Raw genomic sequence first — 288,358 nt, forward strand, 5'->3', positions numbered from 1 at the left:
CAGTCCAAACCAAAAAAAAAATTATTTTCTGTGTTTGTGAATTGTGTGCGCAGTAGCCGCACGTGCATCAACAAAGTAGTGCCAAGCGTGCGCCTGTGTCATAAGTAAAGGGCCGGCTGGCTTGACCGTTAAGGGTGCTGTAACCCCCGAAAGTACACTCCAGTCCAAACCAAAAAAAAAATTATTTTCTGTGTTTGTGAATTGTGTGCGCAGTAGCCGCACGTGCATCAACAAAGTAGTGCCAAGCGTGCACCTGTGTCATAAGTAAAGGGCCGGCTGGCTTGACTGTTAAGGGTGCTGTAACCCCCGAAAGTACACTCCAGTCCAAACCAAAAAAAAAATTATTTTCTGTGTTTGTGAATTGTGTGCGCAGTAGCCGCACGTGCATCAACAAAGTAGTGCCAAGCGTGCACCTGTGTCATAAGTAAAGGGCCGGCTGGCTTGACTGTTAAGGGTGCTGTAACCCCCGAAAGTACACTCCAGTCCAAACCAAAAAAAAAATTATTTTCTGTGTTTGTGAACTGCGCAGTAGCCGCACGTGCATCAACAAAGTAGTGCCAAGCGTGCACCTGTGTCATAAGTAAAGGGCCGGCTGGCTTGACCGTTAAGGGTGCTGTAACCCCCGAAAGTACACTCCAGTCCAAACCAAAAAAAAAATTATTTTCTGTGTTTGTGAATTGTGTGCGCAGTAGCCGCACGTGCATCAACAAAGTAGTGCCAAGCGTGCACCTGTGTCATAAGTAAAGGGCCGGCTGGCTTGACCGTTAAGGGTGCTGTAACCCCCGAAAGTACACTCCAGTCCAAACCAAAAAAAAAATTATTTTCTGTGTTTGTGAATTGTGTGCGCATTAGCCGCACGTGCATCAACAAAGTAGTGCCAAGCGTGCGCCTGTTTCATAAGTAAAGGGCCGGCTGGCTTGACCGTTAAAGGGTGCTGTAACCCACAAAGTACACTCCAGTCCAAACCAAAAAAAAAATTGTTTTCTGTGTTTAGCCGCACGTATATATCAAATCGATATAACATAAATGGAGGACCAAACTTTCTCCGATAAAAATAAAATAGAGAAAGATCAAGAACCACTTCCTCCTAGTGCTGAAGCTGCTGCCACTAGTCATGACATAGACGATAACATGCCATCAACGTCGTCTGCCAAGGCCGATGCCCAATGTCATAGTAGAGGGCACATACAATCCCAAATGGCAAAGTTCAGGAAAATGACCTTGAAAAAGACATTTAAATCAGCTGAAGAGAAACGTAAACTTGCCAATATGCCATTTACGACACGGAGTGGCAAGGAACGGCTAAGGTCGATCCCTAGTATGTTCATGACTAGTGGTTCAGCTTCACATGACGATGGAAGCCCTCCTCCCACTAAAAAAATCAAAAGAGTTAAGCTGGCAAAAGCACAGCGAAGAACTGTGCTTTCTAAGAAGATATCACAAATCCCCAAGGAGAGTCCAAGTGTGGTGGTGGTTGCGATGCCTGACCTTCCCAGCACTGGACGCGAAGAGGTGGCTCATTCCACCATTTGCACACCCCCTGCAAGTGCTGAAAGGAGCACCCACAGTCCACTTGCTGATATGCAAATTGAAGATGTCACTGTTGAAGTACAACAGGATGAGGATACTGGTGTAGCTGGCGTTGAGGAGGAAGTTGGCGAGGAGGATTCTGATGGTGATGTGGTTTGTTTAAATCAGGCTCCGGGGGAGACAGTTGTTGTCCGTGGGATGAAAAAGCCCATCACGGTCATGCCTGGGCAGAAGACCAAACATTCCACCTCTTTGGTCTGGCAATATTTCTATCCAAATCCGGACAACAACTGTCTTGCCATATGTACCATATGTAAAGGTGAAATAAGTAGGGGTAGGGACGTCAACCACCTAGGAACATCCTCCCTTATACGGCACCTGCAGCGCGTTCATAAAAAGTTACTGTCAAGTTCAGAAACTTTGACTAAGACCGTAAGCAGTCCAGGGACACCTAAATCCCGTTGTCCTGTTGTATCCAAGCGCCTGCAAACCACACCGTCAACTCCCTCCTCGTCAATTTCCTCCTTAGTCAGGATCGGAAGTAGTCCTGCAGGCCATGTCACTGGCATGACTGACTCTCCTATCCGGGATTCCTCTGGAGGATCCTGCATTGCTACGCCTACTGCTGCCGCTGCTGCTGTTGCTGCTGCTGGGAGTCGTTCATCATCCCAGAGAGGAAGTAGGAACACCACTACTTTTACTAAACAATTGACCCTCCAACAGTCCTTAGCGAGGAGGATGAAGTACGACAGCAGTCATCCTGAAGCAAAATGTATAACTGAGGCCTTGACTGCTATGTTGGTGTTAGACGTGCGTCCGGTATCCGCCATTAGTGCAGTGGGATTTAGACAATTGATGGAGGTAGTGTGTCCCCGGTTCCAAATCCCGTCTAGATTCCACTTCACTAGGCAGGCGATACCGAGACTGTACAGAAACGTCAGAAAAAGTGTCCTCAGTGTCCTGAAAAATGCCGTTGTACACAATGCCCACTTAACCACGGACATGTGGACAAGTGGAACAGGGCAGACTAAGGACTATATGACTGTGACAGCCCACTGGGTAGATGTATCACCTTACGCAGCAACAGCAGCAGCGTCACCAGTAGCAGCATCTCAGAAATGCCAGCTCGTTACAAGGCAGGCTACGCTGTGTATCACCGGTTTCAGTAAGAGGCACACCGCCGACAACCTCTTAGAGAAACTGAGGGAAATCATCGCCCAGTGGCTTACCCCACTTAGACTCTCCTGGGGATTTGTGATATCTGACAACGCCACCAATATTGTGCGGGCATTACATCTGGGCAAATTCCAGCACGTCCCATGTTTTGCTCACACAATAAACTTGGTGGTGCAGAATTTTCTGAAAAGCGACAGGGGCGTGCAGGAGACGCTTTGGGTGGCCCGAAAAATTTCTGGCCACTTTCGCCATTCAGCGACTGCGTGCCGAAGACTGGAGCGCCAGCAAACACTCTTGAACCTGCCCCGCCATCACCTGAAGCAAGAGGTTGTGACGCGGTGGAACTCAACCCTCTATATGCTTCAGAGGATGGAGGAGCAGCAAAAGGCCATACAAGCCTATACATCCACCTATGACATAGGCAAAGGAGGGGGTATGCACCTGACTCAAGCGCAGTGGAGAATGATTTCCGTGTTGTGCAAGGTTCTCCAGCCCTTCGAACTTGCCACACGTGAAGTCAGTTCAGACACTGCCAGCTTGAGTCAGGTCATTCCCCTCATCAGGCTTTTGCAGAAGCAGCTGGAGAAAGTGAAGGAGGAGCTAAGACGGAGCGATTCCGCTCGGCATGTGGGACTTGTGGATGAAGCCCTTCATTCGCTTTGCCAGGATTCCAGGGTGGTCAATCTGTTGAAATCAGACCACTACGTTTTGGCCACCGTGCTCGATCCTAGGTTTAAAGCCTATGTGGTGTCTCTCTTTCCGGCCGACACAAGCCTGCAGAGGTGCAAAGACCTGCTGGTGAACACACTGTCAGCTGAAGCGGAACGTGACACGTCAACGGCTCCTTCTTCATTTTCTCCTGCAACTGGGGCTGCCAGGAAAAAACTTAGGTATCCTAAGCAACCCGCTGGCGGTGATGCAGGGCAGGCAGGACCAAGTTTGGACATCTGGTCCGGACTGAAGGACCTGGCAACAATTTCTGACATGTCTACTGTCACTGCATATGATACTGTCACCATTGACAGAATGGTGGAGGATTACATCGGTGACAGCATCCAAGTAGGCATGGCAGACAGTCCATACCTGTACTGGCAGGAAAAAGAGGCAATTTGGAGGCCCCTGTACAAACTGGCTCTATTTTACCTGAGTTGCCCCCCCTCCAGTGTGTACTCCGAAAGAGTGTTTAGTGCAGCCGGGAACCTTGTCAGCGAAAGGCGTAGGAGGTTGCTTCCACAGAATGTGGAGAAGATGATGTTCATCAAAATGAATTATCAGCTCTTCCAGGGAGACCAGCCTCCAGAAGGTACAGAGGGACCTGTGGTGGTGGATTCAAGTGGGGACGAGTTAATACTTTGTGAGGATGAGGATGTACACACTGAAGAGGGTGAGGAATCGGTGGATGAGGAGGATGAGGATGACATCTTGCCTCCATAGAGCCAGTTTGTGCAGGGACACATTAATTGCCAGCTTGTTTTGTGGGGGCCCAAACGAACCAATCATTTCAGCCACAGTTGTGTGGCAGACCCTGGCGCTGAAATGATTGGTTTGTTAAAGTGTGCATGTCCTGTTTATACAACATAAGGGTGGGTGGGAGGGCCCAAGGACAATTCCATCTTGCACCTCTTTTTTTTCTTTGCATTATGTACAGTTTGGGGCCTAGTTTTTCAAACTGCCATCCTGTCTGCCACTGCAGTTTCACGCCTAGATGGGTCACGTGTTTGTGCCGCCCACTCGTGTCGCTTAGCATAGTCATCCAGCTACCTCGGTGCAACGTTTTGGACATAAAAACACTATTGTGAGGTGTGAGGTGTTCAGAATAGACTGGAAATGAGTGGAAATTAAGGTTATTGAGGTTAATAATAGCATAGGAGCAGAAAAACCTACAAATTCTGTGATTTTAGCTGTTTTTATGCTTTTTTAAAAAAAATACAGATCCAAAACACAAAACCCAGAACCCAAAACACGGAAGGGTGGTTTTGGCAAAACCAATCCAGATCCAAAACACGAAGAAAGATCCAGATCCAAAACCAAAACACAAAACACGAAAAGTGGCCGGTGCACACCCCTAGTTTAAATTGGTAGGCACACTCCCTCCTCACCACCCCCAATCTCTCACAGCCTGTCACTCATGCTGCGATGAATGCCACAATGCATCCGTAATAGCAGTGTGATCGACGCACACGTGCAGTTGGGTGCCTACCCATGCACAGTAGGCAACATTCAGCCGACCTGCGTGCACGGTTGCAATTGGGATCCATGCTGAATCAAGCCCTTAATGTGAATGCAAACATATCTCTAATGCAAATATAGGAAAGTTCTAAAGAGTACAAATCTATGCAGTCATTTCGTCCCACACCTTTGTACGTAAGAGCAGCATCATCATTATCAGCAGTAGTTATACCTACCCCATGCTAGGTCCATCTGCATTTGGCATCCTGGCATATGAGCAAATAACTTTGGTGATACACCCACGACACACTCTAAACACTCACATAGAGTTCTCTTGCATACATTCACATTGTGGCCACCTAGAAACTCCCATTTAGCACCTGCAGAGAAACAGCTGAGATGCGTACAGCTCTGGATAATTCATAGATGCGCATGCAGCCCACAACACATGAGCTGTATGTGAAAAATTTGCTACATGCGGCCGCAGTCGGACTTGAGTATAGAACCCACCCGAATTTCACCTTTCGGATGGGATCCGAGTCCCCATTCGGTTATCTCTGTCGGGCTTGGATCCCAAAACAAGACAAAACGGAATCTTCCCGGCATAGGATCTTGAGTGTTTTGAATTACATATCAAAGTTCCTCACTTGTGTTCGGCGCCATTTCACACAGGCAGGGCCGTAGCTAGGGTAGTGCGGCCGGTGCCTTCGCACAGGGCACCACAGGTCAGGGGGCGCTGTTTGGGCCTGTCAAATTTCTGTTTATTATCATTCTTGCTTGTAGCTTCCTCTTATTTCATCCCCAGCATCTCCTGGCCTCTCCTATCTCTTCCCTGGCCCTTCCCCATGAAGCCATGGCCCTTTTTTGGGTGCATTATGTCCCTTTGAAAAGTGAGTGGGGCGCCAATGCTCTTTCTGGCACAGGGCACCAAAATGTCTAGTTACGGCTCTGCACACAGGAGATCTGTTGGAGAGGGTGTGGGCAGGCTGGGCTCAGAAAAAAAAAACGATAGTAAAAAAAGTAAGTGCCACAGTGCGCACAAAAAGCGAGCGCTTGCTCTGAATCAGGGTGGATGCATGTTTTTTTAGTTGCAGCCTCTTGGCCGCTCGCATAGCTGCGGATTACTACCCACAGCTATTGCGAGCGGCCATGATGATGGTCGCGATGGTCAAGACCATCGCGACCATCAGGCTTGCGATGAGACCCTTGTGGTAGGGTCTCGTGGCCGCAAACCCCAGAGAGCTTCTGGCTCAAATAGAGCCGGAAGCTCTCTCACTGACATCACTGACATCACAGGTGATGTCAGTGGGGCCGCCCACAAACAGCAGGCGTTCGCTTGAGAACGCCACCGTTTGTGAAGCCACCCCCGGCCACGCCTACAAAATGGGGTGAGCTGTCGATCAGCGCTTTTTGCGCTCGCTACGGGGCTCGCACACACGCAGTGCGCATGCCGCACGTGTGCACTGGGCCACCATCGACCCGCTTGCAAGCACAATGTGCTTGCGAGCGGGTCTGAATCAGGCCCAGTGTACCTAAAGCAGGTAAAGGCAGGGGCACTGTCTCTGATTCTTTCATCTATTGTGAAGAGGGGGCAGAGCCACGGTGATGCGATCGTGATGTCACACCCCATGCTCCGCCCAAAATACGTGTCATTGCCAGGCCACACCCCCTTTTTACTGCTGCCCGCCGAGAAAGCCCGACGGCTCCCTCCTGAAATGAGGGAGGGAAATGTCGGCAAGTATGATCTGAATAGATCCCTCTGTGCTGTGGCTGCCTTATAAATCTTCACAGGCTGCCATGTAAGCAGCAGCCTGTGAAGGTTATCGGGGGCTGAACGCCACCTGAAAGTGGCGTTCAGTAACATCATCAAGTTCCGAAACAAAAATGCTTTCTCGGAACTTGATGAATAGCCCCGACACTTACTTTTCACAAAAGTATGTGAAAATGTTAATTTTCACATGCTTTTGTGAAAAATAAGTGATGATGAATAGGCCCCTCAGGGAGCAATGTGTTCAAGCCAGGGGCACTGTGTGTAATTAAAATAAATGCCAATAGCATTGTGTATTCTTTTAAAAGCCATTTCCGAGCAATGTATTGTGTGATCTTGTGGTCATTTGTTAAAAGAATAAAAAATAATATATATTTTTTTAAATTTGTGTGTGTTCAGACAGTGGTACTATGCTAAGCAATAATGCTCAGTGGGTGCCATACCACCGCGTTAATATCAGCGCTGTCAGTCGCAGTGTGAAGTTGCTGTTAATATCAGTGCTGTGAATCAGAGTGACGTTTTTTTTTTAAAGAAAAAAAATATTTTTATTTATGTAAAACTTGTGTGTCTTCAGGCAGGCCAGGCAGTGGTATTGTGTTAAATAATAATGCTCAGTAAGTGCCATGCCACAGCATTAATATCAGCCTTGTCAGTTGCAGTGGGAAGTTGTCGTTAATATCAGATCTGTCACTCGGAGTATGAAGTTGTCATTAACATCAGTACTGTCAGTTGCAGTGTGAAGTTGTCTTTAATATCAACGCTGTCAGTCACAGTGTGAAGTTGTCGTTAATATCAGTACTGTAGGTCGCAGTGTGAAGTTATCATTAATGTCAGCGCTATCAGTTTCAGGGGCCTATTCATCAACACTAAAATAACGTTTTTAAGGACATTTTCCTTAAATAACGTTATTTTGGTATTCATGAACAGACTTAACACAGGAGATATCACAGATATCTCCTTGCTAAGTCCCCCTGGGTTAATTTCCACACTCCCCATACATTAGTATGGGGATGTGGAAATTATGGTATTCATCAAATTCCGAAAATTATCAATTTTCGGAATTTGATGCAGTTACTATTCGCCACTGTGAGGTGGTGAATAGCAGAATCCACTAACCTGTATCAGCGTGTGCAGGTCCCCCGACGAGTCCCTCCGGCGCTCTGCTCCATCCTCAGGCTCCGGAGGCCGGTCTGTCATGTGTGCTCCCCAGCAGAGCACAAGAAAGTTTAGAAAAAGAAAAAAAAATATATATTTTTTTTCTAATCTGTCATGTGGTCTGCAGGGAAACCACATGACAGACCAGCAGAACGGAGCCGGAGGCTGCTGCACGGACAGGTAAGTCGGGGGGGGGGGGAAGGTGAGCGGAGGGGGTCAGGGGGGGTACGAAACTTACTGCATCTGTAGGCAGTGCTGCACATGCGCTGGTTTTACAGATGTAACAGCGCATGCGCAGCACTGTTTCCAGATGCGATAAGGTAGTGTAGGCAGGGAAAAGTATCTATTTCCCGAAAAGCTGTCATCGCAAAAATGACAGCTTTTCGGAATAGATACTTATGGAGAGGTGGAATGATGAATTCCACCTATAATTAGCTAGAACTCCATGAGAGTTCTAAAGCTAATTATCTCCATTGAATTGTTACGTTTAATGAATAGGCCCCTCAGTGTGAAGTTGTCATTAATACCAGACTGTCATTCGCAGTGTGAAGTTGTCATTAATACCAGCACTGTCATTCGCAGTGTGAACTTGTCATTAATATCAGCTCTGTCATTCGCAGTGTGAAGTTGTTGTTAATATCAGCTCTGTCAGTCGCAGTGTGAAGTTGTTAATATCAGCGCTGTCAGTCGCAATGTGAAGTTGTTGTTAATATCAGCATGTCAGTCGCAGTGTGAAGTTGTTGTTAATATCAGCTCTGTCAGTCGCAGTGTGAAGTTGTTAATATCAGCGCTGTCAGTCGCAATGTGAAGTTGTTGTTAATATCAGCGTGTCAGTCGCAATGTGAAGTTGTTGTTAATATCAGCACTGTCAGTCGCAGTGTGAAGTTGTTGTTAATATCAGCATGTCAGTCGCAGTGTGAAGTTGTTGTTAATATCAGCTCTGTCAGTCGCAGTGTGAAGTTGTTAATATCAGCGCTGTCAGTCGCAATGTGAAGTTGTCGTTAATATCAGCGCTGTCAGTCGCAGTGTGAGGTTGTCATTAATATCAGTGCTGTCAGTCGCAGTGTTAAGTTGTTGTTAATATCAGCTCTGTCAGTTGCAGTGTGACGTTGTCGTTAATATCAGCGCTGTCAGTCGCAATGTGAAGATGTCGTTAATATCAAGGCTGTCAGTCGCAGTGTGAAGTTGTTGTTAATATCAGCTCTGTCAGTCGCAGTGTGAAGTTGTCGTTAATATCAGCGCTGTCAGTCGTAATGTGAAGTTGTCGTTAATATCAGTGCTGTCAGTCGCAGTGTGAAGTTGTCATTAATATCAGTGCTGTCAGTCGCAGTGTGAAGTTGTTGTTAATATCAGCACTGTCAGTCACAGTTTGAAGTTGTCTTTTTAGCAATTTGCTAAGGCAAACTGACTCCTCCAGTATCCAGGATTCCACAGAAGAATCGAGCTCTAGGCCTGCTGCTACTGGAGGTGAATCTTCATCCAAAAAGAGACCAAGAAAACTACTAGTATGAAATAAATAAAATGAAGTTGTCATTAATATCAGCGCTGTCAGTTGCAGTGTGAAGTTGTTGTTAATATCAGCATGTCAGTCGCAGTGTGAAGTTGTTGTTAATATCAGCTCTGTCAGTCGCAGTGTGAAGTTGTTAATATCAGCGCTGTCAGTTGCAATGTGAAGTTGTCATTAATATCAGCGCTGTCAGTCGCAGTGTGAGGTTGTCGTTAATATCAGTGCTGTCAGTCGCAGTGTGAAGTTGTTGTTAATATCAGCTCTGTCAGTTGCAGTGTGACGTTGTCGTTAATATCAGCGCTGTCAGTCGCAATGTGAAGATGTCGTTAATATCAGGGCTGTCAGTCGCAGTGTGAAGTTGTTGTTAATATCAGCTCTGTCAGTCGCAGTGTGAAGTTGTCGTTAATATCAGCGCTGTCAGTCGCAATGTGAAGTTGTCGTTAATATCAGTGCTGTCAGTCGCAGTGTGAAGTTGTCATTAATATCAGTGCTGTCAGTCGCAGTGTGAAGTTGTTGTTAATATCAGCACTGTCAGTCACAGTTTGAAGTTGTCTTTTTAGCAATTTGCTAAGGCAAACTGACTCCTCCAGTATCCAGGATTCCACAGAAGAATCGAGCTCTAGGCCTGCTGCTACTGGAGGTGAATCTTCATCCAAAAAGAGACCAAGAAAACTACTAGTATGAAATAAATAAAATAATAAGATAAGTTGTGGGGAATTCCTAGAGGGAGAGACTTGTAAGAAATGGAGGGGCGGGAGGGATCAAAGGAAAGCGTTTAATTCAATGACTATGTTGAGACCATCTGGTTGCAGTGTTTTAAGGAAATAAACCCAAAGGGTCTCTTTTTTTTCAATGCTGTAGTTCGGCATCCGCCTCTCCAATAATTTTTATTTTCTGGATCTCAATGAATTTGAGGCCTTTGGGGTTCTTGCTATGACAGTCCGCAAAATGTTGGGACACACTATGTGTGTTTAAAAACCCCTCTTGATGTTGTAAATATGTTCTGCCACTCTGACTCTTAGTTTTCTTTATGTCTGACCGACATATTGCATGCCACATGGGCATTCCAGAACGTACTGTAGACCACTCCTTCGCTGTCACTAATTATCCTGTCTCTGATTTTATATTCTTTGTGAGTTTGGTTGCTTGGTAGTACTTTTATTGGTTTAGTAGAGACAGTCCGGTATTTACACCCCATACATGGATGTTGTTTTTAGATGTGTAGCTTCTCATTCAGTTCTTGTTTTAGGTTTCTGGCTTTTTTATAAATGACTTTAGGTTTGGGTGGTAGTAGTGTTTTCAGTTCTTCATCCAATTGAAGTACTGTATGTGCTAATGTTTCCATAGGATTTTTTTGCAGGTTTGGTAGCTCCCATTGTACTGTGTTATGAATGATAGTTGGGGTTCAGTTGTGTCTTGTGGTTTTCTCTTATAGTTAATCAGGTCTTGTCTGTCCATCCATGATACATTTCTTATTTGTTCTTCTAGAAACTCTTATTTTATACCCTTTTTTGTAAGAATTTTGTAAGAATTTTTGTTTCATGTCCTTGCTTTGGAGCATGCAGGTTGTGTCTTCTGATTGGCGTAGGAAGCTACTTCCTCAAAATTCCATGAGCAAGACCTTTCCCATCATTTACATCAAAGTACAGAGACTTCTGTAATGGTAGATACCAGCAGGGATGTGTTAAACTTAATATTGTATGATGATGTTGATGTTTACACTGATGAGGATGAGGATGATAATGACATCATCTTCCCACTGTAGAGAAGAGATCATTAACAAAACAACACTGTTAGCTACCTTAACCCATTGGTAGATTGTTTTTTGGGAGCCCAAACAAACCAAGCACTTCAGCCAAAAAAAATGGCAGTTCCTGTCACTAAAGAGCGTGGATTGTTAAACTGTGCATGTCCTTTTTAATTTACAACATAGGGGCAGGTGGGAGGGCCCAAAGACAATTCCATCTTGCACCACTTTTCTTTTCTGCCACTGCTGTGTGGCAATGTTTCATAGATGTGCTACTCTATATTCTTTTAAACTGCCATGTGTTTGTACCACTGCTCTGTCGCTTATTAACCAGCCAGCTCATTGCAGCCTTTGGCCAATATTGGGGAAGAATATTGTGAAGTGGCCAAAATTTACTGGAATTGACTGAAAATTAATCTTATTGAGGTTATTTTTTTATTTTGTAGGAACAAAAACAGGCCTAAATGACATGATTTTACCTGTTTTTAGCATTTAACTAAAAAAAATTAAAATACTGATCCAAAACTAAAACACGTGAGGGTGGTTTTGCAAAACAAGAACCAAAACATGAAAATTTATACAGATCCACAACCAAAACCAAAGCACGGGGGTCAGTGCACATCTCTACTTAAGTCTGACTCAGGACCAGGCCCAAAATTCAAGATACACTGTTAGTAACACCCAAATTACTGATCCACATATAATGGGACTAATATAGAATACCCTCCTGCTGAATAAACTGCATAACTCAGCAATAGGACAACTTTAACTGGTTCTGCTCTGACAAGTAAGCAGGAAATAGAAATGAAGGTTTATATAAGATTAAGAAGATGTGTGGATCACCAGTTCACAGGAACACATAGTCATTAAAATGATAATTGAATAGCTAGTGGAAAATTGTTTTCAAAGCGTGACATTAGAAGCTGATCCTGAAGAAGATATGGGAGAAATAAATTTGAGGTACAGTAACACAAATCGCATATTCCTGTCATAATTAACTGATTCAGTATTGTATGTACTGCTAGGAAAAGTCAGATGTGCCTTTATACAGTATATAATACTATACATCTCATACAGTAGCTGCAAAAACTAATTTAAGGGGGTTAGACGAATAGTAGGTTAAAAGATACATTAGTTACTAGAACATTTTTCAGTACTTGTTTAATAAGGTGTATATTGGGTATGTGGATTCATTTGTTTTATGAACTAAAAAGTTTTCACAGACTTAGCACTTTACACCCAAAGGTAAATATGAAATTAGGATTCTGCGCTAGAATTTAACTCAAAATATTTTTTTTTCTGGTCTAGAAATATTTTTAAGCAGAGTTGTCCAACTGATGGTGGCTCCATTACTCTCCCACAGTCACAAGGACCTGACACTAGGACAGAAATTGGAATATTCAGCTTGTCTATGGGGGAAATTTATCAAAGCTTGGAGAAAAATAAAGTGGAGAGAGATAAATTACTGACCAATCAGCTTCTGTCATTTTACAGGCTGTGTTTGAAAAATGACAGGAGCTGATTGGTTGATACTTTATCTTTCTCCAAACTTTGATAAATCTCCCCCACTAATGCATACCTCCTAACATTTGATGGGGTCCAGTGGGTCTGGTGCTCAAGAAGGGATTGTGACTTCAAATTGCTGGGTGTTTCCAAGGATTTTCTTACTTGTTCCCTTCCCTTCACTGTATTTATCAAGATGTCCACATTTGCTGCTAAAAGATTGACGTTGTGTTTAAAGTAGAGATGAGCGGGTTCAGATGTAAGAGATCCGAACCCACCCGAACTAAGGGCATCCAAGTCAGATCCAAGCCGGCTCGGATGTTCCCGCCTTACTTGGATCTCTGGCATCAAGGCAAAATCATAGAGATGAAATCTCACGGCTCGCAAGCTTTCGTCTCTATATATAAGGGACGTGGCGGGCGCCATTTCACTCTGGCAGTGGAGACTGAACAGGGAGGGTGGGTAGTGTAGGGCTGGGGAGAGGTGCTGTGCTGTCTGCTGTGTCCTGGGCTGGTGCTGATCCATTCTGGGCTGGTGCTGTACTGTCTGCTGCATCCATCTGGGCTGGTGCTGATCCATCTGGTGCTGGAGCTGTGCTGTCTGCTGTGTCCTGGGATGGCGCTGATCCATTCTGGGCTGGTGCTGTGCTGTCTGCTGTGTCCATCCGGGCTGTTGCTGATCCATCTGGGCTGGTGCTGTGCTGTCTGCTGCGTCCATCTGGGCTGTTGCTGATCCATCTGGGCTGGTGCTGTGCTGTCGGTTGCTGTGCTGTCTGCTGTGTCTTGGGCTGGTACTGATCCATTCTGGGCTGGTGCTGTGCTGTCTGCTGCGTCCATCTGGGCTGGTGCTGATCCATCTGGGCTGGTGCTGTGCTGTCTGCTGCATCCATCTAGGCCCAAGTTCTGGACCCCCCCCAAAAAAAAAGTATATTGTCAATTTATTTTCTGTGTGTGTGTGTTAGGCTTAGCCGCACAATATACAACAAGTTGCAACCTAGTGCTGCCCGACTCAAGTCGTCATCAATTGGCGCTCCGGGCCCAAGTTCTGGCCCTGAAAAAAAATAAAAAAAACATCTTTTTTTGTCTAATAAATAATTGTCTGTGTGTCTGTGCGTGTTAGGCTTACCCGCACAAGATCTAGCAAGTCAGCAACGCAACCTAGTGCTGCCCGACTCCAGTCGTCATCAATCTGTGCTCTGGGCCCAAAGTTCTGAAGCTGAAAAAAAAATATTTTTTTAAATGTTTTGTCTAATTGTCTGTGCGTGTTAGGCTTAGCCGCACAAGATCTAGCAAGTCGGCAACGCAACCTAGTGCTGCCTGACTCCAGTCGTCATCAATCTGTGCTCTGGGCCCAAAGTTCTGGAGCTGAATTTTTTTTTTTAAAATTGTCTTTTTTTGTCTAATTGTCTGTGCGTGTTAGGCTTAGCCGCATAAGATCTAGCAATGCAACCTAGTGCTGCCCAACTCCAGTCTTCATCAATCTGTACTCTGGGCCCAAGTTCTGGAGCTGAAAAAAAAAATTGTCTTTTCTTTGTCTAATAAATATTTGTTTGTGCGTCTGTGCATGTTAGGCTTAGCCGCACAAGATCTAGCAAGTCGACAACGCAATGCAACTGCTTCAAGATGTTGTAGCTGCTGCCAGCAGTGCAAGGCCGTCAACTTCCTCATCCTCTATGAAGGCTCATTCCCCAGGGCTTAAGTCACGCCATCGATCTGTTAAAGCTACTTTTACTGAAGTTAAGGAAAAAAAATTTAAAGGAAATTTGCCTTTAGATAAACAAAAAATTTGCAATATGCCATTCACTGCACAAAGTGGCAAGGAAAGGATAAGGCCTTGGCCTTTGTTTAGGAAGACTGCTGGTTCTGATATTGATAGCCCTTCGGAAAAACCAACTGTGTGCCCTGAGAAATCGAAATCACAAATTCCTGAGGAGAGTGCAAGTGTGTCTGTGGTTGCCATGTGGGAGCCAGTCCTAAATACTAGTGTACTGGAGGATCCTCCGAGTTGCAACATTTGTGTGCCCTCTGTAAATGTGGGGAAGGGCAGTCAACATCTTGTAGACGTAGTCATCGAGGATGCTTCTGTGGAATTGCACATGGAGGAGGAGGATATTTTGGTAGTTGAAGGTGCTAAGGATGATGAGGATGTTGATTATGAAGATGCTGGTGATGAGGATGTTGATGCAGAGGATGTCCTTTGTGTAAGTAAGGCAACAGCTGTTGCCCATGGTTTGAAAAACCCAAAGCCCATTGTTGTCATGCCCGGATAAAAGACAAAGAAAATCTACTTCTCACGTGTGGAATTATTTCCACCTCGATCCGGACAACAGTTGTCAAGCCATATGTGACTGTTGCCAAGCAAGAGTGAGTAGAGGGAGGGACCTAAACCACCTAGGAACCTCCTCCTTATAACATCACGTGGAGCGCATTCATCAAATATCAAAGTGTATGTCGCCAAGTTCCAAAACTCAACACTCAAAACGTAACAAGTCCAATGTCACCTATCTGCTCCCTCTCTGTGAGATTCAAGTGCCTTCGATCTCCAACACCAACACCTGCATCATCAACATCCTCATTCGTCATCGGGAGTAGTCCTGCTGCATCCAATGTTGTTATTAGAAGCATGATTGACTCCTCTCCTATCCATAATTCCTCAGAAGGATCCTTGATGACTATCCCTGTTGCTGCTGCTGTTGCTGTGAGTGGATCTTCATCCCAGAAGGGGACCAGGAGGAAGACTACTTGTAGCATATCCTCCAAAAATCAAATTACTGTCAAACAATCGTTTGCAAACAAGTATGACAGCAATCACCCAGTTGCACAGTGGATTACTGACGCCTTAACAGCTATGCTGGCATTAGATGCGCGTCCAGTATCTGCCATTACTGCAGTGGGTTTTCAACAGTTAATTAAGGTCCTGTGTCCTCACTACCAGATCCCTTCTAGATTCCACTTCGCTAGAACAGCAATTCCAAGTTTGTACAAGGACAGTAAAAAAAACCTAATTAATGTCCTCAGAAATGCTGTTCTACCCACTGTCCACTTGACCACTGATATGTGGACAAGTGGGACAGGGCAAACTAAGGATTACATGACTGTGACAGTCTACTGGGTAGGTGTATTGCCTACAACAGCAACAGTTGCAGCAACATCTTGAAAAAGACAGCTGATACATAGGCAAGCTACTCTTTGTATAACTGGTTTCACTAAGAGGCATACCGCTGAGAACCTCTTAGAAAAACTCATGGAAATCATTGCTAAATGGCTTACCCCACTTGGACTCTCTTCGGGATTTGTGATTTCGGACAATGCCACCAATATTGTGAGAGCATTACATGTGGGCGAATTCCAACACGTCCCATGTTTTGCTCACACAATTAATTTGGTGGTGCAATGTTTTTTAAAAACTGACATGGTCATACAGGAGATGCTCTCGGGGGCCTGCAACATTTTAGACATTCGGTGACCACTTGTCGAAGATTGCATGACCAGCAGGTACTGTTAAATTTGCCCTGCCATCAGCTGAAGCAAGAGGTAGTAACTCGGTGGAATTCTACCCTCTATATGCTTCAGCGGATGGAGGAACAGCAAAAGGCCATCCAGGGCTATACAATGGCCTATGACATAGGCAGTGGAGGGGGAATGCACCTTACTCAAGTGCATTGGAGAATAATTTCCATGTTGTGCAAGGTTCTCAAACCCTTTGAACTTGCCACACGTGAAGTTAGTTCAGACACTGCCAGATTGAGTCAGGTCATTCCCCTCATCAGACTTTTGCAAAAACAGCTGGAGAAACTGAAGGAGGAGGTGAAACAGAGTGATTGCGCAAACTATGTCAGACTGGTGGATCAAGCCCTTGATTCACTTCACCATAATCCAAGAGTCATCAATCTATTGAAATCTGAAAAATATATTTTGGCGACCATTCTGGATCCTAGGTTTAAGTCGTACCTTGTGAGTTTTTTTCCAACAAACCCAAATCTAAAACTGTTCAAAAAGCTGTTGGTAAGAAAAATTTGTATACAACATAAGGATGGGTGGGAGGGCCCGAGGACTATTCCATCTTGCAACTTTTTCCTTTCCATTATGTGCTGGTTGGGGCATTGCTGCCTGACATTTTAAATTGATGTTATGGTTAGTTTAGGAACCAATGATTTATTTTTAAATTAATTTATTATCAATTTTACAGCCAGGGGCTGCTTCCAATGAATTGCTTTTAATTAATTTATTAACAATTTTACAGCCAGGGGCTGCACCCAATGAATTGTTTTTTTTATTAATTTATTATCAATTTAATAGTCAGGGGCTGCACCCAACAAATTTTTTTAATTAATTTATTATCAATTTTACAGCCAGGGGCTGCACCCAATGAATTGTTTTTAATTAATTTATTATCAATTTAACAGCTAGGGGCTGCACCCAATGAATTGTTTTTTAATTAATTTATTATCAATTTTACAGTCAGGGGCTGCACCCAATGAATTGTTTTTAATTAAGTTATTATCAGTTTATCAGCCTGGGGCTGCACCAATTAATTTATTTTTATTAACTATTCAGCCAGGGGCTGCACCCAATGAATTGTTTTTGAATTAATGTATTATCAATTTTACAGCCAGGGGCTGCACCAACTATCAACTATCAATTCTTCAATCCTCAAGGGTATCCCAACCATCATCTTTGCACATTTCTCAACTCTATTAATAATTATATCAATCAGTTTTGAGCCAGCAAGCTGGATGTAACCTTCTGGCCCTTTAACTAGATGAAAAAAAACATATTGTGAGGTGTGAAGTGGTCAAAATTGACTGGAAACGAGTGGAAATAAATGTTATTGAGGTTATTAATACTATAGGAACAAAAACAGGCCCATTTTATGTGATTTTAGCTGTGTTTTTTATTTTTTAAGAAAAAATCCAGATCGAAAACCAAAACATGAAAACAAAATACATAGATGAGGTTTTGGCAAAACCAATCCAGATCCAAAACCAGGGGAGATCCGGATCCAAAACCAAAACACGGGGGTCGGCGCACATCTCTAGTTTAAAGCCTTGGAAGCAGGGGCTGATAGGCCATATACCTTTCTGTAAGTTCTCCTGTAAACAACATGGGTACATTTGGGGTCTTGTCCGGTCCCAAATTCAATGATTTCAGTCAGTAACTCTGTAAGCTTTGTTTTTGCTGCACATTGCCTGTTGTTTTAAAGAGGCAGAGCAGGGACATTTACTGTGACACCTATTGCTGATGGCATGCTTGTTCCGCCACCACTCCTGCCTCCTCCCATCACTGTCTCTTCCATTTGTGTTTGTCTCTCTGTCTCTAATATTTCTCTTTTCCCATGTTTGCATCTTTCTCTCACTTTGCACATGTGCCTCTTTCACTCACGTATGTAGTTATACACTCGACCTTCATAAATTGCCCTATATTTTACTTTATATTTTTGGAAGTTGTATTTTGACATGGTAGGATAATGCATAACTGCAGTGATTAACAGTCTGCTGCAGTTTCTGCGCAGGGATGGTGTGGCGATGGCCTACGTTTCTTAAAATGGAGGCGTGCCACCACCATTGGAGGGAGTGGAGAGGCCAGGATCTCCATTTGCTGATGAAATTTCCTTTTTTCGTTTGAGCATCTTTGATGGATGGTTTGTGTGACCCACATGGATCACTTAGCCGGCCGATGGACATGCAGATAATCCAATGCTGTGTCCAAGGGAGCAACTTGGATCAATAATGGTGCAGGAGGCGTGACGCATTACCATATTTCAGCTACAGTATCCCAGCTGCAAACATGTTAACAACTGCGTTAGCATATATATCCTCTGCTGAATCACTCTCCCAGTGGTAACACTCAGCATACACAGCATTTCACTTCAATATTATGAAAGATGCATTTTATATAGAATTTACTGTCTGGTTAGTCTGCAGCATCTAATGCGCATCCATTATACAAACAAGGGTAATCTGGCATGGTGTACCTATAACTCCCAAAGCATTGTGGGCCTGATTCTGAGTCAGATGCAGATGCGACCACAGCTGCATCTTTTTGTTGCAACAGTATCTGTGTCTAATTCCGGGGCCGATTTTGTTCAATGCGAGACATCCACTTGAAATCCGTCTCTTTGCACCATCAGACGCATCTAAACGTGCACCATCCCTATGGCATGCACTGTTTCTCCATCTAAACATGGTGTCTAGTGTGAGGGGTTCTGCATCTTTAGATACAGCCGCTGGCAGCAACATGACCGTGACACACCTGCACCAGCCTAGCCACCCCCTGTTACCGCCTAGTCACGGCCACTAAAATCCACACTCCCTGTGTCCAGATTCATACTGCGTGCAGTAACCATCGGGACGCATGCACAGGGTGACTCGTAGTGTGACTTGGATGCATGTTAGGGATGGTAATCATTTGATGTTTCATCCAAAACATCGGTCAGATGGTTCCAATGTTCGATGTTTAACCGATGTTCGATGTTTAACTTTGCAATGGTAAGGATCCGATGTTTCCCAGATGTTTCCAATGTTTTTATTTTTTTAAACTTTGTGGCTGCTGGTAGCTGTAGTTACTGTGTGTGTGGTGCTGACCTTTCAATACACAGTTTACACACACTGCTGTGTTCGTGCATGCTGCTGGGTGCTGTGGCTAACAGTGAAAGACACACTGGCTAGCGAATCAGCAGCAGCACATAGAACATCCCCACCCCCAGTTCACGGACACTGGTGCTGCTCTCAGAAATGAGCGGTTTGGATTCCACAGAATCCGAACCACTCCGAACACCGGGGATCTGTGTGTTCCCACCTGACTCGTATCCCACTTCAAGGCCGAACATCATCCTCCCGACTTTGGATTCTCGTGAGAGTTAGTTTCTATATAAGGCGCCATGACCGGGACTCGGTGTCATTTCACTGTTCACTTGCAGACTCACAAGTGGCTGTGCTGTTAAGTGACTGTGTATAGGGGGGCACATTGCACAGTATGCTTATGTATGCTGCACTATACTCTGCTGATTAAAGTGATTGTGTCCAGACTCAGTGGCTGTGTGTACAAGGGAATTGGTATGATTTACCGCCGGACGCCTGCTCGGCGGTTGGAATCCCGACAGCGGCTGCTCGACATGGGTGAAAATCCCGATCGTCCCTAAGGTACGCATTGACTAACCTAATTACCTCCCATAACCCTAACTCTCCCTTAGGGGTGCCTAACCCTAACCTTCCCCCAGTGCCTAACCCTAATCCCCCCTCTAAGTGCCTAAACCTAACCCCCCTTCCCCACCGCCTAAACCTAAGTACCCTCGGGGGTGCCTAACCCTAATTCCCCCCCCGGGGGTGCCTAACCCTAACCCTCCCCCCCTAGCCTAACCCTAACCTTCCGGGGGGGTGCCTAACCCTAAGTCCCCCCTGGGAACCCTAAACCTAACCCCCCCCCCGTGGCTATCCAAGCTCGGTGCCCGTCGTCCCTTCAATTGGGATGCCAGGCGCCGGGCTCCCGACGTTGGTAAAATGACCAGCATCTAGATTTAGATGCCTGTCATGTAACCCTCACCGGGATTAAGCAGTCTGCAAGCCGGCTGGCGGGATTAGGTCCGCCGGCTTCCCGACTGCATACTGTGTACAAGTATGCTGTGCTGTACTCATGCCCATCTGCTCCAGTGTAAAAAAAAGTAAAATAATATATTTTTTAAAACTGTTTTTTGTGCTGTATCCCACTGTGTACTATATACAACCACTGTGACTCCTTGGGTCGTAGCCCTCCGTGTATACTGTACACAAGCACCATGACTCCTTTGAACCATAGCCCTCTGTATATACAAGCACTGTGACTCCTTGGGCCTTAGCCCTCTGTGTATACAAGCACCATGACTCCTTGGGCCATAGCCCTCTGTGTATACAAGCACTGTGACTCTTTGGGCTGTTTACTAGCTGCATAAATAGAGTATCCAACATACACACAGGACCAGGAAATTCTTAGTCCATCAAGGACAGCAACAATTGAGCAGCAAGGAAAAGAATTACAAAACAGAATCATGGTACAAAGTAGTAGTTAAGATAAACAGCTATTAGTCAGAATCAGGAACAAAACAACGTTTGGTATACAGAAATCATCATGTATATATAATACACAATGTTTCCAATGCAATTATGGTGGCTACAGTACAGCTCAAACCCCATTTTTTGAGGCTAGTGAAAAATGCTGTTGGGTAATTACTGTACAGTAGGTCCAAAAATCTCACCGACTAGAGGTTGGCAGAAAATACAGGGACTCATAGTTCAGCAACAGTTGGTGATCCAAAGGTTGTACCTATTCATTTCCAGAGTGTTGATTAGTTCAGGGCTTGACAAAACCCAGGGGCCAGGTCACTATGGCGACCAGATTTGGCTGCCTGGCGACCAGATTTGCAGCAACCCCTGCCACCACTGTACCCGCCGCTAGTGTAGTCCATACCGCGAGCGAGGTCCACACTACACAGTAATAAACACACAACCGGGAGCAGCGCCTGTTTGTTTGTTATAGCAGTCAATGAGAGTCAGACAGACTCTCATTGGCTGCTGCGTCCACAGACTGAATCGGCTGGAGCTCACTCATGAGCTCCGCCTTTTGGCTCCCCCCACAGCAGTTGATGGGAGAGACGTCATTACGTCTCTCATAGTGCAGGAGAAGAGCGAGCCAGAACTCGGAGTGGACAGCGGCGGTCATGTCAGGAGCAGGGATTCAGGTAAGTTGTGTGGGGTTTTTGTGTGTGTGTAAGGAGCACTGCATAGGGGGGAGTGACTGCTACAGGGAGCACTGCGTAGGGGGGATCACTACTGGGGGCACTGTATGGGGGGCCGCTACTGGGGCACTGTACAGGGGGCGCTACTAGGGGCAATGCATACTGGGGACTACTACTGGAGCCACTGCATATGGGGTACTACTACTGGGGGCACTGTATAGGGGGTGGCCGCTACTGGGACACTGTTTAAAGGGAGGGTGCACCACTAGGGCACTGTATAGGGGGGCTGCTACTAGGGGCAATGCATAGGGGGTACCACTACTGAGGGCATTCTATATGGGGCACTACTGGGGTCACTGCATAGGGGTCCACTACTGTGGGCACTGCATAGGGGAACCACTACAGGGGGCACTGCATATTCTTGCACCTGGGCCCACCACTCTCTAGTTTGACCACTGCCGGCGGTGGGTTTGCTTGCCCAGGAGTTTTTTGGCTGTGGAGGGGTGGTCTTCCTGGGGGTTGGTTTCCTGGCGAGGGGGTTAGCTGCTCAGTAATGTGGCTGTGGGAGGGTGGGTTACCTGGAGTACCCCGTTAGTGGTGTGGCCATGGGGGTTGGTTGTCTGGGGTGTAGGTGCTCAGTAATGCTGCCCCGGGAGAAGGGGTGGTCTGGCTCCTACACTTTCATCCTGGCTCCTAGATTTTAGAAACATTTGTCAAGCCCTGGATTAGTTAATAGTATAGTATCAGACAGGAAGCTGTTTGTAAAGAAAGAAAAACCCTCAGATAAGGCGCTGATAATCCGACAAGATGGTAGCAGCTGTGAGGAGAGGTGTCAGGTCTCCTATTAATTCTCAAGGAACATAGAAACAGGGGGTATATAACACAGCACTTATATGTCAGCAAAGATATAACCAATTATTTATCCTGAATTCAGGTGAATTTAATCAAAAGTTTGTAGAATATAAAAACATATACATATAAATATTTAAAAATGGGAGCAGCTGCTCAAATTTCAGCTAAGATTCAGCACATAATGACAAATAACATGATCAAGCAATAATCAATGCTTGAGCCAATAAGAGAATATTGATAAGCTGGAGTCCAAACAGAATATTGATAAGCTGGAGTCCAAATAGAATATTGATAAACTGGAGTCCAAATTGTTGCCCTCCAGATTGGAGGTCTCCTATTATGCTTAGTGGATGGGGAACGATGTCCCAGACTCCTATGGCTGGTAAAAGATAGTGGCTCTGTTACAATTGTTCCATATGCAAAGTCAGTGCAGAGTCAGTGCAAGAGATGTGAAATGCTCACCATCTGTTGGAAGTTACGCGGTACGGAGGGAGCTGTGAGAGATATGTTGCAGGCTGATGGAAAAACCCCATGCAGGGGAGCCTGTGTGTAGATTGCCGAGTGGTTCACCGTGCAGCTGAGGTGCTCCGACAGAACGTCTAGCTCACAAGGTAAGTGAGTATGTGTCAGACGGGCGGGTAGCGGCTGATAGCAGACACCTCACAGGAGGTGCTGCCAGTGAAGATGTTGTCATATGGCCAAATCCGTGCTAATATGGGCTCCAATGAGAGAATAACGAGAGAGCAGCAATGCCTGACGCATTTCCCCGTGACTCCAACCACGGCTTCGTCAGAGGTTGATGCCGCTCTCTCTAAAAGGACAGGTATATATAGGTCCTCCTATTAAGTTGGAAAGGTTTAGCTGATATCCTTTAAATTATGAATTAAAACAATGTACCTCTAAGATACAAAGAGCAATAAGTACCAATTGGCAACAATAGGAAAAACCCATTAACATGTTGGTGGATAGAAGGCAATCTATTGCATTATTTATATAACATGAGGATTGAAGATAAACAAAAAATTCCTATATAATTAATTAAATAAAAATACATATAATAATATATATAATAAAGGAATACATTAAATTATTAAAAAACAATAAAACAAGGAAGAAACCAAAAAATGGAGGAACAGGTATATACAGTCAGGTCCATAAATATTGGGACATTGACAGAATTTTCAGATTTTGGCCTCTATTCACCACCACAATGGTTTTGAAATGAAACAAACAAGATGTGCTTTAACTGCAGACTTTTAGATTTAATTTGAGGGTAATTACATCCAAATCGGGTGAACGGTGTAGGAATTACAACAGTTTCAATATGTGCCTCCCACTTTTAAGGGGCCAAAAGTAATGGGACTATTAACTCAAAAGCTATTTCATGGACAGGTGTGGGCTATTCCCTCGTTATTTCATTATCAATTAAGCAGGTAAAAGGTCTGGAGTTGATTCTAGGTGTGACATTTGCATTTGGAATCAGTTGCTGTCAACTCTCAATATGATATCCAAAGAGCTGTCACTATCAGTGAAGCAAGCCATCATTAGGCTGAAAAATCAAAACAAACCCATCAGAAAGATAGCAAAAACATTAGGTGTGGCCAAATCAACTGTTTGGAACATTCCTAAAAAGAAAGAACGCACCAGAGAGCTCAGTAACACCAAAAGACCCGGAAGACCACAGAAAACAACTGTGGTGCATGACAGAAGAATTATTTCCCTGGTGAAGAAAAACCCCTTCACAACAGTTGGCCAAATCAAGAACACTCTCCAGGAGGTAGATGTATATGTGTCAAAAGTCAACAATCAAGAGAACACTTCACAAGAGTGAATATAGAGGGTTCACCACAAGATGCAAACCATTGGTGAGCCACAAAAACAGGAAGACCAGATTAGAGTTTGCCAAACAACATCTAAAAAAGCCATTACAGTTCTGGAACAACATCCTATGGACAGATGAGACAAAGATCAACTTGAACCAGAGTGATGGGAAGAGAAGAGAAGGAAAGGAACTGCTCATGATCCAAAACATACCACCTCATCAGTGAAGCATGGTGGTAGTGTCATGGCGTGGGCATGTATGGCTGCCAATGGAACTGGTTCCCTTGTATTTATTGATGATGTGACTGCTGACAAGAGCAGCAGAATGAATTCTGAAGTGTTTCGGGCAATATTATATGCTCATATTCAGTCATATGCTTCAAAACTCATTGGACGGCGCTTCACAGTGCAGATGGACAATGACCCGAAGCATACTGCAAAAGCAACCAAAGAGTTTTTTAAGGCTAAAAAGTGGAATGTTATGCAATGGCCAAGTCAATCCCCTGACCTGAATCCGATTGAGCATGCATTTCACTTGATGAAGACAAAACTGAAGGGAAAATTCCCCAAGAACAAGCAGGAACTGAAGACATTTGCAATAGAAGCCTGGCAGAGCATCACCAGGGATGAAACCCAGCGTCTGGTGATGTCTATGCGTTCCAGAGTTCAGGCTGTAATTGCCTGCAAAGGATTTGCAACAAAGTATTAAAAAGTGAAAGTTAGATTTAGGATTGTTTAGTTTGTCCCATTACTTTTGGCCCCTTAAAAAGTGGGAGGCACATATAGAAACCATTGTAATTCCTACACCGTTCACTGATTTGGATGTAATTACCCTCAAATTAAATCTGAAAGTCTGCAGTTAAATCACATTTTGTTTGTTTTATTTCAAAGCCATTGTGGTGGTGAATAGAGGCCAAAATATGAAAATTCTGTCAATGTCCCAATATTTATGGACCTGACTGTATATCAGACAACTCAGAAATATTTAAATCAATACCAAAAAAATTATTTCCAAATAATTATTTAAAAAATTAATTAAAAAAATAAATGAGAGTGTTAAGTTCCAAATTCTCATAATTTTTGGAATCTCGTCCCACCTCGTGCATTAGGGGGGACTGATTCCAAACCTATCAATTTGGGATCTGCCCCATGAACTTCACAGAAGTGTCTAGACATGCTTTGTTTTTGAAACTTATTCAAGATGTTTAGGCGGTGTTCCATAAAACAGAGTTTCAGAGATCTAGTAGTTCATCCAAAATAAATGAGATTACAATTGCATTTCAACATATAGATGCCATATTTTGAGTCGCAATTGATAAACGATTCAATTTCATATGTTCTATGTTCATTAGCACAATAGATGGACTTGGTATTATTCAGAACAATATGACAAGTTGTACATCTTGTTTTACCACATTTCTAGAAGCCTTTTGGTCTGTTAGTTAAGCAATTCATAGTGTTTAGACTAGATTTAACTATTGGTCTCAGGAAACTGGGAGCTAAAAGAGTTTTGAGAGATCCTTTTATATATAACTGTTTTTTTAGGAATAAGTTTTCTCAAAATATTATCATATCTTCAAGATGTCATAATTTTTATTAATAATTCTCTTGACTTCTAAAGAGCAGCTATTTAGAAATAAAGGCTAAGTCATGATAAGTCAATTGGTTTTTGGTAGGTTTTTTATAATTTTTATTTTAGATTGATTGTCTCCTGTGAGAAAAGACTGTCTATCTAAAGATCGGACATCCCATAGAGGCAAAAATAAAAGATCCTCAGGATATCCCCTTGCTCTAAAGGAATCTAGGAGAACTGAAGCTTGGGTCTCAAAAGTTCCCAACCATGAACAGTTGCGTCTGACTCTTATTAATTGTCCCTTGGGGATATTTTTCTTCCATGGGAGGTAATGTGCACTAGAATAATGCAAATAAGAGTTAGTACCAACCTCTTTCTGATAATTAGAACAAATGATTTGAGACCCATCCATCTGGTCGGTTAGATCCAGAAAGGAAATGAAGCTCCTATGATATGTGAAAGTGAAAGAAAGGTTAAATGTGTTAGAATTTAAGGAATTAACAAAATAAAGAGCTGTGTCCAGGTCCCCGTCCCAAATAATAAACAGATCATCAATGTAACGGCCATAGAAGACCAGGTTTGCACCATATGCTCCATCCCACACATGGCGCTCCTCGAAGACCCCCATGTAGAGGTTGGCATAGCTGGGTGCAAACTTGGTCCCCATAGCCATTCCCACCAACTGAAGATAAAAAGTGTCTTGAAAAAGAAAATAATTGTTACCCCCCCTGATGGTGACCCTGAAAGCAGTCAAACCACAGACACTGTCTATTTATTATTAATGACAGCTTCAAGTGCAAAAAATAAAGATAAAAAAATCAGGTATTTTTTCTTCAGGGTACATAGGGCTCCACAGGGAGACAATGGGGTGTAGGTGGTACTTGGAGGACCGGACACCAAAAGCAAAGTTTTTTCAATCCTAGGATGCTCTGTATACCACTCCCCCTATACCACACCCACAGCCTGAGGGCAACTCAGTTTCGTTGGTGTCCAGCAGGAGCTGGATCGCCATTAGTGGGGCTGCTATTAAGCATCCCAAACTTTATTGTTATGATTTATTTTTCTTTTCATAATAGAGCAAGCAGTCCAGTCCATCCAGCTATCAGAGCTATCATCTAGGGAGGCAGAAGATGCAGACCTCTCTCACTCTGACTCCCCCTCAGGAGAGGAAAACCCCCCCTTTAATTGAATATACCTGCACTTGTCAGAGCTGAAAAATCCATTCTTCAAAAAGAAGAGGCAGAACCTACTCCTACGACAAAAGAGCCACTATTTAAGCAACAAAAGGTAGTTTTGCCAGAGTTTCCTCACTCGGATCAGCTATCTGATCATATGTGTGAAGCATGAAATATACCTAGTAAAAGTTTCAGCTGCCTAAATGCTTTATTTCCTTTTACCCTCTTCCAGCTACTGACTGCACTAAATGCTCCCAGGGTGGGAGGCCGACTTCTTCAGTTTGCCCAGTTCTTGCTCCACCTCCACCTAAAATAATTAGTCTCCCATGGATATGCCCTCTCATTCCTGAGTTGGCCCCCCAAGCAGTTCTTTTGCACAGGAACTCCATCAGACCCAAGCAAAGCACTGCTTCTCCAGAAGGCCATTCAGTCCTAACTGCACTCGTGGGTAATAATTTTGGTCCCCTCATCACAGAGAGGGAAGGGCTACTATTCTACCCTTTTCTTGGTTCAAAAGCCCAACGTGTCTCATCGGCCTATTCTCAACCTCAAGTCTCTGAACAAGTTTATCATGGTGCCCAGGTTTCATATGGAAACCCTACAGGCTATGGAGCCTGGAGACTTTATGGTGTCTCTGGACATTCAGGACACTTACATACATGTACCTATAGCACCTTCTCACCAGCAGTATCTCTGGTTTGCTGTCCTACAGCAACATTACCAATTTCAAGCACTGCCTTTTGGGCTTTTTACAGCTCCTTGAGTCTTTACCAAGATCATGGCAGTTATAGAGGTCTACCTTTGTTGTCAGGGGATCAGACTGCTCCCAGTCTTGGACGATCTCTTGCTCTCAGCAAGCTCCCCAGAAATTTCTTCACTGCCACCTACAAGTAACTATTGCCTTTCTATAAATGCACCAATGGCTGATCAACTGGAAAAAGTCTTCCCTGACTCCTTCTTAAAGAATGGTACATCTGGGAACCTTCCTGGACTCTCAGGCTCAGAGAATCTTCCTGACAGCAGACAAAATCTCTGTATTAAAGCACTGTGCGCATATTACTCCTCAGTTGCCAAGTGTCAATTCACTCTGCAATGCAGACCTTGGGATCCATGGTGTCCACCTTCAAAATGGTGGAGTTCATTAAATTTCACTCCAGGCCTCTACAACACCTGATCCTCTCCAGGTGGAACAGGCTGCCTCATCTGCTCAGGTCCCAGATGATGGGCCTCTCTCCGGAGGTTCTCCTGTTCTTATTCTGCAGGCTACAGACATCCCACCTAAACAAGGGTCGCCCTTTTGGAACCCGAACTCACTGCACTCCTGAGGGTGGGGCACAGTGACTGGCCAGCACTTTCAAGGACGCTGGACTCTAGCCGAGGCGATTTTGCCAATCAATGTCCAGGAACTCTGAGCCATTTACAAAGCCCTCACTCTGGCTCAGAATATTCTTCAGGGCAAGCCAGTACAAGTATAGACCGACAATGCCACAGCAGTGGCCTACCTCAATCACCAAGGAGCCAATCAAAGTCTGTCAGCAATGGCAGAAGTGACCCGCATTCAATATGGGCTGAATACCATCTTCCAGCCATCTCTGCAGTGTTCATCCAGGGGATTCTCAATTGGAAGGCGGATTTCCTCAGCCGTCATGACGTGCATGCAGGGGAGTGATCTCTCAATCCAGAGATCTTTCGGCTCCTGATGGACAAATGTGGTATAATCGGACATAAACCTCACGGTCTCATGACACAACCACAAGCTTCCAGTGTACGGGGCCAGGACATGGGACCCCGACGCAGCCTTCGTGGAAGCATTACACTGGGGAACAGTCAATATGTTGCCAGGGATTTAAGAGTCAATTTCGATTAATTTTGTGCTCCTGATCATGAATATGCCATGATTATTGTTCAATTGGCTCTAGTTTTTGAGATATGCATATCACTTTAATATTTATGAAAAATGTAACTAAACAATGTTAAAAATAGTTAAAAATATATTTTTTTATTCTGATTAAATTTGATTCATAAAATGTTATAAAAAGACACATTAGTGTTAGGAAACTATGAGAACCGTTTTTTGTAGGATTTTCTTTTGTATTCTTGTTGCGGGCAGTCCCTCTGCAGACTCCAACAGTAATCGTTCATCATGTGGTAATCCCACTTTCCTTGATATCTTTCTTCCATTACCTGAATATCCTGGTGGAACCGTTCACCCTGTTTTTCACTTAAATCTCCTAACCTAAATGGCTGTACAAAAAATTTACTTTTATACTCATGTTGTCACCTTCTTTCGCAAAACATTTTAGCATGTTGAGGACAAATTCATGATAGTTGTCTGCCTTGTGATTGCCTAAAAATTTTTGAATGACAGACACATACTGTAACTCAGCCATGCTTCAGATTCGGTTTCAGTTATAGATGTGGTAAAATTTGGATCCTTCACCACTTTCCGTATCTGTTGGCCATCAAAAATTCCTGCCTTTAATTTATCAATACTAAGATATGGAAATTTTCGACAAATATACGTAAAACAATCACCTGACGTCCAACACTTTTACAAATTGTTTCATTAAACCCAGTTTGATATGGAGAGGCAGTGCAGGCGTGGCAGTGCACTGCCACGCCTCCTCCCAGTGTTAGTGAGGAGATATGAATGTGTTATGTGTCTCAAACGTAACTACCAGCTACATTATCACAAATAAAACAAATTCTTGTTATTGTTGAAAGAGGGAAGTTGTTAGAAAAGCTAAAAGAAGTAAATTCTGTTAAGTAAAGCAGGCCTAGACTAGTAAGGTACTTCAAATGGAGAAAATAATTGAATTTTATAATTTTTAATTAATTCATTCATTTGAAAACTGGAGCCAATCAGCTATAGCGAAGATCTAACACAAAAATAGGACCTGTGAGTACTCTCAAACTGATCTTAAATCCTTGGCAAGAAAAAATCTATTTTTTTTTGTTCCCCAGTTTTATCTGTGAAGTGGACCTTCCATTTGGTGTACCTCTTTCCTCCAGTCTCCCTTCTGCCTCGAGTTTACTGAAGTTCAAGCAGGAAGGGGGCACAGTCCTGCTGGTAGCTCCGACTTGGCCCAGCTGCCATAGACTGCTCAGCCATGAGTGACAGGAGAAGCAGTTTGTGAGTGGTGGCAGGGGTTGGTTTATGAAAATGGGGGAGTGGAGGTCTGAACGCAGGCATGCCTGAGCGTCTCAATGCCGTTTCAGAGGCGCGCATAATTATGATGCAGCATCATAGTACACATCACCTGGCTGAATTTTACACTGAAGTGCTCGCAGTGCTTGCGGTAGGGTATGGTCAACCACAAGCGCTGCATTCGCTTCCGATGGTACCGATGGTTGCATACACATCCTGGAGATGACGTGCACAAGTGGGCGTCTTAAGACAGGCTGGTCGGCGTCTGCATACACAGAGCGATCGCACACCAAGACATAGTGGGTGTGCTTATGCCTTGCCGTGCGATCGCCTGCTTTGCTGTCACTTAGCCGAATTTGGATACACATCTAGCGAGCGGGTCTGAATTGAGCCCTATGACCCTCAGGTTTTTAGACTCCATCTAGCCTTTCTGAAAGTGCATGTCTCTGTTCTGGCCATCTGGTTCCAGCACAGAATTGCTCCTCTACCAGAAGTTCACACTTTCCTGCACAGTGTTCAACAAACAACCTCCCTTCAACCCTCCCGTGGCTCCATGGGACTTGTCAGTGTTTTTCCACACACTTCAGGAACCTCCATTTGAACCCCTGGATTCAGTAGATGTCAAATGGCTCACTGAGAAGACTGTTTCTTCTGGCTATAGCATATGTCTGTAGGGTATCAGATTTAGGGACACTTTCCTGTCGCTCCCCATTTCTAATCTTTTATCCGGAAATTGTGGTTCTAGCCTTTCAATCACCAGATCTCTCAGCAGATGAGGCCTCTTTGGATGTGGTCCATGCTCTGAGGATCTACGTGGACCATACTAGTGCCATCAGGAAATCGGACTCCCTCTTTGTCCTATATGGATTCCACAAGAAGGCATGGCCAGCTAACAAACATACTCTGGCCAGATGGCTTTGCATGACTATCTCACAGGCTTACATGTAGACTGGCCTTCCTGTGCAGGCTACAGTATCTGCTCATTGTACTTGCTTTGTGGGTCCCTCATGAGCAGCCCGCCGTAGCGCGTTTGCCGAACAACTATGCAAGGCGGCCACGTGGTCTTCTGTCCACACTTTTCTTAAGTTCTACGCCTTTGATACAATTGCCTCTCAGGATGCTTCCTTTGGGTGACAGGTACTCCTCTCAGCTCAGGAGCGTCCCCAACCTTGAACAACTGATTTAGGACATCCCCATTGTCTCCATGTGGAGCCCTATGGCCCCTGAAGAAGAAGAGGAGAGTTATGGTAAAACTTACCCTTGTTAACTCTCTTTCTTTGACGTCCATAGGGTCCACAGGGCACCCGCCCTGATGCACCTGGCTTCTATGGGTTTCTTCTCTTGGTTACTTGTTTCCTTCTCTGTGTGAGAGTGTAATTCATCAATGTACAAGTCTTCCTTCTCTCCTATCCTGCTCCTGTCTTGGGCTTGTTAACAAAATTAGTTACCTTCAGGCTGTGGGTAGGGTATAGAGTGAAGGACCAGAGCATCCTGTGATTGAAAAAAGCTTTGCTGTTGGTATCCGGTCCTCCAAGTACCACCTACACCCCATTGTCTCCCTGTGGACCCTATGGACTTCGAAGAAAGAGAGTTAACAAGGGTAAGTTTTAGTATAACTCTCCTTTTTGTACATCATGGCATTTGACTGCTCTGCATTGCCCAAATGCAAGCTGCATTGTGTGAGTGCCTGGGCATGATTTATGGATTGTCTTGGCACCAGTGATCACATGTTGACGCATAAGTCTCCCAAACTGATCTAAATGGTTGCTTTATTTCTACAAGTCCACAAGCCCAGCAATAAACTATTCAGTCAGCTCAAAAGTAAGACAGTGAGATGAGAAATAATGAATAGGGAAGGAGGTAGATGAAGAGATTTAGCAAGTTCAAATTAGGGATGTCAATCTCAATACTGGGATTCCTGGGATTCCCAGAAACTCCGGGATTGAGTTGAGCAATTAAATTATTATTATTCTTATTTGTATTCTTTACATTGACTTGCCCTCCAGAGTCCACTCCACTCCAGGCCACTGTCCAGTCTAGATGAAGGCAGCCTCCTAGGCCTCAGCTTCAGCTTTCCCCTTGCAGGGAGAGTGCGGGGAGGCCCACCCAGGCACTCACTTTAACACAGCAGGCAGCACAGCAGATACCCAGCGACGGCAGCGACAATCCACCCAGTCCTCCTCAAAGTGATACTGTGACACAGTGACAGTGTCACTCACCATGTCACAGCAGCCACACGCGTGGCCACGGCACTCCAGTCACTCACCTCTGAGGGTGGGCAGGTGTGACTGAGGGCTGGCATGGGGCTGTGCAGCGTGACCTCTGGTGTCACACACAAACTCACAGCCTGCCCGCCAGGCCAGGGTAGCTCTTCCTGAGCCAAGCGCTCAGCGCTGCCCAGCTGAACTGTGCATGCACAGTTCAATCCTGGAAAGTCTGGAGATTCAAATACAGGCGTTTTTGGCCAAAAATCCCGGGATTGGCCTCCCTAGTTCAAAAAATGTAAGTGTCTACTCTTTGTGGTAATGACACCTATAGTGACACCAAAGCAGTTATTTGTATTAATCACTATAGACAAAAGTCCAGGAATGATGATGTTTGTCCATGAAAGATGACATTTGCCTCTTTCTGAGTCCCATTTTTTTTGGGGAAAAAATCTGAACCTGGCGTGCAAAACCGAACTAATCCGAGCCTGCACATCCCTACTAATTACCACTGAGTTTTTCCTCTGAACAAAGCTCGCTGGCCAGAGGCACCTCTTGTTTTTGACGACTGTGGTTTGTGAAACTGTAGCTACAGTAACAGAACATTAAAAAATATCAAGATACCTATTTGTGTTTCTAAAGCATGATAAAAAAACATGATTTTTTGGTGCATAATAAATCCTGTGATTATTAACTCGCCCAAAATATTGCAGAAAACAGTTGACTCGACAAAATCGTACTCCATTAAATGCCACCGGATATATTTGTAGCCATATAGTAGCAACATATTAAGCAGTGTTTTATAAAGAATATATAGTATCAATCATATCAGTGCTTACCACAGCGATGCTTATAGTCTAAAATGTCTACCACACTGACATTAACATAGAACCTCCACATAGATAGTGGTTGGTATCCTATGGCCCCGGTGCTGTGTGGCAGTAAAACAGTAAGTACTGTATAAGGGGTACTAATGGGGGCACTGCATATGGGGCCACTGTATAAGGGGCACTACTGAGGGCACTGTATATGGGGCACTACTAGGAACACTGCATAAGGGGATCACTACTGGGGGCACTGCATAGGGGGTACCACTACTGGGGGCACTATATAAAAGGGCACTACTGGAGGCACTGTATAAGGGACACTACTGGGGGCACTGCATAAGATAAGGGGGACCACTACAGGGGGCACTGCATAGGGGCGACCACTACTGGAGGCACTATATAAGGGGCACTACTGGGGGCACTGCATAGAGGTGGCCACTACTGGGGGCACTGTATAAGGGGCAGTGTATAAGGAGCACTGCATAGGGGGCACTGTATAAGGGGCACTACTGGTGCACTGTATAAGGGACATCACTGGGGGCACTGTATAAGGGGCACTGCTACTGGGAACATTGAATAAGGAACACTACTACAGTGGGCATTAAGGTGCATATGGAATGGAAGGGAATGTTCCCAGAGTGACGAGAAACGGTGGTGTGCCATGTTGACACGCCTCCATTTTTCAGTGACCACGCCCCTTGTGGCATGTGGTCACGCCCATTTTTTTCAGCGCGCACATGGAGGCGGGCTATTTTTTTCATCTTACCCTGGGCTCCAAATACCCTAGTTATGGCACTGATAGAGGAGGTTACTGTGGATGGGAGAATATATCTTCTCCAGCGACACCCCTGCTTCGTGTATGAATCGCATTGCCATACAGAATGACGGAAAGCTCAGCTGCTGCGTACAGATTACGTCATCTCAGGATACTCACTGCGAACCAAACAGAGCAGGGAAGTTGAATAATTCTCTGCTCTCTGCCCGGCACCCGGCGCTGGCTCCGCCCCCCTTTTGTCCAGCATCCTTTGCAGCAGGTCTGACGTGAAATATCGTGCACCTGATACATCTGTCTTCTCACCTCTTCCAGGGATCGCCTAGGGGCTGGACACCGCACAAAGATGTTGGATGGGTAAATCTACATGAATGGCTACTAAACATAACAATATATTGCATCGATGTGTTGCGATATATAGCGATATTTTTCATTAGCCACTTTATGTTCTTCATCAATAGGCCGCCTTATCCTTGGTACGCTACTACCTCTCCCCTTGACCCTACAGTGTACTGTCACATATCAGTCTATACCTGTCTCCTGTGCTCATCCCAACCATAACTACAATATGTCATTTCCTCTCTCTATTTATGTATTTCTATCAGGATTCAAGTGGGATGCAGTAGTGGGGTTTGGGGGAGGGTTAGGGGTTAGGGTTTGGCACTAAGGGGAGGGTTAGGTTTAGGCACTAAGGGGGGAGGTTAGGGTTAGGTTTAGGGTGCGGGGAGGGAGATATATGCTTAGGGGTAGGGTTAGGATACTTACCTGTCAGGTGTCGGGAAGCCTGCATTGGGATATTGACCACCATGATCCCGAGCGCCAACACTTCGTACCCAACCCCATTCAAGCATGCAGTGATTACTCCTAGGCTGGAAAAACTAAATTCTGATCCATATAATCTTTCAAATTACTGCACCATCTCCCAGCTCCGATGCCCCTACAAGAGAGACTTGCCTACACCTGCTATCTCTCCTGACATAACCTTCTTGGGGGTCTATTTACTAAGCAGTGTTAGGAGACAGAGTGAAAAGTGATAAGAAAGTGATAAGGTGCCAGCCAATCAGCTCCCAACTGTCATTTTTCAAACACAGCCTGTGAGATGACAGTTGGGAGCTGATTGGCTGGCACCTTATCACTTTCTTATCACTTTTCACTCTGTCTCCTAACACTGCTTAGTAAATAGACACCTTGATCCTCTTCGGTCAGGCTTTTGTTCGAACATTCCAATAAATGACCAAGGTGGTAATGACCAAGGTGCTGATGATGACTGGTATCAAACCAAGTGTACAGATAGGGACAGTTCACTGACAATGACGTATACTATTCTTTGAATATGCACATTTATTTCTGTGAATGCAGTGTGAGAGCATCTGCTTCCGAGTTGCGTTAAACTCTGCATCAGTTCTAGATGAATTTTCAACAACACCTGACGAATCCATTCTGAGCAGAACATCTTCAGCATCTTCCAATTCTACACTCGTATGCTCCTCCCTGGTGACTAAAGCTTGTATCATCCAGGCAATTGTACCTTTAAACTTATCTGACTAATTTCTTCCAGCTGAGAATTACATTTAGATCACACATTTTCATATTTTTCGGCAAGAAAGGCTAATACTGTAGTTCCAGGGATTGTGTGTGAACAAATTAATGAGGTACTTTGTAACTGTTGTTTCTTGATTGGCTTTAGAACCCCTAAAGATACCAGCCAGCCGTGAGTTGGGCAAGTGAGCCAAAACTAAAGCCGGTATCTCGGCAACCACATATTCTTCTGCTTAGTCTTCTGACTTTGGAAATCAAATCAATCTTGAATAACAGTATATTCTGCACACACATTGTAGCATTGGAGTGCCATCTAGTGGTATAATGTGTCTTGTGGCGAACGTTTTACTTTCAGAATGCTATGGAAGCATATCACTGCAATAATATCTTTTTTCCTAGAAAGAGATGACAAAGATCCTTTTTGTATTGTTTGCCGAATCCCTTTACATATACGTAATGGGGGTCATTTACTAACATACAGTAGATAAATGCATTAACCCTTATCCACCATATTTAATGTATCTGTTTTCATTAGGCAAATGGAAACTTAGGGGTATGTCTACTAAAATTGTTCAAAATCGATGTTGTGTTTCTGGTGCACAGTTTATGATTTGGTTTTTACATATAAGTACAGTAAATGTGTGATTTAACCCCAGAAACACAACATCGATGTTGACTGATTTTAATAAATTTTAAATCTATGAAAATCTATTAAAAACGTTTTTTTTTTTTACATATTTTAATAAATCACCCATTGCATGTGTAAATATTCTGCCAATTACAATTTGTTTTTGTAAAATTACTTCCAAGACTCATTTAGTGGCCTATTTATCTTTTAGCCATTTCTACATGTTTAAATCAGATTAAGCAATGTGCCTAATTACTGTAACAAAGCTAGGAACAGCTGAATATATTGGAGATAGCTCCTGCTTCTGATCCCCAGCGCTAGTAGCAGCTGCCACATTAGGAGGACGGCGAGGACGTCCATGAGGTGTTACTGGAACTATTTATCTAAGCTTAACGCTTGTTAGGGTAACCTATTGCCACTTTTCCCCAAGAGAGAAGCCCGACTAGGGAGGCATCCTCTGACCCTTTTGCTGGTGAGCTGCATCTCTTCGCGATGCCCATCACATCATATATTCCACATGTGTGGCCAGGGGTTAATTTGCTAAGAGTCGAGTTTGGGTGAGTTTGGTTGAGTTTGCAAACTCACGTGAGTTTAGGCATGTTTTTCATCTTGCAAATTTACTAAAGACAAACTCGAGTGAGTTTGGAAGTGAGTTCTGTCTTTTCACTGTTAAAACTCATGTGAGATTGCAAACTCGAAAAAACTCAGCATCGGTCAAATTAGGAAGTACTTTACATGAAAAAGATGCAACTCGCATATTTACTAAGAATCGAGTTTCCAATCTCGTGTGAGATTGTAGCAAACTCACTGTGAAATAGAAGTTTTAAACACTCACCTCCTGACCTGCGAGTTTGGCAGAAACATACACAGATCAGTGTGATTTGTGTATGTTTCTGCCTGCATACCTAATATAAAGTGTTTTTTGTTTTAATCCGAGTTGGATTCGTGAGCACCGGTTTTTTAGTTTTAACCCCATGGATGCCTACTTGGAGAAGAGGACGTGAACTACGCATAGGTGAGTATGGATTTTTTTATAGGTACGCCTATGGATTACTTCTGATACCCGGTGAGTATGAGTATGTGTGAGTGTGCATGTATGTTATAATAAAATTTTACTTTCACGGAGTATGTTGTGTTTTTTTTTAATTGCTTTGGTTGTGCAACTACAAGTACCAGCGTGCCCGTAATGCCCCGCATGCTAGTATTTGTGGTTCTCCAAATACCAGCATGCGGGGAAGGCTTGCTGGCACGTGTAGTTCTACAACTAAAAACAATAGTTAACCATTTATTTTACACTACACACTAACACTATCAACCCGGCACCCACCGCCCTAGGGTGCCGGGGATAGCCCTGGGCTATCAGCCTAGGACACGGGTGCCCTGGAGAGGGGGACCCCTTTATTGGAGGGGTCCCCAACTCCCCAGGGATTCCTGGCCTAAGCTGACTAGCGGTCAGGGATGATGCTGCAGCTGTGGGGCCCGGTGAAAGGGCTCCCCTGGCTGTGGCATCAGTCCCCCGCTAGAAAGGGTTTGGAACTGGTTTTAAATATACAGGGAACCTCACGCCATTTTTTTTCTCCCTATATTTAAGACCAGGTCTGGTCTTGCTGCCTGCTGCTGGTTCTTAAATTACGGTGGAACCCTACTCATTTTGTTCCCCGGAAATTTAGGAACCAGGACTGGACACAAGCAGCATTCACATATTTCACTGATATGTGTAGGCTGCTTGCTCTGGTGAGTTTTGCAGAGAGAAAACACTGCAATCTCGAGTAAGTAATCTCATCTAAACTCTCATCTAAACTCTCCTCTAAACTTGCAAATTGGGGGAAAAAGCTTGATCTGCTTTACCATCGAAAAACTCACTTTCAGCTAAACTCACTTAGTAAATTTGCGAGTTTTAATAGGGAAAACTCACCAGAGTTTTGGTGAAGCACAGTGAGCTTAAAAACTACAAAACTCGACCAAACTCGATTTTTAGTAAATTTACCCCTAAGAGTTTTTACGCCAAGATGGGCTCTTATAGGAGCCCATGTTGCAGTGAATTTCCCTTAATTATAGGACCCAAAGTTTTTTTTCCAGATCTCTGGAATATCAGTTGATAAGGAATATTCATTTTGGGGGCATTGACATGATTAATTAAATAAACCCCTTAATATTAATTCCACCTATTTCAGAAAATAGATTTTATGGGGGAATTCCATATATTAAAAATAAGTGGATTAATACTCTCTTAGTTGTATCAATCACATTTACTGATGAGGAATATGTAGTATGTACAATACAGAACAGCTGTATTCAGAAAAAAAAAGTTCCTTGATTATAATAATCACAAACAATGTCTCCCTAAGAATGAAACATAAGAATGCTTCTATGATGATACACTGTACTTAAAGATTGTTATGTTATTGCCTAATAAAGAATTACAATGTTTGCTATCATTATTATTTTTTTTATTAATAGTTACTTATATAGTGCCAGGATATTCTCTTGTGCTGTACAATTGGGAACAAACAGTAATAGAACAAGAATGGGTAATAACAGACAGACATAGAGGTAAGAGGGCCCTGCTCGTAAGCTTACACTCTATAGGGAATAGGCATTGTTACACAAGGATAAGTGCTACATATTGCATATTGGTCCAGCCAGACTGCAGAGGTTCTTGGTGGGCTGTATGATCCAGTCACACAGGAATGTTAGTCTACGGTCAGGAGGATGTGAAAGTGAAGAAAGAGAAAATATGTAAAGTTATGTACAGTATGAACTGTATATAGGGGATGGGGATGTATTTGGGTAGAATAGCTAATGAAGGTTATGTGGAGTTTGATAAGCTTGCCTAAAGAGGTGAGTTTCCAGGGAACACTTGAAGGTTTCAAGACTACAGGAAACTCTTATTATAAGTGGGAGAACATTTCACAGAGTGGGTGCAGCCTGAAGAAAGTTCATGTAGTTTGGTTAATAACCAACCCTATGTGTAATAAAAGTATTTTATATTGAATTTGGTAGAATACAGGTAACCAATAGAGGACAGAGCGGAGCAGCAGACAATGAGCATTTAGCGAGGAATATCAGCCTCGCAGCTGTATTGAAAAAATGTTTTTCAAAGAAAAGAATATGGATTGTAGTGTTTAGAGTCTATTTTGGGGAAGACCAGTAAGGAGACGATTGCAATAATCAATGCGGGAGATGATGAGTGCATGAATTCGAGTTTTTGCAGTGTCTGGTGTAAGATACGGGCATTTTATGGATATATTTATTAGATGTAGGTTACTGAATTTGAACACAGATTGAGAGCCTGATTCAAAGGTGGACGCAGTGTTGAGGTAGAACGCAAGTGGGCGATTTTCTCAGTCTGCGCATGTGCCCGAGTCACTCTGCTCATGTGTCCTGAAGGTTACCATTGAAAGCAGTTGAATGAATTTGGATGCAGATAGAGGCAATTTCAGTGAGCGTTTCTGGGTGGTAACAGAGGGGTGGCTAGCAAGATGCAGGTGTGAGGTGGGCTTGTCCTCCTCATCTACTTTGGCTTTTTCCACTATTGCACTCTTCATTCAACAAATGCACGCCGCCTCTCATGCCAATTGATTCCTTCCTTCCACTCCCGCCTCCAAGACTTTGCCCGTGCTGCTCCCTACCTCTGGACCTCTCTCCCTCTCCCCATCAGACTCTCCTCCTCTCTACAATCCTTCAAACGGGCTCTCAAGACCCACTACTTCATCAATGCTTTCCAGCTCTCATCCTAACTTGCTACTATATGCTCCCTCCTCCCTGTCTTCCCCATCTGTATCATGCCCGTCTGTCTGCCCCTCCCCTTGAGAATGTAAGCTCTTGCGAGCAGGGCCCTCTACCCTCTTGTGCTTCTCCTTACTTTATTTTCATCTACTTCTTACTCACCACTAGGACATCTAACAGATGGTGCGTATGCTCTGTTGCTTAATTGGGTGTTATGACCACCAATGTATCAATGTATATTATCCATTTTCTTGTCCTTCATTGTATTGTATTTTACTGTAAGTCACTTTTTTGGTTATGTACCTTGTTAGGCGCTGTGGAACACTTGTGGTGCCATATAAATAAACAATAATAATAATAACAACAGTGTTATTCCATTTTCACAGAGAAATAAGACAAACACACGGCTTTTACCCAGCTTTTGATGCACAGGTTTTTTTGTCGGTCCCAGTCCGTACCCCCTTTCACACAGAAAAACAAATTGCCGGGTCAAGCGTTTGGACCCAGTAACTTGCGGATCAACCCGAGTATTTCTTCTGTGTGAAAGGGTCAACCCGGGTCGTAATTCATGAGACTTCGACCCCAGTAAAAGCCAGGGTCGAAGTCCCAGGAATTTCAAGGTGAGTTGACCCTCTCACACAGAAAAAGAATGTGTATTGATGCACAAATTACCGGGTCCAAATGCTTGACCTGGCAAATTGCTTTTCTGCGTGAAAAGGGGTATTACTGCATTCAGAAACTGAGCATAGTCTGGTGAATAAAGACAATGGCCATCCTGATGAGTAGATGAGTCAGTCCACTGGGAGAGGCTGAGAGAGGAAGTTTGTAGTTTAGATTGTAGCACAAGGAGAATATAGACTATCAATAGTATGAATATTGAAATCACCATGATGATGGTGGGGTTGTTAGAGGATAAGAAGTGAGAGAGCCATGCAGAAAAATATTCAAGAATTTGTTGGTGTAGCCCAGGTGGATGATAAATCACAGCAACTCGCAGAGAGAATGGAGTGAAAATCCTGATAGAATGTACTTCAAAAGATGTAAATGTGAGTGACGAAACCTGTGGTAGAACTGTGAATATACAATATTGGGACAGTAATATTCCTACCCTACCACCTCTACTGTTTGAGAATTGGAGGCCACCATGTGAAAGTGCTGAAGGGGAGACAGTGTTTGATTGTGTCAGCCGTATATCTGTTATTGCCAGAATGTTGAGGTTGTTTGGAATAAAGAGGTCATGGATGAACATTCATTTGTTACAGATAAAGCGAGCATTCCATAAGGCAAATTTCAGTGATATAGATGGTGATATGAGATGTGATGTCTATGAGGTTAGCAGGATTTTATATACTTTTGTGAATCAGCTGTACCTGTGGTGGGCTTGTGGGTGGGGCCTGGATTTGGTGATATATCACCAGCTACAGTAGTGACAGCAGAAGGAGAGCGATAAGGAGAGAGAGCTAAAGACAGTTGCATGATGTGTATAAATGTTTTTTTGTGGCAACAGGTTGAGGATGTTACAGTCAATGTATAAAGATAAGAAAAAAAGTTTAATTTGCTAAAAATAGGGGACTGGATTATTGAGGCGGCAGTTTGCACAGATGGGTGAGATACAGAGAGAGTGAAGGATATCAAAGCCTTAGAGATGACACCATGGAGTAATAGGAATAAAAGCAACTTGTGATAAATGGTTATTTATAAATAAAAGGCCAGATTATAAGGAACTTATACATTTTAACTAATTACTTGGTCTCAGATGTTGTTCACTGCTAGGGCAATAAACGAATAAACTAAATTGTTGCACCTGGTAATGAGAAAATATATGTTTTTAGAGTTTGGTACTGAAAATGCTGTTGGGTGTTGGGGAATGGGGGTAGTAGCAGGGAGAGCAACTGCTTTGAAGCCCTCATTTGGGCATGCCTGTCTACCCTTTCATTGCCCATGTGCATATGTATTTTTATCACCTTTGGACAGTGTATGCAGGTCCTTGCAATATCTTGATATGAAGCCAAACAACTGTCTCTTACAACCAGTGTTTTTTTTCAAGTCATATTCAATGGTTCTGAGTACCAGCACCTTTTTTTTTTTACAGGTAACAGTAAGTTCTACTTCTGTGATCGCTAGTATATTTTTACACTCCTGCCTGGAAATTGTATCACCAGACTACTCCATATCAGTTACTTTATAAATGAGGGAGACACTTACCAGACCAATGGATCTTCGGCAGTTTAGGTGAGTACTGGTACTTTTTCTTCATAGGAAAAATCACTGGATTCACCCTTGCCAAGGACCGTCACATTTTTCTGTACCCTGGATGTAGGGGAGGAAGGATAACAAAAGGAGTGGAAAATAGATTATAATGAAGTTTAGGTTTTTATTTTTTTTTTTAAAACAAAAGTATTATTTTTTTTTGGCATCAATCATTTATTTCTATTATTTGCCAGGTTATGGCAAATAATGGAAAACGTAGAAATGGCTAAGGTTGGCATGAGTTATATGCAGTTTAAACTTACTTGATAAAAACTTATATAGAATGAATCTTTTCCCAGCACCCTCTGCTAAGCCTTCTGTGAAAATAGTGGCATTTCTGGAACACTGTCATTTAGAAATTTGCATAATGAGAACATTGCATGCAAATGTGACAGTCTATGATCAATGCTGGCACAGAGCAGGGCCAAGTGTCTCATTATTTTCACAATGCTAAATACATTGTTTAGAATGATAAAAAGACAGTACACATTGCTCCATGTACACTACAAATAGCATAATATTGTATTTATTGAGAGGAGAGTGGGGTTATCTGTATATAAAAACAGAACATATTTACTTGTGCCAATGTTGCCTCCCTCAGAATCCTGACTCCTCAGCATCTCTGTTAGCCTGTTATGGCTGGCAGATTTATTTATTTATTACCAGTTATTTATATAGCGCACACATATTCCACAGCGCTTTACAGAGAATATTTGGCCATTCACATCAGTCCCTGCCCCAGTGGAGCTTACAAACTATATTCCCTAACACACGCTCACACACATACTGTACACACTAGGGTTAATTTTTGTTGGGAGCCAATTAACCTACCAGTATATTTTTGGAGTGTGGGAGGAAACCGGAGTACCCTGGAGGAAACCCACTCAAGCACAGGGAGAATATACAAACTCCGCACAGTTAGGGCCGTGGTGGGAATTTAACCCACGACCTCAGTGCTGTGAGGCAGTAACGCTAACCATTACACCATCTGTGCTGCCCAGTGTGGTTATTCTGTGGCAGCAACATCTATAAAATGTTCCAGCATTGTATTGAAGTGCATTTTGGGGAGGTTACCGATTTATAGCAATACCCAATTTCTAATTGTTAAGAAAAGGGGGTCAGATGTTCTGACTCAGAACTGTAATAGACCATCTGAGCAACTATTTACGTTTTATGTAGTTCTTTAGTTGCTGCCTCATGGAAAATGGAGGGTAGATCTTGGTAGATGCAGAGTCGCGTCCAGGTGTAGCTATTGCCTACTGGAAAGTTGTATATTTTAGCTATTTTGTTATTGACAAAGAATGAGGACAATGGTCGCCAAAACTAATTCATACTTACTTACCTACTCTTCCAAAATGGTTGGGATCCTACCAACCACCCGGAAGACTAGGCAGGTTTTCCCACTCTCGCCCGCACTCCCCCCCATCACTGCCCACTTACTGTGCAAAAGTGTGCAGACCGGGGGGCCATTGTAAAGAACCGCCACGCCCCCTGCACCGCCCACCTGCCTAAAAGTCGATTTATACTATCGGTTTATGTTGTGGTTCCTCTTTGTTTTAGTTAATGGAATGGAATATGATTTTGGTGCCAAGCTCAAAACTGGGGCTAAATGTAATAGCTTGTGATCTCCAGCTGCTGCCCGGATGTATGCAAGTCTCCCCATACTTTTAAAGTGGCAATCATTTTGAAAGCTAAACCAAGATGGTTTAGCCTTTAAATTGATTGCCACTTTAAAAATACGGGGAGACTTGCATAAATCCCCACAGCAGCTAAAGGTCGGAAGCTAGTACATTTAGCCCAAGGTCTCCAGACTGCCAAATATAATACCCAACAATTTGTAGGGTTAAAATGCTAATCACTGTTGAGTTGTTGTGGTTTGCATCAGGTTGCACCGACGGCAGTTTGAGCCAAATCCACAACAAAATGGCTCTGGCATGCGAAATTGCTCAAACTGTATGAGGTTTGAGCTACTTGTCCAACCAAAATATAATAAGGAAGCACATTAAATATATGTATTAAGTTGTCACTAATTAACACTTAAGGGGTGAAAATAATAAATAGATAAATATATTTATTTAATCACTTTATTATTGAGGCAAATCAATAATAATAAAAATATTTTTTTTATTACAATATATTTTATAAATATTAAGGAGCAATATTATTTAATATTATTATTATTTTTTATTATTCTGAATAACAATTTATTTAATATTAATTGTCAATGTCAATAATATTTTTATATTCATTTGGACCATAAACATTAATTAATGATGGAGTCACCAATAATTTTGCACACTTGTAGCACATAAGTGCCAGGATGCTCATACCATCATCCGTAGAGGGTCTATAGGAGAAATGCAAACCAGGTGTGAAGTATTCAGCTCACCAGAATTGATCCAGGTTTATGCCACCACATCAAAGGGGGAATATTCATTTTGAGTGCCAACCGGATATCTAAACCATAATTTTCCAGGAATTCATAGGAACCTAATAGGACTGCTATTAAAATGGAACCACGTTTTCAGAATACAAACAGAACCTTAAGGATAAATACAGCAGTTGGAATACTACAAAATACAGATAAATATTAAAACAGGCAAATTATGTCCTATAAGTAAGTGTTATTATGTCATAGAAGAGACTGAGAGATATAAAAACATTACCTTACTGTACAGAGTTGTTATATAAGGTTGGAAGCACTCAAGGAAAACAGAACCTATACCATGGCAACTTGAAAATTCCAAGACGTTTTTCCATTGTATTGATCCAGATACTTTGTACTGAAGATGTCTAACGAGACTACCACATCCGAGACACATTCTTAATACTTTGCTAGTAAATTATGAGCCAACACCACTAAGTGGCCAGTGGAGCTAATTCAATTACAAGCATGATGTTGCTGAACACATTTGTGACATGTATTTCTTTCTCCCTCATTTTTGCTTGCAAACCCAAAGAGGTGTGAGAAGAAATGATTGTAGAACTCCCTAACTTAATTGCTGTTATGTGCACAGCTCACATGTGGCAAAGCTCCTTTTGTGTATGTGAATTGGCCCCAGTACACTACATTCTTCTTTCTACAGTCATGCTTGTCTCCCATACAGCACCACTGGGCTGGCTATTGATGACTTGGCAGACTACGGAAGCTAGACAAGGGGATAAGATGCCCTAATGTAGTAAAACAGGACTGGAGTGGAGCTGATTATCCTGCAGTAAAAGTCACACACCCTTTCCTTCTTTTACTTATGAACAATAACCTGGGTGTCCTTAGGGGTGGCAGTCGGGAAGCCAATGGATGTAATCCCGACTGCCGGCTTCCCGACTGTCTAATCCCGGCAAGTGTCTAATGACAGGCATCAAGATCCTGATCCTGTCATTAGACATACGCCGGGAGCCCAACGCCTGGCATCACGATCGAAGGGACACCGGGCGCCGAGCACGGAGAGCCGCGGGGGGGGGAAGAGTTAGGATTAGGTACCCCCGGGGGGAGGTTAGGGTTAGGCACCCCCCCGGGGGACTTAGGTTTAGGCGCCGGGGAAGGGGGGGTTAGGTTTAGGTACTTAGAGGGGGGATTAGGGTTAGGCACCCCTAAGGGAGGGTTAGGGTTAGGGGGTAGAATAGGTTAGCAAATACTTACCTTAGTACGATCTGGATTTTTACTGCTGCCGGGATGCTGGCGTCGGGAAATCATACTGATTCTTGTCCTTAGATACAGAGACTCTGACTCATGTAAATAGGGACTAGCTTTGTCTGCAAAGAACTCTAATGAGCACTGCAGAGCAAAGCTTGGGCGGCCAGTAACTGCTAATAGCTGTAATTAACAGCCCAGTTCCAGGCGTACCGCCATATCCAGCAACTGTATCTAAGAAGTAGCAAAAAACACAGTAGACTGGCATTTAACAGGTGTTTTGGAGCCATGATTATTGCTTTGTAAGAGGACTGCACTGTACAGCATATATTTATGTTTTACAATGTGACAAAAGAAATGGAGTTGTTCTCTCTCTCTCTGCAATGCTACGTTATTATTAATATTTTTATACTTATATACGAAAGGATTAAGACCCATATTCAATTAGAGGCAAAAAGCCTGGATCGTCGAAAAAGTTTCGCCGATGCAATGTTTTTCGCCATATTCCCGCTTATTTCAATTCCGGAACATTTTCGCTTGTGTGAAAACTCCATAGGCTAAAACAGGCGAAAAAGTTTCTCCACCCAAAGGCAGGAGGAAAGATGTGCAATATCTCTATTTTGGGCTAAAAAAGTGGGAACTTGGTTCAGAACCCTTTGGACACCCCCTCTAATTATTAAGGCAAAGAAACTTTAAAAAACACACAAAAATACCACCTAAATATGTCATGTCAATTTTGGGGCAAAAAAGTAAAAAGTAATGGAAAATATGTCTAAAGTACTGGGTTTTGTATTTTGGGGAGCTGTATGGATGGGACAGGTGTTCTTAGGATTACAGGGGGCTGCAGTATGTGTTTTTTGTAAGTATTTTAAAAAGCACTTTATTAACACAAAAATATACTAGTACCCATTTACATGTACCCCCAATGTAACTACAGCAATTATTTTTCACAAAAGACATTGTTTTATATAATTTTTCAACACTTATGCAAATATGCATATTACAGCCCTTTGACTCAATATAAGATCCCTAATTACTTTTATTAGAGCTATTAATATACTTCTATATTGATTCCCAGGGTCAATTAGGCTTTTTATGCGGTACAGACTGTTTTCCCACAAAAAAAACTTTCCTGTTCACTATTCACTGCATTCGCCCTCTGCATTTTTCGCCTGTTTTGCAATTGAATAGGGCAAAAAGCAAGTAAGTGTAAGTAGGAGAAAATTTTGCCTCAAAACAGGTGAATGAGGCAAAAACATCATGCTTATCACCGATCCTGGATTTCAACGCTAATTGAATCTGGCCCTGCCGTATTATACATCACTGATAAAAGGGCAGTGTATTTATTAATCCAAGTAAGTGACTGGTGATGTGGAATGGAGCTTCATAGAAATATGTCATCATCTAATGAGCAAGAATAAAGTGAAACTTTTGTCTGTGTAAAGATCTAGGACTGACCAAACAAATGTCCATATCATACCTCCCAGCTATCGCAATTCTGGGAAACACGCCCACATACAGAAATAAAAAACATACTCAAGGTGCAGGGATGTATCTCTAAATGTTAACTTATATGCTAAATGTCAGTTGAACTAAGCAGCAGTCATCAGGCTGCAAACCTTAAAAAAAAATTAAACCAATCAAAGACAGAGCTGAGCTCAACTACAATCTATGAAAAAACATAATAAAGAAAAAATACAGAAAAATATAATAAATAAAATAAATAAATAATAATAATATCAAAATGACTGTGCTTCTAACAAAAAAAATACAAATTTATTTAAAACAAATAGAAATGACCTATAAGGCTTATCCACAAAATTGTAATACAAGAAACACTTTAGATAATAGATGATATTGCTATGGGCATATATCTAATGCCAAAGTGTATATATAATAATGAAATTAGTTTGTGTTTCTAAAAAGGAAAAAATAAACAGAAGATTTAGAGGAATAGTTGAAATGTTCCTGTTTCGAACAATATGAGGTTTCCACAATGTAGATGTAACAAAATAATTTCATGTACAATTTGGCAATTCAAAACTCTGTGGTACAGGTTGAGTCCGATATACAGAATATTCCAAAATACTGAATTTTTGGAGCTCTACTGAGATTGTGACAATCTTGCTTTCTGATGGTTCAATATACACAAACTTTGTTTAATGCACAAAATTATTAAAAATATTGTATAACATTATCTTCAGGCTATGTGTATAAGGTGTAAATGAAACATAAATTAATTTCTTGTATATACAGTACACAAACTTTGTTTGATGCACAAAATTATTATAAAATAGTATAAAATGACATTCAGCCTGTGTGTATAAGGTGTATATGAAACATAAATGCATTTTGTGTAAAATATATCATTATGATATGCAAATATTCCAAAATAGGAAAAAAATCTGATATCCTTACGTCTGGTCCCAAGCACTTTGGAAGGATATGGTAGACTCAACCTGTAATGGTAAAGGAACACTAAAGGAGTACATTCTTTTATCTGCCACAAGAGGGCAATAAGAAACAATAAAACAGCAAAGTAGTAATAACGCTGCTGAATTATATAGTCAAATCTATTGTCCGTCAGTCCAGATTTTCCCAAAATTGATTAAATAATTTGCACCCCCTGAAGAATCAGTACGTGGGGCATATAAATAAGCTAGTCAGCAAATAGTGAGCTTTAGTAAACTGTGCAAACGTAGAAGTGAATTTACACTGTAACTGTAATGATGTGGTCGCTCGCAAGAGATCTGTTTCATGGGAGTGTCCAGGGAGCATCATGGGTGTCTGGCTAGAGTTCTGTACTATTCTAAGTAGTGTGTACAGGAAAGGGAAGCCTGTCTCTGACGGATCTCTTGGACCTAGCATGGGTCAGATGCAAGTGCAGATACTAATGATGATGGTTGTGGACAAAAAAAAAAGGGCAGTGCAGCTTCCTGCTGAAGCCAATGCCATACAGATACTCCCATTAGCAGTACAGATGCTTCCTTTAGCATAAAGTAGTAAATCTGGCTCCAGCAGTGTCACACAGACACAGCTACTCTGCTTCCAACTGAGAATCAGGCCTCAAGTGTTCATTGTTTTAGAAGAGGAATTTACAGGTCCTGGCACTCAATATTCATGGATTGTCCAAGTGTATAACATCTGTGGATTGTACTAGTTGTGGTTGTGACCTGTCATGTGACATGTGCCTTATTAGTGACCAGGCCACTGATTACTCTAAACATCATTGTCACTTTTTTTTTTACAGTATGTGTGTACTACTACTTATATAATCACATAGTTAAAACTAGAGATATGCGATTGGGTTTTGCTGTAAAACCAAACACACACGAACTTTGGGGTACTGAGTAAAACCAAGTGCTGACTTGTGTCTTCTCGACAAGTTCTGAACTTGGATATAAAACTGGATCTCTACTAAGTTAGAAGTCAAACAGACAAATCAGTGCCCCCAAAAAATAACAATAAGGCTGTAGAACAAACTGTGTTTTTTACAAATCACTGAGGACAGTCTAGGGGTCTCCACATTAGCGATGGTTGAGTCTGACATTTTTGACATTGTACTCATAGATAAGTCTCCTTTCACCATTTCTGCACCCTCTGCAAATGTGGGGATGAGCAGTACAAGTAAAGATGGTGACATAGTAGAAATTGAGGATGCTAGTGTGGAAGTGCAACAGGAGGATGAGGGGGACATTTGTGTACTATCTGATGCTAATGAGGAGGTTGATGATAGGAATGTTGTTTGTGTAAGTCAGCCACCAGTGGCAGCAGTTCTCGCTCGTGATAAAAAGAAAGCCATTGTCATGTCTGGGCATAAGACTGGAGAATTCAACCCGGCAGGATGACTCGCTGGCCATCCCTGGTCGTCGGACCCCCTTTGCATGCTCCGTCCGCCCCCCTCACAGTGTGGTCAGTTTGGACTATATCCAATACTGTGTAGCTAATTGCAAAACCTAGTGGTGAGAATACCTGGGCTTTTTTATTTCTTCCACTTGGAATATTTTTTTATTGGACTGTGATTTATTCTGTTGCCAAGTATGGATCTGTCTTATACTTATATGAATTTTTGATTATGAAAATTTTAAATATTTTAAGTCTTCAAATATTCCTTTTTAACCACATCCGGAGTGAAAAGTAGCTCTGGGGGTACACTTCATAAGGAATACAAAGAAACAGTTATGTGTATGAAAAATCTTCACTTTATGTAAGCATAAATGTAAACATTGTATTATTTTTGCACAATTGGTGTCTATGGGATCCAGAGGCTAATACTGCATTGACCATAGTTAAAAGAAACCTTTATATGTTTTCTACCTTGCTTGTATATGTAAGCATGCATGTGAGCACTGGCTTATATCTTACCTCATACTGTACATCACAGTGTGATACGTCTTAATAATTAGAAGAAGCACCTTTCATTTAGTGGTGTTTTGTTCTCCTTGGACTTTGCAGAGTTGTTTGAATCCAAGAGGTGACTCCCCTTTTATGTTTCTTTCTCCCCCATATATGATTCACGTGCAGAGAAACTTTAAGAAAAATTTACTTTTCAAGAAAAGAACCAGAAGATGATTTGTTTGTATGTATATGGTATTAAGTTTTATTGTTTGATATTCTATTGTACATTTTAATATTCCTAACAAGAGCACAGAGATTATATTTATTGTATGTTATAAGACCAGAACAGCCACCTCTTGGGTGTGGATTATTTTAACCCAAATCCTGACAACATTTGTGAAGGTAACAGTACCATTTGTGAGGCTAAAGTTAGTAGAAGTAGGGACGTTAACCATCTAGGCGCTTCCTCCCAGTTATGTCATTTGCAGCAAATTCATGCAACTTATTTAACAAAATTATAGCTATTTGTAAAATAATAAGAAGCAGTCCAGTGTCAGCAACCAGCAATTTGGACCAACACATGCAATCTTAACCACCAACACCCTCATCATCAACCTCCTTACAATTGATCAGAAGTGGTCCTTCCAAATAATTGTTTTGTGGTGGCTCAAAAAAACCAAACCATTCAGCCACAAAAGTGGCAGTTCCTGTCGCTGAAGTGCTTGGTTGTATGTTGAATGTTGTATTTTTGGGGGGCATTGGGGATGGTACTTTTTGCATACACAAACATTACTACACATTTTTAAAAAGAATATAATAATAATACATTGTTAATAGCCATTACACAAACATTGGGAGGCTGACCTGCTGGCAATACTACCCCCCACCTCCCTGAAACATTTTCTTAGTCAATCAAACAATTAAATTAAATTAACTAACTAATCAATCCTTCCTTTACCTGCCTTCCCTTACATACATACTCCATCTCCACTTCCCTGTACTGCCCTCAGGCATCTGATCTAGTTCTTGATACTGTAGTTCATGAAACTGCCGTCATGTCTGCCACTGCTGTGTGGCAATGTTTCATAGAAGTGCTATAGTCTTTTAAACTGCTGTGTGTTTGTGCCGATGCTCTGTTGCTTAGTTTAGCCAGCCAGCCTTTGGACAATATTGGTGAACAATTTTGTGAACTGTGAGGTGGTAAAAATTGACTGAAAATGACTGGAAATGAATGTTATTGAGGTTAATAATACTGTAGAATCATGATTTTGCTGTTTTTATCATTTAAAAAAAAAAGGCAGATCAAAACCAAAACCAAAGCATGTGAGCGTAGTTTTTCAAAACCAAAACAGGAAAATTAATCCAGATCCAAAACCAAAACATGGGGGTCTTTGCACATCTCTAGTTAGAACCATAAGGCCTGACAATCTATTAGAGTCCAATGTGTAAGGTAAAATAACCATTTTTATTTATATAATTCATTAATTAAATAAATCCAGAAGAACCAATTGTTTATGTACTTATCATTGCCCATATAAATGTACAAATCCCCAGATAATACATTGCTTACTTTTTCATTGTCTGTATTTTTTTTTAAATGTAGTGAGTGGTCAAGAAAAAACAAAACAAAATCCTACATTTTCCATTTGCGCCATTAGCTCTTTAAGTGTACAGATACCCAGACAATAAATTGTCATCACTACTTGTATATTTTCAACAAGACATGGCAGGGCAATTCAATTAGTGCACTAATACCTTGCGGGATATATGGTCAGTGATATCACTTGTGTTTTAGCTTGCACCGCAAAGAGGCAAGATTACCGTAACCACGATGAGGAACCTCGTGTTGAAGTAAATCGGTCCCAATGTCTGGTGCTGATTGCATTTATCTGCAGATGTCACATTATCTGCATGTGTCACATTATCTGCACATGTCACATTAGTGAGTTTGTCATTTGAAGCCAAGTCATCATCATCATCATCATCATCATCATCATCATCAACATCATCAGGACACACTTACAATGACCCTATACTACAGTAGGTGCTAAAGATACATCCAGCTCTGCATAACCCGCAGTTCCGTCCATGCACCCTCACAGACGTTTGCCTACGGGAAAGCATCCTGTTACAGCCCAGTTACACTTCTACAGTCAAATGTGAAGATCATTTTTGTCTAGTTTTCGGAATCCCCCCTTCCAAGGAGGGTCAGCCAGGTCGGCGATGTGAGAGTCAAGTGGGCTATGCCCCCGCTATACAAAAGGCGCAATTAGCTGGACCCTTGCCCACTTTTCCAGGCATCCTGGAAAACCACCCGAGATTCGGGAGCCTCCTGGACATTTGGGGAGAGTAGGCAAGTGTAATATGTAGATACCATCAAAATGCATATGCCTTTGCATCTCTGTGGTGTATTACTAGTTTGTAACAGTAGGTGGCAAGACAGGGAAGTCTGAGCTCTGAGAAAAGGAACTAAAGTCTGTTTAAGTTACTGCATCCTGAATAAAGTTAATGAGGAAAATTACTAGGTGGCGGTTTTGATACCCGCAGATTTACTAAGGCCAAAACCGCTGCAAAACCGCTGTCAAAACACAGCTTAGAATAGAATAGAACAGGGCTGTCATTTAGAGACGACTGCAAAAACAAATGCAGAATACGCTTTGAAAATAGGCGTATGCCCAACTTTACATCAGCCCCAATATGTCAGGTCCTGGTAGAGGACATTTGAAATTATAATTTGGTGTCAGTGACTATTGTGCAGTAGTTTGGGACTCAGAGTAATGAGACAGTAGTACTACAATGTGGTAGTCATACTCTGGGTGATGAATGTTTAGGGGCTGATGCAGAACTGTTGGCAAAATAGATGTAAAAGCACCCTCAAAAACAGCGTGTTTCCACCCATATGCAGAGACATACTTATATCAAGATGTGTATGACTCCACATCGACAGAATAGGAGCATTGTTTATGCTGGGTCATTATCAGCGTATATTTGACGACCGGTTTCCTCCCCCATTCAACCCCTCCAGTTAAAAGGAGAAGCAATTTATATGTTTTCTCTGTTAGCATGTGCAATGTCAGCTTCTGCAATTTACGCTACACAAAGTGGCGTTCATCCCAGCAACAGGCCCTTTCTCTCACCCCATGTTCAATTATTGTCAGAAGAACATACAGTACCACCAAGAAATAAACCTAAATGGATGTAACCCTGGTTATGGGTTAAAAGAACTGTACTCATAAATGTATTCAATATTCATAAATGTAAAGTTTGTGAGGTAATACTATGTATATAGATGTATGTAATGCATGAAATGTATACTTGAGTAATGCTGTGTGCTTGGAGAGAGATAAAATTGGAGATATATAGCACCAACCAATTAGCTCCTACCTGTCACTTTACAGGCTGTGTTTGAAAAATGACAGTTAGGAGCTGACTTCTCCACTTTTATCTCTCTCCAAGCTTTATTAACTCACCCCCTAGGTAAAAGTATGCCCCAGTGTATGGGATACACATGCACTGTAGAAGAAGGGGCGGAGTGATATGGCTGAGACATACTTTCCTACTTCTGAAAAAACATTTCAGGGAGATTGTGAAAGTAACACCTATGAGCGCGGCGGTAAAGTGGACGTGTACTGCTACATCTGAGAGGCGTGTCATAAACTTGGTTTACATCCAAATGTAAATGCGTCCCAAAGCAGTTAGTAAAATCTATTGTTGGTGAAAACAAACTGATACTCTTCAGAAAATGCATGTAGCCATAGGAATCATTGTGTCTTATAACCAATGCAGGGACATGATAGTAATAATCCCATTTGAATGTATGTATGTTTTTTTTTATATATAACAGCTTCATAATGGGGGTAAGGTGCAATCACAGAGATTGCTAGACTCTTCACGGAGTCAGGGAGATTGTTACTATTTCAGGGAATCTCCATGATAATGAGGGAGAGTTGGCAAGTATGGTCTGAGAGTGATTTGGTTCCTGTCAGGAAAAGAGGGGCAGGTTGGAGAGAGTGATATAACAGCTGTCAGCAGCAGCTGTCAGTTAGTCTGGAGTTCCCTTCCTTGGGTGCTCACACCCCCTGTGCCCTGCCAGACACGGGGGGTGGAGCCGGAGAGGAAGCCTTTCGCAGTGGGAGCTGTGAGAGCAACTGCGGCTGACAATCGGTGAGCAGCTTCAGAAGAAGTAGGCGGCAGCGGCTTCTAGAAGCTTTCCCTGGGGCAAGTGGGCAGCAGTGGGCGGCTGGTAGTAAGCAGCCGCATGCGCTGATTGGCCAGCACTAGAAGGCAGGATATGAGTTGAAGACAGTGGCGCTGAACAGTGTAAGTGAGACAAGCCTTCACCCAATTATCTAGCTGCACAACACATATCTATCCCAGTGTAGAGACCTTATTATGCTGCATACAGCTTCACATACAGTATATCTATATGAAACAAGGAGTGTCAGAGGCAGAGCCCCTCCTATATTTTAGAACAGCGTCACTTATTTCTAAGAGAGCTGAAAGGAGGAGATTGAGCAGCTGATTAGGACAGGCAGTACACTACTATATTGGGATCTGCAGTGGCATTTATACAGACATTATATAAGCCTTAGCACTAAGCTGCTCAGAGACAATAATGCTACCATTGAAACCCTCTAACTATTTACCAGTCCTACAAAGTACTATATTACTGCTGATGAGAGAGATTCTGTTAGTGTCTAAGTTCTAGTATCACTAAAGAAATTACAGTATCTGTGCATATTGCAGCTTATTCATTATTTGTAGCGGAATGGAGAAGATAAATACATATCTAAAGTATACAAATCATCTCTCTAGTGGAGCAGGATTAAGAAAACTAAGCTAAGGAGTTGTGTTCTAAGCTATTCAGCAATAGACTCTACAGATGGCACTATAGTACTGATAACCAACTTTTTTTCTAAAGGACATAGGAGCTATAGTCAACTAGCCAATTCAAAGACTTTTACAATTGATCAGTTATAAGGGCACCAACGTACTGCAGTGTTTATAAGGGACCAATAATACCTTCGTGTTCATTGTTTCTCCATATTATACTTATTTTGTTGTATGGCATGCAGAAGTACAGTATATGTATAGAAGGTATATTGATATAGTGTAGGTTGTGGGGCATATTGTATTGTACAGATAATTGCTATGTTTCTTAATTGGAAGAAATGAACAAAAACGTGTGCATGTTCCACCGGTTCACCATAATTGAAAGGACCTGGACTAAGTTAACGAGGAGAGAAGGGTATTTTTTTTTTTTTTAAAGTAATTATTATACTGCATATATAATACCATCAGGTTACATAATTACATTGATTGGCTTACCCAAGCAAGCCTAAATAACATATGTAGGCCCATCCATACAACCAATACTTGGGTGGAGGCACTGATATAACTAAAGGATTTTCAATATTTAGTGGGAGACTATAAGTACCACAAGGAATTTAGTAACCTGGTGCCCCTTTAGAGACATAAAGGGGGTTACATGGACAATATGTATGTGCATGCTATATCGGGACTTTGGGCCTGATTCAGAGGTGGGCGCTAATGCAGCCACTACTGTGCCGCTACTGTGTAGTTTTACGTAGAGCGTCTGCGTCTTATGCTAATAGCACAGCTGATGTGATTCATACTGAGGTGTCCACTGGCTGTGGCTATAATCTGCCACATTACTTAAAAAGTCACAACATCAGGACCATCGATCGCACATCTGTCGCACCATCAGACATTAGAACACCCATATGGTTGCTCAAACTCATACTTGCCGACATCTAAATGGAGCTTCCCGGGAGAAGGCTCCTTCCAAAGATGCAGATGGGCAGTGATGGGGGGCAGGGCCGAACGATTGCTCCCACGTGACGAAACACTACAAATCGCAGACATTTATATAGGGGGCGGAGCCAAACTATGCGATTGTCATATAATCTCGTCATTAAGCCATGCCCCCTCCCACCGGACTGTCGATTCACGGTAAGATTGTCCCCATTCTGCCCACTTCATTAGGAAGTAGACGAGATGCGGGAGAAGTGCCTACTCTGCCGTGGGAGCGGGGGGTGTCTGTTTAATCGTGAACCTTCCAGGAAAGTAGGCAACGCCGAAAAAAGACGCAAGTGCTGCCAGTGTCTGACTACCTAACCGCTGTTACCTCCCAGGAATGCCCACTGAAATTGCCTCTCTCTGCATCAAAACTAGAAATTTTCTCTATGCCGTTATCTCATATGGCTACATTCTGCCCATGTCAACATGTCAGATGTCGACATTCTAACCATGTTGCATAATAAATGCCGACATTTTGCTGTCTACATTATTATTGATGTGGACATAGTGACCATCAATTTCCAGACTGCATGCCCCCATAAAATCTATTAGTTAAAATCTATTAGTAAACATAAGTCTTATTTATACTGCAACATTTATTATTGTCATGTTTTGCCACTAATCTCTGCACATCTTACATACATATCCGTTATTTTCCCTGCAATAACCAATTTTTTTTTTCACATTTAGATGGATATGTATTTATTTTAAGTTTTTTAATGAGTAAAAAATATAAAAGTTTTTGTTCGCAATAAAAGCCTGATTCAGATATGGATGCTAATGTGGTCGCAGCTGAGATTTCATATGGAATGCAGCTGCGAAAATATGCTAATGGTTGCAAAGATCATCCGAGCATAGGGACGCCCACTGCTGCCTTCTCATCATACATCGCTTAACATGCATAAATATCGGTAACAGCGACTCACATCGAGCAGCCATCTTGCGGAAGATCTGACCAGCCGCAAACACTGCAGCTCTCCTCGCACGCTGAGAGCTTTGATGCTGCGAATGCAGTCACAATAGCTACTTTATGCACGCCCATGAAACTGCATTTAAATGGTCAGACATGCCTGCGTTTTTCTGACTATCCCCCGTTACCTCCTCTAAATACTGACTACCTGTCACTCACTTGGAGAGTGGATCCTCTGTGCGCACATAATCGCAGAGCAATCACAGCATGTTAAGGCTTAAACACATGCGGACTGGCAAACAATCGCTCAATCTGCGTAAATATCATCATTGCGTCCATCTCTGAATCAGGCCCTAAATAGTAAATACGTTATAGCAGTTTCATTATCATTTTCACATATTTTTCTGATAGTCAGACACTTTTGTCTCTCTGATCAGATATTCCTATTTTGTATGGGAAGTGAGTGGTTATCGTATGTATCATTCTCAGATTGTGAAATCTACCCAATATTTAATGTGTATTTTTTTTTACGGCAGCTACTGCTGGACGTTAATAGGAAAAAATCCTCTGTGATCTATCAGCAGATTTTAACTTGCAACTACTATACAAATAGTAATAATAATTAAATGGCCATTGGCTCGTAATATTGTATCTGTTGAAAGAGTTCACTAATTATGTTTCTATGGTGAAGTACGTGAACCACAGCACATACCTTGTTACCAGGAGGAAATGGAGAATTGGTGGGAAATCAAGAAGACGGAGAAATAGGAGGGAACTAATCAGCACAATTCTATTTGATCAAGTAAATCTTCTAAATATAACTAACCAATATATGATATATGAACTAACCAATTTGTGTACATATAGTATGTCACTTACCTTCTTCTGAAGATTATCCTGTCAGGAGAGGAAACCATCCTTCCGGTCTGTAACGAATGTCCTACACACAAGCAGAGCTTGTGCAGTTCATTTTTCATTATCGGAATCATAAAACTAAAATGTGATATTATAACAAATGTGATAGTGTAGCCCAGAAGCTAGTTTGGGCTATCTTCATCTACAGAGGGCTTTAGTTGCCAGGGCACTAAGCTCTGGAATGCTAAGCATTCTGGAGCTTGGTAAATTGAACAGTTTAGCAGCCCCATAAAAACATATGAGGTGGATGCACAATGTTACACTCCGTTAGCTAATGTTTTAAGTGCATCTACAGCAGTGGTAGCCAATCCTGGTCCTCAAGAGTTACCAACGGTGCATGTTTTGTAGGTCTCCTCACAGAGTCACAGGTGATATAATTAGCTCCACCTGTGGATCTTTTCAAATGTGTTAGTAATGAATACACCTGTGCACCTTCAAGGTGGTCTGGAAAACGTGAACTGTTGGTAGCTCACGAGGACCGAGGTTAGCTACCCCTGATCTACAGTAAGTTGCAGCGAGAATGTGCCACGATTGCCTGCGCACAGGGACGCAGCATAGAATCAGATTTACGGTTTTAGAATTATAGTGGGGATTCCTGGGAGGTAACAAGGCTGGTGCAAGTTTTGATGGTGAGCCAATGGTGTGTCTACATACAGATGTGTCCTTACAAGGGGTGAGCGGGTTCGGGTGTCTGAAATCTGAACCCCCCCGAGCCCCCCCGATCCGAGGCCGATCCGAGTCAGGCTCGACTTTTCCCGCCTGACTCGGATCTGAAATCGAGGCAAAACGTCATCATCCCGCCTTCCGGGTCTCGCGGGTTTTGGATCCTATATAAGGTACCCGTGTCGGCGCCATTTTCTCACTCGGCTGTGGACAGTGAAGAGGGAGGGTGGGAGTTAGGGCTGGCTGGGCTGTGTAGTGTAGTGTAGTGTAGTGTTGTGTTGTGCTGTGCTGTGCTGTGCTGTGCTGTGCTGCTGTGCTGCTGTTGTCCATAGGGGCTGTGTCCACTCCTTCAAAGTCCATAGGGGCTGGCTGGACTGTGTTGTGCAGTCAGTTGTCCATAGGGGCTGTGTCCACTCCAAAGTCCTGTGCAGTGTCCCAGTCCTAAAGGGGTGCTGTAGTGTTGTCCAGGGGGTGATCTGTCCATCAGGGGTGCTCACCCCAAGTGCAAAAAAAAAAATATTTTTTCTGTGTTTGTGAATTGTGTGCACTGTGGCTGCACGTGCATCAACAAAGGAGCAGCGCCAAGCATGTGCCTGTGTCCCATACATAAAGGGCCGGCTGGCTTGTCAATTAAAGGGTACTGTAACCCCCAAAGTACACTCCAAACAAAATAAAAAATTCTTCTTTTTTTTTCTGTCTTTGTGAAATGTGTGAGCAGTAGCCGCACGTGCATCAACAAAGTAGTGCCAAGCGTGCGCCTGTGTCATAAGTAAAGGGCCGGCTGGCTTGACCATTAAAGGGTGCTGTAACCCCCAATGTACACTCCAAACAAAATAAAAAATATTTTCTATGTTTGTGAATTGTGTGCGCAGTAGCCGCACGTGCATCAACAAAGGAGCAGCGCCAAGCGTGCGCCTGTGTCCCATAAGTAAAGGGCCAGCTGGCTCATTTCTTAAAGGGTGGTGTAACCCACAAAGTGCACTAGTCTCTAACAAAAATAAAAAATAATTTTCTGTGTTTGTGTGCGCCTCAGCCGCATGTATATATCAATATAATATAAATGGAGGACCAAACTTTCTCGGATAAATATAAAACAGGGAAAGATCAAGAACCACTTCCTCCTAGTGCTGTTGCTGCTGCTGGGAGTTGTTCCTCATCCCAGAGAGGAAGTAGGAACACCACTACTTTTACTAAACAATTGACCCTCCAACAGTCCTTAGCGAGGAGGATGAAGTACGACAGCAGTCATCCTGAAGCAAAACGTATAACTGAGGCCTTGACTGCTATGTTGGTGTTAGATGTGCATCCGGTATCCGCCATTAGTGCAGTGGGATTTAGACAATTGATGGGGGTAGTGTGTCCCCGATTCCAAATCCTGTCTAGATTCCACTTCACTAGGCAGGCGATACCGAGACAGTACAGAAACATCAGAAAAAGTGTCCTCTGTGTCCTGAAAAATCCGGTTGTACTCAAATGTCCACTTAACCACGGACATGTGGACAAGTGGAACAGGGCAGACTAAGGACTATATGACTGTGACAGCCCACTGGGTAAATGTATCACCTTACGCAGCAACAACAGCAGCGTCACCAGTAGCAGCATCTCAGAAACGCCAGCTCGTTCCAAGGCAGGCTACGCTGTGTATCACCGGTTTCAGTAAGAGGCACACCGCCGACAACCTCTTAGAGAAACTGAGGGAATGCATCGCCCAGTGGCTTACCCCACTTAGACTCTCCTGGGGATTTGTGATATCTGACAACGCCACCAATATTGTGCAGGCATTACATCTGGGCAAATTCCAGCACGTCCCAAGTTTTGCTCACAATAAACTTGGTGGTACAGAATTTTCTGTAAAGCGACAGGGGCGTGCACGAGATGCTTTGGGTGGCCCGAAAAATTTCTGGCCACTTTTACCATTCAGCAACTGTGTGCGCCTGTGTCATAACATAAGTAAAGGGCCGGCTGGCTTGTCCGTTAAAGGGTGCTGTAACCCCCAAAGTGCACTCCAAACAAAAGAAAAAATTCTTTTTTTTTCTGTCTTTGTGAAATGTGAGGGCTATAGCCGCACCTGCATCCTCAACGCAGCAGCGACAAGCGTGCGTCTTACTGTTAAAGGGTGGTGTAACCCTCAAAGTGCGCTCCACAAACAATAAAAAAATTCTTCTTTTTTTTCTGTCTTTGTGAAATGTATGTGCAGTAGCCGCACCTGCATCCTCAAAGCAGCAGCGACAAGCGTGCGTCTGTCTGTTAAAGGGTGGTGTAACCCTCAAAGTGCGCTCCACAAACAATAAAAAAAATCTTCTTTTTTTTCTGTCTTTGTGAAATGTATGCGCAATAGCCGCACCTGCATCCTCAAAGCAGCAGCGACAAGCGTGCATCTGTCTGTTAAAGGGTGGTGTAACCCCCAAAGTGCGCTCCACAAACAATAAAAAAATTCTTCTTTTTTTTCTGTCTTTGTGAATTGTGTGGGCTGTAGCCGCACCTGCATCCTCAAAGCAGCAGCGACAAGCATGCGTCTGTCTGTTAAAGGGTGGTGTAGCCCTCAAAGTGCGCTCCACATACAATAAAAAAAAAAAAATTTCTGTCTTTGTGAATTGTGTGCACTGTAGCTGCACGTGCATTAACAAAGGAGCAGCGCCAACCATGCGCCTGTGTCCCATAAGTCTGTTAAAGGGTGGTGTTACCCCCAAAGTGCTCCAAAAAATAAAAAACATTTTTTTCTGTTTGTGACTTGTGTGCGATGTAGCCGCACGTGCATCAACACAGTAGCAGCGCCAAGCATGCACCTGTGTCATAAGTCAAGGGCCGGTTTGGACATCTGGTCCGGACTGAAGGACGTGCCAACAATTTCTGACAAGTCTACTGTCACTGCATATGATACTGTCCTCAAAGCAGCAGCGACAAGCGTGCATCTGTCTGTTAAAGGGAGGTGTTACCCCCAAATTGCGCTCCAACAAAATAAAATAATCTTTTTTTCTGTGTTTGTGTGTGAAATGTATGCGCAGTAGCCGCACCTGCATCCTCAAAGCAGCAGCACCAAGCGTGCGTCTGTCTGTTAAAGGGTGGTGAACCCCCAAAGTGCGCTCCAACCAAAATAAAATAATCTTCTTTTTTTCTGTGTTTGTGTGTGAAATGTATGCGCAGTAGCCGCACCTGCATCCTCAAAGCAGCAGCGACAAGCGTGCGTCTGTCTGTTAAAGGGTGGTGTAACCCTCAAAGTGCGCTCCACAAACAATAAAAAAATTCTTCTTTGTTTTCTCTCTTTGTGAATTGTGTGGGCTGTAGCCGCACCTGCATCCTCAAAGCAGCAGCGACAAGCATGCGTCTGTCTGTTAAAGGATTACATCGGTGACAGCATCCAAGTAGGCATGTCAGACAGTCCGTACATGTACTGGCAGGAAAAAGAGGCAATTTGGAGGCCCCTGTACAAACTGGCTCTATTTTACCTGAGTTGCCTCCCCTCCAGTGTGTACTCCGAAAGAGTGTTTAGTGCAGCCGGGAACCTTGTCAGCGAAAGGCGTAGGAGGTTGCTTCCACAAAATGTGGAGATGATGTTCATAAAAATGAATTATCAACTCTTCCAGGGAGATCAGCCTCCAGAACGTACAGAGGGACCTGTGGTGGTGGATTCCAGCGGAGAGGAATTAATACTCTGTGAGGATGAGGATGTACACAACACTGAAGAGGATGAGGAATCGGTGGATGAGGAGGATGAGGACAACATCTTGCCTCCATAGAGCCAGTTTGTGCAGGGCCAGATTAATTGCCAGCTTGTTTTTGGGGGCCCAAACGAACCAATCATTTCAGCCACAGTCATGTGGCAGACCCTGGCGCTGAAATGATTGGTTTGTTAAAGTGTGCATGTCCTGTTTATACAACATAAGGGTGGGTGGGAGGGCCCAAGGACAATTCCATCTTGCACCTCTTTTTTTTCTTTGCATTATGTACTGTTTGGGGCCTAGTTTTTCAAACTGCCATCCTGTCTGCCACTACAGTGTCACTCGTAGATGGGCCACGTGTTTGTGCCGCCCACTCGTGTCGCTTAGCATAGTCATCCAGCTACCTCGGTGCAACCTTTTAGACATAAAAACACTATTGTGAGGTGTGAGGTGTTCAGAATAGACTGGAAATGAGTGGAAATTAAGGTTATTGAGCTTAATAATAGCATAGGAGCAGAAAAACCCACAAAATTCTGTGATTTTAGCTGTTTTTATGCTTTTTTTAAAAAAAAAATACAGATCCAAAACACAAAACCCAGAACCCAAAACACGGAAGGGTGGTTTTGGCAAAACCAATCCAGATCCAAAACACGAAGAAAGATCCAGATCCAAAACCAAAACACGAAAAGTGGCCGGTGCACACCCCTAGTCCTTACGCATCTTTGCTGCAGTCAAGCTAAAAAGCCCCTCTTGGCACAATTTGATATGTGGCACTTGTATATCTCTGTGCAACTGAGTCTCTGAATCTGTATACAAAGTGCTACAATGTAGCAGCTGCAGCTTTTTTCATTTGTGCTTTAAGGCACACTAGCTGATTTCTATAAGCGATTGAACGATAACAATATCGTTATCGTTCAATCACTCATGTATCGTGCATGAATCAGCCACATTAATGTCGGAAGCATCAAGCGATTCGCGCTCCTGCTGGTCGTTTCCGACATCAATCATCGACCGAACATGCTGAACAACCTGACGAGAACGTCAGGTTGAGCATGTTAGGGGATGATTGATGTGTCTACACTGAACAACTGATCGTTCAGTGTAGGCACAGCACAGACTGACAAACGACTGCACGATTACAATGTAGTATTCATGCAGTCGTTTTTTGGTCTGATAGTGGATGTTTGCCCTCAGACTCAGTTGCACACAGATATAGAAATGTCACATATCAAATTAATCAGCGCAGTCAGCTGGTGCGTCCTAGTCGCATCACATTGTGACTTAGCAAAAAAAGACGCCCACCGCGTGCAGAATAGCACGAGACCAGTTGGCTAACTCACTCCAGGCAAGTCGCGCTGCTTGGCATATTGATGCTAGATGTATGAGGACAGATCTGTACACACATTGGCAGAAATGCAGTGGCTTAAGAAGCTGCAAAAGGGCATCTTAGTTGTTTAAAAATCGGGTGCGGCATTAGCATAAAGACGAAAACGCGACTTCGGCAGAAAATGCAGCCATAGCCACCTGTGCGACCATCTGTAAATCAGGCCCTACTGTATAGTAAAAAGAATATGAAGTAATACTGAAATATTATTTGCTCTGTAACAATAAGAAAGACCAAATTAATGGGAATTGACTGTTCTATCTTCACCTTGAACAATACATTATACAGTACAGTACATGCAGCTTTTATATTTTGCCAAGAACTTTGAAGAGTCCATAAAATTTATGTTTTTGCTCTTTGTTACTTTGAGAGAAATTCTTTAATTATAAGCTGAACTATTTTCCTTCTTCTTAATTCCTGTCCATTCCGCTGGTGTATCTGTGCACCCAGAAGGCAGCACGTACAGAGGAATGTTTTCCCATTACCTACGGAGCGTCTAAGCACAGTCACAGGGCAGTGTGCTGGAGAATGAGAGCAGCGATAGCTACAGGACTTCACTTTATGTGTATAATCTAATTTCTCGCTGTGTCATCCAATTCGCTGCCTCCATAAATCCTCCATTCCGTTGTTTTATCCTGCATGATTGAGAAGATGAGAGCCATAACTTACCGTTATTGCTCTGCTTTTCACTACCTCCTTCATTATTTAATTTTATACTTTATGAATTTTGTATTATGCAAACACCCCCCTTCCCCCACCCATACAGCTTCAGTATGTAAGATTTTGGCTACATAACTTATGTTTCAATGATTGATGTCTGTAGATCTTAAGCCATTTTTCAACAAATGCTTCTAAGTCATTGACAAATAAACAACGTTTGGTTTTTCTACTGCCATGAAATGATGAAGTGTGCAGTAAGGCCACACTGTTATACTTCCCTAGAATGTTTACATTACCACACAAAGGTGTGTAAGCAGTGCAGTTGTGCAGGGCTCTGAAGCAGGGGTGTATCTAGGGTTCCGAGCACCCTTGGCAAATTTAGGGACTGCCCCCCCCCCCTTTCCCTGTGTCATTCCAGGCTCCCCTGTGTACATATAGGAAATGTGCCTCAGACTGCACACCTTGAACATATATATACATAATTGGAGGTGCTACCTGTGGAGACAATTGATATATGCACAAAAAGAAAAAATACAGGTGCTCAACTCCAAATTAACTGCTTGTATATGAATAAATACATTTTTGCAGTGAATAGAGGTTTTAGGCATAATCTTGGCTAAGGTTATGGGCCTACCCACCACATCCGGGTAACCTCTGCCGGGCACCGCCATAGTTAGAAAAGTGCTGCTCTTAAGTATCTCTTTTACACTGCACTTTTCTAACTATGGCGGTGCCCTGGGGCAGCTTAGCTGGGCCAGTTTGGAGGTGCCCTGTGCTCTGGATTTGAACCCTAGTATGTTAGGGACCTACCCGACAGAGGTTACCCAGATGTGGTGGGTAGGCCCATAACCTTGGCCAAGATTATGCCAAAAACCTCTATTCACTGCAAAAATGTATTTATTTATATACAATCAGTTAATTTGGAGTTGAGCACCTGTATTTCTTCCCCTGTCTACCTGTAACACTGGAGAGACTACGAGGTTACACTGGCTGATATGGACACTGGCTGTATGTATGTAGGAAGGACATAGCACAGTGCATGTTACATACAGTTTCTGGGAGCCCTCCTGCAGGACATACGTACTAATACAGCAGGAACACATGATCCAATCATTGCTATCATTGGGCAACTGGGACCTGTCTCCTGCTACACTGCACGTGGTAGCACGGGGAAGTCCAGACGCTGAAGTATGCCGTTACGTGATTAATGGGGAAAACTCCTGTGGGCTGTCACTGGTGGTCACTGACTGTACAGGTGGCTATTTATGTAGTGTGTGTGTATAACAGAGTGCAACCGCAACAAGTGACAACTCCGAGTAACACAGAACAGCCCGGGGCAGTAAGCCAATCACATACATCTCACTGTACTTGTATCCATGCTGATACGCCCCGGCCCTGGATGCAAGGTATGACTGCTCGGAGGACCTGCACTGCACTCCCAGCACATATTTTTAATATGCCACTTTGGCCCATTTGCAGGTGGGGGAGGAAGGGGAGTAATCACACTCATTGCTGGATTTGCCCCTGGCTGAGAGGCACACTGGGGCTGATTCAGACCCACTTGCGAGCACTATGCGCTCGCAAGCGGGTCGATGTTTACACACTGCGCATGTGCCGCCTCCGGCATGCGCATGCGCGAGATCCGGCCAGCGACGGGCGCTCCGTCGCTACGGGTCTCGCACAAGAACGAGGTGGCTGTCAACTGTGATTGACAGTTCGCCCCGTTTTGGAGGCGGGTAGGGGGGGTGGCTGGACAAACGGAGGCATTCCCGAGAGAATGCCTTCCGTTTGTGGGCGGCCCTGCTGACATCACTAGTGATGTCAGTAGGTGGACTTCCTGCTCTATTAGAGTAGGAAGTCCACTGGGGCTTGCGATGGACGAGACCCTACCACAAGGGTCTCATCGCAAGCCCGATGGTCGTGACCATCACCTAGCCTGTTGCAAAAGTTGTGGGTGGTCACCCACAGCTTAGCAAGCGGCCAGGAGGCCGGCACAAAAAAAATGCCACCCTGAATCAGGGCCACAGCTCGCTCCACAGGGGGAGTACATTTGTGAATGCAGGTAACTGAAGATTGAGTCAGATGCGGAATGCCCTTCTTAAAAGCAGGTAGCTGGTAATCGAGTCAGATGTGGAATGCACTTGTGAATGCTGATAGTTGAAGGCTGAGTCAGATGCAGTATGCAATTGTGAATGCAGGTAGCTGAAGATTGAAGGCCTGATTCAGAGGTGGACACAGTCCAGGTTGGTGCTGTGGGCCACAGTGGAGCAGAGAAGTTCTGTTAATGCTGAAGGTGGCATCTTGTTTAATGAGACACCAACCTCTTGCTTCTCTGATCTGCTGCCCGCGTCCAAAGATGCAGCATCGGATTAACATCGCACATGCCATCACACAAGCCTTACTCAGCTGTCCGATGGCTGTGTCTTCAGATGCAGTACTCGCATCTGCAATACCGGTAGTGGGCGTCTTTAGCCTCCACACACCTCCTGTGGGTCCAAAGACGCAGCAGCAATGCGAACAGTGCTGGAGATTAGTAAGTGTAAAAAGCATAGAGAGCTTTTAGCAATAATAGCTATTGAATAGAAACCTGCACAGCGTGCTATACAGCAATGCTGAAGACTTGAGCTAAGCTGACAGGTTGCCAAAAGCAGTGGAAAGGACTGAAGCCTGGTACAATGTAGAAGACACCAGGGGGTAAATTTAATAAGATTCGAGTTTGGTTGAGATTGCAATCTCGGGTGAGTTTAGGCATGTTGTTCATCTTGCAAATTTACTAAAGACAAACTCGTGTGAGATTGCAAACTCGAATCAACTCACCATTGGCCAAACTCTGAAGTACTTTTCATGAAAAAGATGCAACTCGGGAATTTACCAAGAATCGAGATTACAACCTCGGGTGAGAATGTAGCAACTCGCAAAGAAATTGAAGTTTCAAATAGACCACCTCTCTGAACTGCGAGTTGTGCAGAAACATACACAGATCAGTGTGATTTGTGTATGTTTCTGCATGTGTAATTAATGTATAGTGATTTTCTTAAAAAAATTACATAGGGTCCCCCCCAAAAGCTATAACCAGCCCCGGACTGGACAGCCAGTCCTGGTCCCAAAAATTACAGGGAACAAAACGAGTAGGGTTCCACCGTTATTTAGGAACCAGCACGTGGCTGCAGGACCAAGCCTGGAGTTTCGGGAGTGGGGGATCCCTTTCTTGGGGGGTCCCCATCTCCCCTGAGATTCCTGGCTTGGCCTTACCGGCTTGGGGATGAGAATGCTTTGACAATGGAGACCCGGTAATAGAGTCTCCTGGCTCTGGCATTACACCACGGTCGGTTTGGGTCCGGTTGTGGTTTTAAATATAGGGGGACCCCTATGCAATTTTTTCCCCTATATTTAAAACCAGCACTGGCCCTGCAGACAGGTGCAGGTTCCCAAATTATGGTGGAACCATACTCATTTTGTTCCCCGTAATTTTTGGAACCAGGACTGGCTGACCAGTTTTGGGCTGGTAATGCTTTTGGGGGGTACCCTACATCATTTAAAAAAAAAATGAACCCTTCTTTTACAGGTATAACACAAGCAGCCTTCACATATCTCACTGATATGTGCAGGCTGCTAGCTTGGGAGAGTTTTGCAGAGAGAAAGCACTGCAATCTCGGATGAGTAACCTCATCTAAACTTGCTACTAGGGGGAGAAATCTCGATCTGCTTCACCATCGGAAAATCACTTTCAGCTAACCTCACTTCACCTGAGATTCAGCGTAACAAATCGAGATTACAAAAAAAAAAAACTCGACCAAACTTGAATCTTAGTAAATTTACCCCCACGGAGCCAAGTACAAATATCTGGAATGGATTGGGTATGGGATCCAGGCTGTCGGGATGCCACCAATCAGAATACCGACAGTGGCATTCCAACAGTCTGAATCCCGATAGCATAAGGTAAGAAACCTAACACTAACCCTTACCCCTAACCTTAATTCTCCCACCCCAGTGCCCAGGGCCGGATTAATAATGGGGCTGATGGAGCTACAGCTCCAGGCCCAGCATCAGAATAGGCCCAATGCCTTCTGATGTGTGTGTGCGCTGCTGCAGAAAGGATTTTTTCTTTCATTCTGCAGCAGCCTGAGGGCCGACCACGCCCCCCCTTCGGCCTCGCATAATGCAAACCACCCAACCCCCCCTCTCCTCCAGCACCGCTGCAACACTGGACCACCAGTGAAGAAGCTAACCATAATGGACTGGAGCACTATGGAGGACTGTGCTTTCTAATGCCCTCCCAGCGCTAGTAATTGGCAGCAGCGGAGCCTTCACGTCATGTGACGTCACTGCGTGTGACGTCACATAGCTGCTGCCCGCTACTGCCACCGCACCGCGTCTTCGTGCAGCCCGTCCCAGGCAGTGCACTGACCACCGGCACCACCACCGTCACATGCTCTCAGCTCCTCCGTTTAGGGCGGCTGGTGACTCCGTGATAGCAGCAGCACTGGGTGTGATCCCCCAAAAGGTGAGCTGCCTGCTTTTCATTTTTCTGGCCAAACTGCTGCTGCTGTTGTAGTACTATATGTATTGATATGTATGTATATCAATCATATACATAATAGAATTTTATTGAATATTAAAATATATAAATGTGTATGTATGTATGAATATATATATACAATGTGTGTGTGTGTGTGTGTGTGTGTGTGTGTGTGTGTGTGTGTGTGTGTGTGTGTGTGTGTGTGTGTGTGTGTGTGTGTGTGTGTGTATTTATACTGTGTGTGTTTTTATATATATATATATATATATCACTGTGTGTGTATATTATATATATGTGTATATACTGTGTGTGGACTGCACCCATTCCAGGGCCATAAGGAGGGCAGTGCGGTCGGTGCCTTTGCATAGGACGGGGTGCCCAGGGGACAGAACCAGCCATACTCACCTGCCACCACAGCCCGTGCCCGTCTCTGTATTCCCGTCTCCCCCACTGTATTGGAACCGTGGGATATGTACTGCTGCTCAGAGTGTCCTTAGGACACCCCAAGCAGCACCCTAGTTACCTGGTGAAGTGGCACGGGACGCAGGGTTATAGGTTATGATGGACTGGCACTCTGGTACGGGGCTACTCATTTCTATAAAGTGACACTAATGCTGGCCATACACGGTGCGATGCACCGTGTAGTGTGACTGCCGATCTGTCAGCAGACGGGTCGTGCTGTCACTGCCGGCAATCGTGCGGTCCCTGCTGACCGCACGGTATGCCGGCTCCCCCCTCCACCATTTGAATGGGATCGTACATCGCATCCCAGGTCAGATGGTTTTGCAGGAAGACCTGGGGATGCGATGTACGACCCCACGGGAGCGCGCAGAATGATATCAGGTACGATATCGTGCCCATACATGGCACGATATAGCACCTATAACGTGCCGTTCTGTCGGATTGGCACATATATCGTGCCGTGTATGTGGACCTTTACACACTGCATAATCTGGTGACTGACCACCCGATACAGTATGTCGTTCACCGGCACCATTGACCTTGCAGGCATCGGCAGCTGGGTCGCTTCACCGTCCCTGCATGCATGGACAACGGAAGTGCGCAAAGTGGGTACATACTAAACAATGTGCCCAATATGTCTGCCCAATCCATGGGATTGGGCAGGCATATCGTCTAGTGCAGCGGTTCCCAAACTGTGCGCCGTGGCACCCTGGGGTGCCTCAAGACGCTTGCAGTGGTGCCTCAGGTTAGTGGTCCACCACCATATCATATTATTTATGGTCAAAGCAATGTAAATATGTGGACAAACAGAAGTGCATACCTTTCCCCCACCACATAACTGAGCCAGGATGACAGGTAAGTACAATTTACTTCACTTTACTTAATTATTTTCTGAATTTCTGAATAACAGACTTAATGTTAGGGGTGCCACGAAAACATTTCTGATACTCTAGGGTGCCATGATTCAAAAAAGTTTGGAAACCTCTGGTCTAGTGTGTAGTACCCACCTTTACACTACCCCTGCCAACCCAGCTGACTTCAGCTGTGACCTGAGGTCTTACAGTGCAGAGGCGGACTTCCTTCCCATAGGAAGGATCGGGCCTCCAGGAACCAACGCCATCGGAAGAGGTTGTTGCTTCCCACACATAAACTAAAGTTTTCTGAATACTAGGCGTCCTAATAATAATGGGCTTGTTACAGAAACAATGCAGAAACTAGCGTTTCCACATGTGTAAAAGGTCTATAAGGGATAATGAATAGGCCCCTAAACACAAACCACACCTCTAGTTATGCACCAACATCAATAGTCACACTGCACAGCGCGGGTCACCCCCCCGGTAGCAGCACACAATAGGCCCTAAATAAATGTCAGCTCCAGGCCCATTTGGACCTTAATCTGGCACTGCCAGTGCCTAATCCTAAACTCCCCCCTTGGTGCCTAACCCTCCACCTTGTGCCTAACCCTAAACCTCCCCCTAAACCTCCGATACTTACCTTTGGGGTGCCAGCGGTCGGGATTCTGGCACAGATGTTTTGACAGTAGACATCCCGCAAGCCAGGATGCTGACTACATAACATTTGGAATAGATGCTGTACTGGCAAAGATCAGAACACAAGTCCACGTTTAAGTAGGGAGCTCACAGTGCTGATAGCCTGAGCGGATCAGGTGACTACAGCCATTTGCTGGCACCCGGTTAAGAACTTAGTCATGTGACTGCATCAAAGATGTCGGCGCCCATGTTCCAGAATACCGGGAATCACCAGGAGGGGACGCCATCCAGGCCTGTAGATAGATGAACACAGAACACAGGAATGTCCCAGGCAGCCAAGAGTGCCACGAATTGCAGTGATGTGACACTGCAGGACCCGGACACCGATGTGTGACACACTAATTCTATACACATGCCCACATCAATTTTTTTTCTATTTGTGAATGCCCCGTTACTGCCTTGCTGCCATCCAGGAACACCAATCCAGCTACAAGCAAGAAGCGAGAGAGATGCGTGCACAGTTTGCTAAAAATTATTTGATTCACTCATTTTCAGTATTACGTGCAATCAGGCCCTCAATGTCTACGTTTAAAACAATAATATAATGTTTTGGGTGGATAAAGCAAACACGTGCAATAACATAACATTTTAACATGCCAGGGACCCTGATATGTGTCCCCTCATTTGGGAATTGATATGATAATAACAGTGATTGTTGTCACATCGGTGCTCACTTTCAGTAATCTACAGTGCTGCTATAAAAAGAGGCCACATATTGTTTCCAGTTCAAAATGGGTAACAGTGGAAGAAATGCAGTATAATTGATAAATCCTTCTATTACAAACAGAGATACCATTTCTAATGCACCTCCATATAGCTCTGCCATGCTGGGTAGTAAAAGTACAAACACAACAATGTGTGCACGTTAATTGATTCCAGGGCAGATTCTTGTAACTACAGTAATTTCACAGAGTGCATGCAATGAGTTCAGGACCATTAGTTCCCACACTATGGAATAACTGCCTGATATTATTATACATTTATTTCCTCTTGCTAGGCATTGTTTTAGACACACTAAGAAAGGAAATAAGCTGTGTCGATGTCCACAGATTTGATTTGGAAGAAGCAATTAAACTTGGCCTTGTAGGACAGTGAAGTAGGGAGAGGCAGGGTAGGCGATTTTCCCATACATGCAATTTGCTGAGTTTACATCTATCTAGGACACAAATGTTAAAGGTCAACACTTAACAGTAAATCCCTATATCATGGACTGATCTACACATAAACAGCAAGCCCTGAAAAAAACAATCTGCTCATGAGAATGTCATTCAACTCACCCCTGCCTTGGTTACAGATACTCAACCTGTAACTGAGCATCAGGAATCACATGTACTGTAGGTTTGGAATTGGATTGTTTCCTGTAAGAGCAACTAGTATATTTCTTACTTGTTGCTAACTACACTTCTTAAGAATAATGAACTTGCCATGAATGTACCGCATAACAACCAATCAGAAAATCAGTCATAAGTAAATTAATGAAAGAAAATGTTTTTCCACTGAATGTTGGTAACAATATAGCATTGTGCTCATTATGGTAAGAAAGTAGAAACAACATGACATTGAGAATGTTTAGTTCAGAAAAGAATACATTTTCCATTAGGTTCATTATGCAATATCAGTAATAGAAAGAATCTACATATTCCAGACTATTTATCAAATATGCATTTTTTTCCACTTTAAAGAATATCTTTTATTGCTGCTATTAACAGCAATAGCAGATTACTTATTGTAGCTATTTATAATTAAGTTATGCTGTTGTAGCTCTTCCAACATGACTCCACCGATGTTTGTACTTTGCATCTGTGGTCTTAGGGTTGCACATATGCACAGTACAGATGCTGGAGAGGGATGTTATAGGTTACAGTGACAAGCACCATTTGGATATGATGCTAGTTTTTAGAGACTAGCAAGGAAACCCCTGGCGTTGCCCGGGGGTGAAGACTGGAGCCTGAAGTACACCTGCAGCCTTTATTTGTGTACATTATCCTCACCTATAACCCCATTCCATTGATCCTGAAAAGGACCCCACTGTTTGCTAACATGCAGGCCCAGCGAAAGGGGGGACAAGGGGGACACTTGTACAGGGCCCCAAGATTCTGAGGGGCCCCAAACCCTCAGGAATTTCGGGAGCCCAGATCATGTGTCTCCCTTGCCTCTGCAGACAGCTACCTGCACGACGGCAGTCACGACGATTGCGGATAGTCCCAGACCCCGGCAAACACAGAAAGGCCTGACCAGTGCAGCACGCGTGACGTCATGACATCATGCCGCTGAACCAGACCAAGGAGCCGCCGGGTGTGAGAGCCGCCAGAGAAGACAGAAAAATACAGGTAAGCGCAGCAGGTAAGTGTTGGTAGAGGCCAGGCTGGGCTAGAGTGTCACGGCTTGGGTAGTGGAGAGCTACAGATTAAGGGGGTGGCAGACACAGGGGCTGGGGGAGATGTTACAGGGGCTGGGGAAGAGGGGGACATATGCCAGGGGCTGGGGAAGAGGGGGACATGTGCCAGGGGCTGGGGAAGAGGGGGACATGTGACAGGGGCTGGGGAAGAGGGGGACATATGCCAGGGGCTGGGGAAGAGGGGGACATGTGACAGGGGCTGGGGAAGAGGGAGACATGTGACAGGGGCTGTGTGTGACGGACTGGGGAAGAGGGGGACATGTGACAGGGGCTGTGTGTGACGGACTGGGGAAGAGGGGTGTGTGACACAGAGGCTGGGGAAGAGGGGTGTGTGACACAGAGGCTGGGGAAGAGGGATGTGTGACACAGGGGCTGGGGAAGAGGGGTGGGGGTGACACAGGGTCTGGGGAAGAGGGGTGTGTGACACAGAGGCTGGGGAAGAGGGATGTGTGACACAGGGGCTGGGGAAGAGGAGTGGGGGTGACAGACACAGGGGCTGGTGAAGAGGGGTGTGTGACAGACACAGGGCCTGGGAAAAGCGGTGTAAGGGTGTGTGACGAGCTTGGATAAGGACTAGGACAGGGAATAGGGGGCCCCAAAAACATGAGTGTACCGGGCCCCTTAATTTCTATTGCCATCCCTGCTGACATGCATGAAAACAGTGGCGCAAATACCGAGGATGCAAAGGGTGCAGCTGCTATGGTTCTCGAGTTGCCTCTGTGGCTCTACGTTCCCCCTGCACAGAGTCACACACACAAGGTGGGCCGGTCCAGTCAGGGCCATCGAGGAGGGCCCAGGTGCCAGCGAAGTTGAATTGGTGTGGGCCTGCCAGCAGATTACGTCTGGCGCACTTGCTGACAGTCATGGAGAGAGAGCACCACCGGTCGCGAGGCAATCAGAGCTCGCGGACTAGCAGGCAATCAGCAGTGATGGCTCCTGATTGGCTGTCGGTCTGCGAACTCCAATTGGTTCACTACCGGCGCCAGATTCCAAATGCACTGACACTGTCTGTCCATGTCTGCAGCTGCCTGTTGGTGCACCAGCTGTAATTAGCTGGTGGCCCAGCTCCAAATCCACACCTGCTAGCTGCTGATGGCACACAGGGGGAGGCAAGAGACTGCTGGAGGGACAAGTGGAGGTGAGTTGCTGGGGAGCATAATGTGTAATGGGCACTATTGTGTGAAATAATGAGTTATATGGGGCACTACTACTATGTGGAATAATCTGTAAAGGACTTTGCTGTGTGGTATAATGTGTAAGGGGCATTACTGTTTAGTGTAAGGGGCATTACTGTGTGGCATAATGTATAAGGATACAACTACTGTGTGGCATAATGTGTATAAGGGGTACAGATGTGTCCACATACATCTATCTTAAAAGCGCTACAATTCGCGCCACACATAATGCGGTAGCTCTATGTGCCTCGGTAGCGCCAAGTGTCTTTTGTGTGACTTTTTACCTTCAAATGCATCTTATTCACACAGTGATGTGACTAGCTGCCACAAGCAGCTTCTGCTGATTAAAATTATATGCAGCATGCCTACAGTATGTTCTCTGTTCTCTGTACATGTGAAATGCTACGTTACAATGTCAGTGGCTGTAACACTGTACTGTAGCGTTTCGTATGCAGATACACCCGCAGAAGCACATGCCGCATATCATTTTAATCAACAACTTGTGCTAGCCACTTGCATCACTGTGTGAATAAGACATATTTGAAGATAAAAAGATGCATGAAAGATGCTCAGCGCTACCGAGTCACGCCATGGCATGGTGAGATTAGAAGGGCTGTTTAACGCGCAAGGAGGCTAGATGTATGAGGACATATCTGTTCCACTGTGTGGCATAACCTGAATGGGCTCTGTGTGGCATAACCTGAATGGGCTGTGTATGTGGTTTTTTTACCTGGGGGAGGGGGCAGATGGCAGTGATGGTATTCTACACAAAGGAGCCACAGGATAGAACTTAACACTGGGAAGCAACTATTTGTTCTGGCACCAGTGGGAGTTCTCACAGGTGATATGAATTTGCTGCCAGTCCCTGATAGGCTGCTGAAGTCAGCTGAAGCAGGAGCACTCCCACTGGAAGAATACTAGCAGCTGACATAGGGCCTGATTCAGACCCGCCCAAGTGCACATGCGCACCAAAGGGGGCGTGCTATCGATGGTGATTGACAGCACGCCCCCTTTGGTGGGTGTGCCGGGGGCGTGGCTGCTCAGACGGGGGCGTTCCCTCTGATAGAGCCAAAAGCACTCTAGGGCTTGCGGCAGCGAGACCCTACTGCAAGGGTCTCGTCGCAAGCCCGATGGTCGCGATGGTCTTGACCATCGCGACTATCGTTTTGGCCGCTCGCTATAGCTGTGGGTGGTCACCCACAGCTATGCGAGCGGCCATGAGGCCACTCCAAAAAGAAGGAGGGACGGACCTGATTCAGAGCAAGCACTCTGTCAGAGCGTCTGGCTCTGAATCAGGGCCATAGTGTATGATGGTGATGTCAGTGCATGGTTCTCGAACAAGGTCAGGCAGAAATCCTGACCTGCAGCAAATGGTAATGTAAGTCACACAAGTCGAGCAGAGTGTGACATTACCCCCCTCCTAATGGGTGGCCTCCGGACACCCCTATGACTTGAGAAAAAAAATCTTAAATAGATCTCTGAAGGTCAACACAACTCTTCAATGGAGAAGCAGAAAACACATAACCATTAATGCTTTCGGCGATTCTTCTTGCCCTTTCAGGATCGTCTTGATCCACCTGGAAGAGACGGAATCTCTGGTTCAAGGAAATCTTCCTTTCTAAACAAAGGACCTCCAGGGAAAGGTGCTTCGCTATAGGATCATAATCAGAATCAGAATCAAAGTCTAGAGTCAGAATCAATTTTTTTTCCTTGGAAACAGCACCAGAAGAGGATGATGGATCTAAAGGACCAAGATACCCAGCGGAGCCTTCATAGACAGGGGCCAAGGAAGTGACCCCAAATCTCAATACCGCAGGGTGTGGACCTTGTGCTGATCTTGAGGCTTTTGGAGTAAACTTTTGCAGTACTGCAGTCTGTGGATCTTGTTCTGATCTCGATGCTTTTGGAGCAAACCTTTGCAGTACTGCTTCAGTAAAAGCTGAGAGATCTTCTAAAATGGGATCCTTGGTGTCTATGAGTGGATTAGCCCAGTCCAAAGCTTTACCCCTAAAGGTCAAAAGGAAATATTTTACCACATTGGCAGGAGTAAGTGAAGGCAACAATATGGAATCCACATTGGAAAGATATTGAGGTGCCAAGATGTAAAACTGATCTAAATCTCCATCAAAATAAATGGATGGTCAATCATCCACCGAACTTCTAAGCAGAGAATCAGGTGAAGGGCCCCCTGCAGCAGGTATTACATTGATCTGTGAGAACTCTAAGTCCTTTTTGGAAACAGGAGACCGAGAGCTCTCACTTGGCTGAACCGGATTGGGATTGGAGACACTTAAACTGGCAGGATTTGTACAGGTCGAAACCGGATTAAGACCAGACACACTTAAACTGGATGGAACAGGAAGTTTAGATGACCCTTTCTGGGTCTGGACCGTACTAGATGTCCACATGGTGATGCTCTCGTGAAGTGGCAAACAGGTATACATGTCTGTATCCATGGCACTGTAAATCCCTCCTGGGGTCTTGGCACTGGAAATCTCCCCTGGGGCTGAGGCACTGGAGATCCCTCCTGGGGCTGAGGCACTGTAGACCCCTCCTGTTGGCAACTCAGACACCTTCTCTGGCGTTGGCAACTCAGACATTTTTCCTGGAGCTGTAATATCAGACAACCCTCATGGGGTTATAAAGTCAGATGCCTTTCCTAGGGCTACAGAATCAGATGCCCTCTCTGGGGCTATGAAGTCAGATGCCCTTACTAGGGCTACAGAATCAGATGCCCCCTCTGGGGCTACAAAGTCAGATGCCCCCTCTGGGGCTAGATAATTGGATGCCCCCTCTGGGGCTGGAAAGTCTGATGTCCCCACTGGGGTTGGGAAGTCAGATACCCCTTCTGAGGCTGGCACATCGGTCACTGCTCTTGAGGCCGAAACATCGGCTGCCCCTGCTGGGGTTAACACATTGGATACCACTGCTGAGACTAGAACATCAGATACCCCTCCTGGGGTTGAACAGTCGAACACTTCTCTTGAGAGTGAAACATCGGATTTGTCTCGATGCTGAAACAAAGGATTCCCCTGCTGGAACAGAACCAATGGATGCCCCTACTTTTAATGGAACATCGGATACCCTTGTTGGAGGTGAAACATCGGATATTCCTCCTGGGGCTGGAACATCAAATCTCTCTCTTGCAGCTGGAACATTGGATATCCCCATTGGGGATGGAATATTGGACACCTTGCTTACAGGTAGAACATCGGACACCCCTGATGGTGTCTGAACATCGGATACTCCTTCCAGAGTCTGAGCATCACATATCCTTGTTGGAGTTGAAGTATCGGATACCCCTGCTGGCACTTAAACATCGAATATCACTGCTTGGACTGAAACATCAGATACCCCTGCTGGGGACTGAACATCGGATACTCCTCCTGAGACTGCAAGAACAGACTTCTCACTGATTTTGGGAGATCTGAACACTCTCTTTTGATTTCCAAACCTGGAATAGGGTGCTCTTGTCACTGGACCCCAATCTTGCACTGGTGTTCCTTTTTGGGCAACTTCCTTATAAGTTATAACTCCTAGTAGTGGAAACTGGAACTAAAGGTGACAATCTAGATAGTTCATTGGCATTAATGCTGTGACACTGAGGGCCTGATTCAGAGCCGGACACTCTGACAGAGCGCTCGCTCTGAATCAGGGCCGGCCTTCTGTTTTTTTAGAGCGGCCTCCTGGCCACTCGCATAGCAGTGGTTGACCACCCACAGCTATAGCGAACGGCCAGGAAGATGGTCGCGATAGTCAAGACCATCATGACCATCAGGCTTGCGATGAGACCCTTGTGGTAGGGTCTCGTTGCCGCAAGCCCTAGAGGGCTTTCGGCTCTAACAGAGCTGAAAGCACTCCCACTGACATCACTTGTGATGTCAGTGGGGCCGGCCCCAGACGGTAGGCGTTCCCATGGGAACGCCTCCGTCTGGGCAACCACCCCCGGCTCGCCCACCAAAGGGGGCGTGCTGTCACTCAACATCGACAGCACGCCCCCTTTGGTGCGAGACCCGGAGCGATGGCTTGCCTGTCGCTATCCGGGTCTCGCGCATGCGCACGACAGAGCCGGCTCCGTCATGCGAATGCGCCACCATCGACCCGCTTGCGAACGCATAGCGCTCGCGAGCGGGTCTGAATCAGGCCCTGAGACTTGTCACCCTTCCTTGATTTGCACAGAGAACAGTCTTTTATAAAATGTTCAGGACCCCCACAGTAAAGACAAAGTTGAAATTCCTTGCACCGCTGACGTTCAGCTTCTGACAGCTTGGGCCGTGGAAAACTCTGAATTTTCTCCCTTTTCGGTATAGTGGAGGAGACCACAGTCTTTAAGGCTCCTAAATCAGCAAACTCCTTACTGAGTTGGGGTTTTGTCAGAATCAGAAGCAATTAAGGCCCTCATTCAGACCCGGACGCAAGTGGCCGTTCGTACGTTAGGCGTACGTACAAACATATGTAAATTCAAGCACTCGCTCGTATTTTCGAACGCAGCTAAACATCCTCCCCAAACTCTACCGACCCCTCCTCTAACTAACGAGCGTGCCAAATAGCGAGCGTACATCCCCAAAGTGGCTTGAAGGGAACGCACGCACAAGTACAAACCGGAAGTGGGACTGTCAGATTCCGATTACCTGCTCCTTTATTCTGCCTACCTCCCTCAATCGTATCATGCCAATCAATATATCAATTAGCTTAATTGGTGTTTTTTTTTTTTTTTGGACAATGCCATAAACTTTAATCTTGTCCGTGTTTGTGTTTACCCGCAGAATACGTACGGCTTAAACATTCGCTTTTCTTTGTCAAAATACATGTTAGAGCCAATTAAACATTTGTTTTATTTGTTTTTAACCACGCATATTTTCCTTGGTTCATTTCTTTATTTAAATTTGCTTACGCATGTCACTGCATCAAGCCTATCATAACTCTCAAGAGATTTGTGGCCCTGTCGAACACATGACTCATACACTAACCAATAGAATTGGTCCGGTTAATTACCCAAATACATTAGCCAATCAAATTTTTTTTCGTGTCTTTATTAAAAATGATTTTTACCAAATACACCATTGCCATCATGAGAGCCTCGGCATTCACCAGGCGCGAGCTGCTTGTGTTAACCGAGGTGATGGATAGGCGGATCACCAGCCAGCCTCCACCCATCACAAATAGAGAAAAGCGTTCCGCATATGCGGAGGTACGTGGCCGCCTGCATTCCTTCAGCTCACGCCGCCAGATTGGCCAGCTGGAGCGCAGGTGGTCCGACCTGCAACGGCGGACGCCCCGCTTGCTGGCATGCTTTCGCATGCAGATCGCGGAAAGTAAGTTTTTGGGACTGTGGTTTTCATGTTTATCTTTGTGGCCCTAACTGCGTGTGCATGTTTTCATGTATGTCCTATTTATTCATTGTACTCATATCTGCATGGCCATGTTTTAATGTATGTCCTATTTATTCATTGTACTCATATCTGCATGGCCATGTTTTCATGTATGGCCTATTTAGTCATTGTACTCATATCTGCATGGCCATGTTTTCATGTATGGCCTATTTAGTCATTGTACTCATATCTGCATGGACATGTCTTCATGTATGGCCTATTTATTCATTGTACTCATATCTGCATGGCCATGTTTTCATGTATGGCCTATTTAGTCATTGTACTCATATCTGCATGGCCATGTTTTCATGTATGGCCTATTTAGTCATTGTACTCATATCTGCATGGCCATGTTTTCATGTATGGCCTATTTAATCATTGTACTCATATCTGCATGGCCATGTTTACATATTTGTGTTGTCATAAATTAGTGTTTAACTAGGTTTTGGTTGAAACTAACTACAATTTGTTTCACATCTTTTAGGGGCAGAGCGAAGACTACGGCGTCATCGACGTCAAAGACGACGCTCTCGCCCATTCTCCCCAACCCCAAGCCAAACCTCCACACCCCCAAATTCCCGTATTTCCCCCTCCTCCCCAGCCTGCACAGACCCTGTGGAGGATGTTTCGGGGCTCCTTCCCCCCCATCCCAATTCCCCCTCTCCTCCAACCACCCAACCACCCCTCTTGTAACTACCCCCTCCCCTGAATCCCAAATCACCCCGCCAACCTCGTTGGGGAATGGAGGCACCTCCGAGGAGGACGAGGGAGTGGCTTCTGGAGCGGCCGTTAGTTTTAACGGTATGGTTTTTTTTTAGTTTAGTTTTTTGCAAAAACTGTTTGTATGTAATCATGTGTCTGTGCCTTTTTTTGTGTTGTTTCAGAGAATTTGTTGGAGTTTTCGGTTTGTCTTTACCTTTTACTGCTGATTTCCCCATACACATATCACACCTGTCTGAATCTGATTTTGTGTTTTAATTTTTGGGGGGATCATTTTTGGGTGCTTGGTATTTTCGGTGTAATTCTGCTTTGGCTCACAATATTGACATTTTTGGTTAGCTTGGTTTGGCTTGTTTTTTAATGTGGTTTCATTATTGATGTATTAATCCCCACACTTTTCTAACCCACAGAGGAACAGAGGCGTATGGCGGAATTAGCCGGATGTGTTGGACGGATGCGTGCCCACGTCATCGGGCTGCTGGTGGTCATTGACCATATGTCGGTCCTCCTTCGTAACTAGTTTTTATTTCATTTTAAAAAAGTTTTATAAATTAAAAAATTAATCTTAACGTTCTGTCTCATTCCTTGTTTCCAAATCAGAGATTGTTTACACTGACATAAGTAGACTCTTCCAGCAAGGATTTGCAATTATTGTCACTAAGATTGTGTGTTGTATTTTTTAGGAAAACAGGCACAAGAAACACCTAACAGTAACAATCTGATTGGCCTTTTTTGGTGTTTTACAAATTATATATTACTACATTTTACAGGTTCCTATTTGGGGGGCAACCTGCTTAGGCCGATATTACAAAGCCAACTCATTGTACAGGAATCCTTTTGGTGTTGGTTTGGACCCAGAAAACATCTTACATTTTAGCTCAACTTGCGTCATTACAGGATTACCCCTTAGGCCAATTTAACGTGGGTGAACCTGGTTACACTTGCTTGTAATGGGCAATAAAATGTACAAATTTACACTCTCAAAACATTTATTCACAACATAACTAAAATAACAAAGTGTTCACTCACAAACAATACACACAGTGATAATCATAAATACAACCCATACAACAACATTTTAAAATAAAAAATAAAAATCAAGAACTGGTTGACGAAGGACCATGCCAACATGATTCCACAAATGTGGCGTTGCAATATGGGTTCCATAATATATTTCCAATGTGTCCCCATGAAGGTTTTTTTAGGGTAGCAGGAAGTAGTCATCGTTGGAGTCCCAAAGATTATGAAAACAAACAGAAGATGGAGAAAAAAACACAAAATAATTAGATGTTCTCAAACAATCCTTACCACATTGTGTCTAAACACTGTTGTGTTGCCAATAATTACCTAAAATGTCTGGCCACCACAGCATCGCGTATGGCCCCCCCACATACTGACCTCCGACCAACCTCGGGGGGGCCATCCTCAGGTAAGGCATCCTCTGGCTGCATTGGGACACCACTCCTTATGGCAATGTTGTGAAATATCCCACACAGGACCACAATTTTAGAAACCATATCCGGCAAATACATGAGCTCGCCACCAGAGCGGTGGAGGCATCTGAATCGGCCTTTTAAAAGGCAGATACAGCGCTCCACCACTTGCCTGGTGGCTGTAAGTGCGGCATTAAAATTACTTTGTGGCCCTGGTGTGGGACCAAAATAAGGAGTGAGCAGCCAGGGTGTGCAAGGGTAGCCACTGTCTCCTGTGAAAAAGAAGTGACAACATCAGGATCACTGTGTATCAAGCTTAACATTGTTATGTACTAAAGGTCTCCACTTACCCAGAAGCCACGCATCACCAGCTTGTAGGTTGTTTCATTTGTGCCATATCCCTGATTGCCGGATGACGAATGAGTCATGTGCACTTCCTGGTAATTTTGCATTCAGGGACAGGATCTGGAGGGAGGCATCACATACCACCATTACATTCAGGGAGTGATAGTGTTTACGGTTGCGAAATATGGCCTCCAGACGTGCTGGAGGCTGAAGTGGTATGTGAGTACCATCCACAACCCCTATGATGTGTGGGAAGCCAGCTATTTGGTAAATATTGGCCTTGGCCACACTAAGGGCACCCATATCCAAAGGCATTTTAATAAAATGATGGAGGTGCTTGAAAAGTGCCTCCATCACTGCCCTCAGGATCCGGGAAAAGGAGGATTGGGAGATGCCCGCCACTATTCCCACCGTTGTTTGAAACGATCCTGAGGCACAGAAATGTAACACCGCCATAAATTGCGTAAGTGGTGGTATTGCTGTAGGACTGTCAATTTGCCGCTCAAGATCACTCTCTATTAATGAGAGAGTGTCTATGATGATTTTGGGAGGAAGACGGTAGCGTCTTATCACCTCATCATCGGGCATTCCAAAAAGGGTGACACGTGTTCGATATATCTGGGGCCTTGCACGCCTACGATGCCTACGCCTGGGACGAGATTGAGGTTGGTGGGCTTCCGGGAGCATGGCCAGAACAATCCGACCAAGATCAACCTGAAATGGCAAGATTTGAATGTAAGGCTTTTCCCCCCCCCCCCCAAAAAAAAGTTTTACTTAGCTTGATGATACAATCCATTGATGCTTACATGCCGGGGTATTGTCATGATTGGGGCAAACTCTAAATAATCACAATATAAAAATGCAACAATTTAGGGTGGGCATTTCAGAATCTAAATTGGGTGCAAGACAAAACATAAAAGGGGAGAAACACACATTTGGCCAAATAGCAAAACGACAATGCGCAGACTACCTCAAATTGGGCCAAAATGTAATCAACAAATGCTAAAGGGAAAACACAACCAATTTAACGGGTCTAAATAAGCATTGAAAAATGCGCTAATTAATTTGCAAATACCATTCACAATAGAAACAGTTAAAAATGCGCTAATTAGTTCGCAAATACCATTCACAATAGAAACAGTTAAAAATGCGCTAATTAGTTTGCAAATACCATTCACAATAGAAACAGTTAAAAATGCGCTAATTAGTTCGCAAATACCATTCACAATAGAAACAGTTAAAAATGCGCTAATTAGTTCGCAAATACCATTCACAATAGAAACAGTTAAAAATGCGCTAATTAGTTTGCAAATACCATTCACAATAGAAACAGTTAAAAATGCGCTAATTAGTTCGCAAATACTATTCACAATAGAAACAGTTAAAAATGCGCTAATTAGTTCGCAAATACCAGTCACAATAGAAAGTTAAAAATGCGCTAATTAGTTTGCAAATACCATTCACAATAGAAACAGTTAAAAATGCGCTAATTAGTTCGCAAATACCATTCACAATAGAAACAGTTAAAAATGCGCTAATTAGTTTGCAAATACCATTCACAATAGAAACAGTTAAAAATGCGCTAATTATTTCGCAAATACCATTCACAATAGAAACAGTTAAAAATGCGCTAATTAGTTTGCAAATACCATTCACAATAGAAACAGTTAAAAATGCTCTAATTAGTTCGCAAATACCAGTCACAATAGAAACAGTTAAAAATGCGCTAATTAGTTCGCAAATACAAGTACAAAAATACGCAGATAGAAAAACACGAATTATTTGAAACATTTCTGAATAATAAAACCAAAGGTTAAAAGTGTAAGGTCAAACAAAGTTGCGTAAATACAAACATGAACATTTAATAACCAAGTGAAAAAATAAACTTACCAATAGATAATATATAAGTCTCCGGATCAAAAGGTCGTTGGGGCAGAGCCAAAAAAAACCTAACAAAGGGGAAAATTGGAAACATTAACGAGCCAAAATTCAGGAAAAGAAGGAAACACAAATTGATCAAAAGTTAGACGGCCAAAAACTTACCAAATAAATACACGCCCAAAAAAAACCACCAGAAAAAAAGCGAACAGAAAAAAAATAAAGAAAAAGACCAAACAAAAACAACTCCCACCAACGCCAAATCCAAAACCCGCCAACAATCAACTCCCACCAACGTAACCTCCAACAATCAACAAACGCCACCTCGACTCGAGACGCCCCAAGCCATAAATAGTGTTCATTTTCCTGCACAAATTAAGGAGGGATCATAGGAACGCACAATCAATGATGCAGCCGAAAAATAAGGACGCATGTATAAATACGTCACGAGCCAACAAAAAAGTTCTGGTGTATTTCTTGTTTGGAGATAAGACATGGCTACAGACCAGGGAAACAATGGGCAACAGTCTGGCGGTAAGTATTTCAGGCATTTGTAAACAATGATTAATTTGAAACATAATATAGTGCGAAGTGAAGCTTACAATTCTCAACATTTAAACAAATAGGTGAGGAGGATGACATGGGAGAGGCTGCTGGGCCCAGTATTCCGGCCAAAGCTGGCAAAAAGAAAAGGCAGCCACAATTCACAAGAAAGGAGATGGAGTTTTTGGTTCAGAAGTGTGTGGACATCCTGCCACAGGCAGACAGGAATATGAGTGCAAGCCAGAAGTGGAGAATGTGGGAGGAGGTAGCCGTTGCTGTCAATAGGGTGGGTGATTATGTCCGTCTAGCCCGGGATGTCAAACGGCGGCAAGTAAAAACTTGACCCCCCCTAAAACCAAAACCCATTTAAAACAAAAGGATAATGGTTCCAATTTCACCCACAGATGGGCCGACTTCAAATATCGCCTGAAGCAAAAACTGGCAGACAGGGCTAGGCATGCAAGGGGGACAGGTGGGGGTCCCACCCCTGTGTCATTGGAGTTGAATGATTTAGAAGAGCTGGCACAGGGGTGTGTGCAGGCTGTGGAGGTGTTTGGCGTGTCCAACATGGATACGGACATGCCAGACTTTGCGGCTCCTCATGTTGTCCAAGGTAAATATTGTGATGTCACCAACTCTGAAATGTTATTGTGCCAATATGTAGATTCTAATGTGACTCTTTTCTCATTTTTCCAACAGAGACACAGGCGGATGAGTCTGCTCCAGAGGGGAGCCTTGGCCGCAGAATTTCTGCTGGCTCTGCAGGGGAGGAACCAGTACATCCGGCTGAGGACCCTGCAGAAGCCAGTCCAGGGCAATCCCCCTCGCAGGCAGTGTCCCTCCTAACAGAACTCAATTTTAAATCGGATTTCCATACGGAGATTCTGCAGAGGATGGACTCCAGTCTGGTACGGGTGGCTGAGGCCCTGGAGCAAAATGCTGCGGCCAATGTGACCATTGGTCAGGCCCTGGCGGAAAATACCAGGGCCAACATCGGCATCGCCAATGCCCTGGAGCAGCTCGTTCGCCAGCACATGGTGGAGCCGACCTCCCTTCCTGCCGGAACATCAGTATCCTCCACCTCTGGCACAACATCAGCCAATCCTCCCAATGTGCCTAGCCCTGTGCCTAGTCCAGAGGCCACAACATCTGCCTCTGGACAGGCCAGCCCGATGACATCCCGGACCCGGTCTGGCGCCCTCCCTCCCCCTGCCAAACGGGGGAAAAAACGTTGACAGCACTGGCTACTTTTCCCACACTCCTTCTGTGCTTGCCCCATATTATGTTTGCACAATTAATACAGTTTTGGGGAAGAACACTGCAAAAAATGTTTGTGCAAAAAATGTGCATGAAATTGTTTTTATTTTCCAATAAATTTGAAAAAAATGTACGACATTGTATTCTGACATTATTGTAGAAATGGTTTACATTTAATCCTGGCCCACAAGGCAAAAACGCGCTCCACCAACATTTTACCTGAGAAAAAAAAAGGGCTCTTTAAGGAACATTTTAAATTTACATAAGGATGCAAATTCACCAGCCAAAAGCAAAATGGCCAAAAACACACAAACATGTTGACATTATTGTTACAATAGGCCAAAAACAAAATATCAACCCAAAACAAAACACCCACAAATGTACGCTAATTAATTGTGTAATCCTGACATTAGCAGCTATGATTTCCACCTGCGTACGGTTTTGTGCTAAACCAAAAAACTGATTTCAAAACACATTCCAAGCCGGTTTTCAATACAACACTAATTGATTTTCTGACAAGCCGTGATTAATCGATGCAACATCGTGGAGTGCCGGGACGGAGGAGAAGGCCATCGCCAATGTGGTCGAGTAATCCAGACCCTAAGCTGTGCGAGCATTTTGAACGGAAAGAGGATCATCCAGTGACGTATGAGTTGGTACGAACACATTTGACGTTCGCATCTGATAATGTATGTACGCCCCAAAAACGCCTCACCACGCCTGCGTTTTTCCATCTCCACCCCCGTCAACGCCCAAAAACGCCCTGTTCTGTCAATCACATTTGACATGTCACTTCCTGTACGCTATGTGACGAACGAGACAAAAAAAGCTTGCAATATGCCGTACGCACATGCGCAGTGTTACACCGACGCATGCGCGCTTTCTCAACATCGGAACGCAACGAGCGTACTGCTGTTAACGAACGGCTCTGAATCAGGCCCTAATTCCGGTAGAATCAGCATAATATTGGTTAAAAGCTGCAGCTGCTCTAACATTTGCTGAAATACTCCAAGTCGTGCAGGATTCAATTTACTTGGTGACTGGGAGGTCTATGAGCAATTGTGAGTAGTGGTCCCTTTAACTGAGTTATGTAGTTGCAGATTACCAGCAAAATCTTCAGCAGTGATTGGAGGTATGCAGGGATTAACAGAGTCTGAAAAAACTCTCTGAGACTGAGAAGCCATGGTAAGACAATCAGCCAAATATTGTAGTATACCTGCCTGTGTCATCTCAAATCTTTTCACCACATTCATAAGGCCCAGACTGGGGTCTGCCACTTGAGTTTGACCAGCAGCGTCCATATTTTTTGGGCCAGGGCAATCTGTCACAACTCTCAGATGGCAAATGGGCACAACCCGTATTTGGGCTTTGGCGTAACCTATTTCTGAGGTGCAGAGTCTAATGTGCCGGCCGTGTTCACCAGGGACCCTCGCAAGAGGGTATGGGCTTGGCTGCATCCGACACACAGGTTGCGGCCCTCAGAATACGTTCCCCTATACAGGTGCTGGTGAATTCTGAATGGGGTGGAGAAGACTTTCATCATAGTGAACAGGCCGGGTCAGAACTAAACGGACAACAAGGTACCAGGGAGCAGACGTGTGCAGGTCGCAGAGGATAGCCAAGGTCAAACCAGATTACCAAATGCAGTACCAGGGACTAGACAGAAGCAGGTCAGAAACAATGCCATGGTCAGGCCCAGATTGCAGAGGCTGATTGTAGGAATCCTCTAATCAGTGCAGCTGGTGATTTCACTGAGCTGGATAATAGACTGCAACTGATGTTTGCTGAGTACCGTATATACTCGAGTATAAGCCGAGTTTTTCAGCACATTTTTTGTGCTGAAAAAGCACCCCCTCGACTTATACTCGAGTCATGCCCGCATGGTACACAACTGAGTAGCGTACCATGCAGGCCGCTGTGCAGACTGTGTCTCTGTGACACAGCTGCACCGTGTGTGTAGCGCCAACTGGACGGAGTTCGGTCAGCACTACTCAGTGCCAAACACACAGCTGGTGCCGGCAGCTGTGTGTTTGTTGTAATCAGCAGCCGATGAGAGTCTGTCAGACTCTCATCGGCTGCTGCTGCTCCCACTGCGGGAGCCATCTTCCGGCTCCCGCAGTGGGTAATGGGAGAGACGTCGTCATGACGACGTCTCTCCTTTAATGCAAAGCTGCCGGAGGAGCCAGTAGCAGCATCGGGACCAGGAGCGGGGTTTCAGGTAAGTGTTTTTTTTTTATTACATCTCTCTCTACTGGGGGGGCTTCTACTGGGGGCAGTACCAGGGGGGGATTACTACTGGGGGCACTACCAGGGGGGGTATTAATACTGGGGGCACTACCAGGGGGGGATATTGCTACTGGGGGCAGTACCAGGGGGGGATTACTACTGGGGGCAGTACCGGGGGGGGATTACTACTGGGGGCACTACCAGGGGGGGTTTTAATACTGGGGGCACTACCAGGGGGGGATATTGCTACTGGGGGCACTACCAGGGGGGGGTATTACTATTGGGGGCACTACCAGGGGGGGTATAACTACTGGGGGCACTACCAGAAGGGGACTATTACTTCTGGGGGCAGTACCAGGGGGGGATTACTACTGGGGCAGTACCAGGGGGGGATTACTACTGGGGGCACTACCAGGGGGGGATTAATACTGGGGGCACTACCAGGGGGGGTATTACTACTGGGGACACTACCAGAGGGGGAATATTACTACTGGGGGCAGTACAAGGGGAGGGATTACTACCAGTAGCTGCTGCATTTCCCACCCTAGGCTTATACTCGAGTCAATACGTTTTCCCAGTTTTTTGTGGTAAAATTAGGTACCTTGGCTTATATTCGGGTCGACTTATACTCGAGTATATACGGTAAGTTCACTGGAACAGCTTGTGATTCCTAAACTGGAATACAGCAGTACACAAATCAGGACACAGAAACTGTCGATATTGAGCCAGATGGCACTCAGGGCCGGCGCTAGGCTGTGTTGCGCCCTGCACCATCCTGTGTTGCTGCTCCTTCCCACCTCCGCTCCCTCCCCCTAAGCTTACATATGTGCTATAGCGCCGGGAGGGAGTCTGGGTGTGAAAGAGTAGCGCTCCGGGCGACAGACTGGCTTGTCAGCTGAGGCAGGAGCACTCCCACTGGAAGAATGCCAGCAGCTGATATAGTGCATGATGGTGATGTCAGTGCATGGTTCTCGAACAAGGTCAGGCAGAAATCCTGACCTGCAGCAAATGGACAGATAGACAGGCATACACACTTTCTCGCTTATTATATACTGTATATGTGCGGGTTCGGTTCCCAGAGATCCGACAACAATTGAATATAGGGGTTCAGAGTTAAACCAAGCTCAAGTTCGGAATCACTTTGGAGTACCGAGATGAACTGTGTCCTGGTTCGAATCTTCCAGCAGTTCGAAACTCCAATTTAAAGAACTAACTTGCATGTAAACAGGTCAAAATGATATAATTTTACTTGTTTTATTTTCTAAAAATACAGAGTCAAAAATAAAACAAGAAGATGAATCCGGATCCAAGACCAAAACACGGGAGTCGGTGCACATCTTTACTAGTTATCAGGGACAACTGCCCAAGACTGCAATCTCCATTGCAAAATTGGGGACAGTTGTGTCCTGTGCTTAGACTTTCAAGAGAAAAGGCAGTAATAAATATCCCCACGGCTATTTTTCTGGAAAAATAGGTTCAGGAACTGTGTGTGGGGCTACTAAGGGTGGAGCTATAAAAACAATATATAGTGTATAGAAAAGAAGGCACTCAAAAAGGACTTTAAAATAAAACATATCTTAATGTAAATACATTTTGGCCCAGGACATTACATCATAGTTAATGAAATGTTCAGTCTGATTCAGACCCGCTCACTAAGATGCATACTTTCACTGTTGCCGATGGTATGCAATAGGGGTGTGCACCGGCCACTTTTCGTGTTTTGTGTTTTGGTTTTGGATCTGGATCTTTCTTCGTGTTTTGGATCTGGATTGGTTTTGCCAAAACCACCCTTGCATGTTTTGGGTTCTGGGTTTTGTGTTTTGGATCTGTATTTTTTTGAAAAAAAGCATAAAAACAGCTAAAATCACAGAATTTGTAGGTTTTTCTGCTCCTATGCTATTATTAACCTCAATAATCTTAATTTCCACTCATTTCCAGTCTATTCTGAATACCTCACACCTCACAATAGTGTTTTTATGTCCAAAAGGTTGCACCGAGGTAGCTGGATGACTATGCTAAGCGACACAAGTGGGCGGCACAAACACGTGACCCATCTAGGCGTGAAACTGCAGTGGCAGACAGGATGGCATTGAAAAACTAGGGCCCAAACTGTACATAATGCAAAGAAAAAAAAGAGGTGCAAGATGGAATTGTCCTTGGGCCCTCCCACCCACCCTTATGTTGTATAAACAGGACATGCACACTTTAACAAACCAATCATTTCAGCGCCAGGGTCTGCCACACAACTGTGGCTGAAATGATTGGTTCGTTTGGGCCCCCACAAAACAAGCTGGCAATTTATCTGTCCCTGCACAAACTGGCTCTACGGAGGCAAGATGTCATCCTCATCCTCCTCATCCACCGATTCCTCACCCTCTTCAGTGTGTACATCCTCATCCTCACAGAGTATTAATTCGTCCCTGCTGGAACCACAGGTCCCTCTGTACGTTCTGGAGGCTGGTCTCCCTGGAAGAGTTGATAATTCATTTTATGAACATCATCTTCTCCACATTTTGTGGAAGCAACCTCCTACGCCTTTCGCTGACAAGGTTCCCGGCTGCACTAAACACTCTTTCGGAGTACACACTGGAGGGGGGGCAACTCAGGTAAAATAGAGCCAGTTTGTACAGGGACCTCCAAATTGCTTCTTTTTCCTGCCAGTACAGGTACGGACTGTCTGACATGCCTACTTGGATGCTGTGACCGATGTAATCCTTTAACAGACAGACGCACGCTTGTCGCTGCTGCTTTGAGGATTCAAGTGCGGCTACAGCCCACACAATTCACAAAGACAGAAAAAAAAAAAGAAAATTTTTATTGTTTGTGGAGCACACTTTGAGGGTTACACCACCCTTTAACAGACAGACGCACGCTTGTCGCTGCTGCTTTGAGGATGCAAGTGCGGCTACAGCCCACACAATTCACAAAGACAGAAAAAAGAAGAAGAATATTTTAATTGTTTGTGTAGAACACTTTGAGGTGTCACCACCCTTTAACAGACAGACGCACGCTTGTCGCTGCTGCTTTAAGGATGCAGGTGCGGCTACAGCCCACACATTTCACAAAGACCGAAAAAAAAGAACAATATTTTAATTGTTTGTGTAGAACACTTTGAGGTGTCACCACCCTTTAACAGACAGACGCACGCTTGTCGCTGCTGCTTTAAGGATGCAGGTGCGGCTACAGCCCACACAATTCAAATAGACAGAAAAAAGAAGAAGAATATTTTTATTGTTTGTGTAGCACACTTTGAGGGTGTCACCACACTTTAACAGACAGACGCACGCTTGTCGCTGCTGCTTTAAGGATGCAGGTGCGGCTACAGCCCACACAATTCACATAGACAGAAAAAAGAAGAAAAATATTTTTATTGTTTGTGTAGCACACTTTGAGGGTGTCACCACCCTTTAACAGACAGACGCATGCTTGTCGCTGCTGCTTTAAGGATGCAGGTGCGGCTACAGCCCACACATTTCACAAAGACCAAAAAAAAAGAACAATATTTTAATTGTTTGTGTAGCACACTTTGAGGGTGTCACCACCCTTTAACAGACAGACGCACGCTTGTCGCTGCTGCTTTGAGGATGCAAGTGTGGCTACATCGCACACAAATCACAAACACATAAAAAAAAAAGTTTTTTATTTTTTGGAACACTTTGAGAGTTACACCACCCTTTAACAGACAGACGCACGCTTGTCGCTGCTGCTTTAAGGATGCAGGTGCGGCTACAGCCCACACATTTCACAAAGACCGAAAAAAAAAGAACAATATTTTAATTGTTTGTGTAGAACACTTTGAGGGTGTCACCACCCTTTAACAGACAGACGCACGCTTGTCGCTGCTGCTTTAAGGATGCAGGTGCGGCTACAGCCCACACAATTCACATAGACAGAAAAAAGAAGAAGAATATTTTTATTGTTTGTGGAGCACACTTTGAGGGTTACACCACCCTTTAACAGACAGACGCACGCTTGTCGCTGCTGCTTTGAGGATGCAAGTGCGGCTACAGCCCACACAATTCACAAAGACAGAAAAAAGAAGAAGAATATTTTAATTGTTTGTGTAGAACACTTTGAGGTGTCACCACCCTTTAACAGACAGACGCACGCTTGTCGCTGCTGCTTTAAGGATGCAGGTGCGGCTACAGCCCACACATTTCACAAAGACCAAAAAAAAAAGAACAATATTTTAATTGTTTGTGTAGCACACTTTGAGGGTGTCACCACCCTTTAACAGACAGACGCACGCTTGTCGCTGCTGCTTTGAGGATGCAAGTGTGGCTACATCGCACACAAGTCACAAACACATTAAAAAAATAGTTTTTTATTTTTTGGAACACTTTGAGAGTTACACCACCCTTTAACAGACAGACGCACGCTTGTCGCTGCTGCTTTAAGGATGCAGGTGCGGCTACAGTCCACACATTTCACAAAGACCGAAAAAAAAAGAACAATATTTTAATTGTTTGTGTAGAACACTTTGAGGGTGTCACCACCCTTTAACAGACAGACGCACGCTTGTCGCTGCTGCTTTAAGGATGCAGGTGCGGCTACAGCCCACACAATTCACATAGACAGAAAAAAGAAGAAGAATATTTTTATTGTTTGTGGAGCACACTTTGAGGGTTACACCACCCTTTAACAGACAGATGCACGCTTGTCGCTGCTGCTTTGAGGATGCAAGTGCGGCTACAGCCCACACAATTCACAAAGACAGAAAAAAGAAGAAGAATATTTTAATTGTTTGTGTAGAACACTTTAGGTGTCACCACCCTTTAACAGACAGACGCACGCTTGTCGCTGCTGCTTTAAGGATGCAGGTGCGGCTACAGCCCACACATTTCACAAAGACCGAAAAAAAAAGAACAATATTTTAATTGTTTGTGTAGAACACTTTGAGGTGTCACCACCCTTTAACAGACAGACGCACGCTTGTCGCTGCTGCTTTAAGGATGCAGGTGCGGCTACAGCCCACACAATTCACATAGACAGAAAAAAGAAGAAGAATATTTTTATTGTTTGTGTAGCACACTTTGAGGGTGTCACCACCCTTTAACAGACAGACGCACGCTTGTCGCTGCTGCTTTAAGGATGCAGGTGCGGCTACAGCCCACACAATTCACATAGACAGAAAAAAGAAGAAGAATATTTTTATTGTTTGTGTAGCACACTTTGAGGGTGTCACCACCCTTTAACAGACAGACGCACGCTTGTCGCTGCTGCTTTAAGGATGCAGGTGCGGCTACAGCCCACACATTTCACAAAGACCAAAAAAAAAAGAACAATATTTTAATTGTTTGTGTAGCACACTTTGAGGGTGTCACCACCCTTTAACAGACAGACGCACGCTTGTCGCTGCTGCTTTGAGGATGCAAGTGTGGCTACATCGCACACAAGTCACAAACACATTAAAAAAATATTTTTTTATTTTTTGGAACACTTTGAGAGTTACACCACGCTTTAACAGACAGACGCACGCTTGTCGCTGCTGCTTTAAGGATGCAGGTGCGGCTACAGCCCACACAATTCACATAGACAGAAAAAAGAAGAAGAATATTTTTATTGTTTGTGTAGCACACTTTGAGGGTGTCACCACCCTTTAACAGACAGACGCACGCTTGTCGCTGCTGCTTTAAGGATGCAGGTGCGGCTACAGCCCACACAATTCACATAGACAGAAAAAAGAAGAAGAATATTTTTATTGTTTGTGTAGCACACTTTGAGGGTGTCACCACCCTTTAACAGACAGACGCACGCTTGTCACTGCTGCTTTAAGGATGCAGGTGTGGCTACAGCCCACACATTTCACAAAGACCAAAAAAAAAAGAACAATATTTTAATTGTTTGTGTAGCACACTTTGAGGGTGTCACCACCCTTTAACAGACAGACGCACGCTTGTCGCTGCTGCTTTGAGGATGCAAGTGTGGCTACATCGCACACAAGTCACAAACACATTAAAAAAATAGTTTTTTATTTTTTGGAACACTTTGAGAGTTACACCACCCTTTAACAGACAGACGCACGCTTGTCGCTGCTGCTTTAAGGATGCAGGTGCGGCTACAGCCCACACAATTCACAAAGACAGAAAAAAAAAGAACAATATTTTAATTGTTTGTGTAGCACACTTTGAGGGTGTCACCACCCTTTAACAGACAGACGCACGCTTGTCGCTGCTGCTTTGAGGATGCAGGTGGAATCTAGATGGGATTTGGAACCGAGGACACACTACCTCCATCAATTGTCTAAATCCCACTGCACTAATGTCGGATACCGGACGCACGTCTAACACCAACATAGCAGTCAAGGCCTCAGTTATACGTTTTGCTTCAGGATGACTGCTGTCGTACTTCATCCTCATCGCTAGGGACTGTTGGAGGGTCAATTGTTTAGTAAAAGTAGTGATGTTCCTACTTCCTCTCTGGGATGATGAACAACTCCCAGCAGCAGCAACAGCACTAGGAGGAAGTGGTTCTTGATCTTTCCCTATTTTATTTTTATCGGAGAAAGTTTGGTCCTCCATTTATGTTATATTGATATATATACGTGCGGCTAAAGCGCACACAAACACAGAAAATATTTTTTTATTTTTGCTGGAGAGTAGTGCACTTTGTGGGTTACACCACCCTTTAAGAAATGAGCCAGCCGGCTCTTTACTTATGGGACACAGGTGCACGCTTGGCGCTGCTCCTTTGTTGATGCACGTGCAGCCACAGTGCACACAATTCACAAACACAGAAAATAATTTTTTTTTTGGTTTGGACTGGAGTGTACTTTCGGGGGTTACAGCACCCTTAACGGTCAAGCCAGCCGGCCCTTTACTTATGACACAGGCGCACGCTTGGCACTACTTTGTTGATGCACGTGCGGCTACTGCGCACACAATTCACAAACACAGAAAATATTTTTTTTTTGGGTTTGGACTGGAGTGTACTTTCGGGGGTTACAGCACCCTTAACGGTCAAGCCAGCCGGCCCTTTACTTATGACACAGGCGCACGCTTGGCACTACTTTGTTGATGCACGTGCGGCTACTGCGCACACAATTCACAAACACAGAAAATTATTTTTTTTTGGTTTGGACTGGAGTGTACTTTCGGGGGTTACAGCACCCTTTAACGGTCAAGCCAGCCGGCCCTTTACTTATGACACAGGCGCACGCTTGGCACTACTTTGTTGATGCACGTGCGGCTACTGCGCACACAATTCACAAACACAGAAAATATATTATTTTTTTAGCACTTGGGGGGAGCACCCCTGATGGACAGAGCACCCCCTGGACAACACTACAGCACTCCTTTAGGACTGGGACACTGCACAGGACTTTGGAGTGGACACAGCCCCTAAGGAGAACTGACTGCACAACACAGTCCAGCCAGCCCCTATGGACTTTGAAGTAGTGGACACAGCCCCTATTAACAACAGCAGCACAGCACAACACAGCCAGCCCCTATGGACTTTGAAGTAGTGGACAACAGCAGCACTACACTACACTACACAACCCTAACTCCCACCCTCCCTCTTCACTGTCCACAGCCGAGTGAGAAAATGGCGCCGACGCGGGTACCTTATATAGGATCCAAAACCCGCGAGACTCGGAAGGCGGGATGATGACGTTTTGCCTCGATTTCAGATCCGAGTCAGGCGGGAAAAGTCGAGCCTGACTCGGATCAGACTCGGATCGGGGGTGCTCGGGGGGGTTCGGATTTCAGAAATCCGAACCCGCTCACCCCTAGTATGCAATGTGTATGCATTGTGTGCATACCTTAGCAAAAGTTCACACTGCAGCCCAGCACAGTGAGTGACAGGGGAAGCCATTTGTAGGTGGTAACGCGGGCTGGCCATTAAAAACGGGGGAGTTCAGGTGCAAACACAGGCATGCCTGAGTATCTCAATGGCGTTTTAGAGGTGTGCATAATATAAGACAGCATCATAGTACACGTCACCTGGCTTGTTTTTACACTGAAGTGCTCGCAGTGCTCGCGGCAGGGTATGGTCAACCTCAAGCGCTGCGATAGCATCCGATGTACCGATGGTTGCATACACTTCATGGACATGACTTGTACAAGTGGGCGTCTTAAAACAGGCTGGTGGGTGTCTGCATACACTATGTGATCGCGTTCTAAGAAATACTGGGCGTGATAATGCATTGCTGTGCCACAGCACTGCTTACACAATTTGCATACACATCGTGCGAGCGATCGCATCTAGCGAGCGGCTCTGAATTAGGCCCTGAGTTCCTACTGAAAAATAGCAGTGAATATATCCCTTAGCAAAATTTTGACACGTTTCCTAACTCCCAGCATCAGTGAGGAGAGACGGAGCCAGTTGGGAAAGCAGATGTGCCTGCAGCAGCACACTGCCAAGAGAGGAGAAGCCACTCACGGGGCTCAGAGGGTGAGGACCAGGGACGTAACTAGGGTGGTGCGACCTGTGCCATGGCACAGGGCACCGCAGGGCAGGTGGCGCTGTTTGGGCCTGTCAATTTTCTGGTTTATTATCAGTCTCACTAGTAGCTTCCTCTTCTTTTATCCCCAGCATCTCCTGGCCTCCCCTATCTCTTCCCTGGCCCTATCCCATGAGGCCATGGCCCTTTTTCAGGTGCACTATCTTATGTCCCTATTTAAAAAATGGGGGGGATGTTCTCTCTGGCACTGGGCACCAAAAAGTCTAGTTATGGTTATGGTGAGAACCCACCCCGCAATAGTGGTGACGCAGTGTAACTGGGTGCAGGGGAAGGGCCGGGCTCTGGAGGCGACCCGGGTCCCATAGTAGCCACACCCCCTGCATCTATTATAGTTATGCCTATTTCCTTATACTGTACTTACGCAGACTGTTATATTGTATATACCGACAATAATTTTGGAGTGTTGATTAGTCAGTTGCTGATGGATCATTCTGTAAACACTGACCAAAGATGTTTACTTATATGCAATATTAATTAATAACTAAATTCCAAAATGAATTATTTTTCTGTAAGAAAACTATCTACATGAAATGTCAGTAAGAGGCCAAATGTTTTATATATAGGGTATAAAATGAAACATTGCATGGTAAATTACAGTCAAAACTTCTGGTATATCTGGTTACTATTGTTGGCAAGAATTCTTACTTATAGGGATCCAGATAGTAAACAGTTCACTACTACTGTATACTATGTGTGACAAGGTGGGTACTGGCCTGCACTAATAATGTGTAAACCTTCCTGGTTCCCAGTTGTAAATACAGTGCAATCAAATGTGAAAATTACCTATTGAACTTCACCAGCAGAAGCAGTCAACCAAAGTCTCAACAGTGCAACAATAGTAGGGTACACTGGTAATCTGTACTTGAAAATGATTATGCCCCTTTAAACTAACATACTCAGAAGGTTCCTAGAGATGAGTGAGAGAAATATGGGGAGACAGAGATGAGAGAGGGAGACAGAAGGGAGGACAGAGATGAGAAACACAAACACAAGATGGAGGGGGTACGGAGATGGAAAGGTGAGACCACGACAGAGGAAAAAGGAAACCCCTGCAGTGCCAGGCACAATAGCTAATTGCCAGCAAATGACGTGTCCACAATACTAGTAGACTTATGAGAACACAATGAAGAAAAGCACACACTGAACTTGTGTCTATGTTCCTCAGATGGGAAAAACTTACTAAAGAATTTGAAAGAGCAAAGTGCTTCTCTAAATCCACACTCCAGCATGGTATAATTGTATAACAGCCCACCCAGACCATTTTTACTGTACAGAGGGCCTGATTCAGATGTGGACGCAATGGCGTTATTTACGCAGTTGAGCAATTATCAGCCGACTGCGCATACATCATGGTTGCACTATGCATGCGCCAAGGTACCTTCGCAATGCCGCTTGCAGTGAGGATTTAATCGCAAAGTGATTGACATTCAGGGACCGTTTGGGGGCAAATATGGGGAGTGACGGCAAAATCATAGGCATGTCATAACTGTTTTCGGGAGATGTATCTGCCTACATCTGTCATCCCGTATGCAAAGAATATGACGCCAGCGTCTCTGTTCCCTCGGCCATTCTGCGTGATCTTAGGGTTACTCAGATGGTCGATTATCGAAGGGTCTGCAATTGCCGTTGTGTATTAGTATGCAGTTGCTTGGATCTACGATGCCATCGGTGGGTATCTTAATACATTTCCAGGTGGCTGCAGCGTTAGCATATTTTTGCACAGCAGCTGGCTATGGGATTGCAAGTGCCAATGCATTATCGTACATATCTGAATCAGGCCCAAAATTTGTTGATGCCACCATTTATGTGTATCAATTAATTCTGTACCATTCTTATTGTGGAGAGCCCTTGATGTAACTTAAGATGAAAGCATTTTTCTTGCAATCCCCACAGATGTCCCTTTATGCTTTATAAATCTGTGTTAACAAAAAGGTCTGGAAAGAGATTCCTGTGTTGAGCTCATATATATTTACACTAGGTAATTAAATTCTCACTTAGGCACCTCTGCTAAAGCATAAATCATAATTTGAACACTTATTCTTTGCATCTTCTGCAAGCAGCTGCTTTATTATTAGAAGTCAGTGACAAGAATAGCAGCATATATTTAATATAATATAATAAAGAATATATTGGGGCTTTCTTGATATGATCACATTTTTATTTATTTAACTATCACAGTTATTAGACAATCTGTAGTCCCCCTAATATACTAGGTACAAACACTACTTAATTGGGTAAATTAGCATGATATCATTTGTGTGGCCCTAAAGTAGACCCAATGACTACGGCCATACTTGGACACTTACTTGCCCCTGTGCCTACGCAAGTCATCCTTTCCTCAGTGGCCGGTGATGATAGGACAATTAAAGGCTAACCACAAGGTAGTAAAGAGGGCGAGGTGGCCAGTGCGTCGCACAGGGTGGGATGCACTGGGGGCAAGACCGGCCATACACTACCCACCTGCCGCTGCAGGTGCTCCGTCTACCCGGCAGTGCCTTCCCGGCCCCTGACTATGTGGGGAGAGACATCATGACATGTCCCACAGTGCCATTTGATCTGTACTGTCGCTCGGACCGTCCTTAAGACGGTCCGAGCAGCACCCTAGTTACCAGGTGCAGTGGCACATGGGGCGCAGGGTTATGGTGGTATGGGAGCAGCTCAGAGGGAGGGTGCAGCACAGGGCACAGGGCATATGTCATGCTGCATATTAGACATTACACCTCAGAATAGCCCTGCCAATGCATTCTGTCCTACATGACACATTCCACCAGGTACAAAATGCTCTGCTCCTGGACTCTCCACTTGCAGTCACCTGTGCTGAGAGTAAGACACCTTACCCATCAATTCATTAGTTCAACATAGGTGACTGCAAACATAAATTAGCTGTAATGCCAGGAGCAGAGTATTTTGTATTAGTTTCTATAGAACAAATGAATAGCTTTACATTTGTCTATATTCTAGAAAAACAATCAGCCTAGACTCCCCGTTAGTCCGAGTATTGAAAGAGAAAAGATACTTTTGACAATTTTCTACCTTTAAGTGAACAATTTCTTAAGTTTCTCATTGACTAAATTAGGTGGGGTCCATCAGTTAGGTCTCCACAGAGCTGCTGAGATAATAGATTAATTTAGACACTGCTGTAGATGGGAGCAACGGCGCTTTGGGAATTTAAAATAGCCCTAGAAAAAAATCTGAAAGTGACCTCTTGTAGCGGGGACCAAAACAACTGTAGATGGAGTCCAAACAAAAAAAGAAATAGTCATGGTTAGCAAACTGTTAGCCCCAGCCACAAATGTGGTAAGCAAGGCCAATGGTAGGTGGAACCACAGAAACTGCAAACAGCATTCCATTCACCACTATACAATATAGAATGCATCCCTGTGACTGCCATACAATACAGAGTGCATCCCAAAGTCCACCATACAAAAAAAGAGCATCCCAGTGATTGCTATATTGAATAAGGAGTATAGTGAGCACAACACCATACAAAGAGCATAAATGTGACATATAATTCAAAATGTTTGTGCCAGAACATTCCTCTGGCAACACAGATGGATAAAAGTTCCAGGTGGAACCTATATCCAATTCATCCCTGCGCAGTACACATGAAAAAAAACACTTGTTTTGTAGGTCAGTGAGATCTTTATAATATGAAGGCAGTCATTTACATTGGGAACTTTAATTTACATATCTGTGAATTTTATAAGATTATATTGGTTAAGTATAAAATAAAACAAGAGTTTGAAATTGGCATTCATTCAAAACATAGACTCACAATGCCCCATCTAATATACAGCTGCAGCACTTGTTAATTTCTAATGAAACATATGTTAGGCTCTGCTTGAACACTTGCAGAGAGTTTATAATCTGGTTGATTTACAGTTTAGCTACAATATTTGCAGCTAAACTAATAATAACTGTGCAAGAGAAACTACTCTATACATACATTGTGGAAGTACAATATGCTGCTGAATATTGCAACTCTAATAATGCATTATGGCAATGAAAGAACTTGCTGCACTTACAAATGAAAAATGATCAATCATACCCATACATGTGGACAGAAACTGATTTTCATATTTGTTTGTGGTGAGAACGTTATATGTAGCAATTAAATAAGTCTGGTGAGTGTAATAAAAGTTTAGATCACTTAGTTTTACTTTGTATTTGACAGTCTATAGTTCCATACATGATCATTAGAATACCCCCTTTAGACTAATGCCATATACAGGGCAGTATTCAATTGTTTTCGCGGCCCGGATCTCCCGTCTAAAGTGACGGGGGATCGCGGGCCGCTATTCAACTGCCAAAGTCAAATAATTGGTTATGATCGTTTGTAATTATTAACTGGCGATCTAGTCGTTTATGGGCTGATAAAGAGTAAAATCGGACCCTACTCTGCGTTGGAAGCAAGCCGATGCGCACAAATGCGAATATATTAGGGATGTGCAGGCTCGGATAGGTTCGAGTTTGCACGTTGAGTTCGTATTTTTCCCTCCAAAAAAACGGAACTCAGAAACAGGCAAAATGTCATCTTGCATGGACGAACATCATCATTCCTGGATAAAAGTCCAGGAATGATGATGTTTGTCCATGCAAGATGACGTTTTGCCTCTTTCTGAGTTCCGTTTTTTTGGAGGGAAAAATACGAACTCAACGTGCAAACTCGAACCTATCCGAGCCTGCACATCCCTAGGATATATATATATATCATTCAAGGTTTAGGCAAGTGTGTGAGAAGCAGGAGTATGTCTGAGAAAAGTAATTAAAAATACACAAAGATACTGTGAGTGTTTTGCATATAAATTGAGAAGCTCTGCATACAGATACAGTATGTCTGTGGCAAGTGAAATGTAACACAGACACGGATATGCACAATTGAAGTGTTCTGAATGTAGAGTTAGAAACAATTGTCAGAAGTTTGGATATCATTAGCAATTGTTTGCCTTCAGTCCAATGCTGATGTGGTCAAGAAGAACTAACAATTGTATTCTAAATAAGCATAGGAAAGCCATAGGAAATTATCAGACTTCTTGCCAAGGCTTGCTCCACCTGTGAGCAGGGCAAACTTCATTTTATATGACCTTTTGTAATTATCTTCAGACGGATATAATATAAATAAAACAGTTACTGGATAAAGCTATATATATATATATATATATATATAATATATATATTAATATATATATATATATATATTAATCCATGACACATATTCAGATACACATTAACGAATAAAATACATACAGCACATGTTTGCATGATACACGACACATGCACGCAGCACAGCGTTTGCACTGCATTCAGACACACAACACACACTGCTGAATTCCTGTAAATATCTCACTAGTACTTATGCAAGCACATATAGAAAAGGTTCCCTAGCATTAAAAAAAGGTTTTGTTAGACAATCATTATGGTATAAAGTGTGCATATATGATATTTAAGGTATACAACATGGTAGACATGGCATGTTTGGTACTATACTGACACCCTGTTTATTTCCAGATATTCAAGTCTATCAGCGAGGGAGTCGCATCTTGCATTGGATGGTTATGGATCATAGGAAATTATTGGTTAGAATTAGGGGTGTGCACCGGCCTCTTTTCGTGTTTTGTGTTTTGGTTTTGGATCTGGATCTTTCTTCGTGTTTTGGATCTGGACTGGTTTTGCCAAAACCACCATTCCGTGTTTTGGGTTCTGGGTTTTGTGTTTTGGATCTGTATTTTTTTTTTAAATAGCATAAAAACAGCTAAAATCACAGAATTTGTGGGTTTTTCTGCTCCTATGCTATTATTAACCTCAATAACATTAATTTCCACTCATTTACAGTCTATTCTGAATACCTCAAACCTCACAATATTGTTTTTAGTCCAAAAGGTTGCACCGCGGTAGCTGGATGACTATGCTAAGTGACACGAGTGGGCGGTACAAACACGTGGCCCATCTAGGAGTGACAGTGCAGTGGCAGACAGGATGGCAGTTTGAAAAACTAGGCCCCAAATAGTACATAATGTAAAGAAAAAAAAGAGGTGCAAGATGGAATTGTCCTTGGGCCCTCCCACCCACCCTTATGTTGTATAAACAGGACATGCACACTTTAACAAACCAATCATTTCAGCGCCAAGGTCTGCCACACGACTGTGGCTGAAATTATTGGTTCGTTTGGGCCCCCACAAAACAAGCTGGCAATTAATCTGTCCCTGCACAAACTGGATCTATGGAGGCAAGAAGTCATCCTCATCCTCCTCATCCACCGATTCTTCACCCTCTTCAGTGTTATGTACATCCTCATCCTCACAGAGTATTAATTCGACCCAGCTGAAATCCACCACCACAGGTTCCTCTGTACGTTCTGGAGGCTGGTCTCCCTGGAAGAGTTGATAATTCATTTTTATGAACATCATCTCCACATTTTGTGGAAGCAACCTCCTACGCCTTTCACTGACAAGGTTCCCGGTTGCACTAAACACTCTTTCGGAGTACACATTGGAGGGGGGACAACTCAGGTAAAATAGAGCCAGTTTGTACAGGGGCCTCCAAAGTGCCTCTTTTTCCTGCCAGTACAGGTATGGACTGTCTGACATCCCTACTTGGATGCTGTCACCAAATTAATCCTCCACCATTCTGTCAGTGGTGACAGTATCATATGCAGTGACAGTAGACATGTCAGAAATTGTTGGCACGTCCTTCAGTCCGGACCAGATGTCTAAACCGGCCCTTGACTTATGACACAGACGCACGCTTGGCGCTGCTGCTGTGTTGATGCACGTGCGGCTACTGCGCATACATTTCGCACACAAACACAGAAAAAAAGAATTGTTTATTTTTTGTGGAGTGCACTTTGGGGGTTACACCACCCTTTAGCAGACTTATGGGACACAGGCGCACGCTTGGCGCTGCTCCTTTGTTGATGCAGTGCAGTGTACAGTTGTACAGTGCACACAATTCACAAACACAGAAGAAAATGTTTTATTTTTGTTGGAGTGCACTTTGGGGGTTACACCACCCTTTAACAGACAGACGCACGCTTGGCGCTGCTGCTTTGAGGATGCAGGTGTGGCTACAGCCCACACAATTCACAAAGACAGAAAAAAAAGGAAGAATCTTTTACTTTTTGTGGAGTGCACTTTGGGGGTTACACCACCCTTTAACAGACAGACGCATGCTTGGCACTGCTGCTTTGAGGATGCAAGTGCGGCTACTGCACATACATTTCACACACAAACACAGAAAAAACGAAGAGTTTTACTTTATTTTTGTTGGAGCGCACTTTGGGGGTTTCACCACCCTTTAACAGAAAGACGCACGCTTGTCGTTGCTGCTTTGAGGATGCAGGTGCGGCTACTGCGCATACATTTCACACACAAACACAGAAAAAAAGAAGAATTTTTTATTTTTGTTGGAGCGCACTTTGGGGGTTACACCACCCTTTAACAGACAGACGCACGCTTGTCGCTGCTGCTTTGAGGATGCAGGTGCGGCTACAGCCCACACAATTCACAAAGACAGAAAAAAGAAGAATTTTTTATTTTTTCTGGAGCGCACATTGGGGGTTACAGCACCCTTTAACGGACAAGCCAGCCGGCCCTTTACTTATGGGACACAGGTGCACGCACCTTTGTTGATGCACGTACAGCCACAGTGCACACAATTCACAAACACAGAAAATAATTTTTTATTTTGTTTGGAGTGAACTTTGGGGGTTACAGCACCCTTTAACGGACAAGCCAGCCGGCCCTTTGCTTATGGGACACAGTGCAAGCTTGGCGCTGCTCCTTTGTTGATGCACGTGCAGCCACAGTGCACACAATTCACAAACACAGAAAATTATTTTTTATTTTGTTTGGAGTGCACTTTGGGGGTTACACCACCCTTTAACAGACGAGCCAGCCGGCCCTTTACTTATGACACAGGTGCACGCTTGGTGCTACTTTGTTGATGCATGTGCGGCTACTGCGCACACAATTCACAAACGCAGAAAGAAAATTTTTTTTTTTTTGGAGTGCACTTTGGGGGAGCACCCCTGGTGCACAGATCACCCCCTGGAACACTACAGCACCCCTCTAGGACTACAGCTTTTATGGGACACTGCACAACACAGTCCAGCCAGCCCCTATAGACTTTGGAGTGGACACAGCCCCTATGGACAACTGACTGCACAACACAGCCCAGCCAGCCCCTATGACAGCAGCACAACACAGCCCAGCCAGCCCCTATGGACAACAGCAGCACAACACAGCCCAGTCAGCCCCTATGGACTGAGTGGTCACAGCCCCTATGGACAACAGCAGCACAGCACAGCCCAGCCAGCCCTAGCTCCCACCCTCCCTCTTCACTGTCCACAGCCGGAGTGAGAAATGGCGCCGACGCGGGGACCTTTTATAGAATCCAAAACCCGCGAGACCCGGAAGGCGGGATGATGACGTTTTGCCTCGATTTCAGATCCGAGTCAGGCGGGAAAAGTCGAGCCTGACTTGGATACGACTCGGATCGGGGGGGCTCGGGGGGGTTCGGATATCAGAAATCCGAACCCGCTCATCCCTAGTTAGAATGCATACTCTGTATGTAGTGTCTTAAACCAGTTAAAGAAAGACAATGTAATCTCAAAACATTTTTGGAGAATTGGGACATACCCCTAGTGACAACATATGAACTGTCCTATGAACTACAGCATACTACAAAGACCAAGAGCAAGAACCAATGGAATTATGTTTGTCTGTCTACATTGTTGTTATCTGTGATCTGTAAAGTATATAGCCTGCTTGGTGATCCCAACATGCAGCCATTCTACTTGGCTTCTGGACTGATGACTGTATGCTGGGACCAGTGCGCACGCGTATGTATTGGGCTGTATCTTATTTTCTGTATTTAATTGTCTTTGCGCTAATTGTGCTAGATCAAAGCGTGTACCTTTCTTTTTGAATGCAATAAGAATATTTGTGCTTTGGAACCACAATTATTGTCTGGACAGTGAATATTTATCTCTAGTAATTTAGAGGTATTCATACAATTGCTCCAGCTTTTCGAGCTGATCGCGCCCAAAGTGGTCGGGTTTAGCCATGTAAATCGGCTAATCCCAACCAAAGTGCTGGGCGCGATCGCGAAAAGTGCCGTTTGGGCGCCCAAACAGGTCACTTTTCGCCAATTTCAGCTCTCACCCCTCTGGGGCTGCGAGCTGAAATGGAGCACTGGCAGCTGATCGCGCCCGACAGGAGCAACAATTGAATAGCTCCGTCGGGCGCGATGGGGACTTTAAAGCTGCATGGGTCATTGGTGAGGAAAGGGAGAAGGAAGGGGAGGAGGGATCAGGGGGAAGGGGAGGGACAGTCATGCATGGCAGACTGATCTGCATGACTCAGGATGTCGGGGACAGCTGCTAATAGGCCATAGCCATCTCCTGATGAGTGTGCAAGGCCAAAACAAATGTATCTTTAAAACAACTAACTTATAATACAAACATACAGTTGCAGCTCCCTGAGCAACTGGCACACTGATGGAGCCTATGGCCAATCCATCCCTGCGTAGAAAGTGTGTTTCAGTGTAGCCTCTGATTGGCAAGATTACACTGAGATTTTATGCAGGAAATAGCATGATACCAAGACGAAGTTCATATGTAGATATTCCAGTGGTAGGTCCAGCGATTGGCAAGACCCAACACATTTTGCCTGGCAGACAGACTTCCTCAGGAGGTATGTTTACCAGATGAAATGTGCTGGGGGGACACAATGTGTTGTTGGGGGCCTACCAATCATTGGACCTACTGCTGAATCTATTCCCCTGGTCAAGGAATACTCATAGATGATATTTCCTGAAGATTTCACATAAGACTTATTTGTCTATTTTTCATGTACAGGATTTTATGTCTATATGGAATATACATGATATAGGCAAATTTTAATCAAAAAGTCTTTCAATGAGGGCTTGTGTGGAAGCGCACAGGTTTTATTGATATGCCTTACTCATACTGCTTTGAGGTATGCAGCTAATCTTTTTTTATTCTACAGTGGGGTCCATAAGTGTGGAAACACCATTATAAAAAAGAAATGAGCAGGAAAATATGAATCCAATGTCTACACATATGATATAGGGTATGTCACCAGTATGGTGGCCATCTTGGATCAATTCTATTTTTTTAATTGGGAAGGTCATGTGACAATGGTGTTCTTCATTTTAACATATCTTAATTCATTCTCAAGTTTTAACATAACATTTAATATTTCGTTATAATGGTGCTTCCACACTTATGGACCACCCTGTAAATTCCCACCTTTTTAATCATACTATATTCTTTTTTCTTTCTAACATATTTGGGGTACAGTATTATTCAGTGTGGGGAGGAAATCCTCTAGAGGACATAAAGGGAAAAAATAACTATTGAGATAAGCACTTTTGATACCTCATTCTGGTACACACAGAAGCAATTATCTTTTTAGGAAAATTGTATTTTGCTACTACAATTAATACATTATGTGTGGCACCGCTACTGTGTATAGTAGGTTCCTTCTAATGTGGTTTCATCATTGAACATAAATTCTAGTTAGATGTGAAATGTTGTTATATGTGTAATTTTGCTAAAGGGACAGCTGTAAAAGAAGTGGGTTGAGTAATAGGTCCATTTGACTATAAAAGGGTGGATCTAATTACACATCAGGCCCAGGTGTATATACTAAAACTAGAGATGTGCGGGTCTGGTCCTCAGAGAACCGACAACAACTGAATTTAGGGGTTCCGAGTAAAACCAAGTCCGAGTACAGAATAACTTTGGTGTGCCAAGTCGAATCTTCCCGTGGTTCGGAACTCGAATTTAAAAACCGAACTCGGGTTTTGGATTGCATGCAAACAGGTCAAATGACGTCATTTTAGCTGTTCTTTCTATTTTTTTTTTTAAACAGATCCAAAACCAAAACACGTGAGGGTGGTTTTGCAAAGCCAAAACTAAGAAACCAAGAACAAAACACGAAGGTGAATCCGGATCCAAAACACTGGGGTCGGCGCGCATCTCTAGCTAGAACACATTTCAATAGGTTAGATGGAATTGATTCCTGTCAGCGGCAGCCCGACAGGAGCAGAGTGCGACGCAGCGGAAGCCCGACAGCGCTGGAAAAACCCGATCGTGGATAGGTAAGTATCCACTAACCTAACCCCCCTAACCCTAACCCTCCTTAGGGGTGCCTAACCCTAACTTCCCCCTGAAGTGCCTAACCCTAATCCCCCCTTCTAAGTGCCTAACCCTAACCACCCCCTTCCCCGCTGCCTAAACCTAAGTCCCCCGGGGGGGTGCTTAACTCTAAGTCCCCCCCGGGGGTGCCTAACCCTAACCCTCCCTCCCCCTAGCCTAGCCCTAACCCTCCCAGGGGGTGCCTAACCCTAAGTCCCCCCCGGGAGCCCTAAACCTAACCCCCCCCCGCGGCTGTCCGCTCGCGGCGCCCGGCATCACTACGATCGTGATGCCGGGCGACGGTCTCCCGGCGTCGGGGAAATGCGGGCATCTACATCTAGGCGCCCGGCATTTCACCCGTGCTGGGATAAGACAGTCGGGAAGCCGGCTGCCGGTATTTAGGCAGTCGGCTTCCCGATTGCCTCCCGGTTAGGTGATGCCAATATTTCCATGTTCCGTGAATCTAATTTAATATTTATGGTAATGTTTCTATCTAATTGGGCGTGCACTATGAAAATTTGGACAACTATGCTCTGGGAAGATAATACAAGCGGTTCTCCTTCCCACAACAGATCAGAGCCATCTCTCTGCAGTCAGGAAGAAAACGTGCAGGCTTTGTGTCCTCTTGCTTCACATCCCATCTGGAGACCACTATATTATTAATAATATGATTTATCAAAGTTGTGAGTTTTCACTTCAGACATTCACAGATCCCTGACAGTTTAATGACCCGCTATTTTTAGACTCTGTGTTCCATTAAGAGCCAGAGGAAATTGTCAGATTCCAGGACAAGATTAGCCTTAAAAGTTCTCAGACTGAAAAACCAACCTGGGAAAAATGTTATTACTGTCATGATTTACACATAAGCGCTATCGCGTACTCATCACATCTGTCCTCTCAAGCTGCACAAAGGAAGATGGTGGCTCTGAAATAAGATTGAGAACTGTGTGTATAACAAATCATGACAATATGGATAAGCAGTATCCAAGCTACAAAAGATATTACATAATCATTACAGGACAGGAAGAGAAAATGTAACATATTTATAAACAAGGTCTAATTATAGTATATTACCATTATTATGGCATTGGGAAGTACCACAGTAATGCTGGGCATATACAGTACAATTATCAACCCAATCAGCCAAAAATCATCTAATAAGATCGATAATTGAAAAGTGTATTGCAACGACTAATCAGTAATTATCGATCTGTCGAACTTGCAAACTCGTCCAGCAACTTCGAAAGATTGATAATCAGTCGGTCACATCTGGCAGCGTATGTACTGCAGTGGCCGCCTGCCCAATATTTCCCCTTTTACTCCACAGGGGATGAATGGGGTAGTGTTTCCTCCCCAGGGTAGGAAGTCAGATATCATGACCTTACATAAATATCTCACAGTGTATGGTCACGATATCTGATGGTTTTATCTTGTCAGATAAAATGTCTCTTGGGCTGACAAACATTTTATCTAATAGTGTGTATGCCCAGAGAAGGATAGATAATAGTAAAGTTTGACTTAAAGGAAAACTATCTATTTTTTGCGCTCCCCAGTGACATCAGAAAGATGAGTCAGTGGGATCATTATTTTATTTAATACATTTACTTTCATTTGTAAGCTCTCACGAGCAGGGCCCTTTACCCTCTTGTGCTTCTCCTTACTTATTACTTTCATCTACTCCTCACTCAGGCACCTAACACCTCGTTGGTTATTTGAGTGTTATGATCGCTAATGCAGCAATGTGTATAAACCATGTCTTTGTAGTGTATTGTACTTTAAGTCACTGTTTTTTGTTCACTCATTTGTTTATGTACTTTGTAAGGCGCTGCGTAACACTTGTGGCGCCATATAAATAAAGGATAATAATAATTTGAGTGGGGCAACCTATTTATCATGCTACAAAACCTGTTTTTTTTATCACCATCTCATGTTGGCATTAACACAGAGATTCACAAACTCCGCCATTACAGTCCATGTTTTAAGGATATCCATGCTTGAGCACAGGTGACATAATTATTACATCAGTCAATTTGATTTAACCATCTGGACTCAAGCATGGATATCCCAAAATCCTGGACTGTAATAGAGGAGTGTGGAAACTTATGCATTAACAGATGAAAATGTAAAAAATGCTTTACACTTCAGGAAAAAAAAAAAAAAATTATATTTTAGAATTGTTTCAAGAATAATTTTGCAGTATAATAAATAAAATTAAAAATGTAATATATATTTTTTTTTAAAAGAGAGCTCCACTAAAACACCTACCCACCTCATCTGAACCCTGTTTTGTTTACCGGATGTATCTAATGAATGATAAATATTCTTTACATCTACTATAAACACTGCTGTAAGGTTCCCAGTTTGAAAGCATCTCTTTCCCAGAGAACAGGACTCAAAATATTTTTGCAGCTTTAAATCTATTAGGGATTTAATTTAAAACAACATTTACTGTATTGATATTGGTTCAACGTCTGGAATAGATAATAATGCAATTATTTTTTCTCTGCCTTCCAAACTGTTTGAGACAACAGAAGAAAGTAAAATTGAAGTAATTATCATTTTATTGTTTTTTTCTTTTGTGCTGATAGCTGCTTAGCAGAACAGTCCCAGGTAATTAATACCCGCTCCCACTCAGTGTCCCTGATCCATACACTCAGGACAGATTAGAAAAGCGCAAAGGTGTATAAAAATAGGATAAATCTCACACTGTGCACTGCTACCCCTCCCTTCATTACATTCATCTTTTATCCTATAATACTACTCACTTAAGCCTCATTTGTGTCTTAAATGAATATTGAGAAGCAAATAAAGAAAATCAATGCATGTACTAGAATGAATTGAAAGACCAACAGAGCTAGGAAATCCTAACATTTTACAAAGTTAGCAAACATACTGTACATGAATCTTACAGATATTTGCATAAGGTTATTAAATATACAATTATATATAGTAACTTAACCAATTATATTAACTACAAATAATTTGTAGAGTTACATAAGCAGACACGTATTCTAATGTACGAAGTTAGCATGATTTTGCCATGAATTAATTTACTTGTGTAGTGATGGAATGCTATATTATACTCTACTGTTGTTGAGCTATGGAAATAAAATTCCATGAAAAATGTTATTGAAGTTTTAAATTAATTAAAGCGTTGATTCATTTGTAGTATCCAACAACATGGGGACTGTTTTTATTAGATGTAGCAATTTGTATGTGTAACGTTTTTTATCACCTTAAGTGGAAAGTACCTTCCAAAATACTTATCTGCTGAAGTGAAACATGAAGACACAATATCGGTCCCACAAAGTATAAGATGGGACCTAAAGACTACCAGCTCTAAATTATTCTTCATTTCAAGTCCCTTAAAATGAATCTCATGAAAAATAAGCCCTCTCTCTCACTCTGCAAAACAAACTGTAGTTTTTGTTCTGTACTGCATAACAAGATGCATCGGTGCACGCCTACTCAGTCCTTTGTAAGGACTGCTATCTCTCTGCCCATCTCCTACTGTACACTCAGTCAGGGAAAACTTCTGCTGCCTTGCTCTCCAACGCCATACAGCTATGTACCATGGATGAAATATAGGCACAATTAGACCATACTTGTCTACTTTTGAAAAAGCATTTCAGGGGGAACCTGAACTCAACACCTATGCATGCGGTGCAAAAGAGAGCATGTACTCATTGGTGTATCTACAATGGGTGGAACCCTGCACCCATATATAATTATACTTACTCCTCTGGAGTCTCGCATTGGCTGGGGCTGCAGATAGAAATCACCAGGAAAATGGCATGGCTGCCATTTTCCCAGTGATTTGCGCATGCGCATTAGAGAAGTCTCTGGGAACAAAGTGTGATCTCCATGTTCCTAGAGACCTGTGCATGCACGGTAGACTCTGGCACAAAGCCACAGTCTACTGCGCTGCTGGAGAGAAGGGGGACCCTCTCTTAAACCGCTGCCTGCATGTGGTGCTCGTACATCGTAAAATTGTGTTGCATCCAAATATAAATGAACTCCCTAACAGTTACATAGTTCATCACACATACCCTGTAATTCATCATTTACCCATTTTCCTGTAGCACACATTCTCCTTATTCTTCTCCCCGATGTTTCCTCCGTCATGTGCGGAAAGTGATGATATCATTACTACCCGCCACCTGGCCCGGGCTCAGGGAGATTGCTAGACTCTCCAAGGAGTCAGTGACGTCGCCACTCTTTTGGGGAGTCTCCATTACATTCAGAGAGAGTCGGCAAGTATGAGTTAGAGAAAGTAAGCATGGCCAGCACAAACTGGCTTTCTGATTGACTTCCAAATTGTACCATGAAAAAAATGAAGCAATAAGAAAATCTAATTTATCAGAACTACAATAATAATTTTATTGACATTTCATAATAGGGCGTAAAAGGGTCCAATAGATTAGAATGCTGCACAGATGTTAGCAAATCAGACACAGTTTGATTTGTGTGCCATTTTTCAATTATTCCCTGATTCACTATAAAGATATTGAATTTTGTTGACGCAAATCATTTAAAGTAATTAGGATATGTCCAAAATGATGGGCTCATGCATACACTCACTGTTTAGCATCAGCATAAATAACGTTTATTAACAGTGCTCATTTCTTCTGTAGATCTGTTTCCCCCATTTGTGCTTGTACCCTTTTTTCCATATAATTATGATACGCTTTATGATGTAAACTTCCTGTCTCCTATGATATCACTGTCTCAGTTTTTGCTATGTGTTGTATGTGAAATGCTCCAACAAAGATTATTTGAGGGAAGAATCACATTTTTCACAGTTTGCCAGCCTGGGAGAAAGTTTCACATACACAAGAACACAGGTACAGTAAATCTCTGCTAAGACCCAAGGTCAAAGCACGTTGCCCCAAAATGGTTCCTTCCCACGATGAGCTGCACTTTGTCAATATCCTGGTGTTCCTGCTGCTTCTTGTCAGTGAGAAGTAACAGTGACTGAGTATAGAATGTTTGGAACTTTTCCCTGTTTATGTATCCACAGATGGAATTCTTAGTTAAAAACATTGCAGCATCTTCATCCCTGAGTAGAACCCTGCTGTTATCTTGCATTCCAAATGGCCTTTTGCCGTTGGCAAAAAAATATCTCGGAGGTTTTCTAATGTCTTTTAGCTGTTGTCATTTATTTGTGTGGAGTTTGCATGTTTGAAATGAACAGAGGTTGGGGATGGATTGAGAGAGAATGAGCCATAGAATGACAGATTGCCAAAACAGACATTTGTTATTCATTTGAATGTATTATATTTTATTGTATTATGAATAATGTATTACATAGGGGAGTATACAAGATGTTTATAACATAGTTTTGCTATTAAAACTGCCACTATAAATGACTTTCACATTGTTATTTTGGGTTTCCTATTTTTTGTCTAGTGACTGTAATGATTATGTTGGAATGCAGGAATAATAATATCACATTTGGGCATTGCTTACATAAGGACATATAATTATATATTCTCCAAGCTGGCATCATTGTCAGACTCACAAACCTGCTAGGACATCTCCCTAGGCATGTGGTGTGACATTCAGGGACTTTTCTAGTGTCACTGGTGATTCTGTGATGCACACAGCATACAGTATTCATGCACACACTTGCTGCTGTCACCCATATTTCTGTTTGTTTCTCTTGTTATTCAGGGCAGAACAATATGCCTATTGTACTTGAGTAAATATAATGCACATTTGTGTTCTGACAAATCTTGTATTTAACTTTGTATTTAACCTTGCTAGTTTAAGCGTGACCTTGTCTTACACTTGGCCCTTACCACGATTCTTGTTGCCTGACCCGAGCTCTACATCGTATCTTGACTACCTATTCAGTGTTTGTCTTATCCTTGGCCTCTGTCAGTTGCTGCCTAGTAGAGGCTCAAACATGTGAATATCACATATGGGTATAGAATATACAGAGTCAGAGCACAAAGCTGAGGCAGGTGCCTGTCCAGATGTGAGTGAGGAGTAGCTTAGAGTCACTTTAACTGTCATTGGATACACGAAGGAAAGCCCCCTATGCCCCAGAGTAAAAAGGTCCTTCCTAGGCAAGTTCCCTCTGCCTTCCCATTGCTTACCGACAGGAGGGAGCAGCATAAATGTAGAGACGCACAAGAGCACACAACTCTTGTAAAGGGATGGCCATGCCTCCTCCTGCAGCACTTTTTTGAGACAGTATCTATCATCACTCCGATGAGGGCAATAAAATGTCTAGTTACAACTTTGGCTTGTGTATCTATTAGACTCAGTACTCCAGATAAGCCAGCAGACACCTCTAGTGGAAAAGAGGGTGCAAATGTGTCTGCACATTTCAATTATGAGAAGGGTTCATTCATCAGAGGTATTTGTTCTTCAGGAAGCTTGCCACCTAGAAACATACTGTAGAATTTGACGGCAGATGAGTACCACTTGGCCCATCTAGTCTGCCCCATTTTTAAACAAATTGTTACCTCAACCCTTATTGATCCTTACTTCTTCTGAAGGATATCCTTATGTCTATCCCATGCATGTTTAAATGGCTCTACTGTCTTAGCCTCTACCACCTCTGATGGGAGACTATTCCACTTGTCCACTACCCTTTCTGTGAAGTAATTTTTCCTCAAATTTCCCATGAACCCACCTCCCTCCAGTTTCAGAACATGTCCTCTTGTTCTAATACTTCTCTTTCTTTGAAGAATATCTCCTTCCTTTACCTTGATAAAACCCTTTATATATATGAACGTTTCTATCATGTCCCCCTATCCCTTCTCTGCTCCAAACTATACATATTAAGATCTTTTAGTCTTTACTGGTACATTTTGTGGTGTAGACCTTGCACCATTTAGCTGCCCTTCTTTGTACAGTCTCTAATGTCTTAATATCCTTCTGGAGATATGGCCTCCAGAACTGAACACAGTGGGCCTGATTCAGAGCCGCTCGTAAGCGGCCGCTCGTTCGTTCCGAGCAATGTTCGCACATCTGCGCATGCGTATGGGTTGTAATGCGCATGCGCCAACCAGTCAGTGTGGTCGGAAATCGTGTGCTCGCAAAATAGCGAATGCCTGCTAATATGAGTGACAGGATGAGGCGTTTGTGGGTGGTAACAGGGGAAGGTGCTTGAAAACGGGGAGTGGAGATCCGAACGCAGGCGTGCCAAACGGTCAAAACGGGCGTTTTAAGGGTGTGCATAATTAACAAAGCAGCGTCATCGACCACGTCACTTGGGTGTCTTTTAGCCTGAACTGCTCGCATGATTGCTGTAGGAAAATGCTACCACAAGAATAGCGAGTAGTTCATACGCCTTTCGTTGTACTCGATTAATCTAATAAATAGCGGAGATGACGTATGATGCGAGCGGCCAAGGGGCGTCTTTACAAAATAGCAAGCGCATGTTTCGTTCGCTCGTTCAGACATAGAGGCGTCAACAGACCGCAAAGAGCGAGCGCTTAATTTAAATATCCGGACCCTTTTTCAGAACGACCGTCCGCAAATAGCGTCCAGCTCTGAATCAGGCCCAGTATTCGAGATGAGGCCGTACCAATGACCTATACAGTGGTATTATCACTTCTTTCTTTCTGTTACTGATTCCTCTCCCTATGCAACCAAGCATCTGACTTGCCCTCCTCATTGCTGTGTTACAATGTTTGCTTGCCTTTAAGTCACCTGAAATAGTGACTCCTAGATCCCTTTCCTCTTCAGTAGTTTCCAGTATAGTGCCATTAATACTATATTTAGCCTTTGGATTTTTAAGACCCAAGTGCATGATCTTGCATTATTTGGCATTAAACTGTTGTTGCCACGTTCTTGACCATTCCTCTAGTCTACCTAGATCATCAATCATTTGTTTTACCCCTCCTGGTGTGTCTACCCTGTTGCATACCTTTGTGTCATCTGCAAAAAGGCATAGTTTCCGTTCAATACCATTTGCAATGTCACAAATAAATATACTAAAAGTAAACCTAGAACCAGCTAGGTGGCATAGGTGGCAAGCCCCTGAAGATATGCTGAAAGCAGGGAAAGTGTTCAAAAAATAGCAGCTACGCGAATGCACAGAACTTGTGGCTCGTGCACGGAGCGTCCCCTGTCAGCTGGGTGCACGGCTACAGCCAGTTTTCAGATTTTTTCTCAGCACTGAGGATGGAGGACACAGTGCCAGTCTCTGCCACAGACACCAAAAGTATAAAAGAAAGACAGCCCCAGTGATTCAGTATTAATATTTAAAAAAAAAAATAACACAAATTTGCATAATTTTATATTATTTAATCTAAGCATACACAATAAGATAAAATACACATTAGAAAAACACAGTCCGGTGCATCTATCTGTACAAAAACCCCAACTACAGAAACATTTCAATTGCTGATGGTCATTATCCTCCACGCTACATCTATTAAGTATTATCTTAATCCCGATAAACTTGTCTTAATCCCGACTCTGGAACACCGAAGGTCGCCAGACTGAACGAGGTAAGTCTGGGGCGCCCTCAGCATTAGCCATGCGGGGGGGGAATTAAGGTTTAGGGAGCATAGCGAGGTTAGGATTTAGGGGTGGGGGTAGGCACCACTAGGGGGGAGGGATAGGGTTAGGCACCACTGGGGGGGTTAGGTTAGGCACTAAGGGGGGAGGGTTTGGTTTAGGCACAAAGTGGGGGTTGTTAGATTTAGGCACTAATAAGGAGGGTTAGGGTGCGGGGTGGGGAGGGTTAGGCTACAAAAAGGAAGGGTTAGGGGGAGAAGGGGGGAGGGTAAGTATACTTACCTGACCCCTATTGGGATACCAACTATCGGGATGCCGCTGTCGGTATTCTGACAGGAGGCATCCCGACAGCTGGCATTACATACCCATTCCAGCATCCTACATAAACAGAATGGGAGAACCACATTCCATTTCCCAAATGCAAAGAGGCATTGGAAATTTGGATTTTGGGCAATGCAAAAACATACATACGAGGCCACACAAACGACGTAGCGGATGCTCTTTCCAGAGAGTACCTCACATTAGACAAATTAGTACTTAAGAAGGTGGCATTTCAGAAAATAGTACAAACATTTGGCGCTCCAGGCATAGACCTGTTTGCTACCCCTTCTACAGCTCAGACTCCTCTATTTGTGTCCAGAATATGGACTACGGGTGCCTGGAAGATGGACTAATGTCCATTCAGTGGACAGAACTCCCTCTCCCATATGCATTCCCTCCCCCCAATCTGGTACTGCGAGTTCTACATAAAATTAAAACAGACCAAGTTTCCAAAATGATTGTTGTGTATCTAATATGCCCAGCAAAAGTCTGGTTTCCCCTAATAGCACACCTCAGAATAGGGACCAAACTTCCTCTGTGATACCCCAGAGAATGCTTTTAAGGAACAATAGACATACTGGACAAACTGCCTAAATCTATGTGGATGGCGACATTACTACTGTAGTATGCTCACAGACTAAGCTTTAGCCCCTACCACCACAGTTTTAATAAATGCATCTCTAAGACCCTGTACCAGTGCCGGATATAGAGCTATGCTATAACAATTTAGTATACAATCTTCCAGTGACATGCAGTGAGGTTAATCACTGGGGAGGCACACAGTTTTTATATCAAAACTCTGAACCATGGCAGGGAGTATGATAGGGGAGGTAGTATGACATGGGAGGCTCTGCCTCCTGTGCCTACCATGACTGCACGTCCCTGCAATGTTCTAAATCAGAGGCATCACAGCCTAACTCTTCATATAGCCTTAGACTTCTTGGCACACAAATACAATTCAGGTCTAGCCTTATCCACTATTAGAGCATATTGTTCAGCTCTTTCTACTATTCCAGGTTTCCCAGAGAACACAATTTACTTATACCTATAACAAGGTATAGTCTTATCCTGGCGCATCACAACAAAATACACCTCTACCTGGGACATGGGGCCTGATACAGAGCTGTAGTATGCAATTGCTGTCGCAGCTGCGATTTTTGTAGCTGTGGATGGGCTCGTAGAGTGAAATCACGCTCCCAATTTACATGGTAACACATGGTTATCGATCTCTCAGCAAAGGGTGGAGGCACCATACACTGGAAAGAAAGCATTGTCTTCGAAAACCTGCTACCACTTGATGCTGAGAGACCGCTATCCGTTATTGTGTGAGTTCAAGGAGCGCTGATTAGAATCCAGGGACAAGGAAGGAAAAAGTTTGTTTTCCTTCATTGATAAAGTTTCATGTTAAAAGGGGAAGTCGCACAATAGCGTACGCATATTTCCTGTATTGCTGCCACGTGTTCAAACGGTCATTGTATGCATATCTTGATTGTTTGTTAAAAACCTCTGTATTATACTGCTATATTAAGGGAAAAGGTTCTATTTTCTATGCAGAAAAGGTGTATATTATTGAAACGTGTGAGTGAAGGCTACTGTCTGTTAAGCCTAAGTAGTGGAGGTTACTGTCTGTTAAACCTCAGTATAAACTCGGTAGGTGCCTGACGGGGCCGTACAAACTACTGGGCCAGTGTACAAAGCAGGTACATTGTGGTTATCGAGAAACTAAGGGGTTTCTTGGTCCAACACCCATTACTCGCAAAGTCCATTGATCAGTTAGGTTCTTTGGGCAATGTGATAGAACCGCATAAACCGTGATTGTGAAGTGGGTTGTTGTGGGAGTGAAACTGCTGGCAAGGTTAGGAGTTATTGGAACTTCTAGATGCTACCGGCGGGAGTAAACTCAAAGTAGGAAGTGAGCGGCGGAAGCTTGGGTTAATATCGTCGCAGGTAGAATAATTTTCAATAGGTGGTTATTCTGCTCCTCGTTATACAAGCCAACTGTAACGCCAGGTGGGTCTGCTGTGTATAACGAGAGGGAGTGCGTGAACATAGCTCACTGAAAATCGTTCGCCAATCGAAATTCTATAGAAATCGCTAAGAGTTTACTCAGATGGGTGCGAAGCAATCTCTAGTAATGGTCGATGATGTGCTGCTGATGGAAGGGCCGCTTGGGTTGGCCAGGTATGTTACGTTTAAAAAGTATGGTGCGTACGCTACTGCGTACTGCGACATATGGGTCAAAATGACCAAGAAATGTAGAACACCTTTTCCTAAGATTGGTAGCTTTGATTCGGGGGTTCTGAACAATGTCAGAGACAGTATATGTTTAGTGAAGTCTCTGAAGAAAAGAGTAAAGTTTAATGATTGCTTGAAGTTGTGGCAGCACGAGGGGAACATGTGGCTTAGTGCTGTGCACACAACGCAAACTAGCGTTGCATGCACGATGCAAGGGAGCGCGCACGCAGCGCTATTTGTGTGCGCGTTTCCTTGCATCGTGCATGCAATGCTAGTTTGCATCGTGTGCACGCACAGGAAGGTAGCGTTGCAGAAGGTAATGTTAGTAGCGCATGCGCACCACCACCGCCCTATGCGGATGGGGGTGAAGGTACAGTCGATCTCAAAAATCATAGAAATGTAACAAGTAACTTGTACCCTCTTCTAAGTAACTATAAGGAACATGTTTATGATGCAGATTATGAACCTGTTGTGATGTCCACTCTTTCCCATGTTGCACAAATGCTAAATGTACCACCACAGCAAGCACAGGTAGCTGCCCCGCTAGTACCAGAAATGGAGGTAGCCCCACCAGTGCAGGAAGTATTAACACCTGCTATAACAGTAGCGGAGATTACTAATATCATACGTAGTAGCAATAGGCTGAACCCTCAAACAGGTAGTAAGGTCAAAGGTAGCAGTGTGGCAGGCATCCATCTCGTCCGGACAATAACTAATCCCAATGGGAATCCGGATGTTCATGGTGTAGTGGCCACAAAGAATGTAGCGATGCATTGTCCATGGACAAGAGCAGAACTATGTTCCATAATGACAGATTTCCCCGACCCTAGGAAAGAACTAGCAAAGTGCCAGAGATTTGTAAAGGATTTAGGTAATGCTCATGAGCCAACCAATAAAGATTGGTGAGTGGTATTACAGGCATGTCTTCCACACAATACTAACGTGAAAAAGTTTATCACGGCCTGTGTATTGGATGGAGATAGTCCCATAACTGATGAAGGTAATCAGGACAATATAACCCGCATTGTCACCCAATTGGCTGTATTTTTCCCATTAATTGTTAACTGGAGTAAAATCTTCATGATTAAGCAGAAAGAGAGTGAGCCTGCAGCAGATTATTTCACCAGAGCGCTGCAGACTATTACCCAATACACAGGCATAGAGGATATAAAAGACAACACCCATCACAGGGAAATGACAATCACAGTGCTTATGGATGGTCTTAAGGACACTCTAAAGGTCAGGGTTCAGACCTCACTTCCTGGTTGGAGGGGAGTTATGGTAGACACACTCAGGAAATCTGCAATTGAACATGACAAAAACATCTTCAGGAATAGATAAATGCAGAGCGAGAAACTAATGGCTGTTAGTATTCAAGCTCTGGAAGGAATGCAAATAACACCGCAGCACTCTTATCACACTCAGCCACAATACACTCATCCCATACAACCTCCAAACCCTTATCCCTATACACAACCACAATCTTTCCTCATTCCTCAACCCAAACAACAACCACCTTTCACAACACGCCAACCACAAAGGTGTTATAGATGTAACAAGGAGGGACACATAAGTAAGTTCTGTAAGGCCAGAAAGTGGGAAACGTCAAACCAGGGAACACCGAGATACCACAGAAGGGGCACCCACAGCAGTCAGGACAATTCCAGCCATCACCTGCTCACGTCGCAGCAATGAATGCTTTGCTGGAAGAAGATAGTCAGCTCTAGAGTTCAGGTCACACCTGTAGTCTACAGCCTTTCAGGTTAACTGGGGATATTAGAGAAGAACCTGTAATGATACTTGATGTAGCTGATACTAAACATTCTTTTCTTGTAGATACAGGGGCAACCAGATCAGTAATAAAATCTCCATCTAATTTACAGGTGACCAGCAAAACAGTACCAGCAATGTAAGGTGTAATGGGCAAAGTGCAACATTATCCTTTAACAAAATCTGCAGAGGTTACTATCGGTCCATTGCATACCAGGCATTCCTTTCTCCTGGCAGCAGCAGCCCCTACTAACCTACTGGGAAGGGATTTGTTATGTAAAATGGGATGTGTCATTTATTGTACCCCTGATGGCATATTTTTAGACATCCCAGAGAGAGTTGCGCATGAGGTGAGGGATATATTGGACACTCCCCAAAAGTTAATGTTTCACTCTACTGTTTCAGATAAGAATCCATCTCAGGTAGAGCAGATGTCTCAAATACCAGGTTCACTTTGGACCAAAGATGGACAGGACACTGGATTGATGGCAAATGTAGCTCCCGTAATGGTAAATCTAAAAAGTGATAGGCAAGCTCCAAAAATTCCCCAGTACCCATTAAAACAGGAGGTAGAGATAGGGGTTTATCCCATAATTGAGCGGTTATTACAACAGGGAATTTTAGTCTGTACAGCAAGTGCAGCCAACAGTCCCATCTTTCCTGTGAAGAAGAGTGGTGGGAGGGGTTATAGGCTGGTACAGGACCTTAGAGGGGTTAATAAGGTAGTAGAGAGCCAATTCCCCGTAGTACCAAATCCAGCTGTCATTCTAATGCAGATCCCACCAAATGTAACCCATTTTACTGTCATTGACCGCTGTTCTGCCTTCTTCTCTGTCCCTCTTCATCCTGACTGTCAGTACCTAATCGCTTTTACATAATCGCTTTTACATACAATACACATGGACACAATTGCCCCAGGGCTTCATAGACAGCCCCAGTATCTTCTCCCAGGCCTTACACGACTGTTTACAATCATTTCAACCTGCCAATGGATCTGTTCTAATACAATATGTGGACGATTTGTTGTTGTGTTCTGATTCGTTTATGTCATGTTTAAATGATACTAAACTTTTGTTGCTTCATCTCTCGCAAACAGGACACAAGGTTGCTAGGGACAAACTACAGCCATGCCAGTTCAGGGTTTAATACTTAGGACACTGTCTAATGCAGGGATTACGACATCTGACTATGACAGAATCCAGGCCATACAGACCATGACACTGCCACAGAACCAACAACAAATCCATACCTTCTTGGGAATGTGTGGATACTGCATAATGTGGATCCCAGGTTTTTCTATTTTGGCTTTACCATTACAGGACTTAGTCTCTTCCTCAAAGCCCAATCATGTCATACACACAGAGGAAACAGGGCAGGCTTTCCTTAATCTTATGGATAGTCTGACAAGAGCACCTGCACTGGGAATACCTGACTATGAAAAACCTTTTGATTTGTATTGTACGGAAGCTTACAGTTGAGCAGCAGGTGTCCTCACACAAAAACATGGTGATGCCAGTAGGCCCATAGCATACTACAGTGCACAATTGGACACTGTGGCAAGATCACTCACACACCTGTTTAAGAAGTGTAGCAGCAACTGCTCTATTGGTCAGTAAGAGTGAGGATGTAGTATTAGGCCATGATATGATTGTTTATACACCACATGCTGTATCTGCTTTGCTAAACTCTGCCCAAACCAGACATGTCTCCTCAGCTAGGTTCACAAAATGGGAACTAGCCCTAATAGCACCTGCAAACATCACCATCAAACGGTGCAGTACATTAAATCCAGCAACGTATTTACCATATGTGCAACATGATGCACAAAGGGTGGAAAGAGGTGAGTTATTGGTGGAAGGTGAGTTCTGCTGGTATATTGATGCACATGATTGTATGGAATATCTGAATCAAACCTTTACTGCAAGACCTGACATACGGGATACACCTTTAGAAAATGTGACATTTTACACAGATGGGAGTTGTCATAGACAAACTGACACTGGAGAGTTATGTACAGGTTATGCTGTTGTAAATGACAAAGACATCATAGAAGCTGAACCCCTTGGTCCACCTCACTCAGCCCAAGTGGCAGAGCTGGTGGCACTAAGAAGAGCATGTGAATTAGCAAAAGGCAAATCTGCTAATATCTACACTGACTCTAGGTACGCCTTCGGGGTAGTACACAATTTTGGTGCTCTATGGCGTCTAAGAAATTTTATGACAGCAGCAGGCACACCAGTTGCACACTCAAAACATATAAAAGGATTATTGACAGCTATCCAAATGCCTAAGGCAGTAGCCGTCATTAAGTGTAAAGCCCATACATGTAAAAATGATCCGGTGTCACTGGGCAATAGCAGGGCAGACAAAGCTGCCAAATGGGCAGCAGGTTTAAGAGTAAACATGTCAATTAATCAAATGATGATGGTTTTCCAAACGATTGATATGCAGAAACTAATTGAGATGAAAAATTTGTGTTCCATTCAGGAAAAGGCAGTCTGGAGTCCAAGGGATGTGGGAAAGAGTCCTCTGGACTCTGGAGAGATGAACAAGGTAAGCCGGTGGCACCCAAGGCATATTACCCAAGCTTGGCTGAGGTAGCACACGGTTTGACTCACCTGGGAAAGCAAGGTATGTGCAAGTTGGTCAGGGCATATTGGTGTACACCGGGTTTCTCTTCTCAAGCGGAAAAGAGAGCAATGTCCTGTCTGACCTGCTTGAGGAAAAACATTGGGAAAATGATCCCTACCAAACCATCCCACATTCCTCCGAACAACTGACCTTTTCAGGTAATACAAATTGATTTAATCCAATTACCACCCTGCAGGAATCTCAAGTATGTATTAGTTTGTACTGATGTGTTTTCTAATTGGGTTGAGGCATATCCGGCTGCCACTAATACTGCTGTGTTTACTGCTAAAAGGATTGTTCAGGAGTTTGTATGCAGATACGGTATCCCTAGAATTATTGAAAGTGATAGGGGTACTCATTTCACAGGTGATGTCTTCCAGAACATGTGTAAGTTGATGGGTATTAATAGAGAACTTCACAACCCCTTACCGACCGCAAGCCATCGCCAAGGTGGAGAGGATGAACAGTACTATTAAAAATAAACTGAGTAGGATCATGGCAGAAACTGGACTGGGATGGCCAGAAGCCTTACCACTAGTCCTTCATAGCATCAGGACAACGCCTAGACTCCCTCTTAATCTGTCCCCCTTTGAAGTACTGTTTGGTAGACAACCTCATTTGATTATAAGTCCACAGGTAGATTTGAAAAGTAACAATTAGGTAACTGTAAAGTATCTTATAACAATGAGTAAACAGTTGAAACAGCAACAGCTGAAACTGAAATTGTTGTCACATGATATGAACCTGGAAAATTTGTTATGATCAGAAATTTCTTGCATTCAGGTTGTTTGACAGATCGGTGGGAAGGTCCCTATCAAGTGTTGCTGATGAGTACAACTTCCTTGAAAGTGGCAGAAAGAGATACCTGGGTCCATTCCACTCACTGTAAGAAGGTCAACTAACCGGTGGAGAGACAAGGTGGAGTCGAGGCAGATAACGTAGACCTGTCAATTGCGAGTCTGTTCCAGGAGGGTTGAAAGTTGAAGTGTGAAGGTCTATCATCTGAGGATTATTGTATGTGTGAGTTTTGTGGATCCCTAGTCGATGAGAGATGCATCCAACGGTGCCAGCCTAAGTATAACCTGTATTGGGGTGGGTACCCTTTAGAGGATTATCATACCATGGTGGGCAAAGTTTTAAACCAAACTGACTGTTGGGTATGCTCTCACGTGCCTCAAGGACAACATAATGTAGGGTTAGTGCCATTCCCATTGAATGTCTCTGAGGTTTTAGAATTACAAAGAGGGGATGCACTGGATGGAACATTTCTTAGGTCCAAACCACCTCATTTTAAACTCCACCAGTACCAAATAGATAGATCACTTTTATGTTTGAACATCACCAACCCCAACAAACCAGGAATTTGGGAAGTGACTGGGAATAACCAGACGATGACCTTCTCACTAAGAGCTGATAATTAACCTATAAATTTTGAACTTTTACACACAATTAGACTAGGTAGAAGATACTTCCAGTATAAATATACACTGTTCCACCAAAGAAATGGTTGGTAGGGTACCAGAAGGGTATTGTGCCAAGGTATTACAACCAGAAACCTGTATAAGTCAAATGGGGGAACCTGAAATAGGATCACTTGCTAGAGAAATGTGTGTGATGATAATGATGTTTACTATCCCTTATGATGTGTATTTTATATGTGGAAGAAAAGTGTATAAGTGACTCTCTACGAGTTCAGAAGGTTTATGCTATCTAGAAAGAGTAGTTCCAGAAGTTATGACCCTTACACATGGTGAAATGCTTGGTATCCATAAAGACACACCATCCCCATATCTTCATACGCATTATGAACACTGTGACATGAGAAACATGATACCTGGTGATGTACATAAAGCCACACAGTTGACTAGTGAAACAACTGGCTTCAAGTTTTAGTAGCATTGGATCCCACCAGGATCGCTCTGGATACTCTAAATTTCAGATATATTCAAGATCTTGCTAAATTAATAGATAATATCACCGAGATGTTTGATGACACGTTTAGGTATACAGGTAGGGAGTTACAAGCTTATAAGAAAGAACTTGTGCAACATAGGCTAGTGTTAAATTATTTAACAGCTGTCACTGGAGGGTATTGTGTAACTTTAGCCACCCAATTTGGTGTCAAGTGCTGCACATATATTACAAATAATACTAGTGACCCCAAGGAGGTGATAGACCAGAAGATGGACGAAATTCTGCAGCTGAAATGGGAATTTCAGAAGAACCATAATGCTTCAGTGGCTGAAGTAGAGGAGAAGGTAGAAGAATGGGTTTCTTGGTTGAACCCAGTGAAATGGTTCTCGGGTCTAGGAGAGTGGGTCCAGGAAATGGTTGCTAGTATAGGTAAACTCCTGATCCTTATATTGGTTGTCATCTTAGTAATTGGCTTATGTGTCAGGTGTGTTCCTGCTGTGTTGAAATGTGGAAAATGTAATGCTAAAGTAAACTGTGAGAATGAAATCATGATGGTGGTAAGCAATGATATTATGAATACCAAGGTAAATGAAGAACTGCATCACAACCCTGAACTAGAATGTACCATCAGATGTTGTATAGATTTAGCCATGCATGAAATGTATTATGAAATGGTATTTTTAACATCTTAAATAATGTAAGTCCCTAGCCCCTTCAAGACTTCCCTTATAATTTTGGTGCATCCCCACATCTTTTCCATGATCTTCCAAGATCCGCTGTGTGTGTATAAGGGTAGTTTTATGTCCCTCCCAGAGACACATTATTGATGGTTTAAGAACCACCTTGTGCCATCCCATAATATAACATTAAATAATATGTCATAGTGTAAGACGAAAAATAAATTTAAGACCATAGTATGATAGCGTGTGGTTTGCTATCAAAGGGTGGACGGTCGAAGCCAGATGGTTGGCTGAAACCTAAATTGGAAAATTAAAATCTGCACAATGCCATTTTATGTTGCCCCTGATGATGCCATCTTGCGTCGTCAGCATGAAACCATTGTGTGCGATACTAATATGCTATTATTAGCATCGTGCGACTGCATTGCTACTGCAAATTGTTAAAAGTCCTACCATACCCCATACGCACATTAGATCATACATATAATATACAAGACACACAGCGCACAGTTGCGCTGTTTATTAAAACACTCTGCACATAAAACGCACCACGCATATTAGCGACTACACGCAATATCCTTACACTTACACATACCAAAATTTATAAAAAGGTTCCCTAAGCATTAAGGTTAATATTAGAGGTTTTATACGTTATCAAGTCTATTGTGAAATGCATATATTTGGTATCTAAGGTTTAGTACATGATAAGTAGACCATGTTTGGTGCCATTCTAAACCACTGTTTATTTGCAGACTTCAGTTTCCATTGGCAAGGAAATCGCAACATGCGTCAGCGAATTGTGGATCATAGAGAGATAGGCATTGAAATGTACTCTGTAATGTAATGTTTATTAGCCAGTTTAGACTTGTTCTTCGGCGGGAAAACGCACACAAAGAGCTGTTGGAGGGCTGAACTATTACAATACAAACTGACCTATGAACTGTATAGTAACAGAAAAACCAGGAGGAAGAACCAATGGGATTATGCCAACTCGTTCTATTGTATTGCCTATCTCTGCAAGGGTACATATGCAAGCACTCTAGATCTGGTAGTTAGTCATCTTTCTTTCTGTTGGTTTCATAGTTGATGCCGGGAAATCTGGATCCAGAGCGCATGCGTATGTATCGACTGTACCTTGTATTTTGTATAACATTTGCGCTAATTGTATTATAGATCAAGGCGTGCAACTATATGCTTTTTATGTGAATAATAACTTTTGTGCTTTGGAACCACACTCAAAGTCTGGAAAGCGATTATTTCATATGTGTACGCAACGCTAAACAGCGACTTTAGGGTATAGAAGTTAATCAGGAAATCATACCTCTCCCAAACGCTCCCTGCTTTTCAATCACACTACAAATAAAGACTAGCATCATACAACTACGGTAATGTACCTTGACACATGCGCAGTGTGACTCAGACATATGTGCAATGGTGGAAAAAAACGCTCCATTTGATAACTTTGATGCCATCAAAGATGATGAGGAACCAAACCCCTGTATAGTATCTTGCCTTTCTAGGACACTAAAGGACACTCATTACAAGGTGCCGCAGATACCAAAACAGCTTCTACAGGGTTACCACTATAGAGTGACTATCATGCATTATTGTTTACGGACGATTAAGATCCACTCAAGCAAAGTACCATCAGTATTTGATAATCTGGTTTCTTTCTACATTGTTTGAATGTCATCTTTCCCATGTAAAGACTATTCTATTGTATGATCTCTGAAATGACAGGTGTCCAATTATTTACCATCTTATCATACATATCTATCTTGTCTTTTCCAACTGAAATCATGTCATATGTTAGTTACAAAAAAACTTCCACTAACAAGGTTGGTGTCACTACTACCCTTACAGCTGAATTTACCATTGAGGAAGTTTAAATTTTTTTGGCCAGTGTAACATTCAAGTTATGAAACGCTGACCCTGCCATTTTAGTCAGGCACAATGACTAATATACATTAATTGTGGTGCCTCTTTTGCACTGGAGGTGCTGATTCAGTGCAGGCCTGACAGTGTAATGGTTAGCATTACTGCCTCACAGCACTGACACACGTCCCTGTGTGGAGTTTGTATATTCTCCCTGTACGTGCGTGGGTCTCCTCCAGATGCTTCGGTTTCTCCCACACTCCAAAAATATACTGGTAGGTTAATTGGCCCCCAACAAAAATTAACCCTAGTGTGTGTGTGTGAGCATGTGATAGGGGGTCATTCAGACCCGCTACCAAGCGCAGGACGCTCGCAAGCGGGTCGATGTTCCCCCACTGCGCATGCGCACGACGGAACTCCCATGCGCGAGACCAGGCGAGCGACGGGCTCTCCATCGCTCCGGATCTCGCACCGAAGGGGGTGTGCTGTCGATGTTGATTGACAGCATGCCCCCTTTGTTGGGCGTGCCTGCCAGACGGAGGCATTCCCATGGGAACGCCTACCGTCTGAAGCCGGCCCCACTGACATCAGTAGTGATGTCAGTGGGAGTGATTTTGGCTCTGATAGACCATCGCGACCATCATCATGGATGCTCGCATATGCTGTGGGTGGTCACCCACAGCTATGCGAGCGGCCAGGAGGCCGCTCCATTTTCATGGAGGAGGGCACTGATTCAGAGCGAGCGCTCTGGTCAGAGCGTTCGGCTCTGAATCAGGCCCATAGATTGTAAGCTCCACTGAGGCAGGGACTGATGTGAATGGCCAAATATTCTCTGTAAAGCGCTGCGGAATATGTGTGCGCTATATAATTTACTGGTAATAAATAAATAAATAAATAAAAGGCATGACCCTTCAGGAAGGACATAAAATACCCTTTTTCCACTAGCCTCAAAAGGATTTTGGTAAATGGAAACGGCTTCACCTGGGTCCAGTCACCCGGGAAGCCAACCCTGCTAGTGAGCAGGGTTAATCCTGGGGAAGGGCCCGGATAAGGCTCAGTGTAAACGGGTAACCCAGGTCATCCGACCAAGGAATCGTTTACAGCCCGGAGAGAGCCGCATTCCGACGCAAGGAGATTATGTAATGTCCTAGCGCCAGCACTGCACCCGTGTGCAGTATGAACAGCACTGATCCGGGAATTACCCGGATCTGTGCCGCGGTGGAAAAAAGGATCTGTCCCAGGTCTGACCCGGTTTGGAGCTATGGACCTGATTCAGACCCTCTCGCTAGGATGTGTTTGCTCGTAGCTGCCGATGGTTCGCCTTGTACGCATGCGAAAACCAGTGCGAGAGATCTGGTAGCGGCTGCTCGCTGTGCATAGACTGCCCAGCAGAGTGAGTGACAGGAGAAGCTGTTTGTGGGTGGTGACTGGGGCTGAGCGCTAGAAACGGGGCACTGGAGATGCAAATGCAGGCGCACCTGAGCGTCTTAACACCATTTCAGAGGCATGCATAATTAAGACTCAGCGTCATAGTACACGTCACTTGGTTGTATTTCACACTGAAGTGCTCGCAGTACTTGCGGTAGGGTATAGTCACAAGCACTGCATTCGCTTCCAATGGTCCTCGATGTACCGATGGTTGCATATACTTCCTGGAGATGACGTGCACAAGTGGGTGTCTTAAGACAGGCTGGTGAGCTTCTGCATACACAGGGCGATCGCACGCCAAGACATAGTGGGCGTCCTTATGCCTTGCCGTGCGATCATCTGCCTTGCCGTCACTTAGCTGAATTTGCATACGCATCGAGCGAGCGCATGAATCTAGTGAGCGGGTCTGAATGAGCTCCTATGTTCCAAATCTCAGATCAGACCCGGGACTTAAGTGGAAGAGAGGTATAAATGAGCTAAGGGTGCTAAAAATTTTGATGGAGCATGGTGTTTCCTAACTTCCACTACCTCACTTCCCACACTTTCATTATCTATTGATGGATAGATGGTCCCAGTGCGCGGTCTTGGAGTTATCCTAGGCTCTTCCTTCTCATTTAAGCCACACATTCAGCACCTCTCGCAGTCCTGCCGTTTCCACCTAAAAAATATCTCCAGGATTAGACCCTTCCTCACCCAGGAATGGATGCCACTAAAACCCTCATTCACTCACTGGTCATCTACAGATTGGACTACTGTAACCTTCTCCTAGCTGGCCTCCCAGTCTTCACCTCTCTCCACTACAATCAGTTCTCAATGCTGCTGCTCGGCTCATCTTCCTCACCAGATGTTCTACATCTGCTTCCCCTCTCCTTCAAGCCCTACACTGGCTCCCCTTCCCCTTCAGATGCCAATTCAAGGTTCTTACACTCGCCTACAAAGCCCTCTCCAAATCCTCTCCCACATACATTTCTGACCTAGTCTCCCTTCACACTCCCGCCCGTCCACTTCGCTCAATAAATGCATGCCACCTTTCTTGCCAACTGATTTACTTCCTCCCACTCACGCATCCAAGATTTTGCCCTTGCTGCTCCCTACCTTTGGAATGCTCTACCTCTCCCTATCAGACTCTCCACCTCACTGCATATCTTCAAACGGGCTCTCAAGACCCACTACTTCATCAAGGCCTTCAAGCTCTCATGCTAACCCACTTCATGCTCTTTCCTCCCTATCTTCCCCTTCTGTGTCACGCCTGTCTGTCTGCCCCTCCCCTTTAGAATGTAAGCTCTCACGAGCAGGGACCTCTTCCCTCATGTGCTTCTCTTCACATTCTCTTCGACTCTTTACTCCCCATAAGGGCACCTAACACGTGACTGCCAACTCCCTGCTGCTTATTGTGAGTGTTTAATCACTATTGCAGCAATGTATATAAATTGTGTCCTTGTCCTGCACTGTAATGTACTGTAAGTTACTTGTTTCTTGTTCACTTATTAGTTCTATGCACTATGTAAGGCTCTGCGGAACACTTGTGGTGCCATATAAATAAAGGATGCTAAAATAATTATAATAATAACTATTGGTGCATGGTGTTTCCTAACATGGTGAGACTAACTATTGAAATTCCAAGACAAACAGAGCAACCACTCTGTAGACTAGGTAAAGCACTGCAATTTGGCACAGTGGAGACTACAGCAGCATTACCTAGAGAAAGTATTGTTGATACTATAGTAGATATGGGATAATAAGGGGAATGGGCAGGAGGGGGGTTGTAGTTATCTATTATCTCAAAGTCATCCTTGGGTGAGTGTGTTGGGAACAGCCTCAGAAGTTCTAACTGTGGAACAACTTTGTGAGATGTTATCTTGACCTTTTAGGTTCACCTTTGACAGCTGTTGTAGAAGGGAAATGAATGTGGAGGAAGTTAAACAACTGAAATAGGAGAATGAGATGCTTAGAGATCATGAAGCTTTATAAGGATGATATAGAGTCCCCAGAGATTTCTGAATGCAATGGAAAAGCTATTTTTATGATAAATGGGAGGACTTGCAGAGGTTTCCAGTAGCTGAAAACTATTGAGAAGACATCACCAAGAACAATCACAGTTGTAGAGTTTGCCATCCCAAACAGTATTACAGCGCTGATTGGGGGGAAGGATGGGAAAGGGGGAAAAAAGCACAGATGAAGGAGTGCCTTAAAAATGGTGTTTGTTGGTGAGTGGGGCTGTCGATGTCGGTTCTGTTGTGGTGTATTGCGGGATGTGGACCATATGGTTGTGTACATGTGTGTATAAAGGAAAATGTGCACATGATGTAGTGGGAAAATGTTTAATTTTGCATAATAAAGTATATACAGCTTATGAGTTGCAATGCTAAATACTCAGATGCTATCCTTTAGTAATTACCCTTCTGTACATTGGTAGGAGACCGGTATACTCCAACTAGGAGGACTCATATGTTATGTAGGTTATAGGATTATTCTCTAGGAGCACCCTTGATATAGCACATGCTATACTCCTCCTTTACAAGTAAATTGCCCTCAGGGGGCTGTAATGTCCAGTAGGTGCATATATATGGTAGCCTTAGAGGGACTGTTTGGAGGACCATCTTATTGCTCTAACACCACCTGAATCATCATTACCCACCATCCACCTTCAACTCCCCTGTCCGGCAAGAGAAGGGAGAAATCTGACTCAGTCTTGTGAAACCATGGGAGCACAGACCTGGAAGCAAAGCCGGCTCAGATACACAGCTCAGCAGCAGCGTGCCACAGGCATTCATCTCATCCAGCCAGACTGCACCTACGGCAGAATGCTTACAGCAGGAGCAAATTCTGCCCAGGCAGCTGAGTTAGGTACGGTACTACATGTCCCCAGCAAGAGCAACACCAAGCTTGGTGGCCTCAACACTGGGTCACAGCCCTGCAACACACACTCACCGATAAGTGAGTGTGGACGCCGCATAAGGAATTTTTCCAGAACCTTGACTTTTGTCTCACAGATCCATTAAGGCTACCATGTATATATCCACCAACTGGACATTACAGCCTCCTGAGGGCAATTTACAGAATAACCTGAAAATCAGCTGAACATAGGGGCATATTCAAATGGGGCGAGGTTTAGCGAGGTAAAAAACCTTGCACCTGATTTTGGATTACAGCAGGTATGCGCGCTCCCGAAACCCTCGGTATCCAATTAAAAAAAGTGGTTGCAGGGTTTGCAGAGCTGAAAACCCCACGGTGCATAAAAAGAAAAAAATAATAATACTCACCTGTCCGGGGGTCTCTGGTAGTCTCCGTGGCCCCAGTAGCCTCCCCTCCATCTTGTCACTGGGGAGGTGGCTGCTGGGAGTCCCGGGAGCTGCAAGGAGGCTCCGGGGGCTGCTGGGAGATGTAGTTCTCCCAATGCCGGCAATACATTCACACCGGGGGTCACTCACACACACACACACACTCACTCATACACACTTACAAACACTCACACACACACACTCACATACTAAGAAGACCCAACTCCTGACATTGGATGCAGAAGACACCGCTTTGGAAGGTGAGTAATTAAGGACTAATTAAGCTAATTGGAAACTTCCAATTGCTTAATTGGTCCTCAGGGCAAGGGGGTGACTCCAGCATCCCAGAGCAAGTCCCACTGATTTTTTTTTAAATTAATGATTTTAGGCAAAATCAGACTTAATAGAAATCAGTGAGGCCCATTTTCAGTAATCTAATTGGATAGTAAAACCCAGCGCTGTGGTTTTTTTTAAAATATCCCGCTCACAATTGGATTCCTCCCATAGGGGTCCTCATAGTGGGAGTACGCTGGTCTCCTACCGATATACATACTATAAGTGTAATCCTTAAATTGTATCATTTGACTATTGAGCATTGTGACTAACGAGCTTTACTATGCAAAATAAAATAGCTTCCCACTAAATTGTGTGCATGTTTTCTTTATACATAGACGAACCCCACCATATGGTCCACGCCATTGGACAGACAGTAACACTCATCCACTCTCCAGCAAACACCATTTTTAAGGCACACCTTCACCTGTGCATTTTTCCCATCCATCCCCAAATCATCCCCCTGCTGCCCTGTATTCCTTCTCAATTTTCATACGTAATTAACTTGAAGACTGGGTAAATTTCAAGATACAGCAGCCCAGCACCCTACACCGAGCTCAGTATATCTACTATCACATGCAGGAGCTCTAGTAAGAGCATCACATGGCAAGAGAATTAGGGCCTGTTCGCAAAGGTCTAACCCTAAATACCCTTTACAATATCACAGAAGCCTATTATACAGTCTCATGTTGGCTGACGTGGCAAAGTTACTTAATTCTTGTGGGTGAGAGCACAGTTATCTTTAAGTGTTGGAGAAAGTTTTGTACATTGTTGAACAGAATCAGGATGAATTGCCTAAAAGTGCCATTACTGTATGTTATAACAGAAGCTCCTAATGGGGGTAACCATGATCATTGAGCCTGACAGGATTTCTCATGAGAGTCTGTGGAGAAATTAATCAAAGGAAAACTCTATGTTATCTGTAAATTGAGGGCCCAGGAGCTGGATGGTCAACAATTCCAGATCTTGCTTAGTTTGTATAATTGACTACATCATTTTCACAGACTAGTGCCCAGAGTCTACTGCTTTGTCAGTGCGATGTTGGCCGCCGGGGAGAGAGGAGGGGGCCCCGGATGGGAATGAACATGGGCCCCCTCCTCTCTTAAGACGCCACGGTGGAGCACCATTTAGTGAGTGATAACAAGCATATCACTCCTTATTAAATGGGGCCCTATATATTCTATACGGGATGGGTACGGGATGCTGGCGTTCAGGATCCAGGCGGTCTAAATCCCAACGCTGTCATTCGGTCAGGGTTATCATACCTTTCGGTCGGTATGATAGCCCTCCCCTCTATCTACCCTAACCCTCCCTCCCGCTGCCTAAACCTAACCTTCCCCCTAGTGCCTAAACCTAACCTTGCCTTCCCCGCACCCTAAATCTAACCCTCCCACTAGTGCCTAACCCTAACCTCTAACCCCGCTACTTACCTTCGGGATTCTGGGGGTCGGGATGCTGGAGCCGGCATTCTGACTGCTGGAATCCCATGTGCCGAGATATTGAACGTATCCCTTCTATACATGTTTACAACAATGTTACATATGTTTATTACAAAACACCTCTGTGATTTTAATATAGATTTTATTCTTTACTACGGTTGCATAGTAAACCAGTGTTTTGAGCAAAATTTCTTAAGCCTGCCTGAGGTATATACAGATCCACAGGATAAAATACATTTCTATGATCAGATGGCAATTATGTTTGTGCCTATCCAGTACTGCAAGATGCCAAGATTTTAAAATAGCTTCCAGGGACAATTTGCTGTTGAGCTGTTGCATCTGAGCTTGTTACAACAATGCTGGCTTGGCAGATCTTGGGGCAGTATGTGATGTTTATTGAATTTGATTATAACATCCTTTTCAATAAATATTAACTTACAAAAGCCCAGAGAAATAGAATATGTGGTAAGAATTGTATTCAACATGTCAATTGAGAGGCATTGTAGTGTGTAGTTGGTCAATAATGAAAACTAGGACAGGGCCGAAACTAGGATTTTTGTCACCCGGGGCAAGACAGTAATTTGATGCCCCTCCTGGTAATTCCCCCATAGTAATGCCCCTTGCAGCAGTGCCCCTATAGTTATGCCCCCTTCAGCAGAGCGCTTATAGTAATGTCCCTGTAGTAGTGCCCATACAGTAATGCCCTTGTAGTAGTGCCCATATGGTAATGCCCCATAGTAATTCCCCTGTACTAGTGCCCATAAAGTAATGCCCCTGTAGTAGTGCCCATATAGTAATGCTCCCATAGTAATGCCCCTGTAGTAGTGACCATATGGTAATGCCCCCATAGTAATTCCCCTGTACTAGTGCCCATAAAGTAATGCCCCTGTAGTAGTGCCCATATAGTAATGCCCCCATAGTAATGCCCCTGTAGTAGTGACCATATGGTAATGCCCCCATAGTAATGCCCCTGTAGTGCCGCTTACACACAAAAATAAAACAATACTTACCTTAAACGCCGCTCCTGCGTCCGCCGCCATCTGGTCCGCCCGGCTGCTCATCAGAACTATGGGAGAGACGTCATGACGTCCCTCCCACAGTGCCCAAGGGGAGAGCCGGGAGCTGGAGTTCAGGAGAGAACTCCAGCCTCCAGCTACAGCGATGCTGCAGGGAAGGAGCCGGGCGCCCGCTGGTAATAAATCTCTGGCTTGGAGCCTCCCTGTGGTTACGGGCTGGAGGACACTGGTGTCGGCTGCAGCATGGCACCGGGTGCACGCGCACCTCCAGCCCCCCCCTCCCCCCTATTTGCAGCCCTGACTAGCAACATTACAACGGGCAAACTTTTTCAGGGAATGCATCTCTAAAACCTGGAATATCCATTTTACAACACCACTTCGACCCGGGTTATTGCCATGTCAACCCGGGTCATGGCTCAGTGTGAAAGAGGCCATGGTTGTATTCCATGGTCTAGTGACCCGGTAATCCAACCCACGTAGCTTGCCGGGTTTAACACAGGAACGACCCATGTAACCCTGCAGTGTGATGTCATCTCCAAGCGCTGGCAGGAGAGAACAACTGCACCCGCTTGCAGTGTTAGCAGCACAGACCTGGGAATAAAGGTGGGCGGTGCCGCAGTGTAATAGGGGTCTGTCTGGGGACAGACCCGGGACTTTAGTGTAACAGGGGTATAGCTGTCCTTGTAAAAAAAAGGCATACTTTCCTAGGAGACTCCAAAATCCTTTAGAGTTCTTCCTGTCTCTCAGGAGAGCAGGGACCCTGCTGGATCATGATGTTCTGTGCTATGATGTCTAACACTGGATTATTGTAGTCCAAGCATGTCAAACATGTGGCCGGCATAAACATTTTATGAGGCCCGATGGTGTGGGCCCACATATATATAAAATGATGCCCACACCCCTGCCACAATCGAAGCTCAGCTCCGATCAGGCAGTGTTTACTTTATTTAAAGCTGGCAACGCTGGTCTCTGAAGCAATCAGAAGCCTCTGATCGCTTCAGAGGCCAGCGTTCCCAGTGACACAGCCTGCGGGTGGCGTCATGACGTCACCCACGTCTCCCGCGATGAGAGGAGCATGTGCATTCCACGCTGGTTCTAATTAGATCCAGACAGCGGCAGCGTCTACACCGGACGGTGGGAGTGAAGACGGTGTGGACTGGATAGGTGCCCAGCGGCCATCGTGAAGAGATGTAAGTACTGCACAGGTGAGTGGGGCCTGTTCTATACTGGAAGGGGGCACAGCATAAGGGGCATTACTGGTGGTGCAACATAAGGGGCATTACTGGGGACTCTGCATAAGGGACACTACTAGGGACATTACTGGGGGCTCTGCATAAGGGGCACTAATAGGGACATTACTGGGGCTCTGCATAAGGGGCATTACTACAGGGAGCACTGCATTGGTTTTTATTAGGGATGTGCAGGCTCGGATAGGTTCGAGTTTGCACGTTGAGTTCGGATTTTTCCCTCCAAAAAAACAGAACTCAGAAAGAGGCTAAACGTCATCTTACATGGACGAACATCATCATTCCTGGACAAAAGTCCAGGAATGATGATGTTCGTCCATGTAAGATGACAAAAGTCCAGGAATGATGATGTTCGTCCATGTAAGATGACGTTTAGCCTCTTTCTGAGTTCTGTTTTTTTGGAGGGAAAAATCCGAACTCAACGTGCAAACTCGAACCTATCCGAGCCTGCACATCCCTAGTTTTTATTAATAATAAACCTTTCAAAATTGCATATAAGATATTTTTTTTTGTTGCAGCCCACACACTCTTAAGACCTTGAATATTCGGCCCGGTTGGTATTTTCAGTTTGACATGCCTGTTGTAGTCTAACTGAGAACAGCAGAGACAGACAATATGTGGTTCTCTTGCGGTTTTTAAATTTTGTGGAAGCTGCAGTTCAAAAACAGCTGTATTACAAATAAACAGACACATTGTTTTCCTTTTCTGAGGAGGAATTAGGGTAAGAATTTAGCGCTAAAGTCAACAATTATACAAGCATGTTTTTTTTTTTTGGCTTCCTACTGTCAAGCTGTAATTTAAATCCTATTTAATGCAATGAGTAATCTTCCATCACCAGCTCCCTTAGTAGGGAATTCCATAGCTTCACAGCATAAGGCTTACAGTGAAAAAAACCCAACATTTTCTACTGTGTTGATCAAAACTCTGAAAACCTTAACTCGTCTGTTACCTAGCGCCATCTTCAGATGTCTATAGGGAAGAATCACACTATGGGCCTGATTCATCACGGATCGCAATTGCAACCACGTACGCGGATTGGCCGATGCACTACAATGCACGTGCGCAGGTTAACATTGCGATCGCACTGCAATCACGCACGAAGATAGAAAGCCATCGCAGAGTGAGTGATGGGACGTCAGCGTTTGGGGTGGTGACGGGGGAATGGTCAGAGAAACACAGGCGCGCCTGTCCATTTGAACGCCATTTCGTGAGCGTGCATAAATTAGCCACTGCAACGGCATACGCAGCTGGAGTACTCCCTGCGTGCAATGAGACTTGCAATTTCTGAGGCAGGTCAGAGCTGCTGTAATTGTGCATGATGGGACGATGTTACTCGATGTTACCGATGTATTACGGAAGTGAGAAAGCGATAGTGGGTGCCTCTATGCTGGCTGTGCTGTCACAAACATTAGCATATTTTTACAGCACAACTCAGCCGCGATCACAATAGCGATCCTTTCTGCAGCAGGCCCTATATTCAGATTCTCTCCTCCCCTCCTTCCTTTCCCAAAAATAAGTATGCTTGGCAATAAGAGATGTTATTTATCAGAGCAAATTAGTAACTAATTAATAAAGACTTCCTCAGTCTGGAAGTGTTGAAAATGTAAATTAATGAAGGCCATACTTGCCGACATTCCAAGAGAGAGATGAATGTCTGCGCACAGCGTGGGGCGTGGCCGGGTAATGATGCGGTTTTGGGGGCTAGGCCTCACGATCGCGTCATCGTGGCTCTGCCCCCTCTTCACAATGCCGAAAATATTGGCACTATGAAGTAGGGTGCGGAGCCACGATGACGCGATTCTGCGCAAATCATGTCATCGGGCCCCCCGCTGCAGGGATTTCTTGTAGTAGTCGGGGGACAGGCGGCAACCGGGAGGCTTGCCTTCCTTTTTGGGGGGTTGGGAGTGGCAACCAATATTCGGGAGGCTCACGACCAAATCGGGAGTGTAGGCAAGCCTGACGAAGGCTTCACCTTATATTGCTGCATTGAGCATGTTACAGATTACACAGCTCAGGGGGAACAGTTGCAGAAAGTCTGGATGTATTTTCATATTTAAAAAAAGATACTTTTTTTAACTGTTTTATCTACCTGATGAGCCAGTAAATCACGGCTGATTGTTGCATACTGCGCGTGCACGAACGGGCCACTGCCATCGGGACTGCGATCACAGCGGCTACACAGACCCATCGCAGAGTGATTGACAGGAAGTGCCATTTGTGGGTGGTGACAGGGTGGTGATCATAAATTATCACTGCGATACCATACGCAGCCTAAGACCTCATAGCGTGCGCTGAAGTAAGCAATTCCTGAGTGAGGTCTGACCTGCCTTAACTTTGTGTATGGGTCCGATGGTACGTGAATGTACCGATCTTTTCGCAGTCTTGCTAACCATTACGGATGTGCGTGTAGGTGAAATGGGCATCCTTATGTAGTGATGCGGCAGCATTGCGATCGCTATGGATTTGCATACTATCACAGTTGAAATGCGTGCATACGCTATATTGTGATCCATAGTGAGTCAAGCCCTTAAGCAGCAAACACCATTAACTTTAATAACTTCATTAACTTTAATACACCTGCCTGTATTAATCAGTGCACGTTGCCTTTGGTAATCCATACTCTAAAAGTATAGGAACATGGCTTTCCCTCTCAGTGCTGCGTGTTCTGCATTTCTAGACAGAATGTTTATTGGAAAATAAGGTAATCCACTGAAGCAATTACAGCAAGGTTGTAATCTGGATATGCAGCTGTTTTGTCTTCTGCTGGTTGGTATGCATTCCATGGGCAGTTTTCTCAGATGAAGAAATTCTAATTAGGGACTTCGATAAAACATCTGCTGTGAGGGTTTTCACTAGAGATGTGCGCTGATCTCCGTGTTCTGGTTTTGGATCCGCATTCGCCTTCGTGTTTTGGTTTTGGATCTGTAGTTTAAAAAAAAAAATAATAATAATAATAATAATAAATAAATAAATAAATAAAAACAGCTAAATTCATGTAATTTGGACATGTTTGGACATGTTTAAATGCAATCTAAACCCGAGTTATGGGGGGTATCCACTAGGCGATTTTGACTGGCGATTGCACGATAAACAGCGTCGGGCATGTAAATGACAAAAACGACCAGCGATGCGCCTGCCCGCTGGTCGTTTTTGCCATCTGCCATCCCCCGTACATGCTGGTCAACCTTACAATCTCTAAAGGTTCAGCATGTACAGGGAGCAATAGAGAGCACCTACTGTTCTCTTGCTGCCGCCGGACCTCTCTGCAATACACGGGAAAGGAAACAAACAACATGTGAGTGTCCAGCGTCATCAGGCTGTGACTGTTTGTTTCCCTTCCCATGTATTGCAGAGAGGTCCGGCGGCAGCAAGAGCGCAGAGAGAGGTCCGTGTCTTGATCTGCCTAGACTGAACGAGTGAACGCTCAGTCTAGGCACATCACTAGATATACAAACGAGAGCACGATTGCAATGTCGTAATCGTGCTCTCACTTGTATAACTAGTAGTAGATACCCGCCTTTAGGGAGTTCCGGATACTCCTCGTATTAAATGTCCCAATATTAAATTAATAGCAATAAGGTCTTCATGCCCTCAACAATCCACTTCTTTATATTATTAGCCCCCACAATTAATAAAGAGATCCCGTATTAAAATATTAAAACAATATTACAAATATTATTACAAACTGGAGAATTCAGGTCCTATTATAAATAGGAAATACCCATAAAATAGGGAATACTTGCTGAAATGCACCATCTCCATCAAATTATTTAAATAATACCTTTTCTGATAAAAACTAAATAAAATTTTTTCACTTCAGTGCAAATCTGAGTGTACTCATCTCATTGCATCCAACCTTTAGTTGGATGCAATGAGATGAGGGAGCCTGTGTGCATTACAAGTGCCATTTGAATGTAATGCAGTCACCATGTCCACAATCACAATGTAGACAGTGATAGGCATACTTGCCTACTTTTTCTATCTCCTCCTGGGGAGAACCCAGGGAGGAGAAACAGGTGGGTCGCAATGTGGATGGGGCCTATTGAGTCACGTCATTAAGCCCCACCCCCTCCATGGCAAATTGCTGTGATTGGCGCAAATTTAAATAAGGGGTGGGGCTAAATGATGCAATTCATGAAGATTTGTATCATTAAGCCCTGCCCCCTACACGTGGATCCACGATCACCGCGGAAGTTCTCACCATTCTGCCCGCTTCACTAGGGAGTGGGCAGAATGCGGGAGAAGTGATTACCCTTCCAGGGTGTGGGGGAGTTACCCGAAAAATCGGGAGCCTCCCGCGAAAACCGGGAGAGTAGGCATGTATGGTCATAGGGATCGATCCAATTAGGAATAAAGGTTGCGAGTTGCCCCCCTTTATCCAGGTCTTACCTCGAACTCGCACATTTTTGCTCATAGCCCTAAGGGTCTGCGAACACATTGGTTCTCTGCTGTCGATGGTACAGAGGTTATCTTTCTACTTGGGGCCGGGCCACTGAGCCTAGCTCCACCACCCGATGCGACCCATGAAGCCCCACCCCCACCTCTTATTGGCCCAGTGCATAATAGAGCAGGGATGACCATAGGTGGATGAAATCAACTAGCTGCTGATTGGCTGGTACTTTATCTCTCTCCACTTTATCTCCCTACTCCCCTACCCATGTCATATTGGCACTGCCAATCCTGTCATGTTGTCTCCACACCCTCACTACGAACCCGCTATTCCTGGTATTATCTCCCCATCCTGCCAACTTCACTAGGAGGTGGGGGGATGCGGGAATTCCACTCACTCTACAATAGAGCTAATTGATGTTGTTGGGATTAATGATGGGGATGGGAGACTTATTAATTGCAAAGGGGTTAATTATGTTGAATGAGGGTGTTTTGATGATGCTGAATGAGTTAACAAGTGTTGAGACTCGGTTTGCATAATTAATTCTAATAATAAAAATGATGGAACCATGGGAAAAATATTTGCAGTGAGCTGCCCCCAGGCTCCTGAGACTGGGCAGGGCTACAATGTTTGGCTCCCTAGCTAGGGGGTAGTGCAGCTTTAAACAAATGAAAGTGAAATGGAATCCATGGGCAGCCGCTGCATGAATAATTCTGTTTTTCCCCATTACTAGCCCTGTGCTGCACATTACATCATAGGACTGATTGAGAAAACTGTCAATCTTAGATAAAGCATCATTTTCCAGTACTGTATGCCTCCACTCTAAGAGGTCCAAACGAGACTTTTGAGGCAGTGTGGTGATGCAAGACTTATCCCCCCGCAGCCTCGACATAACACCTGCATAGGAAGAAACATAAGTGTCAGCCTAATTTGACATCAAACCCGTTACTTGTCATGTTTACAAGCCCATTATAGGATTTGTGTAATGTGTTAAATGCTGAACTACTGTAAATAGAAAATGACAGAAGGTAATGTCAAAATTTCATAGTCTGCCGCAAAATATGTGAATTATCGCACCTCAGCCCAGTCTGCTCACTGAGGACATAAGTGGCTGTATAAAGGCTTAAATGACTTAACTTTCTTCCCAGGCAGCGAGATACTGCTAGGCCCTTCATTGGAGGGTTCCTTTTCAGTTTTATTTACGAGCGATTGTTTTCAATCTGCAATGTCCCAGCCTGGGGCCCTCTTTATACAAATCAATTTTCCTTGGACTCAGCATCGCAGCTTGCCAAAGTCTGCCAAGCATCCTGCTCTCTGCCAGCCAGCAAACTTACTGCAGCAAGACTCTGAACGGACAAAGAGTTAAGCTGGGGCCCAAAATGCTATTGATTCAGCTGAAAAATAACACGGAGCGGCTTACACAGAGGAGAAATAAAATAAACTCCTTTTGTGCTTAATGAGGATTGAGCATGCAACCTGTGGATCAATTTCATTTTATTATCCTTCAGTTATAGAGCACCAGTATGTTACAACAGAGCTGTACAATCTAAGAATGCTTATTTATTCACATTAGTCACTTTCCCAGTGGAGCTAATAATCTAATTTCCCTGCTATAGGTACACATACATGAGCCAATTTGTTTAGAAGCTAATTACCCTAACAGTATATTTATTGATCATTGGAAAATAAAACACAACAGCTAGAATTGGAATAAATCATGTAGGACATACAGACTGTGTCCTGGTCAGACTTAAACATAAACCACCAGTACTGGGAGTGTGCAACAGCATTATCTATGCCAAGAAAGGTATTTAAGAACAGTGCACTATTGAATCTCTAATAGCCACCCAGCATGTTCTCATACATCTAATTACAAGATTAAGCAGTTGGAAGGATAGTTTGGACATAGATAAGGGCCCCATACACATAAGCCTCGATTCCCTTTTCTGCCAAAAAACCCCATCCTCCAAACGGTGACCAAAATCGCCGATCCGCAGGCATCGATTATCGGCGATCCTTCGGTGGATCAGGGAAATTCAACTTTGCCATTTTCAACCATTTCCAGATTGTGATTGGGGACTCAAGAATTATCAACATGTTGAATATCCAAGATTCCTGGCCCTGACAATGGCAGAACTGGGCATTGCGCCAATCTGTCGCAGATGTTTGGGCCCCTATATTCCTCAGCAATCATTGTCATCTATATAAAATATAACAGTATGGAGCAGTGTTTGTTAACTACATATTTTTTCGCTATCAAAATAATATAAAATACATAATTTATATTAAAGGTTAGCAACCAGTGGCTTGCCAACTGCAGGGGAATTATTGGCCTCATTATTTTTATGGTGAGACATGATGTTACTTGTAGTTATGTACCTGTTTAAGAGCTTGTTGACCCGCAGAGCAGAATACTTTATGACTTGAATCAATTCGGTGGTGTTTGTGTCTTCCCATAGGAGGAGTTAAGTGAAATGGGGCATTCCCCATCTGAGTATGACCTAGGTGCATTACTGTATATTGCAAGCACATGGAAACAATACACTTTGTTTTGTGGTTTAATATTTAGATGAGTTAAGGAAATAGTCTGGGTTCATTATCTTGTAGAAAGTTGTACAAAGCATTTTTATTATACAGTTCCCAAACTGGGAACTGCAGGGTCTCCTTGTGTTTGTGAATACGTCTTATCTTGTTGTTGTTGTTTCTTTTTTTGCTCTGTTACTCTCCCTTTGATTTGCTTCTCTCTCTGCCTTCATTCAGTATATATTGCCATCTCTTTGTCATTATTTCTATACCCTATATTATCTCCTCCCATCTCATTACTTCTCTCTTTCTATTCATATTTCCTTTTTATTTCTTTGCTTTTATACACCATACTGTGTACCCCGCTGCCAGTTGGCTGGATGAGGCAGATGCACCAGCGGCCCGGTCTATTGGGCCGCTCATGTCCATGTTAGGGAAGGGGGGCTACAGCATCTGCTGCTTTTACTGACATTTTTATATTGTTGCAGCATCTAGTTGAATGGAACTCTATCGGTTCCCGTAAAATGCAGATATTTTGATTTCTATGTTACTGCAGGATCAATGGTGCAGCCTGTCACTAAAGATATCCTCTGGGTTTGCCTACACATAGTGTACCCATGCCACTTTTTTGGGGCCTCAGGATCTTTGGCAGGTGACATTCTGACCTAATCCATGTGACATTCTGACCAATTCCAAGTTGTTTATTGTATAAGTAGCGTAATGTCCAATCTATTACCCATTCATTGCTAATGTACATTATGGGATTATGAACCATAGGTTGAGTTGCGCTGGATGTGTGAGGTTTTAGATATTTGATATTGCGCATATTCTTACAGTCCTTCTGGCCTCCTGGGAATCAACAGGGGATGCAAAGACTTTATTTCTTTTCACCGCTACTAGGCCTACAAAAATCTTAAGTAGCCGGCTTCAGGCTGCCACTAGGGAGGAGTGGGACAGGGAGTTGTGGGTGAGGGGTGGCACCAGAGTCACCCTGGCTTGAGAAGCTGCAGAGGAGCAGCGATATCAATGAGCAGGGATAGACGGAAGCGGCATCTGATGGTCTGACATGGAGCTCTCCACTAGTGTATGGTTATGGTAGCTTTTCAGGTGCTGGGAAGAGGTGACATGTATTGGGTGGTGGTACACTCCGCGTACATATTTACAGCCCTAAGTGGGGTGAATATATTGTGGGCAATGGAGGAGGTGCCCCTTCACTGCTGGTGCCCAGCGTCAGGCGCCTCCATTGCCTCCCTGATCTGATGTTTGCCATTGCATTTCGTGGTGCTTTCATAATTTCAGAACCATCTAAAGCAGCAGCAGAAAATTGCAATGTTTGGGCATTTGCTTTGGCGATAGTCCTCTGCTGTGGAAAATATGGCGCTCTGAGACTGACCAGCTAGACGAAGGCCATTGGGTTTATCTAGCAGCTTCCAGTAATTATCAGATATGCCTGGTTTTTCTGGTAAGGCTTCTTGACTTTTAGAGCATCTGTTGGTGGTACTCGGTTAATTTATAAGAGGGTTTGCCAGGTCTTTAACGCTGTGTGGCTTGCATCGGGTCTTCGCATGAATTAGTTATGGAGTGTCCCAGGTAGTTATCTAGGCAGCCCAAATGTTTTCTGGGCAGCACAGATGGTGTAATGGTTAGCATTACTGCCTCACAGCACTTAGGTCTTGGGTTTGATTCTCACCACATACTGTAGTTTTCAGTTTGTATATCCTCCCCATGCAGGGGCGGATTGGGCCACCGGGACGCCGGGCCAGTTCCCGCTGGGCCTGCCCCGCTGTCCCCTGAGTGGCCATCTTCTATCACTCCTCCGCCGGGCCGGCTGCCGCGATCGGAGCTGAGCTCCGATCGCGCAGCATTAGCTGACAGCACAGCGTTACCAGGAAGGCAAGACGGGGGAGCTGCAGAAGCAGCTCCTCCCATAAGCCTTTGCGGAGCTCGTCAGTCAACACTGACGGGTCCGCCTTGAGGTCCTCCTCCTGCTCCGTCAGACAAACAGCAGCTGCTGACAGCATCATCCCCATCAAGGAACAGGAGCTAGCGGGGGCGGCCAGACTACTGTGACAGAGTAAGTAAAGTGCAAACCATTGTGCTGCCTCTGCCTGTATAATATATCTGCCTGCCATGCAGTGGCAAGAAAAAATGTATACATACAGTGTATGTATATATATATATTTATATATATATTATATATATGTAAGTGTGTGTGTGTGTGTGTGTATATATATATATATAATGTGTATTTATATATGTGTATGTATATATATATATATATATATATATATATAGCTAGCTATGTATACATAACTACAGCTATACCCATATAGATATGGCTATATAGAGAGAGAGAGAGAGAGAGAGAGAGAGAGCTATGTATATATATATATATATATATATATATATATATATATACACACACACATTTATATATAAATATATATATAAGTATATTTATATGGGTTAGGTACGGGATGCCGGTGCTCGGGCACCTGGCAATGAAAATCCCGAAGCTGGCCTCCCGATAGGGTTAGGATACCAACACCTGTTGGTAGGTATTCTAACCCTCCTCCTACCCCTGTCCCTCCCTTCTGCTGCCTAAATATAACCCTCCTCTGTAGTGCCTAAACCTAATCCCCCCCCGCTCCCTAAACCTAACCTTCCCACTTGCCGAGACTATGTCCGGACCATATATATATATATATATACACATACTGTATATATACACATATACATATTATATATGTATATTTATAGAGCAGGTGGGTGGGCGGCACTCAGAACTTCACAGGAGACGAACATAATGTGTCATGACGGATTAAAATTAATCCAAGACACTGGAAAAGCAGCACTGCAGGTGTTCATCCCCAGTGAGTGCCTTTTCTGTAGATAACTGTTTAATAACTGATATATATGTATATATGCACATACACCATGGTCATCTGGCGGCACTCGGAGACTTGTGTATAAGTTAAGTTGCTTTTATTGTTCTAACTTTTCGGGTATTATCCCATCATCAGGGAAGCAGAGCAAGTGGTTACCTGATGTCATTTACGCTTTAGGTTCATGCCTTTAGAGGAGGTCTACTCTTGGGAGTGCGTTGCCACTCTGCTATACACATGCCTTGGTGCGTTCAACCACCCAAGGCGTGTGTTTATCAGATCGCAACCACACACCCAACAGTGGCATCTTATAAAATGGCCCCTGTTATGACAAAATTGGGTGGCACAGTTATAAAATAAGAGAAAAAGATAGTTCAGAATAGGCTGTTTAATTTGAATTCTTTTTAACAAGCATGTAACTAGCAAACAGTGTAAGTGAATAAAATACATGAAATGTTTCTAAAATGTGTATGTCTGTCAGTGAGGTGGTGATGTGCCAACGTCAGTGAGACGTTGATGTACCAATTTCAGTGAGGCGGTGATGTGCCAATTTCAGTGAGGCGGTGATGTGCCAATTTCAGTGAGGCGGTGATGAGCTGTCGTCAGTGAGGCGGTGATGTGCTGCTGTCATGTGGCGGTGATGAGCTGCCGTCAGTGAGGAGGTGATGAGCTGCCGTCAGTGAGGCGGTGATGAGCTGCCATCAGTGAGGCTGTGATGTGCTGCCGTCAGTGAGGCGGTGATGAGCTGCCGTCAGTGAGGCTGTGATGTGCTGCTGTCAGTGAGTCGGTGATGTGCTGCTGTCAGTGAGGCGCTGATGTGCTGCTGTCAGTGAGGCGGTGATGTGCTGCTGTCAGTGAGGCGGTGATGTGCTGCTGTCATGTGGCAGTGATGAGCTGCTGTCAGTGAGGCGGTGATGTGCTGCTGTCATGTGGCAGTGATGAGCTGCTGTCAGTGAGGCGGTGATGTGCTGCTGTCATGTGGCGGTGATGAGCTGCTGTCAGTGAGGCTGTGATGTGCTGCTGTCAGTGAGGCAGTGATTTGCTGCTGTCATGTGGCGGTGATGAGCTGCTGTCGGTGAGGCTGTGATGTGCTGCTGTCAGTGAGGCGGTGATAAGCTGCTGTCAGTGAGGTGGTGATGTGTTGCTGTCATGTGGCAGTGATGAGCTCCCGTCAGTGAGGCGGTGATGAGCTGCCGTCAGTGAGGCGGTGATGAGCTGCCGTCAGTGAGGCGGTGATGAGCTGCCGTCAGTGAGGCGGTGATGAGCTGCTGTCAGTGAGGCGGTGATGTGTTGCTGTCATGTGGCGGTGATGAGCTGCCATCAGTGAGGCTGTGATATGCTGCTGTCAGTGAGGCGGTGATGAGCTGCCGTCAGTGAGGCTGTGATATGCTGCCGTCAGTGAGGCGGTGATGAGCTGCCGTCAGTGAGGCGGTGATGAGCTGCCGTCAGTGAGGCGGTGATGTGCTGCCGTCATTGAGGCGGTGATGTGCTGCTGTCAGTGTGGCGGTGATGAGCTGCTGTCAGTGAGGCGGTGATGTGCTGCTGTCATGTGGCGGTGATGTGCTGCTATCATGTGGCGGTGATGAGCTGCTGTCAGTGAGGCGGTGATGTGCTGCTGTCATGTGGCGGTGATGAGCTGCTGTCAGTGAGGCGGTGATGTGCTGCTGTCAGTGAGGCGGTGATGAGCTGCTGTCAGTGAGGCGGTGATGTGCTGCTGTCATGTGGCGGTGATGAGCTGCTGTCAGTGAGGCTGTGATTTGCTGCTGTCAGTGAGGCAGTGATGTGCTGCTGTCAGTGAGGCGGTGATGAGCTGCTGTCAGTGAGGCTGTGATGTGCTGCTGTCAGTGAGGCAGTGATGTGCTGCTGTCAGTGAGGCAGTGATGTGCTGCTGTCAGTGAGGCGGTGATGTGCTGCTGTCAGTGAGGCGGTGATGAGCTGCTGTCAGTGAGGCGGTGATGTGTTGCTGTCATGTGGCGGTGATGAGCTCCCGTCAGTGAGGCGGTGATGAGCTGCCGTCAGTGAGGCGGTGATGAGCTGCCGTCAGTGAGGCGGTGATGAGCTGCTGTCAGTGAGGCGTTGATGTGTTGCTGTCATGTGGCGGTGATGAGCTGCCATCAGTGAGGCTGGGATATGCTGCCGTCAGTGAGGCGGCGATGAGCTGCCGTCAGTGAGGCTGTGATATGCTGCTGTCAGTGAGGCAGTGATGTGCTGCTGTCAGTGAGGCAGTGATGTGCTGCTGTCAGTGAGGCGGTGATGTGCTGCTGTCAGTGAGGCGGTGATGAGCTGCTGTCAGTGAGGCGGTGATGTGTTGCTGTCATGTGGCGGTGATGAGCTCCCGTCAGTGAGGCGGTGATGAGCTGCCGTCAGTGAGGCGGTGATGAGCTGCCGTCAGTGAGGCGGTGATGAGCTGCTGTCAGTGAGGCGGTGATGTGTTGCTGTCATGTGGCGGTGATGAGCTGCCATCAGTGAGGCTGGGATATGCTGCCGTCAGTGAGGCGGCGATGAGCTGCCGTCAGTGAGGCTGTGATATGCTGCCGTCAGTGAGGCGGTGATGAGCTGCCGTCAGTGAGGCGGTGATGAGCTGCCGTCAGTGAGGCGGTGATGTGCTGCCGTCATTGAGGCGGTGATGTGCTGCCGTCATTGAGGCGGTGATGTGCTGCCGTCAGTGAGGCGGTGATGTGCTGCCGTCAGTGAGGCGGTGATGTGCTGCCGTCAGTGAGGCCGTGATGTGCTGCCGTCAGTGAGGCGGTGATGTGCTGCCGTCAGTGTGGCGGTGATGAGCTGCCGTCAGTGAGGCGGTGATGTGCTGCCATCAGTGAGGCCGTGATGTGCTGCTGTCAGTGAGGCAGTGATGTGCTGCTGTCAGTGAGGCAGTGATGTGCTGCTGTCAGTGAGGCGGTGATGTGCTGCTGTCAGTGAGGTGGTGTTGAGCTGCTGTCAGTGAGGCGGTGATGTGTTGCTGTCATGTGGCGGTGATGAGCTCCCGTCAGTGAGGCGGTGATGAGCTGCCGTCAGTGAGGCGGTGATGAGCTGCCGTCAGTGAGGCGTTGATGAGCTGCCGTCAGTGAGGCGGTGATGAGCTGCCGTCAGTGAGGCTGTGATATGCTGCCGTCAGTGAGGCGGTGATGTGCTGCTGTCAGTGTGGCGGTGATGAGCTGCTGTCAGTGAGGCGGTGATGAGCTGCTGTCAGTGAGGAGGTGATGTGCTGCTATCAGTGAGGCGGTGATGTGCTGCTGTCATGTGGCAGTGATGAGCTGCTGTCAGTGAGGCGGTGATGTGCTGCTGTCATGTGGCGGTGATGAGCTGCCGTCAGTGAAGCTGTGATGTTCTGCCGTCAGTGAGGCGGTGATGTGATGCTGTCAGTGAGGCGGTGATGAGCTGCTGTCAGTGAGGCGGTGATGTGCTGCTGTCAGTGAGGCGGTAATGTGCTGCTGTCAGTGAGGCAGTAATGTGCTGCTGTCAGTGAGGCGGTGATGTGCTGCTTTTCTGTGAGGCGGTAATGTGCTGCTGTCAGTGAGGCGGTGATGTGCTGCTTTTCTGTGAGGCGGTGATGTGCTGCTTTTCTGTGAGGCGGTGATGTGCTGCTCTCAGTGATGCAGCGATGTGCTGCTGTCTATGAGGCGGTGAAGTGCTGCCGTCAGTGAGGCGGTTGGCTAATCAAATGCAAATGTAGCGGAGTATGGGCGTGTTATTGGGGTTAACATGGACGAGTTGCTGAAAGTGATTTTGTAAAGAGATGCTGAATCGCTCATATTGTGATTGGTGGGACTTATGATAGCATCTAAAAAAGCACCAACATGTATAACAGCATCTGTAGACGCTAACATTGGGTATTCTCAATCCTTGCACATTCAGACACATGGCTGTGCACCATGCAAGGAGTTTTTAGCGACATTAGCCTAAGGTTCCAGATGCAACTGCGGCAAAGGACGCACAGACGAGTGCTGCAGCATCCCACGCAGAATCAGGCCTATGAGAAAATACTAAATAAAATGATTCCCTGAGTCTAATGTAGATCTGTAAGGCGCTGTTTAATTCTTGATTTCTGCAAAATTCTTGATATTTTTTATCAATATTATAAATGTGTTGGGCATTCCTGGGCGGTTACAAGTAGTTGCTCATCAGACGTAGATGTAGCGTAGTATGGGCAGGTTAATAGAATGTCGGGATTGTATTGCAAAAAGTGGCTGCCTACAGTGATTCTGAATTGCTCGCATTGGAGGACATACTCAGATGGATGAAATGCAACTTGCATAGGGCTGGTGCAAGTTTTAATGGTGCAACCGATGATGGCGTCTAAAGGCGCACCAAGTGGTATTGCAGTGTCTGTAGATGGTAAAATTAGGCGTGTTAAGGCCCCCATACATCAGAGATTGATTGCAGCAATCGTGCAATTTGCAATCGATTGTGTATAAAATCTTTCCCTTTTTCAATCGATTGCAGAATTGCCACAATCCATTGAAAAAGGGAAAGATTTTTATACACAATCGATTACAAATTGCATGATTGCTGCAATCAATCTCTGATGTATGGGGGCCTTTAGGGGGTCATTCAGACCCGCTCACGAGCAGCAGTACGCTCGCAAGTGGGTCGATGTTCCCCACTGCGCATGCGCACGATGGAGGGAACCCCGACGTGCGCATGCGCGAGACCCGGGGAGCGACGGGCTTTCCATCGCTCCGGGTCTCGCACCAAAGGGGGCGTGCTGTCGATGTTGATTGACAGCACGCCCCCTTTGGTGGGCGTGCCTGTCGGACGGAGGCGTTCCCATGGGAACGCCTGCCGTCTGAAGCCGGCCTCACTGACATCACTAGTGATGTCAGTGGGAGTGATTTTGGCTCTGATAGAGCCAAAATCACTCCAGGGCTTGTGGCAGTGAGACCCTACCGCGACCATCTTTTTGGCCGCTCATATATGCTGTGGGTGGTCACCCACAGCTATACGAGCGGCCAGGAGGCCGCTCCATTTTCATGGAGGAGGGCCCTGATTCAGAGCGAGCGCTCTGGTCAGAGCATCCGGCTCTGAATCAGGCCCTTAGTCCTTGCACATTCAGACGCACAGCTGTACACCATGCAAGGGGTTAGTACTAGCCGCAGCTGCGTCCAACTCAGAATCAGGCACTATAAGGAGAGATAATTCCACCCCCTCAACAGACCCTGCCCTCTCAACAAACCCCGCCCCCTGGGCTGCTTCCAAAAATTTCCGGGCTGGTTTTCCATCCCAATCCACCCCTGTCCCCATGCTTGCGTGGGTTTCCTTTGGGAACTCCGGGTTTTCTCCCACACTCCAAATATTTACTTGTAGGTTAAATGGCTCACAACAAAAAAAAATTACCATAGTGTGTGTGTGTGTGCATGTGGTAGGGAATATAGATTGAAAGGATATCGCAACAGAGCGACAAATCTTATTTATAAAATTCATTGATCGGTTTGTTTGCCCATCCGGTTATGCATTCGGACACCAATGCACAGATTAGATGAAATCGATGCAAGGTGGTCCAATTGGATACTGGCCAGGTTTTAGGGGGGTTTGGGTCCCAGTCCGACCTTCTGTTGGTGTGCACCAGGCAGAACTTTGACCTGGGGAGCCTGTTCTGAGCCTTCTACTGAATGGATTTGGACAAAAACCTCATATAGTGGTAACATTGGATCCCAGAAGACATACTAGGGGGTTGAAATCCTCCCGTTGGTGTACGCTGGGCAGAACTTTGAACCGGGGAGCCTGTTATGGGCCTTCAATTGGATGGATTTGGATGGAAACTTTACAGAGGGGTGGCAATTGGTCTGGGATGCCTAATGGAGTGGTTGGGGTCCTGGTCGGACCTCACGGCAGAGTGCGCCAGGCAGAACTTTGACCCAGGGAGCCTGTTCTGGGAGCCTGTTCTGGGACTTCCTCTGGATGGATTTGACGACATCACATAATAAAACTTAATAACTTGAAATAGTGTCACTTGGCCTATGGAAATGGGCTTGTTATAAGCACTACATGCAGCCTGTTAATCTCTGTCTCTACTGTCTTTCCTACTCGGGGACTAACTAGTTGCCACTTTTTGTGGGAGTTTTGAGGAATTTTTATTTTTGCTTGACTAGATGGACATATTTCAGCCTAGAAAAGATATAAGAGTGCCTCAGCAGGGTTTTGTTTTTACCTCTCGTCTAGTCAAGTTATCTTGTGTTTTCCTAACTCCCTCCCCACCCTAATATATCTCTCTTTGTGCCTATGTTTGTATGGACACCGCTATAAAAATCATATTCATAGAATTATCCCATTTCAAATGTACTAATTCTATCGCCCATTGCTCTAGGTGTTTCCTTTGATTCTAGGGATGTCTGGATTGTTGGTCATTCATTTGTATTTTGAGTGGCCAAGTCGGCTGCAGCTTCTGACAAGTCTATAGCCAGGTACACACAAGACGATATGACGTCCGATCCGACTGGATCAGATGACATATCGGGCACATCGTCTAGTGTGTACCCTCAATGTCACTGACAATGCGTGCCTCCGTGCTTGTTCAGCAACATCACCCATCAGACCTGCATACAGGTTAGATGGGTGAAATTGTTAGCGAGGGCCATGCTGCCGAATGCAGCATGGTCCTCCACATCACGCTGTCACTGACGGCATCAGCAAGTGTGTATGCACTTGCAGATGCCGGCACCTAGTCGGATGCCATCGCTTATGAGGTCGGTAAACACTAGACATCGTCTAGTGAGTACCGGCCTTATGTTTCCTGGGACAGCAAGGATTCATGGGTTAGGCTTCAGGGTCCTTTGTTTAGTGTCTCCCAACCTAGGTTGCTGGAGGCAACAGGGTGGCTTGATGTGCTCAAGGTGTTGGTTAGCCACCTCAAAAGTAATGACCTAGATATTTGGACATATGTGGATTTGAAGCTTACCCTTCTGTACAATCCCCTGGTCTTGTATGGTGCCACTGTTAGTAGTTGTTACTTTGGATGAAGCTAGAATGAAGATTAATGATGCAGTGTCTAATTTTATGTTGGCACATTGTGGTTAACTCCTATTGACCTGGTATCATTATCAATGTTTCCACTGGCCACATAGGGTGCATTTAATTAAAACACATAAAATGTATGGGAGCTAGTCTAGCTTACAGTAGTCTTTTTACTTGATTAGGCTGCTGCTCCCTCCAAGAGGAATTGCTAACCTCCAATTAGACAATATAACAAGACAAATGGAAAAGAAAAAAATCCTTTCACCAAGGGAGCGCTGCTAAATCAATATTGAATTTAATCACATATATAAAACATATAATGCATTGAAAGAAAAATTAAATTACAATGGTAATTAGTGGATCCACAATGACTAAAATCTAAAAAATGGTAATATATTGAAACCCATTGAAGAATAATAGTGCAATTTCACCAGGGAAATCTATTTAAACATGATCCAGCATTCATTAATATTGTGCATTAGAATACAGTCTAACAGTTGTTAGTACTGTGTTGTTAGTACCGTATAGCAGGATTCAACATTAGTTCATGCATTAGGTATAGTCCAGGAATGGTTAATATTGCATAAAAACTTAGGGCCTGATTCAGAGCCGGACGCTCTGACAGAGTGCTCGCTCTGAATCAGGGCCGGCCATCTGGCTTTTTCGAACGGCCTCCTGGCCGCTCACATAGCTGTGGGTGACCACCCACAGCTATAGCGAGCGGCCATGGTGATGGTCGCGATGGTCAAGATCATCGTGACCATCGGGCTTGTGACGAGACCCTTGTGGTAGGGTCTCGTTGCCGCAAGCCCCAGAGAGCTTTCAGCTCTAACAGAGCCGAAAGCTCTCCCACTGACATCACTTGTGATGTCAGTGGGGCCGGCCCCAGACGGTGGGCGTTCCCATGGGAACGCCTCCGTCTGGGCAGCCACGCCCCCGGCCCACCCACCAAAGGGGTCGTGCTGTCACTCAACATCGACAGCACGCCCCCTTTGGTACGAGACCCGGAGAGACGGATTGCCCGTCGTGCGCATGCGCACTGGGCCACCATCGACCCGCTTGCGAGTGCATAGCGCTCGCGAGCGGGTGTGAGTCAGTCTTTAGTCCAAAAAAGAAAAAGTCAGACACATACCACTAATCGTAAAAGGACTTCATCCAGTGTGGCTTGGTTAGTAGCACTCAATAATATAAAATGACAGGCTCATAAACATGATCATCCCACTTCCGATCCACTGCACACTTCTTAACCTGCAGCTATTGATGAACCAGCCCTGTAGGGAAGCAAAAATAATACCTTATGTGCAATTTGATGCACCCAGGTACCGGTACCTTGATAAAAAATTCAGAATGCAACCATCCTAATTGTGATGGTCAGGGAATCCTTTCAACAGTGGGGAGCACAGGATCACTATCAGCGGCTTCCTCTGACCATCGTGATTAGGATGGTTGCATTCTGAATTTTTTATCACGGTGCCGGTACCTGAGTGCATAAATTGCACATAAGGTATTTTTTTTTGCTTCCCTGCAGGGCTGGTTCATCACCAGCCGCAGCTTAAGAAGTGTGCAGTGGATCGGAAGTGGGATGATCATGTTATAATCCTGTCATTTTATATTATTGAGTGCTACTTACCAAGCCGCACTGGATGAAGTCCTCTTACTAAAAGCACTAACATACTAATGATTACTGGTATGCGTCTGACTTTTTCTGTTTTGGACTAAGGCCCTTATTCAGAGGCAGTCGCAAGTAGCGAGCGCTCGCTCTGAATGAGGGCGGCCGCTTGCCTTTTCAAGTGCAGCCTCCTGGTCGCTAGCTAAGCTGTGGGTTACCCACAACTTTAGCGACCGACTAGGTTGATGGTCGCAATGGTCAAGACCATCGCGACCATCGGGGCTTGCGACGAGACCCTAAGGTTGGGTCTCGGCAACCGCAAGCCCCAGGGAACTTCCTGCTCTGATCGAGCAGGAAGCTCCCCACTGACATCACTGCTGATGTCAGCGCGGCCGCCCTCAGAAACACCTCCGTTTGTGAAACCACCCCCCCTGGCACGCCTACAAAACGGGTCGAGTAGTCGATCAACATCGACAGCCGCCCCTTTTGTAGTGTGCTCCGGAGCAAGAGAATTTCTCTCTCGCTCCGGGGCTTGCGCAGTGCGGCCGCTGTGCATGCGCAGGGCCTAAACATCGACCCGGTTGCGAGCGCTCAGCGCTTGCGACCGGGTCTGAATGAGGGCCTATGTTTTTATGCAGTATTAACCATTGCTGGGCTATACCTAATGTATGAACTAATGTTGAATCCTGCTATACAGTACTAACAACACAGTACTAACAACTGTCAGACTGTATTCTAATGCACTATATTAATTAGGGATGTGCAGGCTCGGATAGGTTCGAGTTTGCACGTGGAGTTTGGATTTTTCCCTCCAAAAAAACGGACCTCAGAACGAGGCAAAACGTCATCTTACATGGACGAACATCATCATTCCTGGTCTTTTGTCCAGGAATGATGATGTTCGTCCATGTAAGATGACGTTTTGCCTCGTTCTGAGTTCCGTTTTTTTGGAGGGAAAAATCCGAACTCCACGTGCAAACTCGAACCTATCCGAGCCTGCACATCCCTAATATTAATGAATGCTGGATCATGTTTAAATAGATTTCCATGGTGAAATTGCACTATTATTCTTCAATGGGGTTCAATAGATTACCATTTTTTAGATTTTAGTTTTTGTGGATCCACTAATTACCACTGTAATTACATTTTTCTTTCAATGTTTTATACGTTTTATATACGGTATGTGATTAAATTCAATATTGATTTAGCAGCGCTCACTTGGTGAAAGGATTTTTTCTTTTACATTTGCGTTGTTATATTGCATTTAATTAAGGATAAATCTTTGAATTCTGTGGAAAGATTGCTTTGGAGTACACTGTAGGTCAGGTAGTTTAGGTTGGTGTATGGTGGTGGTGTGGTGGGTCTTTATCCAGGGCCTTGCTGTGGTGAGAAAGTATGGCTAATCATGGGTGCAGTTGGCTTGTTGGGTGCACTCACCTTCATGGAGATTGGGAAGTCTGGGCCACCCTCATGGAGGCAGCAAATCCATATTTCTGGGAGGAATACTTATGGTGGAAGGTTGAGTTGGATACCGTAGTTTTGGTTTTAAAGCTACCCATAGGAGGGACACCGCCCACAATGCAGTTGTTTGAATTGTTGGACGGCGCTGAATGGGCCTTTCTGTGCCACCATACAGTTCCTAGTTTATTATTAGGGGTGTGCACCGGCCACTTTTCGTGTTTTGTGTTTTGGTTTTGGATCTGGATCTTTCTTCGTGTTTTGGATCTGGATTGGTTTGCCAAAACCACCCTTCCGTGTTTTGGGTTGTGGGTTTTGTGTTTTGGATCTGTATTTTTTTTTAAAAAAGCATAAAAACAGCTAAAATCACAGAATTTGTGGGTTTTTCTGCTCCTATGCTATTAACAATCTCAATAACCTTAATTTCCACTCATTTCCAGTCTATTCTGAACACCTCACACCTCACACTACTGTTTTTATGTCCAAAATCTTGCACCGAGGTAGCTGGATGACTATGCTAAGCGATACGAGTAGGCGGCACAAACACGTGGCCCATCTAGGAGTGACACTGCAGTGGCAGACAGGATGGCAGTTTGAAAAACTAGGCCCCAAACAGTACATAATGCAAAGAAAAAAAAGAGGTGCAAGATGGAATTGTCCTTGGGCCCTCCCACCCACCTTTATGTTGTATAAACAGGACATGCACACTTTACACAACCAATCATTTCAGCGCCAGGGTCTGCCACATGACTGTAGCTGAAATGATTGGTTCGTTTGGGCCCCCAACAAAACAAGCTGGCAATTAATCTGTCCCTGCACAAACTGGCTCTACGGAGGCAAGATGTCGTCCTCATCCTCCTCATCCACCGATTCCTCACCCTCTTCAGTGTTGTGTACATCCTCATCCTCACTGAATATTAACTCGTCCCCACCGGAATCCACCCTCACAGGTCCCTCTGTACGATCTGGAGGCTGGTCTCCCTGGAAGAGTTGATAATTCATTTTTATGAACATCATCTTCTCCACATTTTGTGGAAGCAACCTCCTACGCCTTTCGCTGACAAGGTTCCCGGCTGCACTTAACACTCTTTCGGAGTACACACTGGAGGGGGGGCAACTCAGGTAAAATAGAGCCAGTTTGTACAGGGGCCTCCAAATTGCCTCTTTTTTCTGCCAGTACAGGTACGGACTGTCTGACATGCCTACTTGGATGCTGTCACCGATGTAATCCTCCACCATTCTGTCAATGGTGACAGTATCATATGCTGTGACAGTAGACATGTCAGAAATTGTTTCCAGGTCCTTCAGTCCGGACCAGATGTCCAAACTTGGTCCTGCCTGCCCTGCATCACCGCCAGCGGGTTGCTTAGGATACCTAAGTTTTTTCCTGGCAGCCCCAGTTGCGGGAGAAAATGAAGAAGGAGCTGTTGATGTGTCACGTTCCGCTTCAGCTGACAGTGTTTTCACCAGCAGGTCTTTGCACCTCTGCAGTCTTGTGTCGGCCGGGAAGAGAGACACCACATAGGCTTTAAACCTAGGATTGAGCACGGTGGCCAAAATGTAGTGGTCTGATTTCAACAGATTGACCATCCTGGAATCCTGGCAAAGCGAATGAAGGGCTTCATCCACTAGCCCCACATGCCGAGCGGAATCGCTCCATCTTAGCTCCTCCTTTACTTTCTCCAGCTGCTTCTGCAAAAGCCTGATGAGGGGACTGACCTGACTCAAGCTGGCAGTGTCTGAACTGACTTCACGTGTGGCAAGTTCGAAGGGCTGGAGAACCTTGCACAACACGGAAATCATTCTCCACTGCGCTTGAGTCAGGTGCATACCCCCTCCATTGCCTATGTCATAGGTGGATGTATAGACTTGAATGGCCTTTTGCTGCTCCTCCATCCTCTGAAGCATATAGAGGGTTGAGTTCCACCGCGTCACAACCTCTTGCTTCAGGTGATGGCGGGGCAGGTTCAAGAGTGTTTGCTGGCGCCCCAGTCTTTGGCACGCAGTCGCTGAATGGCGAAAGTGGCCAGAAATTTTTCGGGCCACCCAAAGCGTCTCCTGCACGCCCCTGTTGCTTTTCAGAAAATTCTACACCACCAAGTTTATTGTGTGAGCAAAACATGGGACGTGCTGAATTTGCCCAGAATGCCCGCACAATATTGGTGGCGTTGTCAGATATCACAAATCCCCAGGAGAGTCTAAGTGGGGTAAGCCACTGGGCGATGATTTCCCTCAGTTTCTCTAAGAGGTTGTCGGCGGTGTGCCTCTTACTAAAACCGGTGATACACAGCGTAGCCTGCCTTGGAACGAGCTGGCGTTTCTGAGATGCTGCTACTGGTGACGCTGCTGTTGTTGCTGTGTAAGGTGATACATCTACCCAGTGGGCTGTCACAGTCATATAGTCCTTAGTCTGCCCTGTTCCACTTGTCCACATGTCCGTGGTTAAGTGGACATTTGGTACAACCGCATTTTTCAGGACACTGAGGACACTTTTTCTGACGTTTCTGTACAGTCTCGGTATCGCCTGCTTAGTGAAGTGGAATCTAGACGGGATTTGGAACCGGAGACACACTACCTCCATCAATTGTCTAAATCCCACTGCACTAATGGCGGATACCGGATGCACGTCTAACACCAACATAGCAGTCAAGGCCTCAGTTATATGTTTTGCTTCAGGATGACTGCTGTCGTACTTCTTTCTCCTCGCTAAGGACTGTTGGAGGGTCAATTGTGTGACACAGTTAGGTTAGGGAGTCCCTCTAGAGGGTAGAGGACTCCTTCCTTACACACACAGCAGCAGGGATGCAGCACACCAGTCTGGATGCAAGTACAAGCTGGTCGGCGCCAGTCTTTATTGTACAATGTCAGAAATATAAAGAAAACATAAATATAAATCCTAGCCCTGTCGGGGCACTAACTTCACAGGTAGTTCCCTCACTACCAGAACCTGGCAGGGCCTAATGCCCTCGCCAGCAACAAAGGCACAGCACAACACTCACAGAGGTTTCCAAGTGTCTCTGAGCAAACTCCCTGCCTGCTCTCCCAGGTGAGACAATCAGCCCTCAACACACTAGGCTTATATTGGCTACCCTCAGGTGGGAACCCAATCAAGCCTGTTACCAGGCTGCGAGAACCAAAACCTGGAGTGGCCGTGGGTGGAGCCCTCCCTCTCCTCTCACCCACAACCCCCAGTTCCCAAACCGGCTTTTCAAAAAGCCGAGACTCAAGCCTGCTACACTGCAGACTTTCTCCTGGGGAGTTAAAACACATAAGACAGGAATCTGGGATAAAAGTCCCTGTCACAGACCACTTTACCAGTGATCCTATCACAATTGTTTAGTAAAAGTAGTGGTGTTCCTACTTCCTCTCTGGGATGATGAATGACTCCCAGCAGCAGCAACAGCAGCAGCGACAGCAGGAGGCATAGCAATGCAGGATCCTCCGGAGGAATCCCGGATAGGAGAGTCAGTCATGCCAGTGACATGGCCTGCAGGAGTACTTCCGATCCTGACTAAGGAGGAAATTGATGAGGAGGGAGTTGACGGTGTGGTTTGCAGGCGCTTGGATACAACAGGACGAAGGGATTTAGGTGTCCCTGGACTGCTTACGGTCTTAGCCAAAGTTTCTGAACTTGACAGTAACTTTTTATGAACGCGCTGCAGGTGCCGTATAAGGGAGGATGTTCCTAGGTGGTTAATGTCCCTACCCCTACTTATTTCACCTTTACATATGGTACATATGGCAAGACAGTTGTTGTCCGGATTTGGATAGAAATATTGCCAGATCAAAGAGGTGGAATGTTTGGTCTTCTGCCCAGGCATGACCGTGATGGGCTTTCTCATCCCACGGACAACAACTGTCTCCCCGGAGCCTGATTTAAACAAACCACATCACCATCAGAATCCTCCTCGCCAACTTCCTCCTCAGCGCCAGCTACACCAGTATCCTCATCCTGTTGTACTTCAACAGTGACATCTTCAATTTGCATATCAGCAAGTGGACTGTGGGTGCTCCTTTCAGCACTTGCAGAGGGCACGCAAATGGTGGAAAGAGTCACCTCTTCCCGTCCAGTGCTGGGAAGGTCAGGCATCGCAACCGCCACCACACTTGGACTCTCCTTGGGGATTTGTGATATCTTCTTAGAATGCACAGTTCTTCACTGTGCTTTGCCAGCTTAATTCGTTTGATTTTTTTAGCAGGAGGAGGGCTTCCATCGTCATGTGAAGCTGAACCACTAGTCATGAACATAGGGAAAGACCTTAGCCGTTCCTTGCCACTCCGTGTCGTAAATGGCATATTGGCAAGTTTACGTTTCTCTTCAGATGATTTAAATGTTTTTTTCAAGGTAATTTTCCTGAACTTTGTCATTGGGATTGTATGTGCCCTCTACTATGGCATTAGGCATCGGCCTTGGTAGACGACATTGATGGCATGTTATCGTCTATGTCATGACTAGTGGCAGCAGCTTCAGCACTAGGAGGAAGTGGTTCTTGATCTTTCCCTATTTTATTTTTATCGGAGAAAGTTTGGTCCTCCATTTATGTTATATTGATATATACGTGCGGCTAAGGCGCACACAAACACAGAAAATAATTTTTTATTTTTGTTGGAGACTAGTGCACTTTGTGGGTTACACTACCCTTTAAGAAATGAGCCAGCCGGCTCTTTACTTATGGGACACAGGTGCACGCTTGGCGCTGCTCCTTTGTTGATGCACGTGCAGCCACAGTGCACACAATTCACAAACACAGAATTTTTTTTTTTATTTTGTTTGGAGTGAACTTTGGGGGTTACACCACCCTTTAACAGACAGACGCACGCTTGGCGCTGCTCCTTTGTTGATGCACGTTCAGCCACAGTGCACAAAATTCACAAACACAGAAAATATTTTTTTATTTTCTTTGGAGTGCACTTTGGAGGTTACAGCACCCTTTAACGGTGAAGCCAGCCGGCCCTTTACCTATGACACAGGCGCACGCTTGGCGCTACTTTGTTGATGCACGTGCGGCTACTGCGCACACAATTCACAAACACAAAAAAATATATTTTTTAAGTTTTTTTGGAGTGCACTTTGGGGGTTACAGCACCCTTTAATGGTCAAGCCTGCCAGCCCTTTACCTATGACACAGGCGCACGCTTGGCGCTACTTTGTTGATGCACATGCAGCTACTGCGCACACAATTCACAAGCACAAAAAAAAATTATATTTTTTTTGAGTGCACTTTGGGGGTTACAGCACCCTTTAACGGTCAAGCCTGCCGGCCCTTTACTTATGACACAGGCGCACGCTTGGCAGTGCTTTGTTGGTGCACGTGCGGCTACTGCGCACACAATTCACAAACACAAAAAAATATATTTTTTAATTTTGTTTGCAGTGCCCTTTGGGGGTTACAGCACCCTTTAACGGACAAGCCAGCCAGCCCTTTACTTATGGGACACAGGCGCTCGATGGCGCTGCTCATTTGTTGATGCACGTGCAGCCACAGTGCACACAATTCACAAACACAGAAAATATTTGTTTATTTTGTTTGGAGTGCCCTTTGGGGGTTACAGCACCCTTTAGCAGACAAGCCAGCCAGCCCTTTACTTATGGGACACAGGCGCACGCTTGGTGCTGCTCCTTTGTTGATGCACGTGCAGCCACAGTGCACACAATTCACAAACACAGAAAATATTTGTTTTTTTTGTTTGGAGTGCACTTTGGGGGTTACAGCACCCTTTAACGGTCAAGCGAGCTGGCCCTTTACCAATGACACAGGCGCACGCTTGGCGCTACTTTGTTGATGCACGTGCGGCTACTGCGCACACAATTCACAAACACAAAAAAATATATATTTTTATTTTTTTGGAGTGCACTTTGGGGGTTACAGCACCCTTTAACGTTCATGCGAGCTGGCCCTTTACCTATGCGACACTGGCACACGCTTGGCGCTGCTCCTTTGTTGATGCACGTGCAGCCACAGTGCACACAGGGCCTGATTCAGAGCCGGACGCTATTTGCGCTCGCTCGTTCAGAAAAAGGGGCCGGCTATTTAAATTGAGCGCTCGCTCTTTGCGGTCTGTTGACGCCTCTATGTCTGAGCGAGCGAGCGAAACATGCGCTGGCTATTTTGTAAAGACGCCCCCTGGCCGCTCGCATCCTACGTCATCTCCGCTATTTATTAGATTAATCGAGTACATCGAAAGGCGTCTGAACTGCTCGCAGTGCTTGTGGTAGGATTTTCCTACCGCAATCATGCGAACAGTTCAGGCTAAGAGACAACCAAGTGACGTGGCCGATGACACTGCTTTGTTAATTATGCCCACCCTTAAAACGCCCGTTTTGACCGTTTGGCACGCCTGCGTTCGGATCTCCACTCCCCGTTTTCAAGCACCTTCCCCTGTTACCACCCACAAACGCCTCATCATGTCACTCAAAATAGCAAGCACTCGCTATTTTGCGAGCGCTCGATTTCTGACCGCACTGACTGGTTGGCGCATGCGCATTATGACCCATACGCACGCGCAGTTGTGCGAACATTGCTCGGAGCGAACGAGCCGCCGCTTACGAGCGGCTCTGAATCAGGCCCACAATTCACAAACACAGAAAATATTTTTTTATTTTGTTTGGAGTGCCCTTTGGGGGTTACAGCACCCTTTAACGGTCAAGCCAGCCGGCCCTTTACTTATGACACAGGCGCACGTGCGGCTACTGTGCACACAATTCACAAACACAGAAAAAATATTTATTTTTTTTGCACTTGGGGGCAGCACCCCTGATGGTCAGAGCACCCCCTGGACAACACTACAGTACCCATTTAGTACTGGGACACTGCACAGGACTTTGGAGTGGACACAGTCCCTATGGACAACTGACTGCACAGCACAACACAGCCAGCCCCTATGGACTTTGGAGGAGTGGACACAGCCCCTATGGACAACAGCAGCACAACACAGCCAGCCCCTATGGACTTTGGAGGAGTGAACGCAGCCCCTACGGACAACAGCAGCACAGCGCAGCACAACACTACACTGCACAGCCCAGCCAGCCCTAACTCCCACCCTCCCTCTTCACTGTCCACAGCCGAGTGAGAAAATGGCGCCGACGCAGGTACCTTATATAGAATCCAAAACCCGCGAGACCCGGAAGGCGGGATGATGACGTTTTGCCTCGATTTCAGATCCGAGTCAGGCGGGAAAAGTCGAGCCTGACTCGTATAGGCCTTGGATCGGGGGGGCTCGGGGGGGTTCGGATTTCCGAAATCCGAACCCGCTCACCCCTAGAATAAACACTTGTAACTCCTATCTGCAAGTTCAAAAAAACCCTTTTCCATCAAGACAACACTTCAATATATTAGACTCACATCAGTAAACCACTGTCACACAAAAATATATGAAACATGAATTGACTTTAGTGTCCATATTTTACTATATAACACCTTTAAATACATTATTATTCATTAGATGGTGTACCTGAGGTACTGCAATGTATTTCATTGTAAAAATGTCATGATAAAGACTTTCAAAAGCTATCACCAAATCTGGAGGAGCAAACAAAATGCAGCAATTTCTCCTTTTCGAACACAAGTTCATACAATTTTTTAATTGAATAAGAAAACGTTGTAGGACAGCAAGTTTCTGCCATGGAAAAAAAGTTGCCCTACCAAGTTTGTGGCTAATTGAATCTATCCCAATGTCCCGCGCAGGGGAAGAGGCATGATGCACAGTAGCTACAGCATCATCCTGGCCCTACCCTCGCCATAGTGGCACCTCATGCTATAAAATGCTGTGATTACCAGCATTGAAAACAGGGGATGGGACCCGATGATGCTATTCAGGATGAATCATGTCAGCTAACCGCCTGGACGACCCACTTCACTAGAGAAATGGGCATCATCTAGCGGTCTCTGAGAGACTTGACTTTTCGGACATTTGGGAAAGCCACTGAAGAATCGTGAGTCTCCCAGACATTCTGGGAGAGCAGACAAGTATGATGTGGATTACATGCCTACACTGATCACTTAACCTACCAGCGATATGTTTAATTCAAGCAAAACCTGGGAAATTCAACTTTATTTTCCTTTAATGTTTCAAAACCATTTGTCAGCTGCATCTATACTGAAAATGATTCAGTTTATATTGTGTACATGCCACACTTGACCGATATAACATGAAACACACTTATCTATCAACATTGGGGCTAATTCAGCATTGCATGTAAGTGCAATGCTGAACGCAGATTGACAATTATCGGGATCTGTGTTTGGGCAGAACCCATTCTTGGAATGTGCAGAATGGGTTCTGCTTGATCGCACGCAGCCCCTTCTATGCCTCTGCCTGATTGACAGGCAGCGGCATTAAAGGGGCAGTGTGGGGAGGCGGCCGGAGTTCCCGAAAATGGGGAGTGTCCGCCCCATTTTCCGGGAGTGGCAAGGCCAGAGGCTGCGTCCACGGATGCAGTTTCCTGGCTTCGCAAGCTGGCCAGCCTGAATGGCTAGCGGCCCGGCGCCATACAACATTGCGGCCGATGGTCACGATGGTTATCCCAGCCTGCAACCTCGATCTCAGTGCTGGGATCGCAAATACAGCAAGGGGTGTCATACACCTTCTGCTACATTTGCATATTTACAATGACGGAATTGCAAAGCTGCCTGGGTACAGCTTTGCAATTCCATCCCAAGCTGATTCACCCCCATTGTCCTTACCTGGACTTGGGCTTGAGGGAGGGGCCTGGGTCAGCTGCTAAGGAGGACAAATTTACAGTGCAGTGCCATATTACCCGCCACCTCCCCTGCAGTCGCCAGCGCTGTGCCAGATAAACTAGTTAATTTTCTTTTGAGCGGGTGTGGCCAAATCCCAGAGAGGACCCTCAGAACCTGGGCCAGTGGCAGCTCTCAGCACCCCTGAATTTCGTTGTGACAGATCTGCTTTGTGAACTTTTAACCAAACATCCCAACATTTACACATGTCAAATAGAGACAAAATAGGTCCCCCCCATCCACCAAAACTCTGCCATAATCTACCAAAATCTAGTCACAAACGGCCACTTTAGTTTGAAACTCTACCCCTGAGAATTGGACCTGCGAAAATGGGGAGAAATGGGAGGTAAAGTATGTTTTAATATCACTAATGGGAAGTCTCATGATTTGTGTTGAGGCCTCATTATTTTTGGGCATAGTTCATCAGCTCTTTGGGGTCTATTTACTAAGCCTTGGATGGAGATAAAGTGAACGGAGATAAAGGGCCTGATTCAGACCCACTCGCGAGCGGCTGTCCGCTCGCAAGTGGGTCGATGGTCTGCACTGCGCATGCCCACGACGGAGGGAGCTCCGTCGTGCGCATGAGCGAGATGCGACGAGCGAAGGACTTTCCTTCGCTCGTAGTGTCTGATCAAAGGGGGCGTGCTGTCGATGTTGATTGACAGCACGCCCCCTTTGGTGGGCGTTCCGGGGGCGTGCCTGCGAGACGGAGGCGTTCCCAAGGGAACGCCTACCGTCAGAAGCCGGCCCCACTGACATCACTAGTGAGCCAAAATCACTCCTGGACCTGCGGTTGAAAAACTCAACTGCAGGCTTCTGCTCGCAGTGGCGATGGTCGCGATGGTCAAGACCATCGCGACCATCATCCTGCACGCTCGTATATGCTGTGGGTGGTGACCCACAGCTATACGAGAATCCAGGAGGACGCTCCATATTTATGGAGGTGGGCCCTGATTCAGAGCGAGCGCTCTGGTCAGAGCGTCCGGCTCTGAATCAGGGCCAAAGTTCCAACCAATCAGCTTCTAACTGTCATTTTTCAAACACAGCCTGTGACATGGCAGTTATGAGCTAATTGGCTGGTACTTTATCTACGTTCCTTTTATTACAGTATGTTGGATACAGTATTGGCATGGAAAAAGTGGGGAATCAGGATGACCTGCCTGACAGTCCCACCGACTACCATATAGGGGCTACACATCTGCCCACAACAGCATTGCATTATTAGCCTTCGATGCTGTGGAGAGCACATGAGATGTAAGTCAAGTACTTATCCACCCCACGATTAGTAAAGAGAACAAGGAGAAGGGTTGGGTGGCAGGGAGTGTAGAGAAAACAGAAAGGAGGTGAGGTGGGAGATACAGGGCTGTAGAGTGGAGATATCCTAGAGGATGGAGCCTCAGAGTAGTGGAGAAAGCCGAGTGGAAGAATCGAGGCACAGAACAGAGAGCCGCAGAGGAGACAGGGGGTGCTAATTAAATCATGGCAGTGTACTTTTCATTAAAATAAGCTTAACTAAGACAAGGCAGCATAACCCAGACACAGACATTAGTTATGTCTTTACCCGGTTAAGGGTTGGTTACATCACAAATGGGACCACCTGCTTTAGAGCATTGCCCACTACTATGGTGGGATGGAGCCCAGTGATGTCATCCTTCCCTGCATGGCATCAGGTGGGGCAAGGGGGTCAGAAAGGGAGCCTATAATACAGCAGATAGTGCCCCTCCACTGATTTATGGTGTCAGAGGCTTACTGCATCTGAAACCTTGACGGATGACACACAAGGGATTCTGGGATAGAAGAACGCCTGCCCAGTGTAACTAAACTCTAGGCGGTTTATTGCCTGAAAGGTGCATTACATCATAGGGTTAGGTGATGGGATTCCATATACACACACACAGTACTTGGGGCAGGGTGTGGATTAAAAGATCTACACTAGATAGACAGTCAAAAGATTGGCACCAACTGGTAGACATGAAATAGGTCAACAGTTACAAAAGGTTGACATGATCAAAAGGTCGACACGCAACAGGTCGACATGGATGAAGGTTAACTGGTACAAAAGGTCGCCATTGGAATGGTCGACAAGTGTGTGTTTGTTTTCTAACCCTAATCTTTACCCTAACCCTCCCAGTGGTGCCTAACCCTAATGGTTGAGGTAAGTGCCTAACACTAACTGTCCCTCCTAGTACCTAACCATTGGGGTAAGTGCTTAACCCTAACCATCCTTTCTAGAGTCTAACCCTAATTATCCAGTAAGTGCCTAACTTCTAACCCTAATCCTTACAAATAAATAAATATAAAATATGTCCATCATTTTTGTGTCAACCATTCAAATGTCAACTTTTTGACCAGGTCGACATTTTGTACCTGTCGGAACTATTGCCTGTCTACCAGTTGGTGTGTACCTATATACTGTCAACCTTTTTAGTATCTATCCATTCACTGCCATCCCTTGAGGCCTGATCTCTCTCTCTCTCTCTGTATATATATATATATATATATATATATATATATACACAGGTATATACACAGTATACATAAATTAAATACATGCACACAAACTTTTGGATTAGGGGTGCGTGAAAACAATGCTGATACTCTATGGTGCCGTGATTCAAAAAAGTTTGGGAACCACTGCCCTAGTGTTTAAAAATAAGTCACCGGCAGAGATCCACTGATGGGCTTTATAGGACAACCTTCCAGTTGCATGCCCCTTCCCACCATGCAGATTGTTTGGTGACTTGTGATTGAAGGTATTTAAGAAGTCATGCAGATCAGTGTTTCTACTTTGGGAGGGGGAAAATAGGTCCCTATTTTTCCTGGTTAGCAATAGTGTTTCCGCTTTTGAATATTTTTTCCTTAGAATTAACTTTTCAGTGCTGAATTAAAACTGGTAGAGACAAGGAAATCTGAACATTTTGAAGTTGTAACACTGGTGCAGATGCCTGTCAATGCAGGCCAGAGATCTCATGGATGGTGGGGAGTAAACACCGTGCCCCTGGTCACCCACTTTAAAAGGTGATTGTGATTACACATGAACCTACCTCTGAGGTTGTATTATAAATCAATCAATAGCTTTAGCATGAGTAGCTTGAGACCTTATTTAATCTATAACTACTGTGTAGGTAAAGTGTGAAGACTCCCCTAAATGTTTACTATTATAATTTTCAGCAAGAATTTTAGATTGATGTTACAGTGCCCTATACGCAGATTATTATTCTAATAAAAATGACACAGATTATTACTAATATATACTAAGTGGGAACACAAGTTAGTATTATAAGCAAGGGGGCACACATTATTATTCAACTAAAGGAGCACCAATAATATTTATTACACTAAAGGTGGCACAGTGCAATTCTGAGGCTGCAAAATATTATGTCATGTCCTTTGTGGGGGTTGGGTATGGGATGCTGGTGCTCGGGATCCTGCCGGTCAGAATCCAAAAGCGGGCATCCCGTCAGGGTTAAGATACCAATATATATTGGTCAGTATCCTGACCCTCCCCCTCTTCTTAACCCAAACCCTCCCTTCCTGGTGCCTAAACCTAACTTCCCCGCTAGTGCCTAAACCTAACCTCCCCCTCCTCGCACTCTAAACATAACCCTCCCCCCTTAATGCCTAACCCTAACCCTCCCCCTAGTGCCTAACCCTAATGCTAACCCGCCCCTTAATCCAGCTACTTACCTTTGGGATGCCGGTGGTCGGGATGCCAGTGCCGGGATTCTGACAGGTGTTGGGATTCCGGTGCCGGAATTCTGAGCGCCGGAATCCCTGCGGTCAGTATAATGACCTCATCCCATTAGAGGGATAGCCACTCCTCTCCAGTTGATGATCACATCTACCCAATGGCTGGTCACATCCCTTAAGTGGGCCCCTGCCATTGCATTCCCCTAGTGACCCTTTCATGTCCCAGCCCAACACTGGCTGGATTCTATGGTGTACCCTGGGTGTTATACAGTATATTCCCATTAAAAATTTTAGCATATGGACCAATATATTTACTTACAAAAAAATAGAGTAATCATTTATAACATTCACATACAGGACCTGTCAATAATCATCCTTAGAGTTGTGACACAACATAAGAAACTGTTATTATTTTCAATAGACATAATTAACATTTCCCACTGGCTGATATCTGCAGTCAAACAAATTGGATGTTCCCAGCCCAGTTGCTTTATATTAGAGATTTGCTCATAAATGTCAAATTATTTGTATAAATGAACATTAAAAGAAAAAGTTAATTGAAGAAATTACTCTAATTATATATGTCTGTGTAAATGTATTCTTTTTTTCCTATTCTCTTTCTCATTTTATACAGCAGAGAATCATATTAAAATAATTCTTCCAGTATCTCAGTTTGCTTAAATGCAATCTGATTTCCCACTGTTAAATGTAATCCTCAGGGAATCTACAGATTGCCAACATCCTTTGTGCAATTCATATGGTTAATATAAACCTCAAAGAGTTAGTCGTCTAATATTTTTCTCACTGCGGTTACTGTTAAGCTACCAATTTCTGCGGCCCGGCTGCTGAAGGCTGCTATAATTGACTTCAGATTTAAATAGCTCAATTAACTTAACGGCCTACACGACGCCTGCCAAGAGTACTGAGAGTTTCTCATCCCTGAAGGTTACAGCCATACAACAAACGTCAATTTTATTTGCATAATATGATGTCTTTTAATGACTATGCAAAATGCTAAACACTCCAAAATCTTGTCCAGTTATTGTAGAAGTTCTCCCTTATCATTCTATATACTCAACCCACATTTTTATTTGTCCTTTAAACTCTCTATTCCCAAACTAAAAAAACTGTGGTGGTCTAATTACTGGAACCCCACCAATCATATAAAACTCTCCCCCATTGCAGGTGATAGCCTACACCTTTATTTTAGGGCAGTGGTTCTCAAACGTGGTCCTCAGGACCACAAACAATTCACGTTTTCCAGGTCACCCAGCAGGTGCACAAGTGTATTCATCACTCGCTGACACATTTTAAAAGATCCACAGGTGGAGCTAATTATTTCAGTTGTGACTCTGTGAGGAGACAAGGAAAACAAGCACTGTTTGGGGTCCTGAGGACCAGGTTTGTGAACCTGTGATTTAGGGGTATGGTTTAGAAAATATCCCACCCAATCTCTGTAATAATAATAATACAAAATCGAACATTATAATTAGAGATAAGCAGCTTGGTTTTGGCTTGGATCTTTCTGGCCAAGTTCAGATCTCAGAACCAGGTAAAATTTAATTTATCATGAACATCTGTGCTGAGATGCCCATTAAAGATTACTTTTTCCCTCGTTCTGAGATCTGAACTTGGCAGGAAAATCCGAGCCAAAACCAAACCACCCATCTCTAATTATAAAAGTCTTCCTCTTAGTATGCTGTACAAGTCATGGGATATCATCCTGCCTTCTGATTGTTGAAAGTTTCAGCCATTCATCAATACATCATACTGCTTTTGAACATTTTGATCCCGTGTGGTCAAATGAGTGCCTTCAACACAATTAGTGTTTTCCAACAGCTAATACACTGCTTCCTACTATAGTATATTCACTTCTCTGCCGTGACTGTGCAAGGAAGCAAGAATGAATAAAGATATGTTAAAACGAAGAACAACATTGTTTGTCTTATGAAATTCTGCATCTGTTTGATATGTCGCGACTACCTTCCCAATTTAAAAAATAAAGTTACATTCAAGATGGCCACCATCCTGGAAACATACCCTAAAATGTTTTCCTCAACTCCCATATCATATATGTAGACACTGGATTCATATTTTCTTACTCATTTCCTTTTTAGAAGGGTGATTCCACACTTATGGACCACCCTGTATATACCAGCTGCATACAAACTGTCATATGCTGGGTTGTCATGGAATCAATCCAAGTTTACTGTACATACATTTCTACAAGTGTGTTATACAACTGGCTTTACTCATCCTCCTAAAGGTGCCTACACACTAGACGATATTTTACATGATTCCCCGATTTCGACACATCGAAATTACAAATTGTGTAAAATATATCCAAATCGTGAGTGTCCACTCAACATCACGATGCCGAGATGCATACCAGCTAGTCGTACATCGCATCTTTAGATCTTGCCTGCAGATCTCATACACGATTTGGTGCAATAGATAGATTTTGTGCATGATAGATCTCTAGTCAGATTGGACACTTTTTAGCACCATATCATGTCCTGGAGTGCCGGGCAGCTGCCGGGGAGAGTTCAAGGGAAATTGCTCACGATATCACATCGTGAGCACATCACATAGTGTGTAAGCACCTTAAGAGTTTTCATTCTACTTTTGCATGATACAGTACATTGTTACAACTACAGCTTGATTTATGAAATTACTGCAACAGTGTTGCCTTTATATTGTGTTTTATTAATATTAAATATATTTTTTATTGCCACTTTCAGAGCCATATACCTTTTTATTATACCTTTAAGCGCTGTTTATATTATTACACGTGGTTAGAGTTTCTACTATGAATCTCAAAGAGATTTATTCTAAGCAGCTGCTAAGGTCTGTTTTCCTTTGCCATAATTATCATTAATTAGCGCCTGTTCGGGTTCTTTTTTGGTCTTGCTGGCATGTGTAGTTCCATAGCAGCATACTGTACACTAATTGCTGCGCCTACTAAACCCCCCCATCACGGTAGTGCTGCTGTTAGAGCCTGCTGAAACTGAGGCAGTGCATGCTGGCACGTATAGTTCCATAGCAGCATACATTGAGTGCCGCGGCCTAGAAATGCCAGTCATTTTTTAAAATCTCCTGCAAAATGGCTTTAATGGCAGTCCTGTGTAAAGTGCTTTGCATTTAAGGATTGTGGTTTGTTAAATGCTAGATTAAATTATATTAACATTACTTTGCACCTGTGTCCATGTTATCTCTCTTTGGTTTAAAAGTTTGCAATTTCCACCCCACATGTTTGCTTCCTTACATACTGTATATCAGGCATTTGGCTCTCATGTTTTTGCATGGAGCTTCTGTATCTGCATTAAGCAGTGTGGCAGTAATTTCTGTGCTGTGCTGCTTGTTTAGTGCCGGGCATTTCTATAACATTTACAGAAAAATTAAGATAATCTGTCTTCAGCCATGTTTTGCTATACAGCCACTGGGGGCATGCCACCCATACCCATCCACTCTCTGGCAGCATGCTACACACAGCACTATACTTCCCACCTTGTGATGCTGGACACGTCACCTGCTGGCAACAGACAAGCACATGGGTAGAGCTAGACCCCTTGTGATGTGCAGCATCATGCCTAGGTGCTACTTCATCATAATTTATTTACAAGGCGTCACAAGTTCTGCAGTGCCAGACAAGGATACAAACAGAATAAAATAAAAGAACATACAAGCAGTGTTTAAAGTGGTCCTAGAGAAGTCCCCTTGGCACTTTTTCTAAATAGGGACAGCGCGCTGTAAAACAGGGCGTGGTCTCAAAAAAGGGGGCGTGGTCACACAATAGTATCCACATTACACCATACTGCCCTTGATTCACATTTCACCACATAGTAGTGTCCCTTATTCATGTTATGACACAAAGTAGTGCCCCTTTTACACAGTGCCCACAGTACTGCCCCTTATACACAAAGCCCACAGTAGTAGTGTCTAATAATACACATAATGCCCTCAGTAGCCGTGCCCCTAATACACATAATGCCTACAGCAGTAGTGTTCCTTATGCAATGCCCACAGCAATGGTGTCCCTTATGCAGTGCCCCCAGTACTGGTAGTGCCCCTTATGCTTTATCTCCAGTAGTGGTAGTGTTCCTTATGCAGTGCCCCTAGTAGTGTCAGTGTCCCTTATGCAGTGCCCACCAGTGGCAAACGCAGGATTTTGAAAGGGGGGTTTCCAATACTTGGTTACAAAACCAATGGCAAAAAAATCTAAACACATACAGGCAGCACTCCTCAGGTGCGCAATAATCAATACTCAATAATCCAAGCTTGTTAATCCATTACTGTGCAATGTTTCAGATGAATTTATTACATATTTCGTCAATGCCTTGACGAATTATATGTAATAATTGCATCTGAAACGTTGCACAGTAATGGATTAACAAGCTTGGATTATTGAGTACCCGAGGAGCGCTGCCTGTATGTGATTGTATGTTCAAGACTGAGCGGTCTGCTTAGTTCTTAGGATCTGCACCCCGGCTATTGAACTGTTGTATTTGGAGTGCCGGTCTACGTGACTATATATATATATGCAAGCTTTTCAGTTCCTCAAAGAAATAAAAAGGCGGCACTGCAAACATACACAGTGACATATACACGCTTACAGATGCACACACTGACACAGACACACACTGACAGAGCTTAAACGCACACACTGCACTGACAAAGCCCACACACACACACTGATAAAGCCTACACACACACATACACACCGACAAAGCTGACACACACACACTGGCACAGACACACACTGACACAGACACACACTGACACAGACTAGACACACACACTGACACAGACACACACTGACACAGACTAGACACACACACTGACACAGACACACAAACTGCACTGACAAAGCCTATACACATACACACAGACTGACGCACACACATTGACAAAACCTAGACACACACATACACACTGACAAAGTTGACACACATACACTGAAATACACACGGACACAAACACACCTCTCACTTAATAACACAAATTCAGCTTTATAAATATAGCGCTGGCATGGCTTATTAAAGATCACCCCACCCCCACCGGCTCCCCCCACATGTAATACATTACACCCACCTGCGATGCTGCTCTGGGAGAGAGCGCCAGTCACTGTCACCCAGCAGGATCCGATCTCTCAGCCTCCCACAATGCCGGTGTGCGGTGCCCCAATGGAACTACCCGGGAGGAGCTGTGCACAACCGCTGCAGCTCACCCTACAACCAGCTCATCCAGGAACAGTTGCTGGCTCAGGTCTCTTTACAAAAAAAAATATTCTTAAACTGTGCTGCGATGGAGTGGCGGGCAGGGGGGTTTTTAGGTACTCGGAAACCCCCCTGCGTGCGTGTATGCCCACAGTGGTAATGCCCCTTATGAAGTGCCCCCAGGAGTGATGACCCTTATATAGTGCCCTCAGTAGTAGTGACCCTTATGCAGTGCCCACAGTGGTAGTGCACCTTATACAGAACCCCCAGGAGTGGTTCCCCTTATGCAGTGCCCAGTATGCAATGTCCCCAGTGGTAATGCCCCCAGTAGTAATGCCCCCAGTAGTAATGCCCCCAGTAGTAGTGCCCCAAAAGTAATGCCCCCAATATTAATGTCCCCTGTAATAGTGCCCACAATAGTAATGTCCCCAGTAATAATGCCTCCTGTAGTAGTGCCACCATTAGTAATGCTCCCTGTAGTAGTGCCCAAAATAATAATGCCCCCTGTAGTAGTGCCCCAATAGTAATGCCCCCAATGTTAATGTCCCCTGTAGTAGTGCCCCCAATAGTAATGCCCCAGTAGTAATGCCTCCTGTAGTAGTGCCCCCAATAGTAATGCTCACTGTAGTAGTGCCCCCAATAGTAATGCTCCCTGTAGTAGTGCCCCCAATGGTAATACCCCCAATAGTATTGGCGCAAATAGTAATGCCCCCAATAGTAATGCCGCTTACACAAAAAACCCCACAATACTTACCTTAAGTTCCGCTCCTGCATCCGCGGCCGTCCGATCAATCTGGCTGCTCCTTGGAACTATGGGAGAGATGTCATGACGTCTCATCCATAGTGCACACTGCGGGAGCTGAAAGCCAGAGCTCCGGAGTGAACTTCAGCCTCTGGCTGCCGCTGGCATTGTGGGGGAGAACTGGGTGCCTGCTGGTAACAAAATCTCAGTGGGCATATGGCAAATGGAGCCTCCCTGCAGCGCCGGGCTGAGGTGGGCCGGAGGAGGCGGAAAAGGTTCCATCTTAAAATAGAAGTAACAATCTGTCAGCCTGGGAGGGGGAGGAAAAATCTGGGATATTTAAGGCCTCTGCAGGCCATGTGTCAGTATGACCAATGCCAGATAGTGGCTGTTGACTAGGGAGTAGGTCTCTGTTAGTAAGTGACAGGGCTGTGAACATACTTCTCTATGAAAGTCATTGTTTTGAGGTCATCCTAGAAACAAATAAACAGTTGTGGGGAAGACCAGAATCAGTGTGCATGCTTCTACTATAAGGCTACGGTATCACAAGTGGTGTCAGGATGGGATGATAAGGGAAGCCAGTTTCTGATTCCCATCCCACAAAGAAGCCAAAATGGAGTAAATCCTGAAAGTGCTGGTGAGCGGTCAGCAGAAAAACCAGCATCTGCATCAGCAGTTTCAGGAGCAACACCAGCAGCAGTATCAACAGTTTTGGGAGCAAAGCCAGCAGCAGCAGCAGTTTCGACAACAACTGATAAAGATGCAACTGCAAATTATATAGATACAGCAGCTACAGCAACTGGGCCCTATAGAGGAGCCCAAGCTTCAGAAGATGACAGCTGATGATGACAAAGAAACCTATCTCGCCACCTTTGAGAGAATGGCGAATAGGGCGAAATGACCACTGGATGTCTGGGTGGAGAAGCTAGCACCATACTTGACCAGAGAGGACGAGCAGGCTTATATGGACTTAGATGAGAGGGAGGCATCGGTGTATACAACCTTAAAGACAGAAATATTGTCTCATGCCGATGTTACCGAGCCAGATCAGGCTCATCGCTACCATGAGAGGCATTACTCCAAAGAACTTCCGGTCAGACCTCAGCTAGCCACTTTAATCAAAATACTAAAGAAGTAGTTAAAGCCAGGGGATAATTTATCCCAAAGGATGGTGGAGCTGCTGGTGATTGACCACTGTGTATGGACCTTGGACCGGGGTCTGCAAAAGTGCGAGCTGCAAGCATGCCTCAGCCAAGGAAAAGACAGCTCCTTCTACTTCATGGGGCCTGTTCCAGTACAAGGTCTTACCATTTGGTATGCATGGAGTGCTAGCCACTTACCAAAGGGTGATGAACAAGGTACTGAAACCCCATACTGCCTATGCAGCTTCCTACCTAGATGACATTGTTATACACTCACAGGGCTATGAATCACATCTCCCTAAGATTGAAGCTTCACTGGCCTCACTGCGATCCGCAGGGTTCATAGTTAACCCTGAGAAATGTGTAGTGGCCCTGAGAGAAGTCAAGTATTTAGGTTACATAGGTGGACAGGGTCAGGTAAAACCACATATAGAAAAAATGGAGGCTGTTAAAAATTGGTCAAAGCCTATGACAAAGAACTGTCCTGCGCTTGGGAGGCTACTATAGGTGGTTTATTAGTCAGTTTGTGACTAGAGCAGCTACATTGACAGACTTGCAAAAAAAAACTCTGCCCAGATCGACTGGAGTGGGCCAGTCTTGCCGAGCCAGTATGGGCTAACCTTTGGCTGGCTCTTTGTACCTCTCCTGTACTGCAGGCACCTGATTTTTCTCACAGGTTATTCCTACAGATGCTTCTGAAGTTGGCATAGACTCAGTACTGGCTCAGTAGAATATCCGATATTGTTCCTAAACAGGAATTTAATACAGAGGGATCAAAAATAGACCACAGTGGAGAAGAAGTACCTGGCTATAAAGTGAGCCATAGAGGCACTTAAATACTATTTGCTGAGGAGAGAGTTCTCCTTAATCATGGACCATGCTCCATTAAAAAGGATGCAGAGAAACAGAGAGGTGAATGCCAAGTTTATTAAGTGGTTCCTGGCACTACAACTTTTTTGGTTCACATTAGAGTATAGGCTAGGGATCCTGTACAAAAATGCGAATGTCCTGTCTTGGAAATTTGCGCTCCTTGTGAGGTCTGCGTTGCTGAGCTTGGCGATGTTAGGGGGAGGAATATGTGGCAAAAGATCCAGGGGTGTTTAGTAGCAAGCCCAGGAAGTTATGAATTTGAAAGATAAAATGGGTGTTTTACTTGCTTGTTGAAAATGCTGTCCCTCTCTCTCTTTCTCTCTCTACCCCCCCCTGCCCCACTCCCCCCCCCCAAGTCTTAACACCTGTGAAGGTCTCTCTTTTAAAGACAAGGAGGGGTTGTGGTTTGCCTGTCAATCTGGGAGGGGGAGGATGAGGAGAAATCTGGGATATATAAGTCCTCTGCAGGCCATGTGTCAGTATGGCCGACGTCAGATAGTGGCTGGTGATTAAGGAGTAGGTCTCGGTTAGTAAGTGAAGATATTTCTCTGTGAAAGTTATTGTTTTTCAATTATCCTGGAAACAAATAGTAAGTGGTGGGGAAGACCAGATCAGTGTGCATGCTTCTACTATAAGGCTACCTTACCACACCAGATAAATACAGACACTCAACACTCTACTTGGAACTAAATGACTCCTTCCATTAAATGCTCTACACCCAAATCTTGCACTTAATTTACTATTGCTTTTACTATTAAGATAAATAAATTGATGATAAACATGCATGTGACTCACTTCCTGACCCCCCACTTCTGTGCTACATTGTTATTCCTGTGAGTGCCACCATTAATGATCCTGAGCTGTTAATGCCAGTCCAAGATTACATGGTGTAGACAAGAACCCATTGTTTTTAGGTCCTGTCCAGCTAATCTCTTGAACATCACTCATAATGCAACCTATTCTGCTTGGGTTGTTAATAGTGTAGGGTAGGCCAAGATTGGATATTCTCAAAGCTACCTTCGGGAAAGAGCAAATTTGATTTCACAACAGCATAATTGTATATCCTGATATCCATAGCTCCAATAGTGTTAGTGAGCAAGGGATGTCCATCATGACAACAAAATAATAATTAAAAAAATATATACAGTAAAACAAGTTACAGTTTTCTCTGTCAACATTCTCCACAACTCAATAGCACCACTTCCGTCATTATTTGTGACACAATCAAGTTACCCCAGAGATGACCAAATCCCAGCATCCAACATTTTTGCTCTCAATCTGGCTCAACCTCAAATTACTTCCAGTTTTTTGTGCACACAGATTCATTGTATCCAGTATGCATTGATAGTGCAACAGGGCCCATAGTTACCCACCTCCCAATGATAAATAGGCTGTAAAGTAAATGTGGATAAAAGAAAAACAGCTGTAGACTGTAGCACAGATAACTTTATGAAAAGTGTTCTAGACCATAGAAAAAATATTTATAACACACTATATACCTACGCTGGAAACAAATTCTATGCTCAACCTTGATAAAGGGCGACCAGAAGTGTAGATGACAGATATTTACCCTTCAAACTAATATACAGCATGTATTAGTCAGCCCTAGGAAAATCAGGACCTCCCCAAAAATGGGTCCCATCTTCCGAGGGACAACCAGCCCTGGGCTGAGAACCAAGGTCTATTACTCGCACCCCTGAGCAGTGGGTGCATGGTCAATGATGATAAAATAGTTAATAATATTGTTCTTTACCGGTGGCCTACAAATCCCAGCAAGCCTGCCACCAACATGATGGCAATTTTAAAAGCCAACATGCCTGGACATTAAGGGCCTGCTGGCAATTGTAGTCCTCCTGTAAAATAATATAAAAAGACAAGACCAGCACACCGAATGTTGTAGTAAATATAAAAAAGAAACACTTCCCTATTTAATACCCACAAAATCCTGGGATCAGGTCCTCTTCATTCCATGTAGACATCACGATCTTGACAAACCAAAATAAAAGACGAACTGTACCTTTGCAGGGTCCTGTTGCGAGTGACAGGTTATTCCAATTCACTCTTCGTTGAAATGAATGGGGACATGCTGATTGGTTTGGGCAACTTTTCTACTTTATCTCTCTTCATGACTTGATACATCTTCCCCTAAATAACTTATGTCTAACAGGAAATAGATCTTCACTACAGGAAAATGACTCCAGGTGGTATATTTACTAAAGTATGGGTTTTTAGAAGTGGAGAAGTTGCCCATAGCAACCAATCACATTCTAGCTATTATCTTTTTGAAGGTGCTAGATAAATGTGAAGTAGAATCTGATTGGTTGCTTTGAGCAACATCTCCACTTCTAAAAACTAGCTCTTTAGTAAATATACCCCTAGCTGTCCAGTACACAGATGTAATCATTAATGTAAGGTGTAGTGTCGGACATAGAGATAGGAACAGTGGTGTCAGTACTGTCACCTCCTCATACTTAATTCATGAGCTCATTATTTGATGTAGCCGTCTGTCTCTCACTGTGGTAATTAGGTTCTGATGTAAGAGTTGTAAGTGTTGTCACACTTACCAGAGTCCATATGGGATAGATCGCTGCTGTTTGTGGTACTCCTGCTGGTGCCGAAACTGCCTGGCAAGTGCGGGGATGGAGTAGCCCAGTGACTGCCTCAGGGTACAGGTTGGAACTGTGTGGTCACAAGTTCTTAACGTGCAGGTGGACCCAGTGGAAGTAGCTGTCCCTAGAGAAGGACTGAAGGAGCCTGGGGGGAGCACATACGAGCATCACCTGACCTATGCACACCATCTACTCAGATGTCCCCTCCTGCCAATTGAAGAGAGAGAGGCAGGCGCACTCGTCGTCTTAGACTGAGTGCGTGCGGTACGTAGTGGGGGAATGGAATGAATTTCAGAGATCTGTTCCTGCCGTCACCAGGTGCCACCCAAAATAGACCCTTATGCCACACCCCACAGGTTCCTAACATTTGGTCTAGAAGGCAGCCTCAGCAGGCCGCCCCCTCAGGTGCTGGCACCCTTAAAGCTGCCTAATGGAATTGATGGCCCTGCCATCTGCTGTTGTTTAGTATTACATTGCTCATATGTGCAGTAGTTTATTTCATTTATGCAAAATGTGGAATTGTTGTATTGCTTATTTGTCTCATACTGTACACATATATCTTTGTTTTCTACACCAGCTTGTAGCATTCTTTGGGGCAAGAATACTGATCAGAACATCACACTTTGGGCCTGAGTCAGTGGTACATACAATGCCGATGTTTGAGCAGTTCAGTGATTATTTGCTACTGCAAATGTACAAGAAGTCCTGAAAATGAAATGGTGCATGAGTTAATGGGCATTTCCATATTACCGCAACTGTGCCTTTGCAAAAAAACGCATCTACCTTTGAAGCAGGCCCTCTGTGGGAAAAGGGAATGCTTTAGGTGAAAACCAGTGGCTCATTCTATAGGTTTACACCAACCACTGATGCAGCCATCACAATTACTTAGTCTTCGCCCTAGAGTTTCTGTTAGAAAACAGTGCGCTCCTCCATACTGTGCATACATGCTGGACAATAGGACTGAGAATCACACAAGTGTAAAGTACCCAGATATACAAGCTATTAGGTTGCCCAGAGGAGCACACAAATGCCATCTCAGGCACATGTGCAGTGTAGACTGCAAAAGGACACAGTGAGGACAACACAGAGTGTTTCCAGTGCAGTGTGTCAGCACACAAGATAGTCAGTGCACAATAGCTGCATAAGAACACAGAGTGAAGATATTACAGAGTGTTTCCAATGCAGTTTTAGCAGCAGTGAAGCTAATAAAAGTACAGAAGCTGCACAGTTATGTCTGTAAGAAGCATAAATACAGGAGCTACACCTATAATGGGGTTTATCAAGTTAAAAGATGCCAAAAATGATACAACCTGGAAGTTTTCTATGGAAAGTCAATTAAAGAGTGAAAGGTTGCGGAAACTCATTGTAGAACCACATGTTCATTCAAGCCCAAATGATATAGAAAGAGACATGGGGACCATAGGAAGTGTAGAGCGCCACATGTACATGGGAATGAGTTAGTAAAAGACATGTGTACAGCTCTGCAAGCAGCGTATTGAGATGGAGGTCACAATATCTGTTAGAGTGCAAGTGGACGACGAGAGATTGCTACAGCAATGCTGCAGAACTTGATGCATGAGTTTGATTTCCTGGTTGTGGCATAGGTGGTAAATACAGCAAAGTTAACAATGGAAACAGTCAGAGCAAAGTTATTACAGTTTTAAGAATGTGTGCCCTGTGATTTGAATGCTGAGACAACAGCATTACATACAAAGAGTGAAAATTTCAGAAGATTTAAATTCAAGTGTTATAATTGTCAAAAGATAGGTCACAAAGGAATTAATTGCAAGCAAAAGAATGTGAATCCTATACAATGCAAGAAATTATATGGCAGAGATGAATAAGCTCGGAGAGTTACAGATAACCGCAGAAGAGATTAATGGTATATCAATTCAGGTGCAACAAGGCATTTTAGCTGCATTGCGGAATGGTTCACCAGGTTATCCATATGTGACTATCACTATCAAAGGAATTGGTAATCAAGTCCTCACAGCTACTAAAGTTGGGGTAATTAAAGCTTGCTTACATAACCTGAACAAAAGCCACAGAGATCCAAGATGTACCTTATGTACCTAAAATGGGAACAAATCTTATCACCATCAGTGTCCTAGAACAAAAAGGCCACATAGATAACTTTGCTAAAGGAAAGTGCATTGTAAAAAGAAAAAAAAAAGGGACCATCAAAGCTACAGGCACTAGATGTCAGCAATTGTCTGCTCAAGCTCTGCTCAATCACTAGAGTGTACTGTACACTGCAGTGAGTAATGTTCATTCTAGCACCCTGCACCTGTCACAACCTGCACAGTTTATCTTTCCTGACTCGGGTGTTGCTCTCTGCTCTGGTGCTTCTATCACAATCATGTCTGTATCTGACCAGTTTGTTGCATCAGCTGAGTGTTAGAAGCAACAGAGCAGAGAGCGACACCCCAGACAGGAAAGAGGAACTTCACGGGTTTTGACAGGTGCAGGGTGCTAGAATGAACATTAAGTGAGTATGGCTGTACCTGCTTTATCCAAATAAACCAACACTACTGGTTAAGTAACTGGTCTGTTCATAAGGCCTGATTCAGCAAGGAATGCAGTTGCTTAAACGCACACAATCGTCCGATTGTTGCGTTCTGCGCATGTTTGCATTGCAGTGTACATGCATAAACTAGCTATTGCGATCAGGAATGCGGACACAGTGGCTACGCAGACCCATCACAGAGTGATTGACAGGAAGTGCCATTTGTAGTGGTGACGGGGAGGGGTGGTCGACCAAACGCAGGCTTGCTAGTGCGTTTCAATGGCGTTGCAGGGGCGTGGATATATTAGCCATATGCAGCCTGAGGCCTCATAGCGTGCGCTGAAGTAAGTAATTCCTGAGTGAGGTCTGACCTTCCTTAACTGTGCATATGGGTCCAATGTTACTCGATGTTACCGATTGTTTCGTTATGTTGCCCAAGTATACAGATGTGAGTAAGGGGAAGTGGGCGTCCTAATGTAGGCTGCGATCGCAATGCAAAAATGCAGACATATGCATATAACTGCTGATATTAGCAACTGTGTTGCGTGTATATAAGCTGAATAGCATTCCATAGAGAATCAGGCCCATAGTTGAGTCATCCGCTGGTGGCGTCTACATATATCTGCAACATCAACACCTGTACACACATCATTTCCCACAGGTGTCACTGACATTGAAGACGTACTTTTGTACCTAACCTAGGAACCAACCTGATTGCTGTGAGTGTTCTTGAATGAAAAGGATACAGGGCCTGATTCAGACCCACTCGCGAGCGCACAGCGCCACCTCCGGCGTGCGCATGCACGAGACCCATACTGCGACGGTAGCTCCGTTGCAACGGGTCTCGCTACAAGACGGGGCGGCTGTCGATGTTGATTGACAGCTCACCCCATTTTGTAGGCGGGGAGGGGGGGTGGCCGCACAAAGGCAGGCGTTTGTGGGCGGCCCTACTGACATCACTCGTGATGTCAGTAGTGGACTTCCTGCTCTATTAGGCTTGCAAGAGCTGAGGGCTTGATTCAGACCCGCTCGCGAGCGCTGAGCGCTCACAAGTGGGTCGATGTTGCCCAAGTGCGCATGCGCACGTCAGAGGCGCCTCCATTGGCCGCATGCGCGAGACCCGAATAACGACGGCCAAGCCGTTGTTATGGGTCTCGCACCAAAGAGGTGATGATTGACAGCATGCCCCCTTTAGTGGGCATGCCGGGGCATGGCTGCCCAGATGGAGGCATTCCCATGGGAACGCCAACCGTCTGGGGCCGGCCCCACTGACATCACTGATAGAGCCAAAAGCATTCCAGGGCTTGCGGCAAAGAGACCCTACCGCAAGGGTCTCATCGCAAGCCCAATGGTCACAATGGTCTTGACCATCACGACCATCATTTTGGCCACTCGCTATAGCTGTGGGTGGTCACCCACAGCTATGCGAGCGGCCAGGAAGCCGCTCTTAAAAAAGATAAGGACGGCCCTGATTCAGAGCGAGCGCTCTGTCAGAGCGTCCGGCTCTGAATCAGGGCCTGAGACCCTACAACAGGGTCTCCTCGCAAGACCGATGGTCGCGATAATCGCGACCATCGCCAGGCCGCTCACAAAAGCTTAGCGAGAGTCCTAGAGGCTAAAAAAAATAATTAAAACTCTCCACCCTGATTCAGAGCGAGCGCTCGCAAACAGCGAGAGGCTCTGAATCAGGCCCACAAATTCCAGTTTTCTAACTGTAGGTGTGTTGTGTACAAACAAAGAGGGACTGTAAAGGTGCCTACACACATGGCGATATTTTACCCGATCTGGCCGAAATCCGATGCATCGGAACGACAGATCATGTAAAATATGTCCTAATCGTGAGTTCCCACTCACAATCACGATGCCGATGCGCGTCCCCACTGGTCGCACATCGCATCTTCAGATCTGTCCTGCTGTAGGGCAGATATGACAATCTGGGATATGATGCACTGAACAAAAGGAAATGATATACACTGTATCGTTTGTTCATACACCAAATCATGTGCCAAATCGTGAGCAGTACTGCCGGGGAGCTGCCGGGGGAGTTTCAAGGGAAATCATACACATCGTCGGATCGGCAGCACATCGCCATGTGTGTAGGCACCTTTATTGCTGCAGCTACCTTGTACCAACATCTATATACAGTTGTCACTGTGGAGTGCTGTGCAATGGTCACTAAGGAATCCACCAAATCAATGAAACTGTGGCACAGGCAGTTTGGACATCTAGACTATGGCAGAGACCAGAAGCTTTAGAGTGGTATAGTGACTGGGATGTCAAAGTACAATCCTGAAAGACCAGCATGTGAGAGCTGTTAGATAGTTACTTCATAACACTCATAGATGATGCTACAAGATTGATACGTTCATTTCTTGATGAACAAAAGCAAAGTAACAAGTGGGGACAAAGGGCCTGATTCAGAGCCGCTCGTAAGCGACCGCTCGTTCGCTCCGAGCGATGTTCGCACAACTGCTCATGCGTATGGGTCATAATGCGCATGCGCCAACCAGTCAGTGCGGTTGGAAAACGTGTGTTCGCAAAATTGCTTGTGCCTGCTAATTTGAGTGACAGGATGAGGCGTTTGTGGGTGGTAACGGGAATGCGCTTGAAAACGGGGAGTGGTGATCCGAATGCAGGCGTGCCAAACGGTCAAAACGGGTGTTTTAAGGGTGTGCATAATTAACAAAGCAGCGTCATCGACCACGTCACTTGGTTGTTTCTTAGCCTGAACTGTTCGCATGATTGCGGTAGGAACATCCAACCACAAGCACTGCGAGCAGTTCAGACGCCTTTCGATGTACTTGATTAATCTAATAAATAGCTGAGAAGACGTAGGATGCAAGCGGCCAGGTGGCGTCTTTACAAAATAGCGAGCACATGTTTCGTTCGCTCGCTCAGACATAGAGGCGTCAACAGACCGCAAAGAGCGAGCGCTCAATTTAAATAGCCGGCCCCTTTTTCTGAACGAGCGAGCGCAAATAGCGTCCGGCTCTGAATCAGGCCCAAAGTGTACTGTACAAGAATCTTTTTGAAAACCTAACAAGTCAGAAGCTGAAAGTTCTCAGATCTGATAACGTTGGAGAATACGAGAATAGAGAACTAGCCAAGTGGTGTCCAGCATCGACTAACTATTGCCTATACACCAGAACAAAATTGTGTCAGTGAAAGAGCTAACAGAACAATAGTTCAGGGAACCAAAGCTACAGTATGCTGAGGGATTCAAATCTCAATAAGAAAATGTTAGGCTGAAGCAGTAAGAACAGCCTGTACTGTATACCCTAAACATCAATGACCTAAAATAGCAGTCAGGGAGGATTACACTGTTGGATGTGTGGACAGGTAGAAAGACAGATATGAGCCATCTATGTGTGTGTGGAAGTAGAACTTATGCTCATGTACCCAAGGAAAGAAGACACAAGCTTGATTTCAAATAAATTGAAGGTATCATTTTTGGGACACTGTGGACCCTGATTCAGACCTGCTCGCTAGGATGCGTTCGCTCGTAGCCAGCCGATGTTCGCATTGTGCGCATGCGTGACCCGCAGCGAGATATCAGGAAGCGTTTGCTCGCTGCACATAGATATCCCAGCAGAGTGAGAGACAGGAGAGTCCGTTTGTGGGTGGTGACGGGCTGGCCATTGTAAATGGGGGGATTGGAGATGCGAACGCGGGTGTGCCTGAGCGTCTTAATGCCGTTTCAGTGGTGTGCATAATTTATAGCCAGCGTCATAGTACACGTCACCTGTCTGGTTTTTACACTGAAGTGCTCGCAGTGCTTGCGGTAAGGTATGGTCAGCCTCAAGCGCTGCTATCACATCCAATGGTGCCCGATATACTGTACCGATGGTTGCATACACTTCCTGGAGATGACGTGTACAAGTGGGCATCTTAAGACAGGCTGGTGGGCGGTCTGCATACACAAAACGATCGCATGCCAAGACATAGTGGGCGTGCTAATGCCTTGCCGTGCAATCGCCTGCCTTCCCAAATTTGCATATGTTGGGTGCGAGCATACGCATCTAGCGAGCGGGTCTGAATCAGGTCCTGTTATGAAAGCAAAGGCTATCATTTATGGGACTTTAACAATAAAGAACTTATACTATCATGGGAAATTGTGTTTCACAAGACTGTGTCCCGTTGCTCATCAGCCCTCAAAGCTGCAACTTAGCCACAAGGCCGCACTTCCACCAAGTACACATCAGCCCTCAAGGCTGCAACTTGGCCACAAGGCCACACCTCCGTCAAGTACACATCAGCCCTCAAGGCTGCCACTTGGCCATAAGGCCCGAACCTCAACCAGGTACACATCAGTTCACAAAGTTACAACGAGATGAAATTATCTGCATCTCCGTCTCATGTACTTTCTCCCACCATCTTCATTAGTATTAGTTATTCCACTGTCGCATAGCTTGCGGCCCCCTGGGACTCATGTCATCAAAATATCTGCAAGAGTGGGACTCAGGGGTCCGTAACATCAAGGAATAGGAATTTCATTGAGGAGCAACAAGGGGAAACCTCCTAGGAAGTTTAGTGAGAAGTTTCCAGTTTTTCTTTTTACTGTATAATTCAAGGACTTCATTATCCTAAATGATCCTATGATTGGCAGGAATGGAAGTCTACTATTGATCCTGATTTCCAATACAAATGCCTTAAAAAACATGAATGTATCTCGTGTTGCATATCCAACTGCGAGGGAAGGAAGTGGGAGCAATTGCTTTTCTTGCTTCTGGGACTAAATGTGATTTAGATCTGTTTAGTTCATAGAGGGCCATCAATAAAGCTGCTGAAGACCACTTTATCGGGGATTTAATGAAGAATGTTTTAGTCTGTGCAGTTTATGTTTTCTGTAATGTTGTGCAAATGTCTGATGATTTCTCATGCTCAATTTTTATCTTGCAGGAATGTGAATTGGAACTTACTCAAAATGTTGATGCCTTTGTTTTGCAAAATGTCTTTGCCTAATCCTCCATGTCTTCCATTGCAGGAAAGAAACATCAAATGTGATATGATGCTCATGATGCTCATGTTGTGTCCTTTGATGGATGGCAATATTGAATGAGGGAAGGTGTTGGTAGGAGTGTGCTACTGTACTGCCACCCTCCAGCACTATCCAGGTAGGAGAGAGCCAACGGTCACTAAGTCTTGCTGGGATTCCACTAAGAGAGGTCTGACCTCTGCCATCCTCTACTTCTTATGCACGGGGACTCCGCATGTTTTTGCTCTTCAGCATCCATGAGGACAGGTCAGACCAGGAGACTTTCACCACCAAAGAGCCCTACAGTGCCCTGCTGTATGCCTCCAAGTACACTATACCACCACCATTGTACACTAGACCACCAGTACTACTATTCGCCGGTATCAGAACGGCAATCATGTCTGGCGTAATAAAATAATAAATAAATACCCTGAGCTCCAGGCTGCCACAAACAGTGTATTTCATCTAACACTGTAACACCTGTGTAGTTCCCTGTGTCATGTGCTACCTGTTGTTCTACCTGATACATAATAAATCTAACAACTGATTAAGTATACCACATGGGGACTAACCGCCATCAGCTCCAACTACTGCGTTATATATTTAATCGACATCACTCAAACTCTGCCCAGTTATATTATACTCTGATGTATCAATTCATCAGGAGAAGTACTGCTCCCTGCAATTTCTGCATGCACATCGCTGTAATAATTAGCACCATCATCTGCTTTCACTACCGCTAATACCCTCTACTCTATTCCCTGTCATCTTTAAAATAAAAATTACATAAGCATTACATTATATGTAGTTGTTTCGGGCACTAATGGTATATATATTCATCTCAATAACACGAATTATAAACACATTTCCCCAAAATATAAACACTGAAAACCAGAAATCCTAGTTATACAGCATCCTCTGTGGTGGTCCCATGGGATCCAGCTTTTCAGAGACCATAGAGGTCATGGTGTTACAATACTACTACAAATCACAGCGCAAATCTACATAAGTGACTATATAGTAATGGTGTATGCATTGTATGTAACACAGGCTCCAAGGAGTTACATATTACTTATACAACTGAATACTTGCCATGTGTTGCCATTTCAGCCAACAATTGCTAATACATATTCAGAGGAGGCTTGTTTGTTTTATCACTCAAACTCAGAATAAGTATTACTTTGCTAAAACATCCTGTGACCAAACTAAACTTCTCCCAGGCTATAGCCTATTTTGGGAATGCAAACCTACCACATCTCCAAGAAAATTCATGATGTCCAGATTCAGATTTGGGAATAAAGGGGGTAAATTTACTAAGATGGGCGTTCTATTAAGAAGTGATGTTGCCCATAGCAACCAATCAGATTCCAGGTATTATCTTCTAGAAGGTGCTAGATAAATGAGAAGTAGAATCTGATTGGTTGCTGTGGGTGTCGAAGCTGAATAATTGAGTGAGACAAGTTCAGTTTAAAATTTAATCGCAGCGACGCCATCTTGCGAATGGCCGCAAGACTCCATTTTAGAAATGCGATCGCAAGACGCCATTTTGCGAATGGCCGCCTAAGCGCCATTTTGGGTGAACTCACAATATAGTACATGTGGCGATATTTTTATTAGTACTATGCGATTGCTTCTTTCACCATTTTTCATACGCACAATTATACCCACAAGGGCGCTATTAAATAATCGCATATTAGTGAATGCATGAGACTTAGTATGAAACCGCTGAAAAAGTAGCTTTATGCGCACGCATCTGCCCCAAATTATCTAGCGTCCTTATATCAAACCCCGAATACTCACACGCTACATATTCGCACACAAGGTTCCATTAGCATCAAATTGTATGATTCAAGTTGGTTAAGTTAGTTTAAATGCTAAGAAATAGAGGTTTTGATAACTAAGGTATTATACATGATAAGCAAGGTGTGTTTGGTTTTGTTCTGATGCGTACGCTTTTTACAGCATCCTGGTGTTATCGGTGGAGAGATCGCATCATGCAAACTCAAGTTACGGATCGCAGAACTTACAAGCAACAAAATGTTTAGCTGATGGAATGTTACAGGAGGCGTTACCTGAAAGACTCCGGCTGTTAGAGGCAGGGAAAGTCTATTTGAAACAACCTGTAAATGTGTCGTAACATATGCTTCTCCTCTGGGAACCAATGAGATCAGCATGAAGTTTTCCCTTTGTCCTGTTACAGTCTGGAGGGGAATAAATACATGTGTCCGAACACTGATTTGGCAGTTCATGCTGAATTTTGGGTGAACTGAGGATATCTAGTCTGAGGTCTATCTCTGGGTCCAGAGGCGCAGCGTATGTATAACTGTACTTGGGTCTGTATTATTTCCTTTTACGCCTAACTTGTGTATGTATAGATTGCGTGTAACTGACTGTACTTTTACCTGAATAATACTTGTGCGTTGGAAACACAGATTCCACTCCTGTCTTTATTTGCGGTTATACTGCGTACGCAATTAGCGTTCTGTTTAGAGGTTTTAGGCAGGGTTTTGTCTTAGAGGTTCTAGGCAGGTGAATCTTAGAGGTTTATAGGAAGGAATATACTAAAGGTTAATACTGACGATTCAACAGTGGGCAACATCGCTTCTTAAATAGAACTCCCATCTTAGTAAATTTACCCCAAGGTGCGTATCCACTTGCCGACTGAGGAACATTTGACCGATTACAACATTGTAATCGTTCAGTCATTCCTCATCCTGTAGGATGAGGAACTATATGTCATTCAGTGCAGGCACCCTCACTCATCCCCGAACATGCCCTATCTGTCGGGTATGCAGTCGGGAAGCCGGCGGACCAAATCCCGACAGCCGGCTTCCCGACTGTCATATCCCGGCAAGGGTCTAAAGACAGGCGTTGATATGCCAACGCCTGTCATTAGACATACAACGGGAGACCGACGCCTGGATTCCGATCGAAGCAACGCTGGGCAAAAAGCGTGGATAGCCACGGGGGGGAGGGTTAGGTTTAGGGCTCCCGGGGGGGACTTAGGGTTAGGCACCTCCCGGGGGACTTAGGTTTAGTTGTACTTACCTTAGGGACGGTCGGGATTTCCACTGCTGCCGTGATGCTGGTGTCGGGATTCCAACCGCCGGACATGCGTCCGGTGGTAAATCATACCGATTCCATCTGTCGTTATTGGCATATTAACTTGCATGTTCGAGCGATGATTGATGTCGGAAACGACCAGCGGGAGTGCGCATAGCTGGTCGTTTCCGACATTATACTGCCCAATTTATGCACGATAAATGAGCGATTGAACGATAATGATATCATTATCATTCAATCACTCATTTTAATGCAGCTTTAGATAGAACAAGTACTGTAACTGAGTACCTGGACAAACCATGTTGCAATGCAAGGGGTGCAAATACATACATTTGTTTTGCATGCTGGGTAAATACTGGCTGCTTTTGCATGTATCCCACAAATGCTGGACAGCTTTATTTTTACACTGCAATTTAGATTTCAGTTTGGACACACCCCTCTCAAATGGTTTTACTTACTCTATTCCCAAATCTGAATCAGGCCCTTTGACCAAAGCCGTAACTAGACTTTTTGGTGCCCTGTGCCAGAAAGAGCATTGGCGCCCCCTCATTTTCCAGAGGGACATAATGCACTCAAAAAAGGGGAATGGCCTCATGGGGAAGGGCCAGGGAAGAGATAGGGGAGGCCAGGAGATGCTGGGGATGAAACAAGAGGAAGCTACAAGTGAGAATGATTATAAACAAAAATTTGACAAGCCCAAACAGAGCCCCCTGACCTGTGGTGCCCTGTGCGATGGCACCGACTGCACTACCCTAGCTACGACCCTGCCTTCGACCCTCTATCTCTACCCACTAACAGAAGACAAAGAGAACAATGTGACTGAAAAGCATTAAAGGATGCCCTGTCAACTTCTAAGACAGAGGTTCTCAAACTCCGCCACTACAGTCCAGGTTTTAAGGATATCCATGCTTGCACACAGGTGACTTATTTAGTCAATTTGATTTAACCATTTGGGCTCAATCTTGGATATCCTTAAAATCTGGACTGTAATGGCAGAGTTTGGGAACCTCTACTCTAAGGGTTAAATTTACTAAGAATCATGTGTGACATCACAGGAATGCTTTAGACTCAAAATCATGAATGCAGCGTGTTTGACTATTTAGATCAGATGGTAATATGCATCGGTTTCTGCCTGCGCGATTTCAATGGGATTGCCCCGTTTACAACTGACAAACATAATTATGAATCGGCTGACAGTTGGCAGCGGATTCAAAGAACTGCTCAGATCAGCATGATCTATGCAGGCTTTGCTGTATTACTGTGTAAATAAAGGGTTAATATTAAACAAATAAATTATCATGGGGTACCCCCCAGAAACCAGTACCGGGCTGAAGCAGCTGGGGGGCTTAAACTATTGCAGGGAGACATGCAGCGTGGGTTACCCATGCCATACTGCAAAACCAGATCCAAACTGTTCAGCCCAGGGCTGGAAATTCACAGAAAGTGGGGTCCCCTCTATTAATGATCTTTTCCACAAAAAAAATGCCATTAGGAGCACTGTGTTTAACTTAAAGGGACAAAGTTGTCGCTTTTACAAAAATGCCATTAGGACTGGAGCACTGTATTTAACTTAAAGGGTCACTGTGTAATAAAAAACAAAATGCCACAGTAGTGCTGTGAGACACTGAGTTGTGTGTTCAGGCACTGTTATCAAAAATAAAAATAAAAATTCTGTGTTAAAAAATATAACGTCATTAAGGTACCACCATTACTAGGAGCACTATGAGGCACTGTGTTGTGTGTTCAGGTATTGTTATAAAAAAATACAATTATAAAACTTGTATGTTAAAAAATATGACTTCATTAGATTGCCACCATTAATAGGAGTGCTGTGGGGCACCGAGTTGTGTGTTCAGGCACTGTTATAAAAAATTAAAATTGTAAAACTTATGTGTTAAAAAATATAGTGTCATTAGGGTGCCTCCATTACAAGGAGCGCTGTGTGGCACTGAGCTTTGTGTTCATGCACTGTTAACAAAAATTAAATGATAAAACTTGTGTGTTAAAAAATATAACGTTATTAGGGTAACACCCTTATACTAGGAGCGCTGTGAGTTGATATGGATCAGTCAATAGAACAGCAGGAGCAGCAATCCAGTGCTAGTGCTGCAGCTGCTGCCATGAGTCATGATAGTACTTCAACATCTACTAAAGTTGGCCCAGGGGAAATAAAGTTTAATAAAGGGCGCATGAAATATAAACAATATTTCACAATGTTAAAGAAAACATCATGTCTAAAAATAGGGAATATTTATTGCCGAGAAACGTAAAATTGGAAACATTCCATACACCACACACAATCGCACAGAAACGCTCTGTCCATGGCTTTTATTTGCGAGTGATGGTCCTGCTACTGATGTTTCATGCACTAGAATGCCTATTGTGGAACCCGGGGCCAAACACAGGGCCTGATTCAGCAGCGTATGCAATAGTGATTATGCACGCAACCGAGCAATTGTTTGCCATTGCGCATGCGTACAAGCCGCACTGAGCATGCGCAGCTATTGCATTGTGGCTACGGATGCACAGAGGAATCCATCGCAAAGTGAGTGACAGGCTGTCAGTGTTTGGGGGTGGTGACGGGGGAGTGGTCAGAAGAATGCAGGCATGTCTGTCCGTTTGAAAGACGTTTCATGGGTGTTCATAAATTAGACACTGAGATTGCATACACAGCTTGAGTACTCATTGTGTGCGACGAGACTTGCAGTTGATGCGGCTGGTCAGACCTGTAGTAAATGCTACGTGACTGGCTGATATGTGCAAGGTTGGACGGACATGAGAAAGCAGCAGTGGGCATCTTTATGCTGGCAGAGCTGTGGCAGTCATTAGCATATTTTCGCAGCTGCATTGCGTGCAAATTTCCAATTGCTGAACATATTGAATGAGGCCCACAGTCAGTCAACTTCTGAAACCTCACATGCAGCAACTTCTCACTATGGGCCTTATTTATCACAATCCACATCTCAGATGCCTATATGAGATAAATTTGCCAGGATTTGCAATGCGATATTTGACTACATTGCAAGAATGTGTCAAATATTGCATGCAGGAACAGAGCTTGCGAGATATCTCTGTCCCTGCGGATCCTCTTTGGACAAAAAATACTGTACCAAGAGTGATTCTGCACTTGGCTCCACCACGACTCCTACTCTTCTGCACTGAGCTGACATTTACCTGCACGGTGATCAGTGATCCGGTGAGCTCCTCTGGTCCACCGGTCAGCTGATAACCAGGCTCAGTGACATTGTCCGTACACACTGGATGACTTAACAAATTTGTTTACAATGTCATTTAGTGTGTACCCGGCATAAGGCTGAAGAACAAACTGTGTGTCAAACTTCACAAATCTCTAAGGAGAGTATACTTGTGCCCATGAGTGCTATGTGTGAGACTGACATTTCTGACACTGTACTCCTAGAGATTCCTCCTTTCACCATTTTCAGCAGCTGCAAATGTGGGTATGAGCAGCAGTAAAGATAAGGACAGAAATTGAGGATGCTACTATGGAAGTGCAACAGGATAAGGGGGTATATGTGCATTTGACACTAATGAGGATGTTTATGATGAGGATTTTGTTTGTGTAAAATTAAGTCAGTAACCAGTGGCAGCAGTTCTTGCCCATGAAGCAGGCCATTGTCATGCCTGGGCCAAAAAAAAAAAAAGACCAAAAGTCAACTCTTCTCTGTGGAATTATTTTTACCCAAATCCTGACAACAATTGTCAAGTCATCTGTACCATTTATGAGGTCAAAGTGAGTAGAGGTAGGGACGGCAACCATCTAGGAACCTTTTTAATTTTATGACATTTGCCCCGAGTTCATGCAGATTATTTGGGAAAATATTAAAAAACCTGTAAAAAGATAATACCAAGCAGTCCAGCATCAGCTACCAACAGCATAGATAAATCCCAGCACATGCAATCTCCACCACCAACACCTTCACCTTGACTGTGAAACAATCCTTTGCAAAAGGAAGCAAGTATAAGAGCTGCCATCCAGTTGCACAGCGGATCACTGAAGCCATGATGACTATGCTAGCATTAGATCTGCATCCAATATCTGCCATCAAAGCATGTGGTTTTAGACAGTTAAGGTCCCGTGTCCCTGCTCCCAAATTCCTTCTCGATTCTATTTTACCAGAACAGCAATTTTTCACCTGTACCAGAATGTTAAAACACAATAGTTCTTGGCCTAGATAATATGCCATTGTACCCACTATGCATCTGATAGAGATATGTGGACAAACAGTACTGGTCAAACTAAAAATTAGAAGACTATGACAGCCCACCAGGTGGGCATATCGCCTTCAGCAGCAGCAGAATCAAACACACAATGCCAGCTCATTCACAGGCAAGCTACTCTCCATATTATCAGTGTCAACCTGTTAGAAAAGCTAGGGATTATCATTGCAAAATGGCTTACCACATTAGGACTTTCCTCATGATTTGTCTTTTCTCATAATTAAAGTAACATTGTGAGCACATTACAACTGAGTGAATTTCAACGCATTCCATGTTTTATCCACACAATAAACTTGATGGTTAAGACTTAAGGAGACAGAAGGAGATGCTGTCTGTGGCCCGTAAACTTTTTGCCATTCAGCAACCATTTGTAGAAGATTGCAGTGGCTGCAAGAACAGTTCAATTTGCTGTGCCACAAACTGAAGCAAGAGGTAGTGACCGGGTGGAATTCCAACCCTCAAACAGTATGTTTCAGCAAATAGAGGAACAGCAACAAGCCATCCAAACCTACCCATCAAGCCATGACATAGGGAGAGGATGGGGAATGTACCTAAATCCAGCACTCTGGAGAATAATCTCTGTTTTATGCAAATTACTGAAACCATTTGAAGTAGTAACTAATGAAGTGAGTTCAGACACAGCCAGGTCAGGTGATTACCTTAATAAAACTTCTGGAAAAGCAGCTAGAGAAACTGAATGAGGAGATGGAACAAAGTGATTCAGCTAAGTATGTTGGACTTGTAGATCAACATCTTTATTTGCTTTGCCAGGACCAAAGGGCTGTCAAGATCTTGCATTTTGGCAAACATCCTTGATCTCAGGTTTAAGTCGTACGTAATGTCTTTCTTATCAACTAACAAAGATCTTAACAGATGCAAAGAGCTCCTTGCCAACAATTTGTCAGCTGAAATGGCACATGACAAGACGACGTCTCCTGCTTCAGTTTCTCCTGCAAAATCTGCTGTCAGGAAAAATCTGACCTTTTCCAAGAGACCCACTGGGGGTGAGGATGATAAGCCAATTCAGTGTGACAAAGTGAAACATCATTTTGACTTCTGGTCAGGCTTAAAAGAATTTCCCACAATTATTAACACTTCTAATGTGATTCAATCTGATACACTAAGCATCAATAGAATGGTGGAGGATTATTTTAATGACAATTTACAAATTAAAATGTCAAAAGGCAAATTGAAGCCCCTTGTACAAACTAGCTTTGGTGTAATTAATCTGCTCACCCTCCAGTGTGTACTTGAAAATGTGTTTAGCACAGCCGGGAACCTTGTGAATAATAAACATAGGAGGCTACTTTCTCAAAAAGTGAAAAAAAACTCATGTCCATAAAAATTAACTATAATTCTATGAGACATTTGGCGGTAAATGCAACAAAGTACAGAGACTTCTGTAATTGTGGATTCCAGTGGGGATGAGCTAATATTGTGTGATGATGATGATGTTAACACTAATGAGAGTGAGGATGATAATGACATCTTCTTAGTGTAGAGATGATTAACAATGCTGTTAGCTACCTTAAGCTTATTGGTAGCTTGTTTTGTGGGGGCCCAAACAAACCAAGCACTTCAGCCACAATAGTGGCAGTCCCTTTAGCTGAAGTGCTTGGTTTGTTAAACTATGCATGTCCTTTTTAATATAAAACATAAGAGTGGGTGGGTGGGAGGGCCCAAAAACAATTCCATTGTGCACCACTGTTCATTATAAGATAGGCCAAGATTGTACTGTATGTGTGTGTTTGACAGGCAGCATACATTACAGTACTTTATTGGGGCATTGGTGTTCTGTAGCTTGCAAGAACATCTCTTTTTTTCTGGTCTCTTAATAGTTATTTTTTTAATAGTTTTTTTCTGTACATATTTAGTTTTATTGTAACAAAGCAACTTGTACACTTTAATGGATAAAACTGAGCATTTTCTATTTTTCAGAAAAACAAGTGGGAAAAAAACAAAAAGCAAATCTGCTATGTACTATCACATAGGGTCTAATACTCCTCAGCTTCCACCAGTGATGGCAGCCAGAAGTCATTGTGGCCCCATACGCCATACATTGGTACAATTTGTAGTTTGAGTTTAGGAGAATAGAAAAAGGTTAGCGATTTCCTCTGTATTTTTACTAAAACATGGTATAAAGTGGATAAAGAGGGAGGGGGAAAGGACCAAAAACAAAGGCCATCAAGCACTCACAAAAAATACAATTAAAAAATATAAAAAGGAGGGAGAAAAAATAAAAACAAACACAACAGCATCTTGCTCCCAGGGACTGGATAAAAAAAGGGATGAGGGTCTTAACAATACAATGACTTACTCATCTTTGCCTATAACTATTCTAGATATAATGTAGACAATTAAAATTCCCACCAATTCCAATACAACTAATGCTGGGCATACACTCTACAATTATCTGTCAGATATCTGTCCAATCTGGCTGGAATGCAAATCTGGTAATCTATGGGAGCCAATGACAATCAACCATATGGTCTTAAACACTGGAAAATGGATAAAAATTATTGTTCAAATTGGTTAAATTAATTTGATTTGACCAATTTGTCTGAATTACTATTTTTGTCTGTATTTCAGTGTTTGTGAGCAAATGGACGATTGTCATTTGCTCCCATACATGACCAGATTTTCATTGCAACCATCCAGTTTGGACAGATGTCTGACAAATAATTGTATAGTGTATGTCCAGCATTAGGCTTATCTCTCAAAGAGAAATAAAACTAACAAAACAGAATAGTCTATTTAACATTGATACTCTTTTGTTTTTAAAATATGCTGTGACAGTGCAAAGACAATTTGATCTAAAAAATGTACAGATTGATGACAGAAACAATGTACAGCTGTCTACACTCTTCAAAAAGGTAGATGCAAAAGGTCAAACATGAACAACTGTATAGAACTCTCAGGGTTAGGAACTGGATGGTCTAAAGCAGAGGTTCTCAAACTCTGTCCTCAGGACCCCACACAGGTCACTTTTTCCATGTCACCCAGCAGGAGCACAGGTGTATTCATTACTCACTAACACATTTTAAAAGTTCCACAGGTGGAGTTAATTATTTCACTTGTGATTCTGTGAGGAGACCTGGAAAACATGCACTGTTTGGGGTCCTGAGGACCAGGTTTGAGAACCTGTGATCTAAAGAATTACAGGTCTAATAAATAATCAATGTGTACACAATTTGCAGGTTACTTCATACAAAATGACATTAGCTATAATTTTCAGGTCACTCATTTAAGATGGAACAGTGCTAATAATAATCCAGATTTAGTATCCACAAACACTAGATGTGCCATGTTTAACGTTGAACTGCCACGTGTTGTGCCACCCACTGCTGTCGCCTAGCTTAGGCAGCCAGCTAGCTCGGTGCAGTCTTTGGCCAATAGTGGTGAAAATAATATTGTGAGCTGTGAGGTGGTCAAAATTGACTGGAAATGACTGGAAATTAATGTTATTAAGTTTGATAATACAGTAGGAACAAAAACATGCCCAAAAAACATGATTTTAGCTATTTATATTATTTTAAAAAAAACCATCAAGATCCAAAATCAAAACACTTGAGGGTTGTTTTGCCAAAACCAAAACATGTTGATAAATTAGAACCAAAACCAACACTCTGGGGTCCACGCACATCTAGAGAGCAGTGAGCAAAGGTAATGTAGCAGTTGTCATGAACAGTAGGTATTAGGTTTCTCACCTTGCTGTGTGTCTGCACAGCACTATGTCACTGACTGTACACGGTATACAAAATGGCTGTAGTCTGCACATGTGCAGTAACACATTAGAGGTCGGACCTCCCTGCAGACTCTGGGTCCTAGTGCCCAGTATGTATGCACTGAAAGGAGTGCACAGCTTTCTAAAACAAATTACCAACTTTAAAACACAGAACACCAGCTTACTATTAATGTTATTTTTAGTTACAAGAGTGAAAATATGGAGGGCGCTACTGCACTACATCCATGAATGCTCCTTAGTTGAAGCATTCTACTTTACCTAGATGGCCGCTGTTTGGTCTTCTGCACATGTGCTTCACCATCTTGTCACTGTGTATGGGTGCTGCAGTGGGACACTGACGTGTTCCACTTAGCTCCAGAGAACCTGCCACATTATTTTGTATATGACCTGGGTATCCTACGTATTCTGAGTATACACTGTATGTTCCTCTCAAGCTCCACTCCATCCAGATTAACAAGAGAGTGTAACTGTGAGAACGGCTGTACCAGTAGCTACTACCACACTTCAGTAAACCTGACACCTGCTTGTGCACCTGGACTGTTTAGTGTATCTGGAATTTTGCTGGTGTTGCTTTTTGACTCTGCATACTACCGCCAAATATCATACACATATTAACAACAAGAATAGAAGCCCAGATTAACTATGCATCGGGTTTAGGGACCGCCGCAAAGCCGATGGCAATCCCACCCAAATAATAGACCTGCCTCTGGTAGGCAAGTCTATATGCACAGATCACTATGAGATGTGTAGACTTTGCTTTATTAATATGTTTAAAAAGGTGTTAAATAAAAAAATGGCTTGTGGTCCCCCAGCTAAATCATTAACCAGCCCCAGGCCTTTGACTATAGGCTGGTATTAGAAAATAGCAGGGAAAAATTATGTGAGGTCCCCCCTATTTTCCTAAAATCAGCACTAGGCTGAACCAGATGCGGCAGATGACACTATAGTAGGGGGACACACAGCATGAGGTTCCCATGCCATAGTAGTGACAACTAGCCCCAAACTGGTCAGCCCAGGGCTGGTATCACTCTGGGGACCCCCAAAATAAATGACAGATTGCCATCGTATCAGCTCTGGAATAGAGGGTTGAAATCTGACGGATATCGATGGCCTAGGACAATGACAGTCAAAACCAATGCGTAGTAAATACTGTTTTTTTAGCCTGCAATCCACCGTTGATACCCATCAGTTTCAATTAGATAGCAAATCTGACCTTTAGTACATTTACCCCTTAGTCTTTGCTCTGTTGAAGAAGCCTCATCCAACTAAAACTAAAAAAATTATATCAAGCAAATGGATACCTTAATCAGAGCTTAGCATGTGTCACTGTATACGTATAGAACAAACAGGGCATCTAACGACCAACTGCAAGTAAACAAAAGCAGACACACCACTCTGGGCAAGCTACATCATGGTGTACTTAACATGCCCAGATTCCACTGTAGTGTGGGAAATCTCACATGTAAGAAGGCACCGTTAAATTATCAGAAACACGTTAGCTTATGTTAGAGAAAATGGTGCTGTGCCTGGGCATGAGGTCAGTATTTGCTATTCGTGACTAAATATAAGTAATTTTCCATATCTATATTTAGAATAAGGAATTACTTTTTTTCTTGTGTTTTGCCATTCAGGCATGCCTCTAGTGAATTAACCACAGAGTACAGAGCAGCATGCACCTGTATTATACATATAATAGTAGTACACTTATATCTGTGGGGAGTCATCATACTCACGTACAGTAAATGAGAGCTTTTACATGTACACCACATAGAATATTAAAAGGATAATAACACTGTTATTTATCCTGTGGGGAAACTGCCTTATACTTGGAAGCAGAGTCATAACTAGACACTTCATTGCTAGAGCAAGAACACTGTTGCCCCTCATTTTGGTAGCCGTTATTTGGCACCACCGAGGGTGTAAATTTGCCCTTTGTACTGTAGTTGTTAAAGTTGATTCTAACTGTAACAGCAGGGTGTGCTATATTATGTTGACATTCAGAATGTTGACAGAATAATCTCAAGGCCAGTTCTAGACACACATTTTTTGTGTGTACTGACTAAAAATACATCTTACCTATATGGTGGTTTACCTGCAATGGGGAAACTCTGAAGAAATTGATCCTGTGAAGAAATGTAACAAATGTCATCATCACACAACAGAGGTTCAACCAGACTCGTATCCCATGTCCCCTCTAGCTTCCTGCCCCCTGTGTCTCTCCATTCTCCCTCCCCCTGTGTCCCTCCAGTCTCATGTCTTTACAGGCTCCTGCTCCATGTCTTTCCAGCCCTCTGCCTCCTGTCTCTACATCCTCTTGCCCCGTCACTCCAGTCTCCTGTCTTTCCAGCCTCCTGACGCCTATCACTTCATCTTCCTGATGCTTGTCACTTCATCATCCTGCTCCTGTCACTCCAACCTCCTGCCCCATCTCTCCCCAGTCTCCTGCCCTAAGTCTCTAGAGCCTCCTGCCCCATCACTCCAACCTTCTGCCCCATCACTCCAGCCTCCTGTCCCCTATCACTCCAGTCTTCTGCCGCATGACTCTGCAGCCTCCTGTTACTCCAGCCTCCTGTGTCCTGTCACTCCATCCTCCTGTCTATTGTCACTCCAGACTCCTGACCCATCACTCCAGCCTCCTGTCCCCTATCACTCCAATCTTCTGCTCCATGACTCTCCAGCCTCCTGTTACTCCAGCCTCCTGTGTCCTGTCACTCCATCCATCTTCCTGTCTATTGTCACTCCAGACTCCTGACCCATCACTCCAATCCCTTGACACTTTAGCCTCCTGCCCCCTGTCACTCCAACTTCCTGTTTTTACAGTCTCACGTACTCTGTCACTGCAGCCTCCTGTCTTTCCATTCTCCTGCCCCTGTCACTCCAGCCTCCTACCCCATCACTCCAGCTTCCTGTCTCATCTCTCTCCAGACTCCTGCCCCATATATATCCAGCCTCCTGCCCCACAACTCTAGTCTCCTGCTTGTTATCACTCCAGCCTTCTGCCCCATGACTCTCCAGCCTCCTGCTTCATGTCACTCCAGCCTCCTGCCCCCTGTCACTTTATCCTCCTGCCCTCTGTCACTCCAGTCTCTTGCCCCGTCACTCCAGCCTCCTGCCCCATGACTCTCCAGCCTCCTTCCCCATGTCACTCCAGCCTCCTGCCCCCTGTCAATCCAGCCTCCTGCCCCTGCCACTCCAGCCTCCTGTCCCCTGTCACTGCAGCCTTCTGTCTTTCCATCTTTCTGCCCCTGTCACTTCAGCCTCCTGCCCTGTCACCCAGCCTCCTGCCCCCTGGTACTCCAGCCTCCTGCTACATGTCTTTCCAGCCTCCTGTCCTCTTTCACTACAACCCCCTCCTGCCATCACTCCAGCATCTTGCCCTTGTCACTCCAGTGTTCTGCCCCCATCATCCCAGCCTCCTGTCACTCCACCATTCTGCCTCCTGTCACTCCAACATCCTGTGTCACCTCAAGAGCCAATCCTCTTCTTGGACAGCCTACACTCTCCTCTTCCTCAGCAGTGTGGTGTGGAGGAAACACACGGCAGTAAACCACGCATGCACAGAAAGTGCATGTGAGAAGTTGCATATCCATGGAGAGCCGCTGGGTCCTAGCACCTGGAGGCATTTGGCTGGCAGTAATCCAAGAGGCAACGGAGGCACTGGCGGGGTAACTGCAGCAGTGCGCACAGGCCTCAGCGCCCTGGACAATGGTCCTGTCTGCCCCTGTATGATCTGTCTGAATGTTGAAATGTTCAGAATGTAAACATGTAACATGGCAACATTCACCATGTTGACTCTGACATAATGTAGACTTTGTGAATGTTGACAGAACATTGACAATGGGATTTTACATGTAAAGCATACTGAGCCTATCCCTACTGGCAATCTAACCCTAATCTAACCGTAACCCTAATTGCAGCCTAAACCCAACCTAACCTTAACTCTAATTGCAGACTTACCATAAACCTAATTGAAACCTAACCTTAACCCTAAAATCATGTGTCAACATCCAGAATGTCGACATTCAGACCACTTTGACATTATGCTGTTGACATTTCGAATGTCGACATTATGAATACTAACATAATGACTACATACTGTACTTGTAAAAGCATGAATTCATACATTAATGAATAATATATCCAAGCTATACATCCATGTTCTCCCTCCTCCATTCATCCCCAATAGTATAAAAATGCATCATGTATAATCCATGAACCCGCAATCAGGCGATCACGGCGATCAGGTGACCAAGCCTCAGGTGAAACACGCGTCCTTCCTTCCATCAGCTGCACAAGCAGCAGCTGGTACACACCGCACCAGCAGGAATCGATTCCCGGCAGCGGCAGCCCGACAGCTGAAGAGATCCCGGCAGCGGCACCCCGACAGTGCTGGAAATCCTGATCGTCCTAAGGTAAGTTATCACTAACCTAACCCCCCTAACCCTAACCCTCCTTAGGGTTGGCTAACCGTAACCTCCCCCCAAAGTGCCTAACCCTAATCCCCCCTGTAAGTGCCTTACCCTAACCCCCCCTTCTCCGCTGCCTAAACCTAAGTCCTCCGGGGGGTTGCCTAACCCTATGCCCCCACCAGGGGTGCCTACCCCTAACCCTCCCTCCCCCTAGCCTAACCCTCCCGGGGGGATGCCTAACCCTAAGTCCCCCCTGGGTGCGCTAAACCTAACCCTCCCCCCCCTGCGGCTGTCCACTCACGGCACCCGGCATCCCTACGATCGGGATGCCGGGCGTCTGTCTCCCGGCGCCAGGAAAATGACAGGCGTCTAGATATAGACGCCTGTCATTTAACCCACGCTGGGATAGTGCAATCGGGAAGCCGGCTGTCGGGATCATGTCAGCCGGTTTCCCGATTGCATCCCCTCCAGCAACCTCTCATACACGGACTTGTGGCCACAAGTTACTTTCCTTTACTCTCCCTCACAGCGCTCTCTCATCTGGGAGGAAGCCGGTGACTTCTCCTGCAATGCCGTTATGGTAACAGGAGTCAGACATGGCTGATTTTCCAGAAAGCAGAAGTGCTTCTGTTGTTTCCTCCAGGGTCAGCCTCTTCCTCTCTCTCATTCCCTGTTTGATGCTTAGACAGGGGAAAGTAGAAGTGGACAGTCGCTCCTTTTGTCACCCTGGACCTTACTTTTTTCACTCATTTATATAGGTGATTTGGGATTTCCCATATTTTACTAATTGGTCAATATAAATGTATCACCTATGTGATTATGTGATATAGTTGTTCATCATTACAGCACAGATCTGTTCCATCAGGGACAAGCAATTTAATTATACATCTTTACCATGTGTTAATGAGCAGCATCATATCACAGATTTGTTCCAACGAGTGATCAGTGATCCAATTGTGCATTTCTTTCCCATCAGGTTAACCTTGTGATTTTTTACTGCATCATCTGCTATTTTTATATATTTTGTTTCCAGATTCGATGATTTTTCGTTCTATGTTTATGCATGCATGTGTCTTAGACAAGTCCGGTTTATTCTAAGGACGGAGTTATCGACCAACACCCATTTGGGTTTTTACAGGTTTACTATGATCCAGATTCTGGTCAACTTGTAGCAACTTGATTCTGCCTGTACTTATTTATCCACACATGTTGTATTGGCACTAAGATTGAATCTCTGTTATTAATCAGGGACATCTGATTAATTGATATAAAGGATATATTTGTGGCGATTTCAGTGCCCAAATTTGATTGAGAAAAGTCATTTATTGATCTATGTAAAGCAGAGAGAGAATATTCTGTGCGAGTACACATTGCTGTGATAATTATTTTCATTTTTTTATTTATATATCATTTTCTATGCTTAGAGGTTGCACCATTAGTTTATTTGGAGTGGTTCATATCCCTGAGGGCTAGAGTATATTCATATATTTGTATACTCACATATTATTTTGCCTCAGGGTCTATTATATCGATTTATTAGAGAGAAATTTTTGCCTTCAACATACATTCATATATGATATCTCAGTATGATCTGTGTGATTTTATTAAATGTGTAGTGTTATTCATCATTGGAGTGTATTTATTATCACTCTTTCTAGAGGGAATTTAATAAAAGTTAAATTTTATTAACTCATAATCTATTTTTCAATAACGAATTTTTCAAGAGTGCCCCAAAAAGATAGTTTTTGTCTTTTGTTGCCCTTCACAAAAATAACTTTCTGCATGTGTATTACACAAATTCTTTGGGTGCACCATCAATAGAGGGTCATCTAATAAATAAATATTGCATGATTGACCATAATTTTGTTTTTTCTATATATCTATATCCTATTATTTTTCATCATTGTGGATTCTTCATATCTATCAGATAATCCATGAACCCCCTACTCCCAATGTAACAGGCAATGATTAGCTCCATTTCTATAGCTCATCATTTGCTTATTTAAACCATTCCAGTATGTGAGATAGGCTCCTTGGTCAGAATAAGCGTGTACTTGTTTTTATTGAATTTGGTTGAATAGTATATAAGAATGTCAATCTAATGTACTGTACAGGATCTGTTTACACTTCACATAATGGAACAACTACTGTATGTAAAGATTTCTGCTTGGTTAATGTGATGCAATGCTAATTTGTTTATGAAACATGTATTTTGGATGTTTGATATAATGTTAATAATGCTTAAAGACTATTTAATATTTGAACGCTGCCAGCCATTCCATCCCACTGATAGAGTTCCTCTGGGACAAGGGGGTAAATTTACTAAAGTGAGTTTTTAGAAGTGAGTTTTAAAAGTGATGTTGCCCATAGCAACCAATCAGATTCTGGCTATTATCTTCTAGAAGGTGCTAGTTAAATATTAAGTAGAATCTGATTGGTTGCTATGGGCAACATCACTTTCAAAACTCACTTTAGTAAATTTACCCCTAGATGTTGGGCCTGGTTTAGCGTTCTTTCTTGGACTGGGCCTTAAAACAGACGTGGTATAAAAAAGTTTTCTAGAGACTCTCCTAATCCATACTGATAATCTATCAACACGATCTTCAAAGTGTTTCTACACTCTTCTAATTGTTTAAAATCTGGTATGAATATTTCTTACCTGGTTTGTGAATTGTGAATCTTCACCTTTTTTTTCCATATCTTTCTGCCCTATTGAAGAGAGAGGATCTGATTGGGAGGTGCACATTAATGCGAGACCGCACCAAAAGAACCTGGATACATATATTTATATATGTATGACTAAGGGGGTATCCACTCTAGTAAAAAAAAGGAATCATATGGCTATGACTTATAAGAGCTACCCCATACTATTAATGGTAGCATGCCATGCTCCTTTTAAACTATTGTTGTTCCGGTGAAGGAGTGAGACCAGAACAAGAGGCAGAGCCAGCAGGAGTAACAAATTGTGGATAGAGATTTTGAGATTATAAAAGAAAACATCCCAATGGGGAAGTGCAGGGAGGTGCTCTGAGTTCACTCATCCACAGACAGTGAGAGAGAGGCAGACTTCTGCTGTAGGACTCACCTTGGAGATAGTGTCGAGAGGTCCGTCATCTGGAGGGGTGGTGGCCAGTCCTGCCAGAGTGAAAGGAGCGAGGAAGTGCCGCAGTTAGCAGCTGTCACAGGAGTGGTGAGCCATGACTATACCTTGCTTATAACTGTTAGGTGCCCCCGATAACTGAAACAAACTGACAGCTCCTGCACACTTCCCATCAGTGATTATAACACTGACAGCTTAGGAGACGACAAGGGAGAGTGTCCAGCTTTACAGAATAACAAAACAAATACAGCCCCATCATATGCTACCAAATAGGATAGCCCTTTTACAGCTGAAGTCAGAGAGAAATACGCTCTAAGGGCGGAATTCAATTCTTTCCGGCCCCTATCGCGCCCGACGGAGCTATTCTATTCTTGCTCCTGTCGGGCACGATCAGCTGACAGCGTTACATTTCAGCTCGCAGCCCCTGGGGGATGAGAGCTGAAATGTGCGAAAAGTGACATGTTCGGGTGCCCAAACATCACTTTTCGCGATCGCGCCCAGCACTTTGGTCGGGTTTAGCTGCTTTACGCGGCTAAACCTGACCTCTATGGGTGCGATCAGCGTGAAATTCTGGCACAATTGTATAGCGGCCCGCGATCTCCTGTCACTTTAGACGGGAGATGCAGGCCGCGAAATCAATTGAATTCCGCCCTAAGAAGGTTAGCAAATGGTTACCAAATGTATCCTCACTTTGGGGTAGATGTAAGAAACAGGATTATGGGGATTTAGTGGTATCAGCGTATGTAATGTGCACTGATGATGCTTCTCCCCCATGTAGTAATGTGGTGAAGTGTGTGCAATGACAGGGGCGCTATGCACTGCCGTCATTAGCAGCGCTCCTATCTTCAAATAGGGCGCCAACGTACAGACAAATGTATGAACGTTCAGTGGCACTGACCGTTCCAACAGCTGCAGCTGTTGTTGCAAAATCACCACAGCAGGGACAGCACTATCCCTGGTGGCTGTGTCGGCTGCTGGGCTCCGGGCTGTGCACAGGAGATCTCGCGCTTGCCCAGTGGAGCCGCCTGGGAAGTGAGACACAGAGCATAAGCACTAGGACTAAGTAATCTTCTAAAACACTTGAATTACAAAGAGTTTTAAAGCGATTACAAGTGGTATAGTGCCAATGGCTCTTACACAGACATATGCAATAGGTTCTTGTGCATTGTTTGTTAGACTGTCAGAGATTTGCTGCTCATGGGCCTGATTTTGATTCTGACATAAAGAAGCCAAAAGTGCGGACGTCCATGGTAGCCAGAGACTGATGTAAGTATCTGTAAGACTGCATGCGGAAGGCCGAGCCGCCCACTGTTTTTCCTTCCGCAGCCACAACCATCATTATCAGTAACATAATTCACACCAACCGCATGCTGCGTGCACAAAATCCGTCAGAAAAAGGCGTCCCATCACCTTTCCATGTGACTCAAACTAGCACGGAAATCAGGCTACACCCCCACGACACCCCCACAGGACGGTCCTAGATAGATATTTAGTAAACCAGCACACACTAGTCAGAGTGCATGGGATATACATAGATCAATGGAGGAAATGAAAAGACCAACCATTTAACTATGAAATGTAACAATATTCAAGATAAATTGCATAATCCACAATAAAGCGGCAGTGCCTAGCACCAAAACACTGTACAAAGAGGACTCATAAAGTGTCTGGGGGGTGTTCTAAGGTAAAAAAAACAATGGTCAGTTCATTATCACGCTCCTCACTCAAAGGCAAGGCTATTGGCCAAATGAAACACTACATACTTGCATACCAGTGCCAAAATAAATTACTCAAAGACATTCACCTGTATAGTGATAGGTTATTTTGGTGTTGGTATGTAAGTATATATTTGGGTTTGGGGGAGCACAGGTGATAGGGAGCCCGAGAAACCTTCCACCAGCCCTGCCAAAACGTTCTCTCACTCACCCATGTCTTATTCCCCATCTTGTTAGGTCCTTGTTCCCTAATTCTTCCCTCTGTCTAAGTTGTTTCCCTCTTATCATATAGTGGTCTTTCTCTACAGTATGCTCCCTTTCACTGGGGATAACCAGGTTTGTTTTAGTTACCCTACTTCCACTCTCCTGGTTCTACCTACACCTCATCCAAGAAGTACAGTACTTTAATTAGAACGTCTCTCATCCAGACGTGTGCCACTGGCGTAGTAAACACAGAGTAGTGCCCTATCGCGCCTCCTGTATACCAGGGTAAATAGCAGGTATACCAACAGCACCCCCTATGGATTACCCCCAGCACTGTAACAGGTCACTTCTCTTAATTAACGCTGTGTATTGTTTGTTATTGCATCACTTTCTTTTGAATCAATACTTGAAATGTCAGTGACTGCATAACATAAAGCAATTTGCATAAGAAATACAGCGCTATCTATGACATGCCCTGGGGCATTGCTAGGGGTTGGCATGTGGGACCTATGCCTCAGTCTCAAACAATGGTTCACTGCTTATTTGAAAATTATTGTTTTTTGGTAATTAACTTATTTAATATGCATTATTTCTTTGTTATTGCTTATTGCTGTGAGCTTGGATGTCTTTTTGAAAACCTGAAAACATCTAATCATGGCACAGAATAAAACTAATTATTCCTCATAAATATATATGTTCACACTAGAGGCTAAGAATAAATTATTATACTGTAACAAACTATTGGATGCATTGCAAACATAGTTTAAGGGAAAAATAAAGCTAAAATAAATGTTGTGCTTTATATCTTTATGCCACAAAGCAAGGTTGTGAGCTGTTGGAAAATGACATATTACTTACTAAATAATGTATCAGTTTACCATACTACTCACAGCATGATGCTGTTTATGTGACAAAGGGCCTGATTCAGACCCACTCGCAAGCGGGCGAACGTACGTTAGGCGTACGTACAAAAATATTTAAATTCAAGGGCTCGCTCGTATTTTCGAACGCATCTAAAAATCCTCCCCAAACTCAGACGACCCCTCCTCTAACTAACGAGCGTGCGAAATAGCGAGCGTACATCCCCGAAATGGCTTGAAGGGAACGCACGCACAAGTATAAACCGGAAGTGGCCTTGTCAGAAGTCGATTACCTGCTTCTTTATTCTGCCTACCTCCATCAATCGTATCATGCCAATCAATGTATCAATTAGCTTAATTGTTTTTTTTTTTTCAACACAATGCAAGAAACTTTACTCTTGTCCGTGTTTGTGTTTTCCCGCAGAATACGTACGGCTTAAACATTCGCTTTTATTGCTCAAAAAACATGTTACCCACAATTAAACAATTGTTCTATTGCTTTGGATCCCCGCATATTTCCCGGGGTTCATTTCTTTATTTAAATTTGCTTACGCATGTCACTGCATCAAGCCTATCATAACTCTCCAGAGATTTCTGGCCCTGTCGAACACATGACTCATACACTAACCAATAGAATTGCTCCTGTTAATTTCCCAAATACATTAGCCAATCAGAAATTTTTTGGCCACTTTATCAAAAATGATTTTTAAGAAAAACACCATTGCCATCATGAGAGCCTCCGCATTCACCAGGCGCGAGCTGCTGGTGCTAACGGAGGTGATGGATAGGCGTATCACCAGCCAGCCTCCACCCATCACCAACCGGCAGAAGCGTTCCGCATATGCGGAGGCACGGGCCCGCCTGCGCTCCTTCGGCTCACGTCGCAACATCGGCCAGCTGGAGCGCAGGTGGTCGGACCTGCAACGGCGAACGCCCCGCTTGCTGGCATGCTTTCGCATGCAGATCTCAGAAAGTAAGTTTTATGTATTGTGGTTTTCATGTTTGTCTTTGTGGCCCAAACTGCGTGTGCATGTTTTCATGTCTGTCCTATTTATTCATTCTACTCATATCTGCATAGCCATGTTTTCCCTCTATTTCATAATTATTCATTCTACTCATATTTGCATGGCCATGTTTTCCCTCTATTTCATATTTATTCATTCTCCTCATATTTGCATGTTTTTTGTTGGTGGGGGGGTGATTTTAATTTGTTTTTTGGCCAGGATTTGTGCTGAAACTAACCACAATTTGTTTTACATCTTTTAGGGGGACAGCCAAGACTACGCCGTCACCGTCCGGCCAGACGGCGGTCACGCCCACTCTCCCCAACCCCCAGCCAACACTCCACCCCCAATAATTCCCCTATTCCCCACTCCTCCCCAGCCTTCCAAGACCCTCTCCCGGAAATGTCGGGCCTCCTTCCCCTCCGTCCCACTTCCCCCTCTCCTCCAACCACCCCTCTTCCAATTGCCCCCTCCCCGGAGTCCGTAATAACCCCGCCCCGATCTTTGGGGAATGGAGGCTCCTCCGAGGACGACGATGGTGGGACTTCCGGAGCTGCCGTTTTGTCTACCGGTATGTTTTTCTTTAGCCTTTTTTTTAACCACAATCTGTTTGTATGTAATCATGTGTCGTTCCTTTATTCGGGGTTTTTGGGTAGACTTTTGGTGAGTTAGCAGATTGCCTTTACCTGTTCCTGCTGATTTCAACATACACATATCACACCTGTGGGAATTTGTACATAGGCCTTGTATTTTTTGCAGCCCCCATTTCAGTGGTTTTTTTTTTTTTTTTAATGTTTTTTTTTTTTTTTTTTTTTTGAGTGATTTCGTTGTGTTTTTGAAATTTTAATGTGGTTTCCCTATTGTTGTATTAATCCACACACTTTTCTCACCCACAGAGGAACAGAGGCGTCGGCAAGAAGTCCAAGACTGTGTGGGCCAGATGCGCCAACATATAATTGGGGTGCTCGTGGCCCTTGACCGTCTGTCTGGCATCCTTTATTTTTGGTTTTTCTTTTTCAAAATAAATTGTTTTTTTCGAACATACGTTCTGGCTCATTCGTTTTTTCAAAACCAAAGATTGTTTACCCTGACATAAGTAGACTGTTCCTGCAAGGATTTCCATTTTTTAAAAGTAAGATTGTGTTTTGTATTTGTATGTAAAACAGCCACAAGAAACACATAACAGTCACAATGTCATTTCCCTTTTTGGGTGTAGTGTCAATTAGATATTTCTACATTTTACAGGTTCCTAGTTGGTGTGCAAGCTGCTTAGGCCAATCTTACAAAGTCAAATGATTGTACAGGCTTCCTTTTGGTGTGGGTTTGGAACCTGAAAACATATTTCATTTTAGCTCAACTGGCGTCAGTACTGGATTACCCCTTAGTCAAATGTAACGTGTGTGAACCTGGTTACACTTGCTGGTAACGTCAAAAAAAAGGAAGAACATTTCACTCTACAAACATTTATTCACAACATAACTGATAAATCAAAGAGGTCACTCACAAAAAAAACACACAGTGATAATCTCAAATACAACACATACCAAACAAAAACAAACCAAAAACAACAAATCAAGAACTGGTTGACGAAGGACCATGCCAACATGATTCCACAAACATGGCATTGCGATATGGGGTCCAGAATATATTCCCAAAATGTCCAGATCCAGGTTTGGTAAGGGTAGCAGGAAGTAGTGAGCGTTGGAGTGCCAAAGATTATGTGAACAAACAGAAGATGGTGCAAAAAACAACAAAAAATTAGATGTTCGCAAACAAGCCCAAACACATTAGGTATAAACACTGTTGTTTTGTGAAAACTTACCTAAAAAATCTGGCCACCACATCATCGCGTATGGCCCCCCCACATACTGACCTCCGACCAACCTCGGGGGGGCCATCCTCAGGTAAGGCATCCTCTGGCTGCATTGGGACACCACTCCTTATGGCGATGTTGTGAAATATCCCACACAGGACCACAATTTTCGACACCATATCCGGCAAATACATGAGCTCGCCACCAGAGCGGTGGAGGCATCGGAATCGGCCTTTAAAAAGGCCGATACAGCGCTCCACCACTTGCCTGGTGGCTGTAAGTGCGGAATTATACGCACTTTGTGGGCCTGGTGTGGGAGCCAAATAAGGAGTGAGCAGCCAGGACATGCAAGGATATCCACTGTCTCCTGTGAAAAAGAATAGACAACATCAGGAACACTGTGTATCAAGCTTAACATTGTTATGTACTAAAGGTCTCCACTTACCCAGAAGCCACGCATCACCAGCTTGTAGGTTGTTTAATTTGTGCCATATCCCTGATTGCCGGATGACGAAGGAGTCATGTGCACTTCCTGGTAATTTAGCATTCAGGGACAGGATCTGGAGTTAGGCATCACATACCACCATTACATTCAGGGAGTGATAGTGTTTCCTGTTCCGAAATATGGCCTCCAGCCGTGCTGGAGGCTGAAGTGGTATGTGAGTACCATCCACAACCCCTATGATGTGTGGGAAGCCAGCTATTTGGTAAAAATTGGCCTTGGCCACACTAAGGGCACCCATATCCAAAGGCATTTGAATAAAATGATGGAGGTGCTTGAAAAGTGCCTCCATCACTGCCCTCAGGATCCGGGAAAAGGAAGATTGGGAGATGCCCGCCACTATTCCCACCGTTGTTTGAAACGATCCTGAGGCACAGAAATGTAACACCGCCATAAATTGCGTAAGTGGTGGTATTGCTGTAGGACTGTCAATTTGCCGCTCAAGATCACTTTCTATTAATGAGAGAGTGTCTATGAAGATTTTGGGAGGTAGACGGTAGCGTCCTAAAACCTCATCATCGGGCATTCCAAAAAGGGTGGCACGTGTTCGAAATATCTGGGGCCTTGCATGCCTACGATGCCTACGCCTGGGACGAGATTGAGGTTGGTCGGCTTCCGGGAGCATGGCCAGAACAATCCGCCCCAGATCTACCTGAAATTCAAAGATTTCAATGTAAGGCTTTTGACCCACCCCAAAAGTAAATTAAAACAACTTAGCTTGATGATACCATCCATTGCTGCTTACATGCCGGGGTATTGTCATGATACGTCCAAACTGAAATTAATCACAAAAATTATTTGACAAATTTCACTCTGTGCATTTATGTTTCTAAATTTTGTGCTAGACCAAACTTAAAATATGCGAAACACACATTTGGCAAAACAGCAAAACGACATTGCACACAGTACATCAAAATGGGTTGAAATGTTTGCACAAAAAGCAAAAGGGCAACCTCAAAAAAGTTAAAATGATTAATAAGCATTTTAAAATGCGCTAATTAGTTCGCAAATACAAGTCACAATAGTAAGTAGTAAAAATGCGCTAATTAGTTCGCAAATACAAGTCACAATAGTAAGTAGTAAAAATGCACTAATTAGTTTGCAAATACAAGATAAAAAATGGACTTACCAAGAGCAAATATATAAGAGTCCAAATCAAAAGGTCTTTGGGTCCGAAATTAATCAAAAACTAAAATAGATGAAATTATGGATCCAAAATTTAAAAAAAAGAAAAACACAATGAAACAACAATTGATCAAAAGTTAGACTTCACAAAACTTACCAAATCAAGAAACGAGGTCAAAAAAATATAAACCAACAAAGAGAACGGAAAATAAAAACGCAAATCTACCAAAAAAAATTATCTCCAACCGCCAACTCCTTTATATGCAATCAATAAACTCCAGCCAAGGTAACCTCCAACAATCCAAAAACGCCACCTCGACTCGAGACACACCAAGCCATAAATAGTGTTTCGTTTCCCGTACAAATTAAGGAGGGATCATAGGAACGCACAATCAATGATGCGGCCGAAAAATAAGGACGCATGTATAAATACGTCACGAAAACACATTAAAATTCTGGTGTATTTCTTGTTTGGACCTCAGACATGGCGACAGACCAGGGAAACAATGCCCAAGAGTCAGGCGGTAAGTCTTTCATGCATTTTGTATCAATGATTAATTTGAAACATAAGATTGGGCAAGTTGTGATTTTGTGAAATCTGAATATTTACACAAATAGGTGAGGAGGATGACATGGAAGAGGCTGCTGGGCCCAGTATTCCGGCCAAAGCTGCCAAAAAAAAAAGGCAGCCACATTTCACAAGAAAGGAGATGGAGGTTTTGATACAGAAGTGTGTGGACATCCTGCCACAGGCAGACAGGAATATGAGTCTAAGCCAGAAGGGGAGAATGTGGGAAGAGGTAGCCCTTGCTGTCAATAGGGTGGGTGATTATGTCCGTCTAGCCCGGGATGTCAAACGGCGGTAAGTAAACACTTGCCCCCCCTAAAAACAAACACCATTTTAAACCAAAGGATAATGGCTTCCATTTTTTCCCACAGATGGGGCGACTTCAAATATCGCCTAAAGCAAAAACTCGCGGACAGGGCTAGGCATGCAAGGGGGACAGGTGGGGGTCCCACCCCTGTGTCATTGGAGTTGACGGATTTAGAAGAGCTGGCACAGTGGTGTGTGCAGCCTGTGGAGGTGTTTGGCGTGTCCAACATGGATACGGACATGCCAGACTTTGCGGCTCCTCATGTTGTCCCAGGTAAATCTTTTGATGTCATCAACTCAGAAATGTTATTGTGCCAATATGTAGATTCTAATGTGAGGCTTTTCTCTTTTTTCCTAACAGAGACACAGGCGGATGAGTCTGCTCCAGAGGGGAGCCTTGGCCGCCGAATTTCTGCTGGCTCGGCAGGGGAGGAACCAGTACATCCGGCTGAGGACCCTGCAGAAGCCAGTCCAGGCCAATCCCCCTCGCAGGCAGTGTCCCTCCTCACAGAACTCAATTTCAAATCGGATTTCCATACGGAGATTCTGCAGAGGATGGACGCCAGTCTGCTACGGGTGGCTGAGGCCCTGGAGCAAAATGCTGCGGCCAACGTGACCATTGGTCAGGCCCTGGCAGAAAATACCAGGGCCAACATCCGCATCGCCATTGCCCTGGAGCAGCTCGTTCGCCAGCACATGGTGGAGCCGACCTCCCTTCCTGCCGGAACATCAGGATCCTCCACCTCTGGCACAACATCAACCAATACTCCAAATGTGCCTAGCCCTGTGCCTAGTCCAGAGGCCACAACATCTGCCTCTGGACAGGCCAGCCCGATGACATCCCGGACCCGGTCTGGCGCCCTCCCTCCCCCATCCAAACGGGTGAAAAAACGGTGACAGCAATGGTGACTTTTCCCACAATCCTTCTGTGCTTGGCTCATATTCCTTTCTGGTCAAAACTTCCCTCTCCTTTCTTGTGAAATGTTTTTATTTTTGTTGTTGTATGTTTATGTCAACAGTTATGTTGGGCCAATTTGTTTGATTTTGGAACATATCTTTGGCCAAAAAAGATGTCCCCAATATTTTATTTTTTATTTTTTTGGTTTGAGCAATAAATTGAAACAAAAAATCTGACATTGGATTGTGAAATTATTGTACAAATGGGTTACATTTAATCCTGGACCAAAAGGCAAAAACTGGCCCAAAAAAAGAAAAAAAAAAAGAAAAAAATGGGCTCTTTAAGGAACGTTTAAAAATTCATATAACGAGGAAAATTCAAGAGGCACAAATAAAATGGTGCGAAAATTAAAACATGATGACATTATTGTTACAATAGGCCCTAACCACCAAATTGAGGGCAAAATAAACCCCCACAAATGTACGCAAATTGATTGTGTCATCCTGACATTAGCAGCTCTGAGTTCCACCTGCGTACGGTTTTGTGCTATCCCAAAAAACTGATTTCAAAACACATACCAAGCCGGTTCTCAATCCAACACTAATTGCTTTTCTGCCCTCCCGCGATTAATCGCAACAACATCGTGGAGTCCCGGGACGGAGGAGAAGGCCATCGCCAATGTGGTCGAGTAATCCAGACCCTAAGCTGTGCGAGCATTTTGAAGGGAAAGAGGATCATCCAGTGACGTATGAGTCGGTCCGAACACATTTTACATCTGCTAATGTATGTACGCCCCAAAAACGCCTCGCCACGCCTGCGTTTTTCCATCTCCACCCCCGTCAACACCCTAAAACGCCCTGTTCTGTCAATCACATTTGACATGTCACTTCCTGTACGCTATTTTAGGAACGAGTCAAAAAAAGCTCGCAATCTGCCGTACGCACATGCGCAGTGTAACACCGACGCATGCGCGGTTAGTCAACATCGGAACGCAACGAGCGTACTGCTGTTAACGAGCGGCTCTGAATGAGGGCCAAAGTCTATCAGAAAACACCCAGCCACCAAGGGCTTGTTCACACTGAGAAATTAAAACTAATGCAAACTCTTAACGCATTGATTGTGTTTTAGTAACAAAAAAAAAAAAAAAAAAATATGTTCTTCCACATACTGACATTTTAGGCATTTACAGAAACCATTCATCCTGTTTGTAATGCAAAGCACATTAAGTTACAAGAGTCATTTACGAGTACAGAGGTACAAGCCTGCAGTGCAAATGTTCTCTTCTTTTGTAACATCACTTACCGTATATTGCACCAATGCATTATGTATATGGTCCCTGAAAACTCACCTCTTTAGACAAGCTGATCAGATTCCAGAACCGCCCACATAACCTTCATAGCTTCTCTATCTAATTATTACATCCCTTCTTACAGTCCACACATAACCTCACGTATTTTCTCATTGTGCACTTTAACATCCAATTTACCTCAGGTCAACTTCCCTGTGTGACTGGATCATACAGCCCACCAAGAAGCTCTGCAATCTGGCTGGACCAATATACAATATGTAGCACCTATACTTGTGTATCAGTGCCTATTCCCTATAGAGTGTAAGCTTGCGAGCAGGGTTCTCTTATCTATTACATAATATGCTATGCTATGTAAGAAACTGTTCATAAATAATATAGTTGATTGTGCTCATGTCTGAGTATAGATTACCCCCCCCCCCCCCATGCTCCTAGTTTTGCTACAACATGCACATTTTTTAAATTTATTTTTCCAGAATGATACTATCTAATTGAGAAAAAGGTGTGGAGAAGATATAGGAGCGCTCCCAGCTTTGCAGGAGCCTGCACAGTTTCCCTCATCACCCCCCACCCCAACATCTCACAGAAAAAGATTGAGATTTTTCCACCAACTTCCACCACAAAATGAATATTTTCCAATGCAAATGAAAGAAAAAAGGGTACTAAATTAGCAAAGCTCAGAAATATGAATATTCCAGAAGTAGAGATGAGTGGTTTGTTTTTGCCCAAACTTTGGGGTTCCAGGTCGAACAGAGTCCTGGCTCGGATCACTCAGAGGTTCCGATTAGAACTAAGGCCTTTATTCAGAGGCGGCCGTACGGTCTACGACCGCACGGCTGCCTCGATGTTTGTCAAGTGCGCATGCACACGAGGGAGCCGGCACCCTCGTGCGCATGCGTGAGACCCGCTACGACCGACAGCACTGGTCGTAGCGGGTCTCTTTCCAAAGGGGACGAGCTGTCGATGTTGATTGACAGCTCGCCCCGTTTGGAAGGCGGGCTGGGGGGCTGGCAGCCCAAACGGAGACAGAGCCGAAAGCTCTCCGGGGCTTACGACAAGGGAGACCCTACCCTAGGGTCTCGTCGTAAGCCCCGATGGTCGCGATGGTCTCTGACCATCGCGACCATCACCGGAGCGGTCGTTAGAGCTGTGGGTGTAAACCCACAGCCTAACGACCGAATCAGAGGCGGGCGGTCAGGATGCAAGCGGCCGCCCAGTTTCTGAGCGACCGCTTGCATCCTCCGACCGCCTCTGAATGAGGCCCTAAGTCCCATTCGGGTCTTCTCTCCAAGTTCAGAACTCGGATCTAAAAACCAGATCAGGCGTATTTTGGTTTGCATTTAAGTCCGTCCCTTGTGATTTCAGATGCTGCAAGGTGGAAGTGACTGGAAATGAATGTTAATGATGTTAATACTATGTAGGAACAAAAACAGGTCCAAGTTTCATGATTTTAGCTGTTTTTATAAATTTTTTAAGAAATCCGAAACCGAAACTGAACCAAAACACTTAAGAGTGGTTTTGCCAAAACCAAAACACGACGATGATTTAGAACCAAAACCAAAACTCAGGGGTTTGCACACATCTCTAAACAGAAGGCTATTTCCTAACAGTGATAACACTAATAACGTTTCCCCAGACCATTCATAAAATATTCATGCCAAAGGAACCATTTCTTCAATGGAGAGGAAGTGGAGTGAGAATAGGCACAATGACCTGTCTCCATCATAAAGTTTGAATATGGATTTAACCAACCTAGAACCATGAGAATATGACCTGGCGCGTCCTTGCCATGTTGTAATGTAATGAGGACACTATTTCCCCCATGTAGTGTGTAACACCAGGGCAGCATCAGAAGGTGTGCACTTTGGGCCAGCTGCAGAGTTGTACGCTATGCCGATATTTTCACAGTTGAGCAATTATTGACAATCTATGCATGCGTCTCTGAGTCGCAATGCGCATGCATCAATATACATTACTGTAGTCGCTCGCTGTGACTTTTTACTCGCAGTGTGATTGACAGACAGGGATCATTTGGAGGAGGTAATGGTGAGTGGCGGCAAAGGACGCAGGCATGTCTCGACTGTTTCAGGGCCATGTCACAGCCTGCGTCCGCCATCCCATCTGCAAGAAATATAGCTCCAGCATTTCAGTTCCCACCGCCATTCTGCGGAACCATAGGCTCACACAGGACGGCGATAATCTAATGATCTGTGACAGATTCTGCGTGTTATGCAGATACTTGGATTTTCAAAGCCGCCGGTGGGAGGCTCAATGTATCTCCCAGGATCTGCAACATTTGCATGTTTTCGACAAGCAGCTGCGTCCACATTCACAACGAGTGGGACATATATTATATCACCCGATTTTTGATTACTATGAACATCATATCATCTGAATATGCCCCATAGAAAAACATCATCATGACATTTACAATTGTGGAACAAAATATTTACCCTATGTACCCAACACAGGGTTGCATATCTGAACTTTACGAACACTAAGTGTTCCATGTCATCATTTATTCATATTTTTGCCCTTTGTTTTACATTGTGTTACAAGTGTGCTCATATGGAATTAAACTGTATTAATTAATAGGCAAGGACTCAAGGTTCTACATCTATTGGATCCCTGTAGAGCGTATCAGACACCATACCCTTTTGTATATGCTCTAGAATTTGATTCAGTTTCCAGAACACACAGTATGGAAATATTGTAACACATTAATTTTGACTCTACATATGTTGTTTGTGCTGTTTGTGTTGTATACGTATTTTGGGAATTATTTTAAAGAACTATAATAAAAGTTTAATTTTAATCATTTAATAAAGACATATAAGAGTGCCCCACAAAAAGAGCCTACTTTTTTTTATTTCTTCTGGATACAGTTGTGTTTTGGCTCTTGGGAGCACCACCAATATGAGCTATTTTTAGATCCAAGTTCCCTTGGATGCTATCTTTGAATGTTGGTAACTAATATATGGATATATAAGAGTATATATAATAATTTTTCTGTGCGGAGATCACTCCCACCTTTTTTCTTGTTCCACATTCACAGCAGCAGCGGCAACATTAGTGCACAGTTCTGTAACAGGCCCTATGTTACCGACTTATCCACAGCTGTGCCAACAAGATTTGGTATATGTGCAGGGCAAATCATATGTTGTGTCTCTGGTGTGAGTTACATCCCATGGACAAGTTAATAAACATCTCAGAGTGGATGATGCACGTGGTCATTTTAACAATTACATCCCCACTTGCCAACTGGAAGCAAATAAATATGTATGCACTTCACTGACTAATTATAATACAGATTGATTGGATTTACACTGCAGACAGAACTGTTTTATCCAACTTCTACAGTGCAAGCAGGTTAAGGGGATTATATTCTATAATTAACTTGAATAACAAGTGGCTTCATTTATATTTAAATTGTCTTTAGGTACTGTTTTGCAGAGCATTCTAATAACATATGGGTATATACTGTGTGTACTGAATGCTGTGTGTTTTCTATAATGCTGGTATAACAGGGGCTGGTGTTGCTTTGCCTCAATTTCAAAGTTTGGCTTTCAGTTTTCTAATAGGGCTGTGGTCACAGATACTCTACAAGCAAATACATGGCTGCCTGGCTGGTAACAGTGGCCACAAACATTTCTTCCTGCCCTCATATAATCAATCAGACAATACCCTAAATTATTATAAATATAAACTATATTGTATTATTCATGGCAGTGTCCCTGTATGCGCTGATACTGTACTTAGCTATTTAATAGGAAAAGTCCCCTCAGTATACAGGCTTGCTAGACCCCTCACTAGAGACTGAGAAAATTCAGGACCTGGGCACCTCGGTCAAGGAGTCACAGATCAAACAGAACCAAGTCAATATAAACAGAGCTTATTCTGGTTGCCTATGAAAGTCATACATTAACCGGTCCTATATCCCCTTTAATCTTCTCTTCTCTGGTGTAAATAAACTAGGGGTGTGCACCGGCCACTTTTCGTGTTTTGTGTTTTGGTTTTGGATCTGGATCTTTCTTCGTGTTTTGGATCTGGATTGGTTTTGCCAAAACCACCCTTCCGTGTTTTGGGTTCTGGGTTTTGTGTTTTGGATCTGTATTTTTTTGAAAAAAAGCATAAAAACAGCTAAAATCACAGAATTTGTAGGTTTTTCTGCTCCTATGCTATTATTAACCTCAATAACCTTAATTTCCACTCATTTCCAGTCTATTCTGAACACCTCACACCTCACAATAGTGTTTTTATGTCCAAAAGGTTGCACCGAGGTAGCTGGATGACTATGCTAAGCGACACGAGTGGGCGGCACAAACACGTGACCCATCTAGGAGTGACACTGCAGTGGCAGACAGGATGGCAGTTAGAAAAACTAGGCCCCAAACTGTACATAATGCAAAGAAAAAAAGAGGTGCAAGATGGAATTGTCCTTGGGCCCTCCCACCCACCCTTATGTTGTATAAACAGGACATGCACACTTTAACAAATCAATCATTTCAGCGCCAGGGTCTGCCACACAACTGTGGCTGAAATGATTGGTTCGTTTGGGCCCCCACAAAACAAGCTGGCAATTAATGTGTCCCTGCACAAACTGGCTCTACGGAGGCAAGATGTCATCCTCATCCTCCTCATCCACCGATTCCTCACCCTCTTCAGTGTGTACATCCTCATCCTCACAAAGTATTAACTCGTCCCCACTTGAATCCACCACCACAGGTCCCTCTGTACGTTCTGGAGGCTGGTCTCCCTGGAAGAGCTGATAATTCATTTTGATGAACATCATCTTCTCCACATTCTGTGGAAGCAACCTCCTACGCCTTTCGCTGACAAGGTTCCCGGCTGCACTAAACACTCTTTCGGAGTACACACTGGAGGGGGGGCAACTCAGGTAAAATAGAGCCAGTTTGTACAGGGGCCTCCAAATTGCCTCTTTTTCCTGCCAGTACAGGTATGGACTGTCTGACATGCCTACTTGGATGCTGTCACCGATGTAATCCTCCACCATTCTGTCAATGGTGACAGTATCATATGCAGTGACAGTAGACATGTCAGAAATTGTTGCCAGGTCCTTCAGTCCGGACCAGATGTCCAAACTTGGTCCTGCCTGCCCTGCATCACCGCCAGCGGGTTGCTTAGGATACCTAAGTTTTTTCCTGGCAGCCCCAGTTGCGGGAGAAAATGAAGAAGGAGCCGTTGACGTGTCACGTTCCGCTTCAGCTGACAGTGTGTTCACCAGCAGGTCTTTGCACCTCTGCAGGCTTGTGTCGGCCGGAAAGAGAGACACCACATAGGCTTTAAACCTAGGATCGAGCACGGTGGCCAAAATGTAGTGGTCTGATTTCAACAGATTGACCACCCTGGAATCCTGGCAAAGCGAATGAAGGGCTTCATCCACAAGTCCCACATGCCGAGCGGAATCGCTCCGTCTTAGCTCCTCCTTCACTTTCTCCAGCTGCTTCTGCAAAAGCCTGATGAGGGGAATGACCTGACTCAAGCTGGCAGTGTCTGAACTGACTTCACGTGTGGCAAGTTCGAAGGGCTGAAGAACCTTGCACAACACGGAAATCATTCTCCACTGCGCTTGAGTCAGGTGCATACCCCCTCCTTTGCCTATGTCATAGGTGGATGTATAGGCTTGTATGGCCTTTTGCTGCTCCTCCATCCTCTGAAGCATATAGAGGGTTGAGTTCCACCGCGTCACAACCTCTTGCTTCAGGTGATGGCGGGGCAGGTTCAAGAGTGTTTGCTGGCGCTCCAGTCTTCGGCACGCAGTCGCTGAATGGCGAAAGTGGCCAGAAATTTTTCGGGCCACCCAAAGCGTCTCCTGCACGCCCCTGTCGCTTTTCAGAAAATTCTGCACCACCAAGTTTATTGTGTGAGCAAAACATGGGACGTGCTGGAATTTGCCCAGATGTAATGCCCGCACAATATTGGTGGCGTTGTCAGATATCACAAATCCCCAGGAGAGTCTAAGTGGGGTAAGCCACTGGGCGATGATTTCCCTCAGTTTCTCTAAGAGGTTGTCGGCGGTGTGCCTCTTACTGAAACCGGTGATACACAGCGTAGCCTGCCTTGTAACGAGCTGGCGTTTCTGAGATGCTGCTACTGGTGACGCTGCTGCTGTTGCTGCGTAAGGTGATACATCTACCCAGTGGGCTGTCACAGTCATATAGTCCTTAGTCTGCCCTGTTCCACTTGTCCACATGTCCGTGGTTAAGTGGACATTGTGTACAACGGCATTTTTCAGGACACTGAGGACACTTTTTCTGACGTTTCTGTACAGTCTCGGTATCGCCTGCCTAGTGAAGTGGAATCTAGACGGGATTTGGAACCGGGGACACACTACCTCCATCAATTGTCTAAATCCCACTGCACTAATGGCGGATACCGGACGCACGTCTAACACCAACATAGCAGTCAAGGCCTCAGTTATACGTTTTGCTTCAGGATGACTGCTGTCGTACTTCATCCTCCTCGCTAAGGACTGTTGGAGGGTCAATTGTTTAGTAAAAGTAGTGGTGTTCCTACTTCCTCTCTGGGATGATGAATGACTCCCAGCAGCAGCAGCAACAGCAGCAGCGGCAGCAGTAGGCGTAGCAATGCAGGATCCTCCGGAGGAATCCCGGATAGGAGAGTCAGTCATGCCAGTGATATGGCCTGCAGGACTACTTCCGATCCTGACTAAGGAGGAAATTGACGAGGAGGGAGTTGACGGTGTGGTTTGCAGGCGCTTGGATACAACAGGACAACGGGATTTAGGTGTCCCTGGACTGCTTACGGTCTGAGCCAAAGTTTCTGAACTTGACAGTAACTTTTTATGAACGCGCTGCAGGTGCCGTATAAGGGAGGATGTTCCTAGGTGGTTGACGTCCCTACCCCTACTTATTTCACCTTTACATATGGTACATATGGCAAGACAGTTGTTGTCCGGATTTGGATAGAAATATTGCCAGACCAAAGAGGTGGAATGTTTGGTCTTCTGCCCAGGCATGACCGTGATGGGCTTTTTCATCCCACGGACAACAACTGTCTCCCCCGGAGCCTGATTTAAACAAACCACATCACCATCAGAATCCTCCTCGCCAACTTCCTCCTCAGCGCCAGCTACACCAGTATCCTCATCCTGTTGTACTTCAACAGTGACATCTTCAATTTGCATATCAGCAAGTGGACTGTGGGTGCTCCTTTCAGCACTTGCAGGGGGCGTGCAAATGGTGGAAAGAGCCACCTCTTCCCGTCCAGTGCTGGGAAGGTCAGGCATCGCAACCACCACCACACTTGGACTCTCCTTGGGGATTTGTGATATCTTCTTAGAAAGCACAGTTCTTCGCTGTGCTTTTGCCAGCTTAACTCTTTTGATTTTTTTAGTGGGAGGAGTGCTTCCATCGTCATGTGAAGCTGAACCACTAGTCATGAACATACTAGGGATCGACCTTAGCCGTTCCTTGCCACTCCGTGTCGTAAATGGCATATTGGCAAGTTTACGTTTCTCTTCAGCTGATTTAAATGTCTTTTTCAAGGTCATTTTCCTGAACTTTGCCATTTGGGATTGTATGTGCCCTCTACTATGACATTGGGCATCGGCCTTGGCAGACGACGTTGATGGCATGTTATCGTCTATGTCATGACTAGTGGCAGCAGCTTCAGCACTAGGAGGAAGTGGTTCTTGATCTTTCTCTATTTTATTTTTATCGGAGAAAGTTTGGTCCTCCATTTATGTTATATCGATTTGATATATACGTGCGGCTAAACACAGAATATAATTTTTTTTTTGGTTTGGACTGGAGTGTACTTTGTGGGTTACAGCACCCTTTAACGGTCAAGCCAGCCGGCCCTTTACTTATGACACAGGCGCACTCTTGGCACTACTTTGTTGATGCACGTGCGGCTACTGCGCACACAATTCACAAACACAGAAAATAATTTTTTTTTGGTTTGGACTGGAGTGTACTTTGGGGGTTACAGCACCCTTTAACGGTCAAGCCAGCCGGCCCTTTACTTATGACACAGGCGCACGCTTGGCACTACTTTGTTGATGCACGTGCGGCTACTGCGCACACAATTCACAAACACAGAAAATAATTTTTTTTTGGTTTGGACTGGAGTGTACTTTCGGGGGTTACAGCACCCTTTAACGGTCAAGCCAGCCGGCCCTTTACTTATGACACAGGCGCACGCTTGGCACTACTTTGTTGATGCACGTGCGGCTACTGCGCACACAATTCACAAACACAGAAAATAATTTTTTTTTAGGTTTGGACTGGAGTGTACTTTCGGGGGTTACAGCACCCTTAACGGTCAAGCCAGCCGGCCCTTTACTTATGACACAGGCGCACGCTTGGCACTACTTTGTTGATGCACGTGCGGCTACTGTGCACACAATTCACAAACACAGAAAATAATTTTTTTTTTGGTTTGGACTGGAGTGTACTTTCGGGGGTTACAGCACCCTTTAACGGTCAAGCCAGCTGGCCCTTTACTTATGACACAGGCGCACGCTTGGCACTACTTTGTTGATGCACATGCGGCTACTGCGCACACAATTCACAAACACAGAAAATAATTTTTTTTTAGGTTTGGACTGGAGTGTACTTTCGGGGGTTACAGCACCCTTAACGGTCAAGCCAGCCGGCCCTTTACTTATGACACAGGCGCACGCTTGGCACTACTTTGTTGATGCACGTGCGGCTACTGCGCACACAATTCACAAACACAGAAAATAATTTTTTTTTTGGTTTGGACTGGAGTGTACTTTCGGGGGTTACAGCACCCTTAACGGTCAAGCCAGCCGGCCCTTTACTTATGACACAGGCGCACGCTTGGCACTACTTTGTTGATGCACGTGCGGCTACTGCGCACACAATTCACAAACACAGAAAATAATTTTTTTTTGGGTTTGGACTGGAGTGTACTTTCGGGGGTTACAGCACCCTTAACGGTCAAGCCAGCCGGCCCTTTACTTATGACACAGGCGCACGTTTGGCACTACTTTGTTGATGCACGTGCGGCTACTGCGCACACAATTCACAAACACAGAAAATAATTTTTTTTTTGGTTTGGACTGGAGTGTACTTTCGGGGGTTACAGCACCCTTAACGGTCAAGCCAGCCGGCCCTTTACTTATGACACAGGCGCACGCTTGGCACTACTTTGTTGATGCACGTGCGACTACTGCGCACACAATTCACAAACACAGAAAATAATATTTTTTTTGGTTTGGACTGGAGTGTACTTTCGGGGGTTACAGCACCCTTAACGGTCAAGCCAGCCGGCCCTTTACTTATGACACAGGCGCACGCTTGGCACTACTTTGTTGATGCACGTGCGGCTACTGCGCACACAATTCACAAACACAGAAAATATATTATTTTTTTAGCACTTGGGGGGAGCACCCCTGATGGACAGAGCACCCCCTGGACAACACTACAGCACTCCTTTAGGACTGGGACACTGCACAGGACTTTGGAGTGGACACAGCCCCTATGGAGAACTGACTGCACAACACAGTCCAGCCAGCCCCTATGGACTTTGAAGTAGTGGACACAGCCCCTATTAACAACAGCAGCACAGCACAACACAGCCAGCCCCTATGGACTTTGAAGTAGTGGACAACAGCAGCACTACACTACACTACACTACACAGCCCTAACTCCCACCCTCCCTCTTCACTGTCCACAGCCGAGTGAGAAAATGGCGCCGACGTGTGTACCTTATATAGGATCCAAAACCCGCGAGACTCGGAAGGCGGGAAGATGACGTTTTGCCTCGATTTCAGATCCGAGTCAGGCGGGAAAAGTCGAGCCTGACTCGGATCGGACTCGGATCGGGGGGGCTCGGGGGGGTTCGGATTTCAGAAATCCGAACCCGCTCACCCCTAAAATAAACCTACAGTAGCTCAGATAGTCCTCATAACCAAGCTCTTCTATGGACCTAATTCTTTTTTCACCTTTCCCTGCACTTTCTGGTGTCCAATTCGAACCTCATATTCAAAGTAAGGTCTGCCAGCACTTTTTTAAATGAGTGAAATGATAATTTTCTCTCCTGAGTATAAGCCCCTTTTAATATATGATAATGATAATTAACAATCATATCTGGATCCTTTCCTTTGATAGACTCATTCACCAGGGTGCTGCTACTTAAAGCTGCCCAAATATACAGCGATTTTTCACCTAATTTGACCGATTTCGACGAATCGCGCAGATGAATCATGCAAAAAAAGCCCAAATCGTGCATTTCTACTCACGATCACGATGCCGATGCACGTCCCCGCTCGTCGCACCTCGTATCTTCTGATCTGGCGTGCTGTAGGCCAGATTTGCCAATCCGAGACAGGATGGGTGCTGATCGTGAGGGTTTTTTTCACTCACGATGAATCGTATAATTCATCGTACAACGCGGAATTTGACTGACAGGAGCCTGGACACCCCCCTCCGCCATCTTGTGCAGCATCGTGTATGGAAAAGAAGGAAGCACAGTCGGGAGCCTGCACACTGAAGTGTTTTTTTTGGAAGTTTGGTGAGTATTTGTACTGTATAAATGCAACCACACTGATCACCAATGTGTGCCCCCCGCTGCCCACCAATGTGTGCCACCCGCCTAGAAATGCATGACCCAGCCACCACCCACCGGAATGAGGCGGGCGGTGGCTGGGTCATGCATTAAGCTCCCACTGTCCACCAATGTGTGCCACCCACCTAGAAATGCATGACCCAGCCACCGCCCGCCAGAATGAGGTGGGCGGTGGCTGGGTCATGCATTAAGCTCCCACTGCCCACCAATGTGTGCCACCCAATCTAGAAATGCATGACCCAGCCACCGCCTGCCGGAATGAGGCAGGAGGTGGCTGGGCCATGCATTAGGCTCCCACTGCCCACCAATGTGTGCCACACACCTAGAAATTCATGACCCAGCCACCACCCGCCGGAATGAGGCGAATGGCTTCATCACATGTTCATGTAATACAAAAGCCTCGTCTGCGATAAAAGCGTAATTTAGGCCGTGCTTTGTCTGGTCCAGTGAGGGCAAGTTAAGGGTTTTGTTGGTGAGTCTCTGGTAGAAAGCAGTCTGTTTGAAGAACCCACCATCCGAACATCAGCCATTCTTGCCGACATCCGCAAACAGAAATTCGTAGTTGGCATTCACCACTGCCATGAGAATGATGCTGAAGAAGCCCTTGTAGTTGTAGTAATATGATCCGGTGTTGGCAGGTGGGTTGATGCGGATGTGTTTTCCATCGATGGCTCCTCCGCAGTTAGGGAAATTCCAACGTTGTTCAAATTCTTTAGCGATGCTCTTCCATTCTTCCACAGTGTTAGGAAACTGTAAAAATATTTAAAAAAGGGTTATAACATGACTAAAATATTTTTTTTTAATTTGTTTCCTATATAGACTCCCACCCAAGACCCTGATTTGGCTTCCACTCCGGACATGAGTCTGCTTGGGGAAAGTGATGTGGAGAATAACACCCAACTGGCAATACCCATTGCACTTATCCCAAAGAAACCAGAATATCCCGCACAGGAATTATAACCAGTGTTATATTTCACATCTATAAGTAAAACCAGCAATAGGTATCATATATATCATATCTTGTATCATAATTTTATCATAAGATAAATTTTATATGCTGGAGGTGCTCCCTGGAATCGAGTAACCAGAACTCGAAAATAGATCTATTATAAGAATTAGCATAAAGTATGTGGTGACTATGCTTGTTTGAATTCATATGCTCATATAGCATATGAGCATATGAATTCAAACAAGCATAGTCACCACATACTTTATGCTAATACTTATAATAGATCTATTTTTATAAATTCATGAGAGTAATTGCTAAGGGAGCTCAATTAGATATTTTATAAATGAGCACAACAAATCCCTATTTTTTTATTGGAGATATATTAAAAGCTCATTTTTAATTATACTAACAAATCATTTATGTACAAAAGAGTGCCCCACGAAGGAATCACTATACTGATGATTGGTTTTTCCAATTATTGATACTTTTTGAATACCCATTGCCCCCAAACCCTCAGCCTCTTCCCTACCACCACCCAAAAAAAAAAAAACAGGGGAAAAAGGAGATTCATACTGAACGGGAGGACATATTTCTTACAAATGCAGAACGCCTCTTACAAAAACCTCCAGATGCTATAGACGACTTTACGGCACATGTAAACAGCAGTATGAGGAATATGGACGAGGATACCAAAAAAAATTATCTCAGGCTAAACTATGACCTATTGAGTAGGTGTATGAGCAAAAACCTACACAAATCCACTTATATAGCTGACCCAATGCTATATTCCCCTGTCCCAAACACCTATGTCAGGCCCCCCCAGCCCAGTTAGAGATTACTCCCCCACCCAGCACCCCAAGCACAAGCACTACTAGGTTTAATGCTCTGCTGGATGCAGCGGATGAATCGCCCTGTTATACACAGATGTAATTTATTTACTTTTTTTATTTCTTGCTTTTACTATCACCAAATTTTATCCATCCCAATAGGTACTGCCTGAATGGGATAGGGTGGTGATGACGCTGTTTGGACAAGGTCACTACACACATGGCACAAGTACACATTGCTGGAAGCGAGGGCTCAATGAGGCCAATACACACATGGCACAATACTTGTGCCATGTGTGTATTGGCCTGTTCAAACTGGTGTCTGACCCTCCCCATAACATACAGCACGCTACCTATTGGGATTGATAAAATTTGGTGACAGGTAATTTTGTTTTTTATTTTTCTTGCTTTTATTATCACCAAATTTTATCCATCCCAATAGGTACTGCCTGAATAGTATAGGGTGGTGATGACGCTGTTTGGACAAGGTCACTACACACATGGCACAAGTACACATTGCTGGAAGCCGCTGCCACAATGTATACTTGTGCCATGTGTGTATTGGCCTGTTCCAACTGGCGTCTGACCCACCCCATAACATACAGCACACTACCTATTGGGATTGATAACATTTGTTGATAATGCTGTTTTGTAAAAATGTTATTGCAATCTATATTGCATACAGGGCCTGATTCAGACCTGAGCTGAGCGCTCGCAAGCGGTTCGACGTTGCCCAAGTGCGGCCAAGCCGTCGCTATGGGTCTTGCTAGAAAGGGGACGTGCTGTCGATGGTGAGTGACAGCACGCCCCCTTTGGTGGGCGTGCCGGGGGCATGGCTGCCCAGACGGAGGCATTCCCATGGGAACGCCTACCGTCTGGGGCCGGCCCCACTGACATCACTAGTGATGTCAGTGGGAGTGCTTTTGGCTCTGATAGAGCCAAAAGCACTCCAGAGCTTGCGGCAGCGAGACCCTACCGCAAGGGTCTCGTCGCAAGCCCGATGGTCACGATGGTCTTGACCATTGCGACCATCATTTTGGCCGCTCGCTATAGCTGTGGGTGGTCACCAACAGCTATGCGAGCGGCCAGGAGGCCGCTCCCAAAAGTAGGAGGGACGGCCCTGATTCAGAGCGAGTGCTCTGTCAGAGCGTCCGGCTCTGAATCAGGGCCATAGTGTGTAAGTGTTTTTTGGCCACAGTGGCTCTGTATTGTTCCAATGTTGTGGTAGTGTTGTGTACACAAGATGGCTGCTATGCAGCACAGTTTTATGCCTGATTTGCACTGTTATTATGTTGTGTTGTGTACACAAGATGGCTGCTATGCAGCACCGTTCTCTGCCTTATTGACACATTTAAAGAGTTAAATTTAAAACAATGGACCTCATTCAGAGACGCTCGTAAGCGGCCGCTCGTTCGTTCAGAACGATGTTTGCACATCTGCGCATGCGTACGGTTTTTAATATGCATGCGCGAACCAGTCAGTGCGGCCGAAAATCGTTTGTTCGCTATATAGCGAGTGCCTGCTATTTTGAGTGACAGGAGGAGGCATATGTGGGTGGTAACAGGGGAAGGTGCTTGAAAACGGGGAGTGGAGATCAGAACGCAGGCGTGCTTAAAGGTCAAAGCGGGCGTTTTATGGGTGTGCATAATTAATACAGCAGCGTCATTGACCACGTCACTTGGTTGTTTTATAGCCAGAACTGCTCGCAATATTGTGGTAGGAAAAACCAACCACAAGAATAGCGAGCAGTTCATACGCTGTTCGATGTACTCGATTAATCTAATAAATAGCGGACATGACGTATGATGCGAGCGGCCAGGGGGCGTTTTTATCAAATAAACGAGCGTATGTTTTGCTCGCTCGTTCAGACATGGAGGCAACAACAGACCGCAAAGAGCGAACGGTTCATTTGAATAGCCACCCCCTTTTTCTGAAAGAGCGAGCGCTAATTGCGAGCGGCTCTGAATGACACCCAATATATGAAAAAAAATAAAAACTATTTTTTTTCTTTCACAAGAAACCAATGTGTGGTGTGTTTTTCTTCTTACCTTGCAATACTGGAAATGCAGCACTTTAACGATCGCTTTGCAGGTCTCCGGAATGATGACGCCCAAGGACTGAGGTGAGATGAGTGTCCCAAACTTTAGGTCTTCCAGTGACCTTCCTGTAGCCAGGTACCTTAGGGTAGCCACCAGTCTCTCTTCAGCAGGGATTGCCCTCCGCCACCTTGTGTACTGTCTCTGGAAGTAGGGGGTCACCAGATGCAGCAATTCCTGGAAGGTGGCGTCATCCATGCGCAGGTAGTTGCAGTAGTCATCCGGGTTGTTCTCCTTGATCTCCATCAGCAGGGACATGTGAGAGCGGGTATCCCTTTGTAGCAGCCACTCCTTAGTCCAGCATGCTCTCGTCCTTCTTTGCTGGGCCCTCTTCCTAATCTCCCGGACCCCAGCTTCGGCGACCAATACTCTATACTGATAGGGACGCAGCAGTACAGAATTTTGGAACAGGATAGAATGCAGGTAGGTAGCACACATTTGCAGGTAGAATAAACTTTGTAAAAGACAAGCCAAATACAAAGAGCACAGTAGCAATGTACAGGATTCAGCAGGAATACACCTAGCCTCACTAGTAGCAGAGCAGAATGTGCACAGAGTTTAAAGGGCGCCTGCTTTTTATACTCACTAGCTAGCCCCTCCCATTGTTATGACTATTTAATTTTTCCACCAATTGTCAAGAGCCTTTTCTTTTTTTTTTTTTTTACAACTCATGATTTATGTTGTCCGATCTCACGAGTACAATCAGATCGATCGTGAGATCGTGAAACAGATTGAGTGAAAATTTTCCAAAATCGTGATCACGACGGCAAGCTAGCTCCCGTGAGAGTTCGCGGGGAAATCGTACAGGGTATCAGATCGTAAGCACATCGCTATGTGTGTGGGCATCTTAAGTTGTAAACTTCCTGTATATATGTATCCTCCAAATTAGGGATGAGTGGGTTCGGATTTCTGAAATCCGAACCCCCCGAGCCCACCCGGTCCAAGTCATATAAGAAGTCAGGCTCGACTTTTCCCGCCTGACTCGGATCTGAAATCGAGGCAAAACGTCATCATCCCGCCTTCCGGATCTCGCGGGTTTTCGATTCTATAAAAGGTCCCCGTGTCGGCGCCATTTCTCACTCCGGCTGTGGACAGTGAAGAGGGAGGGTGGGAGCTAGGGCTGGCTGGGCTGTGTTGTGCTGCTGTTGTCCACAGGGGCTGTGACCACTCAGTCCATAGGGGCTGACTGGGATGTGTTGTGCTGCTGTTGTCCATAGGGGCTGGCTGGGCTGTGTTGTGCTGCTGTCATAGGGGCTGGCTAGGCTGTGTTGTGCAGTCAGTTGCAGTCATAGGGGCTGTGTCCACTCCAAAGTCTATAGGGGCTGGCTGGACTGTGTTGTGCAGTGTCCCATAAAGGCTGTAGTCCTAGAGGGGTGCTGTAGTGTTGTCCAGGGGGTGATCTGTGCATCAGGGGTGCTCCCCCAAAGTGCACTCCAAAAAAACTATTTTTTTTCTTCTGTGTTTGTGAATTGTGTGTGCAGTAGCCGCACATGCACCAACAAAGTAGCGTCAAGCGTGCGCCTGTGTCATAAGTAAAGGGCCGGCTGGCTTGACCGTTAAAGGGTGCTGTAACCCCCAAAGTGCACTCCAAACAAAATTAAAAATAATTTTCTGTGTTTGTGAATTGTGTGCACTGTGGCTGCACGTGCATCAACAAAGGAGCAGTGCCAAGCGTGCGCCTGCATCATAAGTAAAGGGCCGGATGGCTTGTCCGTTAAAGGGTGCTGTAACTCCCAAAGTGCGCTCCACAAACAATAAAAAAAAAATTTTTTCTGTCTTTGTGAATTGTGTGGGCTGTAGCCACACCTGCATCCTCAAAGCAGCATCGACAAGCGTGCGTCTGTCTCTTAAAGGATTACATCGGTGACAGCATCCAAGTAGGCATGTCAGACAGTCCGTACCTGTACTGGCAGGAAAAAGAGGCAATTTGGAGGCCCCTGTACAAACTGGCTCTATTTTACCTGAGTAGCCTCTCCTCCACTGTGTACTCCAAAAGAGTGTTTAGTGCAGCCGGGAACCTTGTCAGCGAAAGGCGTAGGAGGTTGCTTCCACAAAATGTGGAGAAGATGATGTTCATAAAAATGAATTATCAACTCTTCCAGGGAGACCAGCCTCCAGAACGTACAGAGGGACCTGTGGTGGTGGATTCCAGCGGGGTCGAATTAATACTCTGTGAGGATGAGGATGTACACAACACTGAAGAGGGTGAGGAATCGTTGGATGAGCAGGATGAGGATGACATCTTGCCTCCGTAGAGCCAGTTTGTGCAGGGACAGATTAATTGCCAGCTTGTTTTGTGGGGGCCCAAACGAACCAATCATTTCAGTCACAGTCGTGTGGCAGACCCTGGCGCTGAAATGATTGGTTTCTTAAAGTGTGCATGTCCTGTTTATACAACATAAGGGTGGGTGGAAGGGCCCAATGACAATTCCATCTTGCACCTCTTTTTTTTCTTTGCATTATGTACTGTTTGGGGCCTAGTTTTTCAAACTGCCATCCTGTCTGCCACTGCAGTGTCACTCCTAGATGGGCCCCGTGTTTGTGCCGCCCACTCGTGTCGCTTAGCATAGTCATCCAGCTACCTCGTGCAACCTTTTGGATATAAAAACACTATTGTGAGGTGTGAGGTATTCAGAATAGACTGGAAATGAGTGGAAATTAAGGTTATTGAGGTGAATAATAGCATAGGAGCAGAAAAACCCACAAATTCTGTGATTTTAGCTGTTTTTATGCTTTTTTTCTAAAAAATACAGATCCAAAACACAAAACCCAGAACCCAAAACACGGAAGGGTGGTTTTGGCAAAACCAATCCAGATCCAAAACACGAAGAAAGATCCAGATCCAAAACCAAAACACAAAACACGAAAAGTGGCCGGTGCACACCCCTACTCCAAATGCATAATCTCATTATCCACATGAATGTCATCTGCCTTGATGCTGCGCAGTCTCTCAGTTTATTTAGCTCTCATTTTAAGGATGACATTTTGTATGGATTCTGTCACCCTGAATTCTTTTGTGTCATCTGAAAAAATAAAATGTGCTTTTAAATTAAGCTGCTACATCATTTACACATGAATTCACTAGTCCCAAGATGGTGTCTTAGCCAGTTTCCTATCGTTACATATTAGATTTTCTAGACCGTTATTATATAACTAATGCATTGACCAGCTGTGAGGCACATTGTAAGATCTTATGGGAAAAATAAAAAATATATTACATCTACTTCCAGAGCTCTCTAGTTTCCAACACGCTTCTTCATAAACTGCTAGTATATCTGTTGATAAGGTAGGGGGTGGGGTTCTATTACATGAACTCCTAATACGGACATGGGAACATTATAGGAAGAAACAAGTGGTGATAATCATGCTCTGTTCTAGAGGTTTTATTGTCACACAACTCTTAGTCATCCCATGCTCCACCATTTTCTCCCTGTGATCTGCAGTCAACATAATAATGTACTAAATGGCATAAATAATCAAATGCATCATGAACTGGCTGCTATGGGATGTAGTTATTAGACCTACACCTGGGATGCCGGCTGTTGGAATCCCGACGTGGGACAGAACACCGGTGCCGAAATCCTGACGCCAGTTCAGATGCCGGTGCCAGAATCCTGACAGCCAGCATCCCAAAGGTAATTATAGTGGGGGGGGGAGGTATTATTAGCTGTGGGGGAGAGTTAGGTTTAGGCACCAATGGGGGGATTAGGTTTAGGCTACGGACCAGGAGGTTTAGGCACCACTGAGGGAGGTTAGGGTTAGGCACTACGGGGGGAGGGTTAGGTTTAGGCACTAACAGAGAGAGTTACGGTTAGGATGGGGGGTGGAGGGTTAGGGTTAGGATGCAGGAACAGAGGGTTAAGGGGAGAAGGGATACTGAGCATTGGGATGCTGCTGTTGGCCTTTTGACAGCTGGCATCCCGACTGCAGGTATTTCATACCCAACCTGGCTGCTACAGTGGTATATTGTTTAATGTAAAACTGTATTACCAGTAATACTGGAATTTAAGAAAAACAAAGAAACCCTACTGTTTCTCCTGTGAATTATTATTATTATTATTATTATTATTATCTTTTATTTATATGGCGCCACAAGTGTTCTGTAGCGCCTTACAGAGTTCATAAACATAACTAAACAAGAAACCAGTGACTTACAGTACAATACAGGACAAGGATATGCTGCCTTAGTGATTATAACACTCAAATTAAGCAGCAGGGAGTAAGCAATCAAGTGTTAGATGCCCTTGTGGGGAGTAAGGAGTAGAAGAAAGTATAAGGAGAAGCACATGAGGGGAAAGGGCCCTGCTCGTGAGAGCTTACAATCTAAAGGGAGGGGCTGACAAATAGGCATGACACAGATGGGGCAGGGTCTGATATGTATTACCGCCGGCCGCATGATCGTTATAAAGGTAAGTGCCTAACCCTAACCTCCCCCTGGGGGTGCCTAACCCTAACCCTCCCTCCCTCCCCCTAGCCTAATCCTAACCTCCCAGAGGGGTGCCTAACCCTAAGTCCCCCCGGGAGCCCTACATCTAATCCCCCCCCTCGTGGCTGTACGCTGCGGCGCCCGGCATCACTTCGATCGGGATGCCGGGCGCCGGTCTCTAGATTTAGACGCCTGTCATTCAACCCTCGCCGGGATTAAGTAGTCTGGAAGCCGGCTGTCGGCATTTAGACCGACGGCTTCCAGACTACATCCCATGGGGTAGAAAGGGAGGAAAGAGCAGTAGTAGTAGTAGTGGGTAGGTATGAGAGCTGATAGGCCTTGATGAAGTAGTGGGTATTGAGAGCCCGTTTGAAGATTTGTAGAGAGATGGAGAGTCTGATAGGGAGAGGGAGAAAGTTCCATTTTATTTATCACTTCCATAAAGTTGGTGGCCAAGGAAAAGCAATTGCAAACTGTACTACTCAAATTTAGTCAACCGAGTGGGTTATCCTACCCATGGATTGGGTTCTTCCAATCAGCAAACTCCTGCCTCACTACGCAGTGCAAAGTCCGTATCTAGAATATGGGTGTTTTCGTCGGCTATAGGGCTACTGTCGATCTATCAGGTAAAGGAATATATATTATTTAAATAAAGCATTTTTACCTGAGGGAAATATATTAAAATATGTTTCTTTCAATTTGTATAGAATATTTCTATTTTTAAATTCGGGCTTCCAGTTCCACTGTGCATTTGTGATCTAGCTGCCTGGCATATGCCCCAGCACTGGAACAGTAAAGTAGTAAGCACCATTCAGCTTCTCTGGTAGTAGTTTGATAATAATTTGTATCAATAATGTTCTATCCTGGCAATAAAAAGTCTATATTATTTCTGCACATCTACAAATAGAGCCACTAGAGAGTTATGTATTCATCAGAACTCAGGATATAGCAGTCAACCAAACTAAATGTAACACTCCTTTGGTACACACCATCTGGGGGGGGGGTCATGTACAAGTGATGCTCAAATGCCAACTAACTTCTCACAACCTCCATGTTTATATATCAGCAGTGCCTCCACCAGAATCTGTACAGGCAGGACGTAGTCAGGTATCCCAACACTGAAAGCCCAACATGGGACTAAAGATAGACATCAAAATCCTGACGCCTATCATTAGCCCCACATTGAAATCCCGATGCCCGGCATACCGAACGAAGGTAAGCCGGGTGTCTTAGGTTGTAGCCGCGGGGAGGAGGGTTAGGTTTAGGAACCACCGGGGGGACTTAAGGTTAGGACCCCCTGGGAGGATTAGGGTCAGGCTAGAGAAAGGGGGGGGTTAGGGTTAGGCACGTCTAGGGAGAGGATAGGGTTAGGCACCCCCTGGGAGGGTTAGGTTTAGGGTGCGGGAAGGGGGGTTAGGTGTCAGTCTTCCACTGTCAGTATTTGATCCGGCAGCTATTCAGCCACCGAGGTTACATACCAATTCCATACAGGCACCACAACTAATGGCTAGGTCTTCTGTCCACCAGAGAGTGATTTGGGAAACCTCTGCCCCAACACAGCTAACCTTTCATACTTATTATTTATTTATTATTTATTACCAGTTATTTATATAGCACATACATATTACACAGCTCTTTACAGAGAATATTTGCCCATTCACATCAGTCCTTCCCGAGTGGAGCTTGCAATCTATATTCCCTATCATATGCTCACACACATACATACTTGGGTTAATTTTGTTGGGAGCCAATTAACCTACCAGTATATATTTGGAGTGTGGGAGGAAACCGGAGAACCCGAAGGAAACCCACTCAAGCACAAGGAGAATATACAAACTCCACACGGTTAGGGTCATAGTGGGGGTTGAACACATAACCTCAGTGCTGTGACCAGTATAAACCACACAATGTTTATTGCCACAGTGGTATACTTATTTCTATTAAATATAGAAAAGCTGGTGGCAGCCCTTGAACCATCAAAAGAATAACATTGATCATCAACAACAATCGCAAGAATATGAACTTGAGATATAAGAGCACACAGTTATTTAAGATAGCAATGAAACAGTTATAGAAGTTGAAATATAGTACGAAGACGACATAGGAAAAGAGACAATAGACAATGCATCAAAATATCAAAAGACGTCTGTGATAATCGTTTGAAATCACTATTAGACAAAAGAAATCGGTCAATTACACATGAAAGAAATCATAGCTTTTCACAAAGTAATCATTTCGATATCCATCATAAATCTTCAAATGAGAACAGTAATATGCAATATAGAAGATGAAATAGAACAGAATGTAGACAAGAGAAGACAAAATTGTAAAAGCATCCCATTTAATTGGAACAATTGTAGCAATAATCAACACACAAATTGTACCAATAACTCGCTAAACTCCAAAATCACAATCAAAAAACAATCCTCTGCACAGAATAATCGCAATAGTCACACACCACTGTCACACAATGTTGCAGCATAGAAATACACATTGCAATATTTTATCGTTGCGAGCTCAGGGTCTCATTCAGACCCGCTCGCAAGCGCCTATGCGCTCGCAAGCGGGTCGATATTGATGCCCTGCGCACGCGCAGCAGCCGCACTGCACGTGCACAAGCCCCGGAGCGAGAGAGAAATTCTCTCCCTCTGGGGCTCACTACAAAAGGGGTGGCTGTCGATGGTGATCGACAGCTCGCACAGCTTTGTATCCAGGGTGGCATTCTTGACGGAACGCTGGCCATTTGTGGGCGGCCCCACTGACATCACTCGTGATGTCAGTGGTGAGCTTCCAGGTCTAATAGAGCCGAAAGCTCACTGGGGCTTGCGGTAGACAAGACCCTACCACAAGGGTCTCATCGTAAGCCCCGTCGTAAGCCCCGATGGTCGCGATGGTCACCCACAGCCTAGCGAGCGGCCAGGAGGCCGGCTCAGAACATAGAAGCGGCCGCCCTCATTCAGAGCGAGCGCTCGCATTTTGTGAGCGCCTCTGAATGAGGTCCTCAGTCTTTCAGTGGGTACCATAGTCATTGACACACATACAATATAAGTCAAAGCAGTAGACTTAAAATTGCAGTCCTTTTAAAATAGAATTGTCCTACAAATAATATTGGATGTAACTTAGAGAAATGCAGTACTCTGATGATCTCTAGCAGGTAGCTTGTACCAATCAAATGCAGTGATGTATTCTGAATGCAGTTTAAATAGGCTTACTCATACAGAAACACCCTGAATGCAGCCTGAATAGGTTTGAAATATCCTGACAAACTCTCTAGCTCTTTCCACTCTAGATGAAGCTGAGGCCTACTCTCTTCTTATTGGATGTATTCAATAACTCCAACAGGTAGAAGATGTTGTTGAAGAAACATTCTGACAGGGTTGTTTTTAACTTAATCACCTCGAAGGCTCTCTTTGCCATCTAGGTGTTTCTGTCTTCCATGTGATCCCAGATACCATAAAGCATAAAATCTCCAAGCATAAGGATATTCTCTTTAATCCTTCCATCAAATTATTTCTTATTTTTCTGCCCATATAACTCAGATGCTTCTTGAGCAGGTCTGTGGGCCTCTCTCAATTCTCTTTAATCGTTTTATATCCTGTAAGCGTCTTTTGCACTGTGAATACTTATTATTCTGAAACAGCTATCCACAGGAAGTCTGGCTTCTTTTCCAAACATAAACTATATGGAGAACACTTAGTAGAATAATTTCCCTACAGTTGTAACCTAACTGACACATTTACCCTTTCTTGGAGTTTGGTATGGATTAAGGGTATTTAACATATCAAAGAGGGTCGGGTTGAATCTCCTTCCACCAAGATCATTCTTGAGAAGAAATGGAACAGTTCTCAGCTTCCTGACTTCACATAAGACAACTCTCAAAGTCTTTCCCTTGATCTGAATAGATATGGGCCTGAAAACCATAATGGATGAAAAAGTTCTTCCAGAGAATCTTTACAATTGTCAATGCACTACAAACACCAATTTGGAAGCTTGGGCATACTGTGTGAAATGTCTGTCACCACCAGTACAGTCTTCTTCTCCCTCCCTTGACTTCCTGAATGGAAAATCTAGGCCCACCAACTCCATAAGGTTTTTGCTCAAGAAGAATCACACAGGAGCATATTTTCCTGAGGAGGTCCTCTTCAAAGTACACACCATACAGATTTTACAATATCTTTCCACATCGCTTTCCATCTTCGAACAACAGAACTGATATGATGCTAGCTCAATGGTTTTCTCAATCCCCAAATGTCAGTGTTGATTGGGAAAACCTCTTAAGATGATTTTTCAATGTCTCTGTGGTAGTATCAGTTGATAATGCCGTATCCCATTTTCTTTGGTCATCTTACGATAGCCTGGTCTCTTCCTTCTGCAGAAATTACCACAAAATCACTCCAATAGAGTAATCTCTTGACTCGCTCTCATCTCTTAATCTCTTATGAATTGGCTTTTGCTCAAATGAGATATTAACCCTAACTCTAGTCGACTCATATGACAGTATAACTATGGAATGGCTTTCTCAGTAGCTCCCAAAGTGGTCACATTTTCCTCAATGGAGTGGGAGGTTACTCCCCCTTCCTGGTACTTGATCTTTGTCTTTGGGTCAAGTGCTCCTCTTTATTCTTTCAGGAAGTAGTGGAATACACGAGCATTAGTTTCATTGATAACTGGCACTTTATATTCTTTTTTTCCAAATAAGGGCATAATAAAGCAAGAATAGTATTCTTGGTAGTCCCTTAAGGGAACTTTGCAAATACGTACTCACTTACTAACTGAGACTCTGAATAGTGAGGCCTGATTAATCTTGAGATACAGTAGTATCTTCTCTTGAGATACAGTAGATTCTCCGATACAGGTTTTTGTCAATTTCACCATTACCCAGACCTCTAGCTTTCTCAACTTTACTTATGGTTTTATCCAGTCTGTAAATGTAGCAGGATAGGCCTTTGAGAAGTGTGCCAGAACTTATAAATAAGATAAATAGGATCTTATATAACTCCAAAACTTCCAAAAAGAGCTGTTATGTAATGTAGAGCAGTAGATTTAGGGTTTAATACAATTACACGTGATGTACTTGCGAGTGCGAGTCATCACAACAGCAGGTGCACTGGACAGCAGCCCTAATTTGCATAAAAGTCCTGCAGCTCCATAAGGCTTTGAGCAAAATTATGCAAATTTGGGCTTGGAGTCGGCCGCGAGGGGTGCGAGATGTGGTGCTTTTGCCGCCGTTTTAATGCCTTTGCAATGGCAGCTCGCACCCTTCACGTGTAATTGGATTGAGCCCCTAGTGTCATTCCATCTGATGGTCCTAATGACCTCCATAACAGGTCCTTGGAGACTCTCAATTGTCCTTTGTCTCTTGCCTTATTCATCTCACATCCATTCCTCCAAGTACAAGGAAACAGTGGGCCTAATTCGATGTTGCCCAAGTGCGTATGCGCACGACGGAGGCGGCTCCGTCGTGCGCATGCGTGAGACCCGAATAACAACGGCCAATGGGTCTCGCACCAAAGGGGACGTGCTGTCGATGGTGATTGACAGCACGCCCCCTGTGGTGGGCGTGGCTGCCCAGACGAAGGCGTTCCCATGGGAACGCCTACCGTCTGGGGCTGGCCCCACTGACATCACTAGTGATGTCAGTGGGAGTGCTTTTGGCTCTGATAGAGCCAAAATCACTCCAGGGCTTGCGGCAGCGAGACCCTACCGCAAGGGTCTCGTCGCAAGCCTGATGGTCGCAATGGTCTTGACCATCGCGACCATCATTTTGGCCGCTCGCTATAGCTGTGGGTGGTCACCCACAGCTATGCGAGCGGCCAGGAGGCCGCTCCAAACAGTAAGAGGGATGGCCCTGATTCAGAGCGAGCGCTCTGTCAGAGCGTCCGGCTCTGAATCAGGGCCTGTGTCTCTCCATACTTAATTAGAGTCTTCACCATCAGGAATAGGTAGGACACCAGAAAAGGTTCTCAAGTTTTGATAACTACTTTCATTTTGAGGTTTGCAAACTTGCTCCATAAACTATACTATGGTAGTAATAAGCAATTCACTAGGGTTTCCATCGATCAGAGGAGGGTCAGGAGGTCTATTTTCTTTGACAACAGTAGATGGTTGCTGCTCAGCTGTGTTAGCCATTTTGAAATATTTGCCGAAAAGAACTCACCAACTTCTATTTTCTCCCACTACAAACAAATCAGGAATTGCTTTCTTTCTATGCAAACAATGGACCTCTTTCAGAGGCGGTTGCAAGAAGCGATCGCTCTCTCTCTGAATGAGGGTGGGCGCTTCTTGTTTTTTGGTGCGGCCTCCTGGTCGCAAGCTAAGTTGTTGGTTACCACCCACAGCTTAGCTAGCGACCAGGGTGATGGTCGTGATGATGATCACCATCGCGTCCATCGGGGCTTGCGACCGGACCCTAAGGTTGGGTCTGGGCACTCGCAAGCCCCAGGGAGCTTTCTGCTCTGATGGAGCAGGAAGCTCCCACTGACATCACTGATGATGTCAGTGTGGCCGCCCACAAGGAACGCCTCCGTTTTGGAAACCACCCCCCCGGCCCACCTACAAAAAGGGGCAAGCTGTCGATCAACATCGACAGCCGCCCCTTTTGTAGCGAGCTCCGGAGCGAGAGAGTTTCTCTCTCGCTCCGGGGCTTGCGCACTCGCAGTACGGCCGCTGCGCGTGCGCAGGTCTACCCATCGACCCGGTTGCGAGCACATCGGTGCTTGCGACTGGGTCTGAATGACCCCCTGTGTCCTTAACTAGAATCGCAAGATCATCAGCTTCCCCCTGTCAGTCTAGGAATTTGGGTCTTGTTAGCCCCGGCATTCTAGCAATAACTGTATTTCTTCATCTGTAATGCTAGCTAGATCACCCTGTACCAGAAAATGATTTCAGGGTCCTTTTTAGCTCTCTCGCACCAATCACTAAAGTGTCCAGATGATAACATCACCATGGCGCTTGCTCAATGGGTAGCTCTGAGTGGGAATTCTGAATTTCAGCAGTGTCTCCAATGTAACACCCCTTTGGTACACAACATTTGAGGGAGAGGCATGTACAAGCGATGTCCACATAGCAACTAACTTCCCACAACCTCTTGGTTTAGATATTAGCGGTGCCTCCATCTGAATCTGTACAGACCTCAGGGGTAATGGCGGAGGTCAGTATATTTATTTATATTAAATTATATTATTTATATTAAATATAGAAAAGTTGGTGGCAACCTTGCAACCATCAAAAGAATAACATTAATCAGCAACAACATTCATAAGAATATGAACTTGAGATACAGTAGCACCTAGTTATTTAAGATAGCAATGAAACAGTTAGAAAAGTTGAATAGAAGTGAATAGGACCTAGGAAAAGAGACAATAGACAATGCATGGAAATATCAATAGACATCAGTGAATCAGTATTTGTCAATGCTTGAAATCACCATCATACGAAAGAAATAGGTGAATAAACATGGTATAAATATTCACAAGGCAATATTGATGTCTAACATTAATCTTAAAGTGAGAACAGTATAGAAGAAGGAATAGGAGAGAATGTAGACAAGAAAGACAAAATCATAATAGTATCACCATTAACTGAAAAAATTGTAACAACACACAATTTGCACAAATGACTCACTAAACTACAAAATCACAAAACAATCCCTTAATCTCTAATAATAATTATAGCTACACAGGATAATAGCCACAGTCACACACCACTGTCACACACAACATTGTAGCATAGAAATACACATTGCAATATATTAATGTTGCAAGCTCGGTGTTTCTGTGGATACCATGTACGTTGGAGCGCATACAATATAAGTCAGGGCAGTAGAATTGAAATAGAAATGTCCTTTTCAAATAAAATTGTCCCGCAATTACTATTTGATACAATTTAGACAAATTATGGGCCTGATTCAGACCCACTCGCGAGCGGCTGTACGCTCGCAAGTGGGTCGATGGTCTGCACTGAGCATGCGCACGACGGAGGGAGCTCCGTCGTGCGCATGCGCCAGACACGACGAGCGAAGGACTTTCCTTCGCTCGTTGTGTCCGATCAAAGGGGGCGTGCTGTCAATGTTGATTGACAGCACGCCCCCTTTGGTGGGCGTGCCGGGGGCGTGCCTCCCTGACGGGGGCGTTCCCACGGGAACGCCTCCCGTCAGAAGCCGGCCCACTGACATCACTAGTGATGTCAGTGGGAGTGATTTTGGCTCTGATAGAGCCAAAATCACTCCGGAGCTTGCGGTTGAAAACCTCAACCGCAGGCTCCGGCTCACAATTTCGATGGTCGCGATGGTCACGACCATCGCGGCCATCAAAATGCACGCTCGTATAGCCTGTGGGTGGTGACCCACAGCTATACGAGCGTCCAGGAGGACGCTCCATGAAAAAGGAGCCCGGCCCTCATGCAGAGCGTGCGCTCTGCTCAGAGCGTACGGCTCTGAATGAGGGCCTATGTTCTCTAGCAAATAGCTTGTACCAGTCAAATGCACTGATGTACTCTGAATTAGAGATGTGCAGGCTCGGTTTTCTGAAAAAACCCGATCCTAGTTTTACCACCTTGCTCGGATTGCAAATCAAGGCAAAACATCATCATCCCGGCGTCGGATTATTTCGGGTTTTGGATTCTGTATAAGTCCCTCCTGCGATGATTTGAGCACCATTTCACAATGACTCCAGTCTTTGCTGTGCTGTGCTAATATGTCCAGTGGCTGCTGTGCTTTTCCCATCCACTCCCTGTCTCCAGTGGCTGCTGCTGTGTCCAACCACTCCCTTACTAGTCTAACTGTCACACAGTGGTGCTGCACTGTGACTCAGCAGGCCATACTACACTGCGATATAAGCAATGTGACTCTGCAGTTGTCATTTGCAGAAAAGTTTAGTTTTGTTTATACAGTACAACCTGTGTACGCTGTCCCCCAGTGCATTTGTTCACGTACATTAAATTAAAAATATATATTTTCTATTGTTTGTACTACATCTGTGCACTATGTCACAGTTCACGTACACTACCGTTCAAAAGTTTGGGGTCACCCAGACAATTTTGTCTTTTACATGAAAACTGACTTTTATTTATCAAATGAGTTACAAAATTAATAGAACATATAGTCAAGACATTGGCAAGGTTAGAAATGATGTTTTTTATTTGAAATAATAATTTTGTCCTTCAAACTTTGCTTTCGTCAAAGAATGCTCCTTTTGCAGCAATTACAGCATTGCAGACCTTTGGCATTCTAGCTGTTAATTTGTTGATGTAATCTGAAGAAATGTCACCCCACGATTCCTGAAGCTCCTCCCACAAGTTGGATTATCTTGATGGGCACTTCTTGCGCACCATACGGTCAAGCTGCTCCCACAACAGCTCAATAGGGTTGAGATCTGGTGACTGAGCTGGCCACTCCATTACAGACAGAATACCAGCTGCCTGCTTCTTTCCTAAATAGTTGTTGCATAATTTGGAGATGTGCTTTGGGTCATTGTCGTGTTGGAGGAGGAAATTGGCTCCAATCAAGCGCTATCCACAGGGTATGGCATGGCGCAGAACCGGCCCTAGGCATAGGCATTATAAGCAAATGCATAGGGATGACTGGAATGCCCTAGGGGCATTCCAAGGCTCTGCTGCTGCCTCCCTCCCTGCCAGCCGCTGCCCCCACCTATTGCGCTGTCAACCCTGGCGCTGCTACCCTACCTCTCTCCTAGCGCGCTGCCTCGATCGGAGCTCTCCGATCGGGCAGCACAGCAGATGGCCGGACATGTTAGGAGCGTGTAGGTGACTTCATAATGTCACATCACGCTCCAATGGCAGGCGTGAAGAGGAGCCTGGGGGCTTTGCGCGTCTCTCCCTTGTTTGTTTTACTGTCCACTACTCATCAGCTCCTGGTCCTGCCCAAAGAAACAGAGCGACGAAGGCTGTTTACTGAAAGGTAGGAATATTTTTGGGTGGGATTTTGTAAGTGGTGCAGGTAGTAGTGAATGAGGGTTGTTAGTGGTGCAGAGGGTAATGGAGGGATGTATGTTAGTGATGCTTAAAGTAATGAAGGGGGTTGCTTAGTGATGCTGGGAGTTGTGGGGGGTTGGTTAGTGATGCTGGGAGTAGTGTGGGGGGAGTTAGTGATGCTGGGAGTAGTGGGGGGGGTGGTTAGTGATGCTGGGAGTAGTGGGGGGGTGGTTAGTGATGCTGGGAGTTGTGGGGGGTGATTAGTGATGCATGGATGTCTGCAAAGCAGGGCACCAAAATATATATATATAGTATGTATGGGTATATATTAGGGGTGTGCACCGGCCACTTTTCGTGTTTTGTGTTTTGGTTTTGGAACTGGATCTTTCTTCGTGTTTTGGATCTGGATTGGTTTTGCCAAAACCACCCTTCCGTGTTTTGGGTTCTGGGTTTTGTGTTTTGGATCTGGATTTTTAAAAAAAAAATAAAAAAAAACGCTAAAATCACATAAAATGGGCCTTTTTTTGTTCCTACGCTATTAATAACCCCAATAACATTAATTTCCACTCATTTCCACTCTATTCTGAACACCTCACACCTCACAATATTGTTTTTAGGCCAAAAGGTTGCACCGAGGTAGCTGGATGACTATGCTAAGCGACACAAGTGGGCGGCACAAACACGTGGCCCATCTAGGAGTGGCACTGCAGTGGCAGACAGGAAGCCAATCAGCATTATGGTGCCCATTTGCATGTAGCACGAACCCGGGAGGTCCGTGCTACATGCATCTGTGTGATTGGCACAGAGCAATGACAGGTCCGTGAGACCCGTCTGTGCTGCTGTGGTAAAAAGAAAAACCTGTGTAAAAAAAGAAAAAAATGGCGTGCACCCCCCCAAAAAAGAGCAACCAGCCCCGGGCATTAGTAACCCAGTGCTGGGTGTGCTTAAATACAGGGGACAAATGACGTAGGGGTCCCCTGTACTTAAGCACAACCAGCACTGGGCTAATCAGAACCAGTGCTGGTTGCCAAAATACGGGGTACAAACGACGTAGGGGTCCCCCGTATTCTGCGCAACCAGCTCTGGGCTCTGATCCGGTCCTGGTTCTGGAAATACAGGGGACAAAAAATTTGTAGGGTTCCCCTGTATGTTCCAGAACCAGCACTGGACTTTTTCTAGCGGGGGGCTGATGCCACAGCCAGGGGAGCCCTTTCACCGGGTCCCCCAGCCGCAGCATCAGCCCTGACCGCTAGTCAGCCCAGGCCGGGGATCCCTGGAGAGCTGGGGACCCCCCCAATAAAGGGGTCACCCTCTCCAGGGCACCCCAGGCCCAGGCTGATAGCCCGGGGCTATCCCCGCCACCCCTGGTGGCGGTGGGTGGCGGGTTGATTGTGTGGTGTGGTGTAAATAAAGAATATCAAACATTGTCTTTACAAGTAGAACTGCAAGTCCCAGCTAGCCTGCCCCGCATGCTGGTACTTGGAGAACCACAAGTACCAGCATGCAGGGCTTTAAGGGTCCACTAGTACCTGTAGTTCACCTGTAAAAAAATGTTTAAAAAAACACAGGACACACACACCGTGACAGTATAAGTTTATTAAACATACATACACACACACACACATGTACACATACTCACCTATGTAACCTGTAGCATCGGTCCACTTGTCCGGTAAAGTATCCCTAGGGGACCTGTGAAAAAAAACATACTCACCATCTCCTATGCGAGGTTCTGTCCTCTTCGTTCCAAAGTAGGCATCCCCGGATTTGGCAAAAAAAAAAATCGAAAACGCGATCCACGAATGAGAGCTTAGCGGCGGGGTATCACCATGGAAACCCCGCTGCTAAGCGTTCATTGGCTGAGAGAGGTCATCTCCCGTCTCTCAGCCAATGAACGGCTCCCTCCATTGTAGTCAATGGTGGGAACCGCAGGGTAAACTTTAATAACCTTGCGGCTCCCACCGACAGCAGATCTCGAGGTTTTGCCTCGGGAGAGGGATCCGGGGCAGACAGGGAGATCCGAGCTTGGGCTCGGATCGCCCCGGATCCCCGAAGTTCGGGTGGGTTCGGTTCTCAGGGAACCGAACCCACTCATCCCTAGTATATATATGCATATATATGTATATATATATGTGTATATATATGTGTGTAAAAACATATATATATATATATATATATTTATATATATGTGTGTAAAAACATACATATATATATAAAATATATATATATGTATATATATATATATATATATGTGTAAAAACATATATATATATATATATATATCTCCAAAAAAGACACAGCACTCACAGGTTCTAATTTAAAGATGCAAAAGATTAAAGTGTACATAATTGTCAACGTTTCAGGGCCCCCGTCCTTTTGTCAGGACACACTTTGGAGTTTATTTTTACACTGACACGAGGCCAGATGATCTATAACAACCGAGTGTTGGCAGTCTTGGAAATGTGTATATATATATATATATATATATATATATATATATATATGATTGGTGGTGGGATTATCTGGTAGGGGGCACCAGTCAAAATTTTGCCTAGGTCACCAAATTGGCTAGGGCCGGCTCTGGCATGGCGTTGCAAAATGGAGTGATAACCTTCCTTATTCAAAATCCCTCTTACCTTGAACAAATCTCCCACTTTACCAGCACCAAAGCAGCCCCAGACCATCACATTACCTCCACCATGTTTGACAGATGGCGTCAGGCACTCTTCCAGCATCTTTTCACTTGTTCTGTGTCTCACAAAAGTTCTTTTGTGTGATCCAAACACCTCAAACTTCGATTTGTCTGTCCAATGTCTGTTCTTGTGCCCATATTAATCTTTTCTTTTTATTGGCCAGTCTCAGATGACTTTTTCTTTGCCACTCTGCCTAGAAGACCAGCATCCCGGAGTTGCCTCTTCACTGTAGACGTCGACACTGGCTTTTTATGGGTACCATTTAATGAAGCTGCCAGTTGAGGACTTGTGAGGCATCTATTTCACAGTTATGCACCGGGGGCCTCCCACTTCTCTTTCTACTCTCGTTAGAGCCTGTTTGTGCTGTTCTCTGAAGGGAGTAGTACACACCGTCGTAGGAAATGTTCAGTTTCTTGACAATTTCTCACATGGAATAGCCTTCATTTCTAAGAACATGAATAGGCTGTCGGGTTTCACATGAAAGTTCTCTTTTTCTGGCCATTTGGAGAGTATAATCAAACCCACAAATGTCATGCTCCAAATACTCAACTAGCTCAAAGGAAAGTCAGTTTTATAGCTTCTCTAAGGAGCAAACCCGTTTTCAGCTGTGCTAACTTAATTGCACGAGGGATTTCAAGGGTTTTCTAATCATCCATTAGTATTTTAATGCACTTAGCAAACACAATGTACCATTAGAACACTGGAGTGATGTTTGCTGGAAATGGGCCTCTGCCTATGTAGATAGTCCTTTAAAAACCAGACATTTGCAGCTAGTATAGCCATTCACCACAATAACAATGTATAGAGTGTATTTCAGATTAATTTAATGTTATTTTCTTTGAAAAAAAACAGTGCTTTTCTGTCAAAAATAAGGAAATTTCTAAGCGACCCCAAATTTTTGAACGGTAGTGTACATATAAAAGTACTGTGTCACCATGCAATGCGAACTTAAATGCGAATAAAAAATTTGTAAAAAACTTAAAAATATATATTTTCTATTGTTTGTACAATGTCTGTGCGCTGTTCCCAGTACATTTGTTCACATACATATAAAAGCGCTGTGTTTACAATTTTTTTTATATTATTTGTACTATGTCTGTTTATTCATTGATATGGATAATAATCAGAGAAGAGAAGAGCAGAAGTGGCAACCAAATACTAGCGCTGCAGCTGCTGCCCCCAGTCATGACTAATCAGATACTAGTCCTTCAATGTCATCTGCTAAAGCGTCAGGGCATCTGAAATAAAAAAAACAATATTTTATAGTGGTAAAGAAAAAAACACCTCTAATAAAGAGAAAGTTTAGTGCAGATAAACAGAAAATTGCCAGTGGTGGTTCTCCAACTGCTGTCAGTGAGGCATCTTCTTCTGCCTCTCATGACAATGCAAGCCCTTCTCAGTCAGAGTATAGAAGTGGTGTAAAAAAAATGAAAACCGGAAAATCAGTACTGAAAAAAACACTAAGCCAGTAACACAAACTGTGTGTTCGGAAATGTCACAAATCCCTGAGGAGACTCTAAAGCTGGCCACACACTAGACCAACTTACATCCAACCAGCCAACTAGTTGATTGGTTGGAATGAAAATCTGGTAAGGAATAAAAGCAAATGACAATCAGCAATTTTCTCCCAACTCCGGAAAATGGACTGAAAACTGTTGTTTGAACAAATTGTTTACATCAAACATTTAACAAACTTGTCTGACGACCATTTTCATCTGTTTTCTTTCATTTAGGAGCAAATTGCTGATCATCATTTACTCCCATACGTTACCAGATTTTCATTCCAACCAATCAACTAGTTGGCTGGTTGGATGAAAGTTGGTCTAGTGTGTGGCCAGCTTAAGTGTGTCCGCAAGTGAAAATTGTATATTTTTTGGTGAGAAAACTTCAGGCCATAATACTTTGTCTGTGATATATAGCAGTCAGTAACAGTCAATAGGTCAAGGACCTCCACCTTAATATCTGCACAGTGTGTTGCAGTTGGTGGCCAGCTTTTTGTTTTAAGAGTAAAAAGGGGATTTAGGCCCTCATTCAGAGCCACTCGCAAACAGTAGTACGCTCGTTGCGTTCCGATGTTGAATAACCGCGCATGCGTCGGTGTAACACTGCGCATGTGCGTACGGCAGATTGCGAGCTTTTTTGGTCTCGTTCGTCAAATAGCGTACAGGAAGTGACATGTCAAATGTGATTGACAGAACAGGGCGTTTTTGGGTGTTGACGGGGGTGGAGATGGAAAAACGCAGGCGTGGCGAGGCGTTTTTGGGGCGTACATACATTAGCAGATGCGAGCGTAAAATGTGTTCGGACCGACTCATACGTCACTGGATGATCCTCTTTCCCTTCAAAATGCTCGCACAGCTTAGGGTCTGGATTACTCGACCACATTGGCGATGGCCTTCTCCTCCGTCCCGGGACTCCACGATGTTGTTGCGATTAATCGCGGGAGGGCTGAAAAGCAATTAGTGTTGGATTGAGAACCGGCTTGGTATGTGTTTTGAAATCAGTTTTTTGGGATAGCACAAAACTGTACGCAGGTGGAAATCAGAGCTGCTAATGTCAGGATGACACAATCAATTTGCGTACATTTGTGGGGGTTTATTTTGCCCTCAATTTGGTGGTTAGGGCCTATTGTAACAATAATGTCATCATGTTTTAATTTTCTCACCATTTTATTTTTGCCTCTTGAATTTGCCTCGTTATATGAATTTTTAAACGTTCCTTAAAGAGCCCATTTTTTTTTTTTTTTGCCAGTTTTTGCCTTTTGGTCCAGGATTAAATGTAACCCATTTGTACAATAATTTCACAATCCAATGTCAGATTTTTGGTGTCAATTTATTGCTCAAACAAAAAATAAATTAATAAAAAATTTGGGGACATCTTTTTTTGGCAAAGATCTGTCCCAAAATCAAACAAATTGGCCCAACATAACTGTTGACATAAACATACAACAAAAAATTAAAAACATTTCACAAGAAAGGAGAGGGAAGTTTTGACCAGAAAGGAATATGAGCCAAGCACAGAAGGATTGTGGGAAAAGTCACCATTGCTGTCACCGTTTTTTCACCCGTTGGGATGGGGGAGGGAGGGCACCAGACCGGGTCCGGGATGTCATCGGGCTGGCCTGTCCAGAGGCAGATGTTGTGGCCTCTGGACTAGGCACAGGGCTAGGCACATTTGGAGGATTGGCTGATGTTGTACCAGAGGTGGAGGATCCTGATGTTCCGGCAGGAAGGGAGGTCGGCTCCACCATGTGCTGGCGAACGAGCTGCTCCAGGGCATTGGCGATGCGGATGTTGGCCCTGGTATTTTCCGCCAGGGCCTGACCAATGGTCACGTTGGCCGCAGCATTTTGCTCCAGGGCCTCAGCCACCCGTAGCAGACTGGCGTCCATCCTCTGCAGAATCTCCGTATGGAAATCCGATTTGAAATTGAGTTCTGTGAGGAGGGACACTGCCTGCGAGGGGGATTGCCCTGGACTGGCTTCTGCAGGGTCCTCAGCCGGATGTACTGGTTCCTCCCCTGCCGAGCCAGCAGAAATTCGGCGGCCAAGGCTCCCCTCTGGAGCAGACTCATCCGCCTGTGTCTCTGTTAGGAAAAAAGAGAAAAGACTCACATTAGAATCTACATATTGGCACAATAACATTTCAGAGTTGGTGACATCAAAAGATTTACCTGGGACAACATGAGGAGCCGCAAAGTCTGGCATGTCCGTATCCATGTTGGACACGCCAAACACCTCCACAGGCTGCACACACCCCTGTGCCAGCTCTTCTAAATCCGTCAACTCCAATGACACAGGGGTGGGACCCCCACCTGTCCTCCTTGCATGCCTAGCCCTGTCCGCGAGTTTTTGCTTTAGGCAATATTTGAAGTCGCCCCATCTGTGGGAAAAAATGGAAGCCATTATCCTTTTGTTTAAAATGGTGTTTGTTTTTAGGGGGGGCAAGTGTTTACTTACCGCCGTTTGACATCCCGGGCTAGACGGACATAATCACTCACCCTATTGACAGCAACGGCTACCTCTTCCCACATTCTCCCCTTGTGGCTTAGACTCATATTCCTGTCTGCCTGTGGCAGGATGTCCACACACTTCTGTATCAAAACCTCCATCTCCTTTCTTGTGAAATGTGGCTGCCTTTTTTTTTGGCAGCTTTGGCCGGAATACTGGGCCCAGCAGCCTCTTCCATGTCATCCTCCTCACCTATTTGTGTAAATATTCATATTTCACAAAATCACAACTTGCCCAATCTTATGTTTCAAATTAATCATTGATACAAAATGCATGAAAGACTTACTGCCTGACTCTTGGGCATTGTTTCCCTGGTCTGTCGCCATGTCTGAGGTCCAAACAAGAAATACACCAGAATTTTAATGTGTTTTCGTGACGTATTTATACATGCGTCCTTATTTTTCGGCCGCATCATTGATTGTGCGTTCCTATGATCCCTCCTTAATTTGTGCGGGAAACGAAACACTATTTATGGCTTGGTGTGTCTCGAGTCGAGGTGGCGTTTTTGGATTGTTGGAGGTTACCTTGGCTGAAGTTTCTTGTTTGCGGATAAAGGAGTTGGCGGTTGGAGTTTATTTTGTTTGGTAGATTTGCGTTTTTATTTTCCGTTCTCTTTTTTGGTTTTTTTTTTTTGGCCTCGTTTCTTGATTTGGTAAGTTTTGTGAAGTCTAACTTTTGATCAATAGTTGTCTCATTGTGTTTCTTCTTGTTTTTAATTTTTGGATCCATAATTTCATATATTTTAGCTTTTTATTAATTTCGGACCCAAAGACCTTTTGATTTGGACTCATATATTTGCTCTTGGTAAGTCCATTTTTTATCTTGTATTTGTGAACTAATTAGCGCATTTTTCTCAGTTTGTATAGTGACTTGTATTTGCGAACTAATTAGCGCATTTTTACTACTTACTATTGTGACTTGTATTTGCGAACTAATTAGCGCATTTTTACTACTTACTATTGTGACTTGAATTTGCGAACTAATTAGCGCATTTTTACTACTTACTATTGTGACTTGTATTTGCGAACTAATTAGCGCATTTTTACTACTTACTATTGTGACTTGTATTTGCGAACTAATTAGCGCATTTTTAAATGCTTATTAATCCTGTAAAATTTTTTGTGGTTGCCCTTTCGCTTTTTTGGCAAACATTTCGACCCATTTTGATGTACTGTGTGCAATGTCGTTTTGCTCTTTTGTCAAATGTGTGTTTCGCATATTTTAAGTTTTGTCTAGCACAAAATTTAGAAACAAAAATGCACAGAGTGAAATTTGTCAAATAATTTTTGTTATTAATTTCAGTTTGGACGTATCATGACAATACCCCGGCATGTAAGCAGCAATGGATGGTATCATCAAGCTAAGTTGTTTTTAATTTTCTTTTGGGGTGGGTCCAAAGCCTTACATTCCAATCTTGCCATTTCAGGTTGATCTTGGGCGGATTGTTCTGGCCATGCTCCCGGAAGCCGACCAACCTCAATCTCGTCCCAGGCGTAGGCATCGTAGGCGTGCAAGGCCCCAGATATTTCGAACACGTGTCACCCTTTTTGGAATGCCCGATGATGAGGTACCGTCTTCCTCCCAAAATCATCATAGACACTCTCTCATTAATAGAGAGTGATCTTGAGCGGCAAATTGACAGTCCTATAGCAATACCACCACTTACGCAATTTATGGCGGTGTTACATTTCTGTGCCTCAGGATCGTTTCAAACAACGGTGGGAATAGTGGCGGGCATCTCACAATCCTCCTTTTCCCGGATCCTGAGGGCAGTGATGGAGGCACTTTTCAAGCACCTCCATCATTTTATTCAAATGCCTTTGGATATGGGTGCCCTTAGTGTGGCCAAGGCCAATTTTTACCAAATAGCTGGCTTCCCACACATCATAGGGGTTGTGGATGGTACTCACATACCACTTCAGCCTCCAGCACGGCTGGAGGCCATATTTCGAAACAGGAAACACTATCACTCCCTGAATGTAATGGTGGTATGTGATGCCTGCCTCCAGATCCTGTCCCTGAATGCAAAATTACCAGGAAGTGCACATGACTCCTTCGTCATCCGGCTATCAGGGATATGGCACAAATTAACCAACCTACAAGCTGGTGATGCGTGGCTTCTGGGTAAGTGGAGACCTTTAGTACATAACAATGTTAAGCTTGATACACAGTGATCCTGATGTTGTCTATTCTTTTGCACAGGAGACAGTGGATACCCTTGCATGCCCTGGCTGCTCACTCCTTATTTGGCTCCCACACCAGGTCCACAAAGTGAGTTTAATACCGCACTTACAGCCACCAGGCAAGTGGTGGAGCGCTGTATCGGCCTTTTAAAAGGCCGATTCAGATGCCTCCACCGCTCTGGTGGCGAGCTCATGTGTTTGCCGGATATGGTTTCAAAAATTGTGGTCCTGTGTGGGATCTTTCACAACATCGCCATAAGGAGTGGAGTTCCAATGCAGCAAGAGGATGCCTTACCTGAGGATGGCCCCCCCCGAGGTTGGTCGGAGGTCAGTATGTGGGGGGGCCATATGCGATGATGTGGTGGCCCGATATTTTAGGTAATTATTGATCAAACAACAGTGTGTATACCCAATGTGTTATGGTTTTTTAACGTTCATCTTTTTTTATATTAATTCTTGCACCATCTTCTGTTTGTTTGCATAATCTTTGGCACTCCCACGATGACTACTTCCTGCTACCCTTCAAAAACCTTTCTGTTGAAACTTCGGGAATATATTCTGACACCAATATTGCAACGCCATATTTTTGAAATCATGTGGGCATGGACCTTCGTCAACCAGTTCTTGATTTGTTGTGTGTTTGTTTAGTGTTTTTGGTATGTGGTGTTTTTCTGATTATCACTGTGTGTTTTGTTTGTGAGTGACCACTTTGTATTTTGATTTCTGTTGTGAATAAATATTTGGAGAGTGTAATTTGTTTCCTTTTTGGGCACGTTAGAAGCAAGTGTAAACAAACTCCCAAACGTTAATTTTACCTAAGGGGTAACCCAGTAATGAAGCAAGTGGAGCTAAAATGTAATATGTTTTCGGGGTACTAACCAACACAACAAGGAATCGTGTACAATCAGTTGCCTTCGTAAGATTGTCCTAAGCAGTTTGGCCACCAAATAGGAACCTGAAAAATGGTGTAAACTATCATGTTGACCACCACAAAAAAGGAAAATGACATTGGTACTGGGAGGTGTTTCTTGTGCCTGTTTGCATTCAAAATACAACACAATCTGTAGTGAGATTCTGTGGCAAACCTTGCTTGAAGAGTCTACTTATGTCAGTGTAAAGAATCTTGGATTTACTCCAAACGCATGAGACAGAGCTTGATTTAAAACAGATTTATTAAGAAACAATTTGTAAAAAAATAAAAAAAAAAACTAATTCCTAAGGAGGACCAACAGATGGTCAAGGCCCTGCATAAGCCAGTGACCTGCTCCCGCATACGGCCCACACAATTCACGATCTCTTCCCGACGCCTCTGTTCCTCTGTGGGTGACAAAAGTTTGGGGATTAATAAATCGATAATGAAGCAACATTGTAAAAAAACACAAAACAAGCAAACCAAAACTTACAAGCTTGTGGGCCAAAAAAACATTACACGGATAAAACCCAGCACCCCAAAATGTCTAAGGGCAAAAATACAAGGGCCCTAAAAAAAGGCACACAGGTGTGATATGTGTATGGTGACATCAGCAGGAACAGGTAAAGACAACCCCCAAAAATACCCTAAGGCGACAAAAAGTAAAAAAAAATGGGGACGACACATGATTACATACAAACAGTTTGTGGTGTCCAAAATAAACTTTAAAAACATACCGTTCTCCAAAACGACAGAGCCAGAAGCCACTCCCTGGACCACCTCGGAGGTGGCTACATTCCCCAACCCGAGGGGCAAGGTGTTTTCGGGATCCTGGGAGGGGGTATTTGGAGGAGGGACGGACGGAGGAGAGGGGGAATTGGGCTGGAGGGGAAGTAGGCCTGAAATTTCGGCCACAGGGTCTGGGGAGGAGGGGGTAATAGAGGAATTGGGGGTTGGAGAGAGGGGCCGGGACCGGCGTCTTGTGTGGCGATGCCGCCGTAGTGTTTGCTGTGCCCCTAAAAAATGACAAAAATATTGTGGTTAGTTTCAACAGGAAACCAAAAAAAAAATAAAAAAAAAATAAAAAATAACACAATAGGACAGACATGAAAACATGCACATGCAGATATGACTACAATGACTAAATAGGACAGACATGAAAACATGCACATGCAGATATGACTACAATGACTCAATAGGACAGACATGAAAACATGCACATGCAGATATGACTACAATGACTCAATAGGACAGACACGAAAACATGCACATGCAGATATGACTACAATGACTCAATAGGACAGACATGAAAACATGCACATGCAGATATGACTACAATGACTCAATAGGACAGACATGAAAACATGCACATGCAGATATGACTACAATGACTCAATAGGACAGACATGAAAACATGCACATGCAGATATGACTACAATGACTCAATAGGACAGACATGAAAACATGTACACGCAGTTAGGGCCCACAAGATAAACTTGAAAACCACAGTCCAGAACACTTACTTTCCGCAATCTGCATGCGAAAGCATGCCAGCAAGCGGGGCGTCTGCCGGTGCAGGTCCGACCACCTGCGCTCCAGCTGGCCAATATGTCGGCGTGAGCCGAAGGAGCGCAGGTGTCGATGTACCTCCACATATGCGGAACGCTTGCGCCTATTGGAGATGGGTGGAGGCTGACTGGTGATCCTCCTGTCCATCACCTCCGTCAGCACCAGCAGTTCGCGCCTGGTGAATGCGGCGGATCTCATGATGGCAATGGTGTTTTTTTGACAAAATAATTTTAATAAAGCACCCCAAAAAAATTTGATTGGCTAATGTATTTGGGAAATTAACAGGACATATTCTATTGGTTAGTGTATGAGTCATGTGTTCGACAGGGCCACAAATCTCTTGAGAGTTATGATAGGCTTGATGCAGTGACATGCGTAAGCAAATTTAAATAAAGAAATGAACCACAGAAAGATTGTGGGGAGACAAACAAATAGAACAATTGTTTAATTGGGGCTAACATGTCTTTTGAACAATAAAAGCGAAGGTTTCAGCCGTACGTATTCTGCGAGCAAATACAAACACGGACAAGATTAAAGTTTATTGCATTGTGTTGAAAAAAAAAAAACAACTAAGCTAATTGATACATTGATTGGCATGATACGATTGAGGGAGGTAGGCCAAAAAAACGAGCAGGTAATCGGAATCTGACAGTCCCACTTCCGGTTTGTACTTGTGCGTGCGTTCCCTTCAAGCCATTTCGGGGATGTACGCTCGCTATTTGGCATGCTCATTAGTCAGAGGAGGGGTCGCCTGAGTTTGAGGCGGATTTTTAGCTGCGTAGGAAAATACGAGCGAGTGCTTGAATTTAAATATTTTTTTACGTACGCCGAACGTGCATACGCCCACTTGCGAGTGGGTCTGAATCAGGGCCTTAGTTCCCACACAAGAGCAGTTCAATTATTTACATGTTATATACCGCACCCATACATATGGTCTAATAAATATATATTTAATTTCTCATGGGAGGTGTGCCCTAGAATAAATATCACATGCAAGAAAAAAGGGGTAGTATTCTAAAGTGGGGCACTCAAATAAGCAGCATCTCCTAAAATGTAATCTTTATTACATAAATTAAAAGGCGAATTATAAAAACAGAATGTACTGTAACATGTATGTAGTTTATAATGTCAGTTAAAAAAACAGACACCTCAAATATAGGGTATTTACACCAGTCCGTAGAATGTGGCCTTAAGCTAGAATGCAGCTTTAGGTAGTGGGGGTGTATTATTATCCAGGTCAATTATCAACCTCAATTTATTGGTGTTACCTCTCCAAACCCTCCACACCTGAAAACACACTTCTATCTGCTAGTGGCTCTTATATATGCTGAATCCCTCTGGTTACCAGAATGAAACTGTCATTAAACTACACATAGTAACTATTTTTTCTGTTACAAAGATGATGATCTTTGTGCAGCTGGGATCAGTCTCCATTGCCATTCATTCCGCTGTTCTCAGCAGTGACTCATCTCTGTTATACACAAAGGTCCAAATCAATTGACTTATTCAGCCCTCTCTCTGTGTAGGTACAAATAGTGTATATCTGCCTGCAGTATCATTATACAATAACCAGTAAACCCTGTGTAATTCATTCATGCTTTTCAACAATCTGTGATATAGAAAACAGCTATAAATCTGGTACACACTTTAACACAATTTTGTGTGATCCAGTAGATTATCACATTCACGATTTACTCTCAATTTGGTCATATTTTACACGATCTATCGTTCCAATGTGTCGGAATCGGACAGATCGGGTAAAATATCGCTATGTGTGTGGCCAGCATTAGGCAGTGTAGAGGTATCAGTCTAATTTCATGTGTATAATATTCTCATGGGGTGCTTAGATACCCTTACTATATTAAAGCAAATACTGTTTAAAGAATTTTTTCACTTTTCGCACTGATAGTTACTCTCAGGGAGATTCTTCTTGATACTTATTTATGACACAGTAATTAATTTATGTGCACAGGTTAAATGTCTGCTAGTAACATGCATACAGTTCTATTGAGGGGATGTAGTCACCATACCGTCAGATGATATACCGCTGGACATAACACCGACGGCCAAAGACCGAAAAGCATCTAGATACCGACGTCTAAATCCTGACATCTAACAGAATCCAGATGCCGGAAGCCCGACTAGCCATTATCCCGATCGTAGTTTAGCAGGGACCGCTAGCACTTAGTCTCGGGGGGGGGTAGGTGTAGGCACCACAGGGGGGTCTTAGGGTTAGGCACCACCCTGGGGATCTTAGGGTTAGGCACCACAAAGGGAGTTTTAGGCTTAGGCACCACCCCCGGAGTCTTAGAGTTAGGCGCCACCCTGAGAGTCTTAGGGTTAGGCACCACCCCGGGGGTCTTAGGGTTAGGCACCACCCCGGGGGTCTTAGGGTTAGGCACCACCCCGGGGGTCTTAGGGTTAGGCACCACCCCGGGGGTTTTAGGGTTAGGCACCACCCCCGGAGTCTTAGAGTTAGGCGCCACCCCGAGAGTCTTAGGGTTAGGCACCACCCCGGGGATCTTAGGGTTAGGCACCACAAAGGGAGTTTTAGGCTTAGGCACCACCCCCGGAGTCTTAGAGTTAGGCGCCACCCCGAGAGTCTTAGGGTTAGGCACCACCCCGGGGGTCTTAGGGTTAGGCACCACAAAGGGAGTTTTAGGCTTAGGCACCACCCCCAGAGTCTTAGAGTTAGGCGCCACCCCGAGAGTCTTAGGGTTAGGCACCACCCCGGGGGTTTTAGGGTTAGGCACCACTAAGGGAGGGTTAGGATAGGGAGAGGAGATGGTTAGGGTACTTACGAGCCCTGTTCGGCATTTTAACTCTTCGGTCTTTTACTGTCGGTATTTGGTCCACCAGGATTTGATCTGTCGGCATGCCATACCACACCCCTATTGAGAACACTTTCACTCAATCCTAGCTATATAGCAGGAATGTGTCTGGTGTCACTCTGGCCAAAATATAATTACAACAAAATAAATTAGTGGGTGTATATATCACCTTCTCAAACATATACACATTATGGCCCTTATCTTTGTGGAGTAGTGATCTATACATCAGATCTACCGTTAGGTTCGTTCTATTAGTGTGTCAGCTATAATCAGAAAGTGTCACTACAGAATATATTATCCCTTCTGTCTGTACATAAACTTGCTGCTGTGCCTTCTGGTGATTTGTTATCAAGTTAAATATAACTCTAGATGACATAGCCTGTTAATTAAGGCATTCAATATGTCTGAAGATCCTCCATTCAACGGGCACGCTGATCTAGGTACACCTACTAGCAATTGCTGAATAAAGTTTCATATTAACTAGTATATCACTCTTCAACCTCTCAGGTACAACATAACCCTGTATGTGACACTATTATAAATGCAATGGTTTCAATAGTGGTTTGCACATTGGAGAGTGTCATTGTATTACTATTATTTCATACAGCTGCTGCTGTCAGCATTAAAGATAAATCCCCTTGAGGGCTACTCTCCACTCACAGAGTCACACAGTTTTATGTTTTATTTGTTTCACTTTTATCATAATCAAATTTTCTTTGTGTATTCTAAAAAATTCAGGCCATGAGACAGAAGTGTTTAAGAACACTAAGGGTCAGTAGGTCAATGGCCACCGCCTTAATATCAGCACAGTGTGTTGCAGTTGTTGGCCAGTGTTTTTAATTGTTTTACTTTTATCAAAATCAAAAAATTTTGTGTGTGCTCTAAAAACTTTAAGCCGTGATACTGTGTTTAATAAGAACACTAACGGTCAGAAGGTGCTGTGCCACCGCGATAATAATATAAATGCTGTAGGACATGCAGTGAGAAGTGGTTGTCATTTGTTAAAAAACTAAAAACTTAACAGACTTATGGAGCATATTTATTATTATATTAAGTAATATGTACAAGATAATTTAGTATAGATTATTCACAACAGTCAACAGAAATGCTTGCAAGCTTGTAGATCATGGATAAGCAGAAAATCTCTCTGCTTGTGGACTAGATTTAGGAGAAAAAACATAGTATTATCCCTCATACTCAGACCCTCAGGTGCACCTCATAAATGTTCTACAGGAGCGTGTTACCCAATTAGGGGGGCGTAGTATGGCCAGCAGGTCAGCCTTCTAATATTTGTTAGTATAAGATTGGCTGATTTGGAGTTTGCTGCTCTGCAGTGCAACTATTAAATTTTTTGGGATTCTCTTTCAACCCTTGTGAGGAATGTATTATTTTATGGCTAGAACTTTCATTTTCTTAAAGAATCAATTATAATTATTTAATCTATGAATTAATCAATCAATTAATAAATTAATTAATGCACCATTCTCATCCATTTTCAGAGCTTGTCTTAATAGCATTTTCCACTTCTCTGATTTTTTATTTATTTATAGAATTAATAATATAATTAATCAATCAATTAATTACTCAACCAATCAATCAATCGCTCTTCCACTATATACTCCACCTCCATTCCCTATACTGCCCTTGGGTCTCTGATCTAGTTCTTGATTAATGAATACATTCTATAGCATCATATACTGTAGTTTACATTAAACTGTCATCCTATCTGCCACTGCAGTGCCACTCTGTTTCCTAGATGTTTCATGTTTGATGTTGAACTGGTACGTGTTTGTACCGCCCAATGCTGTTGCATAGCTTAGTCAACCAGTTAGCTCAGTGCAAACTTTTGGCTTAAACTGGATGAAAACAATATTGTGAGCTGTGAGGTGGTCAAAATTGACTGTAAATGACTGGAAATTAATGCTATTGAGGTTAATCATACTCTAGTAACAAAAACAGGCCCATATTATGTGATTTTAGTTGTTTTTATCAATTTTTGAAAAAATACAGATCCAAAACTAAAACAGGTGAGGACGGTTTTTGCAAAACCAAAACCTGACAATGAATTAGAACCATAACCAAAACATGGGGGTGGGTGCACATCTCTACTCTGAATACATTTTAAATAGGCTTACTCATATAGAAACACCCTGAATGCAGCTTGAAAGGTTTGAAATGTCCTGACAAACTGTAAATGCAATCCTCTACTAGTCCTCTATAGCAATAGATGGCTTTGAAAAGATCTCTTTAGTACTTAAGGTCTCTGAAATACACATTATTGGGATCAGAACTGCAATAGTCACCCATTCTCTACTCCTCTGACCTCCGTCTGACTCCTGGATATTTGAATATAAAGCATCCAGTGGTAATCGGTTAGCCGCAACTGCTACAGACATTAATACTATGACGCTCTCCCCTAATGATTTAATATTAATGAGGACTGTATTGCCACGGCAATAATATCAGCATATGAGAACATATGGGTTGATTAAAATGATTATATGTAGAGACTATAGATTTATGTAAGAAATAAGCAAATGGAAAGTAAAGATCAAATAATAATCTTGGGGAACATCATATATTATTGGCTAAATTATAGCCTGTGAAGACTTTGAACAAAATTTATATAGATAAACATACAATTGCTCAATAAATTACACAGACTTACGGAATTGAAAATATGGCATTTATTGTTTCAATATAGGAAACAAAGTTGCTAAACTAATGTGCAGAATTAAAAAATGAAATAGTGAAAACAATTGAAACTCAGAATTAGTTTTTAAATCCAGCTCAGGAATGATATAAAGCAATATTAACCTGGTGCAACGTTGTATATATTAAAGGCACAATTATAGGAAACAGTTGCAACTTTAAAGGAATTCTAAGTAATACTATGTAACTATTGGAAATACATCAGGTTGTGTTGTGAAAAACTTGAGTATATTAAGATGAAGAGCAATTTTCTGGTTTCCATTTAAACAGTCCCTGGTATTCATTTATTTCACTTTGAATAAATATATATTTAATTTGTGTATTGTGTTCATTTGTATGTTCTTTTTAAAGAAACCCAGGGCTATTTTTCTGGAAAAATCGGTTCAGGAACTGTGGGTGGAGCTACTATGGATGGAGTTATAGAAAAACAATTATATATATATATATATATATATATATATATATATATATATATATATATTCAGGTTAAATCTCCCATATCCAAATATTCCGAAATACAGAATAGCATTACTGAGATAGTGAAACCTTTGCTTTCTGAAGGATCAATGTACACAAACTTTGTTTAAAGCAAAAGATTATTAAAATGCAGTATAAAATAACCTTCAGGCTTTGTGTATAAGGTGTATATGAAATATAAATTAATTTCATGCATGTACACAAACTTTGGCCCTCATTCAGAGCCGTACGCTATTTGCGGTCGTTCGTTTAAAAACAAGGGGTGGCTATTCAAATGATCCGTACGCACATTGCAGTCTGTTCACGCCTCTAAGTCTGAACGAGCGAGCAAAACATACGCTCGTTTATTTGTTAAAAACGCCCCCTGGCCGCACGCATCCTACGTCATGTCCGCTATTTATTAGATTAATCGAGTACATCGACCAGCGTATGAACTGCTCGCTATTCTTGTGGTTGGTGTTTGCTACCACAAATTTGCGTGCAGTTCGGGCTATAAAATAACCCAGTGACGTGGTCAATGACGCTGCTGTTTTAAATATACACACCCATAAAACGCCCGTTTTGACCTTTAAGCACGCCTGCGTTCGGATCTCCACTCCCCATTTTCAAGCACCTTCCCCTGTTACCACCCACATACGCCTCATTCTGTCACTCAAAATAGCCGGCACTCGCTATATAGCGTACAAAGGATTTTCGGCCGCACTGACTGGTTCGCGCATGCGTACTAAAAAGCGTACGCATGCGCAGATGTGCAAACATCGCTCGGAACGAGCGTACTGTTGTTAACGTGCGGCTCTGAATGAGGGCCTTTGTTTGGTGCACAAAAGTATAAAAAATATTGTATAAAATGACCTGCAGGCTGTGTGTATAAAGGTGTATATAGAACATAAATGCATTCTGTGTTTAGATTTGGGTCCCATTCCCAAGATATTTCATTAAGGTTTGCAAATATTCCAAACTACAGAATATTCCGATATCCAAAATACCCCTGGTCCCAAGCATTTTGGATATGGGAGACTCAACCTGTATATATATTAAGTATTATATATACATATATGTAGTATTTAGAAAAGAAGGCATTCAAAATTAACTTTATATAAAACTTATCTTATGGAAAATACATTTTGGCCCAGGATATTATGTCACAGTTAATGAGAGGTTTAGGAACTGAGTTCCTGCTTGTTCCTGCTAGAAAATAGCACCGATAATACCAAACATAAGCAGAAAAATTATGTACCAATACCATTAAGATGTATAAGCCTAGAGAGAAGCTGCAGCATAAATGACCACATACTGTAGTGTAACTTGGCTTCATGACATGGCTTTGTGTTTTAGCACCATAATTCATGTAGCTAAGCACCCAATTTATCATTTGCTTCCGCGTTCCATCAAGCAGATGCCTGAAGAATTGCAGTTAACATAAAAATTCTTCTCGTCTCAGCAGATTTAAAGTTGGACATACTTTTATGAACCTTGTGAGAACAGGATTTATGACTAGTTATAGACCCCATGGATCGGTGAACACCGTCATTAAACTACAAGGTGACAAACCATGGAATGACCTCTTTACATTGTGGTCACTTGTATTAATAGTTAAAAGTCAGCAGTCTCCTGTTTCAGCCTTCTTTGTCCCCATAATTTTTCATCATAAAAGTATGTTGTGTTTTCCTGCATTACAAAACAAAAAACTAAAAGTCGTATGAATGAAAGTAAGAAATATTTTTTTTTGTATAATTTACTATAGAAATGAATAAAATATAAAACTAGAGATGTGCTCGGTCCCCCGTGTTTTGGTTTTGGTTCTAATTCATCGTCATGTTTTGGTTTTGGCAAAACCACCCCCAAGTGTTTTGGTGTTGGATTTTTTTTTAAAGAATTTGATAAAAACAGCTAAAATCATGTTTTTGCATCTGTTTTTCTTCCTATACTATTAATAAGATCAATAACATTAATTTCCAATCATTTCAGGTCAATTTTGACCACTTCACAGCTCACAAAATTGTTTTCACCACTATTGGCCAAAGGATGCAGTAAGCTATCTGGCTTACTAAGCTAAGTGACAGCAGTGGCACAAACACGTGGCAGTTCAACCTGAAATATGGCACATTTAGTACTTGTGGTACTAAATTGGGATTATTATTTGCACTCTTCCATCAAAAATTAGTGACCTGAAAATTACAGCTAATGTCATTTTCTATGCAGTAACCTGCAAATTATGTACACATTGATTATTTATTAGACCTTTTATTCTTTAGACCATCCAGTTCCTAACCCTGAGAGTGCTGTACAATAATACCCCTTTTCCACCAAAATCCCGGGTCTCATCTGGGATTTTTTACTCTGCATTTTCCCAGGTCATACCCAGCTTAGACCCCATTTCCACTGCACCCTGGTCCCGGGTTTTTCCCGGGTCACCTCCATTTCCACTGAACCCGGGTAAGCCCACCAAAACCTGTGGATGTAATTGAAAATGGCCTTTATAAAGGTCAATTTTAATGACATCTACATTTAATGACATTTTTAATGACATTGTTTATTATTTTTGTTATTGTTATTATTTTTTATTATTTAATTAATTTAATTCTTATTATTATTTTTTGTTTATTATTTATTTAATTATTATTTATTTAATTAAATTTTTAATTATATCCTTTATTCAGGCATCTCCCCTGGTCTCTGGGTGATTACATCAGCAGCTAGCACCCTGGATGGACCAATCATCTGCTTTTGCAATTACCTGGGTCAAAAAACCTGGGTAAGAACTGTTTCCACCTCAGTGTTGCCAGGTTTTACCCACTAAAAACCCTACTCGGGAAGAAATCCTGGGTCAGTAGACCCAGGATTTTTTCTTGGAGACGTTTTTACTGTGAGGAGTCGGGTAGACACAGCAATTACCCATTTTTTAGTCAGTGCAAAAGGGGTATTAAGCATGTTTGACCCATTGCATCTACCTTTTGGAAGTGTGTAGACAGCTGTACATTATTTCTGTCATCAGTCTGCACATTTTTAGACCAGATTTTCTTTGCACTGTCACAGTACGTACTGTATGTATTAAAAAAAGAGTATCAATGCTAAATACACTAATCTGTTTTGTTTGTTTTATTTCTCTTTGATCAGGGTTGAAAAGCTTAAGTTGTATTGGAATTGGTGGGAATTTTAATTGTCTACATTATTTCTATAAAAGTTATAGTTATAGGCGAAGATGATTAAATTATTGCATTGTTTGGTTTCTACCATCTTCCCCTTGTTTTATCTGGTCCCTGGGAGCAAGATACTGTTGTGTTGTATTTTGTTGGGGTTTTATTCCTCCTTCCCTTCCTTTTTATATTTTTTTATTTTATTTTTGTGTGTGCTCAGTCACTTTGTTTTTGGTCCTTTTCCCCTCCCTCTTTATCCACTTTATTTATACCATGGTTTATAATGTGTTTTTTTTAGTTGAGAACTAAAATACAGTTGAAATCTCTAACCTTTTTATGTTCTCAAGTTAATTATTCTCCTAAACTCAAACTACAAACTATACCATTCTATGGTGTATGGGGCTCCAATGCTTCTTGGTTGCTATCAATGGTAGAAGCTGAGGAGTATTAGAACCTGTGTGATAGTACATAGCAGTCTGGCTTTTTGTTTTTTTCCCCACTCTTTTTTCTGGAAAGCAAAAATGCTCAGTTTTAACCATAGGGGTAAATTTACTAAAGTGATAGTTTTTAGAAGTGAGTTTTAGATGAGATGTTGCCCATAGCAACCAATCAGATTCTACTTAACATTTAACAAGCACCTTCTAGAAGATAATAGCTAGAATCTGATAGGTTGCTATGGGCTACATCTCTTCTAAAACTCACTTCTAAAAACTTTCACTTTAGTAAATTTACCCCTTAAAGTGTACAAGCTTCTTTGTTAAAAATTTTGTTACCCCAAAAAAACTATAAAAAACTATAACTATTCAGCAAGCTACAGGACACCAATGCTCAATGCTCCAGTAAAGTACTGTAGTATATGCTGCCTGTCAAACACACACAATTTTGGCAGAGCCCATAATGAAAAGTGGCGCATGATGGATTGTTTTGGGCCCTACAACCCAGGGGCAGATTTGTTCCTACTGGGCTGGTCCCATGTTCTACTGGGCTGGTCCCCAGTACCTGCCACGGCAGCTGACACTGGTTGCCAGCTTTGGCACTTGAATGCAAAACGGAAATTGTCATCTGCTCTGGCTAGCGGGCACTGCCGGGTGGCGCTAGCCGAGAGCAGCAGCCACACTGTGGCACTAAGTATATTCTGCTCACTTCACCTAGACCTAAACTCTCCCCTCCCAGCCATTCGGACATACACTCCTACCCCCTGCCCCCTCCTCCCCGGCCTTCTAAACATTCAGTCCCCCCAATGCCCATGTACGTGTACTACTTGCCCGATCCCCCCCTTCCCTTATCTGTCATGTCTATATACAAGGGCATCTGATACATATGGTCTAATGTACACAATAGTGCATATCACCTACCAGGGAATATACTGTAAATTAATTTCTCAAATATATTCACAAAAATATATTGTGAGTAAGCCATGTCCACTAATACATATACATAACAATGAAGCCTCCTTATTGAAGTATGTTTATATATAAGCCAATTTTTATATATTGTAGACATTGGGAAGTGCCTAAGGTATAGTTTGAGGCTATTACCAGGAATATTAATTTCTGCTTACTTCGATTTGAGTCAAACAACACCTACATAAACAGTATACACATAGTTTCCAGTGAACAGTGTATTTATTCTGTACATCACAAAAACCAGAGAAATGACCAACTGATTAAGAATTCTGCTTTGAGTACTTTGAGTAGCAAAGGACCCAAGTTCGATCCTGGCCTAGGTCTAATAGGGGTGATGGTTGATATGTATATATACAATTTTTTTTAGCTTTATAAGTTTATATATTTTGGATATACCTATATGCAGACTCAGGGGATAAATACATTTATTGAGATATTATGTGGAAATTAAAGAAGAGAATGCACCAATGTCTAAGCATTTTTTAAGGTAAACTATTCTGCTTAAGAAGGGGTTAATACACACCTCTGTAAGCACCTAATTGAGTAGCCAATTAAACTGCAACAATGATGGCAAGTGGGATATTTTATACCCCTCACTGAAGCTCTACAACATCTCTGATGAAGCCAGGAAATGGGTGAAACATGTTAGAAGGCAGGAGCCGCAGTCGACATCACTGCCTTTGTGAACCCCAGCGTGAACACAAGAGCTGACAATTGGGACCTGGGGGTAAATTGACTAAAAGTCGATTTTGGTCTCATTTAAAATCGACCAAAATAGAACCACCATCCACACAAAATCGACCACAGTGTTTTTATTCAAAATAGATAATTTACTAACAGTCGATTTTGGGTTCCATTCTGATTTGGATGGTGCATTGGTTTCTATTTGAAGTTCTATTTGAAGTTCTAAATGTGTTTTATTCACCAAAGTCGACCAAAAATAGACCCAAAATTATACATAAGCAATCCTATTGGACAAAACATGTCACATGCACCCTATTACCCACAAACACCGTCATCCCAGTGCAGATTTGCATATCCACGATTTTTTAAAATCATTGCTATACCTTTAAATGCTTGGTTTATACAGCCAGAGTGCCCCCACATGCTTCTCCCCATATTTTTTTCAATCATATTGGGTTTTCAGACAATTCTATATGATTTAAAATTAAATAGAACTGTTTCTGATGGTTCTAATGAAAATGTCAAATTTGGGTCGAATGTCAAATGGACTGTTAATAAATAAGCTTTTTCTACTGATGGCTCTGAGGAAGTACCAATGGTCTTTTTGAAGTTTTATTTGTGTGTGAATTCAAATTTCTGGTGATTTTAAGGGAATTTTGAGTCAGTTTTGCCTTTAGTAAATACCTGATTGTCAAAATCACCACCAATTGAGCTCAAAATCACCACAAAATAGAATGGAATTGAAAATTGACCCTTAGGAAATGTATCCTCTAGCCTAAAACAGACCAGACCAGCCAATCGAATGGGTAATATTCAGGGGCGGATTGGGAATTTAATGTGGCCCTGGAAAAGTCTGAAAGTGACCCTATGTGCGCTTGCCAAAAAAGTGGGTGTGGCCTTCTGGCTAGGGGTGTGGCCTCATGTGAAATGCCATGCCAGCAAGCCACTCCCCCATTTTTATTATGCTGGGGGCATGCCCACGGTCCCTCTCTCCAGGGAATAAGTACAGCAAGCATGTGAATGAGTATTTTCTTACCTATATGATTTATCTGCAATGAGGGAAACTCTAAAGAAATTGATCCTTCCTGGACAAGCAGTGATTCATGCAGAAGATCACATGCTCTGGAAGCCACCTGTGTGTTGCAAAAGCCAATGTCATCATCATCATGCAACAGAGGTTCAACCAGATAATACAGTAACAAAAGCTTTGGGGCAGGACAAAATGTGAGTTTCCCTTATCAAACAAATTATACTAATAAAATATATTTGCTCATTTAGTACCATTTGCATCAGTAATATGGTTTCATTAGAATTGTTGCATTAATGAAGATTACTTTCCCCAAGTGTTTTTTCTAATAGTACCAGTGGTCCTAGTGTCCTATTTGTGTGTCTCCAGCACCGCCCCCCCTAATGTGTTTGCCCACCTCTGTTCCCTTGAGCCTCTCCAGCGCCATTCTCCTGCTCCTCCCCAGCACCATCATCCTGCGTCTTCCCAGTGCCATCTTCCTACATCTCCCCAGTGCCATCTTCCTGCATCTCCCCAGTGCCATGATCCTGCATCTCCTCAGCGCCATTATCCTGCACCTCCTCAGTGCCATCTTCCTGCATCTCCCCAGTGCCATGATCCTTTATCTCCCCTGCGCCATTATCCTGCATCTCTCCAGCACCATCTTCCTGCGTCTCCCCAACTCCATTATCCTGTGTCTCCCCAGTGCCATCCTTCTGCCCTAGCACATAATAGCCCCCTACCCAAATAGATCATCATCTTACCTTAGTACTAAAGAACCCCCTTCCCCCTTAGACAGATTATGTCCCCCTAGTACACAATAATCCCTACCCCCCCAGACAGATCATCATTTCCCCATAGTATAAAATAGTTCCCCCCAGACAGAAATCCATCTCCCCTATCAGCCAATGCATCTCTGCAGGCAGCCAGTCAGCAAGCTGCTGGACATTTTTTTTTAAAGACTGACAGACTGACTGCAGCAGGTGCCGATGGCAGCACTAGCCTGTAAATTGCAATCAGAGTCACTCAGTGACTCTTGCCCTGTCTCTCCCGGCTAGCCCCAATTGTTTCCACTCCCTGCCCCCTCCTCTCTACAGCTGATAGTGGCCCAGGGAGTTCAGTGCTGCTGATCTTACCTTTCCTGTCTGTCCTGGACCCGATCTACCTCTGAGGTGCGCTACGTTACTTTCCGGTTTTTATGGCATGCGTAGCCTCTTTCAGCTGGATGGGGACGGAGCCTTCTACTCTTCTGCATTCTCACAATATCAGCGGGCCGCGGCACTACTAGCTGTGACAGGCAGCCGGCGAGCTGCCTGTCAAGAAAGAAAGCATTGACCAGGTGACGCGCTAAGGGGGGCAGGGCCACGGATGACAAGCGGCCCCAAATACTAATTGGCCCACCAGGAATCTTCCCGCTGTAGGTAATGGCCAACCCGCCCTTGGTAACATTGCACCAGACAGCGGAGGAACAAACAGCATGACAGCCACAGATACACCAGTAATTCAGCAGCTGAGTGTGGAAGGGGTAAGAGGACCAAATACACATTGTTCTCAGGGGTGGAGACAAGCATGTCAGCAAGTACTGCAGAAGGATCAGTCTTCTGTGGGAGTCTGGGACAATTACACAGGTCTGCGATGAAAAAGCTTTTTTAACAAATTTATGTGATACTTATAGATTTTTGGCTTCTGAACATGAAAATGACTCCCGATTTTGCATATCACATCATGTTTTTATGCAAAACGTAAATTTATGGGTAAGTAATTTTTTTCTTATTCTTTAAAGTAATAAATGTATTCTGCCTACATTTAGTCTAAAACATTGTCTTAAATTAATTCAGTCGGTAGTATAGAACATTGCAATTCAGTTCTTGTCATTTATTTATTTATTACAGTTATTTATACAGTGCACACATATTCCGCAGCACTTTACAGAGAATATTTGGCCATTCACATCAGTCCCTGCCCCAGTGGAGCTTACAATCTATGTTCCCTATCATATGCACACACACACACACACTTGAGTGTGGGAGGAAACCGGAGTACCTGGAGGAAACCCACGCAAGCACAGGGAGAATATACAAACTCCACACAGTTAGGGCCATGGTGGGAATTGAACCCATGACCTCAGTGCTGAGGCAGTAATGCTAACCATTACACAATCTGTGCTGCCCAATAAAACTTCTCCCTGCCCAGTGCCAGATTAAGGTCCACATGGGCTGAAATTTACAAAGGGCCTAAACCCCATACTGTCTAATGGAACATTGCACACACACAACTACAAGATGAGCTGGCGAAAGTGGAAACAAATACAACAGATGCAACACAGTTTTGCCCTGTGCCAGCTCATTTTAACCCCTGCCTACCACCACATACACACACACATTACACACACACAGTACATATACAGTACACACGACTCATACAGTACAGTACACACACTAATTGATGCTACTCATCAAGTAGCCATCATAAACCAAACTGCTAAACTGAAGGAAGGCATTTTAACAGGCCCTGACATTAGAAAGTTAATAAAAGATGAACATTTTGGGTGTGTAAAGAATATTGTGGAACTTTCTGCATCGACTTAATTCAAACAAGTGATTTCAAAATTTGTAGGCAATGTCAAGGATCCAAACTACAAAGAAATTGTCAGGGAAATGCTTAATAGTTACAGAAACCTTGGCTGCAATATGATTTTAAAGGTACATTTTTTGAATTCCCATATTGAGCATTTCCAAAATAATCTCGTAGACTACAGTGAAGAACAGGGTGAACAATTCCTCCAAGACGTTAAAGATGTAGAAAGAAGATACCAGGGTCGTTGGGTCATCAGCATGATGGCTGACTACTGCTGGATGATACACAGAGACGATACAGAAAAAGCTTATAAGCGAAAAGCGACAAAACGAAGTTTGAAGACAAAAAAAACAAGATAATTATTTTTTTTTCAATAATTATGGTTTTACTTTTATTATTGTTTGATTTTATTGTTATTTTATTGTGTAATTAAGACAAAAACACAGTGATATCATCTACACTTCTTCGTATTTCACAATAAATATGTCAAAAACAATTAAACTTCTTGTTTTTTCGTAAAAAATTATGTTACCCCCTTATAGGTAAATGTGATGTGGTAATTTTTTTTTATATTTATCTTTATTCAAAATAATCATTACATTACCATACTTTAAAACAGTACATTATTTCAGTAGGTTAACATTTTTCCCACCTCTTTAAATTCCTTCAACATACATTTACATAAGACTACGGAAAACAACTGTGGTGGATGACAGAAGAATTATTTCCCTGGTGAAGAAAAACCCCTTCACAACAGTTTGCCAAATCAAGAATACTCTCTAGGAGGTAGGTATATATGTGTCAAAGTGAACAATCAAGAGAAGACTTCACAAGAGTGAATATAGAGGGTTCACCACAAGATGTAAACCATTGGTGAGCCACAAAAACAGGAATACCAGATTAGAGTTTGCCAAACAACATCTAAAAAAGCCATTACAGTTCTGGAACAACATCCTATGGACAGATGAGACAAAGATCAACTTGTACCAGAGTGATGGGAAGAAAAGAGTATGGAGAAGGAAAGGAACTGCTCATGATCCAAAACATACCGCCTCATCAGTGAAGCATGGTGGTGGTAGTGTCATGGCGTGGGCATGTATGGATGCCAATGGAACTGGTTCCCTTGTATTTATTGATGATGTGACTGCTGACAAAAGCAGCAGAATGAATTCTGAAGTGTTTCGGGCAATATTATATGCTCATATTCAGTCAAATGCTTCAGAACTCATTGGACGGCGCTTCACAGTGCAGATGGACAATGACCCAAAGCATAAAGCAAAAGCAACCAAAGAGTTTTTTAAGGCTTAAAAGTGGAATGTTATACAATGGCCAAGTCAATCCCCTGACCTGAATCCGATTGTTAATGCATTTCACTTAATGAAGACAAAACTGAAGGGAAAATGCCCCAAGAACAAGTAGGAACTGAAGACATTTGCAGTAGAAGCCTGGCAGAGCATCACCAGGGATGACACCCAGCGACTGGTGATGTCTATGTGTTCTAGACTTCAGGCTGTAAATGCCTTCAAAGGATTTGCCACAAAGTATTAAAAAGTGAACGTTAGATTTAGGATTGTTTAGTTTGTCCCATTCCTACACCGTTCACCTAATTTGAATGTAATTACCCTCAAATTAAATCTGAAAGTCTGCAGTTAAAGCACATCTTGTTTGTTTCATTTAAAAGCCATTGTGGTGGTGAATAGAGGCCAAAATATGAAAATTATGTAAATGTCCCAATATTTATGCACCTGACTGTATTTCAGAGAAATAAGATTGACATTTTTTAGTAATCTTAGACGATTTTGTTATAATTTGATCCGGACTATCCCCCCTAAGGGCCAATATATGATTTTTATGCCTCACTGGTCTGGATATATTTGCCAAAAGTGATCATACCCAATTTCCCCACCTAAAAAATTTATTTTTACCAAAATCGATGTTCAATTTGGCTTGTGATAATAAATAGCTCTCCAATAATTGACGTGTATGTTGATATCTCTCCAATAGCTCAGTACATGGTTGAGCCATGTATTCTTGAAATTTTATCGAAACCTCTCTACTGAGCAAATTAAATTTTTCCTTTTGTGAGTTGCGTTGCTTAGCCACATATGATATGACCTTCCCTCGTATCACCGCCTTAGAGGCCTCCTAGAATAAGATGGGGTTGTCTCTCTGCTCACTGTTATTCTCAGCATATTCCTTCCATTTATTCTGGAGGAATTGCTGAAAATTATCTGATTGCTATAAATAAGCGTGGAATCTCCATATTTTGGTTTTATCACCAGTCTGTATAAGGTTTAGGGAAAGTAAAACCACAGCATGGTCAGATATCAAAATATCAGTTATTTGACTCGATTGAGAATGTGGTATTAAATGATTGGACAATAAAATATAATCAATTTGTGAAAAGGATTGATGAACTCCTGAATGAAATGTATATGTTCTATCCGTTTTATTAATTCATCTCCAAGGGTCCACTACTCCCAATTCCATTGTTAATCTATAAATAGGGTTTCTAATGAGTGTCTAAATTTGGGTCAGCGACCGCATGAAAATCTCCCCCCATAATTAGGTTATCAATTTTTCTGCTCAAGATAATTTGCTTTATCTGAGTGAAAAAGGCCTCCTGATTATTATTCGGGACATAAATATTAAACAGTGTATAGTTGGTATCTTAAATCTGTATATCTATTAGTATATACCTCCCTTGGGGATCAGTAATCATTTCTTTAACAGTGTAAATTAGATGTTTAGCTGACTATAGCAACCTCTCTTGATTTTGTATGGTACGAAGCGTTCAGGCAATCCCCTATCCATTTATCCCACATTGTTGTAGTATCCCCCTGTTTCCATCTTGTTTCCTGAAGGTACACTATATCCGAACATGATCGCGTCATATGCTGAATAACTCTTTTGCGTTATATTGTGGAATTTAATCCACTAACATTCCAGGATGAGATAGTCAATTCAGATTTCCTGATGTCAGGTGACCTAACTCCGTGTATATGTTATGTACTCATTCTAACCCCATATACGGAATTGACAACACCATGGGTTACATATTCCATTTAATCTCAACCTGACCCAATACTCAAATGAATGGTTTGTTAACCAACATTCCCCAGTATTCCAAATATCTATTTTTCTGCACAATTGTCTCAGATCTTGCTTCACCTCCTTTTCAGATTTCCTCCATTTCCTTTTCCTTTCCCTTTCTATCATCGCTAAATATTGCCCCCAGTCTTTCGGCCAGGGACAAAAAGGATCATCTATTTGTAACCACTTGAGAGAATAACTAAAAACAACACACGCCTCACTTATCTTCCTAATTTTATCATTTATCTGTATAATCGTAATATCAAACATTTATAATTGGTATAAAATTCCCTTAATAATCCCCCTTTATCCATCTTGTTACCTGAGGGTTCATCTTATCCGAGCTAAATATTTTACAAAATTGCCATTGCCTTTGGCAGCATATTCTATCCAATCCTATCCTATCCCCACACACAGACGGTATTTCCTAATATTCCTTTCTCCACACATTCGTCTCAGATGACAAATACCACTTTCGGACACAATATTAATCCTTTTATGACTTAAATCTTGCTTCCACTCATTTTCAATTTTCCTCCCTTTTCTTCTTCTCTCCTTGTTTGCACCACTAAATATTGCCTCCCGTCCTTCAGCCTGGGACAAAGGGGGCCTTCTTTTGGTAACCACTTGTGAGAATATCTAACAACAACATACCCCACAATTCTAAACATTGCATATCTTAAAAATATTTTTGTCCTACTTATCTTTTCCCTAATCCCATTTAGTGACCATGCATAGTTATTTCCAGCTCCACCCTATTTACTATATAGAGGTGTTTTACCGTGATAATATAGTGATCTATAGCCTTTCCTCATTTTATAACAATGTGATCCTCTAACAATACAGCAATATTCAATTATCCATAAAGAAAAACAAATCGCACTTATTACCATTTCAATCAAATCTTTCTAAGTGAAAATATTTACTCGTGGTAATATAGTAATTTATAATGCTTCCTCATATTGTAACAAAATAAGCCCACAATTATATAACAGTGTTCAATTATCCATAATAAATACAATTAGATCAAAATAAATACAATCTCCTATCAAAACTTACACACCTACTTAGTATAAAGTTCAACAATGTTACTATTCCTAACCAGTATATACAGTGTATATTCCTATTACCTATTCCCTTAGATTTTACATTTATCTGTGTATTCATGTAATCAAACATTTTATAATAATTGTAGTATTCCATCAGTATTCTGACTTTCTCTGACCTCCATTCTAAAGATGACCCCACTTCTAAAGATTATCTGTTCAACCAGCCAACTAATTGATTTTTTGGAATGAAAAGCTGGTAAGGTATGAAAGCAAATGACAATCAACAATTTGCTCCCAAATGCCGGAAAATGGACAAAAACTGTTGTTTGAACAAATTGTTTAGATCAAACATTTAACAAACTTGTCTGAACGACCATTTTCATCTCTTTTCTGGCATTTAGGAGCAAACTGCTGATCATTTACTCTCATACATTACCAGATTTTCATTCCAACCAGCCAACTAGATGGTTGGATGAAAGTTGGTCTAGTGTGTGGCCAGCTTAACTCTAAGGGGTAAATTTACTAAGAATCGGGATTGACCCGATTTTCAAAGTGATTCATCTCGGCATAACTTGCCTGAACTCGGGTGATTTTTTCACTTTTTTTTACCAAATTTACCAACAGGCGATTTGTAGAAGAACAAGTTTGCCGATGGTGATGTAGATCGAGATTCTCGGGTGATTTTAAAGCAAGCTCGAGTGAGTTATATCACCTGAGATTGCAATGATTTCTCTCAGCACCACTCTCCCTAGCAAGCAGCCTGCACATATCAGTGAGATATGTGTAAGCTGCTTGTGTTGTACATGTAATAAATGGGTTAATTGTAACAAAAAAATGACGTGAGGTCCCCCTCCAAAACACTAACCAGCCCCGGACTTGCCAGTCAGTCCTGGTTCTTAACATTACAGGGGAAAAAATGTGCTGGGTTCCACTGTAATTTAAGAACCAGCATCAGGCAGCAGGGACAGAGCTGGTTTTAAATATATGGAGAAAAAAATTGGCGTGAGATTCCCCGTATATTTAAAACCAGCCCTGGACCCTTTCTAATGGGGGACTGATGCCACAGCCAGGGGTGCCCTTTCACCGGGCCCCCCAGCCACAGCATCAGCCCTGACCACTAATCAGCCCAGATCAGGGATCCCTGGGGAGTTGGGAACCCCTCCAATAAAGGCGTCCCCCTCTCTAGGGCACCCCTGGCCTGGGCTGATAGCCCGGGGATATCCCAACCACCCCTGTGTTTTTTTTCCTGTGTCTGCCAATGTGTGTTATTATTTTCCTGTGGGAGTCAAAGTGCTTTTTTTTTCCTGTGGAGAAATGTTTTTTGTTATTTTGCTTCGTTGGGCCAATGTGTGTGTTTTTTCATGTGGGGGCCAATCTGTGTTATTTTTTTGTTGTGGGGGCCAATGTGTTTTTTTTCCTGTAAGGGGCCAATATGTTGTTTTTTTCCTATCGAGGGCCAATGAGTTTTATTTTTTCCTGTGGGGACCAATGTATTTGTTTGTTTTTTTCTATGGATCCTAATGTGTCTTTTTATTTTCCTGTGGGAGCCAGAGTGCTTTTTTTTCCTGTGGAGGAATGTTTTTGTTATTTTGTCCCGTTGGGGCCAATGTGTGTGTTTTTTCTTGTGGGGGCTAAGGTGTATTAGAAATATGTTGGGCATTCCTAGGCGATTACAGGGGGTTGGCTAATCAAATGCAGATGTAACGTAGTATGGGCATGTTGCTGAAAGTGTTTGCTTATAGAGACAATTAATTGCTCACATTGGAGGCCATACTCAGACAGATGATCTGCACCTAACATAGAGCTGGTGAATGTTTCAATGGTGCAACTGATGGTGGTGTCTAAAGACACACAAAGCATGATTGCAGTAAAAGTAGACGCTGACAGTGGGCATCTTAGTACTTGCTCATTTGGATGCATGGATGTACACCAGGGAAGGGCATTGTAGTGGTATTAGGATAAAGTTGCAGCCACAACTGCAGCAAAAGATGCATCATCACACAATATTAGCTCATCCCACTGGAATCCACCATTACAGAAGTCTTTGTACTTTGTTGCAATTGGTGGCAAAGGTTTTCCTTATAGAATTTGCAGTTCTTTTTTATGAACATGAGTTTTTCCTCCTTTTGAGAAGTAGCCTCCTATGCCAATCGCTCACAAAATTCTCGGCTGTGGTAAACACTCATAGTACACACTGGAGGGTGGGCAGCTTAATGTACACCAAAGCTAATTTGTACAAGGGGCTCCAAATTGCCTTTTTTTCTCCAAGTAAGCAAAAGGACTGTGTGACATGCTAATTTGTTCATTGTTATTAAAATAATCCTCCACTATTCTATTGATGTGCAGTGTATCAGATTGAGTCACGGTAGAGATGTCATTGTTGGACTTTTTTACATTTCTTGGCAGTAAAATTTTCCCTTTATTATTAAAGGTGATATTTTCTTTAACATTGTGAAATATAATTTAGATTTCAGGTGTCCTCTCTTAAACTTTATTTCCCATGGACCATCTTTAGTTGATGTTGAAGTTCTAACATGACTGCTGGCAGCAGCCGCAGCACTAGTACTGGGCTGCTGCTCCTGCTCTTCTATCGACCATATATACTCACAGCGCCCCTAGCATAAGCCGGGTGTCACCCTAATAATGACTTTATATTTTTTAACACACAAACTTTTTATTTATAAAACTTAACTGTGCCTGAACCCACACAAGAAACTGTCTCACAGTGCCCCTAGTATAAGCCAGGTGGCACCATAATGATGACATTATATTTTTTAACACACAAGTTTTATATAAATTTTTTTTAACTGTGCCTGAACATATAACAAACTGCCTCACAGCGCCCCTGGTATAAGATGGGTGGCACCCATTTATAGCAGGAAGATCTGGGCCCCGGCCCTGTTTGACTTGGAATCCATAAGTTCGGGTGTGTTCGGATTCCAGGAATCCGAACCCGCACATTGTTATATAAAACTGAATTGTAGCTATTTTGAAAGCAGTTTAGAGCTTACTCAACACCTTTCCACAAGTTGATTAAGCCTGAATGAAAATCTGATACTGTATATAGGGCCAAAAATAATAGGGTGCAAGTTTTTAGCACGGGACAACCCCTGACTTTCCCACACATTTGGAAGGTGCTAGTTTGTCCTGAAACTTGCAAATGTAATGCAAATTAAAGTGTCCCAGATTGACCCGTATGCGCATGCATGCAAGTTAAATTGCCGGTAAATTTGCACCTTGTAATGCGACTTTCAGTGATCAGTGAAAAAAAAATTATGTGGGTTACAACCCTAACCAGCACCAGGCTTTTCTGAGACAGTCCAGATTGTCAAAATACAGGGGGGGAAAGACATAGGAGTTCCCTGTATTTTCAGCAACTAGCACCAGGCTCAGTGAGCCAGTCATGGTTGTGGAAATACTGTGGACAAAATGAGTAGGGTGCCACCTGTATTATCCACAACCAGCACCGGACTCTTTCTAGTGGGGGTGTAATGCCACACCCATGGGACCCATTTCAGGGGTTCCCTGGCCAAAAGCATTATCACCCCACACGGGGATCCCTGGGGAGGTGCAGACCCCCCCAATAAAGGGGTTCCCCCTCTCCAGGGCACCCCAGGCCTGAGCTGATAGCCTGTGGCTACCCCAGAACCCACCACTCAGGGTTGATTATGTCAAAAATAGATTAAATAATATAGTCTTTTACAGGAGAACTTGAGGTACCAGCAAGCATTCCCCGCATGCCAGTTCTTGGTGAACCATACGTCAGACCTGCTGCAAAGGATGCTGGGCTACACAGAGCGGAGCCAATGCAGGGTGCCGGGGAGAGAGAGCAGTGAAATATTCAACTTCCCTGTTCTTTTCATCTCGCAGTACAGATTACACCATCCTGACATGGCAAATCTGTACACAGCAGAGTAACAGAAAGCTGAGCCTTCCATTCCTCTATGATTCACACTCACCATACAAAAGTATGATGCAATTCATACACGAATCGGGGGTGCCACCGGAGAAGGAAAAACCTTCTCCACGGTAACCCACTGTATGAATTGACGAAAGCGGTGACAAGCCCTGTTGTCTGCTAAACAGGGCATTTCACTGCTCTATGGATAGACCCCACTGTACTTATGAACACATTTCATGCAGATAATTAAATAAATAAACCTATATGATTAAATAATACAGTACTTATATTATAATAGAAAATGCAGTAAAACCAGGAACAGTTACTTAGTTAACCCTGTCAGGGGTTACATCTACACAGCACATCCTCGCCCACCTTGCTGGATAATTGCCTGCTCATCTAGGAGTCTTACGCAATTCAGGAATTTTCTTATTCTATACAGCAACTTCATGATTTCATTCAATCATGTTATATTTCATGGAGTACAACACATTGCTACAGAAATAGGAGTAGCAGATATCATTTTAATATCTAATGTTTTTAAAGCACTCAGGGGTTCATTTACTAAGCGTCGTGTTCTAAAATTTGGCACTTCCAATCGTGTCTATGCCCGAAATTTAAAAGGGCAATGATTTTACTAGCAACACACACCATTGCCCTTTTAAATAACGGGCATAAACACTATCTGAAATGCCGAGTTTTAGAACCCGATGCTTAGTGAATAAACCCCAAGATTTTATGCAGTGCAGCATTTTACATACTAAAAATAGAACAGTAAACTCAGAATAAATAAGACATAAAACTACTGTAAAAGAACAGTTATGTGTCAAAGGTTTAGAAAAGAAAAACAGCTTCAGTATGTTACATTACAGTGCAATATATTGAATTACCCCATAAAGGGGATTAAACAATGTCAACAAACCTTTTATTTTTCACAAATGTTACAACACATCATATTAAATCCTATCAGAAAGGAAAGAGGATTAATCGAACTAAAAGGTTACCAGGTTTTCCTGGCGCTTCTCTTGCACTCCAGGTAACTTAAATTTATATGCACTATTTCTGTCTGACATTTCAGACTAATTAAGTTCACCCTGTAGGGAGACACTCCATCCGGCAAAACCCTCACGTACAATTGTTGCAGACGTCAGAGAGAATGTAATGTGTTCTCCCAGAGTGCAGCAGAGACGTACACTAGACAGGAGTCGTGACCAGTAGCTAGAATTGAAGCACAGACAGTATGCGTAGTGACAGTCACAGCATAATGTGATTCACTCAGGTGTGAAACTGACGATACAAAGAAATATGTATGCACAACATCCTTTTATAAAAAAAAAACATTTCAGGGAGATTGTACAAGCAGCACATAGGTACTTTGCCAAAAGGGCATTTTGTGCTCTACCCAAGGGGTGTGTTTGGCTCCAGCTGTCCCACAACATCAGGTGAAACCTATTTTACAGTGTGCAGCATGCCACAAATGGGGTTTGCATGCTGCCATAAGCTGTATAGTGGATTAGTTTTATTTCACTGGCAAAGTTATAGTGACACTGGCACCAAACAAGTAGCACGGCAACTGTGAAATTACTAATGCACTGCATAATAAATAATAAGGTCTCCCATCCAGAAGCATGTTTGGAACAATTACTTGTGATAATGGGGTCAATAAATAGAGCAAAGCAAAAAAGCTATCTCTTTCTGATGAACATTGTATTGTGTTGAAAAAAGGATAAAACAGTAATACTGTACATTATGGACTTCTAAATGATTATAAAAATTAATTATGTAAAAAGAATGAGTTTACGTCACTTCTACTAAGCACTGCTGGTCTCTCTTAGAACTTCTCGACCCACTTCTAACAGGCAATGACTTTCCTTTTCAAAACTCATTACCCCCACTTCCACTAGAAAATCCCCCTCTACAGAATTCCCTGGCCCACTTCCAACAGTTATTTCCCCCTAAAAACACTTATCACTACCTTTCCACCAATTACTGCACACCACTACAGAACTCCATGCCCCTCTCCCTCCAGTCACTGCTCTCTGCCCCTACACAACTCTATGCCCCTCTCCCTCCAGTCACTGCTCTCTGCCCCTACACAACTCTATTCCCCTCTCCCTCCAGTCACTGCTCTCTGCCCCTACAGAACACTGTGTCCCATTTCCTTCAGTCACTGCTCCCTGCTCCTACACAACTCCATACCCCACTTCTTCCAGTCACTGGTCGATACCCCACAGAACACTGTGTCGTATTTTCTCCAGTCACTGCTCCCTGCCCCTACACAACTCTATGCCTCACTTCCTCCAGTGACTGCTTCCTGTCCTACAGAACTCTATGCACCACTTCCACCAGTCACTGGTCCTTGTCCTTACATACCTCTGTGCCCCACTTCCTTCAGTCACTGCTATCTGCCCCTATAGAACATTGTGCCCCACTTCCTCCAGTCACTGGTCTTTACCCTTACATACCTCTGTGCCCCACTTCCTTCAGTCACTGCTCTCTGCCCCTATAGAACATTGTGCCCCACTTCCTCCAGTCACTGCTCCCTGCCCCTACACACAGGGCTGCCATCAGAAAATTTGGGGCCTGGGACTGACAAAATAGGCAGCCCCCCCCCTCCAGTTATTAGATACAGTTTCTGTGCAGCCTTTTTTTTCCATCACTTCACTCCCCCCACCTCCCGTTATTAAATCTAGTCTGTGCGCCCTGCTGCCCAGCCATTTTTCACACTTACCTTATTTCCATTAAGAAGGATCCTGCTTCTTCTACCAGCACAGCAGACGCGGCTGTTCCTCTCGATCCACAGGTCCCCCGACATCGACCTTGTCCTCCAGCGGCGAGCCGTGACCTCATGACGTCACGCAAGCTGACTGCAAAACAAGCTTTATTGTTGTGGAGTCTGTCACTGTCATCATGTAAATTGGAGGAGGAGCGGCCCGAGCAGGCCCTTGCTGCCTGCTTCAGCTCCCTCCCATCCATCCATTTACTAACGGGGACCTGGTCGGCGGGGCAGTAGCAGCGGTGGCTGGGTCCCGTTTCTTCTCTTCAAGGGGGTAGTTCAGGCTGCAGGCTCTGCAGTGGCTGTAGTAGCGTTCAGCCAGAGGCCTGGCCCAGGACTCCCGGCAGTCCCCCCCTGATGGTGGCCCTGCCTACACAACTCCATGCCTCACTTCCACCAGTCACTGTTCTCTGCCCCTATAGAACACTGTGCCCCAATTTTTCCAGTCCCAGCTCCCCACCATTACAGACCTCTGTTATCCCACTCAGGAAAACCCAGAGACAACAATTACAGTACATGTCATTTTCAGGTTAGAAACTGGTAGAAGAGATCAAAAACCACAACAAAGGAAAGTGCAGGAAAATATTATTTTTCCCCATTACAAGATGTTTTGTGACACCCACTCTTGCAGACTAGAATCTCCAAACTGACCTTGGCACCGCTCACTGTTTCATGCCTCTGCAGATCTCCATGACACCCACCTCGCTCCCAAGGATGAAATCATTGTGATTTAAGGTTGTTGGAGGATGTTTTATAGGTCATAAAACACCAATGAGTTTGTGATTATCATTAACATTAAAACAATTTACCTAATATTAGTCGGAAGCACAAATTAAAAGTATTCATGCATTGGTTGAAAATAACAATACATCATATGCTTTGATAATCAGATTAAAAGTGCCGTATATATTTGACAATCTCAGCTATGATTCACAGACAGTTCCGAATGATGAACTGCCCAGCTAATCACAGCAGAAACGTGTGAGTTGTGATAGCTCCCTGAGCTGCTGCTTGATTTCAATAAGTTCAGGTTGCGAGTCCTGTAAGAACTGAAACCACCAAAAGGTAACCAGCATAATTCACAATATAATATGAACAATCCTGGGGGCTGTTTAAAGTTTCATAACTGCCCAACTGAACTCAGTGCAGGTAACATGCAGACGCTCTCCAGTCACTGCCACTACAGAAAACCACTGCCACTACAGCAGCCACCTCTATCCGGGAGGTAAGCCTATGTACCTTCCCTGGAGTTCAGCAGTTCTTGCAATTCTGCAAGTCTCCCGGGAATTCCAGAAGGGTAGGCTACTTCCTGTAGAAAAGCTTATGGAACAAATAACATCTGCAAATTAAGTTAAGTTTATCTGATAACCAAAATGCATATGTGCATAGGACAAAGCTCTAGAGTATAACAGAACCACCATATATTTATTTGATCATAATTGTTTCCAAATTCTGTGGTGGGAAAAATGGGATGTAAACAATTAGTCTGAAAAAACTGAAATATTGTTTACAAATTTCTGTGTGTGACCCTGACTTTTGCTATGAGTGCTCATTCTCTAGTTATCCAAATATGTACCCTGCCACATTACCATCTACCCTCCCAGCTAGCCACATTAAGGGGACAGTAAGAGGGCAATGACTTGCTGCAGAGGAGCTCATAGCCCCTTGCAGAGTCGACACTGTCTGGGCAAATGCTAAATTAACTATCACAATTCTTCTAGCTAGTTGACTGGGTGATAGTAGGTAAGGATCTATCATTTGAACTGGATTTTGGATGACAATGAGAGCCAGGGTAGGCATTTGCAAAGTGGAAGTTCAGATCAGGAACAGCAAGAGGTCAGTAATGTTACAACTTTTAGAATGGATTGAAGCGGGAATAGATGTGTGAAGGGGATGCAAGATTGGAGAAGGTCATACTTGCCTACTTTTGAAAAATACTTTCAGGGAGATTGCAGATGGCAGCAGCACGGCAAGCAGTTGAGGGGGCGTGGCCCGTCTGGCCTGAAGGGCGTGTCTAGCTCAACCTATGGGCGTATATATACCTATAAACTGAGACCCTAGCTCCCCCACTGACATTAAAATATCTCTGCCCTGCCACATTCACATTACTAGATGCCCTACACACACACACACACAGGTTAGTGCACTACTCACTTTTGGACCGGGCACTTCTCCTCCAGCCTCTCCATCGAGCTCCCAGACCCGGGCACCACTGAACAGTGCTCTCTCCGCCAGACCAGAGCTTCTCTCTGCTCCGGGTCAGGTCCAACAGGACACCTCCACCCTCATGTCTCAGTCCCCACAGCTCCCAAGTGTAGGTAGGAGAGGGATCCGCTGCAACGGCCAATGACGCTGGAGCCAGACACTGTGGTGTGTGGTCTGAGACTCCATGCGGCTGCTCGCAGATGCCCAACACCTGCGCTGCTGTCCCAATCAGTGCAGCGCTGCTACCAAGCTCCGCCCTCTGTCGCCCCCAAGCACACTCTGTGTGCGTACTGCTGACTTTAAGTAACATGGCGTCACGCATTGTGACATCCCCCACAGGCCCTGCCCCCGACATTTCCGGAATCGCACATGTGCAGTCCAATGGCTTTGAAAAACCAGGAGTTGAAGTACACTTTGCGGGGGAGCGGGAGGCTTCATTAAAAACTGGGAGCCTCCCGCTAAAATCGGGAGGGTAGGCAACTCTGGAGAAGGTTGCAGTACTCAAGGCGGTAGAAAAGTCACACTTGTTGTCCGCAGAATGGAGGGCTGTTTTAAAAAGCAACAATTTATGTGCACAGTGCTGGGGTGGGGGGAGGGGGGGACGGGGTCCTGCTGGGAAAAAAATGATGCAACTAGATTGAGGGGGTGGGAGTTTTATGGCCCCCTATCTCCTTCATCTCAGCTTTTGCAGTAATGAGAACAATCTTTTATTAACCTCTACATTACAGATTAAAATATAACATAATCCAGTGATGGGGGAATATCTTCCCCAGCTGGTTTCCTATAATTAAGGGGCACCCATATTTAAAAGAAGGGAGTCCTCCTGTTTCAAATGAAGTGGCCCCAGCCCCACTACAAGATATCGTAGACCTGTGATCACCAGACAATATTATACACTACAGAAAACTTACTTTTTCCATATATGGAAGGGAGGGCTTGATTCAGACCCGTTCGCTATATGCGTACGCTCGTACTATGCGTATGCAAATCCGGCTAACGAACAGAAAGGCAGGCGATCACATGGCAAGGCATTAGCACACGCAGGGCTGCCGACAGCCGCGCCGGGCCCAGGTGAATAGGCCGTGGCCTGAACGTGGGAGGCGTGGCTATGCCCCCTTAGGAAAAAAAAAAAATATATATATATATTTGCAGCGCCTGATCACTTGGACTGGTTCGCGATGCATGCGCATGCGCACAATGCAAACATCGGCAGCCTGCGTGCGTCCGCTTCCTAGCGAGCGGGTCTGAATCGGGCAGTAAGTGCCATGTCACCAACATAATTGTGCCTGTATCTGTGGGGGCACTAGATCTGAAAGACAGAAGTCGCCTCTTTCAAATGATGAGGCCCATTAGCAGCTATTCACTCTGAAAAAAATGTGTCTATAGACTGGAATTCACCAGTTATACTGACAACTTCAGTCCACACCTGGCGCTCAAGAACTACAGCGAGATAATCCACACTTAATAATACGTCAAAATATATACAAATACAATTGTTTTGATTTAAGCAGTGCAGCAGGATTTAATGTCAGATGCTAATGTAATACTACAAATTAGAAAAGACCATACACACAAAGAAAACTGTGCTACTGATGGTAATGCATAGCACCGCTTGCAGATCGAGTTGTTTTGCTGCTTTGGACATGCAGAGAGTGTATCCCCTCATTTGAAGGAAACAAAAATTGCATAATCTCTGCTATAATATATCACAGTGACAACTGGTGATAATATTAATGTATTTCTTTTGCACAAATCCCAACTCAAGCCGAGACTATGGGGCCTATTCATCATTGAAGGCCGTATGGTCTCCGATGATGAACTATTGAACTTGATGCGAGGGATACTTAAGTATCCAACTCGCAGCAGGGGAAACGTGACACTGGAGCAGTCCATCAAAGCTTCGGTTAGGGGACAACTGCTCCGAAAAGCAGCTGTCCCCTCGGTTAGTATCGCAGCTACAGATGGCTGCATTACTTACCTCCTCCCCGTCAGCCCAGCTACGCATTCGTGACCTGAGGTTTGCTGAATACCAAGTGGATCCTATCGGACCCCTGGTGATGAATGGCCCGGTAGCTTAAATGTTTACTGATCCATTTATCGTTTGATGAATAGGCCCCTCAATATCTATTGATTTGACACTTGCTGACCTGAGTTTGATATTCCAATATTGGATCTATTACTAGAAATTTCAACTATAGCACTATGCTGGAGTTATTGATAAATATATATTAATATATTTTTTACTGTTTATTTTATTTATTTATTCATTTATATATTTATTTGTTTTAATAAATATGTATTTGTGATTCAGAGAAATCTCTTTTATTAGGACCAATCAAGCACATTTATTATATTCTATACAATCTCCATCATTACCAGCAGTAGCGTGGTTTTCTTTGTGTGTATGGCCATTAGCAACTATGATCACCTTGCAAAGGCGGATGTTTTTCAAATCTTGGAGAGAGATAACCTGGAGAGAGATTAAGGGTTTTATTCAGAGGCGGCCGTACGGTCTACGACCGCACGGCCACCTCGATGTTTGTCTACTGCGCATGCGCACGAGGGAGCCGGCTCCTTCGTGCGCATGCGTGAGACCCGCTACGACCGACAGCGCCCATCGTAGCGGGTCTCTTTCCAAAGGGGGCAAGCTGTCGATGTTGATTGACAGCTCGCCCCGTTTGGAAGGCGGGCCGGGGGGGTGGCAGCCCAAACGCCTACCGTTTGGGGGAGGCCCCACTGACATCGCTAGTGATGTCAGTGGAGAGCTTCCGGCTCTGACAGAGGGTCTCGTCGTAAGCCCCGATGGTCACGATGGTCAATGACCATCGCGACCATCACCCTAGCAGTCGTTAGAGCTGTGGGTGTTAACCCACAGCCTAACGACCGAAACAGAGGCGGCCGGTCAGGATGCAAGCGGCCGCCCAATTTCTGAGCGACCGCTTGCATCCTCCGACCGCCTCTAAATGAGGCCCTAAGTACCAACATGCTATAAAAATGACAAGCTGACTAGTTGGTACTTCATCACTTTATCTCCCCCAATATCACTTTGTTCTATAGACACATTTTGTTTTCTATATATTGGTAGGGCATTACGTATGCACCTTAGTAGTGATTTCCTGATCATAAGACAATAATTAAAACAGTATGCAAAATATAAAATTTCCACAAATGAAGGCATCTAATGCGAAGATTTCCCCATCTTGTGACAAATATAAAAAAAGAGGTCCCCTCATTTAGGGCTCGATTCATCATCACTGAATTTCTACAAAAGCAAGTGAAAATGAACATTTTCTCCTGCAATTGTAGAAATTACGTTTTTAGGACATTCATCAAGAGGGTAAAGTTGGAGATGTCACAGATATCTCCTGCTTACCGGAATGGCCCATTGTCCCCATACACTAGGTTGGGGGCAGAATTCATCAAGCTCTGAAAATATTTTCGGAGCTTGATTGCGGGAGCATTCACCATCTTCAGATGGCGAGTGCTCCAGCTACCTGCTCCTTCCCTATAGGAAGGAATCCTGGGTCGTGAAAAGGGATCCGTTTGGATCCATCCACCCCTGTCTGGCTCCTTCCACCGGACGTCGGCGTCTTGTGCGCATGCGCGACCTATAGGAAATGGAGCAGTGAAAAAACTTGTGGAGACAGCTGATTATTGGATCAGTTAGCTCCACACTGGAGCAATGATGAATTGGGCTCTGGCACTCACGTCAAGTAGGAACCGTTTGGACCCAGATAATTAACATGTTGAATAGAGCCCTTAATGCTGTAGGTTTTCTAGTTTTCTAAAATAAATAATATATTTTGTTTTTAGTTTGCTTTCTTAAAATTTCAATTAAAAACTTTATTTTTGGCCATTCCAGTTACATTTAATTTGATGAGTTAGAAATTGAGAACTACGCTGACCCTTTTGGTTTTCGTTCTAATTCATTATCATGTTTTGGTTTTAGTTTTAGCTAAAATCACGTAACTTGGGCCTGCTTTTGTTCCTATAGTATTATTAACCTCAATAACAGTAATATCCAGTCAATTGTGACCACCTCATAGCTCACAATATTATTTTCACTTTTTTACCAATATATGCCAAAGGCTGCAGCGAGCTGGCTGGCTGGCTAAACTAAGGGACAAGTGATAGAGCCAAAGTCACTCCAGAGCTTGCGGTCACCGAGACCCTACCGCAGGTCCTCGTCGCAAGCCAGATGGTCGCGATGGTCTTGATTATTTGTTTGGACAAATACTGATATTGATGTTGGAATGTTGCAAGTGCAAATGTAGAAAACATGGGCTCAGCATGGGTTTGGGTAAACAATCAGCAAAGGGGTTTTCCATTGTATACAATACAAAAATCAGACTTGCCTACCACCCCCAATTTCCGCAGGTGCCTCCCGTTTCATGATGGGAGCTCCCGCTACCCCGGAAAGTGATGAGATCCTCCTGGTTTCCTCACTGTGCCAGTTCTGTTTCCCATTAAATTGTGAGTTCTCTCACAAGCAGGGCTCACCTGCCACTGCAGTACACCCCCTTAGTGGGAATAGATACCCTTAAGTGAAGCTAGACACGCCCTTTGTTTGGAGCTGGCCACGCCCCCTCGATGCCCCCCCCCCTCCCCCGGCATCACTCTGCGGATCCTGCTAGTCTATAATCTCCCTGAAACTAGTTTTTAGAAGTAGGCAAGTATGATATAAATGTACTCAGTTAAATATGATGGGAGTTTTTTTTTCTTTCCCTATTTATTTTGTTTAACCCTGTAGTGTGATATACACAATGGACTAATTGTTTTAGATGAGTGATTATATTCCCCCTTTTATAAACTGTGTATATTCTCTGGAAAGCACTGCAGAATGTGTATGCTATATAAATAACTGGTAATATATAATAAATAATTTGAGCTATGACTAAGAACTACAAAATACGGAACAAGGCTGCAGCTTTTGGGTGACTGAAGTTATTACTACAAGATCTCTGTCAGATTGTATATTTTTTCATTATTGGCCATATAAGGCGAAATAAGGTTGACATTTTATGGGCCTCTTTGAATAACTTTTATGTTTTCCTGTATTAGATTTATGACATGGATTGTTCATGCTGCCACTTATCAGGTTAAAGCTTAGTAAAGAATCTTATTACCCTGACAGAGTATGTTGTGGTCTGTGTAATCTCCCGTTCTCTTTGTGACGCATTTTATGGCTTTCCTTACTGTTTTCACACAGAATCCACTTTCCAAATACTATATGTTAAACTAAGCACTGCAACCTTTACCA

This window comes from Taudactylus pleione, unplaced genomic scaffold (assembly GCF_031769625.1).
Source record: "Taudactylus pleione unplaced genomic scaffold, aTauple2 ptg000567l, whole genome shotgun sequence".
Taxonomy (NCBI): Eukaryota; Metazoa; Chordata; class Amphibia; order Anura; family Myobatrachidae; genus Taudactylus; species Taudactylus pleione.